This window comes from Nomascus leucogenys, chromosome 15, assembly GCF_006542625.1.
Source record: "Nomascus leucogenys isolate Asia chromosome 15, Asia_NLE_v1, whole genome shotgun sequence".
NCBI lineage: Eukaryota > Metazoa > Chordata > Mammalia > Primates > Hylobatidae > Nomascus > Nomascus leucogenys.
The window spans coordinates 73,059,158-73,309,226 of record NC_044395.1 but is presented as its reverse complement, the minus strand read 5'-3'; the positions used below and the strand labels follow the sequence as shown (position 1 = coordinate 73,309,226).

Sequence of the window (250,069 nt, the reverse complement as noted above, 5' to 3'; positions counted from 1 at the left end):
AATGAAATGGAACCAAATCACCAAGGCCAGATGTTGTCTGCTGGAAACACTAAAGGGTATACTTGAAGGAGTATTGGCCAAAGAGCTGTGCAAGAGGCTGGACATCCGGTCAGCAGAGGGCAGTCCAAAGAGATGGTCCCCAAAGAGATTCCACGAGCACTGTAGTGAGTCAGACGAAATCAGAGAGGTGACAGAGTTCTGAGGAGTGAGTTTCCTGGCCTAGTTCACCTGGTAGGTGAGAAGAGCTGAGTTCACAGTAGCTGTTACCATTATCAGGGTCAGAGGGGCTGGGGGAAGGGTGCTGTGATGTTTGGTTTTGCTTTCTTTTATTTCTAAGTGAACTGGGAAAGGGAGTGAGCATGAAATTACCAAGTGTGCTCTGAAGGCTCAGAGACAGTGAGTTGCAGCAATGGCTGAGAGTCTGCAGCTCTGTGAGCACGAGGATGTCAGCTGAGCCCCAAGGAAAAACTTGCAAAGTGCCATCAGAAGTGGCTGTTGCTTGGAGCTCTTCACTCCCCACATTAGTGCTGGTAAAACAGGAGCTCTCATCTGCAGTTATGTATATTTGTTGTTGATGCTCAATGGAAAAATAAATCCTTTCAAATATTTGATCAGCAGACAAAAGCTTTCAAACAAAGGGGGCACCTTCATGTGGAATGGTGGGAGCTCCTGGGACTCATGGGTTGATTACTGTGATGTGGCAATTCTGGTGTATCCTGCACTCATAGTTTAAGAATATGCATGTGCTGGGGTTAAGAAAAGAGGTAATAAGAACAAACTAAAAGAGTGTGACTTGAAGGAAGAGGCTAGTTCTGCTCAGAACGAAACGTTCCTGTTGAGTGAATTAAATACAAAACCAGGTGAGAGAAAGGGGGAAGCTGGGGCTACCATAAGCCTCATCCCTCCCCTTCCCCAGCCTTGAAAACAGCTTTCTTTGTTGAAGGAATACACCTGAGGTGAGCCTTCTTCGCTCCTTCTCCCATTCAAATCCAATTTGCTGGTCAGGTAAGTCCTTCCAGATGCCCCATGGTAATAAAATCTTCCAGGTTAATTAACAGACTCCCACATAAAATCAAAGCCTTGCCCAGGCTCTTTCACTGAGAAGAAATAAATGAAATGGATGCTGCCCTCAGAGATGCCAGACCAAGCCCACATGAAAATGTTTTGATTCCTGAGACACAAAACCATTTATTTTTGGTTCATTTCAGTATCTATAGCAGTGCACAAATAACACATTTCCATCCACATGAATAGTTCCCAATTGTTGGAGCAAATTAATCTTTTACAAGCTACTCAGCAGTGAGGTTAGAAGATAAACAGTAGATGAAATCGTACACTTTCCCCTGTATGTGAACTTTCGTATTACAATAAACTCCTACATTTGAGCTCACCACATCCAATGACTGCTGCTCTCTGTTCATGTGGCGGCCCTGGCTGCCCCCTGCCACCTCTGCCCTGCTGAGGTAGTTCTCTGATCAACCACCTGGGTGGGGCATGCTGCCATTTTCAGTTTGGAAGGAAAAGCCTGTAAATCTGCTTCCTGGGAAGAGTGACACTACTGAATTGTCATTTGTCTCCAGAATGCAGAAAACATCAATTTCATTGCAGCTCATCAGGGTTGGAAACACCTGCCACTTCCTTTCTCAGTTGCAATTAACGTGGCGCATCTTGGCATTGATTGATTCCAAGCAGCCTAACACTGCCAAAGTCAAGGTTTAAATGAAACAGTACAACCTGATACTATTTTTCACAGTTTTAGAAACACAAACTTATTTTTATTGCCCAAGAAGCCCTGTGATAGTGGGGGATATTCTGTATGCTTGAGATAAACGTTGAGTAGAATAGGTTGATGCTTAGAATAAAAATAGCTTTTCATCTTTGTATTTGGGGATGGTATCTATTTCTTGATCTTTGTATTTATTTGGAGGTGGAGTTAAGGACTAATATTCTTTCTGTATCTCAGCATCTGGCACAGGGCTGCAGAACCCCATGGGCATTCAGAGGATGTTAAATAAATAGACCAATAAATCAATGGTTTGGGACAGCAAGCTTAAGAAAAGTCCTCTTGGCCCAACTTAGGTACAATTCTGACCTTGTAACTGTCATAAACACTTTGATTTAACTTAGAAGCTGTGTGAGACTGACTGTGAAATATGACCTGAGGCTGGGCTTTCTGTCCCATTCGGAGTCCTATATAGTTTGGCTTTGATCACATTCACTAGTGCCCTTTTATGGGGCACTGCAGACTCTGTGTGTTTTCATCATAATCGTACTCATATTGCATACAAAGAAATTGTCTTCAAAATGTACAGTATTTTACATTTTGAGAGTCTTAGAATGCTCTCTCTTGTAAATAAGGAATGGAATGATTTTAGATAGTTCAACAGACACAATATTTGTGTCCACTGGAAATTTTGAAATGGTTTTTATGTACTAGTAAAATAGAAAGACCAGTGTATATAGAAAACTGTTAGGGATGAAGTTTATGTTTTAACTTGGCCAGATAAAACTGAGCCATAAACCTGTGAAAGAAAGTGAACAAATTGCTTCTCTTATCTATTAATAGAATACTAGGGGCCAAACCACCTTCTCTCTTGGCCCTCTTGGGAGACTCATTCTTCAGGATGGAAATATAACAAATGAAAATAAGTGGCAATTAATTCTTTTGCACAGTAACAACTCAAACATGACACACTTGAACATCATCTGTTAAATGTATGCAGGCATCAAAGGATGCACCTTTATGCAACTGACAGAAAAGACTGGGGCCTGAATATTGCTGCATATTCTAGAATGAAAACTGAAGTTATAAATCTTTTTCTTATAATGAGTTGATATTCCTGTGCATCCATAATCTTACCTCTAAATGCCTCATAGGTGAAATCTTTAATACTATACAACTCACTGCCCCAAACATCTGGATTATTTGTATATTAAATAGCTTATGTACCAATTTCTTAGTGCTAATAGGTCTTCTCCAAATTATAATACCTGAAAACCTGAATTATGAGGAAATGATATTATCAATTCTCACCAATACACAAATAAATAAAAATAGATAAATATCCAGAAGTGGTTCAGTTTTAATAGGTAGGTAGCTAGGTAGGTAGGTGTCTCCTCATATTGCCTAATAATAGAATTCAGGCACTGGAAGACCTGATTCTTATTTAAAAAAAAAAAAAAGGAAGGAAGGAAAGAAAAGGAAAAAGAACTGCAACCTTTGGAACTTGGTATAACATAGAAAGGTTGTGCTTAAATGTAACCCAAAGCACTGGCTGACTCAGAGGAAATCCAGTTATACATCTAATTTCTGGCTTGTCAGCTGGCCAGATTGGTGTGTGCAGAGAGCGTCTCTGACAGAAGTGGTTCATGGATCGATTTGAGAGAAATTTGGTATCCAGTCAGTGCCAACTGTTGCAGAGCACCTTTTGTCTAAGGACACATTTAAACACTTGCCGAAATGAGAGCGGCCAAATACACAGCCAAGAGTTCTTTAGTGTTTCTCTTATCGATAATAGACTAAATCTTCAAAGAATCCCATTGAGCAAAAACAATCAAATGTTTTATGACAACACATCACCATATTAAATCTTCTCTTCTTTGGCCCCCATGGGAACCCTCATAATGCCCCAGGAATTCCAACATGTCAGCACACAAACTCCATCTCCCAGTTTTCTTTTCAAACTGAAATGTCATTAAAAAAATCCATGACCTGTTTGGGATTTGGTAAATAGGGTCACTGCATTCAGCCCTCCCTCTAAGTCAGAAGTGGTTTTGTCCTTGCTCTGTAGAGTTCCTGGGGAGAGGGAGAGATACTTCTCTCTTTGAGTCTAAGAAGACCACCAGCAAGAATAATTCCTTCTCTTGTACGCTAATGTGTTCAGTTTCAGTAGCAGCACCAACCTCACCAATATTTTCTCAACAAAAAAAAAAGTTCCCCCCCCCACTTTTTTTTTTTTGCCATCAACACTTATTTAAAAAGTACTTTAAAATCATTCATTTTCTGAAAATGCTTTTCATTATTTTCCAGGGTCCATAAAAAGCATAGCATGGGGACAAAAAGCTTTTCTAAGCCAGCAGCATTTGGTGAACACTAACAATCCCACTGGCATAAAGTTAAAGTTTTATTTCCTTTTTTCTTTTATTCTTAAAATAAAATTAAGGCTCTAATGTTCTATTAAGCTCTCATTGCTTATGTATATTATATTAAGGCTTATAAATGCACCTGGTAAATTAAATTCACCCTGGATTGAATTAACACCTGCCGTATGAGTTATTTGCTTTATGTAATCAGTAATCTCAAGGTTTCTCCTCTTTCTCTGGAAACACAATTTAAATATTAACCTAATCTTTAAACTGCGGCTGCTTCTTTCTGACATTTGGAAACCGGTCATCCACACAAAAAAGGCAAATATGGATATATTAATGAAAAGGCAGCTTCTCAAAAATTTTAAAGTATGTAACTCAATGAATTGGGAAGGAAAATGATAAAAGCAGCAGGAAAGTAAAATCTTTGTGTCACTTTCTAGGGAAAACAATGCTGGTCATCTGCCAACAACACCTCCAGTCTGAGAGCCTGGCTGAAGTTGACTGCCAATTGCCAGAGTCTTTGGGTTTTCTTATTATAATCTCTGGAAGGACCTTGGGAAGCTGCCATGCGTGCAAGAGAATTTTAATTTTAAAAAATGCAGTAAAGGTATAACTTAAGTTCCGGGGATGAAAAATCCTGCAGAAAGACCTGTGAGGGTGTGCGGTGCACTTGGCCTGATCCGGTCCCAACGTGCAGCCGGGGAGAGGGGCTACGGGCTTCCTCAAGTCCTGCTTAGCTGACAGCCTCTAGGGAATACGAAGCTTTCAAAGTGCTGGTCCTCGGCTTTTTCTCTGATGCGTTGTTCCTCTAAGGAATCGACGAGTTTGTCCCTTTGCTCAATCACTTGCATCAGCTCAGTGAATATTTCTTGCTCTTCGTTTAGATCCTTCTCATCTTTCTGGCTCTCTAAACAAAAAAAAGAAAACCATTGGACTCAGGGAAGATTGGGCCCCAGGAGAGTTCTTGGCATGGACATTCTCGATTGTTATGGACTTGTTCTGCCTTTAATTTTAATGGAGAAAACAAGGAAATGAATTTAACACCAAGGAACCGCCCTTAGAGCGAGAGATGAGAAAGGTGGGTGCGGTGAAGCAGTTCACTCAGTTTTCATCTTGAAGATATGTACAAAGCGACAGGGAAAACCCCTTTGTAAGAAAAGGAATTTAATACCAGCCAAACCCTATCAAGTCCCCCAACCTTCCCTCTGCCCCAAAGAGAAGCTAACAAAACAACAAAAAAGGCGGTTTCCATAAACATATCTGAGCCACAGCAAAGAAATCTGTGAGAAGTTTCTAAGCAAACCACCTGCACCAGTGGCTACTGTTTCAATGACCACAATCTTTTTTTTCTTTTTCCTTTGTTTTGAGATGGAGTCTCACTCTGTTGCCCAGGCTGGAGTGCAGTGGCATGATCTCGGCTCACTGCAATCTCCACCTCCCAGGTTCACGTGAATCTCCTGCCTTAGCCTCCTGAGTAGCTGGGATTACAGGTGCCTCCCACCACACCTGGCCAATTTTTTGTGTTTTTAGTAGAGACGGGGTTTCACCATGTTGGCCACGGTGGTCTCAAATTCCTGACCTTGTGATCAGCCCACCTAAGCCTCCCAAAGTGCTGGGATTACAGGCGTGAACCACAGCGCCCAGCCGGAATCTTTTTCATGTGTAGTTAATGACAAACTAGCCTTTTGTGTAGGGACCACAGGGGAGCAAAGTGAGGCTACAACTGTCTGATAGGAAGGTGTTTCCACACCGACTTTGCTTTTCCCTTTGTCTTCTCGAGTACCTGACCTTCTTGATAATTGGCCTGAGGCATTCAGTTGCCTGGGGGAGATAGGATTGTTAGAAAATGGAAGGAGAGAGTAGGAAACAAGTAGTAATGAGCTTTGGACACAGAAAACAGGATTCTGAAGCCAGATTTAAGTCTTGTCAAGCAGACAATTGCCTTGGGAGAAGACTTTCTAAATTCCTAGAGCCCCTGTGTCTAACACACGGAGGACTGGGTGGGGAGCCTCATCCCAGAGTAGAGAGGGTGCCACTGTCCTTCATCAGGCTTAGCTCTGAGGTCTGGGCCAGGAAGCAGGTAGGTCTGATGAAAGGGAGACAAAGAAACACCACCCCATTGCACCTCAAGTTTTAAGAAGAAAGAAGAGAGGCAGGAGGGGCAGAGGGTTAGAGCCCCATGCTCGAGCTCTCCATTCTGGGCCTTGGAAGCCCCAAAGCGGACAGGAAATGTCATATCTCATTGGTGGATGGGCAAAGGACTCTTGTCCTGCCCTTGTTCAGAATTCTGGAAAGAAGCCAGCTTAAAGTGCACCCCTATGTATAAACATAGGATAGTACTTCATGGTTGGGCAGAGAAGAAGGGTCTGAGTGTGGCCCCCCAGATCTTGGTGTGCTGTATGTGGCATGGGTGGAGCCTAGAAGGGTCTACTTGCCCCATTGTTACCATAGACAGCTGGCTAGCGGACCTGCCACAGGGTTCCCCCATGGGGCAAAGTGACCCCACAGGAGAGACTGTCTAGCCGTGCTGAATGGAGGATGTGCTGAGGTGAGGCTGGGTGAGCCAGGAATGCCCGCAGGCTCTCGGGCACCCTAAGAGAGTAGGCAGGCTACGGATGAGACCAGCACACACCTCAGCTGCAGATGCCACCAGAGAGAGTTGCAACCCAGTGATGGGGGATGCCATGAGGGGACTCAATAAGCGGAGCACCCCACACAGAGTCCTAATGCCACCACAAGGTCACACAGACTTGCCTCTTCCCGTTACCTGCCAGTCACCCCGGGGAGAGACGCAGAAGGGAGGGGTGGCATCTTCAAGACTGCACATTTTCATCCCAAAGAGACCGAGCATCTCCTACAAGGACTGTTTAAGTTATTGCATCAGATTAAGTTTACCATGGAGGGAAAAAGAGTTCCTATTTTTTTTCCTTGCTAATCAGTGGGAGGCTGCATAGGCAGAAGATGAGCTCAGGTACAGACAGAATAAAGAAACTACATTTTTTGGATACATCTGAGAGGGTTGAGAAAAACCTATGACCTTCATTCCTTTTTTTTTAAAGAATTTTTTTAAAAAGAATCAAAGGTGGCAAATAGTCTTTGGTGATATTTATTTAGTATCCTGAAACAGAACAAATTAAACTTTTCAAATCTGATATATAAATCAGATATCAGTTAGAACCTATGGTTTATTAAGTTAGGTATATTCCAGGATTACTATTCATTTAATAAACAGCACAGAAAAATAAAAAAAAAAATCCTCTCTCAGTTTAGGCTTGTCGTGGATGGACCCATCTGAGCCCCTCTGACATGTAAAAAATGATTTATACCACTTTAGTCTGTACAGTGCTGCTACATAAGGATTTTGTTAGAATTCTGTTGCTGTAAAGAAACAGTCTGCAAATTACTGCCATATGGGAAAGAACAGGAGACCTTGATCTGTGATCTGTTCCTAAATCTTAGCCCTATCATTCACCTTGAGCATGTTATTTAAATTCTCTGAGACTCAGTTTTCTAATTTGTAAATAGGGCGCAAAAATACCTAAATATGAATCAGTGATAATGATGCCTAATATTTGCTCAGTACTTGTCTTATACTGGGCAACCTCATAAGGTAGGTGCAATATTAGATCCATGAGGTATAGACATTCTTTAAGTTGTTCTTTTAGATCTAGGTCTGAATATAGGAAGGTCATGCATGGATCTGGCACTGCAAACACACAGGCGCAAAACAGAGTGAATATGCCTTTCTGGCGGGAACTAATAAATGCATACAGCAGTATATTGTGTCAGTTGAGTTTATCTCCACTCTCCTTCCTTCCTGGTGGAATCGTTTTCTCATGTGTGATGCCCTGGCCCTGCCCACGCTGGGAGGGAATGTTTCCTTTAGTGCTCTAGTGCCTGGCAGCACTAGGCCCACCTTTCTCTGGGATCCCAAAGCCCTTCTGATGTGGCCTTCATCTCACTGAACTAGCATTACGGGACTGGGGGTGTTAGTCTCCCCAGTGAGATCACAAACTCCTAGAGGCAGGGCTTGCTCTTCATCATAAACCAGGCCCACAGTTCCCAGTAAATGTGTGTTAAATGAATGGGTGGATACGTGAATGAGTAAGTGAACACAGGACTTTGTTCCTACTGCCACATGGGATGGGGGAAAGCACTGCCCTCACAGCCCAAGTGAATGAGGCTAAATGGGGTTTGTGGTGCTGCCGGTGGGAGGCAGGCTGGCTTTGCACTTTCCTCTGACTTGCAGGCTGGCAGGCAGGAAGAGTGCCCCACTTTGGGATTTGTGGCACACTCTGCTCCAGAGCCTTTCTGGGGGACAGTTCTGAACAAGGGCCCAAGACATCAGCACACTCACCCTCCTTGAGCATTTTCTCTCTCAGTTTCTGCTCCAGTCTGCTTTGATGATCTTCTAATTCTAGTTCCTGGGCCCTGGGTGAGAAAATGTTCAAACTTTATAAATACTATAGATTTGGGAGGGAACATTGATGAATAAGCCCATTGAGAGTAGCTACGGCATTCTTTTTTCCTTACTAAAACTGGAGTTTTAGCCCATCTTTATTTTTTATTGTAATTATTTTTTTGAGACCAAGTCTTACTCTGTCGTCTGGGCTGGAGTGCAGTGGCACCAGCTCACTGCAACCTTTGTCTCCCGGGTTCAAGTGATTCTTCTGCCTCAGCCTCCCAAGAAGCTAGGATTACAGGCGTATACCACCATGCCTAGCTAATTTTTTTTTGAGACAGAGTTTGCTCTTGTCACCCAGGCTGGAGTGCAATGGCACGGTATTGGCTTACTGCAACCTCCACCTCCCAGGTTCAAGCAATTCTCCTGCCTCAGCCTCCCGAGTAGCTGGGATTAAAGGCATCTGCCACCGGGCTAATTTTTGTCTTTTTAGTAGAGACAGGGTTTTACCCTGTTGGCCAGGCTGGTCTCGAACTCCTGACCTCAGGTGACCTGCCCTCCTCGGCCTCCCAAACTGCTGGGATTACAGCATGAGCCACTGCGCCCGGCCTTAGCCTGTCTTTAAACTGAAGGTTCTGCTGCTGCTGGGATCTGTGAAGGTACCTGGAAAGATTGCTGAGATACACTGAACTCAAGAGACCAGGGAGCAGCTGAAGGCTGCAATGTGCTCTCAGTAGGCTTCGGAAGGCCATCCAGATCACCCTTTAGGGATGGGATGGGGGTGAGGAGAATAGTGAAGAAATGACTAGCATAGGCCCGGGAGAAGCAACGACAATCAAAAGCTTTTCTCTCTTTTAGGAGTAACTTGATTTAGAACATTATCTCCCATGATGCCCAAGTCCCTGATTGTGGTACATGAGAAAACAAAATAGAGGAAACAAAAGTGAGACATTTTGTGTGGGTGGGGTGGGGGCCTTAAAACTCAGGCAACTCTCCAGCTGGCTGTAGGAGAGGTGAGAAGAGTCAGTGATGCTTTGGGGTGGTCAAGCTTGAGTGCTGGGGGCTCAGCATTTGCACTGAGAGGAGCAGCAAAGTCAAGAAATGAGTCCTCAGTGAAGGTTAGATGGAACTTAAGTTTTCCATGCCAGGGGATGCCCCACTGATATCACTGTGGGTGTGTGAGCTCCCCACAGGCTAGCCCATGTGGTAATGTGGAGGGTCCCAAATGCCACTCTGGAGTTCTCAGGAGAAAGGAGGACCACACACAGATGTGGCAGTGGTCAGAGGTGAGAGTTGAAGTTTTGTGATCCCTAAAAGGAAGGCTATAGAGAAAGAAACAGTTTGAAGACAGAAGCCTGGAAATACCTAAACTTGGAAGCCAAACAAAAAACGTAGCCAGGGAAGAAGCCATCCAAAGGTTGGAAGAACAAAACAAGAAATGCACCATCACAGAGACAAGCAAGGGATGTTTTGAGAGAAAAGAGAAAGGTCAAAGGTGTTCACTGCAACAGAGACTTGAAGAGGGTGAGGGCCGAGACTAGGTTCCTGGGTTTGACCTGGTGGGGCCTCCTCTTCCAGCCTCCACCTGCCATCTGCATGTGTATCATGCATCGCCCCTATGGGTGCTGGGGTCACTCTGTTATACCCGGTTACTGGCGTTATTTTTACTACATCTGCTACTACATGGGACAAGGTCCCTGCTTCTTGTTATCAACCCTGAACTTCTTGTGGTCCACTGTGGTAGCCAATGGAGATGGACCGGTCAGACCTTCCTTTAAGAGAACTTTCTGGGAGAAGCATAATGAGCTCACTGCTGCTGCAAAATCCACTTCCATGTCATGCAGACTGGGCACAGAGGAGGTGCTGCAGTTGCCCCGTTCCTGCCTGCATGGAATTCCTAGATGGGCAGTCTTTGCACTGATGTTCCCATTGGCCTGGCCAAGACTTTCTCAGAGCTGCGCTGCATCTGGGGCTCCTCCTGCCCAATTCTTCTCCCTCCCCACTCTCCTTTTACAGGCATCAGAACTGCAGTGGAGTCTGAAGACTTCTCACTTCCTCCTGCTCCCTCTCCCTTCATAGGCATTTTCCCCAATAGACCTCTTGTTCTTCGAAGTGTCTTCGCATAGGGTTCCCAAAAGGCTTGAATCAAGATACCAATAAGACATTTCTCCATGCTCATTCAGGGCTCTCTCCAAACTAAAACCCATCCTTTAGCAGAGCTCCTACTAGCCTTTGTCTAGTTCACATGCCAAAGTTTTCCTATTAACCCTCCTTTGGAGAGGAAAGTCCTTCCGACAGCACGTTGACCAGGGAAGCTGCAGTTATGGGACACAGGCAGCAGCCATGCCTCCCTGACTCTGAGGCACACCCTTCTATCGCCATGGAGCTCTTCTGAGTTTTCTTATCACTACTGTGCTATGCACGTGCCTATGTGTTTCCCTTAAAACTACAAGATCCTAGAAGATAGAGTCTATGACCTTATCCATCTTTATTTCCACAGAACCCAGCATAGTTCCTGGTGCATAGAATATGCTTGATAAATTTTTTACACTTTTAAAATAATTTTTACATTTTTATAATTTATCATTCATACCTGGCCTTAATGCAGACACAGTAGCTATATAAAAACGGCTTTGTAGTCAGGTAGAGTGGACAAATTACTTAGTTGCCCTGAATCTCAGTATATGCATCAACTTAAAAAGTTGTAATAAGGCTGGGCATGGTGGCTCAGGCCTGTAATTCCAGCACTTTGGGAGGCCGAGGTGGGTGGATCACTTGACGTCAGGAGTTCGAGACCAGCTTGGTCAACATGGTGAAACCCTGTCTCTACTAAAAATACAAAAATTAGCTGGGTGTGGTGTGCACCTGTAGTCCCAGCTACTTGGGATGCTGAGGCAGAAGAATCACTTGAACCCAGGAGGTGGAGGCTGCAGTGAGCCAAGATCACGCCACTGCACTCCAGCCAGGGCGACAGAGCGAGACTCTGTCTCAAAAAAAAAAAAAAAAGTTATAATAAAACAAATCATCACTTGAGATGACCCCCCTTCTTCCCAATTCCTGGCATTACCTTCCATGTCAATGGAACTCAGTGAATGTAACTCCGGGCCACCTCTCCCAACCCTACCCTTCCTCACTCTCACCCCGGGGAGGTAAATTTGGGAAAAATAGACTACGTGAGCTCAACTCACTCCTCTCTTTCTCTCCCAGGCTCAGCCAGTCTTCAGCAAACATGTGTTCTCAATAAGCCTTGCCACAGTTCTAGGGCAAGGTTTCTCAACCTTGACACTTTTGACATTTTAGGCCAAATAATTATTTTTTGGTGGGAGGAAGGGACTGTCTTGTACTTTGTAGGATATTTAGTAGCATCCTTGGCCTCTGCTCACTGGATATCAGTAGCACCCCTGCCCCTAGATGTGACAACAAAAATGTCTTCAGACATTGCCAAATATCCTTTGAGGTTATTGCCCATGGCTGAACCCCACTGGTCTAGGATAATAGCCTTGCCCCTAAGGAGCAGGTGAGTCTACTACCTTTTGTAATTAGGTAGGTATATGTCTAATTCTGGGGTTGGTTAGTGTAGTGGGTTGAATGGTGACCCCCTAAAAGATATGTCCACGTCCTAACCCATGGAAACTGAATGTGACCTTATTTGTCAAGAGTCTTTGCAGGTGCAATTAAGGACTTTAAGATAAGAACATTCTGGATTATCTCAGTGGGTCCAAAACCCAATGACCCAAGTGTCTTTATAAGAGCAGAAGACACAGACACACAGGGAAGGCTGTGTGAAGACAGAGGCAGAGACTAGAGTGATACAGCCACAAACTCAGGAAAGCGTGGAGCCAGGAAAAGTGGAAAGGGCAAGGACAGGTCCTTCCCTAGGTCCTTCCTTGTGTTTCTGCAGGAAACACGGCTCCCGCAACACCTTGATTTTGAACTTCTGGCTTCCAGACAGTGAGAGAATAAATTTCTGTTGTAAGCCATCCAGTCTGTGGCAATTTGTTATTGCAGCCTAGGAAACGAATGAAGGTAGCAAGCCATCTGGGCTGTCATACTTAGCCATGTACAAGCCATTATCATATAAGCCATTATTGGTAATAAAGATAATATTTTGATGTTCCCTCTGTTGAGTTGGTTGTCTTATTTCTCACCTGGCTCAGAACCCAGGCAGGGAAGAGTGGTAGTATTTATTACACCCCTTCAAAAGCCCTTAAAATTATCTCCTGGGGGCCGGGCGCGGTGGCTCACGCTTGTAATCCCAGCACTTTGGGAGGCCGAGGCGGGTGGATCACGAGGTCAGGAGATCGAGACCACGGTGAAACCCCGTCTCTACTAAAAATACAAAAAAAAATTAGCCGGGCGTGGTGGCGGGCGCCTGTAGTCCCAGCTACTCGGAAAGGCTGAGGCAGGAGAATGGCGTGAACCCGGGAGGTGGAGCTTGCAGTGAGCCGAGATCGCGCCACTGCACTCCAGCCTGGGTGAAAGAGCAAGACTCCGTCTCAAAAAAAAAAAAAAAAAATTACCTCCTGGGGTTGGGGCAAAAATGAAATGAGACAGCATAAATGGAAGCACCCAGCACGACTTATGGCACTTCAATTGATACTAAATGTTACTTTTTTCCCTCTAGAATGATGACAGGTATAGTGACCTTCAGCTTTTTCAGAGTGTGGTGACATCCATCTCCACTTTTTGATCTCCAGACGAGGCTGCAACTGCATTCAGAGAGGACAGCCAGACAGATCTCAGTCCTTCATTCTCTTAAGGCCCCAGGAAGTGGTCAGGCATATGTCACTGAGTCCTTCCCAAGATTTACACTCAGAGGCCAGACACAGCCTTCCCATTGCAGGTGTGTGATCCCTCTTTTAAGATGGACCCGGGGAACAGGCATGGATTGGAAATGCCTTATCCAAATGACCTTCAGCTCCAGACCCATTACCTGAAACCTATTTTAGCCACAGGACTCTGCAGAGAGAACAGACAGCTAAAGATTCTTTGCACTAATGCCAGCATGATATGCAAGACGTCAAATATCAATTTGCCTCAATCACTATTCTGTATGCACAAGGAGAAAAAGTCCCGAGACTTCAGCCTCGGAGGGTAAGCCACCCCCCTTTGCCCCTTTGCTTTTAGGACTCGCTGGTATCTGCGCTGCCTTACTTACATGATTAGGAGCTCCGACTCATATCGCATTAATTTATTCTTCTCCAGAACCAGCTTAAACCATTCCTGCAAAAGCTGTGCTTCATCCTGTGTGCCTGAATCTGCTTAAGAAATCAACAGCAAATGGGTTAGATTGGTGTTTCTCTCCCCATGATCAAACTGCTTTGAGCCACTTTAGCAGGTTATGTTTGTAGTGACAAGGGCTTTGCAGGCAGCAGCTCCCTGACACCCTGTAGGTGCCTCCAGGTTATGGGTATGACAAATAAAACCCACCTGTGCATGCTCTGGGTACATGTGTTGGAGGGTCTTCTTGGACACTTAGGGCATGACTACTCCAGTTCCAATGGTCACATAACCACGATAACATCCCACCACAAACGACCCTCCCGATGCCTACTCATATATTCTTTGTAAAACTTACATATGTGTATGCATCACATCCTTCACCAAGGACAACCCTAGCTGCTGGTCATCATATCCTTCTTTTTCTCCCTCAGATCAAATGCCTACTGAGTGCCCAGGTGGCGTGTGGCTCCTTCCATGGGGCAGGGAAGCTCACGCCACATTTGTTCACAGAGGAGTGCTGACTAGCATTTTGATTTTTCGAACAAAGAAGAGCCAAATAATAATAAAAAAAAGTTATTAGCTTTGTGTCTTATGGGGGTAAAGTTATATCCATATATTCTTATTACTTAGATTATAACCTTTATTAAACAGAAGAAGAAACACGAGAAAGCTGGCACTGCTTCTTAGATAATGTTAGATACTAAATATCTAGGTACTCAAATGTTAAAAGGTGGCTTTCGAATATTTCACCCTGAAAGGAGAACACAAGCTGTATGACAAAGCTCATGGCCATCCTAGAAGGATTTATCCTGGAGGGTCCCATATGCAGAGGAGGAAAACAAGGCAGACAGAAGATTTGTGTGACCTTGTGCAAGTTGCTTAACTTCTTAGAACCTCTGCTTCTTCACTGGTTAAACTGAAATAATAAGACACACAGGCAATACAATAATAATGAGCTGCTGTTTATTTTGTAGTGATTACATGCCAGTTGACGGGCTATGTGCCTTATATGCAGCATCTAATTTAATCCTCATAACAAACTTATCTGTAGATACACTTATCATCACCACTTGGTAACTGAAGAAATAGAGGTTTAAAAGATTAAACTTGCCCAAGTTCACAGTAAGCAGCAGAGCTAGAGCCTGAAATTAACTGTGTCTGATCCTAAACCCACGGTCTTCACTGCTATGTATATTTCTCCTTCCCTCCTGCTAAAGTAGTCTTTTAAGGTAAATAATATGCCTAGTTCATTGCCTTGCACATAGCAAGAAATCCATAAAAGTTAGTTCCCTTTTCTCCCTGTCTCCTGGACCACCTTTTTATTGATAATGAAACTGGAGTCCAGAAAGATTTACAGTCATCTCTCTGTATTTATGGAGGACTAGTTCTAGGACTCCCTCTTGGATATCAAAATCCATGAGTGCTCAAGTTCCTTATATATAATGACATAGTATGGTTAGCTCTTGAAATCTGTGGGTTCCTCATCTGTGGATTCAACCAATTCTGGATCAAACATATTCAGAAAAAAATATTTCACAAAGTTCCAAAATTTGGAACTTTGTGAAATGTTTGCTGCACTTCAAGTACTATGCTGAATCCATACAAGTGAAGTAATTTGTAGGCATTGTGTTTGGTATTATGAGTAATCCAGAGATGATTTTAAAATATGGGAAGATGTGCATAGGTTATATGCAAATACTATGCCTTTTTTTTTTTTTGAGACAGAGTCTTGCTCTGTTGCCCAGTCGGGAGTGCAGTGGCATGATCTTGGCTCACTGCAATCTCTGCCTCCTGGGTTCAAGTGATTCTCCTGCCTCAGCCTCCTAAGTAGCTGGGACTATAGGCGTGCACCACCACACCTAGCTAAGTTTTGTATTTTTAGTAGAGATGGGGTTTCACCATGTTGCCCAGGATGGTCTCGAACTCCTGGCCTCAGGTGATCCTCTTGCCTTGGCCTCCCAAAGCGTTGGGATTACAGGTGTGAGCCACCATGCCTGGCCTATGTCATTTTATATCAGGGTCTTGTGCATTCATACAGTTTAGTATCTGCACAGGAGTTCTGGACCCAGTCCCACATAGATACAAAGAGGTGACTGTATTTGCATATAACCTCTATACATCCTGTAGTATATTTTATATAATTTCTAGATTATTTATAATACTGAATATGATATAAATGCTATGTCAGTATTTGCCATACTGTATTGGTTTTTCTATTTGTATTATTTTTTATTGTATTTTAATTTTTCTCTAAATATTTTCAATTTGCAGATGCAGAAGGGTGGACTGTATATGCAATATCCCAAATTATTTACTTTATGGGCAAACTGGTGCTAGAATGCAGAGCTTGGCTTCTGTTTCATTCATTCACTTAATAACACCTATCTATCAGACACCTCCTATGTGTTGGTATTGCCTTAGGTCCTGGAGATACAGTGATATATAATGTTACATTGCATGAGAGATTTGCAGATAGTAAGGCATTGTACCTACCAAAAAGGATATCATTAGATACTCTTTGGATCACATGGACTCAAAGAGCTAGAATAAAATAGAATATTAGAAAAAAATCACAATAAAGCAACAAAAAGCACTCTGGGCACACAGGGGAGGGAGGATTTTCCTGATCAGGGTGTGAGGCTGGGCTTCCTGAGGGACTGGGGTGGAAGAACAGGTAACACTTCTGAGAGGAAATAATGAGGGTGGAAGAGGGCATTTTTCAAGATGAGGAAACAACTTGAGGAAAGACGAGGGAATGGGAAAGAATATGGTGGAGACAGAGATTGGGAGGGGCTGAGGGGCACGGAGGGGTGGGCAAGGAGGCCTGGCATTTTATGATGATCTCATCACAGAGAGTAGTGCTAAGGCATTTGCACTTCATGCTGTAGAACACAAAGGGACATTAAAGGAGGTGGAGTAGAAGAATGATGTGTGAAGTGTCGTGTGTAAAGGACTAAAGTGAGAGAGGGAGGAGGGAGGGAAATAAGGTGTTAATCTTTCTTAGGTTTCTTGAGTGAATGAAAGTATGAGCAACCAAATTTATAAACGTCGAGGGCCAACATCTTCTAAGCATTGTTTGTGGTGCCAGACAGGGGAGAGTAAACACTGGTTCCAGCTCTTTAGGTAACTGGGAGCTCATGGTCCACTGGGGAAAACCAACATAGCCAAATAGAATACAACATGCCTCTTGTGAGAACACAGGAGGCAGGCAATTAATTGTGTGTGGAGAAAGCGAGGGAAAGCCTCAGAGAGGAGACAGCAGGTGCGCTCAGTCTAAATGGATGACAGAATTTGCCAGAGAGAGGAGGGGAAGAACAAGGCATTCACAGACATTTGTTATTGGATGAAAGAATGAAGTATGTATGCCAGAGATCATATAGAACATAGAAATTAAGAATGTACACTTTAAACTGAAATTTGGGATCAAAATGCCACTCCTCTACTTCCCATTGTGTGGGCTTGAGCAATTATCATAGACTTCTTAAGCCTCAGTCTCTTTATCTGCCATGCAGCTGCAGTGGGATTATGCACAGAAAGCCCTTATCCCAGTCCTGGCACATAGTATAAGCTCAATTAATGGGAACTGTCACTGTTGAAATCATACAATACACATGGTAGAAGAACCCTCCGGGATCATCTGGTCCAGCCATGAGCCAGTGCAGGAATTCCCTCCACTCCTCCCTGACAGGTGGCTGCTCTATAATTATCCATGGGATGAGGGAGCTCCCTCCTGTCCAGGAAGCCCATTGCAGGGCTGTGTACTTTAAGTCCTGAAAACTTCTTTCTATTGGCCTTCAATGGGTTGGCCGCTAGCCACTGATTCCAGTTTTTCTCCCTGTAGGAAGATGGAAAACAGTAACTGTATATTTTACATGACAGACCTTTAGATATTTGAGGACACATCTCACAATTCACTAAGTTTGCTCTTTTCAGAGCACCTCCAGATCATCTGTCATTTTGTCCTAGGAAGGATGCCCATTCTGCTTACCCTCTAATTTTCCAAGATATATCTTAAAGAGAGTCTATAATTAAACACTATATAAACAACCCAAAATGGAGAGACCCTCTCACACCTTCATCGTATGCCCAGAGATTGCAGAAGTCTTTTTAGCAGCACCCTCACTGGGACTCTTATTTACTGGTAAATGAACTCTGGCCTTTCCACAATGGTGGTAGTTAAGTCTGATACCTTCATCTTCTACTTGTGCAACTGATCTTTTTCATAACCCAGTTCAAGAGTTTATATGCATCTTGTTAAATATCACCTTATTTGGCCCATTATGGAGACATCTTTTGAATATTTTATCCAGCTGATACATTTCTCCTAACTCTGAGATTTTTGCAGAATTGATAAATGGGCATCTTGTACATTTATGTGATATTAGAAAGCAAAATATCAGATGGAACTGGACATAGAAGACAGCCATCTGGCCCATCATAAGGGAACTTTCTCAGCCTTCAGATGAAGCCGACTCTATATGCACCAGACTGGTATCATCCAGCCAACATTGCTATATTTTGTCTATGAGGCTGTTAGAGAAATGACCAAGGTCAAAATAATTTCCTGAACTGAAGCTCCACAACGTCTGTCATGTTCATTGGCACTACAAACCTTGCAACTCCACCCAGAAAAAGAAACGTCATTTGCTTTTCCACAGCTTCTCACTAAACACAAGTGGTTCCTAGTAATCTCAAAATTCTTTCTAAATACTCACAATTTCTTTCTTTTTTTTTTTTTTTTTTGAGCGAGAGTCTCACTCTGTTGCCCAGGCTGGAGTGCAGTGGCGGAATCTCGGCTCACTGCAAGCTGCACCTCCCAGGTTCACACCATTCTCCTGCCTCAGCCTCCCAAGTAGCTGGGACTACAGGTGCCCGCCACCTACAGGCTAGTTTTTTGTACTTTTTTTTAGTAGGGACGGGGTTTCACCGTGTTAGCCAGGATGGTCTCCATCTCCTGCCTTCTGATCCGCCCGCCTCGGCCTCCCAAAGTGCTGGGATTACAGGCGTGAGCCACCGCACCTGGTCCACAATTTCTTTAATAATCATTTCTAGGCTGGGCGCAGTGGCTCACGCCTGTAATCCCAGCACTTTGGGAGGCCGAGGTGAGTGGATCATCTGGGGTCAGGAGTTCAAGACCAGCTTGGCCAACATAGTGAAACCCTGCCTCTACTGAAAATACCAAAAGTTAGCTTGGCGTAGTGGTAGGCGCCTGTAATCCCAGCTACTCAGAGGCTGAGATAGGAGAATCGCTTGAACCTGGGAGGCGGAGGTTGCAGTGAACCCAGATTGCACCATCGCACTCCAGCCTGGGCAACAGGAGCAAAACTCCATCTCAAAATAATGATAATAATAATAATAATTGTTTCTAGAATTTTGACAAGGATCATAATTCATGTTTCTTTTCCATATGAAAAACGTAAAATGTGCTCCAAAACCTCTAGCCTTTTGGTTCCAAAATTCTCCATGAGTTTTCAAAGACTGAGGTCATATGTATAAGCTATTTCTTTTGTTTTGTTTTGTTTTGTTTTTTTGAGACTGAATCTCACTCTGTCCCCCAGGCTGGAGTGCAGTGGCGTGATCTCAGCTCACTGCAACCTCTGCCTCCCAGGTTCAAGAGATTCTCCTGCTTCAGCCTCCTGAGTAGCTGGAATTACAGGTATATGCCACCATGCCCAACTAATTTTTGTGTTTTTAGTAGAGATGGGGTTTTGCTATGTTGCCCAGGCTGGTCTTGAACTCCTGGGCTCAAGTGATCCACCCGCCTCAGCCTCCCAAAGTGCTGGGATTACAGGTGTGAGCAATCGTGCCCGGTCAATGTGCAAGATATTTCAAAAGCAGGGGCTTAATTCAGCAAGTTCTGATTGAGTAACGCTACCTCCAAGACACTGTTCTATGTTCCGTCTTTCACCTGGCCTTACAGCTGTCTCATTTTTTCCACCTATCTAGATTCAATCCCTTCTAGATATTTGTTTAATGTTTCTAGATTGAGGCTCGTTTTTCCTTGATAGAGAAAACAGAAAAGCTGAGAGCTGAGAATTCTGCCTTTCCTCGTCATCTAACATTGTACCATCTGCCACACACACTGGGCCTATCCTTCCTTGTTCCCAATCCAAAAGAAGCAGCTTTTAAGACACTATATTACTGTCTTTAGAGCATTTTCTGTTGTTGTTTTTCAGATTCAGCCTCTTTGCTGCATTATACCCCCAGGTTCTAGCTAGACTTTTATCCGGGATTACATGTCCTTTTTTCAATCTTATGTGTCCTAAAATCTGGCCTGTTAGAGAGTTGCCTGTGTTGCCACACTGATTCCCCTTGACACTGTACTTGACAAACACAGGTTGAACAGAATCACTCAACTTAATTATTTTTTCAGTGGAATAACTTCTAATTTTATTGGCTACAGTTTTTTTTTTTTTTTTTTTTTTTTTTTTAATGGGATGAAGCTCTTGTCGCCCAGGCTGGAGTGCAATGGCATGATCTCGGCTCACTGCAACCTCTGCCTCCTGGGTTCAAGCAATTCTCCTGCCTCAGCCTCCTGAGTAGCTGAGATTAGAAGCACCTGCCACCATGCCCAGCTAATTTTTGTATTTTTAGTAGAGATAGGGTTTCACCATGTTGGCTAGGCTGGTCTCGAACTCCTGACCTCAGGTGATCTGCCCTCCTCAGCCTCCCAAAGTGCTGGGATTACAGGTGTGAGCCATGGCGCCCAGCCTATTTTTCAGTCTCCCTTTCTTCAGTAGTCAAAAGCACTTTGGGGGATCTTTGGGTGTGAAATCAAGTAGAGGTTTCCAGAGAATCTGCCTTCCCAAAGTGCTGGGTTCAGGGCAACTGTGCCCAGTTCAGCCTTGCCTTGCTCTCCACTCCAACCACGCCCCAAGAGCCTCCTCTACGATTTCCATCAGCTCCCTGCCCCCTCCCGGTCAGATTCCTTCCTGTGGGTCCTGATGAAGGCAGCATTGCCCCTCACTATAAATGTAATAGAGCAAAGTGAAAGAAGCATGGGCTTTGAAGTCAATCAGACCTTGCTCTGCCACTTACAAACATGTGACTTTGGGCACGTAACCTCACATCTCTCTGCCCGAGTCTCCTCCTGTGGAAAATGGGGATGGTGATGATAATACCTACCTTATAAACTGGATTAAATGTGCTGATGCATGTCAAATGCTTAGCATTGTGCTTGGCACATAGTAAACACTCAGTAAACTATACCATTTTATTCCTAACTTGCCATTTCTTCCAACGTCTAGTTCTATATTTCAATACGGATTATTTTCTGTTCACCTTTAGAATTCAGCTAGAGTATAACCCCTGCCTTGATTATACATGGCTAAACTTTATTTTGTAACTCAACGTGAAGTTAACAAAAACTCATAAATAATAATTTCTTTTGGCCTCATGTAAATGTAAAGGTCATGTGGCTGTGTGGATCATCCGCACTTCTTGGGAAGACACAAGCACCTGGTACCTATGCGATGGTCTGCTTATCCACATCTCCATCTGGTCCCATAGCTGCTGGTGCATGGAAAGCCCTTTCAGGGCACGGCTGGGACTCTTACGACCAGCTAGGAACCAGGATGCAGCTGCAATGGTGCGGCCAAAAGGCAAGCACCCTCTGGCTGTGAATAGAATGGCCCAGTTCTCCAGCCCTTTCTTCCTCTCACCCTCTGCCTGGGGTCCACTGTCAACTGCTCTTCAATTGCTCCTGTGTCCTCATCTCATGACTTTTCCTGTGCAAAATGTAAGTATCCCACTTGCTGAGGTGAAATGATCAAAACCCAACACAAAATGACTTTTTATTAATAGAGTCATTTATATTGACTCACTTTTGCCCAAGAGTACTCTCAAAATCGCAAAGCACACTATGTTACTTCCAACCACCAAGGCTGGTAAATCTTAGTCCCTACTTACCCTATGGTGACTGGCATGTGAAGGTCAATAACTTTTTTCTTTTCTTTTCTTTTTTTGAGACCAGAGTCCTGCTCTGATGCCCAGGCTAGAGTGCAGTGGGGCAATTTTGGCTCACCACAAACTTCACCTCCCGGGTTCAAGCAATTCTTTTGCCTCAGCCTCCCAAGTAGCTGGGACTACAGGCATGTGCCACCATGCTTGGATAATTTTTATATTTTTAGTAGAGATGGGGTTTTGCCATGTTAGCCAGGCTGGTCTTGAACTCCTGACCTCAGGTGATCCGCCTGTCTTGGCCTCCCAAAGTGCTGGGATTAGAGACATGAGCCACTGCGCCGGGCCAATGACATTTTTTGGAATGGATAGTAGTAGAGAAAAAAAAATGATCTATTTATTCTTTAAACTCATGTCTTTTTTTTTGTTTTTTGTTTGTTTTTAACCATTTTTTTTTTTTGTAGGTAATGCTGAAGGCTTCTCTGATTATGTATTGGTGTGTGTTGTTTTTCCAAGTTAGGTCTTGTTTTGCCGTTCGTAACTATCTATCTCTTTTGATGTGATTTTGTACCTCCTTAGAATCTGTGAGAAGTCCTAATTCAGTGTTCGCTCCAATTTTGTTGATGTAGTCTTCATCCTCACTGATGATCTAGGGGCCTTCAAGGGGCCTTAGAGAAAGTGGAGCAGGAACTCTCAAGAGCACTGTGCAGGGCCTCTCCCCTGGACTGGCTGGGTTTCGGTCCCTGCCTTTTGTTCTCTGGTCTCTGGTCAGCACTCCACTCTGGAGCTCATGCACAGACCTGTTTCATTCAAGCCTCTACCAACCTTCATACGTGGAGCTCTGGGTACGTCTGCCTCCCACAGGCTTTTTACATAGAATGATGATAATCCAGAAGGCTGTGCTGTGGATGTAGCCTGATTCAGTCTTGACAAGCCCAGGATGCTAGTAGCTAGCTCACAATTCTGTTCTGGGAGTCAGAGCATGCAGCTGAAAAACAAAAATTCTAATCTTTCCCTTTTAAATTACTTTTTGTTTTGTTTTAAACTGTATATTTTTTAGAAACAAAAAAATTAGTTTTTCTTGACTTTGGGCTTTATTGAAATTGTATTGTACTGTATGTATTCTTCCACAACTTGCTTGTTTTAAATTCAAAATTATGTTGTAAAAATGCATCCATGTGACTGATTCATTTTCATTGCTGTATATATAATATATATATATATATAATATTCAGTTGTATGACTATACCACAAATTATCCATTTTCCTGTTAATGGATATCTGAGTTGTTCTTAGAGTTCTGCTATTATGAGTGATGCTGTTATGAGCATTCTTGTATGTGTCTTTTTGGCCATGTGGGTAAGAGTTTCTCTGAAGTATATATTAGGAATGAAATTCTTAAACTGTAGGGTATGCACATATTCAACTTTACAGCCTAAAGCCAAATTGTTTCCGAAGTGTTGTGACAATTTATGTTCCCACTAACATTGAATAAGAGTGCCCCTTGTCCCTCACCCTTGCCAAATACTTAGTATTATCAGATTTTTAAAGTTCTAATAATGTAATAGTTTTCAATAGTTTCTTACCGTAGTCTGAATTATTTGTATTTTCCTGTTTTTTTCATAGGTTTATTGGACATTTAGTATTCTTCTGTGAAGAACATGTTTATGTCATTTGCCTATATTTATATTGGGTTGTTTGCCTATTTCTTACTGATTTGTAAGAGTGGGAATATTCTAGAATGCTGATTCTTTTTTGCTTTTTTTTTTTTTTTGCAAACATGGTTGACCATCTGTATCTGAGGGCTCTGCATCCTCAGATTCAACCAATTGTGGATTGAAAATATTCTGGAAAAAAAAAAGGATGGTTGTGTCTGTACTGAACATACACAGACTTTTTTTTTCTTGTCATTATTCCCTAAACAATATGGTATAACAATTATTTACACAACATTTACATTGTATTCAGTATTATAAGTAATCTAGAGATGATTTCAAGTATGCGAGAGGACGTGCATAGGTTATATGCAGTGACTACACCATTTTATATCAGGGACTTGAGCATCCTCAAATTTTGGTACCTTCAGGGGTTCTGGAACAAATCCTCTGTGGATAACAGAGTGTGACTGTATATTTTCCAAATGAGTGGCTTTTCATTTCCTTTATCGCATCTATTGACTAACAACTTGAGATCAAAAAAAGATTCTTCTTAACATCTCAAGTTTCAATTTTCACATTAAAGTCCTTAATCTTTATGGAATTGATTTGTTTGTATGGTATGAAACAAGACTCAATTTCGTTTTTTCCTCTATGGAAACCAATTGTCTCAGAATCACTTACTTCCTGCGATCTCTAATGCTACTGCTGGCTTATATCAACTTTTCATATATATAAGATTATGTTTGGGTCCTTTGATGACTTTCAGCAAAGTATTAAAATTGGCTCCATAAGATAGTACATGTTTTTTGCTAGATTTACACCTAGGTACCTTATATTTTTGATGTTAATATGAGTGATATCTTTGTTACTTCATTTTCTAGGTGTTCAATGCTGAGGTATTGAAATGCAATTAATTTTTCTAGTTTGAGCTTATATCCAGTCACTGTTATTTAGGTCCTTATTATGTTTAATAGTTTACTTGTACGTTTTGGGGTTTTTTTCATATAGACAACCCTAGCATCTGGAAACAACAAATTTCTTTTTTCTTTCTTTCCAAACCTCTTGCCTTTCTCTGCCTTGTCTTACCACACTGGTTGGGATCTCCTGCACAAAGTTAAATATAAGACTTAAGAGTAGGCAACATTATTTTATTACTGATTTTTAAAGAAATGCTTCTATTTCACAGTGATGTTTGCAGCATGGTTTTGGAAAATATGTTTCAATTAAGAAAGTTCTATTCTGTTCTATTGCTTTTTTTTTTTGCTAAAAGTTTTTAGCAAATGGATGTTAAATTGTGTCAAATGATTTTCCTTCTTCTATTGAAAAGACCATAAGATTTTCCTCTTTAATTTTTCAATATGATAGTTGTAAAATCACCCTTAGACTGCCAGATTTAAAAATTAATGGGATTAAGTGTTCGTTATATTCTTTTATCTTTTTGAATCTTTGCTGTATCTGTGGTTGCATCTGCCCTTTCCATTTCTTCTTTATTTTTGTCTTGTCTTATTTTTAAAAAACAACTTGCGAGGGTCAGCTTTAGTCTCTTTTTAATAAGTTTGTTCAATATTTGGCTTGCAATGAGGCCATGGACTTCCTACAGAGTGGCCAGTGAAGCTGGAAACAGAGGTTAATATATAGCAAGTGGACTGTCGGTATTTGTTGAGTGAGCCAGTCTTCCACAGACTAGGAGTGTCCCTGTACATCTTTGCTGAGTGAGCCAAACTGCAAGGCCCTACCATCCTCTGAAGCTGAGCCATTCCTCTAACTAGTCAGGTAGAGAATTCTGAGAAGTGGGTCAGGATACTACTGTGTGACTGCTGCACAACTACTTGCTTCCTGGGAAAGGGGAAATGGCTAATTGACTGCTTGCTATAAAAGCTGCTGAGTCCTTTTCCTGGGGCTCCCTAGCTATGGGACAACTCACTGCATGCACAGGTGCCATCTGGGCTCATCATGTCACACCATGGGACTTGGGGACAGGGCAACTTGGGCTACGGTGCTGATGTTCCTGCTGTTTGCTATGCTATGAATAAGAAACTCTCTTGCTCTGATGTACTGAATTTTGTTGTTTACTTTTTGCACCTATATAGTTGTGGCAAACAACCCAAGTTCCTTGCATGCTTAATCATCCACTTTGAAGTCTTATTACTCCTGGCCATTATCTATAAGGTTGGTGTCCTTTTCTGACAATATCCCATTATATTATGTGACAAAATAATATTATCTGTGTTTCTGTGTTCATGGCTACCTGTATTTAGAGAGACTCCTTTAGAATCACAGAAGATCTCAACCCTTCCCCTGCTCTGCTGACTTATGAATGCACAGCAACCAGCCATGTCTAATGATGGATGAAAGAGTACAACCTTTAACCCACTGCCTTCCTGTACCTTTTGAGAACAAATAGTTATGGAAGGAAACCTAAAGAATGAAAATGGCCATACTGCCCAAGGTAATTTATAGATTCAATGCCATCCCCATCAAGCTACCAATGACTTTCTTCACAGAATTGGAAAAAACTACTTTAAAGTTCATATGGAACCAAAAAAGAGCCCGCATCGCCAAGTCAATCCTAAGCCAAAAGAACAAAGCTGGAGGCATCACGCTACCTGACTTCAAACTATACTACAAGGCTACAGTAACCAAAACAGCATGGTACTGGTACCACAACAGAGACATAGATCAATGGAACAGAACAGAGCCCTCAGAAATAATGCCGCATATCTACAACTATCTGATCTTTGACAAACCTGACAAATACAAGCAATGGAAAAAGGATTCCCTAATAAATGGTGCTGGGAAAACTGGCTAGCCATATGTAGAAAGCTGAAACTGGATCCCTTCCTTACCCCTTATACAAAAATTAATTCAAGATGGATTAAAGACTTACATGTTAGACCTAAAACCATAAAAACCCTAGAAGAAAACCTAGGCAATACCATTCAGGACATAGGCATGGGCAAGGACTTCATGTCTAAAACACCAAAAACAATGGCAACAAAAGCCAAAATTGACAAATGGGATCTAATTAAACTAAAGAGCTTCTGCACAGCAAAAAAAACTACCATCAGAGTGAACAGGCAACCTACAAAATGGGAGAAAATTTTCGCAACCTACTCAGCTGACGAAGGGTTAATATCCAGAATCTACAATGAACTCAAACAAATTTACAAGAAAAAAACAAACAACCCCATCAAAAAGTAGTCAAAGGACATGAACAGACACTTCTCAAAAGAAGACATTTATGCAGCCAAAAAACACATGAGAAAATGCTCATCATCACTGGCCATCAGAGAAATGCAAATCAAAACCACAATGAGATACCATCTCACACCAGTTAGAATGGCCATCATTAAAAAGTCAGGAAACAACAGGTGCTGGAGAGGATGTGGAGAAATAGGAACACTTTTACACTGTTGGTGGGACTGTAAACTAGTTCAACCATTGTGGAAGTCAGTGTGGCGATTCCTCAGGGATCTAGAACTAGAAATACCATTTGACCCAGCCATCCCATTACTGGGTATATACCCAAAGGACTATAAATCATGCTGCTATGAAGACACCTGCACACGTATGTTTATTGCGGCACTATTCACGATAGCAAAGACTTGGAACCAACCCAAATGTCCAACAACGATAGACTGGATTAAGAAAATGTGGCACGTATACACCATGGAATACTATGCAGCCATAAAAAATGATGAGTTCATGTCCTTTGTAGGGACATGGATGAAACTGGAAACTATCATTCTCAGTAAACTATCACAAGGACAAAAAACCAAACACTGCATGTTCTCACCCATAGGTGGGAATTGAACAATGAGAATACATGGGCACAGGAAGGGGAACATCACACTTCGGGGACTGTTGTGGGGTGGGGGGAGGAGGGAGGGACAGCATTAGGAGATATACCTAATTCTAAAGGACAAGTTAATGGGTGCAGCACACCAACATGGCACATGGATACATATGTAACAAACCTGCACATGTACCCTAAAACTTAAAGTATAATAATAAAAAAAGAAAAAAATAAAAAATAAAAATAAAAAAATAAAAACTGCCATAAAAAAAAAGACTATCTACTTCCTAAAACCCATTCCCAAATTGTGGCAGTGTCAGAGAGGCATGCCTCAAAACCCATAGTCTGCTATCTTTGTTGAACAGCTTTTATTGCATTACTGTTTTTTGGGGGCGGTGGTGGCGGGGGTGTGGGAGCGATAACAATGAGTCCTCATTGAGATCCTTGTTTGGACCAGGCATGCAAAATTCATGTATTACCAATATTTATAGAAACCAACTTAAATCTCTTGTAGGGAGTATAGTTACAAATGAATGTGAATGGATGAACAAACAAATAAATACAATTTGAGAAGTCATTGACCAACCATGGCTGGTTGCTGTGCATTCATAAGTCAGCAGAGCAGGGCAAGGGTTGAGATCTTCTGTGATTCTAAAGGAGTCTCTCTAAATGCAGGTAGCCATGAACACAGAAACACAGATATTATTTTGTCACATAATATAATGAGATATTGCTAGAAAAGAACACCAACCTTATAGATAATGGCCAGGAGTAATAAGACTTCAAAGCTGGATGTGTTTTATAATAATAGGGATATAAAAGAAAAGAGAAGGAATATTTTTGAATACCTATTTCATTTCAGGCCCTTTTTTGGGTGTTTTGCTAACATTATTTCACTTAATCTTTTCTTCATACCACCCCCGTGAGGTTGGTATTATTCATTCAATTTTACAGACGAGAAAATTTGGCAGAAAAGTAAATAATTGTATAAGGACTACATTGGGATTCAAACTCAGGAGTGTCTGACTCTAATGCCTGTGCTCTGTCCAGGACACCTCACTGTACATTATCCAGGAATTTTTATTCCTCAGGTCCTCAGCAGCAGTGAAAACCACAGAGTGTAAGCCCAGCTACTTCCCTGGTCCTGGGGAGGCTTTCGCTAGCATTTCTCACATAATGTGTGCTCCTGCTGCCACCTGCTGGCACCTGGTGCATCCTAATTTTTCTTGGTAAACCCCTCAGTCTCCGGGAAGAAGAAACCATCTGGCTCCAAAAAAGGCAAGCAGCTCCATGCAGACGACTAGCTGGTAAATCTTCCCCAAAGCTGGTAAAGCTATAAGGGAATAATTATTCTCACTGACCTCCCCTGGGGAGAAATCCTTTCTCCTTCGAAGTTACTCAGTTTTCATCAGATTCCAGGTATTGAAAGAAAGCCCAGATTGTGTTATCCAGACCATTTAAATTTTTTTTTTTTTTTTTTTTTTTTTTTTTTTTTTTTTTTTTTTTTGAGACGGAGTCTCGCGCTGTCTCCCAGGCTGGAGTGCAGTGGCGCAATCTCGGCTCACTGCAAGCTCCGCCTCCTGGGTTCACGCCATTCTCCTGCCTCAGCCTCTCCGAGTAGCTGGAACTACAGGCGCCCGCCACCACGCCCGGCTGATTTTTTTGTATTTTTAGTAGAGACGGGGTTTCACCGTGGTCTCGATCTCCTGACCTCGTGATCCGCCCGCCTCGGCCTCCCAAAGTGCTGGGATCACAAGCGTGAGCCACCGCACCCGGCCTCAGACCATTTAAATTTGAATGGTGGTCTCTTGCTAGATTGGGGTATTCCATGCCCCTAGTATGTAACACTGATCATCATATTGACAAGCAACAAGCCAGTAGGTAACAAACAGTGCCTCAACCAAGAAGAGTCTAAGTGGCTGCAGAGCTGGGCTTGGCCTCTTTCCAGAAGGTGGTAGGGCCCCCAGGAATCAGGTTACTGCATATCCTGGTCCTTCACCTGGGCAGCTAGGACCAAGAGGGGACTCTCTTCCCTCTGTCAAAGACATCACTCACACACACACACACACACACACACTCTCTCTCTCTCTCTCTCTCTCTCTGTCTCTCTCTCTCTCCACGTCCTGCAAAACATAATGATTTGTCATCTGGGGTGGATTATTAGATTTTTGTTTTCCTTTGTTTCCCTTTCCTTGACAAAATGGGGAAAAACCCTTCCCGGGGGCGGGAGAGCTTATTTCTGACTGCTGGAAAAAAAGAAAGCAGGAATTGTTGTCACGACAATGAGGAGCTCATCAAAGCCTCATTTTGCTCATCAGCCATCATTGCCCTCCATCCCGCACCCCCGCATGTTCCTCTAATTCAATGCCCGCCTAATGAATAACTCCCAGAACAAAAGCCCCTTTCAGGCTGCCTACATAATTATCAGAGGAGCCTTGCATAACTGTCGCAGACTACTCATGTTTTCAGGTCTGTCTCTAAATTTGGTTATTCACAACCTTTATAGCTCAATATTATTGCCTAACTGTGATCATTTTCTAATTATCCTAATAATACCTATTAAATAATTCCCATTAAATCACTTGAACTGGAGCAGCACAGGCCAGCTCAAATACAACTTAACCTAATAAGCATTGGTCATTCATTAAGCAACAGGGCAATCTCTTAAAGGAACTGAATAGAGAATATTAAACCACCAAGGAATATTATTATTGCACAAATGTTATTACAAGTTAGAGTATATTAATTTTGGTGGCTGGTCTGCAAAACTTCTATCTGGTTGCTTTTGAGGCCACTCTCCTGACTTGACTCTTTTAGTCTCCAGCCCCTTGTTGATCTGCATCTGTCACCCACACAAGGACAATCAAGGGAAAAAGGCCCATAAACTTAACAGGGGAATTAAATTACCAAGGATATAAAGGGAATGAATGGAATCCATCTTCTGGCTGGCTTGGCACACCTCTGAAACATCACAAGCTGGCCAGATTTCTTTTGCTATAACTCAGAATAGCTCTCTCTTTTCTTTTCTTTCTTTTTTTTTTTTCATATTTGGGGATGAGGAAGATTTTCAGAAGATGCTTTACAATTTTTCTTTCTATCATTTAAATTTCAAGCAGTAAAAATTAGACAAATTCTTTAAAAGAAGATGTGTGTGGATATTTAGTAATATTTTGTAAAATGATATGAGTAGTGTTTACTAAACGCCTACAACGTAGGCAATACTCCGGTAGAGACTTTGCCTATCAACACTCCTAATTCTCAAAATGACCTGATAATATGGGGATTATTATCTTCATTTTTCAGATAAAAAATCTAGGGCCAGAGAGGTTAAGTGATTTTCCCAGGACTATTCAGCCTAAGTGGAGTGGAACAGAATTTGAACACAGGGCTTGTTGGCGCCCACAGCTCCCCACTTCCCACCATGCCACCTCTTGGCCTGTGTTGCTGGCGGCAAGCTGAAGCATACCCTGGCTTTTCTGGTTTTTCCTTTTCCTTTCTAACGCTCTCACTGAGATCAGCAGATTGTGAAAGACAAGGACCAGAGCCTTCTGGACTGGGAATATGACCAAGCACCAAACAAGGGCAGTTCATTCTACCAAAAGTCCCACAGCAGCTGTAGAGACGGACAGTGACTCTCAGTCCAGGCAGCAAGAAACGCTTTGTATTTGTAATAAGTCTATTTCTAATGAGGAAATTTGGGTCATCTTTGCAAGGAAATCCTGTGCATTTTAGTAAAAAAAACCAACAGGTATTGATTAATCATCTGCTCCATGCCAGGCACCGGCTATGGATATTACATAAATTGTTTTAGCTAATCCTCAGCGCAAATACAAGTAACAAGTATTATTAGCACTCCCAATTTACCAACAAGAAAACTGAAGCACAGAAGAGGTAAAGTCCAACTCTAGCATTTCCCTGAAATCTAGTGCTAAATTAACCATGCAGTGAATGAAACTGAAACCTCAGGACCCCTTACTTGGATGGGTCCTTGCAAGGTTCTGGAAGCAGCCCTCACAATTTTACATGCATGACTTCGCATGAACTCCAGGCCTCAGGAAATCTGGGTCTGCACCTGCTAGTGTCATCGCTGTCATGTAACTGGACTTTTAAAGAATTGAAATCCTAATGTTTCACTTGTTAAGTAACAAGTAACCTGTTGTTTATATTATTGCACATTATTTCAGTGCTCAGTTTTTCACCTTTTATATCCCAAATGCTGAAGGCTGAAGACATCACATTATAAAACTAAAGAGACAATACCCCCAACAAATTCTTAGGGCCTCCCAATTCATGAGCCACACCCCTACTGGAAGATTTCCGAAAACATAGGTTTCTTTAAGCCATTCCTTACCTGAAAACCCTTCACTAGCTCATTTGTGAAGATATTTCATATCTTTCCACATTTGACCTTTACAGCTGCTGTTCCTTCTGCCAGAACAATCTCCTCTTCACTGGTTAACTCTTGTTCCTCCTCTGGTTCTCATCTTATAGATCACCCCTTCCCAGAAGCCTTGCTTGATGGCTCCCCTCACTCCAAGATCAGTTAGGAACCTCTTGGTTCTGTTCACGTTGTACCCTAATGTTTGTTTCTATCACAGCATTTGTCATACTGTATTGTGGCTTACCTCTTTACCTATGTGTGTCTCTCAATGGACCATAAACTTCTCAAGGTAGAAACTGCATCATACTCATTGTTACGGACCCAGTATTTTAATGTCTAATGCATAGTAGGTCTTCACCAGATGAGTTCTGTTTGAATCTAAGAATCTGAAGCTATTACCACTTATTGCTTTACCTTGGGCCAGGCAATGTGTTAACTTAAGCATCAAATATAATTTCTTCTTTAATCCTTATATCAGTTCTATAAAGGAGAAAACCACTATTGTCCCCATTTTAGATGAGAAAATGAAAAAGTATAAAGGTTTATAACGTGACTGGCCCAAGGTCATACAGGTAGTAAAGGAAAAACCAGGACATTGACTCTCACTCTGGGTTTTGAATTACTACCAACACTGCTCCAATACCCACATATTTCTCCTGAATTTATCTTAATCCCTGAATTGCAAAGAACATTCGTGTTAGCCAGTGGAGAGGTGGGGCTGAACAGAAGCCCAGTTACAAGGCCCATGGGCTGACCAATGCTCCTGGGAATTTCAAAGTGAGCCACTAGTTTGATTTTTACATTTGATCTTGCCCAAAAGGCCTAGAAGCAATAGTTTGATGTTTAAAGTGTGCGGCAGTTGTGGATTTAGCACCATATGTCCATGCTGACAAATCCCCAGCAGGTGACAAGGTCTGTTTTCCTCAGATGGTTAGACTAGCACTATTCTCAGACCATGCCCACTGCTCCGGATCTGCTGGGATGCCGTACCTGCTTCTCCTCGCAACGCCTTCTCCAACCTCACACCCTGGATCTCAGAAGCCCTCTGCCGCTCCTCCATCTCCTCCAGCTGCCTCTGGATGGCCTGCAACACCAGGATCAGATGTCACACAAGGACTTTCCACATAGAGTCCCAAGAGGGGCCGATTCTGTCACTTACTTTCCAGGAGAAAGAGGCCCTTTCACTTGTGATGATCTTGCCTTGAATAACTAGGCAAGGACCTCTGAATTCCCAGACAACTATACCCTGATGTTTCCCTTCCTTAGCATGCAACATAAAGCAAGGAATCTGTGTGTATGTTCAATTGGCCCCTAAGTAGACATTAAAACAGTCCCCTTAGACAAGGCCAATCACAGATGTCCTCCAAGATAGAGGCTGTTGGGTGAGTGAGCAGTCACCATGGCTCCTGGACTCCTTGGAGCCCACAGCCTCTGACTATGGCTGTGGCATAATGATTGGAGCTGCAGCCACTGTTCAGAGTAGGGTAGGGGGTCCAGGGGTAAACGCAGTACTTGCATAATCTATTTTCCCCAAGAAGAACCAGCCTATACCTCCCAAGGAGTCAATCTGGAGCAAGAGAACTAGGCCAGCTCCCGGGTTTCATGCTCCTGTTTTAGATTGTCCTGCTCTTGTCCTTAGCTACAAATTGTACCTGTTCTTTCATTGCACCATGGACAGATGCCCAGCGTTCCTTCATTGTGGAAGTGTACTGTGGCTTTGTTACTAGCAGGTTATTAAGGCGAGACACAAGATGTTTAACTCATTAGGGGATGACATCATACTCTCCTTAGGTTCATTATAGACACATATTAAGGTCTGGGGTCATGACTGTGTTTGCATTTATGTATTTACTTTCCTTACTAACTATTAATCTCTTGTGTATATTAGAAAGGAAAGTTAGAGAAAAGCCATTCCTATATAAATTTTGTTCATCCCCATCCATTTTCTCTGCTTTCAAATACCATGCTGTCAAAAGGCACATCCCTTGGCAGAACAGACTTTGCACCTGGCAGAACAGGTATATTCAAGGAACTTTCAGTTGTTTGGGCAGGCAGAATGCCTGTGTTCCTCCTCTGTTTTACTTTACTCTGTCTCACTCCCCTTCTTCCTTAACCCCACGTCTTTCTAAATCTCCCCTGGAATCACAAGTACAGCAGCCGAGGCCCCTCCAACCCTGGAAAAGGACCCAAGCAGGGAGGGGTGGGGCCTGCACAGCCACTGGGCTCTTCTTGTCCCAGCCATGAGTGCTTAAGTCCCAACATAAAATCTGAAATAGATGGAAAGTCTACTTAAAACTATTTGTAATTTCATGCCCTCTTCCCGTCTCTCCCTTAAAGACAATGATATCTTTATAAATCCATCTCTTGCTGGCATGCTGTAGAATTGCTAAAGAAAGGAAGCACCTAAATGGCTTTATTACTGATCACTGTACATTTACAGCTATCTGGTTCTTAGAGACTAAATTGTGTCCCACCCCAAATGCATATGTTGAAGCCCTAACCCCCAATATGACTATATTTGGAGATAGGACCTTTAAGGAGGTAATCAAGGTGAAATGAAGTCAGAGGGCTGGGGCCCTAATCCAATGCGGCTGATGTCCTTGTAAGAGGAAAAGACACCAAAAATATTTTTCTCTGCTCACGTGAACTCACAGAAAGACCATGTGAGGACACATGAAGAAGGCAGCTGTCTACAAGCCAAGAAGAGAGGCCTTACCAGGTGCCAAACCTGCCAGCACCTTGATCTTGGACTTCTCGGCTTCACAACGTGAGGAAAATAAGTTTCTGTTGTTTAAGCCATCCGGTCCATGGTACTTTGTTATGGCAGCCCAAGCAGACGAATACAGTGGTCATTCTTTAGAAACTAAGAATGAGGCTAGGCATGGTGGCTCACACCAGTAATCTCAGCATTTTGGGAAGCTCAGGTGGGAGGATCACTTGAGCTCAGGAGTTTGAGACTAGCCTGGCCAACATGGTGAAAACCCGTCTCTACTAAAAACACAAAAATTAGCTGGGCATGGTGGTGGGCATCTGTAATCCCAGCTACTCGGGAGGCTGAGGCAAGAGAATTGCTTGAACCTAGGAGGTGGAGGTTGCAGTGAACTGAGATCATACCACTGCACTTCAGCCTGGGTGACACAGCAAGACTCTGTCTCAAAAAAACCAAAAAAAAACAAAAAACAACTAAGGATGAAGGTCTCAGAGATTAAAAAGGGCTGCTATGGGTGCCAGCAGGACTCAAAAGGCCATTGTAATTCCTCTCTCATCACAACCATCTGGGATGAAAATACAAGGAAGAGGCATTGCCTAGTTTGTCAATCGATATCACAAGACTTGTCTTGTTCTTGGAAGGAAAAGTGGCAGTGTTTCAAGGAAAACTGTTTTAGAGGTTGCAAGTAGATAGAAGTGACTTTTCCCCATTCACTAGGTGAAAGAGGTGGCTCCCAAGTCAGCCACGGGGAAGGGTAAAAGAGAGTGGATTGAGTGACATCACTCTGGTCAGAAATAGTGTGTAGGATTATTAGCCAGATAAAGGGAATAAATGGAGAAAGGGATGTGAGGGTATACTGGATTAACATGAGTGGTCATTCTAAGTCCGTGTATCCTAAAACCCCACTCTCGTTCAAGACTAGGCTTGGGTTCCTCAGAGAGATGGAGGATGCCTTGAATTTCTGCTTCATTTTCCTGTCTGTGATGGAGTTGCGGCTGAGCAACTTGGGCGGAAGTGTTCGAAGTAAGCAATCAGGCCAGGAAATCTGTACTGGAATGCTAGATACTTATGATTTCAACTAATCTTGAAATAGAGACAGCCCTTAATAGCTGTCAGTTTAGTAAAGACACTGTCAGGGAGCTGGTGGAAGGTTTGTGTCCTCACAGAACACAAAACTAAGGTCACTGCTATGTGGCAGTCAGGGATGACTCCCAAGGCCATGCGTTGGCTCTTGTTCCAGACTCACATGTCTGCAGATGGAGGGGTGGCTGAGAATAGGCCGGATTAACACGGGGGCTCTCCAGGACCCAGAGTCCTACTGAGACTAAGCCAGAGCCTCTTTAAAATGGCCACAAATCCGGTCCCTCAGAGAAAAAGACTGACCTTTCTCCAGCTTGCTTTCCCTAATACAATGCAGACTCTCAAACCTCTTTCCCATCCAGAGTCCCAGGATCCTGGACCCAGGCCCACTCACTCATCTCCAGTTTATTTACTGACCTGAGCCTTATAGAGTCTTTTCAATTCTTCTTGCTTAACCAACTGCTTCATTGCTTTTTCTAGCTTCTTTCTTCTTCTAAGTGTCTTCTTCTCCTATGAAAACCAATAGAGAAAAAAATTATGTCGGAGAAAAATGGGGTTGAAATTTACAAAATATCATTACAGGCCTCTGCCGTCTCCAACTAATGATTCCTAGCCACTGTTTACCTTCTAAAATAATGAGATCCGGTAGAACTCTCTGCAATGATAGAAATAACCTATGGCTGTGCTGTCTAAAATATGGAAGCCACTAGCCCCATGTGGCTAGTGGACACTTGAAGTGAGTGTGGATTAGAAATTGAATTTTAAATTTTCTTCAATTTTAATGAATTTAAATGTAAATTTAAGTAGCCACATTTCGCTAGTAGGTTCTGGATTGGGAAGCTGCTATGTGTGTATTGGGAGGGAGTGTATGTGTAGGTCTGTAGCTGGGAATTGCTATAATAGAATACTGCCTGGGTTCAGCTGAGAGAAGGAATGGTACAAGAATTATACTTTACAGAGGTGCTATGATATGGCCCAGGGATGAGGGGCTTGGGAGAGAGAGACAGGCAGGCAAGTAGACAGACATACACACACATGCTCTCTCTCACTACATGAAAACCAGTTAACAACTTTAAATAGTGCTTAGGTTGAGTCTACAGTGGCTAATTAAACCTGGAAATGGAGAAATGTATCATTCCAATGAAAGTGTTTTTTGGCTTGAGGGAAGCATGAGATTGCTTCTCTTCCCAACCTCACTTTGTTTATACAATTATAGCATTACTGTCACTGGGTTGTGTGTGTACCTGTGCTTGTTAAAAAAAAATTTAAATTGATGCATATAAAGTAGAAGTCTAGATCTTGATAGTATCACTTCCAGGTTTTAGACACAAGAGAAAAAAGAAGTGATGGTGTGGTTAATTCCACATACTGGAAAGTTCAGGAGACACTTAAAAATGGGAGAAATAGCAGAGACTAATGGTTGAGCACTGGGCCCACAAGACAGGCAAAGCTGGCATCCAATCCCAGCTGAGCTGTGTGAGCTTCAGAATGTCACACAACATTCTGAACTTCAGTGCTCTCTTTAGAGTAATGAGAAGAATTTAGTGCCTACTTTGTAGGGATACACTAAGGACTAAATGAAATAATAAGGCTAAGCCTTTTGTAGAATACCTGAAAGAGACATGGGATGAACACTCAGTAAATACTAATAGCATGATTTTTATAGCATTCCTATATTATTATATTTTGAATTAGCATGATCATCATTTTTTACTAAAATCTATTATGATTTTTGTGTGTAGGAGTATATATTATACATACACACACATACACACAGACATTCTGTATCTACAAAATAAATGTTCAAATTGGGCTGTTTTTACTCTGTTTGCCTTCTCTGAGCATACACGTCAACTTTCTGTATACTAGGATGAGGATTAGAGCATGTTAGACATTTCTTTTTAATGCTGGAATAAATAAATATGAAATTTAAGAATTGTTGTAGCTAGCTTGGTGCCTACAGGCTATTCTTCTGGAATTTTCCTTAGGACCTGAAATCCTAAAGATCTTCTTCATCCTTGGAAGAAAATTTTACTCTCAGAACTCAACTTATTCCATATCATATCATCTGTGTTTCCATGAGATGACTACCAGATTGACTGTCAATCACTCTGAATGGGGATTCCAGACCTTTTGCATAGGGGATTCTTCATGGGACAGCTAGGATCTTTCTGGAAAGGCTCTAGGGAAGAGGTAGTGGGGATCAATGGTAACTGTCATCCAGAGATTGTCTAACTTAGTCTATATGGAGTCAGTTCATTTATTAACAAGTGCCCCTTGAGCTTCCATTACACTAACCTATGTAATAAATCCTCTCATTTACCAAATGCTATATGCCAGATACTATACTAATTATTTCACATGTATCATCCCATTTATTCCTCAAATTGCACTTACTTTATGGGTAAGGAAGTAAAAACTCAGAGAGGAAATTAACTTATACAAGATGATGCAATTATTACTAGGCAGAGCCAGGAGTTAGGCACAGGTAGCCTGAATGTAGTATCCACATTTCATTTGGTCTATACTGCCTTTCCTTGTGCCAAATACCATTTAGACACAAAAGGACCTACTCTAAAGTGGGACTATGAAAAAGAAATGCCAATGTTCCCCCTAAATGAAGACCACTGAATGCAATTCCCAGGCAAAAGGTGGGGGGAATTGCCTCAACAGCATCATGTGGTCTTAGCGCTTCCCAGCAGCAAAGCTATCAAACTCTGACTGCTTTATCAAGTCAGCAAAACAGAACCTAGAGGAGGAAAGAAAGTCATTTATTGCCTTTTATTAAAAAGTTGCTGATACAGAAAAGAAGGATGCTTCATTAATAAACACTCACACAGCCTTACATATACAAGGCACAGTTCTTATATCCTCACTGATGGTGATGATGCAGAGAGGGAAAGACGCTAAGGGCTGTGGAAGAAAAGATGCAGAAACTTGGCAGAATCAAAGACAAGCTGCTGTGTCTCTTCCTGCCTTAGACCCTTAGATCTGGATGGTGGTGTGGGAGGAGAGGCAGTGGGGAACAAGGGTGAAGCAAAGGGAAGAGGCCAAGAGGACACATCCTGCCTCCAGTTTCCTGTGCAAAGGTTCATTTGAGCTGCCATGGGCTCCGTGCCACCTGGCTGAGGACACACCTGCATGGGACAGAAGAGACAAAGAAACCAGAGGATGAAAACCTCCTCTCATTCCTTCAGTGTGAGCCCTCGAGAGCTTGGAAAAAAGAAATTTTCTTGCCAGCTTCCCTTCGTGTAAGAGTGGGCCAGGTCAGAAGCCAGGTGAAGCAGGCATGCTTTACCACCTTGCAAGCTGATGTGATGGCAGGCTGTGTTCTGGGCCAGCAGGAGAACACGGAGCTATTTGTGAGACTGGTCCTAGATACCACCGTCTTGCTATTTCAATATGTTTGGGCCTTTCTATTCTTTTATTCTCCATGAGTGTCAAGATGGCTGATGCTGGGATCTCTACCTAATTTGAATATAGAATTAACTCAGGGTCATTCAAGGGGATGAGAGGGGCAGTAAGAAAACCGCAGAAATCAACACAACACACACAGAATTCATTTGTGTTGAATACTGAATTAATCAGGGACACCATTGTTAGAAATGAGAAATTCATACATCTTTCTCCCTCAACTCTCTGTCTCTCTCTTTTCTCCCTCCCTCTCCCTTCTTCTCTCCTCCCCTTCCCATACCACACCTCCCAGACCCCTCCTGCCTTGCTCCAAGTTGGGCCATGGGGAGTTGGAACCCCAGAGTGACTTGAGATGATGTCAAATCTCCTAATGCCAGATATGGAAAAGTTGAGTGTAAGTAAATAAATTTGGTTCTCCTCCTCCCTCCCCAGATCCTCACTACTCCAAAAAATAAACACTACCAGAGCAGTGAACTGATTCTCTTTCTACCCGGGAAGCATTTTAGGCCCAACCATTCAATAACCCCTGCCAACCCCCACCCCACCAAGTACTCTACCATCTCAGTGAAAATGCTCCAGCTTCAGGGGATAAAGAAAACAATGGTGGGCTTTGGTTATGGGACGTCTGTCTCTGTGTATGTGACATACGGACACATTTATAAACATATACAATGTTTGTGTTTTTTAATCTATGGATATGAGAGTTGTTTAAAGAGTTCTCCAAAAACATTAATGTTCATTGAGAAAAGAAGTCTACCATCTCCCCAGCTGGCACGGGGCTTGTCCCTTCCACAGCAGAGATCTTTGGAGTATCCATGTCTAGATGCAACTGCATGGTTCATTTCATATTTCTGATTAGGATAAACATAACATTTTCCATGCAATCTGCCTCTAGTGCTTCTTAAATGAAGCTGTGCTTCCCCCAGGGAAATATGCATCTGCTTGTTGTAATGTTTTCGATGGTTTGCTTGTTGGACCACATATTAAACCCACTTTAAGAGCTGCTGTCACCAAATGGTTTCAAGTAAATATGTCTTTTTTTTTCTCCCCAATTTGCATCTGAGAAAGAAAAAAAAGTTTTTCTTTAAGAAGATAATTCTTTGGGTGTTCAAGATAAAGAGAGCACCCTGTCAGATGCAATGAAACATTATCCTCCTAAGGAAACCACTGCAGCTGGAGCCCACATTGGTTCTGAAATCTGGATGGTAAGCAGCCCCACCAAGGCCCACTTTGGCTGGTCAAGTGTTGTTACCTTTAACTGCAAGGAAAGCTGGGGATCAAATTCTTCATCTGCAGAGGAGGAGGAGGTTGAAGAGGCAGAAGAGGAAGCCTCTGTTACCTGTGCTCTGAGGGGAAAGTTCTTGGAGTCTGAAATGGGAACAGAAAAACTCAATGAACTGCTAGCTTCATTTCCTGCTTTATGAACCAAAGCTGCTGCTTCCTCCTCCCCCCTTACTCTCATTCCCTTCCTCCCTGCCCTCCCCTCACTGCACCTGCCGTGAGCATGAGGCAACAGTACCTAAGGGCAACTGAAAATTTGGCCCTCTACGTTAATTACATTTTTGGGTCCCTGCCAAGAGCTTTGCAGCTCTCTTTTCACATTAAAAAAAAAAAAAAGAAAAAACCAAGGTATTATGCAGAAATCAATTAATTCCTTAAACACCATTTATATGGTGTGTTGCTCAGAATGCATTCAGAGATAAAATCTATTATTAAAATGCATGTCTAAAGTTAGTTGAGTTACCTAAATGCTTGTGTAAGGTTTGTTCTGCAGAGTAATTGAATGCAAAAAAGTTGGAGCCAGCTCTTAAACAAATCGCCCTTCTGCGGCTCACAGCATCTGGCACCCATTTTTACTACATGACATCTGCTCAGTGTAAAAGAGCTGGCGTCAGAATGTCTGGTCATAGAAAAAAAAATCCCAAATGTAATCAGAAGCAAAAGGACTCTAAGCCTAAGGTTTTATCACATAGTCTCATGCAACATAAATATTTCATTAATTATGGCTAAACAAATGCCATTTTTATTTTCCCAACTTGCAGATATTATCACATCATCGAAGTGGTGATTCAAATGCCAGGAAAGGCAGTTTAAGATAGGGATGGCTCAACAATACAGGGCCCAAGGGAGAGCCGAAGTGGAGGAGATATGCCAATCTCTGAACAAGAGGTAGATGGTTAGAGGCAGCAAAGTGCCCACGTTAACTAGAATCGCTCTGTGATCTGGCCGGGGACCATGTGCGATAAGGTCTTCCAGGTGCCACAGGAGGCTTTTATTCTTCTCAGCAAGAACATCTGCCCCTACACATGAACATGATGCAGAGTTAATGAGTAATAGCTGGATTAACCCACTCTGATTACTGAATATCAGGACCAGCTAGGACTCCACGATAGGAAATTTACTAATCTTTATTTTGCTGTGGCTGCTTACGTCTGAATAGAAATAGGTGTTGGGTTGGGGGAAAGGAGAAGCACCTCCAAGTCAACTAACTTTCTCTCCAGCCTGCCTTTTCCTCCTTAAAATTTTCAACTATTCACCCTAGTGAGAGAGGCCAAGTTTGACAAAATAAGGGTATTTTAGCCTCCAGGAGCACATTTACATACGTTGTTATTCAAAGCAAAATAATGCAAAACATCTATATAATAATACAGTCTCTCTGGGGAGGAGGTTTGCTGTTTTCTGGTTTAATTTGCCATATGGAAAGCTCAGGTAAAGATAGAATCAGAGAGCAGTATAATAATGGGAGGAAGCATGGTTATTGATGAGCTGAGATTGTTTCCCACTTCTAGCCACTAAATGACCACTGAGTAATTTAATGACTGAGTGTTCACTTCTTAGCATATGACCTTGAGGAAATCATTTTACCTCCTTGAGTTTCTCAGGATCATGATTTCTAACTTGCAGAATTGTTGTGGAAGGGTGAAGATAATCAGTGTAAAGTGCCTAGCACAATGCCTGGTATATTAGCAGTGCCTAAGTAAATGTTCTTATTGTTGGTAGCAGCAAGAGCAGCAGGAACCACGTGGTCATCATCACTGATCTAAAATAACAATACCGCAACATTAGAAAACTGCCTAGTTAGGCTTTGTTTATGGAAGAAATATAAAACTAAAGTTGAAACTTCTTCTAACTTTCAAAAAATAAATATTTCCGTTGAAATTTCTTTTGAAATTGAGGAGAAAATGCTTCCAAAGGCAAGACATTTCTTACACTTCTGGCAAGAAAGAAGTTATATAGTTGCCACTGACTCTTTTTCTTGTTACCCTCTCCATCACAGAACCAACTATTCTAGTACTTTTTTTTTTTTTTTTTTGAGATGGAGTCTCGCTCTGTCACTCAGACTGGAGTGTAGTGGCATGATCTGGGCAAACTGCAACCTCCGCCTCCCAGGTTCAAGTGATTCTCATGCCTCAGCCTCCTGAGTAGCTGGGATTACAGGCGCCCACCAACATGCCTGGCTAATTTTTGTATTTTTAATAGAGATGGGGTTTTGCCTTGTTGGCCAGGCCGGTTTCGACTCCTGATCTCAGGTAATCCACTTGCCTCGGCCTCCCAAAGTGCTGGGATTACAGGTGTGAGCCACTGTACCCGGCCTAGTACAGTTTTCATTTGTAAAATCTTAAAGACTTTGCAGCATTGTTCCACTCTGGCTGTGTTAGAATGACTGATTCTGGAATTCATCTCCCAACACAAAGCACTGAAAATTAAGACAAGCCGGGCGCAGTGGCTCATGCCTGTAATCCCAGCACTTTGGGAGGCTGAGGTGGCGGATCACAAGGTCAGGAGATCGAGACCATCCTGGCTAATCTGGTGAAACCCCGTCTCTACTAAAAATACAAAAAATTAGCCGGGCGTGGTGGCAGGCGCCTGTAGTCCCAGCTACTCGGGAGGCTGAGGCAGGAGAATGGCGTGAACTTGGGAGGTGAAGCTTGCAGTGAGCTGAGATGGCACCACTGCACTCCAGCCCAGGCGAGAGTGCCAGACTCCGTCTCAAAAAAAAAAAAAAAAAAAAGAAAATTAAGACAAAATACATGAAGCATCTATTTTCAGGCATTGGACAACAGGCAGTGCAGAACTGTGATAAAGGCAAGAACAGAAGCAAATGAGGAAAGTCCTATAATCACAGTAGCTTTCTGCCTACAGGGTCTTTCCAGATCACAGTACAGGTAAGAAGAAACTAAATAAAGCATAACAGATTCATTGATTTGAAAAGACAGATGAGAGTTTGGGCAGGCTGAGACAGCTGGAATATGTGGGGCAGAGTATTGGACAAGAGGGAGCTATGCAAAGAAGAAATTCACACCAAAGCATAGAAATCCCCTTGAGTCTATTGCTTACAGTAAACTGTAGATGCATAGAGAGAAACTCTATGAGGTTGGGCAAATAGCTGCTGGGAAGTTGTAGGCTAAACAATCTTGAAAGCTTCTACAGGACTGGGAGATGTTTAAGTTCTACCTAGCCAGGGTAGAACAAAAATTTATGGCATTGATAGAGACCACAGAAAAATCACAGGGAATGAATTAGCCCTAGAGTAAAGGTTATTATAGATTCACCGGAACAAAGCTTAAAAGCAAGCCTTGAAAGGAAAATAAGTGATCTGCAAGTTACCCTACTGCCTGCCAAATATTCTTTATTGCCTGCCAAATATTCTTTACTTCCTATTTAATTCCTTAATTAAAGAAACAAAATATAGACATGCTACAATGTAACATTCAAAGTCTGGCAGCCGAAGCAGGACAAGTCTGATAATCAAGAGAAAAATTCATCAATAAAAGCAGACCCAGAAATGACAGATATGATGGAATTAGCAGATGAGAATTTTGAAACAGCTATTATAAATATGCTCAAGAACTCCACCAAAAAAACTATTATAATAAATCAGTAAAGTTGCAGTATACAAAATTAACATAGGAAAATTAGGAGCATTTCTATACACAAACAACAAACTATCTGAAAAAGAATGAAAAAAATCTCATTTATAATAACTTCAAAAAAAACCCACCTAGGAATAAATTTAACCAAGGAGGTGAAAGACCTATACATTGAAAATCATAAAACATCAATAAAAGAAATTGAAGAAGACACAAAGAAATCAAAAGACATCTCAAGTTCATGGATTGAAACAATTACTGTCAACATTTCCACTAAATATACACAGTTGAAGCATTGCAATTAAAAAGAAGATATTGTCAGACTGGATTTCAAAAAAGCAAGAACTTGCTATATATTGTCTATAATAAATTCATTTTAAAGATAAAGAGAAATTAACAGTAAAAGTTTAGAAAAACTAGAGTGTGATAACTCAAATCAATAAGAAAGATCATGTGGCTGTATCAAAGTAATTTGTGGACCAGGAATATTAACAAAGATAAAGAGGGACATTCCATAATAAAAGGTAAACCTATCAAGAAAATGAAACAGTTTCAAATATGTGTGCACTTGATTACATTAAAGAAACAAAATATAGACATGCTTAATTAAATATTAATTAATTACAGAGCTCCAAAATACATGAAGCAAAAATTGACCACACTTTAAAGAAAAATAGACAATTCAAAAATTATAGCTAACGGGTATTAACTCTTTTCTCTTGGAAATTGATAGAATAAGTACACAAAAGTAAGAGTATGTGACTTGTACACACTATTAAACAACTTGACCTATTTCACATCATAGAACACTTCACCAAATAGCAACAGATTATTTGAAAGTGCACAGGAAACATTTCCTGAGTTAGACGATATCCTTGGCTTTAAAACAATCTTGATAAAGTTCTAAGGAGATTGAAATAATAAAAATCATGTTCTCTGACCACAGAGAATTAAAGTAGAAATTAGAAATTAATAACTGAAAGATACTCTGGAATATCCACAAAATATTTGAGAATTAAATAACACACTTCTAAATAACCCATAGATCAAAAAAAGAAATCACAAAGAAAATTAAAACAATGTATTTTTGAGACAGTCTCACTCTGTCACCCAGACTACAAAGAAAATTAAAAACAATTTGAATGGAATGAAAACACAACATATTAGAATTTGTAGGATTCAGCTAAAGCAGTGCCCAGAGGGAAATGTATGGCTTTACCTTGCTTATATTAGAACAGAAGAAAGGTTTAAAATCAATGATTTAAGCATACTGTAAGAAGCTAACAAATATAAAGATAGAAAGAAAAATTTGGCCAGGCATGGTGCCTCATGCCTGTAATCCCAGCACCTTGGGAGGCCGAGGCAGGTGGATCAGGCCAAGGCAGGTCAGAAGTTTGAGACCAGCCTGGCTAACACGGTGAAATGCTGTCTCTAAGAAAAATACAAAAATTGGCCAGTGTAGTGGCATGCGCCAGCTACTCTAGAGGCTAAGGCAGGAGAATCTCCTGAACCCCAGAGGTGGAGGTTGCAGTGAGTCAAGATTGTGCCACTGCACTCCAGCCTGGGCAACAGAGCAAGACTCTGTCTCAAAATAAAATAATAATAATAAAAAAAACCCAACAACACCAACCAAAAAAAAAAGAAAGAAAAATTTTAGGCCAACATCATTTGTAAACACAGGTGTGAAACTCTGAAAAATAATTAGTAAATTCAATACAGTGATACATAAAAAGGTAGTACATTATGACCAAGCTGGGTTTATTTCAGGAACACAATAATGATTTAACATTCAAATATCTAAATAGTCCTAGCCAGAGCAGTTAGGCAAGAGAAAGAAATAAGTGGCATCCAAACTGGAAAAGAAGGGGTCAAATAATCCTTATTTGCAGATGACATGATTTTGTGTTTAGAAAAACTGAGAGACTCTGCACAAAAACCCTTTCAGAACTGATAAACTTAGTAAATTTGTGGGATACAAAATCAAGAAAGCAATCCCATTACAATAGCTACAAACAAATAAAAAAATACCTAGGAATAAATTTAACCAAAGAAGTGAAAGATCTCTACAAGAAAAACTATAAAACACTGATGAAAGAAATTGAAGAGGACACCCAAAACATGGAAAGAAGTCTCATCCTCATGAATTGGAACAATATTGTTAAAATGTCTATACTGTAGAAAGCCATCTACAGATTCAATGCAACCCCTATCAAAATACCAATGACATTCTTCACAGAAATATAAAAAAAATCCTAAAATTTGTACAGAACCACAAAAGACCCCAAATAGCTAAAGTATTCCCAAGCAAAAAGAACAAACCTGGAGGCATCATATTACTTGATTTCAAGTTATATTACAAAGCTATAGTAACCAAAAGCATGATACTGGCATAAAAACAGATACATAGACCAATGGAACAGAATAGAGAACCCAGAAATAAGTCCACACACTTACAAGTCAACTCATTTTAACAAAGATGCCAAGAACATACATTGGGGAATGGATAGTTTCTTAAATAAATAGTGCTGGGAAAACTCAATATTCATGTGCAGAAGAATGAAACTAGATTCCATCGTTCACCATATACAAAAATAAACTCAAAGTGAATTAAAGACTTGAATTTAAGGCCTGAAACTATGAAGCTACTAGACAAAAACATTGGAGAAGTGCTATAGGACATTGGTCTGGGCAAAGATTTTTCTGGGAAAGACCTCAAAAGCACAGGTAACAAAAGCAAAAATAGGCAATTGAGATTATATCAAGCAAAAGAGCCTATGTACAGCAAAAGAAACAACAAAATGAAGACACAACCTAAAGAATGAGAGAGAATGTTTGCAAACTATCCATCTAAAAAGGGATTAATAACCAGAATGTATAAGAAACTCAAACAACTCAGTACAAAAAACCAAATAATTAAAATAAAAAATGGGCAAAAGGCCTGAACAGATATTTATTAAAAGAAGACATACAAGTGGGCAACAAGTGTATGAAAAAATACTCAACATCACTAATCATCAGGGAAATGCAAATCCAAACCACAATGAGATACCATCTCACCCCAGTTAGAATGGCTATTATCAAAAAGAACAAAAAATCAAAAATGCTGGCAAGGATGTGGAGAAAGGGGAACATTTACTTATACACTGTTGGTGGGAATATAAAGTAGTAAAACCATTATGAAAAACAGTGTGGCAGTTTCTCAAAAAACTAAAAACAAAACTACCATATGATCTAGCAGGCCTACTGCTGAGTATATAACGCAAAGAAAGGAAATCAGTATATTGAAGAGACATCTACATTCCCACGTTTATTGCAGCAGAATAGCCAAGATACAGCATCAACCTAAGTGTCCATAAATGGATGAATGAATAAAGATAATGTGGTACATATATATATATATATATACAATGGAATATTATTCAGCCATAAAAAATAAAATCTTGTCATTTGCATCAACATGGATGAAACTGAAGGTCATTATGTTAAGTGAAATAAACCAGGCACAGAAAGACAAATATCACATGTTATCACTTATACAGGAGCTAAAAATGAAAAAGTGGATCTCATGGAGATAGAGAGTAGAATGGTGGTTACCAGGGAAGCAGAAGTGGGGAGGGAAGGCTAAAGTGAAGTTGGGTAATGGGTACAAAATACGATTAGTAGAGGAAATAAGTTATAATATTTGATAGTACAACAGGAAAATTATAGTTAACAATGATTTATACTAAATTTTAAAATAGCTAGAAGAGAAGAATTGAAAGTTTCCTAAGACAAAGAAGAGATGAATGTTTGAAGTAATTGATATTTCAACTACTCTGATTGATCATGACACATTACATATATGCATCAAAATATCACATGTATCCCAAACACATATAAAACTATGATTTATCAAGTAAAAAATACAAAAAAGTTACATATAAAATTATGTCATTTAGCACACACTGACTAAAGTAACAAAAGCATATGATTATCCAACAGATGCAGAAAAAGCATTTGCTTACATTTATCATTACTCATGATTAAAACTCATAGCAAGCTAGGAATAGAAGGAAATTTTATTGATCTAATAAAGGACTGACAAAAGAAATCTGCAGCAAACATTATACTCAATGGTGAAATACAATCTCTCTCATATTGGGAAAAAGACAATGGTGTACACTATCACCACTTCTATTCAGCACTGTATAGGTGGTCCTAGGCAGTGCAATAAGGAAGAGAATGGAAAAAAAGGTATACAAACTGGAAAGGAAGATGTCAGGCTGTCTTTATTGGCAGACGACATGATTATGTTGCTAAAATTCTATTTAAAAGCTATTACAATAATAAGCAAGTTTAGTAAGGTCAATATAAAGTTAATTTGCTTCTACATATTAATAAGGAACAATTTAAAAGCAAAATCAAGGAAGCAATTATATTTACAATGGCAACAAAAACATGAAATACTTAAAAGATAAATTTAATATGTGTGAAAAATCCACACACTGAAAACTAAAAAAAAATTCTAAATTAAAGTGAAAGAAACTTAAATAAATTGAGAGATATACCATTTTCATGGATTGAAAGACCAAACAGGTGTCAGTTTATCCCAAATTGATCTATAGATAACAAGCAAAATTCCAGTAGGCTTCTTTTGTAGAAACTGATAAGCTAATTCTAAAATTTATATGAAAACACAAAAGACCTAGAACAGCCATATTAATTTTTAAGAAAAACAAAGTTGTAAGACTTCCCCTACCTGTTTTCAAGACTTATTCTAGCTGGGCATGGTGGCTCACACCTATAATCCCAGCACTTTGGGAAGCCAAGGCAGGAGGATCACTTGAGCTCAAGAGTTCAAGACTAGCCTGGACAACATAGTGAGACCTTGTCTCTATTAAAAAAAAAATGTTTTTTAATTAGCCAGGCATGCTGCTGTGTGCCTGCAGTCCCAGCTACTCAGGAGGCTGAGGCAGAAGGATCACTTGAGCCCAGGAGTTGGAGGCTGTAGTGAGCTATGATTAAGCCACTGCACTCCAGCTTGGGCAACAGTGAGGCTCTGTTTCAAAGACAAGACAAGAAAAAGAAAGGCTTACTCTAAAGCTGCAATAATCAAGAAAGTGTGCTTTTAGTGTAAAGATAATTGTATAGATCAATGGAACAGATTAGAGAGTACAGAGATAGACCTACACATGTATGGTCAATTGATTACACATAAAGGTGTCAAAGTAACTAAACAGGGAAAGAATAGTCTTTCAAACAAGTGGTACTGAAGCAATTAGATACCTCTGGGCAAACAACAACAACAACAACAACAACAACAACAACAAAACCCATGACTTATATCCACTATAAAAAATTAACTAGAATCTTGCATTCATTGCAATGTAAAAAAATTATCTAGAATCAGATTAAAGGCTGAAGCCAAAAATCTAGAAACTATAAAACTTTTGGGAGAAAACATATGAGGAATTCTTAGTGACTTCGAGTTTAGCAAAGATATCTTAACTATAACTCAAATTATAGAAGAAAAAAATCAATAAATTTGACTTCATCATATTAAAAAGTTCTGCTCTTTGAAAAATACTGTAATGAAAATGAAACAACAATCTACTGACTAGGAGAGAATGTTGCAAACATATATCTGATAAAGGATTTATTTATATGTAGAACTCTTAAAACTCAATACTAAGAAACAACACAATTTAAAAATGGGCAAAAGATTTGAAAGCTACTTTACCAAAAAATATACAAATAAAAAATTCATACATTAAAAGAAGCTCAAAAAAAAAAAAAAAAAAAAGAAGCTCAACATCATTAGTCACTAGGGAAATGCAAATTAAAATTGCAATGAGATACTACTATAGGCATTAGGATGGCTAGAATTTGAGTCTGACAATGTCAAGTGTTAGCATGGATGTACAGTAACTGACACTCTTGTGCATAGTTGTATGGCATGTCACTGTGGAAAAGAATTTGACAAGTTTAAAAATAAAATTCAACATGCACTTACCAAATGACCAAACAACCCCATAGCTAGGAACTTGGCTAAGGCAAATGAAAACATGTCTCTACACAGAGACCTGTACATTAATGTTCATAGAAGCTTTATTTGCGTTCAAAAACTAAACCCCATCTCATGTCTATCAACTGGTAAACGGATAAACAAATGTTGGTGCATCCATACAATGAAATCCTACTAGCAATAAAAAGGAATGGATTACTGAAATGTGCAACAACATGCATAACTCTCAAAAGCATTATGCTAAGTGAAAGAAGCCAGACACAAAAGACAACATACTGTATGATTCCATTTATATGACATTCTAGGAAAGGCAACACTATTGAGACAGAAAACAAATCAGTGTTTTCCTGGGACTGGGAATATGGAAAAGGGATTGATTCTAAAGAGGCATGAGAAGACCACTTAGGATGGTGAAAATATGTCTATTTTGATTTTGGAAGCAGTTCCATTGCTATACACAATTGTAAAAACACATGGAACTGCACATTTTAAAAGGGTAAATTTTATTGCATGTAAATTATACCTCAATAAAAAATTAGAGTTTGGTAGAGTAGATGAATTCAATTGTTTTCCTACCTAAATGACCATATAGTCAATCACAGAACTGACAGATAAATCACTGTATATTCCCACAATGAAATATAGTTTACCAGGAGAATAATATGACCACAAGAAACAATGAGGATAAATCTCAAAAAAAAATGTTGAAAGAAAAGGTTACATTTACCTAATGAATACTGTTAGAAATCAGTGGTTATCTTTGTGGTAGACGGTAGCCATGTGGGATCAATGACTGAAAGAAACAGAGGACTTTTGGGGTTCTGGTAATGTTATGTCTTCATCTAGCTCCTGTTACATGTATGTGTTCAATTTGTGAAAAGCTCTATACTTACAAATATTTTTCTTTTGTGTATTATAAGCAAGAAAAATGACTGTCTAGAAATAAACCTTCAGAAACGCAAAATACCTTTATCAACAATACTATAAAACGTAAATAATTTTTAAAAATCTGACTAAATAGAGGGCTATAGGGTGTTCTTAGATGGGAAGAGTCAGTATTCTAAAGCTATCAAATGTCTTTAATCAATTAAAAACCATATCATCTAAATCTGCATTTAAAAAACCCCACATGCCTGGGAAAATATCTAATGAAAATTGTACACGGTCACTACAACTATAAAACATTAAGAAAAATTGAAGACCTCAGTAAGCTAAGGGATGTGTCATGTCCATGGATTTGAAGACTTGCTACAGTAGTACCCCATGTTCACAGTTTCACTTTCCTCAGTTTCAGTTATCCACAGTTGACTGTGGTAAAAAAATAGGTGAGTACACTACAGTAACATACTTTGTGAGAGCTAGGTCACAGGCATACAACTTTTATTACAGTATATTGTTATAATGATTCTATCATTAGTTGTTAATTCCTTACTGTGGTAATTTATAAGTTAAATTTTATCATAGGTATGTATGTACAATAAAAAAATGTAGTAGTAAATACAATGATATGGTTTGGCTCTGTGTTCCCTCCCAAATCTCATTTCCAATTCTAATCTCCAAGTGTCAAAGGAAGGACCTGTAATCCCATATTGAGAGAGGGAAGTGATTGGATTATGGGGGTGGTCTCTCCCATGCTGTTCTCATGATAATGAATTCTCACGAGATCTGATGGTTATATAAGGGGCTCTTCCCGCTTTGCTTCTCACACATGCTTTCTCTTGCCTGCCACCATGTAAGATGTGCCTGCCTCCCCTTCTGCCACAATTATAAGTTTCCTAAGGCCTCCCCCAGCCATGTGGAACTGTGAGTCAATTAAACCTTTTTCCTTTATAAGTTACCCAGTCTTGGGTAGTATATTTATAGCAGTGTGAGAATGCACTAATACAGTATTATCCATGGTTTCAGGTATCCACTGGGGGTCTTGGAACATACCCCCTGCAGAAAAGGGGGAAACTACTGTATTGCAAAGATGTTAATTCTCTCCAAATTTATCTATAGATTCAATACAATTCCATTCAAATTCCCAGCAAATGTTGTAGAAATTGATGAATTCATTCCGTAAGTCACATGGCAATGCAAAGGCCAAGAATACTAAGACAATGTTGAAGAAGAACAAAGTGAAGGATTTACTCTAGACTATGACAATTATAAAACCACATAATGAAAACAATGTGATTCAGGAACAAGGTCAGACAAACCAGCCAGTGAAACAGAAGAGAAGGCCCCAAAACAGACTGCCTAATTTATAACAAAACTGTCACTGTAATACAGTGGGAGGAGAAGAATGTTTTGTGTGTGTGTGTGTGTGTGTGTGTGTGTGTGTGTTTGAGACAGAGTTTCGCTCTTGTTGCCCATGCTGGAGTGCAATGGCACGATCTCAGCTCACTGCAACCTCAGTCTCCCGAGTTCAAGCGATTCTCTTCCCTCAGCCTCCCAAATAGCTGGGATTACAGGCATGTGCCACCACACCTGGCTAATTTTTTTTTTTGTATTTTTATTAGAGACGGGATGTCTCCATGTTGGTCAGGCTGGTCTCAAACTGCTGACCTCAGGTGATCTGCCTGCCTCAGCCTCCCAAAGTGCTGGGATTACAGGTGTGAGCCACTGTGCCTGGCTGAAGAATGGCCTTTTTAATAAATGCTGCTTAATTGATTGGATAACAACATGGAAGAAAGTAAACCTTCACCTTACCTCACAGAATACCCAAAAATCTATCCTAGTTTCATCATAGATATGACTGTGAAAGGAAAAATAATAAGGCATCTGTAACAGTGTTGTCCAATAGAAATATAATACAAGCCATGCATGTAATTAAAAATTTTCTAATAGCTACGTCAAAAATGTTTACAAAATAAAATTAATTTTAATATATTTACCCCCAATTTCAAAAATCTTATCATTTCAACTTGTTTTATTTATTTGTTTATTTGTTTGTGACCAGTATTGGTCTCTTGCCCAGGCTGGAGTGCAGTGGTGCAATCGTGGCTCACTGAACCTCGACCTCCTGGTTTTAAGTGATCCTCACACCTGCTGAGTAGATGGGACTATGAGCATGTGTCAACATGTCTGGCTAATTTTTTTAGTTTCTATAGAGACAGGGTCTCCTTATGTTGCCCAGGCTGGTCTTGAACTCCTGGACTCAAGCAATCCTCTTCCTCAGCCTCTCAAAGTGCATATATCTGACGAAGGACTTATATCCAGAATCTATACAGATTACAGATCAATGACAAAAGGGCTAATAACACAATAAAAGCATGGGCAAAAGACTTCGACAGAGACTTCTTACAGAAGAATATCTAAATAAGCATGTGAAAAGTTATGCAACATCATTTGGCATGAGCCACTGCACTGAGCCAAGAATTATTAATGAGATGTTTTATATTATTTCATTCATACTAAGTCTTCAGAATCTGATGCATGTTTTACACATATAGTATGTCTCTGTTCAGATAATACATTTTTAATGGTTAAAGTGAAATGTAACCCTATCAAATAAAGTTGTGTTTAATAGAAAACCATTTTACACTGCTTCAGTTTTTAAATTTAATTAAAATTTTAAAAATTAAAAATTCAGTTCCTCATTCACACTAGCTACATCTCAAATATGAAACAGTGGCTACTGTATTTGGACAGCACAGTTCTAGAAGGTAAGAGAGAACATCTACATGACCTTGGAGTAGGAAAAGATTTCATAAACAGGATACAAACATCAACAGCAATAAAAGAAAGTGAAATTGTTTGGCTCCATGTCCCCACCCAAATCTCACCCTGAACTGTAATCTCCATAGTCCCCATGTATCATGGGTGGGACCTGGTGGAGGTAATTGAATCATGGAGACAGTTTCCCTCATGCTGTTTTTGTGATAATGAGTGAGTCTCACAGACCTGATGGTTTTATAAGCGTCTGGCATTTCCCCTACTTGCACTTACTCTGTCCTGCTGCCCTGTGAAGAGGTGCTTTCCACCATGATTGTAAATTTCCTGGGGCCTCCCTGGCAATGTGGAACTGTGATTCGATTAAATCGCTTTCCTTTATAAATTATCCAGTCTCAGGTATTTCTTCATAGCAGTGTGAGAACTAATACAGAAAGTATTGGCAAATTTAGCTTTATTAAAATAAATACTTCTGGCCGGGTGCAGTGGCATCTTCCTGTAATCCCTGCTAACTTTGGATGCTGAAGTGGGAAGATTGCTTGAAGCCAAAAGTTTGAGGCTTCTGTACATTATGATTCTGCCACTGCATTCCCAGGCTTTTATTAGAGACACTGTCTCTTAAAATAAAAGGTACTTCTGTTTATCCAAAGACATCATTAGAGAGTGAAAAAGGGAGCCAAAGAGTAGGAGAAGACAACACAATAAAAGTATGGGCAAAAGACTTCAACAGAGACTTCATACAGAAGAATATCTAAATAAGCAAGTGAAAAGTTATGCAAAATCATTATCAGGTAAATGCAAATTAAAACCATAATGAGAGACCACTGTACACCTGTAAAAATAGCAACATCAACAAAACAAAACAAAGCTGAGACTATCAAGTGCTGACAAGGATGTGGAGCAAGGGGAGCTCTCATTCCCTGCTGAGAGTATATACATTGGTACAACCACTTTGCAAAACTGTTTGATAGTATCTACTAAAACTATCATACATACCTACCCTATGACCTAGAAATTCCACCCCAGGTATATGCTAATGTTTTCTTAACCAAACCCGAGCCAGGCTCCTCTGAATCCTCTTCTTAACTAGGTCTCACCTTGGCCTATGAAAAGAACAGACTCTTGACATAAGTGATTTTGTCCATCCCTTTTCTCTCCACATTAAAACGCTTGAACAAATACTAACATAGTTTCTGAAAGCTCAAGACCCAATCACTAAGATGGCCATAGCCTCCCTTAAAGTTCCTGCCTAAGAAAACTCCAGGTTGCCAGAATAATGGACTGCTTGTTTTAGTTGACACGTGATGAAAGGCACCACTGTCACTTGTTCTCAGAACATTTATTAAAAAGAGCTTACAATATGAATCCTTTCTCTGTCCCTTTGAGACATATGTGTATCTCCTACAACTCAGGAGTGTCTTTCTCAAGAACCTGATAAGCCATTCCTTTGAAATGTAATCATCAGGAAGGATAGGGCCACTGTCTCCCAGTCTCTGTGGAAAGACAGAATTCTGACTTTGTTAACTGCCAGCTAACAGATGCAGCTTGCCTAACCTGCATGGACACTGACCAGCCCTTTGTGATTTTTCACTTCCTGACTCTACTGAGTCCCGGGCTGACCACCTCCCTATGCCCTCCTTCTCCCTGTAAAACACTCAGTCGCTTCTGTAGAAATTGAAGTTGAGCTCCGTTTACACTGGAACCTCTATCTTATTGCAATAGCATGTTACTGATTAAAATCTGCCCTTACTGTTTTAACTAGTGTCCAGCTTTATTTATCTTTGGCAATACTCAACAGACACAAGCACATATATACACCAAAAATACGTAAGTATAAGAGTGCTCATAACAGCATTATTCAGAATCAAAACAACTGAAAACAAGCTCAATGCCCAAAAACAGAAGGCACAAATGAATTGTGATATAGTCATACAATGGAATAAAATGGAGCAATGGAAAAGAACAAACCACTTCTGCACATAACAACATGGATAAATCCCCTCCAAAGAATGTGATATGGTTTGGCCGTGTACCCACCCAAATCTCAACTTGAATTGTATCTCCCAGAATTCCCATGTGTTGTGGGAAGGACCCAGGGATAGGTAATTGAATCATGGGGGCCGGTCTTTCCTGTGCTATTCTCGTGATAGTGAAAAAGTCTCATGAGATCTTATGGTTTTATTAGGGGTTTATGCTTTCACATCTTCCTCATTTTCTCTTGCTGCTGCCATGTAAGAAGTGCCTTTTGCCTCCCACCATGATTCTGAGGCCTCCCCAGCCATGTGGAACTGTTAAGTCCAGTTAAACCTCATTTTCTTCCCAGTCTCGGGTATGTCTTTATCAGCAGTGTGAAAACGGACTAATACAGAATGTTTAATGAAAGAAGCCAGGCACAAAAGAGTACATACTTGTATGGGTTTTTCTATTGTTGTGGAACCAATTCCCACAAGTTTGGAGGTTTACAACAACACCTTTTTATTATCTTACAGTTCTGTAAGTTGGAAGTCCAGGCATGGCTCAATGGGGCCCTTTGCTCAGGGTCTTATAAGGCTGCAATTAAAGTGTCAGCTGGGCTGCAGGTCTCATCTATAGCTCAGGGTTCTCTTCCAAGCACATTCAGTTTGTTGGCAGAATTCAGTTCCTAGTGGTTGGAGGGCATAGGGTCTGTTTTCTTGCTGCTTGTCAGCTGGAGGTCAATCTCAGCTCCTAGAGGCCTCTTGTTCATAGGCCCTCCCACACCATGGCAAATTTACTACTTCTTCAAGCCCAGGAGGACCATGTCTCTCTCAAGCTCTGAATCCAGTCTCTGACTTCAGGAAGTCCTTGTTAAGGGCTCATCTGATTGAGTTAGGCCTACCCAGGACAATCTGTCTTTTGATTAACTCAAAGTGAATTGTTTTGGGGCTTAATTATATTTGCACAATCCCCTAACTTAATCATGGGATGAAATGAAATCCATCATATTTATGTTCCCACCATATTCCAGAGGACTAGATTCTTTTTTTTTTTGAGACGGGGTTTTGCTCTTGTCACCCAGGCTGGAGTGCAATGGTGTGATCTCAGCTCACTGCAAACTCTGCCTCCTGGGTTCAATCAATTCTCCTGCCTCAACCTCCTGAGTAGCTGGGATTACAGCGCCTGCCACCATGCCCAGATAATTTTTGCATTTTTAGTAGAGACGTGGTTTTGCCATTTTGGCCAGGCTGGTCTTGAACTCCTGACCTCAGGTGATCCACCCGCCTCTGCCTCCCAAAGTGCTGGGATTGCATTTGAGAGCCACTGCGCCCAGTCAAGAGGACTAGATTCTACACAGCAAGCACACTAGGGAGCACGAAGCATGGAGTCCTTTTAGAATTCTGCCTACCACAATACTGAATTATTCAATTTTTATAAAGTAAAACCAAATAAAATAAAAACTGCAAGAGTACTGTTAAGATGATAAGAGGCAGATGATAAGTACCTTTGTTGGGCAGGGCATATAATGGGGAGAAAGCATGAGGGAGTCTTCTGGGTGCTGATAACATTCTATAGCTTGATCTCAGGGGCGATTACACAAATGTGCATTTTGCAAAAATTCATCAGCTGTAGGCTTAACATTTGTGGATGTTACTGTATGTATGTAATACTGCAATAAAAATGTTTATGCAAAAAATTAAAGGTTCTCATGGCATGTTCTTTAATTGTACACAGAATGATAACTAGCATTAAAATTGTTTCTATAAGATGACCACTGACAAGTATCTGAAATTAGTTTATGCCTCCAAGTCATTCAAATATGCTGATAAGTTTATGTACACCATTAATTTAATTGGAAAGTTGTCTTGTAAAAATACAAACAAATTAAATAATTTCAGCCTGACTCTTATTCAAATGATCATAAATATTAGGTACTTCAATTTGAATGAGCATGATACTGTTTTCTCTCTCCATTGCATGGAAGTGTGCATCCCCAAGTTAAATGTGGAGGCAACAGTGTCAGTGCCACTCAAACAGTGAGTGTGTGTTTGGTGGACTGAGCAAGGAAATTAAAAAAAAAGACTGAGGGGTCTAATCTGATAGGCTAGGTAAAATCTTTACATTCTTAGGATACTGACCTAAGAACACTTGAGAGAAACACAAAACTCTTCTAAGAGATAGGTGCAGGCACTACTTCCAGAGCTAACTCTAACCTAATTCCATTCTGTACATTCCCATTCTGTTCCAAGGCAAGGAAGTCATACTATTTTCTGATGAATATAAATGAATGTAGCTCTCCATGCTAAGCAAGCCAGGAAAATACATTTACCCTAACTTATTGTAATTAGCACATAGAGAAATCATATAAAAGTGATATCAATGAACTGTAGGCCAATATTACCTATGAATTTAATGCAAAAATGTTAAATAAAATATTACCAAACACAATAAAAAAGTAATAAGACATCATGTAAAGTAATAAGACAAAGTAATAACACATCATGACCAAGTAGTAGTTATCTCAGCAATGCAAGGATGGTTCAATATCCATAAATCTACTATATAATTCATAATATTAATCAAATTAAGGAGAAAAAAATCAGACATCTCAAAAGATGCTGAAAAGACATTTGACGAAATTCAACATCCATCTGTGATTAAAAATACTCTCACCAAAATAGAACTAGATGGCTATTTCTTCCAAATGATAAAATATATCTCAGTCAACCCAGAAGCCAGTTACCATGCTTAAATGGGAAAAACACCAGCAGCATTCTCATTATGAGTAGGAATATATTAAGGAAATAATTATCACTACTTTTATATAACATTGTTCTGGAGAGTCTAGAAACAAAAGAAACCAGGGAGACAAGATAAATCAGAGGTATACAATTTAAAAGCAAAAAGTAAAGTTATAATTTGCAGGTGTTATGACTGTATATATGGGGGGAACTCAGGGGAATCCATTGAAAAACTTTTATAACAAAGAGGAATTAATAAAATGGATGGTACAAAATTACTATACAAAAGTCAATAACTTTCATATATACAAACAACAGTAGAATGATAAACTGGAAAAGATCTTGTTGGCAATAGCAACAAAAACTAATATCTCTATTAATAAAATTAATAATTATGCTAGATCTATATGCTGTAAAGTGTAAAATATTCCTGAGGTTCACAAAAAAGACATGAACAAATGGAAAGATAACTCATATCATAATTTTATAAGTTCTTGCCAAGTTACTTATAAATTTAACTCAATCCCATGAGAGTATTCATAGGACTTTTTTTTTGGTAGATAGACAAGCTTATACTAAGTTCATATAGAACATCAAACGAGCAAGAAGAGTCAGGAAATTTTAGAAAAAGAAAATCAATAATGGAATACGCTTCCTATCAGAAAGTAAAAATACCTAAAATAAAAAAAAATATAAATACATAAAATTAGATATTTAAAACAATGTGGTATTGATATATAACAGACAACTAAATGGAATATAATAGATGGTGTGGAAATAAGTCCAAGTTCAGGAATTTTATATATGATAAATATGTCATCTCACATAAGAGAGGGAGAGATTATTCACTGATTTTTTTAGGATAGCCAGGGAAACATCTAAAAAGTAAGGCAGAATCTATAGTTCACATTTTATACTAGGATAATTTCTTCATGTAAATACTTAAATGTAAAAATATTGAAAACAATCAAGAAGACTAGAAGAAACTGTGAGAAAATTCTTCTACAAACTTGGAAGAAGCTCTAACTACTATATAAAACCCAGAAGCCATGCAATAAAAATGTTTCAAACTACTACATAAAGCTAGAAATTTTACATAAGAAAAGCCACTGTAAATAAAGTCAAGCACAAACAAGAAACTAGTAAAAATTACTTGTAATTTGTATCATTACAAAAAAGGGCTAAATTTCCCTTTTTATAAAGAATCCATACATATTATTAAGAAAAACCCAATAAACCAATAGAAAACTGGACAAAGGACAGAATCAACTGGTCACAGAAAAGGAGATGCAAATGGCTCCTCAACATATAAAAAGATGTTCAATCACGTTATTAAACAAAAAATGAAATTCAAACCACTCTGAGATCTGTATTTCACCGTCAGATCAGTAACACACCAGTTAGTGCAAATGTAGAAATTGAGTTCTCATACTTTGCTGCTGGCAATGTGAACAAGCACACTGTGATGAAGGACAAGTTGACAATATCTATCAAAATTCCCAATTTACGTATCCTTTGCTCCGGCATTTCTACTTCTAAGAATTTATCCTAAAGATAAATTCACGCATATGCTTAATGGCCTAAGTTCTCAGTTAATTATTGTAGCACTGTTTGCAATAGCCAAAGATTTGAAATAACTTAAACTTTGCATCATAGGGGGCTGGCTACATAAATTATGTTACATCTACACACTGGGATACTGTACAGCTATAAAACAAAGAAGAAAGTGCTTTACGTACTAATATGGAATGAGCTCCAAAATAAAATGAAAAGTTCAAAAAGAGTGCACACAGCATGCTGCCATGCTATCATTTGTGTTAAAAAAAGAAAAAATATAATATATAAATTTGCTCTTATATGTATAAATTCTGTCTTCATGAATGCCTAAGAAACTGATGACAATATCTATCACCAGGATAGGACCTGGATTGCTCAGGGACAAGGAAGGGAAAGAGGACTTTTTATTTTGCACCTTTTGTACCCTTTGATTTTGAACCATGCAAATGTGTTATCTAAAAATGCATAACACATTAAATTTTGTGATGTGTGACATAATATACCATTATGTCACACATCACAAAATTTAATGTGTTATGCATTTTTAATAGTTTATTAAATAATCTATTTAATTTATTAAAGTTTAATAGTTTATTAATTTGTTACGCATGTTTAAGAGTTATACTGCAGCCTTTCCATGCTTATCCTGAAACTGACTGAAAATAAAGTCTCTTGTTAATCTATATAGCTGTTTGATTAAGGTATTACTGAAGAGAAATAATATATTACTTGAAAACTAATGTTTCAAAATAAAAGTTAAATAAGAAAATAAAAAGGCTTTTTAGGAAAAAAAGAAAACAAAGTTGATCAACAATAGGAATGGTAGGATCACAGTTTGTTCAAAGCAGTCAAACAAGTATGAACAACAAAAAAGAACTCATGTGAATGTTTAGCTAAACTGTCTCTAAGGGAATAGACTAAAACCTTGGCAAAGAGGAGAGGGGATGAGATAATACATTTTAGTTTTTATTAGATATTTCCATATTGTTGGATTACTCTGATTATTTGATATATTAATTTTAGAATTTAAAAATTTTAATCAGGTTTAAATTATTTAAAAAGCCTACATTTTCATTGGTGGTAAGCAAATATGCATAAGTGTTTAGGCCAGGAGTTTAAAGGGAAAAACATTATACGCATAAAGATGTTCATTCAACACCATATGTAAAATATAAATATATGCATATATAACATATATACAAATATAAGTTAACAATAAGACAATAGTTCATTAAATAACATACCCACCAGACAGGATATTCAATTAAATCACATTTATGTATACTACATGGTAATTGGCATAATATCTATGATATAATGTTGACTTTTAAATGATACAAAATTTTTGGCTAGGCATGGTGGCTCACACCTATAATCCCAACACTTTGGGAGGTCAAGGTGAGAGGATTGCTTGAGGTCAGGAGTTTGAGACCAGCCTGGGCAACATATTGAGACTCCATCTCCACAAAAAATAAAAAATTAGCTGGGTGCTTCAGTCCAGGAGTTTGAGGCTACAATGAGCCATGATCAGGCCACTGTCTTCCAGCTTGGGGGACAGAGAAAGACCTGTCTCTCTTAAAAAAAAAAAAAAAAAAAAAAAAAGGCTTGGCATGGTGGCTCATGCCTGTAATTCCAACACTTTGGGAGGTTGAGATGGGTGGATCACCTGAGGCCAGGAGTTTAAGACCAGCCTGGCCAACATGGTAAAACCCCATCTCTACTAAAAATACAAAAATTAGCTGGGCATGGTGACACACACCTGTAATCCCAGCTACTTGGGAGGCTGAGGCATGAGTATCACTTGAACCTGGGAGACAGAAGTTGCAGTGAGCTGGGATCATGCTACTGCACTCCAGCCTGGGTGATAGAGTGAGACTCTGTCTCAAAAAAAAAAAAAAAAAGATATAAAATTTTATGTACAACTTAGTAAAAAATATTCCAATGGAAAGAAAGAAAATAAGTGAGAAAGTGGTGGTAGGGTTACGGTTGGTTGGTCTCTTTTCAACACTTTCTATAATTCCAAAACTAATTTTTTCAGATTTTTTTCAAATTTTTTTGCCTTTAAAGTTTTCCTACTTTTGTTAGTATTTGAGAAGCAAAACGAAGTGAAAGATGCCTGCTTGTCGATGCAATGAAGATAACTAACTGCCCAGCATGAAGGGCAGACATTTATCAGGACAGAGCCACTTACCTGCACCTCCCGCTGTAGGAGGAGGAGGAGGAGGTGGAGGAGGAGGCGCTGCCTGGCTCAGGGAAGTGCTTTTGAAAGGCTGCAGCAACTTCTCCAGGGCCTGCGCACTATCTTCAGGCAGCACCTTCCTCTTGGGGCTGCCAAAGAGGTCCCTGATGTCCTTTCTTTGTCTGGATTCTTGGAGGAAACTCTCAAAAGATTTCTCTTTGAGTCTGAGGGAGGAAAAAAGTGAGATTCTTTTCTTTGGAGACTTAGAAGTGTCTGGGAAGGTCTCTTGCAAACTCACTTTCTCGAGGAGCGTGGGGACATCTTCAATCTTGCTGCAGGGTGGGGACCTAAATGCAGGAAAGATCTTGGATGGCCGACTGGGCAAACTATGGGTGCGGAGGGCAGGGTCAGGAGGGCTAAAGGCTGAGGACCAGTTTCTCCCAGGGGAATGCTGGTCCCTGTCTTTATTGGAATTGGTTTTCCGAAGGCTGAATGAGCGAGTGCAGGCCTGTGTGGGCAAAGTTTTGGATTCTTGCTTGGCCCAGGCTTTCTTCCCACCTTCGGATTTGGAAAGGAGGGGCTCTAGAGACCTTCGGATGGCATTGGCTATGAGCCGCAGTGGGGACTTGGGTGGAGGCACGCTCTGCTCCCCTTGAGCTTGTTCCGCAGGGGTCCCCATCTTCTCCTGAGCCCCTCTCTGGGTTGGCAGGGGCTCTCTTGCTGCTCTAGGGAGCAGCAAGGGGCGGACTGGTTTTAGCACACGGCCTCCTCTACCATTCTCAGCACTTTTCTGGGAAAGTCGCTCCCCAGCCTTGAGGTGCACACTCTCAGGGATGGAGTCATTCCAATCCAACAACATGGTCTTCTGCTCCTGAGTGAGGACTAACTTCTTTAGGCCCAACTTCTCCTTTGCCAGCACTGGCCCTCCCTCTTCTTCCTTCCTGGCTCCAGTACTCCCTTTTTCCTGGTCTTCTCCAGCCAAGGGAGATAGCTCTTGGCCTGTCCATCTCCTGTCCTTCCCCCAGATGGGGTGTGGGTCTCTGTGGTTGCTTCCGATGTCTCCAAGAGGGGCCTCTGCTGGCTGGCACTCATCAGAAGTCATCTCTGCAGGGCTTGAGAGGCCGTCTTCACCAGGGCTCACCAGGCAGTACTCTGCCCACTCTGGCTTTGGGTGGTGAGGCAGATACAGGGGAATTTCCCTGGGTGCTCCTTGGGCTATGGCTCGCCTCCGAAAGCTTGGGGTGGGAGGACTTGGATGACCTCTCGAGACCTGTGAGAGGGGCTCAGAAGCTGTCATCTAGATGGGATGGGCAAAAAGAGCAGTTATTTAAAATTTTTCATCATTTATTTATATGATGAAAGCAAATCTCAATCTACAAGCCCCTCCCTTTTTTTTCTTCCCATCTCAGATGCCCAGATTCAAAAATAATTTTGCCTAAGATGACTTTAAAGGGATACTCTTTGTTCTAAGTAGCTGCCTTGGGTCCTGCCAGGATCTGCCTGGAACCCCCGAATCAGTACTGATGAAAGGCTTTTCTGAATCCCAGATTAGCTGGGTTGGAAGCCAGGGGGAAGGCAAAGATAGGACCCTGCTGTCGATAAGCTCCTGGGCCCATGAGGGTAGGACTGGCTGGGCCTCTGTGGGTGGCCAGGCACATAGGGGAAGATAAGCTCCTCATTTGCTTGCTCAGCCATTGTCTCTACTAAAAGGCATGATCCACCCATAGGCATGTTCCTCCAACAACCAAGAAACCAAGGCTCCTTCCTTGGAGGCCATCAAAGTAAGAAGCGACAGTCACTCTCTGGGCTGAAGCTGTGGTGGCACAAGGATGGCCCTTAAGACCTTCCAATGACCCTTTTTAACCTCCCACCTTGCACCATTGAGAAAGTAGCTATTTCTAGCATGCAGGAACTTGGCCCTTGACAAAGAGGGAACATGAGTGGACTCTAGGGGTGGCTGTGCCCTCCCAAGAGCTCTGGTGCCTGAAGGGCAGGTCATAGCACAGGGGCTTCACCGGAGCACCCATCTTTTCTGTCTTGTGCATTCTACTTTCCAGAATCTAGAACAGGCCTGGCAGGTAACAGAGGCTTGATAAATACATACAGAAGGAAACAGTCCAGCCTGCATACCAATGATGACATTTTATATTCAAGGGAAATGTTGCTTCCAAGGTTCTTGGATGCTACCAAAGGGACCCTCACTTCTGTGCCTGCCATCCTACAGCTGCAAATTCCTCAATGCCCTTTGCAAGTTCTCAAGGGAAAGGTGTCCTAGCAGCTCTGTATCTCATGGAGACCTGGCATGGAGTCTAAACCCTGTAAAGTTTGCTGAGGGAATGACTGTGTCCTCAGGGATGGCTGTGAAGGAGCAGCAGGAGCTTTTGTGAAAGGTATACATGAAGGCAGCTGGGGTAGACCCTTGACAGAGTATCTTCTGGCACTGGCTTTGCACTTAGGTTGACCTATAAGCACTTGGAATCCAGAGATAAGTGTGGAAGGTGGGAAGAGTACAGGTAGCTCAGCTTCCTGATACCTGGGCAGGACCCTCAGGGACACTCACCTGAGGTGGGGAGGAACCATCTGGAGCATTCCCAGAAACACTGGTTGAAGAGGAAGATGGTGGGGAAGATGAACGAGAAGACAATGAAGGAAGAGGAAGAGAAGGAGAAGGGTCCTTAGGAGGTGACATAGTTCTTTTGTTCACTGGCGTCAAACCTACCAAGGAAAGAACACACTCTTCATTACAAAGGTGTTATTATTTTATCAAGAAAAGAGGAGGCTTTAAGTGAAGCTCTAATTCTATAAACAGTCAGAAAGAGGAAGATGTCAGGGCCTGACTCAGAGGTTCCTGGTGCCCAAGGCGTGGGACTCAGAGGAATGGGTAGAGCAGTGGCAGGGTCCCATGGGGCAAAGGAAGTCCCAGGGTGAGAAGTCTAATAACCATTGCGTTTCAAGAGGATGCTCTTGAGAGATGTATCAGGGCATTTCCAGAACATTTCTTAGAAATGCTCATCTGCCTCCAAAGAGCATCCTAAAACCATTGTGGCTGGGAGCTGGGCTATGTTAAATCACTCAGTCAATAAACCACCCGAGTTTTCTTCCCACGAGATGCTGGACCCTTAGCCATGGGCACAGACAGGATAGACATCCATGACTAATGAGATGGGCTTTCTTCTCACATGTGTGCCAAGAGGCTCTCAGACAGGAAGAGTCTTTTGAGATTTTAGGAGAACACAAGAGAGGGAGGTTACTGTGAGTATCAAATCATTTGAAGGATATGGAGTGGGCCCATGCCAAGCTCCTGTTGGTCAGGGAACAAACAGGATACAGTGTGGCTACTCAGAGATGGAGGTGAAAGGAGTGGGGCAGGGCCCTGAAGGACAGGCCTGGTTCAGTGCTGTGGGGGGCTGAAATCATCTAGTCTGCTTAGAGCAGAATTCTGACAGTCATAACCTACTGTAAGATCAACCAAGCTCACATGTACGCACTCTCTTCCTCTCCCTCTGCCCTTCTTCTCCCGCTCTCCCCTTCCTCCCCTCAAGCATGGTAACCTTAAATCTAAAATCTCAAACATTTTGTCTCCATATTGGGTCATTTGAGATCACTTGTCCTCAAACTGATTCAGTAAAATGCCATGCACCTTTTCAGATCTGCCCTCTCAGTACCTACCCTCCGCCCAACCAGCTCTCCCATGAACCATGGTGGCACATAGGGATGTCCCCCAGAAACTTTCCAGGACCGCCACGTGGAACGATTCCACTCTCTTGTTCAACTGCCTGCTTCTGGCTGCTCGGCTGACCCACTCAGATTTTCCTCCAGGGTGTCTAGCCTTCAGATTTTCATCCGCTTCTTTCAGCGTTTCATCCAGCGCAACACAATCCCCTGGTCTTAGTTTCCCCAAAGCTCTGAGTGATAAGCTCTTCCTCAGGGACCCACGCAGGCCAGGCCAAACCCAAGTCCCATCCCAAGAAGAGTCCCGTTGAGTCCCCTCCACCCCCGCGGGGCCACACCATTCTCAATATTCTGTCCTGGCTTCCCCCATACATCAATGCGAACATGTGCGACCATGTGTCCCAGCCGTGGGCTCTGAACAGACAGTACCACACGCACACAGTCAGCAAGCCCCCAGAGGGAGGCCTCGCAGAAAGCTTCGGAGGGAAAAGGTAATTCTGGGAACAGATCTGATCTGAGGGCGGCAGGAAGGAGCTGCCAGGGAAGCGGCTGGCCTGCCTCCCACTACCACACCCCCATCGCAGCCCACGATTAGAAGGTTCAAGCCTAAAAAGGCAAAAGTTGTGAGTCAGTCCTTGCCTTGCTTCCCGTCCTTGTCCTCAGCTTGCCAAATTCCTGCCAAATTCCTTCTTCCCTTCCTCCTTGCACCCTCATTCTCCCTCTCTGCCATCTTCTGAATCAAACTCCTTCACTTGCCTCAAGTCCCCTCAGCTCAACAGACTGCCTTTTTGTTCCCCCTGAGGATCCCTCAGGGACTTCCTGACAGGAAGCCAGGGCCACCTCATGAAGCAAGCCTGACAGAAACGCCTCAGGGCTCAGGAGGTCATGACCCAGAAGTTGCTCCCACCCCTGCTAGGGGGTCTCTTTCTCTCCACACGTGGTCCTCACGCACTGCCTTCAAGATGGAACTCCAGCAGGGCTTGAGGAGACGGGGGAAGCAAAGCCCCAGCTCAGGCCGAGCCCCTTGTCCCTGGGGTGCCATTCAAGCTACTGCTTGGGAGGTGGGCACAGCCTGGGGAGAGAGGTGATGGGAAACCTCCCCTTCCTGATGCCCACTGTGTCTTGGGGTTCTCTCAGAAGATGGTGGAGGGGAACCTGGAAGTCCACCCCTTCACACGCATACAGCTGCCTGGCTCTGAGCAAGTTACTTAACCCCTGTCTTCTCATCCAAAAAGTGGGCTGTCTGGTGCAGCTTCATTGGGTGGTTGAGCAGATAACATGGGCTAAAAAGAGATTGCCACTTGCCCAGGCGTGGTGCCTCACACCTGTAATCACAGCACTTTTGGAGGCCGAGGTGGATGGATCACTTGAACTCAGGAGTTCAAGACCAGTCTGGCCAACACGGCAAAACCCTGTCTTTACCAAAAATACAAAAATTAGCCAGGCATGGTGGTGCGCGCCTGTGGTCCCAGCTACTCGAGAGGCTGAGGTGGGAGGATCACTTGAACCTGGGAGGCGGAGATTGCAGCGAGCCGAGATCACGCCACTGCACTCCAGTCTGGGTGACAGAGTGAGACCCCATCTCAAGGAAAAAAAAAAAAAAGAGGTGCCCAGTGGCACAGGACACAAAGTAAAAGCTAGTTGTCGGCAAAATATGAACTCCATTAGTTTCCCACCCTCTCACGCACTCAAGCCGCGTCCAGTAAAGACATTGCTGAAGCCCTGGCCCATTCCAGAGGGGGCTGCACACTCTACCCAGCCAGGAGTTCTCCAGCTCTTGGGCCAAGAGCTCCTCACTGGCCAACTCACATCCCCCGCTGCTGGCCGTTTCCTTGAAACCTTGGTATGGCCCACCCGGGGCTGCCCTGCCTTCTGCAGGGGTCTCAGTCACACGTGCAGCTGGCCCTTAGGGTTGCTTTGTGCGAAGGAGGCTGATGCGCACACCAGGGCCTGAGTTTCAGCATCCAGGCTGCGTCTGGGTCAGGCGCTTGTGCTACCTCCTGTCTGGGCCCTCTGGCAGCAGCAACCTTTCTCGTAGATCCTAGAGGTCATCTGGCAGCATGATCAGCTGGGGAGGGTGCCCAGGGAAGCCACGTAGCCCCTCCGGCCCTCCCATCCGGGGCTTGGGGCCAGAACCAGCTGTGATGGGGCAGTAATGCCTCTGGACAGGAGGGATGGTACCACGCACTCTGCTTCCAATGGCAAGGCCAGCCCTGCCCCCCGAGGTTTTCTTTTGGGCAAAGCAAAGACAATAAAAAAGACGGCTCTCGTGGCTTTCAGCTCTGGGGATTTTCGGGAGTCTGGGACTCCACGGTGCCGCTTCCCAGAACTTGGAGGTTTTGCAAGGCTCAAATCCCTCTCAAAGTCTTGGAGCGCCCTCTAGGGGCGGTAGCCTGAGAGGCCTGAATCCATGAGCTCCCTTTGCACTCAGTCCAGCCAGCTTGCTCCTTGGTTCCTTACGTCATTCATTGATTCAGCAAACAAGGATTGGGTTCCTCCTCTGGGCCAGACCATGCTAGACACTAGGCTGATTGAAATAATCAAAACTCAAGCCCTGCCCTCAAAGCAGCTTTCGTATACTCTCGAGAAACACTGTGCAATACTCCTTGATAACTAAAGGCTGAGTTTTCCAGGCCCACCCCAGACACCATGGGGCTGTTCAGCAGTCCTCTTGTTCCTGCAGCTCCCCCAGTGACCCAGCCCTACTGGGAGGGTCTCCCACCAGCCTCCCTGCTCTCACTCCAGGCTGGGAGCTTCCTGAGGAGGGACTGGGCCCCCACACTAGTGGCACACAGTAGAGTGGGCTGGAAGCCTTGGGATGGACCCTACACCCATGCAGTCCGGGCCTGGGCAGCAGGCTTCCAGGGACTGGGGGAGGGCCAGAGCAGGGCAGTAAAGGCGATGACCCATGTGTGGCAATGCTAGCTCCTCCGCCCTCTGCTGTCACCGCTGGGGGCTGTCAGAGGATTCAGGAGTCACTCTAGGCTGTCCCCAGATGAAGTGGCCTGCCCAAGAGTGCAGCCCTGGGTCCTGCTCCCAAGGTGCCCCTGTCCCAGCCTGACCTGGTGTGAGGGTGGTGGGTCTGGGGATGGCGGGGGAATGACTCACTGGCTGGGAGCCTTGACTCAGAATGAAGGAAGACCAGGGCTCAGTTCCAACTGCAACAACATTTCTTGGTAGAAACCCCTGTCTAAGCCAAGGCCTTTCTGAGTCCTCCTCTCCTAGGGTGAGGCCGGAGAGGGAGTGGGTGTGGGGGGAGGTGGAAGGCAGCGATGAGCCTGGAACTGGATGAAGAGTCTCTGCCCCCCACTCAGGGCCTGAGGAGGTAACTCTGCTCAGTAAGTGCTGCAGTCCCTGGATCCCCGGCCTGCCTAGACGCTGTTGAGACTGGGTGTGCTCACTGCGCCCCCTGGCGGGGCCTGCTGCCTCAGCACCTGCCGCAGCCCTGCTCTTCCCCAGGACGCTGGGACCAAGGGTGACTCAGAAAAAGGAGCAGGGGTGTGTGTGTGTGTGTGTGTGTGTGTGTGTGTGTGTAGGGATGTGTGTGTGGATGTGTGGGTGTCTGTGTGTAGCATCCTGCTTTGTGTGAGGCCATTAATCTGATGCCCCAGTCTCACTCCAGTGTACAGAATCAAATCATAGAGTTCCTGAACCTCAGTTTACTCATCTGTATTTCAAAAAGCTTAGAGGCAATGATGGCTAAGGCCCTGTCTGGGTGAAACTGTAGAATCCTAAGGCTCCATAATTCCTGAGCCAGGGGTGAAGGGGGATGGGAAGATCTTGAGTCCCTTGGAAAAGGCTCCCTCCAGTCAGCAGTGGAAATAAAGTCAACCTTTTATTTCTTGCCTCTGACAACCAGGACGCCATGCCAGAGAGATACCATGTAAGGAATGAGAACAGCTGCCCCTGAGAATTAACCAGAGATCTTCTGCCAGCCCCAGCCTCCCACCCCCAGAGAGCTAGTGACTCACTCCACCGGAATTCTCTCCTCCAGTTCTGGTATTTGCTTGGGGTTGGAGACTGGAAGCTATTGGCCCGTTGCAGAGCTGCTGTGGAAAAAGAAAGGGACAGGGAAGATGGGGTGGGAGGAAGTGTCCATTAAATGTGTAGAGTAAGTAGGAGTTTATCTCCTATAGCTCAATTACTGCAAGTCAATAGACTAATGATTATAATAGACTGAACCCTCTCCTTCCCTCACACCATACTCCTGTCCCCACAACACACACTACCAAACTTTTCATTTGTTCACACATCAAATATTTTTGTGTTTTTGTTTGTCACCCAGGCTGGAGTGCAGTGGTGGGGTCATGGCTCACTGCAGCCTCGAGCTCTTGGGCTCAAATGATCCTCCCACCTCAGGCTCCCGAGTAGCTGGGACTATAGGCATGCACCACCACATGCAGATAATTTTTTTTAATTTTTATTTTTTATAGAGACAGGGTCCCGCTGTGTTGCCCAGGTTGGTCTCAAACTCCTGGGCTCAAGTGATCCTCCCACCTCGGCCCCCCAAAGTGCTGGGGTTACAGGCATAAGCCACCATACCTGGCATCAAATATTTATTGAGACCCTGCTATGGGACAGGTACCACCCTCAGAGAATGCCTAAAATTATGAACTATCATTACTAAGATCATCAGTAAGCATCTACATGCATCTATGTGCATATGTATATGTGTAGACATAGCTATACATGCGTATGTATATACATACGTGCACATATTCATTCATGTCAGAACAGTTATTTAAAGCTGAGGTCATCATGGGCCATCAATGTTCCATATATGTAATACATTAAAAACTGGAGCTGCTCTGATTGAAGCCAGGAAGCTGCAAGAAGTTCTACTCTCTGCCTCCCCTTTCCCCACAGAGCCCCCCAAACCCTTTGGAAACCAGGTTTAATTGAGGCTGTGGACCATCATTGCTGTGGCCCTCCCTTGGCCTGGTTCCAAGGGAAACATATTTGTGGGACACTGTACTTCCTGTGGAAGACCCCTCTGCCAGCTGGGCCTTGAGGATTAGCTGAGCAAAATGAACATCACATGCAGAAGAAAAACAGGTCTTGGTCACTTAGGGTGTGAGAGTGGGCAGTGGGGTCCACGTGTTCCCTGTTCCCATGCAAGGCCTGCAGATGCATTCTCAGGCTTCAGGCCCCTGCGCCTCCATCACTGCCGGAGAGAAAGGATGGGGATGGTGAACATCTGAATGTGCACAGAGGCAGGGCCAGGAAGCATGAACGGAAAGGAAGCCCAAGGTCATGATGTGCGTGTGGGAGATGGACGCAGGGAGGGTCTGAATCCAGGACTCTAAATCCAAGGCCCAGCTAGCCCAGCCCTCTTTCTGTCTAGAAAAAAAGTCTGTCAGTCTTTCTTTCTGTCTAGAAACAGTCCTAGATATTCCACTCCCTGCCAGGTCTCACAGTGGAACTCCTTAGCAGCCAGGCTGTGGAGCACAGGTGTCAATCACTACCTGGGGGCTTTCCTTCCTCAAGACCAGCTCCTTCAGCTCCTCTCTCTCCCTTACTCCATTTGCGAAAATGCCTTTGCAAAAATTATAACTGAGAAAATTATGACAGTGACAGAGATCTGACTTAACCAATCCATCTTGCTTCTAACCTCTACCCTGTCTTTCTTCATTCCTGGGCGTAGGCTGAACTAACTTTGGGAGGAACTTAGTTTATAGTTTAGTTTGGAAACAAAGACGATAACAGCCCTTTCCTCAGACAAACCCCCTTCCTGCCTGGGGACAAGACTGCCTTTGCAGGACTAACAAATTAGCCACAAGATTAGAAATTGTGGTTTAACAGTCATGCAGCTGGAGGCTGCAAGATTCTGAACCTTCCCAAATTGCATCTTGAGGCTAACATCACTATTGTAAAGCCTAAGATCAGTGCTTGGGATATTTTGCAGACCCTGCACCCAGAGGATCAACTGGCACCACCTAGATTGATAAACAGGCTCATCTGGTCTTTTAGCCCCCACTCAGGAACTGACTCAGTGCAAGAGGACAGCTTTGACTCCCTATGAGTTCATCTCTGACCTGACCAATCAGCACTTCCCATTTTCCGAACCCCTTCTCAACAAATTATCTTTAAAAACCCTGATCCCTGAGTTTTCAGGGAGACTGATTTAAGTAATAATAAAACTCTGGTCTCCTGTACAGCCAGCTCTGTGTAAATTAAACTCCTTTTCTATTGCAATTCCCCTGTCTTGATAAATCAGCTCAGTTTAGGCAGCAGGCAAGGAGAACCCATCGGGTGGTTACATTTGGAAGCGCTTCATGTCTGCTCTGTCTGGCAGGTTCCCAATCCCACAGGCCTGCTCTCAGAATCAAGCCCATGGGTTTGAGGAGGAGCCTGTGTGGATGGGCACACAGTCTTCCCAGCTCCCCATGAGGAGATGAATAGCCCACCCTCCCAATTGCTGGCTGGCTGGGCTTTCCAGGCTGGATGTTTTCCATAAGGAGCAAGCAGGTCTTTAGCACAGCTACATCCTGCTGGCCAAAGCTAGCCTCTTAATCACTTAATGAAGACATTTCTCAAAAAAAAAAAAAGTTGCATAAAGCTCTAATTGCTTCTTCTTAGCTCATAACTTTGTGGAATGGAACCTATTGGAAACGGCTAAAATTCAAGAGAGATTTTCCATCACTGGTGTTAATAGAGCACACATGCACACATTTTCACCACAATGGGAACAGCAGGGTGGGTAGTAATCATTTCACCTAGTAATGCTGAGCAGCATAAAGTGGGCTGATCCCTTCTTTTTAGCTTATATTCTATGTGTGTTTATTTATTTTAAAGGAGCACTTTCAGAGATCTTAGTGCATGGCCCACTGTAAAAGGAGTGAGAGGGTATTTTTCCATGTGGTGCTGATGATATCATTTCATTGTTACAAACTGCTAAGTGTCCTCCATATTCCATTGGACCATCCTGTTATCAAATTATTGCCAGAAAAAAGATGGATAAATACCAATTCCTCTAAGCCAGAATAATTCGGGGCAGGTTGTTCTCCTAAATCTAATTAGTTTATAGCCAAGAGTCCGATGCGCTAGATCGATTCATTTAGTTGCTTGGGTGTGGATTTTACAATGAATTCATCTAGGCAGGCCTTCCACAAAGCTGCATTTCTGAAATTCCCAAAGTGTAGAACATGGCCCACTGTGTCAAAGCCCCTGGGGATGCTTACACAGAATGCACATACTTGGCACCACTCCAGACCCACTCAATCTGAATTTCTGATGGTGAGAACCTGGGAATCTGCCTTTTAAACAAGATTGTCAAGAATCACTGCCCCTGATGTTTTAGGGGGCTTTCTGCAGCCTCCATGACATAGGGTGTGAGCTGTATTTCAGGCCATCCCCTTGGGCATGCTCTGTGAACTTTGGGGATGTAATAAGTTCCTTCATGTGCCAAGGTAGTCCCCGAAATCTTTTTAAAAATTGTGGAAAATAATATACAAAATATAAAAATTGTCACTTATACATTTTTAAGTCTAGATTTCAGTGACATTAAGTACACTTACCCTGCTGTGCAGCCATCACCACCTCACCACCACCCATCTCCAGAACTCTGCCCTCATCCCAAACTGATGTTTGTCCTTTTATGACTGGCTTATTTCCCTTAGCAGCACGCTTTGCAGGTTCATCTAAGTTGCAGCACATGTCAGAGTCCCTTCCTTTTAAAGTCTGAATAACATTTTGCTGTATGGATATACTGCATTTTGTTTATCCATTTGTCTGTTGAACATTTGATTTGCTTCCCCCTTTTGGCTAATGTGAATAATGCTTCTATGAGCATGGCTGGACCAACCTGGAGTCTCTTTTTTTTTTTTTTTTTTTTTTTTTTTAACTCCACACTGCAACCAGGAGTTTTTTCAAAGCAATATCCTGGTCTTGTCTGGCATTCCCTTGGTCTACCTTGGAGGCATTTATCCAGGTGAGAATTGTGGTTAATGAAGCTCCATAAAACCCACACAAGGGGTCAACCCTGCATTATTTGGTAAAGTGATGGGGTTACCATAACCAGCAGCACAAAGCACAGCACTTAGACCTGTGCCAGAGAGCTTAACTGTACAACGTGGTCTGCCTAGCAATGATAAAACAATGACTGATGAAGACTAACTCGACAAAGAATTGTTTGAGAGTCACGCATTCTACCCACTTACCTACTCTGTATTTTATTCTGGAGTTAAACTGGACTGTCAGAAACAAAATGCTTTGGCTTCACTACCCAACCCAACTAGTCTCTCAACACAACCCCATCCCGCTAAGAAAACTGCTATCGCTGAGTCATGTTTTTTGTCATGCCCTCACCTTCCAGCAAGGGTTGCTGTAAGAAACAGCCTCGAGAATACTAAGGCTGCATTTTCTGAGGAACTGTTAAGACGTGATCTAACACATTTCTCAATATCATCTATTTGGTATGAGCCGGAAACTCTCTATAGAGTTAAGCATTAGGAGAAGTTGTGCCTACTCTGAGACCTGCTGCAAACCAATATATGTTTTTCTCATAAACAATGAGAATAATGATGTTCTGTGTTTCCTTTTGAATGCTGGAAGCCAGAAAACTCAAAATCAAACTTATGATTCAACTAGAGCAACTGTTTAGGATTATGGTCTGCCTCTCTGGGGTCTATCCCTCCTAAACTGGTTTTGTTAGACCTGATTTTGAGGCTTGATCTTTCATATTTATAGATGTACAATTTTGTTTTATGTTTTTCTTGTAAGTTGCCTAAAACCCTCTGGCAATTGGAGGGGAAATGGAGGGAAGGGAAGAAAGGCAGGCCAACTTCATATCTGGAAATGGTGAGCTGGAGCCCAGGGGGATGGAAGGGTACACCAAGGCCACGCAGTAACCAGACGTGGGGCTGGACCCAGCTGGGCACAGGAGAGTACTCAGTTCAGTGCTAGTGCTGAGCCTTTCTGCACAGCCCCACAAATGGTACTTAACAAATGTGTTTGGATGATAATCTGTCCTTTTTTAAAAGTGTCACTTTTTTAAAAAATGAGGGTAAAATTCAACATTTCTAGAGTAAATTCAACAATTCCAGGATTTAAAAATATCGATATGAGTTCTTTCTGCCCCAGCCCTCATCTTCCTGGGAAACCATCACTCCTGAGAACATTTCACGGACCAGGTGGCAATTCTGCTCATGACCACCAGGTGGCGATGCAGGACAAGTTGAGCTCCAGCTCTCCCAGGGCAACTAAGGCTGTGGGGCCATTGGGCAGCAAGTTTCCATCAGGTTAGCCTGTTTCTTCCCAGGCTCGTCCAGAAGTTACCCATAAATCAGACGATTTGGTCCCAAGTTGTTGACTGAATCAAAACACTCAATTCCAGGTCAACTTTGTATTAAACACAAACTGGGCTGCTAAAGACAGCTACTTCTAAGTAAGCCAGGGCTTGGGCGGTGGTGGCTGGAGGGTGTCACCAGCACTGGCTGAGACTTCGGGAGACCACTCAGCCTGTTTGCTCACCTGTGAAACAGGCTTCGCACTAGTTACCCCACAGGGTCATCCTGGGATGACCACACGTATGGGAAAATTCCTGGCCCATTACAGGTATGCAGTAAAAGTGCATTAATTATTATGTAGAAGTTTGGGTGCATCCCACAAGCCCCAAACACCCGTAATGGCCCCGGTGCTGTGCAGGTGGTCCCGGGGAGATGATGCCGTCCAGGGCTGCATGTTGTCCAACAGCAGCCAGACCCAGCTCCCTTGCCTCAGGGGCTATGGGATGCTGGAGGGGCCCCTAAGGAGGTGCCCACACAGGAGGCAGGAGAGAGATCACTCCAGGCAAGAGGGACCTGCGGGCCCCTGATCCCTGCTGGCCTGTGACCAACCACAGCCGGCCAGGCCCCACGACGTCTTCCCCTCTGGGATTCCAAAGCTTCTCATGGAGAGGGAAGCCAGGCCTGCTTCAAGTCCCCTCACTACCACTTGCGTCCCACTCCTCAAAGGTCCTAGCCCCACTGCCTTGGAGGCTGAGGGCGAGGCTTCCTGTCACCTGGTCCTCCAAGTGGGAAATTCAGCTGTGGGGGTCTCTGTTCCCTCCCCGCCTCCCAGAATCAAGCCCAGTGGGCTCTCTGCTTACCGTGCACAGCTCTGGGCTCCTCAGGGCACTGTGGAGAGACCGCCCTGCTCAGGGCCTCCCTCAGGGAGGTGTGCGGTAGACGCGGGAATCCTGGCCGCCGGGGTTTCTCTTCACAGAGCTCTGTGTGGGAGGCCTCGCTGCCGCCATAGTCAGACTCTGTGTCAGAGCTGGAAGGAAGAAGGAGTGGGTGGGTGAGTCAGGGGGCCTGGAACCCACGCCCCAACACACCCACACTGCGTCCTGCCCAGCACTCCTCCAGCGCACCTGGGGGGCCTGGGCTTAGTCCTGTGTGCCCGGAGCCCAGCTTCGGGCTTTGTTATGGGTTGAATTGCATTCCTGAAAACTCATATGCTGAAGTCCTAACCCAAAGTACCTTCAGATGTGACTGCATCTAGAGATAAGGCCTTTAAGGAGGTCATTAAGGTAAAATGAGGTTATTAGGCTGGGCCCTTGTCCCATACACCTGATATCTTTCTAAGAAGAGGAAATGTGGGCACACACAGGCACAGAAGGAAAACTCTGCAAACAGGAAGACGCCATTTACAAGCTAAAGAGGGAGGCCTGGAACAGATCCTTCCCTCCAATCCCCCAGTAGGAACCAACCCTGCCCACACCTTGATCTCAGACTTCCAGCCTCCAAATCAGTGAGAAAATACATTTCTGTTGTTTAAGCCACCCAATCTGTGGCGCTTTGTTATGGCAGCCAGAGCAAAACAATACAGGCTTGGCTCGGAGCAGAAGGGGTCCAGCAATGCATGGGGAGCTGTTTGAATAAAGCCTGCTCTGCTCGCCTGCACCTGTCCCGGAGCATGACTCCTAAGGTCTCTCTGGTCACATAAGCTCATCATTAGGGACTTGGTCCCGAAACTTCAGGCATTTAAATACTGCTGTCTTCCCCATGGAATGGATGAGGGAATGGAAAATTCTACCTGGGTGGGGGTGAGGGGTGGGTAGTATTTAACATGGGCCTTAAATAACTGGAATTCAAGTGGCAAAGAAGTGGAGGCAGGGTGTCCTAGACAGAGGGGCAGCCCAAGCACACGCAGTTTGAGGATGGGAAAGTACAAAACTGGTCGAGCAGTGATGTGTTAGTGAAACTATATATATCCACACACTCTCTGTACATGGAAATCCAGCAGGGTTCCTTCCACAAGGTCACTGCCACTCGTCCACCTGTGTCTATGGCAGGCCCCCTATCTGTCAGAGTGCCCAAGCCTGGCCGGTCATGGTGCCCCGGTCCTGTTCACCAATTGTTCCCAGAGGGAAGTATGTGATGTGGGAGTAGCAGTTGGAGGCCTGCCTTGGCATCCTGACCTGAGGACATGAATTTATGGATATGGTCTGAGACCCTCAGTAGCTGAGTTCCATGTGTGGAGACAGCTTCTCTGCCAATGGCTGTAAAAGCAGCAGAGAGAGAGGCAGGAAGGGAGAGTGGCTATTTGAGACTCTGGCTCCAGCCTTGCCTGAATGAGGACCACCCTTGGACTTCCCAGTCAGACGAGCCAATGCATTTGCCTTTGTTACTGAAGCTAGTTTGAGTTGGGTTTCTGCCTGTTTTTATGGAAACAGGCCTGCCTACGTTGAGGCTTAGAAGACTCTGAAGGCTGTGTGATCCAGGGAAGGTCATTTCCCTTCTCTGGGCATCAGAATGAATCACCTGTGGGATGCTCAAGCCTGTGTTCCCAAGCCCCATTCCAGAGTCTGCATGATCAAGACTTGATTGCAGTTGTCTACAACTGCAGTCCCTGCTTTCCTCTCATGTTCTTCCCACACCTACTCCTTCACTCCACTGAGGCCACTTTGTCCAAGTTAACAATGAGCCTCCTGTTGGAAAGTCCAAAGGTCATTTCTCTATACATATCCGACTGGGCTCTCCAGCGGCCTCTGACGCAGAGAACCAAACCCTCCCTCTTGAGACACTTTCTTCTCTTGGCTTCCACCACGTGCCATCTCCTGGTTCCTTTGCTCCCCGGTGGGTTTTGCTAGCTCCTTCTCCACTTGCCTACTGTTCAAATGCCCCAGAGCTCCCTTCTGAGCCCAGCTCTTCTTTGTCTACAGGAAGATATTCTTACTCTGGAAACAACCCATCAGAGCCCTGGGCTTTAATAGCCTCTAAAATCACCATCTCCAGCCCTGCCTCCCAGAACACTTACATATTCGACCGCTTACCTGACATCCACACAGACACCGGCATCTCAAACCCAACGTGTCCAAAACAGAACTCTTGACTTTCTCCACTAACGTGCACCTTCTCTGAAATCTTCCCCACCTCAAGATAACTTTAGAAATGACCATACCAGCCATTCAGTCACTCTAGAAAAATTCTGAGAGTCACTCTGAAATTCTCTTTTCCTCTCATTCAGTCCATTAGCAAATCCATCTCCACTGCTCCCATCCTGACCCCGAGCTGCAGGCTCCCACCTGCTCTTCCTGCCTTTATCCTCACATACCCCTGCCTCATCCATTCCCCCAAGTGAGGCCTGCTGATCTGTGAAAACTGTAAATGAGACGTCACTCTTCTACTGAAAAATTCTTTGAATTACAGTCATGTCTTTCATAACGATGTTTTAGTCAGCAATATAACCCATATTTGATGGTGGTCCCATAAAATTATAATGGAGCGGAAAAATTCCTATCACCTATTTACGCCGCAGCCCTTGTTAACATCATAGGGAAAGGTGTCACTCATGTGTTTGTGGCGATGCTGGTTTAAAACCTACAGTGCTGCCAGTCAGTTAAGAAGTAAAGAATAAAAAAGCTTATAGAATAAGGGGATAAAGAAAGAAAATATTTTTCTAGCTATTCAATGTGTGTGTGTTTTAAGCTGTGTTACTACAATAGAGTTAAGAAGTTTAGAAAGTAACAAAGTTACAGTAAAGCCAATTTATTATTGAAGAAAGAAAAATATTTTTCAAATAAATGTAGAGTAGCCTGAGGGCACAGTGTGATAAAGTCTACAGTAGTGTACAGTGATGTCCTAGGCCTTCACACTCACACACCACTCACCCAGAGCAACTTCCAGTCCTGTGAGCTCCATTCATAGTAAGTGCCCTATATAGGTGAGCCATTTTTTATATTTTATACTGTATTTTTACTGTACCTTTTCTATGTTTGTATATATTTAGATTCACAAATACTTACCATTGTGTTACAATTGCTGATAGTATTCAGTACAGTAACACAGTGTGCAGGTTTGTAGTCTGGGAGCAATAGGTTACACCATATAGCCCAAGAGTGGAGTGAGCTTGCCTATCTAGGTTTGCATAAATGCCCTCTATCATGTTCACACAATGACAGAATCACCTGTTAACACATTTCTTAGAACATATCTCGGCTATTAAGTGATGCATGACTGGATACCTAGAACACAATTTAAACTCCTTACCTTGTCTTATAAGCCTTGTTCCTGCCTTCCTTCCTGGTGTAATCTCTTATTCTTTTCCCCACTCAGGGTGTACCTGCCGCACTGACCTTCTCTTACCTCTGAGACACGCTCATTCTCACCCAGGGGCCTGTCACTAGCTGTTGTCACTTCCTGCATTCCCCTTCTCCCTTGGCTGTCCTTTCTTGCCAACCAATTCTCAGCTTAAATGTCACCTCCTCCGGGAGGCTGTGGGAATTTGTCTGCAAAGATGGTTGCAATCATTCCCCTTAGATCCATGCCCCTTTGGAATGGGGGCTTTGCAGCTCTTCCCCTGAAGACAGCAGCCTATTCCCCACTTGTTGAATCTGTTCAGGCCTTGTGACATGCTGCAGCCAATCAGAGGGAACTGGAATAGCACTGTGCATTGTCAAGTCTGGGGCTCAGGAGATCTTGGGTGCCTCCCCTCTTTCTCTTAAGGCCATGGGAACAAGCCTGGGCTGCCGGTTGGAGGATGAAAGACCCACGGCCCAATAGCCCTCTCTCACCGCAGCTGACACTCAGGCTCCAGAGCAGAACCCTACTGGCCCAAAGACACAGGTGAGCCCACCAAGACCAGAACTGCCCAGCTGCACCTGGCTGACTTGGTCAGGGTTGGCTTACTCTGGTCTACTTTTTTACACAATCATGGTGTAATGAATGGTGGTTGGTTTAAGTCACTCGCTTTGGGGCTGCTTTGTCACTCAGCGTTATTGTGGGCATCAATAATTGCTACAGAGGCCTTTTACTGGCCACCCAATCTAAGGCAGGTGACCAGCCACTCCCTAGCATATGTGTCTATTTTATTTCTCGACCTGGCGCATATGTGATGCTTTTCTTGTTTAGCTACTTAACTTGCTTCCTAGATGGCTCCCGATGTGATGAAAGCCATGGGAAAGCAAGGACCTTGTCTTGTGTTGGCCACTGCTATTTCCTCAGAGTCTAGTAAATAATAAGCAATCAATACCTGCTGTTGACTTACCTCTTGAGTGAATTCAGTGCATCTGGGGGAGTCCTGGAGTCTGCATGTCTAATAACCACTCCAGGTGCTTCTGATGCAGGTGATGAGGACAGCGCTCTGAGAAACAGTCACCTAAGGCACCAGGGCTTCGCTCCTCATGCTCCCCACTCTGCATCCTAGCCTGCCCAGCCCCATGTATATCACCATCTTGCAGTGGGCAGGCCCTAGGGACAGGTGACACCCATTCTGCACACCTCACTACAGTCAGCATGACACTGCCTCCTGAGAAGAGCACGGGGCCAGGCCCTTTCCCTTCCCGAGAAAATAACAATTGCTAACACTTACATGCTTATGATGTGTGGGCACTGTTCTATACACTTAATACATATGAATTCTGTATATCTTACCACTCCCTCTGAGATGGGTGCTATGATTGTTGCCATTTTACAGATGAGGAAATGAAGGTACAGGGAGGCCACACTGCAAGCCAGTAGAGAGGAGACCCAATCCCAAATGCGATTCCCTTCCTCCAACCCCGCTTCTGTCCCCATCTGGCAGCAGCCCGAGAATACCTGCTGTCCTCGCTGGTGACCAGGACACACACAGCCAGCACATCCTGTCCAGCTGCATCCTCCCCAGGGCTGATCCTCACTGAGGTCCACTCGGAGGGCAGGGGAGAGGCGGCATCCCCTTCCACATCACTGTGCTGTGGCTCAGAGATGCTCTTCGGCCTCTTGGGGGAGGTGGGCTCATCTGCTGAGAGGAGAGCAGGGTCTAGAGAGATGGTGCGAATGAATGGCCTAGCAGTACCCCTCCAGGGTCTCAGGGCCCCTCTAGGCCTGGGGTCTACTCAGATACTCCAAAGCTGATCTTCTTGTCCTTTGTGCCACTGCTGGAACCCTCACCCCCGAGCCCGCCAGATGCCCAGGCATTTAGGGCACATCTCCCACATGTAGGGCGCGAATGCACAGATCATCCCATTTAGCCAACAGGGAGGGTTCTGAAACGTTCAGAGGGGCCATTCCCAGCTACCCAGCCTCTGAACTGCTGCTGTCAAGATGGCAACGTCCAACATGTTGCTAAATCCAGTGGTAACATCTCAGTTCTCATCTTACTTGACTATTTGACACACCAGCAGCCTTTGACCCAGCTGGTCACTCCGTCCTAGAAACAGCTCTCTCAGCTTCTAGGATGGCGAGGCCTGCCCAATCCCCAGCCCCTACTTCACTGGCTATCTCCTTCATTTCCTCTGCTGGCTCCACCTTCTCCCCTTGACCTTGTAACACTGAAAGATCCCGGGACTCAGTCTCTGAACCTCTTTTCTTCTCTGTGTACACTCGTGCTCTTGATACCCTCGTCTGGTGTCATGGCTTTAAATAACCCTAGGCAAAAATGACCCCCAGATTCCTATCTCCAGCCTGGACATTCCTGATTCTAGATTTATATAGACCACTGCTCACTTGCATCTCCATCTGAGTGTCTAACAGACACATCAGACTTAACAAGTCTGAACGGAGTTCTTCATCTTCTTGCCGCACCCAACATGTCTCGCCCACAGCCTTCCCCCTCTCAGTAAATGGCAACTTCAGCTTCCTGTTGCTCCAGCCAACACCTCGCCAGCATCTTTGATTGCTCTTGTCCTTTCATTCTTCATTCAAGCCATCGGCAAATCCTGATGGGTCTACCTTCAAAACACATCAGGAATCCAGACCCCTCTCACCGCCTCTCTGCTTCCCACTCCCGGTCCGGACACCATTGTCTTTTGCTTGGATCATAGAAACCGCCTCTGCCTGGCCTCCGTCTCTGTCCCCTTGCTGTGCCCCATCCCCAGTCTATTCTCAACACAGCAGCCAGGGTGACTCCATTAAAACCTGAGTGAGATCATTCCACTCCTCTGCTTAAAATCCCCCAATGGCCCCTTATTAACTCAGAGTGAAAGCTGAAGGCCTTACTAAGGCCTGCAAAGTCCAACATAACGTAGTCCCCAGTGTGTCCTGTGACCTTGTCTCCTAGCACTGGCCCCAGGCTTGCCCTGCCCTCACCATGGCACTTCCATGATGCTCCTCCAGCACTCTGGGCACATGCCCTTCTCAGACCCCTTGCGCTGCTCTTGCTTCTGCCTGGAAGGTGTTATCCCCAGACGTTTCCATGCAGGCCTCACTCACTCACTGGCTGTCTTCAAGTCCTTGGTGGAACGTCACCTGCCCTGACCGTCCTATTTAATATTGCAGCCCATGCCTCAGTGCTCTCCACCCCCTTGATTTTTATTCATAGGATGTCTCACCCTCCAATGAACTATACAATTTCCTTTTTCATTTTGTTTATTGTCTCTTTCTTCTATGACTAGAATGTAAGCAGTGATTTTTGTCTGTTTCATTTGTTGCTAGGGTGGTACCTGGTGAATGGTACCAGTGAGTGTCTGCTGAATGAGTTCATGAGTGAATGCACCCAGCTCTCTCTTGGCCACTAACTAGCTGGATGACCTCATCTCCAGAGACAGTGTCCAGAGAACAGGTGTCATTTTTCCTCTCCAAGGTGGAACATTCACCTGAACTTGGCTCTCTCTCACTTCCCTCCTCCCCCTCCACAGTGTCATTCTTGTGTTCTCATTTGTCTACTGAATCTTTCCTGTCTGTATTTAAATATGCTGAAAGTCTCCTGTCTTAAGAAAACTTGTTTTAATCCCAGTCCTCACCCCCAGCCCCCAGCCTACTCTTTCTTCTTCCTTCTCAGCCAAGCTTCCTGGAAGGGTTGGCTACACTCTTCTCTCTCTCCTCTTTTTTATGAACCCCCTATTCCTATAATCCTGCCTGTGCCTCCACCACTCCCAAACTACTCCCAGCACAGTCCACAGTGACCTCCTTGTTGCTAAGTCCAATTCACAGGACTTTGGGAGTCATCCTGCGGTCCTTGAGCCTGCCCTGTCCCTGCTCCTGGGGACACCTACTCTCCCTGCCCCGGTGGCTGGCCGTCTTAGCCATCCAGTATTCCAGCCAACCCTTAAACACCTGGGTTCTCCTTGCATCCACCTGAGCCCTCTCATCTTTTACCCATGTGTTCTCTCTGGGAGATACAATCTCTTCCCTAACTGTATTTACCACCTGTGAAGATGACTCAAGAAATTTTGATTTTTATGTGAAATACCTCATCTTAAAATATCAGACACATCAAAAAAAAAAAAAAAAAAAAAAAAACATGCCTGCGGCAGACTGAGCAAGTGGGTTGCTAGTTTGTAGCCCCTGGTGCATGTAGATGCTTGCTGTGTGCACGTGTCTACACTTCTAAGTTAGTGTAACTGGAGATGGAAGGCATTTGAGGAATATAGTCGGATGCTTCACTACATCATAATAATGACATGGCGATGGTGGTGGTGGTGGCAGCATTAGTCATAATAAAAGCAGTAGCAGCTTACTTTAATTGGGTGCCAATATATACCAAGAATTGTTTGAGCATTTGACATGTATTAAATGTGTTGGGGCTGTGGGTCTGGTACCTCTGCAGCCTGGTGTAGCTGAGCTTGCCTGGGCCACCAGTAGCCACCTCATCCCACTAGGTCACCCTGGACTCCACCACTCTCTCCCCTCATCCCCAAGCCCAGTCATAGCAGTGCCTTTAACCCAAAGCTGCTGTTGCATGGATTAAATCTCACCCAATCCTCTCAGAAAAGCATTGTTATTACCCTCATTTTCCTGCTGAGAAAACTTAAGCACAGAGAGGTTAAGACACCAGCACATGGTCATATGTTCTGGCAGAGGACAGGGATCAGTCTGCATGTCTGTGAGCACAACAGAACCACGAATGGACACTGTTGTGCATGACCTTTGTGCTGGGAGTTTTGGCTGGAAAGCGCCCCCAGTTCTTTACTCCCTCCCTATAATAGAGTTGCGCTCTATGCTGTGACTTTGCAGTCCTTCCCGCTGGAGTTGGTGGGGTGTATAGCCCTGCCCCATGGACTTGAAGCTTGGCGGCAAGGCTTGCTTTGACCTATGGCAGCTTGTGGATGGGATGTGAGCAGAGGCTTTAAGTGGGCCTGCCGGTTGGCTGTCACTCATGTTCCTGCCAGGTTACCGTGAAAAGAACTTGTCGCAGGTGGCCACTACCCCTTCAGTCAGGGTCCCTGATTGAGGGCACATGGAACAGACCTGGAGCCAAGCTATAGCCTGGAGCCAACCCAATCAATCCCTTGGGGCCTCCCTCGCCCTTAGACCTACAGCCTGAAGCAGAGCTACCCAGTCAACCCACAGACTCCTGAGCAAGAAAATAGGTGCCATATGCCACCGAGACTGGGGAGGCTTGTTACATAGAATGACTGTGGCAAAGACCCAGCTCCATGCCTCACTTCTTGTGTGCCTGTGAGCTGTGTGCCCAAATGCTTGTATATCCAATAGATGCTGTGTCCTCCTCAGATCCAGGCCTGTGCTGGGGGTTTGGGGATGAACCTGCCACCACAATCCCTGCCTTCAAGGATCTCTTTCTGTCTTACAAGGGAGATAAGGCATGTTCACAAATACCTACCTGATAAGATAAAGCATGTAAGAGTGAGGCATGGAAGAGGCAGTAGGGGAGGGAGATCTGACTTCCATGCAACAGCAGCTTTGGGTTAAAGGCACTGCTATGACTGGGCTTGGGGATGAGGGGAGAGAGTGGTGGAGTCCAGGGTGACCTAGTGGGATGAGGTGGCTACTGGTGGCCGAGGCAAGCTCAGCTACACCAGGTTGCAGAGGTACCAGACCCACAGCCCCAACATGTGAGCCCAGACCAAACCTGTGAGGAACACCCAGTGTTCTGCTTTTCTCTTTCCTCCTTCCATGGAGGGATGGAACAGGCCAGGGCTCAGCCTGGCTCCCTGGGCTCCAGGAGGGTGGAGAGCACGGCTGACGGATGGCCTCTCAGAGCACAGGGCCAGGGCCAGCGTCTCTCACAGTGAACCCAGACATCAGGGCAGGGGCAACAGTGTTGAGGTAGACTCTGTAAAAAAGAAGCTGGTACTTCCTCTGGGCCCCCTTTTGCCAATGTGCCCAGGCAAAAAGCCCCAAAGGAGGCCAGGCTCCTCCGCGACTTCTGCCGTCTAAGACTCAGGCCATGGCTGCCGCTGGGTTTTATGGGGTTCAGTGCCACCTCCACGAGGAAATTCCTCCAGTCATGTGGCTATTTCCAGATATCTCTTTTCATTCCCAGACAGCTCCGTCTGTGTGCGTATAACAGTAGTAATACTAGTGGCACTAGTACAAATGCTGGAAATAATACTAATGACAGTAACAAAAGCAACACTGACTCACCGAGGGTCCATATGCCTTCATCCACCCTAGCATACCAACAGCCCTAAGAGAATGATATTAGCATCCTCACTGGATGAGTGGAGAAGAGTGGAGTCCAGAGAGAATGCCCACCAGGCCAGCCAGTGAGTGCACAGTGCTGGGTGTCACCACAGCTGGGCCTCTGGCTGCTGGGCACAGAGCAGCTGCACCTGTGGCCAGCCCCAGGTGAAGAGCCAGGTGTGCTCACCTGTGCTTCATGCCCACACCACCAGCCCTCTTGCTGCCTCCCCAAGGCTGGCTGCTCTTTAAGACTTTGCCTGAAGTCATCTTTGCTCATTTGGAGAATCAAGGACTCTAATGGGGGCTGGAGGATGACAGGAGAGGAGGTACATAGGAGTCATGGGTGAGAAGGATCCAGCACCCCGCAGAGCAGCTGCTGCCAGCCTGTGGCACGAAGCAGCTTTGCCCAGAACTGAGCACCTCAGCCTCATCTCAGCTCTGGCCAGATACCTGCTCCCTGACAAAAGATAAGACTCCAAAAATCCTAAGTGCTGGGTCCAAGGCCTACCTATGAGCCTGGGAAAGGCAGAGCCAGGCAGGGTCTGGGGAAATGTCTGTCCTCACACACGGCTCCCAGCAGCCAGGTCCCGAGGCCCTTTACTGGCCAGGCCCCTGCCACAGGGTTATGGAGAGGCGTGGCACTCCCTGGTTCTGCTGGCGAAATTGCTGCTGCTTTCTACTCAAGTCTGAGACTCTTCCACTCACCCCCAGAACCCAGGGAGATGACAACACAACAGGCCTCCTGTGTGCTGCTATTAACCCCACTTTGCAGGAAAGGAAACCAAAGCTTGGAGGAGTTATCACACTTGTCCAACGTCACACAGCTCCTAATGGCCAGAGCCACCTCTGGCCGCTGTCCACTGTTCTCTCTGCAGAAAAAAGTTGAGAAAGAAGGCAGCAAAACTAAGAGGATCAGGATCCAGTCAGGAAGACAGGGCCAAGCCAGGGAGTTCAACAGAAGCATCCAGACAGGAAATGAACTGCAATGGTGCTGGAAGAGCTGAAAGCCAAACAGGGATGATGAGGCAACCCAGAGAGGAGCAGCAGCAGGCCACTGTCCCTCAACAGCAGAGGGACAAGGAGAAGAGCTGGTGCCACCAGAGCCCAGGGGCCACAACACTGCTGCAAGGCAGGGAGCTGGGAGGGACACCCTGGCTTCCCCTTGGATCCTGCCCTCCAGCCCCACGCCAGCACGTCCAGCAGTCAAAACTAACAGTAAGCCAGTTTCAAGGGAGCTGGAAAATGTAGCTTGCAAGGGATACGCCTTTTCTTTTTTTTTTCTTTCTTTTTCTTTTTTTTTTATTTACAGAGCCCAGCCAGAGAAGGGCGGGGAAGGCATCTGAGCACACACAGGCAGATATCTGGGATTCTAAGCAGAGCAGTCTCCCTGCCCTCTTATAAGAGGGGACACTACAAGCCTCCAGCAGGATGAGGGAGGGCCCTAGGAAGATGTTTGTGGCAGGCAGTCCTTCTACCTACTGCCAGGGTATGTCACAATTGCTCTGAGAAGGAGACTAGTTGATGCCAGAGCCAAAGTCCTTTTCAGTGTGTGGCCCTTTAGGGAAAAGGCACAGGTGCCAAGATGGGCTGGCTGCCCTCATGGGGGCTTCTGAGAGTGACTCCTCAGGGTGCAGTCATGGGAACGGGAGTCCACGGATCTTCAGGGGGTGAACAAATTGATGGGCAATCTTGGGCCTCTGGCCCCTCTGCCCTGGGGCATGGCCGCCCTGCCTTGCTGTACTCCTTCCAGGAGTGGGCCTGGCCCGTGTGTGTAGGTGTGCAGATACATACGGACACATCCTCCACTGCCCACAAGCCAGGGTGGATGGTGTCATTCAAGGGGCCCTGGCTGGCCCTAGCAGCAGCCTTCGTGCAGGGACCAATAAATTAAAATGTAAACCTGAAGGAAGATGCAAACTTTGACAGGTAGTGCCAAGCCTCAGCCCCTTCTCCACAGAGAAGAACACTCAGCAGAGCTGAGCTGCTCCTCCCGCGAAGCCCTCATCCTGGACGCTGGGCCAGACACAGGGAAATGCCGCCACAGACGGCTGGCGATCTGGCACCAGCCCTCAGCACATGGCTCCCTCTGGACACCAGGACTCCTCCACTGAGGTGAGGGGTGGGGGCACACGCTGTATCTTCCCAACAGCTCTGCAGGCTCCAGAGTATCAGGGAAGCTGAATTTCTTTGCCAGCAGCAGCAGGTCTGGAGCCTTCTTCTTGGAACCCGCCTCTTTTCTTCCCTCTTCTTCCGCCACTACAGGCACTGTGTCTGGCCAGCTGTGAGCCTTCAGCTTTGGGCACAGCCAGGACCTATACCCGCGTTCCTCTGAATGAGGTGGGCAGGAAGAGCTCTAAATTTCTGGGAAGGCAGCCCAGCAGCAACCCCGTAAAGCAGGAAGGGAAGTAGCCTGGGGCTCACCGTCCTTCTCTCCTGGTCAGAACCCAGCCACAGCAGCGGCAAGGCCCCAGGACGGAGCAAACAATCCTCATCCAGCTGCCATATGTCCCCAAGAGAGTCACAGCCAGGGCCTGCTGTGGGTTGGGGGTGGGAAAAGAGAAAATCTGATCTTCTGGCACTTCTAGGCTCCTACAAATGGAAGAGTTGGCCTCTTTTTTTTTTTTTGAGATGGAGTCTCGCTTGTTGCCCAGGCTGGAGTGCAGTGGCACAATCTTGGCTCACTGCAAGCTCCGCCTCCTGGGTTCATGCCATTCTCCTGACTCAGCCTTCCAAGTAGCTGGGACTACAGGCACCCGCCACCATGCCATGCTAATTTTTTTTTTTTTTTTTTTTTTTTTTGTATTTTTAGTAGAGACGGTGTTTCACCATGTTAGCCAGGATGGTCTCGATCTCCTGACCTCGTGATCCGCCCGCCTTGGCCTCCCAAAGTGCTGGGATTACAGGCGTGAGCCACCGCGCCCGGCCGAGTTGGCCCCTTTATCTGAGGGTGGGTCCCCTGCTTCCCTAGCCCCTCTGCTGCCGGGCAGGCAGCATCTCTTAGTCTCAGTTATAGGCACTTGCAGGATAACTGGACTCAGGGGATCAAAGCCATGCTGAGCCACCCACATGCCTTGGCATGGGGGCTGCACCCTCCAGCCCAGGTTATGGTGGGTGGAGTGTTCCCTACCCTGTCCCTTGTCTCACATCTGCCACCTGGGTTCCTGTGTCCGGACCCCAGAGCAAGGCACAGTGAAGAGGGGACAGAGGATGTGTGTGAGGCCAGTGGCCTGGGCCTTGATGCCCCAAAAGGGATGCTGCTGTAACTGCTCTCTGCTGCCAACCTCAGCTTGTCCCTGAGAGGAGGCATCCAAGGCCCACCTGCTGCTGTGCAGACCCAGCTCTCTCAAGAGTTGTACATGACAATGATGCCCCTCAGAAGGCAAAATAGGAGCAAAATCAAAACTCCCTTCTCATATTCGGGGTCTGCAGTGGCAGCCAGGACACACAATGTCAGACTTCTCTTCCTCCAGGTCTCCCTCTGAACCACGCTGGATGCCAGCCAGACCTTCCCCAGCCCGAGATGGCTGCATGTTCTGCAGTCTGAGGTCCAGGCCAGAGGGCATATATCCTAAAAATATTTTTTGAGGGCCTACTATGTGCTAAGTGCTATTTTGTCGGGGTTATACAAGCATTCAAAGGCAACCAAGATCCCTGCCCTCACAGAGTTTGCATTCCAGCAAGGTTGGAAAACATAAATAAGCAAGACATATAATAAAGGAGTGAATTACACAATATGTTGAAGGCAATAAATGTGTGCAGTGGAAAAACTGTCTAGTAGGGTAAGGGGGAGCAAGATTGCTGGGGAGTGCAGGTCTCGGGACTAAAAGTAGACCTCACTGTGGGGATTGGGGGACACGTGGACAAATTTGAATAAAGGACAGGCTCAGCCATATGAATGCCAGGGAAGGGTGTTCTTGGCAGAGGAAACAGACAGCACAAAGGCTCTAAGAGAGAATGTGGCTGGGTCAGAGTGTGTAAGGGAAAGTAGAAGAGGAGGTCAGAGTAGGGGCCAGACCCCATAGAGCCCTTTGAATCCATCATGCTTTTGGTGTTTGCATGCAATGAGCTAGAGAGCTGCTGGAGTTTTGAGCAGTGGTGAGACATAAATTTTAAAAGGATCATCCAGGCCAGGCACAGTGGCTCACACCTGTAGTCCCAGCACAGGTGTGGGCTGTGGCGGGAGGATCACTTGAGGTCAGGAGTTCGAAAACAGCCTGACCAACATGGCAAAACCCCATCTCTACTAAAAATACAAAAGTTAGCTGGGTGTGGTGGCAGGTGCCTATAGTCTCAGCTACTCGGGTGGCTGAGGCATAAGAATCACTTGAATCTGGGAGGTGAAGTTTGCAGTGAGCGAGATCACTCTAGCCTAGGTGACAGAGTAAGACACTGTCTCAAAACAAACAAATAAATAAAAGGATAATCCAGCTGTTTTGTTGAGGAGGTTGAGGGGTGAAGGGAGAAGCAGGGGGCCTCAGAGTGGTGGCTGCAATAACTTGGATGATAGTGGTGGAGGTTGGTTAGTGTGGAGGTGGTGAGGAATGGACAGGTTCTGGATGTTCCTCAAATTTGCTAATGGATTTCATGTGAGGTCAAGAGAAAGAAGAGTCAAGAATGACTCTAGGGCCTTTGGGCCTAGCCAACAAGAAAAGGGGAATTGCAGTCTCCAGAAATGGGGAAGGCTAAGGGCGGAGCCTGTTTTGGGGGAAAATCAGCAGTTGGAGTGGACACTTGAGCTGGACATGCGCAATAGACATCAGGTGTGGAGCAAGCGGGCAGCTGGGCACAAAGTGAGAGCCTATGCCCCCTCCTTGCTGAGACTCGGGCACTCACTAAGGCAAAACCAAAGTCTGCTGGCAGGTGGTGGGAGGGAAGGGGAGCTCCAGAGCTGAGGCCTGGGTGTCTGAAGGGAGGTGGCTGTTGACTTTAAGAAGGCTGGGGAATCAGAAACCTGGAGAAAAACAGATGGTGCCACCAGTGTGAATCGGGACCGCTGTCTAGTTCCCAACCCGAAGGTGTCCTGTCAGGTGTTCTGAGCCCCAGTTAATCGAGAATGCCTGAAAAGTTTTCCTCTGGGCGCTCTATGCTGTGCAAAATCAGGAAAGTGCTATCTAGAACATGGCAAAGAGATCTTGCTGTCCTGAGAGCCAAACACCTTGGAAAACCCTACGCTAGAGGCATCCTTAGCCCCAGTTCACAGAAGGGACCTGTCAAATGCCACTGAGTCAGTACCAAGTGCTGGGAGCAAAGCCTGGTCTTTGGTGGAGCCCAGGCCCTCAGCATGCACCGAGGTTCCTCTTAGAGCAGGCACCTGACTCCTAGCCTGGGCTGTGGGACTCAGTCCCTTCACAGTGGAAAACGTGGCTCTAGACTTGCTTCTGCCTCCCTAGTATCAGGAGCTTCTTTAACATCAGTACTGACCGCAAAGTTGCCACAAGGAGGTGAAGAGCTAATGAAGTTCTGCACATAAAATTCTTGGCCCAGTACCTGGCACAGAGAAAATGTTCCCTATATAACAGCTGGCTGAGGAGCAGTAAAAGATGTAGTAACTTCTTTTACTTACTTAAGCCTTTTTTTTTTCTTAAGTTGTAAAAATGAATGCATTTACAGAAATAAAGGGGAACAGCCCACCCACTCTGCTTCACCAACTTACACATTCAAGTTGCACAGAGATTTATTTCTTCTGCTCGATTATTTCCTCAGGATAAATTCCCTGCAGTAGAATTATTAGGCTAACAGGTCAGAGCCCTTTTCTGGATCTTAATCAGGGTTGCCATAATGCTTCCCAGGAAAAGATTCTCCCAGTTTACTTTTTACTCAATACTTGGGATGAAGTTCATATTTTTTTTCTTACAGTTTTACTTTTTTCTTTACTAATTCAGTAGATGCACCATAATTTTTATTATTTTCTTTTTGAGACAGAGTCTCACTCTGTAATCCAAGCTGGAGTGCACTGGCATGATCTCAGCTCACTGCAACCTCTGCCTCTTGGGTTCAAGTGATTCTCATGCCTCAGCCTCCCAAGTAGTTGGAATTAAAGGCGTGTGCCATCATGCCCAGTTAATTTTTTTTTTAGTAGAGACAGGGTTTTGTCATGTTGGTCAGGCTGGTCTTGAACTCCTGACCTCAAGTGATCTGCCCGCCTCAGCTTCCTAAAGTGCTGGGATTACAGGTGTGAGCTACCGCACCTGGCCCATGTGCAACATAATTAATTTACTTCCTTTAAAAACCAAGTAGGAATACTTTTGTAAATGCTTGCTTTTTCTTTTTAGTGTTAACTTTTAAAATTTGCTTAAGTGTAAATTGCCTATTTATGGCCTTTGCCTGTTAATCATTGACTCTTTAATCAACAAATATTAACTGATCATCTACACTGTGAGAGGTGCCCAGGAACATCTGTTTTAAATGAACTTTGAAAATACCATGCAATGAACTTCTTTGTTATTACATTTAGTTCATATTTTTCTCTAGTCTAATGGTCTAATATTTTATTATTCTACATTAAGTTTTAAAAATGTATATAATCAGATTTGTGTCATGTTTTCCCTGTGTGTTCTTCTTCCTATTAGAGGATTTATGCTCAGAAGGTTATCACCCCATATCTAATCAATACTTAATTCCATTTAATATTTAATTATATGGTTTTCCTTTTAAAATTCTAAGTCTTTAATCCAATATCTCTGAATTAAAGACTAGTCTACCAAAACTATGTATGTAGAATGCAATATTCAAAAAAAGCAAACCAAAACAACATGTTCACATAAGTATGGGACAACTGACTTTCACAAAGTTGATTAAGCTTCTCTATGAGGATGCCTCAGAGACTTAACACGCTAATGAATCTTGTGAGTCTCCAGGTCGGGGTAGGACTGGCAAGATCAGTACAAAATATTCCTCAAATGTTGTGACCATGGACTCCTTTGTTGGTGAAGCACCTCTTGGGGTGTCACACTTTGACAATAAAGTGAGGATTTTTGTCTGCTTTACTCCCTGCTCTATTCCTAGTCCATAGTAGATGCTCAGGAAATATCACATAGTTGAGCAAACAAATGAGCACATGCACAGTTAAATATAACAGATCTCATCTAGTACAGCAATACTGAGCCACATCTCTAAGGTGCAGGGAGGTGTGGGGACTTCACATGGTTCCCTGCTGTACCTAGGGCTTAGAATAAGGCCTAGGACAAACATTTGCTGAATAAATGAATGCATAAAGGAATGAGTCACTTGCACAGCCCAGCACCTGACTTACAGTCCCTAACATCCCTCCTTGAATAGAAGTGGGGAATGTATCTCATGCTTGTAATCCTAGCACTTTGGGAGGCCGAGGCAGGCGGATCACGAGGTCAGGAGATCGAGACCATGGTGAAACCCTGTCTCTACTAAAAATACAAAAAAATTAGCCAGGCATGGTGGCGGGTGCCTGCAGTCCCAGCTACTCGGAGAGGCTGAGGCAGGAGAATGGCGTGAACCCGGGAGGTGGAGCTTGCAGTGAGCTGAGATTGCGCCACTGCACTCCAGCCTGGGCGACAGAGCGAGACTCCGTCTCAAAAAAAAAAAAAAAAAAAAAAAAAAAAAAAAAAAAAAGAAGTGGGAATATATCACCCGGGTAAGAGTACAGAACCCTTGGTCATGACCTGAGGCAGCTCTGAAGGTAGATCCAGGCATCCGAGACCAGAGCCTCAGAAACATCCATTTGGAGGTGCCAGGGACTTCATGAGGTTCACAGGTGACTTTTCATACCAGTGTCAGAAGCCCAGCTACACCCAGCCAGGAAATGGCAGGAATCCCACCCAGGGGAGGCTGAGGACCAGATGACTTTGGCACTGCCCAGGATAGCCGAGTGAGGCTTCAAATCTTTCCCTTAAACACAGCCTGGAGTTGCCTGGGGCCTGCCATGAATACCATACTTAGGGTGGCGCTAGGGCAGGGCCTCACACCATAGACACTGAATGCCCTGAGCCTTTGGGACAGGAGAGGTCTCTTAGGACGGCAGTGGCTCTCCATGTGATGAGCACACTGCCGACTTCATTGCCATCCTGATATTCATACCCAGTCCTTCCTCCTTACCTTCCACTTGCCACTCAGCTGTGGACCAGCACGAAGTGTTCCAGACCAACCTTTGCTAAATAGGAACCTAAATTAATGTAAGGTTCATAGAGAAAGCTCTCCTGTAGAGCCACGCTTGGGTGTGTGGGGGAAACGAGTACAGGTAGCCGTCAATACAGTCTGTTTCTAATCATTGAGGGGACACTGACCCTCACCCACTATGCCCAGCATCTAGAACAGCAAAGTACAATGAGTGTTCAAGAAAGAGATCCCAAAGCCTGGCCCAGGAGCATTGGTGACAGTTTCCAAATATTACCCCTGGGTAATATTTCCTTTCAGAGCACCCAGCGCAGCCCCAGAGAGTCCTGTGTCACCTCAAGTGCAAGTCCCGCCAGCAGTGTAGGGAAAAGGAACCCCCTACACCAATCCCTGTGTGTGAGGTTTTAGAAGCTTCCACGGCAAAGAAGAGAGGAAACAATGAGCTTTACAAAGAACAATATTTATTTCCATTTACAGCATCAAATACCATAAATAAAGCTAAACATTGTTTGTTTTGCTGTGTGCAAAATACAGGGTTCCGTGTGGCACTGTAAATGATTACCAAAGGTCACAGACATGCGTTGTGATGAGATGGGGAGGCTAGCTAAAGAGGAGGCTGAGAGGGGAGGAGGGCACTCTTTGGTTGACATTCTATAAAGGGAGGGAGACTCTGTAAGAGAAGATAAGACAAGAGCAACGACTTCGTACTGGCCAGGACCTGCACAAACGCAGTGAGCGTGCAGCATGCAGGGCCAGGCAGGCCGGCCCGGGGTCAGGGTGGTCTGGGCCGCATGCAGGACAGATGCCCACCGCAGCCTGAGACCGCGAGGGTTGCCTAGGACAGCTCCACTGTGCTTGGTGTGTTGTGTCTCGTTAAGAGCATGTTGGTGATTATCCTGCTGCCCCAGGTACAAGAGTCAGCAGAAATGTGTGCTTTAAGCAGATCCTCAGGGGCCTGGGGCTGAACTGAGTCATTTCTCAAAGATATCCCTGCCTGGGATGATGATGGCTCTAATTGAAGCTCTGGCGTCATCTGGGGCTTTATGAGCCAAGGGAGATAAGAAGAGCCACAGCAAAACCCTTGGATCTACAGTGCAGGCTGCAAGCAAGGCAGGATTTGCTAGAATATTTGTGATTATGTGTTCAACCTAGAGAGCATGTTTCAAGCTTGGGATGAGGCCTGAGAGTAATTACGTTTTTTAATTCCCTCCAAATAATCACCTATGGTTTTGATAAATGACATTAACAATCTTTACATTAGAGCCAATTTAAGAAAGGGCTGGTATGTATGAGCTTTTTGAGGCTGCTCGAAAAGTGTTCTTTTCAAAGGTGACAGAGGCCCCCTCATGGTACTGTCTCATGATCAAGGTCGAACCTCCCAAGAAAGTAGGTGGCTTTGCAGGCGCAACTGGAGAAGCACGCACGCAGGCAGACCCAAGGGAGAGAGGAGAGGCGGGGCATGCACTTGGGGTAGACCAGGCTGCCAGCTCCACGGGAAATGAACACAGACATGGGTCTCAAGCTGAACACTCCCCCATGCTGTTAGCCAACCATGCCACCAAATGAGTCCATCAGTATGCAAGACACTCACAGTTAGCGCAACCAGTACCGCTGGTGGAGAGGATGGGGTGCGGAAAGCGGGTTGGGGGTTAGTACCACTCTTTGAAAATTGGCAAGAAAACCAGTCACCTTAGAGCAGAAGTGTGTCAGCCAAGAAGTGGGTGTAGCACTGGAAGGCTGAAATGAACTGATGGCCATGGTGTAAGATTGGAAAGAGAGAGAAAGATAGAAAAGAGAACTTAGTGTGGGGAAAAAAGGAAATGATTAACATCACGAGAGGGCACCGGAGTTGAAAATAAGGCAACTATTGAGAGAGGGAAACTTCCTCTGAAAGAGTCACTGTTTGCTTAGGAGAGATGAACCTTTCTGGTTGTGACCATCTACTTATTTACAAGGGTGGATGCACACAGTTTGCATCTTGCTCCCTGATATCCTCTCTGCCCCCATTTTACTCTAGTGTCTCCTATTCATTCTTGAATATGTTGCGGAGGCCTAGAGGCATCCATCCTCTGGGGTCCACCCCTGGATGTTGGTGCTGCCCACCAGAAAGGTTCAACATCTCAGAGCATACAAACATCTCAGATTTCTGACAGGCACACCCTGTCTCACCACAGTAATTCAAACCAGTCTCGTTATGGCTGTACATGACAGTCAGAGATTCTGACTCTGGCTTCATGGAACTCTCCACAAAGCATCTCAGCCTATCATGGGCTGAAAATAATCACAATACCATGGCCGTTCACATCATGACCTTGAGAATTTACTTTCTGTACTCAAACAAAAGGAATCAAGGGTTCCTCCCACCATGCTGAACATTAAAATCCCAACAAAAATTGGAGAAAACACAATGCAAGTCATCGGACTGAGAAAAGTGCCAACAAGGACAGAGGCGCCGGTTCCCACAGAGTTGGCCATGGCCAGGCCTCTGTTTTTCCCAAGGATTTCAGGGAAGTGTTTGTAGAAATGCACCTCCTCCTTTCTTCCCGCCCCATAGAAACTTTCATCTCAAAGCTCTCAAAGGTTCTGGCTCCTCACCCACACCCAGGCACACCTCTTAGTTAATCCAGAGGCATCTCTAGTGATAACTGCACAGAGCTATCTTGGGCCCAGCAACTCCAGATACACTGAGCTCTGTAGATGTCCTTTCTCTGGCAGCCCCTTGATTGTTCAGCCAGACCCTGCAGGTGTGTATGTCTAGGCAGCGTGGAGTAGGGAGAGCTGAGGACTCTTCTAGATACCCAGAGTGAAGAATGTAGGTGGACCTGCATGCTCATTTTTACCCTTACTAATGCATATTTCCTTTGGATCAGTCCCTAAATAGCTTCCACTCCCAGCCTTCCTTGCCAGTCAAGATACGGTAGAGCTTCCCCTGGAGGTCAGACCCATTCCTTTCCCAGGGCAGTGTGAAAATGGTTTCTGTTTTGACCACATATGCATGGCAGCGGAGCAGCTAAGCAGTCAGGATGTCCACAGGCAATGCTCACTGGGCAGGCCACGCTTCCCAGCAATAGCCTGATGTGCTAACAAACCCCCTCAGTCTCACAGGACACCACATAAGTGGACAGAGTCTTCCACTCCACTCGGCCTGACCAGTATGGACCCTGCACAGCCTTGGCTTAGCCTGTAGCCTGGGCTGGGGTATCTGCTGGGAGCCACAGGGTCTAAAATGCCATCAGCTGAAAGAGCTCATCTTCAGCACTGCATCAGCTCCATGGTCAAATGCCAGTGGGCTTTCACTGCAGTGCCCATTAGTGGGAAGGGAAAATGCATGTTTGTAGAATCTGTTGAAACCCCATGGTTCTTTGTCATTTGGCTGTGAGTTGGCATGGGGGGGAAAGCCTTTAAGCTACTATTTAACATCAAAACAAGGGAGCAAAACAGTCCTCCCCCCAGGGGGACAGATAACAGCCAACCACACACTACTCCGTGCTTTTGTAAGTTGAATTCTATTCTGCCCTTCTACTCTCTTCTTCTACAATAATTACGCTTTCGTGTTGTAAAAAGTATCCTGCTGCTGACAAGTGGCATCTGGGTACCTAAGTCAAAAGGCACTGGTCAGGAGATGGCACACTCACTTTCATGTGTGTAAAATCTTAAATCATCCACTTTGCATGCAGTGGCTCTGATAACTCACTGCAATGTTCAAGGGATTTATAAAACTGGTTATAAGCTTCAAACTCATGTTTAGAAAAATTGACACTCATAGAAAAAAATGCTTTCTCTAGGCTTATTAAAATTTAAAAAATTGAAATGTAAACCCAGAAGTATGGCTCACTTTGGTATATATATATGTACAAAGCTATAGAAAAGATCCTTCATATCGTCCCTGGCCCTAGCACCGTGAGTAGATGTTCACCCTGATAAGGCCAGGTGGAGGTGGCCCATGTGAAACTCTTTGGCTTTGAGCTAATTGCTTAGAGAATGCTAGGCTTCCTGGCCAGAGCCTGAGCAAACTGCAAACGCACTGCCATCTGAAGCCTCCCTGGAAATGTGAAGGCATTTCGGGGCGGCCAGGCATGTCAGCGGAGCTTGACTGGGAAGCACCTGAGCACCCAGTTGCAGATGCTCTCGAGGGAGCCCTCAGATTCCCTGTACATGGCTGCCAGGACCTCAGAGAACGCCCAGAGGAGTGGCAGCCCCAGGCTCAGGAGCTCGTACATGTAGCAGTAGTTGTAAGCATTGTCCCTGATATGGCGGCCAGCGGCTTGCAGGACTCCCTGCATCCAGTTACACAGGTCCCTCGGCAGCCTGAGGGGCCAGCCCAGCACCTTCCTAAAGAAGGAGGTGGAGATACCTGGGGGGCTGCCTTCCGGGGTGCCAATGGCGGCCACAGCGCAAGAACTTTCGGTGGGAGTGTCTCGCCGAGGGGCTTCCTGCTCTTGCCATGTCGCCTCCTCCTGAGAAAGAGATCGAAGTGAGGGCATTAGTCTGTACGTCTTCCAGAGGATTACTTCAACAAAGCAGACAGAGAGCCAATACAAACCGAACTCGCCAGACCCTGCGACCAGCCCCCACAATAATCTCAGCCCCGCAACTCATGCTGAAGCCGGTGCTGAACACGGGCACTTTTCTAGGGGCCCACTGACCATAGGAGTCACGAGCCTTCAAAAATATGCACGCCTTTTGATCGGCAATCTCATTCCTAGTGATATACATCAAGTAACTAATTTGAAATACGGATAACGATATGCACACCAGGATGTACACTGTAAAAACATTTGTAAGATAAAAAATTCAAACGATGTAAAGATCCAGTAATACAGAGGTAGTGAAGTAAATTATTGACCATTTATTGACTAGAATCTTCCAAAGGCATTAAAAATTATGCTCCAACAGGATTTTTAATGTCATGGGAAACTATTCTTGATATACAGTTAGTGAAGAAAAGGAAGAATATAAAACTGTAGGCATAGGATTCCACTTTGGTTAAAATATATTCACATAGAAAAAAGCCTGGAAAGGGATGTTACAAAATGTCAACTGCGGTTTTCTCAGGGTAGAGTGGTTACAGGAGGTTTAACTTTGTTTCTTTGTATTCTTTCATTCCCGTGTTTTTACACTGAACCTATCTATTTGGGTAATTAGAAAAAAGTTTTAAGTTATGGGTTGTTGCTAGTGGTAGATGATTAATCAAGCCCAAGAGAAGAAATTTGCTAAGAGGTGCCAGAAGAGATGCTTCCACAAACCATCTATGAATTCAGTGGGCTGGTCACTTTGTTGACTCCGAGAGCCTGGGAGAGGACTTGGAAAATGTAGAAGGGTCGGTCCTATACCAGGCATTCTTGCAAACAGTACCTTGTGGCCAGGTGGGTTCCAGGTACAGAGGGCCACGTGGCTTTTGTGTGGCTAAGCGTATCACCCCATCCCTTCCACATGGGCAAGCTCTTCCGGGCTTCTTATGAGAAGCCAGCATGGCTACTGTCCTGGGAGCTCATCTGGAATGGGACACACCCCAGAGGCTGTGGAACAGACTGAAGCAGAAGAACCCTCCACACCAGGAAGCAGAGGCTTTCTTCTTTATCTGTGAGTCATCTCAATCCCGCTAGGGCCAGAAAAGCTGGCCTAACTTTGAGGATCACTGGAAACCCTTATCAAGGGGCCTTCCCCGTTTCACCAGCATGTTTGAGACAAACATACCTCTCTTTGTTGCTTCAACTCTGCCCGTCTCTTCCGTTGTTTGCTATTGGTTTTACAGTGAATGAAGTGAGGCTTGCAGTAAAATTTGCCTGTAAAAAGAGGCACACACATACAGAAAAATTTTTCTCCTGTAAACTAGAGCTAAGTAGACAAAAGCCAAGTGCCTGCCACTGTCCAAGTCCGAAAATAGTAATGATGGAAATAGCCCAGGGTGGCTCAAACTTGGGAAATGGCTTTTGTCACCTTCCTTAAAGAAGTGGCCCTGAGATGAGGTAGGAGGGCCCTTTGCTGCCTCAGAGACAAGCTCCAGCAATGGGGGGCTCCCAGGGATGTGGCTAAGACCTTCAAACCATTCCGGCTCCCGTAGGGTGGCATGCCCGCACCCGGAGAGGGCATGGGAGCTCTGAGCCCCTTCTCCCATACCACACCCCATGCCTCTTTTCCATCTGGCTGCTCCTTTGCATCCTTTATAATAAATAGGACAACATTTAAAAAAAATCCCCAAATCAAACTGAGCCAAGTTTCTTCATAAGACCAGTTGCCAGGCAGCAAAATAGACAGCTTCGAGTATGAACACCCTCAATTTTTCTTTGTGGAATACCTGGTGGGTGGGAAAGGCTGAGAGCAAACGGCAGCAGTGATGGGGAGGAAAAGACCCAGATGGGGCACACACTGGGAAACTGTCACTGCCCAGGACCACTGTGCGCCTTCCAGAAAAGCCTTCCTTGCTCACTGCTACACTGGTAACAATAGCAATAGTAAAAATTGTAACAGTAGGGGACACTTACATAGGAATGACTGTATGCCAGGCACGATGCTACAAGCTTCACATGAATTAACTCGTCAGTCATCACAACCACCCTGAGAGCTAAGGACTACCGTTAACCTCATTTTACAGATGAGGAAACTGGGAGACCAAGAGTTTAAGTAACAGTCCCAAGGTTCCATGGCTAGGAGGTGGTAGAGTCTGGAGCCAAACCCAGGCAGTTTAGTTTGAGGGTGTGTATTGAGCGCCATGCTATACTGCCTCTCGTTAGAGATGACAGAGCAAATGTCAAGTGCTGAAAATTAGAAAATAATCATTTGTTCCAATGAGCATGATTCCTCCATTGATGTCTTTGTTAGGCCACTTATCAGAGGGAATGTCATTATGATGGTTATTTTAAAAACACATACTATGTAAGTAATATTAACATTGCATCACTTGGTGAACCTTACTGCATGCCAGGTGTGGTGCTGAGCATGCAACGGAGAGTATCAGGTTGGATTTTCTTGGCCATACAGGGACAATGGAGGGTGGTGAGGCTACATAAGAAGAGGTACATAGAGCCCTGGGCACACAGTAGGTGCCCACCAGGACCTGGTATGCCACACCACAGTGCTGATGCTACCCCTTCCCTGAGACCACAGGCAGCCTCCCCTTCTAGCAGGAGCTCCCAGTCTCCCTAAGCAGCTTTCCTGATGACATCATATTTCCTTTTGGGCATGTGCTGGGTGTTCTAGAGCCACCAGAGGGACAGGAACCCAAGCCAAGGACACACCTGAGGCCAAGGCCAGAGCCCAGTGCTGCCCTGGCCCCTGGGGTTACCTTCATCGCAGTCAAAGGTGTAGGCAGCCAGGCGCAAGGTGGTGGCACAGACGCTGCAGCGGAAACACTCCCGGTGGAAGAAGTGGCCCTCGGCGCTCAGCCGTTCCATCACATACACACGCTTCTTACAGAAGTAACACGTGTCGCTGCCTCCCAGGTTAAGGGGAAATGACTTTCGCATAGATTCCTGGGGATCGGGAGAGAAGAGTGGGTGTATTAGGGCTTATCCTGAGCCTTCAAATGCCAGGCCGAGGCTTTTAGAAATTCCACACTGAATGCTGGGGACCTCGTGGGCTTCTGCTTCCTGCTCCTGCCACTGCAGCAAAGAGGGAGGGGTAGGAAGACACGCCCCCAACCCAGACCCCAACCCTGCAGGGGCTGCTGTTAACTGTACTCCCAAGCAGGCCAGAGACAACAAGGTGGGCCCGGGAGGTGCTCTCCCCGAGCTTGGCTGCTCTGGTTTTGGGGTGGGAGTGATCCTGGTCTGACAGAGTGGGCTTTACTCACAAACCTGTCCACCCCATGATATTCTTTCCAGGATCTGTCCTTGGGATTAAGTGTCACCTGGTTCTGGACAAAGGTCCTGAAACTGGCCCGCTGAGGATGTTTTAGGTGTCCTGTTCCCCTGCAGTGGCACAGGTTGGGTGGGGAAAGCTTGTGGCATCCAATCTGGTCAGTTATAGTCCTAATTGTGAAGTGGGAGGGCATGGGCCAGGGCAGCAGTACCTCTGGGCGATTCCAGGGCAATGTGCCAAAAGGAAACAGAAAGAATGGTCAACTAAAATTCCTGGTGATGGCAGCGAGCAGCCTAGTTTAGAGAAAGGGAGAATTCAAATCAAAGGGATATTTTCCCCATGACTTTTTTCTCAATCCAATGCACAGAGTCTGTTCAGGTTGGACACTAAACACTGAAAGTGAGGGCCATTCGATTATGCTCACGGCCTCACCTGGGCCTTTCTACCAGGCCATTCTCCAAAGCCACAGACAGCAGGAATATCTCTATTTTCAAAAAGACTGCAGGGGACCTGAGCGAGATCTGTCTTTAAGGAAATGCAGCCTCCCTCTAACTTCTGCCCTGATTCAGCTCATTCTCAGCCCCCACTTGTTCCAAGAGAAGAGGAGCCTCGGGAGGGCCAGGGAATCCTCTCCACATCCCATGTGCCCGCCCTGAGATGCCAGAGCCAGTGTCTGTGGGTGAAGGCTGGGGGTGCATGTCCTTACCAGGTCTGGAGAGATGGCCTGGGCCTTAGGTCTGTGATCATTCATGTACAGATTGACCAGGACTTCAGCTGCAGCCCCTATTCCGCTGGACACTTTCCCTACCGTCAGCTAACCAAGAGCAGAGGCAGAGGAGACAGAGACAAAGGTAGAAGCCAGTTAGCACCCAGGAGGAAAACACAAGCAGGATGGATGGGGAGAGGGCTCCTCACCCACATGCAAATAGCACCCCATGACCCAGGAGAAGCAAAACCAGCCAGGAGCAGACTGCGGGGATTCTGGATGTGGAGAAAAGAAAAGAAATAAAACCCTGTGGCTGCAAAAACACAAGTACTCTAGGATTCCACTTATATGTGGTACCTAAAGTAGTCAAAATTGTAGAGACAGGCAGTGGAACAGTGCTTCCTGTTGTTTAATGGGTACAGAGTTCCAGTTTTACGACAACTAAGAGTTCTGGAGTGGGAGGATGGTGAGGGTTGCACACGAAGGATGTATTTAATACCACTAAACTGTACCCTTAAAAAATGGTTAAGGCTGGCCGGGCGTGGTGGCTCATACCTGTAATCCCAGCACTTCGGGAGGCCGAGATGGGCGGATCACCTGAGGTCGGGAGTTCAAGACCAGCCTGACCAACATGCAGAAACCACATCTCTACTAAAAATACAAAATTAGCCAGGCATGGTGGCGCATGCCTATAATCCCAGCTACTTGGGAGGCTGAGGCAGGAGAATCACTTGAACCTGGGAGGCAGAGGTTGCGGTGAGCCAAGATCACACCATTGCATTCCAGCCTGAGCAACAAGAATAAAACAGTGTCTCAAAAAAAAAAAAAAAAAAAGGTTAAGGTGGTAAATTTTATGTCATGTATATTTTAACTCAATAAAAAAATTCGAGGAAAGAAAAGATTAAAAACCAAAAGCCTTTTAGTCCTGGGTGGGCCACGGGACTGTTACATCCACTGTGGGGTGCAAGGCCTTCTGAAGTTCCTGAGCCTCTCATTGCACAGATGTGTACATGAATGCCAGAGAAGGGAACGGTCTATCTGAGGCTGCTTAGCAAATAAATTCAAGATTCCAGACTGTACTCTGGTCTCCTGCCCCCCAGCCCTGGGCCATTCAGAGCTTCACTCAGCAGGGGCATGGGGTAAACGTGGTACTCAGACCCAGTCATTACCCAAAAGCCCCAAAAACCTGCGAGTTAGACAAGCCAAGCAAAGAAGAGAAGAAAATCAGGAACCAAGACCCCTCAGACAGAAAGGTAGACTGCCAGACTGCAGCCACCCTCTTCCAGAGACCCCTTGTCCCCGGAGGGCTGCAGACAGCTGCTCAGGGACCAGCAAGACCAGGGGAAGGGTATGGGCTCAGCTCCACCACAGGCCAGTGCTGAGACTTGGCATAAAGCACAGAACTTCTGACCTCAGTTCCTCATTTAGTAAACTGGGGAGAGTTATACCTGTCTCCCGAGTTTGTGGAAAGGACTGAGCGAGAGAATGTGTGTCCTATTACCTGGCACTTAGCAGGCTCTGGGCCAGGACTACCTTGCGTGATATTGTGATATCGTCGGAAATACATATTTGGACTCTGCCCCCTGGTTCCTGAGGCAGAGCTCCTAAGACCTTTGTACTTTTCTGAGTGACAGCAGCATCTGATGCAGAGATCCTAAATCCCCTGGGATTTCGTGGGTGATAGGAGCATCCTTTGCTGGAACGAGGTGACTCTTGAGCTCCTGGATAGCTTCAGGATGGGGCTGGTTGCCAGGGGAACCAACCCTGTGATTAAAGGGTTGGAACTTTCAGCCCCATACACTGACCTACAAGGGCAGAGAGGCTGAAGGTTGAGTTAATCACCAACAGCCAATGAGGTAATCGATCATGCCCTTCATAATGAAGCCTCCATAGAAACTGAAAAGGTTAGGGTTTGGAGCTTCTGGAGGGCGGACCATGCAGAGGCCCCTGAAGGGCAGTGCCCCAGAGAGGGCGTGGAGTTTCCCGCCCTTTCCCACATGCCCTGCCCTGTGCCTCTCCTCACCTGGCTGTTCCTCTGTATCCTTGATAAGATCCTGTGTAATAAACCAGTAACTGTGTTTCCCTCCTCAGGTTTAACTAATTTGCAAGGATGGCTCGCAGAACTCAGGGAAAAGCTTTCCATTTATAGATTTTGTTGGTGGGGAGAAACATCCCCACTCTATTTGGTGACCAGAGATGAGTGGTGTGAGAGTGGAGAGAAGCAGCTTTGTTTTTTTCTTATACCTTGATTCCTCCCTCCCTTCCCTCCTCTGGATTCAACCTGCCTTAGCCTGCCTTGAAGCTCTCAGGTCCCTCCCAGCAGGACCACAAGAGCAGTATGTGGAATGGGCACACACTGGGCAGGTAGGACAGGATGGCGACTGCAGCAGGCTCCAGAGCCAGCGCCCGGCAAGGTCAGCTTGGAGACAGCGAGGCGGCAGCTCTGCCTGGGCCCTGGGGTGCAAGGCCCAGTGACAGGTTGTGGGTGCCTGTGCTCCTGAGGGCACCTACAAATGCCTGGACCCCCACCAAGGTGTCAAAGAGCTGGGGAAAGGGTGGAAGCTGACAGCCCAAAGAGCATGGCACAATTACACATACCCCCTTCTGCAAACCCCAGCTTGCTCTCCCCTTCACCCCTCACCCCCAGCTCTGGAAGCCCGCTCTGGAAGCCCACCCTGGTATCGCTGCAGTCTCTTCTTGGGGGAGGTAAATACACATAGCATGAGATTCTAGAAACACTGCTCCTGATCCCAAGATCGTAAAGGGAGGGAAGCTCTAGGTCCTCCCCAGCTTCTGAACCCAGCCTCTGGGAGATGTGGCCAGAGAGAGCAGCAATGGAGGCTGCAAGGCCTCTGGACAGGGGTTGATATCCATCACCACACCAAATAACAGTAACTTGTGTGTGAGTGAATTGATGACCTCCATCAAAACCCAAGACTGCCCTTGGGAGGCCACATCTAAACTGATAAGAGAAAGCCTCAAATTTAAAGCAGGGAGTCCAGGGAACTGCAAAGCAGATGACAGGCTCACCACAGCTCCCCTATTCCTGGTAGCAGTGCCCATCCTCAGGGCCTAAGGCTAACTCACTGGCTTCCAGCAAAAGCACAGGCACTAAATAGGGCTGAGCGGGGAAAGGAGTGCCTGGCAGGCTGGTGCAAACAAAGCCCAGGAGCTCCTTGCTCCCTTTCTCATTAGGAAGCCCAACATTACAGCAACTTTGGAATGGTCACTCCAGACCACGTGTGCGGCTTTGGGGCCTGCAGAGGACATGGATGCAGGCTTGCTGGGGGTGTCTGATCCCTTGAACTTAGACAGATGGGACCTCATCAGAGTTTACCAAGCCTGCCACTTCTTGGGAGCAGCTGTCAGGCCTGGCTCCCCCTTCCACCCCGCCTCTACTCTGGCCCAACCTGAGAGGGATTAGGATTCTGCTTCCAAGCGTACTGTCTGCCATTTCCAGGAGGCCACAAATGCCAAGAAATTTAGCCCCTGCTTCCAAGAAAGGTTCAGGTGTATCAGCTCAGGACAATAAGCCATTGTTTGCCTGATGTTCCATCCCCTGCTGGGGCCCCCAGCTTGGCCCCTCAGATAGGGGCTATAGGATACAAAGGACTTCCTGGGCTTTGTGGGAGGAAAGGCAGGGAGGTCATTTATACTCTCAGCACTGCCTGCCCAGCCCCTTGTGTGACTGCCTCCACTGGCCCAGTGTGTGAACTGGCTCCACAGTATTCTCCCAGAAAGGCACCACAGTGATGCCAAGATACCCATGCACAATTACTGCCTCCCCTGAGTAAGCAGAGACTATACTTTTTGGAGCTTTTAATACAAATCCCTAATGAGACCTTATTAACTACTTAGCTAATAAGCACTTTGTGCACTGAGCTTCTGAGCAACCCTGACTTGGGGAGGCATTACTGAAGCATGCAGAGGGCTGCGAGGTTGCTGGGAGCTGCTGCCAAAACTGAGCAGCTGCAGAGCTGCTCCATTGTCCTACAGCACAGGGCACAGTCTGGGTCATCTGCGCAGGGGATCCAGGATGAAGACCACACCTGGTCCCACCTTTCATTAGGTCCAAAAGCTCCCTTTCTCCACGTGACACCCACACATCCACCCCGAGAAGGTGACTTTTTTTTTTTTTTTAAAGTAAAATGGAAGCACCTTTAAGGAACTCAGTACTGGGTCTCCTACCTGCCCTTCCCAACCTGATGAAATGCATTCCAGAATCACCAAGAGGTAGACCAGCACTTCTTTGAGAGGCCACAGGGAAATAAGGTGATGGAGAACTTGTCTCCTGGGATGAGGGGAGAGCTTTTGAAGCCCACCCCAAAGGCCAACGTGAAGGTGAATGTTGCCTTGGGCATCAAGGGTTATCTTCTATTTCCTGACAGCAGGACGGCCTTACCGGCTCTCAGAGTGAGGATATAACTAACTAGCTGGCTCCTGCTAGCTCATTGCTCCTCAAACTATCTGTGGCTAATGACAGGTTTTTTTTCTTTTTAAATATTTAATCCATTATGGTCTGTTATTTCCAGATACAATGAAAATAGACTAGAAATATGATCACACACTTGAATGTGTGGCAATATCAAATGGTTCTACAAGTTTCCAACACTTACTCTCTCTCACTTGCTATAATCATGGGATTACAGCCAAGTCCCTGCCTGTGGCCCACACTTTGAGTAGCACTGCTTTAGTCAACTGGGGGAATCACCAGGTTCTCACGATCCTGCGAAATAAATGCTCAACTCATGGAGAAATCCCAGATAAGTCACCCTGGTGTGGACCTCAGGGTTAGAGCCAGTCCAGTGGTTCCTACCAAAGAGAAGCATGCATTGATGGCAAGACACCACACTCCTGGGGAGGCTGGTCAAGAGAAGAGCTTATAATTAGGCTGGGAACAATTCATCTAAATGCAAAGTTGGGCAATCTGATGATCTGGTCAGAAATGATCATGTTCCAGCCACTAGTTTTTTAAGAATTAGTAATTTCGAAGTCCCATGGGACTGCTTTTGCAACCCTTTAAATATTTCTCAATATTCTTATAATTTTCAAGAATTTAGGTGTTTTTCATTACCTTTTCCTCCCTTTTGAATTCTAATTATTTTTTTGCAAATTAATTAGAACATTTCAGGAGGGCAATCATCTCGCATTACACGAGGTTAACCTCACATACGCCATTTCCCTTCTGTGAGCCTCAACTTCCTCATCTGTAAAATGGAGAGACCCCCACCAACCTTGCAGGGCAGCGGAAAAGACTCCTGAAAGAACCTGGGCCATGCAGGAGGCACTCGGCAGATAGTGAGTCCAAAGCACGGCCACTGGGATAAATGCTTGAGGGAGTGGATACCCCATTCTCTGTGATGTGCTTATTTCACATTGCATGCCTGTATTCAAACATCTCATGTACCCCATGCATATATACACCTACTACGTACCCACAAAAATTAAAACCAAGCACGGCCATTTGTGCAGCTTTGCATTTCCACGTTCTGGGACTTCTCTCTTGTCTTAAATCACTTTCCTCTGCACAAGAGTGGCATGGCCCACACAGGACGAGCTCCCTGCCTCCTCTCCCCAGAGCCAATCTAGATAGAAACACAGCGATGCAGCTGTTGTCACACGCACCCATGCCAGAGGCTGCAGACGATGGCTAGACCTCTACAAAGAGGCATTTTCCAAGTGATCCTGTGACCCCACGCAGAATATGATGGTCCCCACCTGGATATCAGAGCGTTCCTCACACTGCACCAAGCTGGCCCATCTCTCCCTCAGTTTGCACTCCCTGAGTGACCTGTCTTATTCACCTCGACATTCCTGACACAAGGCAGATACTGTGAATGCAGGAAAAAGCAGGCTCCCGGCCCTGTTTGTGTGAGAACAATGGAAACATTCCTCCCTGTGCCTGGAACTGAGCCAAGATTATCAGGTGTCCTGGCTACACTTCTCTGCTGAGTTTGGCCACCTGTGGCCACACAGCCTGCCAGGAGCATCGAGCAAGCCCACATGGGTAAGGCAGCGGTGAGCAGAATGTGCAGGGCCTCACAACAGAGGGCTCACAGGAAGGGGAGCTTTTGACAGGTAGGGCCAGAGGTGGTCTGCTGGATCCACTTGGGCAAGGACATCCTCACTGAGGAGTCCCTGTATGAGAAGACATCAGAGGACAGCCTGTTGGACCTGATTCCTCGGCCATATGCCCAAGGCTGGGGGTAGGAGGGCAGGCAAAGAACTGAAATCACTGTGTTCAAGGGTGTCTGGAAATTACAAGTTTAGAGCTGAGATGCAGGCAGGCCTTAGGGGCTGTGAGCTCCCAGTACAAGCACATGTCTGCCCACCTTCGTCCCCTGGTGCCAGGCACTGTACTGCTGCTGATCATATGCGCTTAACTCCAAGAGCCCTGCAGGTGGGTCTGATAATCCCCCTTTGCAGGTGAGGCAGCTGAAGTTCAGGGACGCTCTAACTCACCTGAGGATGCACTGTTCTCAAATGGCTGGGATGAAAATGGAACCCTGAAGGTGACTTCTTTTCCTTTAGAAAGAGAGGGATCAACATGCATTTTAGGTAAATAAGCTTTCTTTCCGAATTCTCTTCCACTGGGGAAAGAGAAGCTTTACAGGATACTTCAGGCATTTTGCATGGGTTACGACATTGCAGTATTCCAGTTACCCTCAAGAGTAGCTGCTGTCCTCTCCATTTTATAGGTTAAGAAACTAATGCTCAGAGAGGTTCACAAACTTGTCCAAGGCCACACAGTGAGTAATTGGTGCTCTGAACTCAAGTCTGATTTGAAACTCATATCCTTCTTCCACACCAGCACTCTGCAAATTAAAATCCCCCAAGCTGGGATGCACACAGGAGGCCTCCAAAAGGTTGCCTAGCTCTATTCCCAGGATAGAAGGAGGAACAGTGAGGTTGGAGGCAGCCTTGAGACCTGTCCCTGAGATTTATCCTCCTACCAGGTCAAACAAAGGCAGGTTGCCCCAGACAACACTTCCCAGCATTTCCCTGTTTCTCTCTACTATGCAAATCTCTAGAGTAAACCCTGCAAATCCAGTTTTAAAACAAACACCCCAAGGGTAGAGAAAGCTCCTTTTGCAATGCTCAGTGCTCTTCTGACCCTGGAGGACTGAGGGGCAATTCCCAGCCCAGTGAAAGCCCCCACCCCGCCCACTTGCCCAGCTGTGCAAACGCTCAGTGCCTTCTTGTTCCTGCAAGAGCTCAACAGCATGGCAAACAGCCAGCAGCCAATAGCCATTCCATGGGCCAGAGCAGCACAGTGGCCTCCCTTCTGGAAGAGCGAAAGTAACTAATGGCTGATAGGGAGCCGAGATCACAGAAGAGGGCTGGTTTGGTGGGATAGATGAGGAAATGGTGCTGGGGACGTAAAACTGGGCATAGGTCTCACAGTCCACAGCCTGGAAAGACAGACTCTGCCAAGGATCTGAGCCCCCCGTGAGAGCCCTCAAGACTCCCTGTGACCATTCAGGCCAAGAAACCCACAGCACCACTCTGAATTTTAAAGTGGAATATCAATCTTTGGTATTCCACTTTATTTGCCCGCTGAGAGGGCGGGCAAGTGGAGTCTGAAGGCAGAGCCCTGGCTCCCTGTCTTGGAGTCAGCAACTCAAGTTTGCATCCCTGTGAGTAACAATTGCTCGTCATAGTAAGTTTGGCTAAGTCTGTCCCCATGAGGAGATTATTATTCATGGATCCTCGGATTGGTGTGGAAGACCACAGGGCAGGAAGAGAGACATGCTGCCTGCCAGGAAGTTGCCAAGGACTAAGCATCAGTTTCAAAGTGCATTTTTCTTCCTCTTGCTCCCCTGTATTCAGGCAAACTTGGGTCAATCGAGCAAAAAGAGCAGCCCAAAATCTGTTTGGAAGAAGCATTAAGGCCCCAGGCTCTAGGAGAGAAACTCCCTGAGCTCCACCAGGATAGAATAAATCTGTTTATCACCAAGTCATCACCTACTTTAAGGAACAGCCAGTTCTCTCCCTAGAGAAGGTTGTGATTCTGCCAAATTCTGCATGTGCAAAGCCCAGTGCTGAATCAATGGTGGGGCAGAGTTTGGGGACTGAGGGAAGTCAAGGCAATGGGTGAGGCTGGCAATATCCTTTCTAAGACTGCTTGAAACTAGAAACTCACCACTCCATCCATAACTGCCTAGAATGGCCTCACAGTGTGACCTGCATGAACCTGCGAGTGTGGGTACTCAGAGAAACTGAGGCACAGAAAGGCTAAGTGACTTGCCCAAGAGTCCATCCTAAGAGGCCCTCCATCATTCCCAGCCATACTGTGAAAGAAACATCAGCCAATAATTAAGATGTTGGAAGCTGTCAAAATAGCCCAATTATGTCAACTAATGGCCAACACTGGCTTGGGAGATAGAATTTTTTAAAAGAACAAAACTGGGGCAATTGTTCTACCACAACTGGGGAGAAGCAAGGAACAAAGCTGTAGAGGTGGGGACAGCAGATCTGGGGTTGGCCACCCCAAAGCCCTCCCTGTCCCTGAGTGTGAGGGTTTACATGGACACAGCCTCTGGGCCTCTGACAAGGCCTCCATGCCCGTGTGGCTTCTGCAGGATGTAAGAGAGCACTGGCCTGGGAGTCGGAACGCTGGGCTCCAGTCTCCTCCCTGAGCCTTTGCCTTCTTACCTGTGACTCTGCTCCTGCTCAGTTCTCACCATCACAGGAAGAGCTCTCCAGCCCCCACCCAACCACTCCATTTAAAATTGCCACCCTTCCCTCCCCAGCATTCCCGGTCCCCACCACCAGCTCTAATTTTTTCATAGGAAATATTGTCTTGCCCTCTAACACATTATATAATTTACTGATATATTGATGGTTGTAGGCTACTAGGGTGTAAGCCTCATTAGGACAGGGATTTAACTCTTATTCATCGATGCATATCCTGACAGCCTGAAATGCCTAACAATGGATTTTCATTCAATAAATATTTGTTTACTGAGGGTGGTGATTCATGTCTATAGTCCCAGCTACTCAGGGGTGGAAGGCTGAGGCAGGAGGATCACTTGAGTCCTAAAGTTTGAGGATGCAGTGAGCTATGATCACACCACTGCACTCTGGCCTGGGTGACAGAGAGAGACCCTGTCTCCAAAAAAACAAAAAAATTAAATTTGTTGAATGAATGAATGTTCACACATTGGCTTTCAGAGTGACATTGGTGGAGAAAGCTCCTTTTGCAATGCTCAGTGCTCTTCTGACCCAGGAGGACTGAAGGGTAGCTCCCAGCCCAGTGAAGGGCCCCCCTGCCCAGCTGTGCAAAGGCTCAGTGCCTTCTTCTTCTTGCAAGAGCTCACCAGCATGGCAAATGGCCAGCAGCCATGCCACAGACCAGATCAGCAGTGGCCTCCCTTCTGGAGGAGCAAAATTAACTAATGGCTTATAGGGAGCCGAGTCCTCAGGGGAGGGCTGCCTGAAGAGCCAGAGACAGCGGCAGGCAGGGCCTCAGCGGGTGTGATGATGATGTGATGGGGACACGCTTAGTGGCTGACAGCATCTCTGTCTTACCCAGCAGCTCTGCATGTTCCCAGCAGGCTGCCCCCTGCCCTCTCTTAGAAGGATCTAATGCCTGGTGGAAACCAAGTCAGAGTATTTGGGAGGTGTAGGAGCTTTTCTTGCAGCAGTTTTGGCCCCAACAGTGACCACACCAGACTTTCCTGCGGATGAGAGAAAGGCAGGAACAAGAGAAGGCCTTGCCTGGCTCTACCCTGAAGGGCCCAGTCAGCTGGAGGGGGCTGGGCCAGAGAGAAGCAAGGTGTGGGACTGGCTGACCAACTAGGGGCACAAGCCACTGCCTGGTCTGTGCCCAGGTGCCTTCTCCCCTCCCACCATCCTGCCAAGGGTGCCATGACCTTTTCCCATAGTAGGGAATATACCCTGGGGAAGGCCCCTTTCCCTAACTGGGCAAAAAGCCTACCCTGCAACTTTGCTGATGGTGATGACAAAAATGCCTGTCTCCACCCACGTTGCTCACTGTAACATGAGCCCAGAACCAATCTTACTGAGGAAGAGGAGGCCCAGATAGGTCAGGAGACTTAAGGTCAAACAGCTGGCCTGTGGCTGACCTGGAGCATGTGGCTGGGGATCTTGATATGCTGACCATGGCTATTTCCAGTGGCATTGAAGATCATGTTAGCGTTTCTCTGTGCTACCTGCTGCTGCCCTTTCTGGGTGCTTTCCATTCACACTGGGGTCCTCAGATGGGATGGGGCTGGTAAGATCCCTTGCTCCTTTCTTAGGGACTCTACCTACACCGTTCTCCTCAAAGAGGTGGAGGCCAACAGGGGTGGGACCCCCAATTACACACCAAGAGGCAGCTTCTAATTTTTGACTAATGCAATAGCATGGAGCTGGTTTGTGCATCAGTCTAACAGCACAGAAACAGACCAGCACTCCTTCTGGCAGTGGCACATGCAGCATGACACACAGAGCCTTGGTGGGAGCCAGACACACTGGCTGTGAACAGAGAAGCACAGTTGGCGGGTGGAGTGGGGGAGACTCCAAACCTACTCCATGAGCAACAGCTCACGAGGTAGGCTTCACGCCCATTTCTAGATTCATTCATTCCAGAGGCCCGCCTTCCCAGAAGACAGACCCTCTCCCACCCCAGCCTGGTATTGTTCTCAGCACAGGAGGTAACAGGACAAGTGAAAAACACGAAAAGCACCCCAAAACCCAGTCTTAATCATTGTTTGTGAGTGCATTTCATTAACTACTTAATCAAAGTTAGCTCCCCACTCTTCTCATCCTCCATGCTGATCTCTGCACTACTATCTGAGCTGTACTTCTAGAACACAGAGTAGATCCTGCAGTGGCTTCCTATAACCCAGAGGATAAAATGAAATTCCTTTACAGAGTGGGCTCACTTCCACTCTCCATGTCCCCATAAAGACTTTTATCCCCAAGTTCAAGTCACACCAGACATTCCATCTTTCCATGTCACGTAAGCCATGCCTGCCTGCCTTTGCACAGGCTAGCCCCTCTCCAAAACACCCTTGCCCTCAACTTCTCTCTAGCAAAATCCCCCCACGGAACCTTCAACACTCACTCAGTTCCCATATTACCTTCTCTGCATTACCTCCCAGTCTTCTCCCCTCTCCATTCCTACAATCTTGCCCTTTAAACCTCTTATAGAATGAATGGTGTTACGTTAAGTTTATCATGTGAAATTGCCATCTTATTAGTACAAAACAGGCAAATAGCAGTATGTGATGTGATATTTCATATTACAAAAATGTCACTTATTTCTATGCTAATGTGCTATTTCCCATATCAACTGTAGTAAGGGAACTGCACCGCCCTCTCTGTTTTCTCAGCATCTGGCATGAAGGGTGGCATATGGTGGGCCCTGATTAATGCTTGCTGAATGAATGAGCCCTGTCTGGCAAGCTTTTGTACACTGCCTGTTCTGCCGTGTTGTGTGCTCTAACACAGAAACAAAATCGAATCCAGCACTGGTGTAAAATATCTTACAAATTTTTATTCCAGCCAAGCCAGGCTCAAGATGTTTGTCTGTGCAGGTCAAGTGGAGCATGAGAACATCTGGGAACATGCAGGGAATGGGGAAAGCGAATTTTTCAGGACAACTACCTTTCTGGCAGGAGAAGGAGAGTCAACAGTTGATGGAGAGGAAGAAGCAGCTGGATCAGGAGACGGAAGGCAAGAGGGAGGAGACGGAGGATGAGTATGAGACAGGCCTTTAGAGAGTAGTTTATTCTGCACAGAACAGAAATAGAAGAAACAAGGATTATCCCAGGAGTCACACATGGTGATACCTGCCTCGATCATGCAGTCCCATGCCTGTGCACTCAAGAGGGCAAAGAAAGGAGACCCATGTCTCAGGACAACACAGAAACCCCTGTCTTTGGAGCCAGAAAGGATTATCTGGCTCCTGGTTACACTGCATTCTGCTGCAACTATTCCAGTTCCCTTGTCACACCAAAATAGCTCATGCAGATTCAATCCGTTCCTGCCTACATCCGCCTCAGACACCAATGCCAATTACCAAAGCCCTCACCCTGGAGCCTGGTATGAAGTAGCAGCTGCGAGCTTAGGAGAGAAGAACCCTGGGCTGCTTTAGGGCAGGTGGCCACAGCAGGGGCCTCTATAGCTGCAGCAGGCAACTGTGCTAGCCTCCTGGCAGTCATGTGGAATCCTAAAAATGAACGAAGTGTAAAGCATCCTTCCCATGCCAATGACTCCACCAAGTAGCAGAAGAGGAGACTAAGTGAAAACAGTGGAGAGGCAAGTTCTAGGGACAGGCATGCTGTGAGGGAGGGAGGACTTTACACATACACCCACCTGTAGGATCTCATTATCAACCCTTTCATTTCCTCTTGAGCACATGCTCTTCTTTTCAGCAAATTTCCAAATAAGTACCTGGCTTGGAAGAGGCTGTACTTCCTAATTCTAAGGCAAAGCCATTCTTGTTGGCTTGACTTTATTCCATGGGGAAGCAGAGCGCCAGTTACAGCATGTAGTTGGCCCCATCATTCAGTATCTTCCTGATCAGGGCCACAGGGAGATTTCTCTCTCACTCAAAAACATCACAAGCAACTGGGTAAAGGCACTGTGATTCTGCAACTGATGACTGTTTCCGCTTTGTGTTGACCCTTAGGAAGCTCAGAGCCTGCTTGGAAAATATCTAGGGTCTACCGGCTTGTGCTTCTTACAGTAATGCCTTTCTTGATCTGTGTTTACTTTCCTGTCTTAGTTTTTCCTTTCTCGTGATGTATTTACTTATTTTGAATCTTTGCATGTGGGTCTTTTTTAGATGCCAGCTTGTATTATTTAGTGGCTTGAAAAATAAAGAGCTCCTCATGCTATAAAAGGAGGAAGGAGGAGAAAATTGAGCTCAGAGCCTGATTCAGGGTCACCTGGCTGGATGTCCAACATCAGGTTCCTGGGGGCTCTGAAAGCCCCATGTTTACCTGCGGGAAATCCTTGTGTCCAAACATGGAGGCAAGGTGAGCCGCCTTCTCCTTAATGTTCTTTGTGTGAAATTCCCTGTTGGCCAAGTTCTGAGCCCTCTTCTGCAGTGAAGGTGAGAAAGGAGAAAGAAAAGAGAGATAGTGACAGAGACTGAGACAGTTGCTTCCAAGAAATGGGTGAGGGAGGCAGCTGGGGACCTTGCCTGCTCACCACACACAGCAGGATGAGAGATGGGGTGGGCAGAGGGAGGAGGAACCCACCTGGGTAGGAGGAGGGAGGGGAAGAAAGGAAGTTACCCAGACACGGACAGAGACAGGGCAAAAAGTGAGTCTTTCACCTGGAGAATCTTTTCCTCCACTTGCTGCAGCCGCCACAGCACCCCGGAAAGAGCCTGTGCCCTCGGGCGGGTAGAAGGCAGGGTAGCGAAATTTTCTGTCCCACCCAGCTGTAGGTCAGACTTGGCTCTGGCTCTCCAGGGCCTGCTCAGGCACTCGCTGCCAGCAGACACTTGCTTGAGCTCTCTGAGCACGTGCCCCGTCACGACCACAGAGGGGAACTGGGAAAGAGGGAAAATTAAGCTTCCTTCCCTACTGAGGCCCTTTCATACACCCTCACCATGAGGGATTCCCCATGAAGACCAGAGACAAAGGGCGCACCAGGTGCAAGTCTAAGTAAGAGTCCAAACTAGCCCCAGGTGTTGACTCTCCACCACCTGCATCAAAATTGCCTGGCCTCCTCATTCACAATACACGGTCTGGGGCCTCACCCCCAAGCCCCTGAATCAAAACCTCTACAATGCTGGTTCTCAATCCTAGCTGCACACTGACATTTAGGGTACTTAAAAAAAAACACCCAAGTCTGGGGCCAACCCCCAGAGATTTCGATTGGATTGTTCTGGACTGGGCATGAGACATTGGTAGTTTTTTAAAAGCTCCCCAGGTGAGGCAGACAGACATGAAATTGCTGCATTGTATTCACACCGACCTTACTCAACCTCCACCACCTGGGAGCAACACATAAATCCTAATGCTGACCAGACAACTTTGTGGCTTATGGTCAATAATAGTGATTTGGTTCAGATTCCAAATCCAGGAGCACTACCTGCCATAAGCCACACTCTGTGACTGCCAGCTGCCTTCCCGCCCACTATGCAGGTCCTCAGCTACTCTGGCACTGGGAAGGCCTTCACCACATCCCAGCCTTACCCCTTCAATGGGTCCAGCCAAGTGGCCACCTGGGCCCATTCCAACATCACTTTTTCATTGATATGGAAATCAGCCTATTTGAATGATCTGCAGATAATGCTTAGTGTCATAGGGCATCATACAAAATACCCAGTATTCTTCCCTAGCAGCATCATCGAGAGCATGGATTTGGTCAATTGATACCTCTGAATGGCTAAGGGATCAATAAAATGTATTTTGTGATGTTGCATACTTGGTTATTCTTACCTATAAGTGTAGTGACATCAAGGTGAGTCCAGAAAATCTACAATCATCCCTACTTGGGGTGTGGGAAGAGCCACTGACCCCACCCCTCTGGATCAAAGTCCCCTCTGGCTTCAGCAAAACAGCATCCACTGGAAGGAGCCCTACCTGCCTTTTCAGAGGAGGTGATGGGCTGGGTGTGGCCTCCTCCAGCTTGGGGCAGCAAGAGTGAACAGGAGGGCCAGAGGAAGAGCACAGGACGGGCTTACCTATCCCTGAGACACGGCGTTCCTGGGAGCAGAAAGGTGAGTCCAAAAAAGCAGCCACAGGAGACATGAAGGAAAAGGTGAGTCAGATTGAGAGGCTCAGAGAGGGGAGAAAAGAAGAGTGAGACGAAGTTTGCAAGCACAGAGGTGCAGAGGAAGCACTGGGCTGAGCTCCTGCAAGCTGGGCCCAGCTGGGAAACTTGAGCCCTGGCTTCCTGTCCATGTGAACAGCAAGTCCTGGAGTCCCCTTTCTCATGGACAATGTGTGAATCCCAGGGTGGCTTTGCTTTTGGCTCAGACACAGGGCCTTAAGCAGGCACTGCCAGAGCCCATGCCAGGCCAGGGTGGCTGGCCCAGGAGTCCACCTGGAAACAGAAAATCTTCCTGCCCACTCAAGGACAGGGATGCTCCAGTGCTTCTGATGGAGTTGAGCCCTCATCAGCACTTGGGGACTGTGAGGGGCCAAGCCTCCAGAATGGGCAATCAAGAAAATTTGTGGAGAGTTACAAGTCTCAAGGAAATGGCCCCCTTATAACAAAATCCCTTCACTTCCTGGAGAAGGTCAGTTCTCCCAGGAGGGACACAGTCCACATCAAGACTAAGGAGACATCTATGGTTGCCTCTAAAGCTAATTAACTATGAGTCTGTCCTCCCAAAAGGAGTCTCATTCTGTCATGTGACAGGTGTTCACCATAGAAAAACCAAACGTCTTTTCCCAAGCTTCTGTAATGTGACAACAGCACCCTAAAGGAAGTTCAGGGGAGCAAATGGAACCACAAGACACAGACCTCGGAGCCGGAGTCAGGCGGAAGCCTAGAGCCTGATGCAGCATTCTGCCTCCTCCAGCCTCACACTAACCCCCATCAGACGAAACAGCCCCACCAGGCTGACCCTGGTGCAGGGAGAGAGGGGAGTGCCAGGAAACACCTGGGAGGTTGGCCTTCAATACTGTGAGCTCGGACTCAGTTCCTCTGGTTTGGATGGATCTTCTCACTGTGGACTTTGTACTTTCCCAGCCAGCCAGCCTCTCAAAGCTCCTTCAAACTATCATCTCAAAATTGGCTGCAAACCAAGTCATGGTTGGAAAGCAAAACCAAATTAGGGAATGGATTTGTTTAATGCAGAACCACCACCAGCAAACTAGGCCCATGGGCCATATCTGGCCTGCTCCTGTTTTTTGTAAATAAAGTTTTATTGGAACCCAGCCAGGCTCGTTTGTTTAGGTATTGTCTACTGCTGCTTTCATACTACAATGGCAGAGTTGTAACAGGGACAGTATGGCTTCCAAAGCACTAAAAAACTGCTATCTGGCCTCTTACAGAAAAGTCTGTTGACTCTTGATCTAGAAGGAGCTCAAGTCTCCATGGAGATAGACCTGGCTGGCCTATCTGAAGTCTATCAGCAGCCAGAACATTCCTGCTGAAAAGTCACCAGGAAGTTAGGTCCAGTGAGTATTTGACATGACTCACCTGCTTCATGAGTGAGGGGTTCCGAGTGCTCTCCTCAAACTTGGCCAGCAGCTGATTCGCCATGGACTTGACTTTGTTCTGATTTCCACCTTCCTTACTGCTCCCACACTCTTGATTGGAGCCCAAGCTACGGCTGGAAAAGTTTGAAGGCTGCAAAAGTTGAAACGGGACACTGATGGTTGGATCCTGGAATCCGGATATCAGAAAGCAGACTTGGGGACTCAGGACGTGGGACTAGTTTCCTGTAGAAGGGCTCCCTCCATGGTCTGAGGAAGGGAGGCAGAGGCAGCAGGGCCACCCCACAGAGGCACTGCTCACAGGAGGGATGCGTCTTTCCAAAGGATGGGCACAGCTAGGCTTGGGAGCTAGGCGGTTGGGGTTTGAATCCTGACTCTCATTTCTTAGCCCTGTGATGTTGGCGATTTATTTTACTTCTCTGACATTTTTTCATGTATAAAATGAGAACAGTAATCTACTTCACATGATTACTGCAAAAACCAAATATAATCATGAAGTGTTGCACAAAATGGTTTTCAAAAATACATCATCTGGCTGAGAAGAGAAGAGCAGGGGTGGGGGGCCAATGAAGGAAGCATGGGTGGGGGTCACTCAGGCAAGGCCTGGGCTCTGGAGAACTTTCTCCTCTCTCCTCTGTACCCACCCCCAGCTTTAACCAGCCCTGCTCTATTTTTGCTATCTTTTTAAAGAAAACTTTTAATTTAGAAACAATTTTAGATTCACACAAAAGTTGCAAAGATAGCACAGACTGTCCCTGCATACCCTTCACCCAGCTGCCCGCAGTGTTAAATCTGGAATAATTGCTCCTGTCATCAAGATTGAGAAATTAACACTGGCACAATACTATTAACTAAATTATACACTTTATTCGGATTGCATCAGTTTTTCCACTAATATCTTTTTTCGGTCCCAGGATTCAATCCAGGATCCCACACTGCATTTCATCACCCTGTCTCCTTGGTTTCCTACAAACTGTAACAGTTTCTGTTACAGAATGACACTTTTTGAAGGGTACTGAGCAGCTGTTTTATAGAGAGCCCCTCAGTCTGGGTTGGTCTGATGTTCTCTCGTGATTAGACTTTGGGGAAGGACACCACCAAGGTGAAATGCTCTTCTCATTCCAGTACAGCGGGCTGCATGATATCAACGTGACTTATAAGTGGTGATGTAGACCTCGATCATTCGGTTATGCTATTTTATAAAACGGAGTTCCATACAAGATTTCCCTAGCTCATCTGCTAACAGTAAAAAATTGAAAATGACCAGTGTTTACTAAGAACGTCTGTTCCCCCTTACTGCGGGATCTCCTCCCACAGGCCTCGGGAGTATAAATGGTGCTGCCACAGCAAGTGGGCAGTAAGTTTTCCCAAGGACACCGGGAATGTCCCTCACAGGAAGAGACATTCTCATGACAACAAAGATGTGTTCATTTAGAAGAAATTCACTAGAAAAGGCAAGTTATAATTTTTTTTAAAAAGATCCCTAGGTGTGGCAGCCCCATGGGGAACCTTGCATGTAGAGCCACTCTGAGTGTTGGACAGACACAAACCGAAGAGGCACACCCTCCTTCAAAGTGAAATGTAACTGTGCACAACAGCACAGGCTTGAGTGAGAAGAGGCTTTGCTTACTTGGGTGATCACTATTTGTACAAGACCAAAGTTACCAGGACAGTGGGCCATATAGGCCAGCACTTTCAGACAATAACGGGCCCACGAATCACCAGGAATTCAATCCTCAGAAGCACATTTGCTTTCCGTAAGTCTGGGGTGGGCCCTGAAAGCCTGTACTTCTAACAAGCACCCAGCTGCTGCTGCTGCTGCTGCTGGATCGTGGATTACATTTTGAGTAGCAAGAATTTAGAAAGAATATCGCTTTGTTAAAACCAACTTTAAGCAAAACCATTGCCCCAGGAGACTGTCCAGGGCATCTCAGAAAGGGTACACACAAACCAGATTCCTTCCCACTCCAACTCCTGGGTTGTCAATAACAGAAACAACACTCACATACCCTTAAATAAGCCATGGGTGAAAGGTAGGAAAAGACTTCTGCCTGAGACAAAGTGTACCCAAGGGAAGCTTCTTGGGAATAGGCAGGAGCAAATCCCAGGCCCTGAAGCTAGAGAGCTGACACCTGTAATCTGGGAAATGGAACGTGTCTGTAGCCTTGTGCAGCCTCTGCTTCCTCTCTGTGCTCTCTATTTGCTGGCTTCTTGCTTACACCACAGCCAAGAGGTGGAGAAGAAACAGTGCTTCTTGAAGTGCACCTTCAAGAAGCTCTAGGAAAATGTTCAACCCAGGGTGTTTTGAACTCATTGGGTAGAATGGGTTTGTTCATATTTTAAGATGTGAACTGAACTTGTTTTTCTTTGTCAGTGCTTCCTTTGACCATCACAGATAATGGGTTGAATGGCTGGCTGCTGCTTTCCCCAGGGTGAACCTCATGACTCTTATTTATTATAAAGCTCACTGTTGTGAGATGCAGCAAGTCAGACACGAACAACCATGTCATGCAACTATACAGCAATAAAAACTCTTCGACCATAAACAGTAGAAAAAGTCCCTTCTACCTCCTATCAATCAGATATCAATGTATCATACAGACCGTCCCTCATGCCTCTAAGTCATCATTTTGAGGTCAGCCAGTAGGCTGGCGAAAGCTGGTATCCCACACTTCGCTGACAATATGCATGCTTGTGGAGTTGGAATGGCTTTTTTTGAATGACATGTATATCTCAGGTCTCTTTTAAAAGCTGCCCAGGGAAGCAGGAACTGACACTCTTTCCCCTTGATCAATTTTTCAGAAGCAGGCGAGAGATTCAGGCTCTCCTTTGACAAAGTAACCTGTAATTTTCTTCTTTCACCAGAAGGTGGCACTTGTGGGCCCCAGGACATATGCCTTAAAGGCTAAAAGCAAAGGAAACACAAAGAGATACAAACCATGATTGGGAGAAAAGTGGGATTGCTGATACCTCTTTACTATTTACTATTAACAGTAGTTGTATATTGATTAACATGTGTCAGATACCATGTTGATCTTATTCATCTTTAAAAGTCCTGCGAAGTTTCATGTATTTCAAGTGTATCATTGCATGTTACAGACATGAACCACATCCTGGGAGGTTGTGTTTCTCAAGGTTACACAGCTAGTAAGTAGTGAAGCGAGATCCAAAACCCCAACTGTTTTTCCATCACACCAAGCTTGGAACCCAGTGGTTCATGAGAGAGGGAAGGAACAGGGCCAGACTGCTATCACAGTGAGGCTGCCTGTGGCCACTGGTTGTCAGGAAACAAGCCTCTGTTTAAACCCACACTGTGTACACAAACCTCATCCAGGTTATTGAAGCCCTTCCGCCTCCGTTTGTTCATGTCATTCTCTCCGGTTTGACCATCCACCTGCAATGGCCAAGAAAGCAGGGTGAGCTCTGGGGGCCACCAAGGGCTTCAGTCCCACTAAGATCCCTGAGGGCATAGGGCTGGCTTTGTGTCCCTGCCCACAAACAGCTGTCAGCCTACAGGCAGGCGTGGTAGTAAATAACTGTGCACCGTGACAAACGCTGTTACAGAGTTTTGTTCAGGCACAGTGGAGAGAACCTCACTCCACCTAGGGAGCCAAGGCTTCATCAGAAGGGGCTGGAATTACATCCCAAAAGATCTTCATGAAACATCAAAGCAAAAAGAATCCCGGTGACACAGGCAGGGCAGGGATGATCTCCATTGCAGTGTGGCCTTGGGCTCAGAGCAGTTTAATGGTTTGCCCAAGGCCCAGCCAGGTCTGCTGACGCTTTCAGTGTGCTGCCTTATGGAGACCACCTGGGGTCTCTCTGCACCCAGGGAGCCTCTCTCCTACAAGAAGGTGACCGGGTTCACCTCACATGGACTCTCAGGGCTCAAATGAGCCGCCTAGGGATTTGATGGCAAATCAAGTCTGCAATTCACTCACCATCACAGATCCTAGTAAACAATATTTTATTAACTTCAAATAAGCATTAACTATAGCCTGATGACTAGCGTGACCGTACAGCCTAGTTTGTTGGAGGTGGGGGGTAGTTCTGATTTACTGCTTTTTACCCCCAGCCTGATTGTTAACAGTGCCCCCTTCACTCTCAGAAGTCTCCTGGTTTAGATGATACATGACATGGTTGCCCTACTGAGAACCCCTCACAGCCCACTCTCTGCTGCCTGAATCTGGACATTGAAATCCAGAAAGCCCTGCTCTACCCAAGCCCATAGCATCACCCTGCAAGGGCTCCCAAAGGGCACTCGGCTGTCAGGCTTGACTCCTCAGGGAATGAGCAGAACTCTGGAGGCCGAGCTGATGCTATGGCTGGAGTGGGAAAGACTGAATTTAGTATCTCCTCTGTACCCCATGGGTAAGCCTACCCTTGTCGCTGGGCTAGGGTCCACCTAGGCTCCCCCATCCTTTTCTGGGGTAAGACCTCTCTGCTACCAGTCTTCAGCCACTGGAGCCTTCTCCAAATGGCTAGTTCTGTCAGAACCAGGGAGCCATGTCCCATTGACCATGGATCCCTTCTGCAGAGAGCCTCCTACTCTCTCAGAGGGGCCCTCCATCGCAGGCCCATATTAAATCCTAGCCTTTCTACCATTTTGGATGCAGGGGGAAGTGCTGCAGGCCACCTGCTCACCTCAAACCCAGCCATACAGCCCAATCAGCCCCATAAATCCTAATCTACCCAATCACAGGAGGATTCTTTCACCTCCTGGTTGTTCTGAAACAACAACCCTAGCTATGGGTGCCCCAACACATAACCCAGTATGCACCCCCTCCCTCCAACGGAAAGCACCTGCTTCCTCATCTCTTGTTCTCTTCATCATCCCCTGCCCTTTCCCCATATTTACCAGCACCAGATTTTTTTGTTTGTTTTTGAAGACAAGATCAACCACAGTTTAGTCCATTGATATTTGTTCAAAAATTTGCCCCAGGCAGCACAAAACTACACATCAAAGGGCCCTGCCTTCTCTTGAACATTTTCCTCAGCTTCTAATAAATCATTATTCTGTGAATGGAAAAGATTTTAAGCCAAAAGCTTGGGCAAACACCAAGAGAAACAGATGACCTTATTTGCAACAATGCTGGGTCTTAGAGGAACAGGCTGTCTAGACCCCCAGCTCCACAGCCTGGGAATGCTGCTCTGGCCAGCCCAAACCTGGGGCCTGTGAAAGTACAGAATGTCCTACCCAACAAGAATGCTTCATGCATAATCCTAGGGTTTTCTTTTATTTTTTTTTTGATTGCTACCTTAAATGAGGATTTGGCTTTTCCTCCAAAGGGCAAAACATTTTACTCTCTTTTGTACTCAACAAGCCCAGGGTGGGACTGTTCCACTGGAGCCTATATAGATTGAAGACAGCCATATTAGCCATGGGCTTATGAAGGACATTCCTGGAGAGGCCGTGCCCAGCCAGCAGCTCCTAAGAAGACTCCAAATCCTTCAGGGGGAATAAAGGACATGGATGGGGACAACCTCAGCCCCTCTGACCCATGGGACAACCAAATGCAGTCTATGGAAAGGTTAGCAACACACATACCCAAATAGTTTCTACTCTTCCTTATGAATTTAACATTGAAGCACTGATTCTCAACTAAGAGCTAGGCTAAAATAAAAAGGTTAAGAACATTCAAACCTAGAGATTTATCTACTTTTTTCTTATCTGTATATCTATATTTGTGAACCAAAATTGCTTCAGTACTCCCTTTTCCTTGGACCCTGTTTCACTCTACAAAGAATTCAAAGCACAAGAAGAAAGAAAATACTTATTGTGCCCAAAGAGAACATGAGAATAAATAACTTATGTTCTTTTCCCATTAATGTTTCCAGCTCTTCCGCCCTAAGAATACTTTCTTATCATGATTTCCCAATGATTTGAAAGAATCTATATACCAAAAGGCATTTATTAAACTAATTGGTTTTCCTATTAAAAAAAATCAAAGACGTAGATCTGCCAGCCTGAACATTTATTTGATCAGCACAAGATAACCATGTTCCCATACTGCCCGAGTTAATGTGATTTTAGCTCAAAGCAAACAAACTTTATATTTAGTTAGCTGGTATAGCCTGGCCCAGGAATAATTTAGATATGGGTCATAGGAAGAGAGGTTGACCATTGCAGGCTATGGTTTTGTTGATTTGGGCAGCAGCTATGATAGTTAGGAAGTTGGCCAGTGATAGCAAGAGAGCTCTTTCTTCAAGGAATCATGGATTTGAGCATTGGTACTAATTATTTCCCAGCTGTGTGATCTCAGGAAAACCATCCAACTACTTTGACTTCAGTTTCCTTAACTATAAGAAGGGATCTTATATTGTTTAGTTCATAAGCTGTTGTGAGAGTAATGAAATCACAGATGTAAAACACTTCTTAAACTATAACGTGCTAGACAGTAGTCTCCCCTCATCCATGGCAGATACATTCCAAGGCCCCCAGTGGAATCCAGAAACCATGGATACTGCCAAACCCTAGATATGCTGTTTTTTTGATCTGGTAACTGAGACAGCTAAGGTGACTAATGGGTGGGTAGCAAATACACCATGGATATGCTGGACAAAGGGATGATTCACATTCCAGGCCGGATGGAGTGGGATGCTGTGAGATTTCATCATGCTACTCAGAATGGTGTGCAATCTAAAACTGTGAATTGTTTCTGGAATTTTCCTTTTAATATTTTTGGACCATGGGTGAACACAGGTCACTGAAACCTTAGAAAGCAAAACTGCAGATAAGGAGGGCACTACTGTACAAGTATTAGACACTATTAGTGAGGCTAGTGTTAGTAACAGAATTTTATTTTATTTTATTTATTCTCTTTCTGGGGACAGGGTCTTGCTGTGTTGCCCAGGCTGGAGTGCAGTGGTGTGATCTTGGCTCACTGCAACCTCTGCCTCCCAGGTTAAAGTGATCCTTGTGCCTCAGCCTCCCAAGAAGCTGGGACTACTGGTGTGCACCACCACGCAGGCTAATTTTTGTATTTTTAGTAAAGACAGGGTTTCACTTTGTTGGCCAGGCTGGTCTTGAACTCCTGGGCTCAAGCAATCTGCCCACCTCAGCCTCCCAAAGTGCTGGGATTACAGGCATGAGACACCATGCTTGGCAGAGTAACAGAATTTTAAACATCTGAATTCTACTTCTGGCTTTGACATTTACCACCTACATGACTTAGCAAAATGTAATCTCCCCAAGTCCAAGTTTCCCCATCTAAAAATTGGCATGGAAATATGTTCCCAGCCTTCCTCCAAAGGTGACATGAGGAGCAAATGAGATGTATATGAAAGTGTTTTGTATGCTGTAAAGGGCTGTATTCATTGTGGTTGCAGTGCAGAACCAAGTGTTCAAGCCAGATCGTTTCACTCATCTTTTGAGAAAACAAGCATCTTCATTTAATCATCATTTCTAAAGGAAAAGAACTATCATTTACCAAGCGCCTTCCACCTGCCAGACATGGTGCTCAGACCTGCCGCATGCATTTGCTCACCTCATCTTTGCAGCAATACAATGATGTGCATGTTGTTACCCTCATTTTTCAGACAAGCAAAGGAGCTTTCTGAGAGGCTAGAACATTTGCTAGACCCCCAGCAGACGTAAATCTGTGTTTGTCTGCTTGACTTCTAACTGCATTCCCAATCTGTAAATCAGCTCTGAATCCTGGACTGAGATTGCACTAAGGAAAGGAGAGAGAGTAGCTTCAGCCATGACCTGCGCGCACCTGGAGGGGATACTCCAGGGCCCTGTGCTGGCCCAGCCTTGGAAAGTGGCACTCTTGACTCCCCTAAGCCTTCTTCAAACCTCTGCCATGAGAAGTCCTGGAAACCTAGTGGGGAGCTTTGGCTGCTGGGTGTGTGGTTCTGTTAGAGAAGTTAGGGAAGTGAGGTGAGAGGAAGTTTGTAAGTCCCACTAGAAGGTAAGCTGCCTAGGCAGGGTCCTTGCTTGTTCCATTCACTGCTCCATCCCCGGTACTGAGGAGAACTCCGCATAAAATAGGCACTCAAGAAACAGTTGTTGAATGAGTAGATGGAAGGAAGAGGCACCTTCGCATGTAATGCCACCCGGCTCTTCAGAAAGTGTGCAGGTGGCTCAGGGAGAGGAGGGTTGGGGAGGGGGACCTGGACCACTCAGACCAGACATTGACAAAAATGTCAGTCACATTTTGTGAATGCCACTCTGTCAGGGACCAGTGCTGGAGGAGGAGGAGGACCTGGTTGAGCAGGATCAAACCTGGGGCCACCCATCTGGCTTCTGGGATGGGCTCTCCAGGGACAAGTGACAACTTCTGTTTTATGCCCCAAGGAGTGGGCTCAGAATGGGACAAAAATTAGTGTTCTGCATATGTCTACAGTAATGACCGTAGTAGCCATAAGTACAGGTGTCACCATATGTGGTAGGTCTAGGAGAATACTGGTAGGTATTGTGGGTCTGAGGGTGTATGTCTGTGTGTGCCCATGCGCACAGGCATGATAGATGCCCTGGTTATATGTTCAGGTGTCACCTACATGCATGATGACAAGAGCCCTGGAGCCCCCAGGAACTGTCCCATGCCATGAGGCTTTTAGATGCTCACCAGGACCACAGACAGATGTGCAGAAGCAGACCAAGGGCCTATTAAGAGGAAAATATAGTCCCCAAGCTCTCCTTTTTCCAGGCGTGGGCCGCCCAGTTTTCAGAACTAATCAACCCAGTGGGTTACCACTCACGGTGGGAATGGAAAAGTTACTCTCTCTAAAAGTAAACGAGATCCTTGATGGAGAAAAGCCTTTCATTTTGCTTGAAGTTGATACATCTTGCTTGGATTGCATGTTATCAGGAAGATAAGATTGGGGGGGAAAGAAGAATTTAACATCGTCAGTGAAAATCAGGAGGGAGATTCTTAAGCCTGACTCAGCAGAGAACCAGCGGATCCTCTTCAGATGAAGATGCCACATTGTAAATAAATGTGCACTCACAGCTCAATTCCCATATGAATATATTCCTCTGGAAGATGGAGAGGAAGTTAGGGAGGGGCAGGGAGGAAGGTCAAATACAGATGCACCTATATATACAGATATTGTCTGTGTTTGTGGGGAGGTTTATTGTATAGACTCGTGCAAGCATGCCTGCCCTGTATCTCCACTCCAGAAGGGCTGATGAACAAGGTCATTGAGGGTTGCGTGTCTTGTTGTACTGATATCTTGGTGTAAATGTGAGGGAGCCTCTATGTACAGATGTGTAATTATATATGGATTTCAGAGTCTTATGTGCAGACATCCCCTGTGGCTGTGCAGGACCAGACCGGGGTGGACTCAGTGTTCTTTGCTAGTGGGAAATGTTGAGGCCAAAGAGCATTGCCATTAGGTTCCCCAAATCAAAAAAGCGTTCAGATACAACAAGGTATCTGGTAGGATGAGAAGAAGGTACTTTCTATGTGGCCCTGATCACTGTGCTGACATTGAGTGGTAGAGAGAATGCAGAGGTATTTCAGTGATGGCCAAGGCACAGTGTGGTGACCCAGTAGCCTTATGAAACCACCTAACCCACCCAGAGGAAGTGCCCTATCACTCTGAGAGAACAAATAATGTCCATGGCAGGCACTTAACTCAATGGCCAAATCTCTCTACCTATCCAAAGATGGGGCAGAGTGCAAAGATTAAATGAGGTTGTGGGAGAGAACAGATCTGTGGGCCTTGACTCCTCCAAAATGGGCAGCCAAGGGACACACCCTGAAGAAGACTGAACAGGCTTCAAAAGGGGCCAGAATTGGGCTGGGCAGAGCCCTCCACCGCAAGCATTTTCTAGCAGAGCCAGAGGGAAGTGGAATGAGGCCCTCAGCCCTTGGGAGGCCTGGCTAGCCTTGCTGATTCCTGACTTTTAACCATCCCCAGCTCCCAAGCCAGTGCTGGCCGGGCTGTTTCAATTCTGTCATTCTGTAAATAGAGGTGTGGTGAGTGAAAGGTTGAAACATTCCTCTCCAGTTCCCCCTGTGGGCCAAGTGGGAGAAACGCGGTGAATGGAGAAAGGCAGTAAATGTCTGTCTCAGAGAGCTTCCAGAAACACTGACTGGCTTGCCTGGGGCCAAACAGCCCAAGACAGGGGTCCTTGGGCTGGAGGTAGAACAAGCTGACCACTGGTATCCAGAAGACAGCCCCATTTACTCAGTGGGAACATGGTGGACAATGCAGCCCTCACACGGAGCCTCTAGGTTGCGCCGGCTCAGAGTGGGAGAGAGGCTGGGTGCAGCTCATCATTTTAACTGCTCTGTTGCCATCTTCCTTGCTTCCTTGCCCAGCTAAGGCCTTGCTAGCCCATTCCTTCCTAGAGCTAGGGAGCCACAGAAGCATGAAGTATCCTGCTCCTGGAATTGGCAAAACAGCTGCTGCAGCGTCCCAGGGAGCAGGGAGTTCAGGCCTCAGTGGAAAAAGTGACCACTGCTCACACAGCCCAGGGAAAGGAGGCTGGGTGGCCCCATCCCACCCTGGGTGGAGGGGCTGGCTAGATATGGCTGCCTTGGCCAAGCTTAAAGAGACTCTTGGCCACCTAGACTCAGAAACTTGCAGAGGCCTCCAGCACACTGTCCTGTTGGTGGAGGGCACCCTGCCATCCTGGGGAAGGCAGGCAAGCTCTGGGCAGGTACTTACAACTGCCCCCACCCCAAGCCACCCCTGCTCCCACCAGTGGCTTCACTCTGGTCCTATTCTCCTCCACCCATCTTCTCTCCTCTGCTCCCACTAACCACCCCAGGAACTCCCCACTCCAGTCCTAGAACTCTGACATTTGCCATCTGCCCCAACGCATCCACATCCCATAGCCTGTCCTCAGCCCCGACCCTGGCTGGCTTCCCTGTTGCCTGGCATGGTCTCCAGGGCCCATCCCATAGAAGCGCTCTCCTCCCTGGGCTTCCTGACTCCCTCTCTGACTTTCCAACTGTCCGTTCTCCTTCCTATCTTCTTTCCTGGCTGCTCTGCCTCTGCCAGCCCCTCAAACTCCCTTGTTCCCCAAGGTTCGGACCCTTGGTTCTCAGTTTTCTCCCTATCTTCCCAGCATCTATCTTCCTAACTGGACTCCAAGGTCAAGCCTCACACCACTTCTGTATGTCCTATAACTGGATACACAACAAATGCCTTTCAATGAGTGGATTAATTAGTGTGAAGGAAGCATGGGGTAGGGGCAAAGTAATGAAGTACAACAGAGTAGCAGGTGACCTGGCCAAGGCACCTAGCCTTTCTAGGCCTCCAATTTTTTTTTTTTTTTTTTTTTTTAGGTGGAATTTCACTCTTCTTATCCAAGCCAGGCTGGAGTGCAATGGCGCAATCTTGGCTCACTGCAACCTCCGCCTCCTGGGTTCAAGCAATTCTCCTGCCTCAGCCTCCTGAGTAGCTTGGGATTATAGGCACCTGTCACCACACCTGGCTAATTTTTTGTATTTTTTAGTAGATACGGGGCTTCATCATATTGGCCAGGCTGGTCTCAAACTCCTGACCTCAGGTGATCTGCCTGCCTTGGCCTCCCAAAGTGCTGGGATTACAGGCGTGAGCCACCACAACCATAGGCCTCCATTTTTATCTGTAAAATGTGCACATGAAGCAAGAGAACTTGCATTATGCCTCCCACAGAGATGTTAGCATTCACACGAAACTGTCACTGCTCCTTAGGCATGTGATGCCCAAACTGTGTCCCGTGGCAACATGTGAACTCACAGAGGTGCCACAGAATATTTTTAACTTTCTAGGAAAACACTATCATGTCTGTCAGACAACTTGAAAAATGCTTCTATTAAGTTATTTGGTCTTAACTACTTAATAAGTGAAACTGTTAGGTATTTATTTTGGTATAGGCACACCATGAAAAAAATTACAGAGATACTAAGGGTGCTATAAGTTGAGAAAATTTGGGAACCTCTTTATTAGGCTCCGAGCTCCTCAAAGGCAAGGTCCATATATTATTCACTTCCGTATATTTGCTCCCCTCATCAGAAACAAAAAATATAGCACTAAAGTTGACCTATAGGAGAGCCCAATATATATTTGTTGAATGAGTGAATAAATACAAATTAATGGAACAGGTGTGTAAACGGAGCATCATCACCATGCACTTCGGCCACTAAACTGATGGCCGTCATGTTCCAGATCTAAACTGCTCAGCACAGTGAGAAATCATTTCATCCTCATCCCTCAGGAAGCAGAGCTGATCTGATTTACTTCTAAAAGCATTCACCAATATGTTCTATCAGCTCGCTACCATGTCTTTCCTATAACCACTTTGAAGTCATTGAAACTAGCTACACAGCGCCAGGAAGAACTTCCAAAAACATTCAGTCACTAATCCGAGTTTTATTAGCTTCTTCCGGGAGCGCCTGATCCATGTAACTTACTAGCCTCAACAGACTGAGAATGTGACAATCTCCATTCCTCATACCCCATCCACATGCCATGGGAAATAAAACCAAAGCCAGGCCAAAACTTACTCGTGGAGTCCTCTTCCTTGGAAATGTGAGGTTGAGATAGTTATTAGAAATGGATGATTTGGCCAAGCTGAGGTCAGCATTTTCTCCATAGTTTTTGCGCCAAGAATCTGTTGGGAAATAAAAGTGCAACTGTCATTTGGAACCTGGCTCCAGGAAGTATGCCTATAACAAGGAGGTGTTGGCTGGGCGCGGTGGCTCATGCCTGTAATCCCAGCACTTGGGAGGCCAAGACAGGCGGATCACGAGGTCAGGAGATCGAGGCCATCCTGGCTGACACGGTGAAACCGTGTCTCTACTAAAAATACAAAAAAAATTAGCCGGGTGTGGTGGCGGGTGCCTGTAGTCCCAGCTACTCGGGAGGCTGAGGCAGGAGAATGGCGTGAACCCGGGAGGTGGAGCTTGCAGTGAGCCAAGATCGCGCCACTGCACTCCAGCCTGGGCGACAAAGCGAGACTCCGTCTCAAAAAAAAAAAAAAAAAAAAAAAAAAAAAAAAAAAAAAAATCAAAAACAAGGAGGTGTCATTGTAACCAGGTCCCTCTAAAATAATTCTCTCACCCCAAACTCAAGATGTAAATGGCATACAGATCCACTTACATGCACAGGGGCTGGGTGAGTGGAGTCACCCCTGTTTGGCCTCAAAGTCAAGGAGAACACACTGGGCAGCCCCAGAACGGACCATACCAGTGTTAGGAGCAGCCAGACTCAGAGACAAGGACAGAGTTGGCTCAAGGGGCCAAGCAAAATCTCTGTGCAGGTGCTTACCCACGGGCCTCAGTGGGGTGCCCCGGAAGAGCTCGTAGAACTTGGAGAGGTACATGACCATGCTGAGCTTGTCAGGCTCCTGGGCAGATGCCATCTCTTTGCCTGTGGTCACTGGAGGGATCCCAAACTCTCGCTCAGCCACATCGAATGCGAGCTGGTTGTTCTCCACAGCGTCATCTTCATTCAAAGAGTCAAAGTTGCTAGAGAATCAAAACAAAGTAGAGAAATTCAGGGAGAGGAGGCAGAGGTGTGGCGAGCTGAGCACCTTCAGGTGGTAAGGAGCACTGAGGGTGACACTCTGCCAGGTGTCGGCAGGGTACAGGGTAGGAATAGTGACCCCAGCCCCTACCCCCAGTTCTCACCCACCACTCCACTGGTCAGGAAGGGACAAAATCAGACTCGGGCCATGATGACGTTATTGCTGCCTGGGCTAAAGCCATCAGAAAATGATTTAAACCTCTTGAGAACATTTATGAGCTATTTTACTTTTAAATATATCCCTTACTTTTTTTCTTTTTAATTACAAAAGTAAAATGGGCATCTTGTAAAAAACATCAAGTTACATAGCATATAAAGTAAAAAGGGAGACCAGGCACAGTGGCTCATGCCCATAATCCCAGCAGTTTGGGAGGCAGAGGTGGGCAGATCACTTGAGCTCAGTTCGAGACCAGGCTGGCCAACATGGCAAAACTCTATCTCTGCTAAAAATACAAAAATTAGCCAGGTGTGGTGGTGGGCACCTGTAATCCCAGCTACTCAGGAGACTGAGGCAGGAGAATTGCTTGAACCTGGGAGGCGGAGGTTGCCGTGAGCTGAGATTGCGTCACTGTACTCCAGCCCAGGCAACAGAGCAAGAGACTCCAGCTCAAAAAAAAAAAAAAAAAAAAAAAGGCGAGTCCATCCTCTTAAGGCCATCTCGCTTCCTAAAAGTACCAATTACTAGCCCTTGGGTAGGTTTGCTGTCAGCCTTTTTTGTGATTTGCACCTGGCTGTGAAGTTCTGCTGCTGCCGATTTAAATACAGATGCATCATGCTTTAGCATCACAGTGTTTCCTCAAACATAACCTGATCTCCCCAATGGCCCTGCTGCTATTTCTAATTTGTAGATGAAGAATCTAAAGCTCAGAGAAGGTAAGTGGCTTGCCCAAGGACACACAGCTTATGGATCTGGGTCTCAAACCTAATTCTATAAAACCCTCAAACTAGTCCCTGGAATTAGGTCTGACCCATACTCCTCTCTTGAGGGTGGAGATCCAAAGTGTGAATGCTCAAATTTCCAAAGAGTATGGTGATGGGGGTCGGGGGGGAATGGTAGCGGGGAGTGAGGTGTCAAGAGTGCCATCACTAAGCCTGAGCCAATTTTTATCCTCACATATTAGGAATACAGATCAAACACATTGCTGACAGAGTAATCAGTGCAACGGGAAAAGAACAAATGTTAAGAAAAATCTCAAATCAAAACACAGAAAGAAATATTGAACCAAGTAATGAAGATTCTGCATGCAGCACAATGGCCTTGGCATCCCTTGTCTCCAGCGGCCAGCCTGGGCCCCAGACTCACATGAGCTCAGGCCGGAAGCGGTGGATGATGGCACACAGGGCCAACCCGCTGCGCCAGGATGTGGTCAGGTCGGTGACGTTGACATGCTGGTAGCCCTCTGTCTGCTGCCGGCACCAGGTTAGGAGCTTGCTGGGCCGGATATCTGACTCTGCACGAAGGAGAGCGCAGGCAGTGAGGCTCTGCAGGAATCTCACACAGTCTGCCCTGGCGATCCCTTCTCATTGCCACCACGGCTGGGGACCAGGAGGAGCGGCCCCAAGGCAAGGGGCCACGGCAGGGGGCCATTGGCATGGGTGCAGCTCCCTGAGGACTGCTGCTTGGGGGCCTGGTCAAGAGTATGGCGGGAGGGGAGAGGAAGCATGTTATCTTCCAGCAGAGTCCCTAAGACCTACTGTGTTTAGGCCCTGCCAACAACATGCTCATCTAGTGGGAAGACAGTCACAGAGGGGGTGACAATGACACAGTGCTGTGATGGAGGGAGAAACAGGGGGCTGTGGGAACACATTAGCAGGTTTGCCCAAGTCTGCTCTGGGAGGGGAATTCTCCAAAGAAAAGTGTCATAGGGAGGTACGTTTGAGCTTATTCTTTAAGAGCATCTAGGAACTTATCAGATGGAAGAAGTCATTCCAGGAAGACAGAAAGGACTGCGGTGGCAAAGAATCTAGAAAAACCTGCTTTGTTTGTGTAACAGTAAAATGGTTGATTATAGTAAGTGGTTTATCACAGCAGTGGGGCATGTCGTGGTGCATGGGGGGGAGGGAGGAGTACAGCTGAGTTTGCCTAAGGAAGGAGAGGAGGCAAAGTCTGGACAGGCACAGGTAGCCAAAGAGGTCTCCAAGCAGGAGAGCATCCTGAGCCGAGCTGGGTGCTGGGGGTTCCTCATTTAACCATCCCATCTCCCTGTGTTGGGCACTGGCCCTGTGTCCAGTGCACTGCCAGGCCCAGGATGATCAGGAAAAGGGCGAAGTGCATCAAGCTCATTATCTACTTAAAGGGACAAGGCCCCCATGCAAGAAAACAACAGGAAAATAAGAACAAGTCCCAGTGAAATAATCCCCCGGTTCACGTTTACTGTGTGAAGCTCTTGACACACACTAGCTCCTATCATCCTCATACTGATTCTCTGGGCAGGGGTTCTCTTGGACTTACAGAGGAGGAACTGGAGTACAAAGAGGAGAGATGCCTGCCCATGGCCACATAGGTAAAGGTTGGTTGCAGAGCCTGTGTCACCACGGCCACTGAGCAGGACTCCTCCCCTCAAAGCCCTTCCCAGCCACCCACCAGGGTCCCAGGAGGGCAGCTTACCCCTCCTGGAGAGGTTGACAGATCTCCTCAGTGAGCCCAGTCTCTCGAGAGGGTAGTGCTCCAGTTCCTTAGTGATGTACAAATGCTTCACCTATGAGCAAGAGAGACAACATGCTTGCCCACCAGTTTTCCCCCAAATCCTAGTCTCAGGGCCCCTAAACTCGACCCCCCCCCAATTCAGTGCCTGCCACCATTTTCCTCTATTGCTGGGAGGCATGACCTTCGGCAAGGGAACGCAGGCAACTTGAGTCATAGAGCAATGGGCCTCAATCCCCCACCCAGATGCAGGCAAACTAAGTGGGAGTGTGTGTAGCTAATTTGTGTGTATATAATTAGCTAATTTAAAAAATTCACACAATTTTCTGTTCTATTGACCAAAGAGGTAGAGAGTTTGGTGGCTTTAAATCAGTGGAAGAAGAAATGGACCCCAGGACAAGGGTGGTATGCAGAGAGCATATTTGGCCAAGTAGATTATTTGAGACAGGTAAGATCAGCAATGCATATGCATAGTGACAATATATGTAAATATATGCACATATACATATATATCTCTTCCCCCATATGTGTTCTAGTTCTGTCCTGTGGGCTAGAAAGAATGCTGACTCCAGTGGGGAGAAGAACTTGTCCCACCATTAGGCCAGCAGGCCTTGGTGGCCTCAGTCCCAGGAATGGACCAAAATTTAATGTGACCTCCTCCCCACCGCCACTTCCCACTGTTCAGTGCAGAGTGATTCAGACAGGGCCCCAGCAATGGACTTGCCTGATGGGGTCTGACACAGTGTGAGTTGAGGTTTGGGTACCGCGTCCCTGGGTCCAACGTGTACTGCTCAAAGTTCTTGTTGATGTTCTCTGGGGTTGTCTGAGGTAACAGCCGGTAGAGACTTTCCCTGGAGGGAGGTGGAGCCTGGAGGTCAGGGATCACTTTTGCCACCTCAGGCCTTCTCCCCACCCTTCCCTACTTTCCCCTTCCTCTGGCTCAAGGGCTTCCTGGACATGTTTGTCTAACCCTTCCCTGAAATACCTGACACTCCTGGTTCTTGAGATCTGCAAAGTGGGGAGAAGGTCAAAGGGGCCAAGAGGAAAGGGGCGCCTGGGTGATGGGGATGCTGGGCTCCTCCACCCAGGCAGAGGGGAGGGACGCAGGGCTGGCAGCACGGTGGCCTGTGGCTTTGCCATAACCATGCTCAGCCACGCTGCCTCCTGCGGCCTGCTCCCCACGACCACAGGCTTCCACACCCAAGATTGTCAGAGGCCTGCCTCTGCCCACCAGCCCTGACCTCCCCCTGTCCACCAGCTGTCACAGCCACGTGGCCAACAGCAGGGGTCTGGGAAGAAGCCCAGGATCTCAGCAGTGGGAGAGGCCTGGAAAGCCAGAGAATCCAACCCCCATCAAGGACAGGAGACTCAGCACTGCCTTGGAAGATTCCCTTAAATAAACCTCTCTGGCTCTTGGGTGAATGAGCGATGCTGGGGAGCCCCAGCTGCAGGGCCAACCTAGATGAAGATTTCTCTTTGTCATCCAGGGACCAAGGTCCTGGTCCCCAGAGAAAGTCACTGTAAGAGTCAGACAATGATGGAGAAAACATCCTTGGGGATGCTGATGATCAAATCAGGCCACACATGGGAAGGCAGAATGGAGGAGGCAGAGACTCCAGGTATATCCAGCAGCCACCTGAGGGTTAATCTTGCCCCCTTTCCTGCCTGAGTGGCCCTGCCCCCTAGTTAGGAGCCCTGCTGTCAAAGCTTACCTTTCAGCCAGCAGCTCCAGGGGAGGGGTGCCCTGGTTCCAGCTCTTCACCATCCATGCCGTGTCAAAGGCTGCCAGGAAGCCACGGGCACAGCCTGTACCCATGGGCCAAAATGGCTGCAAAAGAAAACGTGCAAAATTCCAGTTGATTCTGATGACTCCCAGTCTATGATCTCATTGTACCCAGCACACACTGATTGCCAGGACTGTGCAGGGTACTGGAGGGACAGAGAGGTGACAGGGCAGGGACCCTGCTACCTATGTGGATTCACCACAAGGTCAAATAACCGTAGCAGAAAGTTAAATGTAAAGGGTGCTATGACGCAGGCATAGCAAAACTGCTTTAGGGCTCAGAAAAGGCGAGACAAATTCCCATCCTAGGAGAGGGGGATGGAAATCAGAATAAGCTTCTTAAGAGTTGCATTAAGCTGATTTTAATGAATGGATGAGATTCTGATCCTGAGCTACTTGGGAATGGTGTGGGCAAAGGCATGGTGGTTGGAAAATGCTGGCACCTGATGGAAGAACAGCTGTCTGTTCTGGGTATAACATGGAGCATGGGAGGAGGGTAGGGAGAAACCAAGCTGGGAAAGGAGTCTGGGCCAGAAGCAGGATGGGCACTGAGGGCTCAACCAAAGGTCTTAGGTTCAAGTCCATGCACAATGGTGCCCAAGGACTAAGTCAACCAAGCTAAGTGCTGACTAATCTGCTCCATGAGCCCCCAAAGCATGGTTTGGAATTTGACTCTTAACTTGGAATAAATACATAATCAGTGCTTACACTAAAGAGAAAACTTTCTCCTTTCAGAAAACATTCATTTAATCTAAGGATCCTTGCACCCTTGCAGATTTTCTGGGAAGAATTTTCAGCAGGGAAGCTATGAATGGAAAGGAGACTTTGGGGCCCATAGGCCTCTCCTGCACCCTGTGTGATCTCAAAGGCCACAAAGGGTCACCCACATGAGGAAGAAGTCTTGGCCCAGCTGAGGGTCCACACACTCTGAGAAGGATGGCTCATGTGGCCTAGACCGGGCCTGCCTGATTTTGTACTTCATCAAAGAAGTCAGTGCAAAAGAGCCAGGAGATAGAAGAGAAGGCTCTCCTAACCACACAGAGGCAGAAAAGGCTCCTCTGAATGCAGCCACAGGACAGGCTCTGAGGCCGGGACAAGCTTGGCAGAGTCCTGCCAACTGGCTGAGAGCCTGTCCTCTCCCCGCTGCACAATGGCAGATACTGCCTGCCAGAATACAAATGTGGGATCTGTCTCATAGAGAAACATGGGGGCTCCGAGCGCAGGCAGTACCTCAAGCAAGCTGTCACCCACGAGGGCCACGAGCAGCTGGTGCGCCTGCCGCTCCCGCACCAGGGCCGCGTTCTCTGAGGCATACATGCAGGTAAAGTCAAACATGGCCACATCAGGCTGCCCATAGTGGTTCATGGCAAAGTCTAAGGATGGCAGCTGGTAGTTGGTGGCAAAGTCTGCAGCTTCCCGGGCATAGGATAGCAGGTTGTCTTGGTTCACGTTCTCCGCACACAGCAGCATCTCTGTGTCGATGTAGTCCTGGGGAAGATGAAAACACGGTGCAGCAACCTCCCCCTCTAAAGGGCTAGCCTTCATACCCACCTCTTGGCGAGAGGACTTGGAATGGGTCTATACAGTGAGGCTAGTCAGAAAAGACATACAAAAACCAGGGCCAAGGGAATAAAGAGGAAATAAATCAGCCAGCTGTGAGGGTTAACACGGTTGTGATTAAGCATCAAATTTGGCTTTGAGCTTCCTGGCATCCAAGGCAAAAGGGAAATGTGATATGCCCCAGAGCTCTCCTTATCAGAAAGAAGGAAGCATAGAAATTCCTCAGGGGAGATAATTTTTCCCTGGCATTAAATTCTAAAAGATCTGTTTCACGTAAGAATTTCAACAGGGCGCGTTGAGAGTTGTAATGAACAGTGCACTTGATAATGGTCTTGGAGCAAACAACGAGCACATTTCATAGGGCTGGTTCTCATGAGAACTTTCAGTACAATTAAGAGACAAAGGAGCCATCAGAAAGTGTGATTTTATAATAAACTCAGCTAAACGAGTGTGGTCCAAATATGCCATGTTTAGTGGTCAAACAAGACCAGAAAAAGAAAATGGGTAACCTCTCACACTTTCCAAAATCAGTGACTCCTTTACTTGATGGGCCGAAGGCTCTCAGAGCTTAGCTTTTTTTTTTTTTTTTTTTTTTTTGAGATGGAGTTTCACTCTTGTCTCCCAGGCTAGAGTGCAATGGTGTGATTTTTGGCTCACAGCAACCTCCGCCTCCCAGGTTCAAGCAATTCTCCTGCCTCGGCCTCCCCAGTAGCTTGCTTTTGGTGCTAATTGTTATGCTTCTCTCATGGGGAGTGCAGGGCCCTGAGCTGTGAGGACTGGAATATCCATCCTGGAGGGACACTAGCAATGAAACACAGGATGTCGGGATTGAAGACAGCTGGCAAGTTTAGTGTATCCCTAGAGTCCAAGCTGCTCATTGTGTGGCTAAAGAGACTAAAAGACCACCTTTCTCAAAGGTGACACAAAAAGTACAGACACCTGGAGTGGGAGGGGACCAGTGTGTAACATGAACACGGGCTCTGGGGCCAGTGAGAGCAATGGGCCAAAGTCCACCTCTGATATTTCCTAACTAAATCTGGGCCAGTTATTTAACTTTTCAGAGTCTCCAGTCTCTCATCTGTAAAAAGGGAATATCAAAACCAACTTCACAGAGCCACGTGAGAATATGGAATGAGTGTACACACGAAATCCCTAGCCCCATGTGGGAAGTGACTGACAAATGGGAATTCCTGTCCCCTGTAATTCATGCTGGCTCCAGATATGGCTTATGATGAAGTATATCCTGGACCCAGCTAAGGCACCCTCAATTACAAAGGTCTTGACAATCACAGAGTGCTGCATCTACAGCCAGAGTGACCACTGCCTCAATTTTCTGAGTAGCCATGATTTCAAATACCCTGTTCTGGAAACTCATATTTCCCCATCCAAACCAAACCGCCCAAATTGCATCCAGCACTGGTCCAAGAGCTCTTTGTCAGGCCCCGGTGTCCAGGATGGAATTCCTGCTATTTGATTTCCTTTCTGATCCCTGTTTCTGCGGTCACATGATCACTTCTCTCTCCGAAGGTGTGGAGGTGAGATGGGGGAAGAGAGAAGGGAGAGGTCTCAAACACCCCCCCCTCAAAACATGCCCCAAGCATCCCTAAGATGAAGTGGGTGACATTACACAATGAAGACAGTGCCTGGCGTGGACGCCTCATGCAGGAGCGTGGGGACCCAGCAAAGGGAAGACACGAGGCTACAGCTGGCTGGAAGCCTAATGGCCTAGGGGCTGCTGTGGGGTCTCTTAGCGGCTGGAGGGTCCCAGATGAGTGGGGGGATGGAAGAAAGAGCAAAACTATAGGGAGCAGATGAGGACAAGGACAGGAGGACAGAATCCCAGCCCACACATGTGTGGGCCAGCAGAGGCAGGGGTCCAGGGAGGCTCTGGGATGGGACATCCTCCTAGTGGGGAAGAGAAAGCTGGATACAGCTGAGAGCCCAGAGGCACGGCTGCTTGAAGAGAAACTTTACTCTTCCTTCAGTAGCCATGGAAAAAAGCCCAGAGATCAGCTAGAATCAATGGGGAAGCAGGAAAACCTCTTGTCCAGAGGTCAGTCATTCATTCAACAAACATTTACTCGGCACCTTCTGTGTGGCTATAGGAAGATGCGGATCCATGTAGGGAGAGGAAAACAGAAAACTTGCCATTCCTCCAGGGAGCAAGAGAAGAATGTAAATTTAAGCGGCTCAGGGAAGATGGGTCAGGAACTTGGCTGGACACCTGGAGGCTCAGGCTATAGCTCTTGTTCCAATCAGGTGTCCAGCCTGTGGCCTCCAATTTCTTTCCCATCTTGTACCTTGAGGCTCCTCAGCACCAGCTCAGGAGCTGCTCCCAGGGGCTTCTGAAGGAGAAAGAAAGGCCTTGGTGAAGACAAGCGTGGGCCTGGAGGGGCTTTGACAACAGCCAGGGAAGCGAGTTGCCATGAGCAGACACCTGGGATGACCTGAGGGTGCCCTTAGCATCCCGGGAGGCCAGGGTGCTCCGCAAACCACAAAACCCATCAAGCTTTGCCTGCCTGCCTAACCTCTCCTCTGCAAAGGTGCCTGCTACCCCTACACCTCTGCACCCCCCAGTTTCAGACTAAGGCGGCAACTTCAGGAGGCAACTTCTGTGAGGCAGAGGGAAGAAGGGGATGCCACCACTCCCAGACTGACAGTCAGCAGTGGGACACTGCTGAAGCCCATCGCCCACCCATCTGCTGGCGTGCTCAGCCCACTTCACCAAGCCCGCATTCACAGCCTCCGTCCACAACTCAGGCTCTCAGCAAAGACCTGAGCTGAAGTGGAGAAGGCCCATGGGGCGGCTGGGTTACTAATGCCACCCAGCCAGCTGCCAGCACACGCAGGAAAGAAGATAGTTGCATTCTTCTCTGACAAGCAGCAATGAATGGCCACCATGCTGCCTGGGCTCCAGGCCGACACCCAGACAGCAGGCTGAACTTGGGCAGTGTGATCCTTATCTTGAGGTTGCAGCAGCAGCAGTGACAGCGGCAGCAACAACAGGGGATCTGGAAGGATTGTACACCTGACCGAAGAAGCTTCCAGTCAGGGCCCACTACTCCATGTTTCTTCCTTCCAACCCTGCTCTGTGCTTAAGCATGAGGTCGCAAAGCCACGAAGCAGAGGCCAGGAAGCCAGCAGGACAAAACAGCCAGTGTGCAAACAAGGCTGAGAAGTTGTTTGGAGGGAATCAACAAACCCACCCTCTGCTGGGCACTGTGCCAGGTGCTCTATATATATCTTCTATTTGCTCCTTCCAAGAACCCCTTCAGGCAGAAACTATCATTCCTATTTTGTAGATAAGAAGACTGAGGTTCAGGAAGGATAAACAGTTTGCCCACAGTCTGGAGGAGGTATGTGGCAGAGTCAAGATGCAGATCGAGTCTTCTTGACTGCATGAATAATGAAATTCCCCCACACTGTGACAAGGGTCCACAGCGTGAAATTCACAAGTCAAAGGATGCATATGTCTCATTAGGAAAAGGAGCCCCCATCTGCCTCCAAATGACATGTGACCTCCCAGAGAAGAGGCAAGGCTGGATGAGACTTGGGAAGGAAAAGACTCAGTCGATCCACATTAACACCTGGTAAAGGTCTCACAGCAGCACACGTCCCTCTGCAGAAAATTCTCTGTGCATATTGGCATGGGCTTCTTTATCCAATACTCATGTAACACCAAGAAAAACAAGGGTGTGAGCGGGTGGCACCTTCCCCCCTCCTCCCCTCGCTCAGTTTCTGGCAGGATGACATCTGCCTTCACACCTGCCGATGTCACCAGCCCAGGTCGCGAAGTCGGGAAATCGCAGCCAAGAGGTACGTACGTTAATGATGACACCTTTGTCGAGCAGGCTCTGCTTCTTGGCTGTCATGACAAAATAGTGGGTGCAGTCCTTGTAGTAAACAATGTTCTCAAGATCTATGCCTGAAAAGAGAAGCATTCACAAGCTTGGCGTTACTTCCTCGGCACCAACTGTGCGCCAGGACCTGTACTTTGCTTCATTATTGGTCTTGTTATTTATCTGCAGAATATTCATGTTAGACCAGTTTTTAAGGCACACAAGGCTGGCGAAGACAAGACAGAGTGTTAGAATCTACCCAAGTCAAAGCAGCTAGCTTCTATAGTTCTATAGAGGCATTATTCCTGTTAAAACTCACAATGTCTGTAGGGGTTGTGGGCCAGTATTTATAAGTTAGAGCCGAGTAATTGTAAAGAAAAGCCAAGTGCCGGCCATGGCCACAGAAGCTCAGCAACGACACGGCTGGGATTTGAACCCCAGAGCATCTAGCTCCAAGTCCTGTCCAGTGTGCCCTCCATGCACCCATAGCAGCATAGAACTGTGGGAATTCTCCAATGACTATGCCAAGGAATATTTCTACCATTTCCTGGCTTGTATGTGAAAACCCAAGGGCAGTGGTAGGAACAACTCAGGTTAGAAGGCTGGGCTGTATCTTTTTGTGCTTTCTACCAATCACAAGACGTTTTACACACTAAGTTCCTGCATTTAAAACCATGCTGTGCAGTGAGAGCTTAGCTCCCTGGTTCTCAAAGGGAGGTCCCTGGCCAACAGCATCAGCATCACCTGAGGACATACTAGCAATGCAAATTATCAGGGCCCTTTTTCAGACTCACTGAATCAGAAACCCTGGGGATAGGGCCAGCATGCTGTGCTTTAACAAGCTCTAGGTGATGCCAATTCATACTCAAGTGTGAGGCTGACTGGCTTATTTGAAGGGAGAGAAAGGAACAGGCACATGGCGACATATCAGCATTTACACAAGGCGTGCTGGGTAACCATAGGAACACCTGTATTAAGGTTAAATAGGAAACAGGCATCAATGCAGAGGGCCCCCAGGAGAATAAGGAAGGTCATGACTCTCACTGTCTGAGGGCACTGTTGTGAAACAATGGCCGAAGGTGACAATCACAGCAAAGTTTAAAGGAAGTTCACTGAAACGTGGAAAAACACACTCAATGTCCTGCTCTCATTTATATTGAGTGACTTAAGTATTTATTTTCTTGGTTTTTTAGGGGAAGGGAGGGTTGGAGGATTCTCAAAGCATTCAAAAGGACACCATATACTGGCAGGAAATATTCAAGCTTTTAATGAAATAATGCAATGGAGGTGAAACTGAGAGGGTTGTGCAGTGGAGCACATACCCTCCTGGCCAGTGAGAGGTACAATCTTGCTCAATGACTAATGCCATTCCTAGGAAATGATCTTAAAGAAATAATTTAACAGAAGCAGTGTTATCTGTAACAGTAAATAACTGGAAGGCCTAAATCAGAGGTCAGCAAGTTTGTGTGTGTGTGTGTGTGTGTGTGTGTGTATGTGATGGACCAGCTAGGAAATATTTCTGGCCTATGGGCCCTGTGGTCTCTTTCATGACCTCTCATGGTAGAAGCAGCCATCAACAGTCATGTAAAGAAATGGACATGGCTGGGCGACAATCAGCTTTTATTTATGGATGCTGAAATTTGAATTTTAAATAAACTTCATGTGTCATAAAATATTATTTTGATTGTTTTCTTCAGCCTATATATAAAACTATTCTTAGCTCAAAGGCAGTATAGAACCATGTGGCCAGCCATAGTTTGCTAATCCCTGGTTTCAATGCTTAGGCAGTGACAATACATCAATTTGATGAGATATTCCACAGCCCCTAAAAGTGACCACCAGGAGGATGATGTTTGGAATGTGACACTGAATGAGAAAAGCTGACTAAAGAGTGTGGACACTGCGATTTAAGATACAGTCACGTAACAAGCAAGCACGCTGGTGGAAAATTACAGAAAAGGAGTAGGTGAGTCTGAAGACTATTCCCGTGTGAGGCGGTCAGATTGCGGATGATTTATTTTCCATATACAGATCTTATTTAACATTGTTGTTACATTGCTTTTCAAGGAGAAATATGTGTTTTTAATCAGGTTAAAAAGAAAGGAAAAGTATCTGGAATTTACTTAATTGGAGACAGGCGACTCGTTCCCCTTTCCCCTCACCCTGTTTTTCTCTACCGTCCCTATTACCACCTGATGAGTCACTGGTTTATTTGTGTATTGACCATCTATTCTAGTAGAATATAAGCCCAGGAGGGACGGATTTTGTTTTGCTCACTGCTCATTCTCAAGCCCTAGAACAGCATCTGGCACATAGTAGGCATTTAATAAATATTGAGTGAATGAATCAATACCTCCTATCCTCTAGGCCCATGGCTGGGTGACAACTGGTGCCAGTACAGGTTATGTTCCTGGGCATATCCAGATGTCCCTCTTGGGGGAGGGCAGTGCTGCATTGCACAGAATCACCTGGGAACCTTTAGGAACCATCCACAGGTGACTGGCTCCATCCTCAGCATTCCCTAAATATCATGCTGACCTCGGGTGCGGTGCTGGCCACCTGCCTTAGGATGGTTTATACAGATATCCCTTCCTGGACAGGGAGCCACTGTGGGAAGGATCGTGTCAACCTCCACTTTTCACCCCACAACACTGAGAAATTGGCATGTAATGAGCACTCAGCAAATGTCCACTATCTCCTTTCATGTACAACATCCAGAACATTCCCTCAAGAATCTCTCTTGTCCCAGAAGGAATCCTGTCTGTATTCACTATCCTAGGGAAAATCGTTGCTTCCACTCTATCAGAGTGAGTCCCTCGAGGCCCAAGAGCCCAGAAAGCCAGCACACACCTCTGCACACTTTAGAAACTGCAAACTTTAGACCTTGGCCTGGTTGGGAAAAAGGTGAAGGTCCCACCTGTTTCTTCTTTAAGGTCCTGAAAAAATTTCTGATTGAAGATGAAAGCCACGCCGCTAATCTCTTCCACCTTGGCTTCTGCTGTGCTGTTTCTGTTTATGAAGTTGGCGGTGATGGCAATCGCCAGCTTCCCACGGAATTCTTTTCTTCTAAACCCTGCATGAGGAGAAACGAAAAAGTGGGTCTATCTTCTGGATTTGGTGTGAAAACAGAAAACGATTATTTGGAGGGCTGTTCCCAGATGCCTCCCAGGCCAGTGAAACCAGGATTCTGGATCTCTAGTGGACAGGAGCGTGCAGAAATACTGAGGTTTTCTCCCAAGGCTTTTAAAAGTCAGTGAGACTTTGTCCGTTTCTAAAATCTATAGGACCTGGTTAGGCTTCAATAAACGAAAGGAAAAGCGATCCTTCCCAATAGGCAGTCACAGGATGCACTCTTTTAAGGATGTGTCAGGCATTGTTGCTAGATACACTCATGAGAGACCCACATGCACTTTGAATTTATAGGATTAAAACTACTCTTAGCATTTCTCATGGTGCCACTGCTCCCGACCCCCTTGAAAAGTAGATTACATTGAATTCCTGCAGGACAGGGATTTTAACAAATTTTCTTCGTATCTCCAATTTTTGGGGTTGTATTATGTCCCTCTCCAACACACACACACAAATTCATGTGTTGAAGTCCTAACCCCAGTACCTCAGTATGTGACTCTATTGGAAATAGCGTCATTGCATGTGTAATTAGCTAAGATGAGGTCATACTGGAGTAGGGTGGGACCCAGCTTACTCCAATATGACTGGTGTCCTTTGAAAAGAGGAAAATAGTGTACCAGTTCCCAGTAATTGGCACTTAGTACATCTGCAATGCATATACAAATGAATAAATGGAATTCTAGCTCTCATTCGTTTTTTGTTTTGTTTTGTTTCTCAGACAGGGTCTCGCTCTGTTGCCCATGCTGGAAAGCAGTGGTGCCATCATGGCTCACTGCAGCCTCGACCTCCCAGGGTCAAGCGATCCTCCCACCTCAGCCGGCAAGTAGCTGGGACAATAGGCATGTGTCACCATGACTGCCTTATTGTTTTTTTTAACTGTTTGTGGAGACATGGTTTCATCATGTTGCCCAGGCTTAGTGCTCTAATTCTTGTTTTCAATGATTTACATTAAAATTGCTCTTGAATGGCAGTGCTACGGAGGATCACAGCAGCTGGTGCAGGGTAAACGCACCTAACAGCAATAACTGAAGCACACTTTTAGAATGACCCTGTATGGCTGATACACCTGAATGTGTGTTCTGAGCTGGGGAATCCAGGAGTGGCCAACCCCGAGACTTCTTCCTTGTCTATGAGGGACATTTGAGCTCCTGGCCCATCCTGTGGAACATGGACCATGCAGGGGGATCCAGGCCCTGAGTTCTGGGTTGGAGGAAGGTTGCCAGGTGGAGGTTAAGAGGAGGGTGTTAAGTGAAAATGCTGAATAAACTGCATGCTGTTTGCAAGCAGTTGTGGTTTTCCTGCCCAGGTTGCCACCACTGGGCTGTTGTGCTGTCCAGCCCGCCGCCATTAGACCGTTTCTTTAGGGAAGCCGGGTCTCCTGTCCAACCCACCGCCACTGGACTCCCTCCCCTGTGAATCCCTAATAAAACCCCATGTCTATTTTGCTAGCTCTTGGTCTCTTCTTTGGCCTCTTGAATTGGTACTTTCCCTATTGAGATGGAGGTTAATAGGGGTTCCACACAACAGACAGTCACTTTTCAACAGTGTGTCTCCCTCTTAGTCCCCCATCTTGCTGTCATCTGACCTTTCCTGAGTGCCCCTGCTCCAGGCATGCTGTGTACTTTGTGTAACGCCAGGTGCCTGTCACACAGGTGCAGACCTCCAGACGTAACCTTTCCTTAGCCACCTTTGGGAATGCCCCACACATCTGCTCACCATGTACTCCAGCCTCACGCTGATTCTCAATCATCTGTCAAAAATCCGTTTTAGTGACAACCTTGGGGTTTTTGTTGTTTTGTTTTTTTTCTGAGATGGAGTCTTGCTCTGTCGCCCAGGCTGGAGTGCAGTGGTGCGATCTTGGCTCACTGCAACCTCTACCTCCTGGGTTCAAGGGATTCTCCTGCCTCAGCCTCCCGAGTAGCTGGGACTACAGGCACGTGCCACCACGCCCAGCTAATTTTTTGTGTTTTTAGTAGAGATGGGGTTTCACTGTGTTAGCCAGGATGGTCTTGATCTCCTGACCTCAGGTGATCCACCCACCTCAGCCTCCCAAAGTGCTGGGATTACAGGCGTGAGCCACCGCGCCTGGGCAACAACCTTGGGTTTCTATTCAATAGTCCTCTTTTAAGTTGTCCTTCATTAGACCTTTGTCAAGAGGGTCAGAAATGGCCATTATTCTCATCTAGCATTTCTTAGCTGGAGGTGATTTTGTTCCCAGGGGCCACTTGTCGATGTGTGGAGACATATTTGGTTGTCGCACCTGGGGGTGCTGCCAGTGTCTGGGGGGCCAGACGCCAGGGATGCTGCTAAACACCCTACAATGCACAGGGCACTCTGCATGTCAAAGAATGGTGTGGCCCCAAATGTCTGCAGTGCTGATACTAAGAAGCCCTGCTCTAGTTTACCCATTTGGCCTTGAGTGGCTCAAATGGCTCCATCACTTTCTACCCTTCTTTCCATGTTCATGAAATGCCCAACTATACTCAAGCTGACAATGGGTCCTGGATTCTCAAATACTCTAACTTACACTTTTACCAAGTGTAAAATTCCAACAGTACTACGTCCAAGTTGTCAGCTTAAACATTCCCTGTCAGATACTGATGACCTATGGTTGGGGAGGTGGGTATGGAAAGGGAAAGGGGAGTGGCAAACAGCCCCAGTTATGTGGCAGATGGGAAGGTCCTGAGCCAGGCAGCCCACGGATCCTGAGTTTTCTAAGATTAGCCCTGTTCCAGGGAGCATGTCCCATCCTCAGAGTGACGTATCCTCTCAGTCAGGCGTCTGCAGCCTGTGGCTCTTGACAGGGCAAGGCTCAAAAAGCAGAACTGCCCTATTTGGGGCCACATTGTTTATAACCCGTGGTCTCAATTTAGCATGGTTAATATCAATGAGTACAGCCTGTGGATGGATCAGTCTTGGTGTCGGGGTGGAGGGGACAGAAGCATTTTCTGGCAATGGGGTTTCTCTCACAAACTGACTGGATCTTACCACCCCATGAAAGATGCTATGCTTCAGCTTTAGAACTCAGAGAAGTGTGGCCTTTGTACCTTGAGAGTTTGGCAAGACATACCTGCCTGCCCAGCGGTGGGTGTGCTTAAAAGTTACAAAAAGAGGTGAGTTCCTCCTTCAAGTATAAATAATATTACACTTGAAAGTAAGCGAATACCATTAATAGTATTATAAAAATGTTTATCTTAGCTGAAGTAAGTATGAAAGTGCTCGGCACCATGGCTCACACACCAGGAGGTGCTCAATAATGGATGTTCATTTTTCCCCCATGACGCTTTATCTTTATAAAGCATTTTCACATACCAGTCCTTTCCCAGCCCGCATAACAACACTTTGAAAGGGTTCTGTGATCCACATCTTACAGTTGAGAAAACCGAGGTTCAGATGGAATGAGATGGCTGTCCCCTGAACTGCCCACCCCACAGGTGGATGGGCTGTTCTACCTCACGAGGGACAGGATGGTCTGCCCTCCTATCAAGACCTCCATCCAGCTCTGGCATCTGCATCTTGCCCACTTTCTCCAACTCTTCCCCAATGTACCCTCTCCCATTCCCATCCCCCCATTCCCACACCAAGAAGAAGAGTCTTCACCTTCCAGGGTGTTCCTGCGGCCATCGGCACCAATGATGACGTCAAACTCAAACTCCGACAAAGAATGGTCTGTAGGGAGAAATTCTGCCCGCCAGCCAATTTCTACCAGGACAGAGAAATGAGATGAGTTGGCAGAGAGAGGTGGGAAGAGAATGATTATACCCCCCGTGTGGTGGCTGTGAGAAATGGACAGTGCAGCCAGGTCTATGCATCACAGAGAGAGTCTCCAGGGGAAAGGCTAGAGCAGTCCAGATTCACTCTCTAATCTGGTGTCCTCTGACCTGAGTGTCAGTTCAATCCAGGATGAAGTAAACCAGCAACACCAACTCCATGCCTGGTTTTGTTGGCCTCCGCTAGGAGTCTATCCTCAATGCTCCATAAACTACTCTCATTTGCACCTTATTTTTCTCAACAGAGTCCACCATCTTCTCTTCACATTCTCCCACATTCTTCAGTGCCTCTCATTGCTAAACAGACCCAAAAGGATATGTAGGGTGTAAGGAAACCAGTTTTAATTTCTATTGTATGCTCAAAATGTTCTGGTGTACACTACACTGTCTTTTATTTAAAAAAAAAATTCAGGTGAAGCCTGGATAATTAAGATTTAATGTCCACTGGAGGTCTGGAAAAGGTTAAGAATACACAGTCTCTGAATGTCAAATAGTGAATGCTGTTCTGCTCCAAAAGCTAACTAAAGCCTCCCTTAAATTCTCAAATAATCTGAGCAGAGGACAGGAGAAATCAGAAATGTACCCTAAGCAGGAAACTACAAAGTCTCTGACACTAAGCTGGTCCCAAACTCAAAGCCCTTCCCAGGCAGTAGATAATTTTAATAATAAGTAAGATGCAGAGGCATCCTGAATAAACTCTGAACATGGTGTGTGTAAGGGATAAGAATTTAAACAAACATGCTAAAAGGAAAAAAGAGAAACATTATGATATGCCTATACGAGCAAATATCATAGTTTATAAATGATACCTCAATATGGTTAAGAGTATTATATACCAAATAACATCTTGAACCTTATTTCACAGTTGCTCTAGAAGCTTCACTTTACTGGATTTTAAAATGTGCCATGGGTACAAGTACAACCACATATATATGTGTTAAACACACACACAGCTTGAAGAACACATGAATGAACCTTACCAAACAACCAAATCTATGTGTTCTGTCCTACTTATTGATTAGATTTCCTTTGCCAAAGTAGCATCCCCTTGGGACAGGGTAACCAAATTATAGGTTTAATGGCTTAATCATAAATCCCCTTGGAGCCAAAGAGCAAACCTAAAGTCATAGCAATGGTCAAAAAAAACAGTAAAATACCCTTCAGTGGCGTTATGCCAACCAGCTCCCAATAAGAACAACTCTTACAGAAACACCCTCTGGAAGCAGCAAGTGGGATTTCTATTTTGTAGTATCTGCTTTCTACGCAGAAAAGGAAAATTATACTGTACTTTGATTTTCTTGATCTTCAGGAGGCTCTAGAACCTTCACAAACTCCACATTCACATGGATTTCAACTCCCAGCATCAGGGCCACCTTGAATAGAATGAGCTGTAGTTGGCGAATACCTGTCAGGCAGGAAGGAGAGAGGAACTGTCACAGCAATGCCTGAATACCACCTATATGCAGAATGCTACATAATCACTGCTGCTCAGTGACCTTTGAGCACAGCAGTATACCAACAACGATCATTACTGAGTGGGATTATGCACCAAGAGCTCTATGTTTTCTCATCTAACTCTTACAGTGGCCCTTCGGAATCGTTATTATTCTCATTCTGTAGATGAGAAAGTGAGGCTTCACAAAGTTAAGTGATTTGCTCAAGGCGACACGGAGCAAAGCTAGAATGTGGACCCACATCTGTCTGATTTCTAGACCCTGTTCTAGCTGCTAGATGATGCTGTAACAAGGGAAGCTCTGTCTTTCCAGCCTCCTTCCCCAGCTGGGCTCTGGGTTTGATGAAATGAAGAGTAAAGGGCCTCAGTGAAGACCGTGATCAGTGACTCATTATATGGGGCCTATGCCTCAGCTCTTAGACATCCAGTGGTGAGGAGTGGGTACGAAATTTTCCCCACAAAGCTGGGTCATGCTTCCCCATCGCTTACCCACACTTCAAAACTCCCCCAGTGAGTGGAATCTTATTTCTCTGTTTTGTCTCCTGCCATTCAGCACAAATGGGTATGCCTCCAAATACTTTTCTGCAGAGTGAGAAGTTTTAAACTTTCGGTGGGCCCTTCTGTATTTGGTGGGCTTGACTTACTTAGTATTTATTGAGCATCTATACTATGTCAGGTGCCATGCTAGGCACAGGAGATACAGAACACACCTTCTAATGGAGGGAACAGAGGTAAACAGAATGGGGGAAGACATGGTGGTTGGGGGAGGGTGGTGGTGGTAGAACAGGGCCTTAGTGGGGGTCCTGGAAGCCAAGAGAGGAAGGACCAAGAATATCAAATCCCACAGAGATGAAGGACTGTGAAGGTGACAAGAGGCCAATGAACTTGGGGGTTTGGGAGCTTTCGGAGACCCTGGTGAAAATCTCTTTAGCACACAGGTGGGGAAGACAGCAGACTGCGACATTAGAAGGTTTGAATGGAAAGTATGGACCAAGTCTATACCCTTCTTTCTAGAATAAATACCTTATGGCAAGGAAAGGTGGCAGGGCAACAACAGGGCCGGAGGGCTGGCATGAGGGGAGGAGCAGGAAGACTCATTGACGGGGAAGGTAGAAAGGAAGGAAGGAAGCCAGAGGGACTGGAATTGGAAAGGAGGCACCAGCTGTGACCTGGCATGAGACATGAGGAAGGAATGGGTGCTGGGGCAGCAGGGGAGAAAAGGGGGCCTAGACCAGGAGCACAGGAGGGAGGCCATCTGCTAGGAATGAGGTCACCGTGCTGGAGGTTTGGAATGGCCACAGTGGGAACTGGAGGAGGATGTTAACACAGACATGGAGAACTGCTGAGCAGTGCTGAGTGTGATGATGCAGCTGGGGCTAGAGATGTGGCTGGGGTGATCCAAAGCCAATCAGCTTAAAGAGCCCAATCCATCTCCTGCCAGGAACCACCCTGCCAGGGGAGGCCTGGCCTCTCCTTATAGTCCTGAGGTTCCTACTCAGTCTGGTTCCAGCACACAGTAGGCGCTCAATAAATTCTCCTTGCCTCCTTTCTCACAAGTACTGGAGCTACCCTTGACAATGATCATTCTGACTGTCTCAATGTTATTTCTAGAGTCCCACCGGCACTATGGCACGCTGCAGGATTTCCAAGGACTAGGGGTTAAATGAAAGCCCCATCAATGAGGGCAGAGAAGGGCTCTTGGCCAGGAAGCCAGCCCAACCAGCCCAGCGCCCCACAAGGCATGCTGGTACCTGGCTCTGCCCCCCAAGAGAACTTGATGAGAAAGTGGTGCTCAATACAGTGGTTCTAAATTGGTAACTGACGTACATTCTTCCATGGGTGGGAGAGCACATCTTGAAAGCTGACACTGCAGCTTTCTGAGTAAAATCCAAATTTCCACTGGACTCCTGGAATTTTCTCATCTCAAAGTGGGAATAAACTCTGGGGGCACAGCTGGTAAATTCTCCTGTGTCTGAATAAATTATACCCTATGTGACTGATAATTCTCTCCAGTTGTTCCCACCCAAGCCTCATTCCTTTTTCCCATCAATTCTTGTCCTCATAAGAACATGGCTCTCAGGGCCCTCCTCCCACCCACCTCTACAGAGAAAGCAGCTCTGGATTCTGAAGTCTGGGGATGATGGCTGCTTCTTGCTCACTGTACTGCATGGGATGCAAAGTGTTTTCCTGAGCACTTACTATGTGCTAGGCATAGTGCTAAGCACATTACAAACTTGACCCCATTTAATCTTCTCAGCAATTATAGGAGACAGAAATTAATCACACTTTACAGGAGATAAAACTGAGGCTTGAAGAGGGTAAGGGATTTGCCCCAAGCCAGACAGAAATGGAAGAGACATATTTTGGACCCAAATCTGTTCAAACTCTTGAGCTTTCCCCATAGTGTTAACCTCCCTTTCGTGGGTCACTATTGCTATACAATCATCCCTGAGTATATGCCAGAGATTGGTTCCAGAACCCCTGAGTATACCCAAATCCATGCATACTTAAGTCCTACAGTTGGCCCTGTGGAATTCAAGTATACAAAAAGTCGGCTTTCTATATAGGTGGGTTTTACATCCTGCAGGAGTTTAGTTGAAAAAACCCATGTATAAGTGGACCCTTGCAGTTCAAACCTGTGTTGTTCAAGTGTCAACTGCATATAAAACAGCTAAAGACCTCCCCACTGCAAAGCTGCAGGAAGGAAGGCTGCCTTTCCCAAAACCTGTCTGCACAGACCTAGCCCAGAGAGCTCCAGGCTTGAGGAACATCAGAGCAGAAGGGCCTCAGCACTCATCTCTCCTTATATAAGCATTCAGGGATGCCCAGTACCTGAAGTCCACATTCTCTGTTTTCCTTTCTATTCTGGCTGAAGTCCCATCATGATGTTCTCTCTCTTTTTAAAGCTCAGATTTTTAAAACTTTGATATGAGATCCATCAGGAAACAAGGATCCAATTGTTTCTTTCCTCTGCTCTAAAACCTGCCATGGCTCCCCAGCAACACCAGCACAATGTCCAAACTTCTTTGTATGGAAGGTCTTGACTATCTGGCCCATTAATGGTTTTGTGTGGCCCCTTCCTCCAACTTCCTTTAGCAAGTGTGACTAACCCTATTAAAGCACATTACCACCAACAAAATCTCAATGCGCTTCGTCAGGGTGCAGACTATGCTATTTACCTCTGCCTCTGTTTCTCTGTCTCACTCATTCATCCAACAGATGTTTATCAAGCATCTGCTATGAGTCAAGCACTCTTTCATGTCCTGGAGATAGTCTGGCGATTAAGGCATGCTGCAGTCCCTGACCTCACGGTGCTTACAGTCCACTGCGGGATAACCCAGGGCCCAGAACAAGGCACAAATCAGGCCTTTTACTAGAGGTCTGTTAGTCTGATATATGGTGCCCCCAGGGACTAAGATGGAATAAGCTGGGGACTCCTAGACCTGGAGAGATATGTCCCACCCAGGGTCAGTCCCCTCCCTTCATGGGGTATCACCATAGACTCCACTCACTGATATGGTCGATGGAGCCAGCACAGAACTTCCCATAGAACTTCTTGGCTCCCAGGCCCCGAAGGTCATGGATGGTGAAAGGCCAGAGGTGTAGCACATTGTTCCGGGAGAAGGTGTCCCTCTTCTCCACCACGACCACTTTGGCTCCCAGGTAGGCAAGTTCAATGGCAGTGCGCAAGCCACAGGGTCCTCCCCCAACTATGAGACACTGCAGAGGTGAGACAGGAGAGAGACTGTTGGTAACCTCTAGCATCACAGACACGAACCCCCAGTCAGCAGGAAAACTGAGGCACAAATCCCACTCTTCCTGAACCAACCAGCAAGTGCAAGCTGTGTACCTGTTAGGGCCTGTCATTCATCCACCCAATGTACCTTACCTGTGGGCCTACCATGCACCAGCCACTGCGCCAAGCCCTGTGAGGAGTGCAGAGGTAAAGGGACTTGGTGAGGAGGCACAGTAAGATGCACATGAACTTCAGAGTCAAAGTGAACTGGGGTTAAGTCCCAGCTCCAGTAGTTTCCTTATCTGTGTGGGTCTACTACTCTCCTCATAAGGTTATTGTAAATAAGATCACTTTTAAAAAGCATATAGTACATCTTTGTGGTCTTGAATTAGGTAATAGTGTCTTAGATATAACAGGAAAAGCACAAACAACTAAAGAAAAAATTAATAAATGAGACTTCAAAATTAAAACTTGGTGCTTCCAAGATGACCATCAAGAAAGTGAAAAGACAACCACACAGAAGGGAGAAAATAGTTGCAAATCATATATCTGTTATGGGACCTGTATCCAAAACATATAAAGGATGTTTACAACTCAATAATAAAAATACAAATAGCCCCACTAAAGGCTGGGCAAAGGGATTTTAGTAGACCTTTCTTCAGAGAAGTTATACAAATGGTCACTAAGTACATGAAAAGATGCTCAACCCCATTTGCCTTCAGGGAAATGCAAATTAAAGCCACAGGGAGAAATCACTTCACACCCACTAGGACGGCTGTGATAAAAAAGAGAACAGCAAGTGTGGTGAGGATACGGAAAAAAATGAAACCCTCATACATTGCTGGTGGGAAAATAAATTGGTGCAGATACATGAAAACAGTGTGGCCATTCCTCCAAAAGTTAAACATAGAGGTTTAAAGCATAGGAGCCAGCAATTCCACTCCTAGATATATATACCCAAGAGAAATGAAAATGTGTTCACACAAAAACCTGTATGTGAATGTTCATGGCAGCATCATTCACAATAGCCCCAAAGTAAAAGCAACCTAAATGGCCACCACTGATGAAGAAACCAAATGTGGTACATCCATACAATGGAATATTATTCGGCCATGAAAAGGAAAGAAATTCTAATACATGAATGAACCTTAAAAACACTGTGCTAAGTGAAAGAAACTAGATACAAAAGGACACATATTATATTTTATTTATATGAAATGTCCAGAATAGGCAAATCCATGAGACAAAAGTGGATCAGTGATTGCCAGGAAATGGGGTAGGGAGAATTGGGGAATGACCGCTAATGGATACAGGGTATATTTTTGGGAGGTTCTGGAATTAGATAATGGTGATGTTGCATAACTTTGTAAATATACTAAAACCACTGAATTGTGTACTATAAGAGGGTAAATGTGAATTATGTCGTAGTTTTAAAAAGCGCATGAGAAAAAAACATGGTACAGAGCTTGGCACGTACTGGTGTAAATGTTGTCATTCTTATTGCCGAGACCTAGGCCCTGTCTTCTAGGAATTCTCAGGCTAGGGGTAAAATACCTAACTTATAAAATAAATAACTAGAATCTCTTGCGGCTGGTTTTTTTCTGGAGCCCAGACGGAAAAGCTAATCCTGCCTGGTAGGTTGGAAAAGATTTTCACAGAGGAGAGTCTTTAAAATTATTACTTTAGCCTACATTTGTTGAACACTTACTGTGGGTTGAGCGGTTTCAAGTGCTTTCTGTGTTTTAGCTCTTAATCCTCACAACAAATCTAAGGAACGATTATGGTGCCCCTTTCACAGATGGGGAAATTGAGGCACAAAGCAGCTGCTTAATTGGCTCATGCTTTTACAGATTGAAAGGGGGAGAGCTGGGATTCAAACCCAGGTAGTCTTATTCCAGAGCCCACCATGCTGGACTGCTTCTGGTTTGCCAGGAATAAAAAAGAAAAAAGAACATTTCAGCAGAGGTAACTGCCCTTTCAGAGAGAAAGAGAAAGAAGCTTAAGGTGGATGGAGAGAAGGATACTTTGGGAGAAGAGATGGGAAGGAGAGAAAAGAGATGAGAGTTAGTCTGCAGCCAAATGGTAAAAGTCTTCTTTTTTTTTTTTCTTTTTTGAGATTCAGTTTCACTCTTTTTGCCCAGGCTGGAGTGCAATGGCGTGATTTTGGCTCACCGCAACCTCTGCCTCCTGGGTTCAAGTGCTTCTCCTGCCTCAGTCTCCTGAGTAGCTGGGATTACAGGCATGTGCCACCAGGCCTGGCTAATTTTTTTGTATTTTTAGTAGAGATGGGGTTTTTCTATGTTGGTCAGGCTGGTCTTGAACTCCCAACCTCAGGTGATCCGCCCGCCTTGGCCTCCCAAAGTGCTGGGATTACAGGCGTGAGCCACCGCGCCCGGCCGGTGAGAGTCTTAAGTGCCAAAGGCGTATTTTATGGCCTTGGTCCTGTTGGCATTTGGGACGTGTAGGCAGAAGTGACAAAACAGGATTCTGTACGAGTCCCAGGCTCGGTCCTCAATGGACACTGCATGCTGAAAAAGACAAGGATCCTTCCCCACAATGACCTAGGATAGTATATTGGGCAAAAGCCTTTTCATTCACAGAAAATCTTATGAGGAGCATCAATACTGTCTAAAACCAGAGGAAAATGGCAATACTCTGGCTGAAAGAATCAGAAGAAACTCTTTCCTAAGGTAGGAGTTTGCCTGGGGGATCTGACTACCCCCAGCAAGGTGACAGGCAAGGGAATCTGCACCCACTCCTCACTGCTTGACATTGCAGAGGCATCTGGTAACTGCCCTTCTGCTTGGGATCAAACCTTATCTTAAAAAAACACATTCCCCTTCCTCTAGCAAATGTTCCATCATCCAGTTATCACTCAGCTGGGCCTGCAGGGTCCCAAAGGGAGAGTGCAAACAAGCATATCAGGAGCTCCCACACCACAATCAGTGTGGCTTACTGGTTGGAACCTTCCAGAGAGTTTGTAGACACCTAATTAGGGGAAATGAAGTCACCACTGAGATCCAGCTCGAGACTTCAGGGAGTGAGTGGGTGTGCAAGCCCACGTGCTTCCTCTCTGGATAGAGCCACCAGGAAAGAACCAAGCCCCACTTCCCAAGCCCAGCACTACTCTTTATCTCACTCCACAAACAGCTCCTTGGCTTGGACATAGCCAGACAATGACAGTCATTTCAAAGCAGGACTCCAAGCCCCGACACTGGTGAGGTTTGCTTTGGGGTTAAGTCTGGATTCACTGCATTTCTTTGCAGTTAGTACATCTTTTCCTGTTTTGGAGCAGGGGTAGAAGGATGTGGGGTGAAGAGGGGCAGGAAAAAAGAAGGGGAGCCCCCTGTATCCTTCTGTCCACCAGGCCCGACCCAGCACTGCTCCCTGGACAAGGCAGGAGACCCCTTTCCCACCAGTCAGGGAGCTGCCATGCATTTTGCGGGCAAACAGTAGCTGGTGTACAGTTTCTGATTCTCTTGGCTAAACCTAAAATCCCATTGGCAAAAGCCCGGTTTTCCCACCATCCTGGGCCCCAGTACATATTTCGGGCCTGAAATTTCAGAGATGCCAGTCATACTGTAATCTAAAGTCAAAGCAAATACCAACGGGCCTAATTATATAAAGGGAGAAAATTCGGTACAGATGTTATCAAGGCCAGAGAGACGGCTTGTTGGCAGGGGCCAGGTCAGGTCTTCTCTGAACGCACTTGTTGTGATTAATATGGGAACTCAATGTTCTGACAACAGGCCAAATACCATGGCAGCCACATGCCCAGGCAGAGGAGTGGGAGAGACGAGGACTTCCCCAGCATGCCCACTGTAGATGCTGTGGATGCTGGATGTGGTCCAAACAGACCACAGATGCAAAGGGTTGTGATAACTCAACCCGAAGGAGCTCTTTCCTCAGACCCAGCTAGGCCTTATGTCCAAGGAAGGAAAGCTTTTCATTAAAACTCAATGAGATTGTATACTCCTGCCTGTGCTCCCATGAGCTGTGTCCTTTCTGCTTCCCCAGAACCACCTCTGCGGGTCATATTGTCTGTGTCTAACCCACAGCCAGTCCGAGGGTTCCTCTAAGGCTGCCCCTGTCCTCCGTATTTCTGTGTGCTCAGAGCCCAGTACCAGGCCTGCTACCTAGGAGGCCTCAATTGACAGCTGATGAACTCTCCACACCCTCTCCACCCACCCAGTTCTGGAACTCCATTCACAACTGGGATGTTTCAGTTCACACCAGTTGGGGGTTCACATTTGCAGATTCCCACCCAGACTCGGGGAGCCGGGGTCTGCCAGGGCCACCAGCATCATGGATGTCAGCATATCTGGGTGCTCAGGTGACATAAATTATTACCCAGTGGGGAGAAGGGCAGAGCCAACACCTGCAGGAAATCCATTGTATAGATAAGCTCGGTGGTGTTCAGGCCTCCATGTTAGCACAGAGGAGAGACAAACACCACATGGAAAAATCAGCTCTTTATCAAGGGTCAGGATGGAGGTATGGTGACCACCTAGCCCACAGTCAGGACACAAGGACTGGGCGGCCCCAGCTCATGTGTGACTTCTGCTCCTCCCCAGGGGAACCTGCAAACACAACCCACTTCTCGACATGGTGCATCTTCCAGCCGCCCCTCTCGCCAGCCCACAAGTGGGCAAGTGTGCTGGGGCTGTGCCAGGAATGCATAAGAGATTCAGTCCCCAGAGGGAGATGCCGAGGGGACCAAGGGCTAAGCCAGGGGTTAGCAGTCTGCAGGCTTCATTTCCGCTTCTGAATCCCGCCCTTGTGTTCCTTGAGAGCTGTGTGTGCAGACACTGCAGCGAGGTGGAGTGCAGAAGCTGGCACTTGACCGGGGTGTGGCATTCTTTAGCCCGCTTACCCACTCTGCACCTCACCTAGAAAGGACGGTTGTGAGACCTGACTGCACGGTGCCTGGCACATTCTATTTGCCAGGCACTGTCCTATTTGCTTTGTGTATTTCATCCTTGCAACTACCCTGTGAAGGTGTTATTATCATCCCCACTTTATAAGTGAGGTAACTAAGGCACTGAAAAGTTAAGCAACTTGCTCCAGGCACCCTTATTAACTCTCTTTTTGAGTAAAGAGGGTAAGAAATGTCTTTAAAGTCACATAACAAATAAGTGGTCAGATCTGGATTGTAACCCAGGTAGTACTGGTCTAAAGTCTCTGCTCTTACCGGCTTGACTGACAATGAAGGCCGACCTCAGTGGTGAGGTCAGGATGAAGTGAGAGGACTTGGCTCCTTCCCTGCATTGAGCACACTGTGGCCTCCTGAAAGGAGCTGGGGTTCAGGCTGGGTTCACAGGGGCTCTGCATGGAACGAGCAAGCCATGCCCGGCCTGAGCTTCATGTGCTTCCACAGGGTGGGAAATCATAGGCTGGACAGAGCTTGAGCCTGTGCAAGTCACACTGGCAGGTGCCACCACAGTGGGAGTTTGGGCTTGGATAGTGCAAGCCTCCTTTGGTGAGGGTGGCCCTGGCAGCAAGCTGGGCATGGGGGAAGTCATGCATGGTGCTGTCTCGCTGGTAGCCGCAGTCCTCCCAGCACACTGACCTGCAGGCCAGCTCCCCGGGGCAGTGCACTGGTGCCAGGGACGTGCCACCATACTTCCTGGTATGGCTGTGCAGCCTCCCTGGCTCTCAGGACCAGCCACTTATCTGAATCCAGGCAGGAAGCCCCTGGCTGTTACTGGTTTACCGTGAATAAGAACAGCTTGATTCAGAATCGCAGGATGGAGAGTTTTCAAATTCAAGGTGCCACCCACCTGCCAGAATGTGTGTGTTGGGGGAGGGCTTGCAGTAGGGGCCTGGCTGCACAGCCTCACCCCTGCAGGGCAGTGAGGGGGCTTACTCATGAGAGATGGGGCTAACACTTACTGCCTGCTTATAATGTACAAGAACTGTGCTAAGCATGTTTTAAGAAATGCATCTCACTTGATTCTTACAATAACCTTGAATTAGGAATATTCATCATCATTTGGCACATAGGAAACTGGAGCTCAGGAAGGTTAAATGACATAGCCATGGTAACAGAACCAGGGTGAAAACCTAACCTCTGATTCCAGGGTACATGCTCAAAATCACCTGAGGTTCTAGCTGTGGAGGAATCTCTGAGAGGGGGTTGGCTAGTAGGGGCTCCCCAGGGGAACTTCAAGTGCTGCCCTGGGCAAGGAGTTACAGCTCATCTGACTTGACATGGCCCTGACATCTCCAGACTCTCTTCTGTATCCAGTTATTCCTAAGTAACAATTACACACCACTTATCAATCTTAGAAATTCACAGAAATAAAATGGAAAAAGGTATCCTATGCTTTGTACGTTCCCTAAAAAAAACTAACTAATTCCTCTGAGAAACATTCCGTTTCTCTCTGTTCTTCCCTTCCATCCTGAGCCAGTGCTCTCCTCCTCCATGACCAACTGTAACCAGTAGCTGCAGGGTCTGGATTTTCAGGGACAGTTTTATTTGCAGACATTCTGCCTCTTGGCCTCAGATGTTCGTTCACACTGCTGCCTAGTTTAGAAGTTATAAGTACAATCCTCAAGGCTTGTATCTCTCTGGGTACTGGTTGGGTCTCATGGCATCTCCCCATTTAACACACAGGTTCGCTGAAGTCAGGGTGTGAGGGCCACCCCTGTACCCCTGCCAGCAGCAGAGTCGAACACCTCACTTGAGATCTGAAAGTATGGAGTGAATAGGCCAACGCAGTCCCATCTTTGTTGATGCCTGTGCATCTTTATTGGGAAGACCAAGAATAATAATAGTATTAATAATAGCAATAATGAAAACAAAGCTACCGCTTATTGCCTGCTTATAATGTACATGAAGTGTGCTAAGCACATTATAAGAAATGCATCCTGCATCATTCTTACAATCGCCCTGAATTAGGCATGTTTATAGCCATTTGCAGATAGGAAAACTGGAGCTCAGGAAGGTTAAATGACTTGGTCATGGTAATAGAAGCAGGGGAAGAACCTAGCCTCTGATCCCATAGTCAAAATCCCAATCCTATATTAATCCTTCCAGGTTTCCATGAGTGTTATGTGGCAGAGCATCTAAGATATGTAAAGCACTGGTGAGATGGCTCTGGGGATTACAGGCTCATGTTCCCAAACCTCAGGAAATTGTCTGGCTGGGAACTGGAGAAGAAGAAAAACAGATACAATGAATGCTAGATTGTTTGGTATTACCTCTGACTACTTTAGGAATTTAGAGAAGAAACAGATTAGTGACTTCAGTCAAGAAAGGATCCCTCCAGGAGATAGACCATGAATGGAGAATCGAGGCTGAAGATTTGGAGAAAGAAAACAAATGGCATGCTGAGAGAGAGGGAGGTGGTTTGCAGTGCAGTGGCCAGTGAAGTGAGGGTCAGGGGTTGGTGGGGAAGGTTAAACCAGGAAAGTAGAGAAAGAAAGAGAGAAAGAGAAAGAAAGAGCCAGATCGTGGAGGGTCTTGGATGGCAGACTGAAGAGTTTGGACTTTATTCCCCCCCTTTGGATTTTATGAGCTTGGAATAGGATGGAGGTGCTACTTTAGGACAATTGGTTCCAGAGCAATAACACAGATGGCAAGAAGACAGAAAAGAAAATAGAGGTAGAGAGGCAGTCAGGGCAGCCTTTGAAACAGTTGACCTACTTTCTTGACTCTCTCCTGCCCTGCAGTTGCTCAGACACCCTTGCAGCTCCTCCTCATCTTCCTGTCCTCTATACCTGGGAGTGCCTGGGGCTCAGCCTTTATACCCTTCCCTTATAGACCTTGACACCGTCTACTTCCATGACTTTAATTACCATCTACATGCTGATGGTGCTCAACCCTGAATTTCCCCCGGAATCCAGATTCCCCTAGCCAACTGTGCACTGACATTTCTACCTGCTCCAATAAGCATTACTCACCTAACAGATCTACAACTGAACTCTTATTCCCTCCCTGTAAAACTTACTTCTCCCCCATCAACACGGTCTTGGTAAGTGCTACCTACTTTTCTACCTGCTTAGACCAAAAATCTGGAATCAGTCTTGGTTCTTCTCCTCTTAACTCACAACCAATCCACCAATAAATCTTGTTGACTATCTTCAGAACAGATATAAAATCCAATCAATTTTCACCGGCTCACACACTGCCTCCTTATCCAAGTCATGGCCATCTCTCCTTTGACCTGATATCAGGGCTCCTATCTGGTCTCCCAGCTTCCACCCTTGTCACTTTGCAGTCTGTCCCCACACAGCAACCAGAGCAGTCCTCCTCAAGTCAGATCATGTCTCTCACTCGTAGCTCACATCCTTTCATGTCTGCCTGTGGCACTCAGAAGTCAGAATCAGAGGATGTGGCTATGGCCTTAGGGCCCTATATGATCTCAACCTCCAGTTTCCTTTCTGTCCTCAGCTCCCACCACCCCCTCCTCTCACACTCCAGCTGTACTGGCTTCACTGAACCCACACATGGGCTTTTCATTTGCTTTGTTTTCTGTCTAGAAACTCTTCCTCCAATATATATATATATATATATATATATATTGCTATTTTCTAATACAAAAAAAAAGAAATCTATTGCAGAAAATACATGGGCCTAGTTTTATTTCTCTTCATATTCAATTCTAGTTTTCCAAATAGCATTTTAAATATTTGTAAATATTTCAAGCATCTACTTTTATATTTTTCCATTGTAATTTTTTTTTGTTTTTAATCTAGTAGCTTTACAACATTTTTTGGCAACATTTCATTATAACGTTTTTCAGATATATAGAGAAGCTGCAAGACATCCAAATACTCACCACCTAGATTCTATGATTAGATTCTGTTCTCCTTGCTTTAGCACATACCCGTTCACACCCATCTATCCTTCTGCTCACTCGTCAATTTATCTTGTTTTGTGGTGCATTTCAATTAAATAGCAGAATCAATACATTTCCTCCCAAATATTTCAGCATGTATCTCATGGACTAGAGTTCAATATTTGCTCAAGGTTTTGTTTTGCTTTTGTTTGGTTTTTAGAGACAGGGTCTTGCTCTGTAGCCCAGGCTGGAGTACAGTGCCACAATCATGGCTCACTGGAGCCTTGAACTCCTGGGCCCTAGTGACCCTCCCTTCAACCTCCCTAGTAGCTGGGACTATAGATACACACCACCACACCTGGCAATTAAAAACAAATTCTGTAGAGACAGGGTCTCCCTATGTTGCCCAGTCTGGTGGGCCCTCAAGCGATCATCCTGCTTCAGCCTCCCAAAGTGCTGCTGGGATTACAGATATGAGCCACTGTGTCTGGCCCAGGTTTAAGGTAAAATGTATATAAAATGAAATCCACACACTTTCTTTCCCTACTGCCTGTATAACGCAGAAAGGTGCACATATCTTAAACATACCATTTGATGTGAAAAATTACAATATATTTTCTTCTTACAGCCTCGGTTTTCTCCCTGTGAATGGTCATTCTTCCAATTGACCCTGTAAATTCTTGTCCCTTGGGCTCTGGTACTGGTACCCTGGTGTTTTCTTTTAATAGCACAGAGCTCCTAGTCAAGGGGTAAGTCCTGGGTCTGGCCAGCTATCTTCTTCAGGAGAACAGGAGACACAGGGTCTTCTAAGACCCAAAAAGGGGTGTCAGATAAATCTCACATTTCTTTAGGAGAAAGAGGGGAGGCTTCTGAGATGGGCTGAGTCAAGATATATTCAAAGCTAAAAAATGTAGGGCCAGTTATAACCTACATGTGGGGAAAAAGGCAGAGCTAAAATACATAAACAATATAACATCCAGAAGTAGAGCAGTTCATTTCTGCCATTTTCTCTTTTTTAGTTGCTTAGTAACTGTTAAAGCCTATCAGTTCAGTCATGTAGGGGTCCCCACACTGCAATAATAATACCTAACACTCTTTACTACATGCCGGGCCCATTATAAGGCTGTATTCACAACAACGCACATCCATCATCCACGTCTTACAGCTGTAGCTATTTAGTGGTGAAGCTAGGATTCAATTCCCGGTATCTAGTTCAGAGACCATGCTTTTAACCATTGTGCCATAGAGATGACAGCAGATAGTCAGGGAAAGGGCAATGGCATCCACCACCTAGACTTTCCTAGCCCAGAGAACTCCAGGCAGGACTGCAAGCAATGCTGTCAATCTACCCAATGACAAACATTTCCACTCAGCAGGTGCCATGGCCGGGGGCCACTTGAGGTCAACAAAGGTGTCTATTAAGTGTCTTCCAAATTATTGCCAGACCTGCTTGAAGTATATTCACTCATTTAGCCCTTGCAGGAACTCCTAAGAAAATGGCATTGCTGCTCACATTTTGCAGTTGAGGAATTGAGGTCCAGAGGCAAAATGATGTAACATAGCCAGCATATGCTGAACTCTGACTCCATGTCCAGCACCAGTTCTAAGTGTGTCACATGTATCAGTTCATTCAAATCTCACAACAAGCCCAGATTATGAAACCAAGGCATGAAATGCTCAAGTAGCATGCTCAAGGTCACCTCACGCAGTATGTGGAAGAACTTGTATCTGAATCCAGGTGGTCAAGCTCCAAAGCAGAAACTCACATCCATCATGTTACACCTGCCTGGCTTCACACAGCTGATAAAGGGCGGAGCTGGGAGTCACTGCCAGGAGTGACTCCTACATTGCCCTCTCTGCCACCTTTGAAGTGTTAGGGCCCACTGTCTTTCTAGCCCCTTCTCTCTCCCTCACAGGTACTTGAATCCTCTATTGGCACCACCTCATCCCATGACCACTCATGACCACAGACAAGGCTGGCCCTATCCATGGACAACAGCTTTGTCTCAGGCTGGCCTCTACAGAAAGGCCATGATGAGGCCTGGAAGTGGATCTGTATGAGGAAAGGTCAGGTATTCCTTCAATTTCACCAATTCCTATTGCTCTAAGGTCAACAAGGGAGAGACTACTTATCTGAGCTTAGCAGCTGTTCCTGCAGCCCAGAGCTGGAGCCAAGGAGTGCAAGGCTACCACGCTGTTCTACAGCCATATCTGGACTGGTTGCTGTGTCCACAGCTAACCACCTTGCCAAGAGCCTTAGAGTGTCCCCCTTCTCTTTCTATGAAGTCTCTCGCCCTATAGACAGGTGCTGAATGAACACAGCTTAGGGGTCTAAACATGACTTAATTCAGGCCTGCAAAGAGGAAAAGACTCACCAGTCCTTGACTAAACATCACTGGGAAAATAGCGGATATGGTGGCGTAGTGAGGGACCTGAGACTAGAAGCAGGCAGCCTGTTTGCTCGCTATGTAGCTTTGAACACAGCAGCTTACTACATCTGATGTCAGTTCCCTCAACCATAAAAGAGGAATAAAGCAGTTCCTACCAGGCAGGGTTGTGATGGGGATGGAGTCAATACGCTGCAGAATTGTTCATAAAACAGCCTCGTATGGCATATGGCAAGCACTCAGTAAATGGTAGCAATGACCCACGGCTCCTCTCCTCCCTCCTTTCTCAGGAGGAATCCTTTATTTTACTTTTTAAGACTGAGTCTCTCTGTCACCCAGGCTGGGGTGCAGTGATGTGATCTCAGCTCACTGGAACCTCTGCCTCCCGGGTTCAAGTGATTCTCCTGCCTCAACCTCCCAAGTAGCTGGAATTACAGGTGTCCACCACTGCACCTGGGTAATTTTAGTATTTTTAATAGAGACGGGGTTTCGCCATGTTGGCCAGGCTGGTCTCGAACTCCTGACCTCAAGTGATTCACCCGCCTGCCTCAGCCTCCCAAAGTGTTGGGATTACAGGCGTGAGCCACTGTGCCTCGCTTCTGAGGAGAAATCCTTTAAGTGAAATCAGATTTTGACCTCTAAGAGCTCAGAGTCCAGTCCATCCCATGTGGGGACATAGACACTGTGATCCCAGCAGTTCAAGGCTGATGGCAGTTTGCATTGCTTGACAGACACACTGCCTTTGTTGGGGTATCTCCAAGCTGATGAGCGAGCCCCACCTGGAGCCTGGGTGCCCAGGAGGCTGCTGAGCTGACTTTGCCTGCACTGGCGAGCTATCCTGCCCACCTGCACTTGCACATATGTGCGCTGTCCAAGTTGAAAGGGACCTTAGATCCCTCAGATTAGCATATTTTTTCTATAAAGTGCCAGATAGTAAATATTTCAGTCTTTTCACCAAACCCAGGCTTAGATCATGCTGTCCAATGCATCCCTCCCCATGACCCCTTGCCCTTGGTGGGTTTTGGGTGGCGGGCGGGGGTGGGGGTGGGGGTTCCAAGAAGTTATTTCAGGGAGCCCAGAGGCCATTTCTTGTACCTCTGAAAGTCTAAGGGAGCTCCTTGCTGGTCCTCCTGCCCTGGACACCCTTCCCTCAGATCTTTGAACACAGCTCCTTCTCACCATTCAGGTCTGAGCTCAAACATCCCACTCCCTGGAGATGATGCCTTCTCAGCCCCATCCATTATTCTCTCACATTTCCATTGATTTTCTGCATCATGCTTATCACAACCCAACATCTCTCTCTTTTTTCTTTTTCTTTTTGGAGACAGGGTCTCACTCTGTTGCCCAAGCTGGAGTGCAGTGGTGCAATCACGGCTCACTGTAGCCTTGACCTCCCAGGCTCAAGCAATCCTCCCATCTCAGCTTCCCGAGTAGCTGGGACTACAGGTGTGCACCACCATACCCAGCTAATTTTTTTGTATTTCTTTGTAGAGATGGGGTTTCACCATGTTACCCAGGCTGGTATCAAACTCCTGAACTCAAGCAATCCACCTGCCTTGGCCTCTCAAAGTGCTGGGATTGCAGGTGCATCTGGCCTACATCTTTTTTTTTTTGAGACATAGTCTCGCTCTGCTGCCTGGGCTGGAGTGCAATGGCATGATCTCGGCTCACTGCAACCTCCACCTTCCAGGTTCAAGCAACTCTCCTGCCTCAGCCTCCTGAGTAGCTGGGATTACAGACACATGCCACCACACCTGGCTAATTTTTCTATTTTTTTTAAATAGAGATGGGGTTTCACCATGTTGGCCAGGCTGGTTTTGAACTCCTGACCTCAAATTATCTGCCCGCCTCAGCCTCCCAAAGTGCTGGGATTACAGGCGTGGGCCACCGCACCTGGCCATCTTTTTTTATTTGTTAAATAGTTCACTTTGTTTGTCTCTCTCTAGAACATAAGCTCCACTAAAGCAGGGGCCTTGTCTCTCATTCATGGCTGTATCCCCAGAGGCTAGAGCAGTCCCTCATCCTCAGCAGGTACTGGTAAATTTTTGCCACATCAATCAGTCAATCAAATCAAATCAAATCATACCTTTACCCCAAATCAGGATGCATAGTGAGGCTAACTGAAATATAACAGTCTATATTTATGAAGATACTGTCTTGGGGCTTTACATATATTATCTTATTAAATAAGGGATAAACTAACTTATAAGGTAGGAACTATTTTATCTCTTTATTTCAGGTGAGGACATTGAAGTCCTGCTATTTAAAGATGCTTATCTGGTAAAAGGCAGAGTTAAGTTTCAAACCCAAATCTGTTCAACTCTGGGCTCATGCTATTAATCACCACTCTTGCTTAATTTTGCATGGGATTGTGACAATTTAGTGTGAACACAAATTATTTGTGGCTGATTAGAAATGCTGACAGGCAGTGATGTGACTTTACACTTTACAAAAATGGAGAGAAGATATTGTCACCTAACATATGCAACCTTATCTGTGAAACAACTTATTCTGAAGCACGAGTTTTGGGGTCAGGGGAGAAAAGGAATCAAAGCTGAAAATAGGTGGGAGTTTTACTACCTTTACCAGTGAAATAACTAGCTTCAGATACGGAAACAACTTCAGATGTCACAAAGCCAGTTAGAGGTGACAGAAAATCCTCAAGTTTCCCAAGAGAAAAGCCATTTGGTCAACTGCACCTTGATCCATCTTCTGGGGGTTGGACACACATCTGATATCCAACCCACAGAAGATGGTTATGTAGGAGAGTCCAGAACCCTGATTCTTCAAAAGACAAATCCCAGTGTGTTTGCAGAAGAAAGCCTTTCCCACCAGAGGAACTTAGAGGCCTTCCAGATAGTAAGAGAACAGCGAGCCCCTTAGGCCATCTCACACGTCTTCCAGGCCAGACAACCCATACTCACCAGTGGAATGTAGTTTTGAGTCAACTTGCAGCTGCCACAAAATAAGTTAGCAAACTTACTCAGAAGTTCTTGATAACTCCAAGTGGGTCACCTTACACCATAGAGTGGTTTGTAATTAAAATGTTTTTGAAACTGTGAACAGACCAAAGTGTCTAGACATTGGGAGGCTCCAATCCTACACCATCCCGACTGCCCATGATTACTGTATGATAGATATCCACAACCTGCCAAAGAACATGTTATGTTTTCTCTATCAGAGCATCTTTAAGGGCAAATTTCTGGAAAGCCTCTCCTCACAGCCTGCTGGGAGCTGCCTGGGAAATCTTTGGCCACCGAGAGGAAGGCATGCCTGGGCATCTAGGGCACTTTCCCTCAGGAGGCAGGCCTGGGCTTGCAGAACGTGAGCCATAGCTGGCTCAGGCTGCCTGCGGAAGCCCACATAGGGAAGGCAGGATTTCCGGGACCCAGGTTTCATGCATCATCACTGTAACCCTTCAGAGAAAACAAACTGATTCTCCAGCTCAAAATCAGGAAGGTGGTGGAGGTAGTGGGGGTGGTGTGATAAGGTAGGTTAGGGAATGCATTATTTAAACCCTGCAAAACTATTAAAGGGAAATAGGGCATTTGGAAACTGCTACCCTAGCTCCCTGTAATACCTGATCCTACCCATGTACCAAGGGGAAAAGGATAGCTATCATTTATTTATCTATGCATTCATTCAAAAAACACTGAATGAACAGCTATTTTCTAGGCATCATATCTGGTGCTAGGGAAATACAGATGGTTACGTCACATTTTCTGACCATAGGTACTCACACTTTAGCAAAACAAAAAACAAAAAACAAAAAAAAAACCACCAAAGGTTCCTGAGCAAGAGAACTTTACACATAGCGGGGACTGAGAAAGAGTAGAGGCAAGGACCTGGAAGGAAGACACTTACAGCAGATGCAGAGGTCCCACTAGGCAGGAATGTAAAGGAGGGGTTGGATGAGACACATTTAACATATAAAGGTTAACAGATTACAAATTCAGGCTGGAGGGTAGAAGGAAGAAGTGAAACTGACTCAGGTTCTCAGAGTGGGAGAATGGCGATACTGTGCGCTAAGACTGAAAGTCAGAAAGAAGAATAGATTTAGGGAGTGGGAGGGGAGAGGAAGTGTAAAATTATGAATTTAGTTTTCTATTTGTTGAGTGTCAGGTACTCACTGAAAATCTAAAAGATGTGTAGAAATCCTGATAGTTGATCCAGAAAGTCCACATAGTGACACAAATTTTAACAATAATGCTAATTTCTATTTAGTGGAGGTCTACCATGTGTCAGGTATGCTATGTTCAATTTCATTGAGTCCTAATAAGAATCTTATAAAGTAGGTACGATTGTGTCCATTTCACAGATGAGGAAGTGGAGCCTCTGAAATGTTAAATAACCGGCCCAGGGTCACAGGTATCTGACTCTGGCCATTATGCTCTTTCTACTATGCCCTAGGACCTCCAATTTTAGTGTCATTGTCAATGAAAGAAAATTGGTTCATCAAAAGTGAGAGTAAAACAGTGCTATTCAATAGAACTGGGTTTCTCAACCCCAGCACTACTACATCTGGGGCCAGATAATTTTTGTTGTAGGGGCTATCCTGTGCATTGTAGGATGTTTAGCAGCATCCCCGGCCTCTTTCAACTAGGTGCTAGTGCCAACCACGCCACTCTCCCAACAGCGTGATAATAAAAAATGTCTTCAAATATTATCAAATGTCACTGGAAGGCAAAACAGCCACCAGTTAAGAATCATTGCAATAGAAATATAATGTGAGCCACATGTTCAATTTTAAGTTTTCTGATGGCCACATTTTTTCTAAAAAAGTAAAAAGAAATAGGAAGTTAATTTCAATATTCTAATCCATTATATCCAAAATATTATCATTTCAACGTGTAATCAATATAAAAAGTATTGATAAAATATTTGATAATCATTATTTATACTAAGCCTTTAAAATGAGGTGAGTATTTTACACTTACAGCACAGCTCAATGTGGACTTAGCACATTTCAAGTGCCCTAGCCACGTGGCTTGTGATTCCCATAATGAACAGCAAAGAGCTGGAGAAAAAAAGGAGGGAATTGCCCACATATATGGATGGGAGGAGGAGGAGGAGCAAAAGCAACACTGAACAGTGGACAGAGAGGGTCACAGACAACCTCTGGGGTCCTAGCAGTTCAAGCTTTTCCTTCCCCACCCCACCCCAGGAACTGCCCCTCCCTATCAACAACCCGCCTACCCCAGGGAACAAGGGCAAAAGACGGGACTGAAAAAAGGTGGAGGGAAAGCCCAGGGAGGGTGCCCTGGGAAGCCCACCCACACAGACAGTGGGGAGTCACCCTGGGCTTTCAGGGAGGCAGCTGCCAGCTTCCAGCAAGCTAGCCGAGAAGTAAGACAGATACGGACAACTCATCCACTCTCGGGAACACCCAGTCACCTCCACCAGCAGCTGCTGACACAGGGCTGATTCCAGCCCAAGGAACCGCTAAAACAAAGCCTTCAAAACCACAGCGTCTGAGTCCATCTCAAGTGAGTTCCAGAAAAGCCGAGGCCGCTGCCTGGGGCCACTCAGTAACAACTGACATATCCTTGTGGTAACTCAAGTAGAAGGGCCGGGGCCTGCCACTGTCTGGATGCATTCAGTCCCTCATTTGGCCACTGCTGCCCCAGAGGGGGAAGTGTTGCTGTCCACATTGCAAGGATGGAGACGCGGGACCACACCCCAGAAACAACCTTGGCCAGGATGCTTCACTAATTATTTAGAAAAAAATATTAACTGAAGCACACATAATTCACAAATAAAGCAATCTTAGAGATGTTCTCCCTTGACTATGAAACCATTTAATGAATTAATGTTGGACGTAAGGAACAAGAAACATAAAACACAGTTAAAAAACAGTCAGCTCCATGGGATTACAGAGGAGGGAAGAAGAGAAAGAAAAGATGAATGAGGGCAGGAAGAGGACAGAGGAGGACACACAGAAAGAGGAAGAGGCAGAGACCCACACGGGGAAAGAGCAGAGGGGACATGGGATCAGAGTCCTCGCTGGAGCCTCAGGCAGAAAGCACACCGCTGCTCTAATTCATGGAGAGAAATCCTATTCACCACTCAGGGACGACACTCAAGAATTAGCACAGTCGGGGACAGGGACACAGGCAGATCACCTTGAGAACCAGGTGTAGGAGGGCAGATGGGTACACAGCCCAGCTGCTCATGGGCCTGTGGGCCTCAGCCTCCCCATCTGGCTTCAGGAAGAGACAGCTCTGCATCCTCTGAGCTGGCAGCATCAGAAGGGGACCTCCCTGCCACTGATGTCTGGGGTTCCCACCACCTGTGCTGGGCACCCTTGAATGGCCCAATATGTTCAGAGTCAACTCAGCTCCCACTCTCCGCACTCCCAGTAGGCTCTTGAGCCTGTAAGAGGCAAACCTTCCCTGGATCCATCTCTCCTATTGTCCTCACTTTGCAGCTGGGTAAACTGAGGCCCAGAGACTGGAAGCCTGCCTGTGTTCTGTCCACTATACTACAGGCAAAATGAAGAGACTGTGCATCTTTAAAAAAAAAATATCTTTTTTAAAAAATTGGCTAGGCGCCCTCAAATCATGGGATAAATAATTTTAAAGGGGAAGGTCACATATAGTATTTATATACACATACAGTGCGTGTGGAAAGGGTTTTGTAAATTATGATGCCTTTTACAAATAATAGTTGTCATTAAATTTACTCTAAACAGAGAACTCACTGTCCTCTACACAAGTTTATGGACCTACTTTTAAAGGGTCTAAGGCCCACTTTGAACTTTGAGAGTTCCTTCTAGCCTGTTATTCAACTAAGCCAAAAAAAAGAAAAAAGGAAAAAAACTCCCCCAAGCCATGTCTAACCTTTGCTTCATTCCTATTCCTGCGTAGGCAAGATCTTGTTTGTTTTCCAAAACCCACTTCTTAAGCACTGGAGAGCTCTCAGCCACTTCCCGCAAGTTTCCAGCAAAAGTGCAGGCGCCAGTTAATCCTATAACGGAAGACCTCCCCCTGCAGCTGGCAAGAGGGCTGTCATCTCCCTGCCTAAGTGGAGAGGAAATGCTCGCCAGAGCCCAGAGCTGGGGCTCCATCAGAGCTACTGGGCCAACCCTCTAGTTCCAGGACTCCTTTGCTGAGCACCTGCTACGTGCCTGGGAAGCATGTCATATGCAGCAAAGAGAATTTCAAAGCCTCCGCAGTATTTTGAAAACATGATCGCAGGCTGGCATTGGGGTTCAATTTGAAGCAGTTTATAGGAAACATGACAGAGTACAAAAGGGTCACTTTGGCTTCCTCCAGGCCTCCAGAGATCCTAGATCTTCTTTTTTACACACTGTATATGGGTTTGGATGTCTTTACTGCCTCTGCTGGGAGAGCTGAGCAGTGCAGAGCACAGTACAAAGAACACTAAGAACTAGGGCTGAACAGAGAAGTAAGAATTAAACACTGAAGTTCTCCTCCCCTTCAGGTACCTGGTCTCCTCCAGCCACAGTCTGCTCATCCATGAAATGGTAACAAGAACACCTAACACACATCAGAGACTTGCTGGGAGGCTCAGTTTCCAGCCCCAGGCAATACAGCAAGTGACGGCTTTGAGATGGGTAGATTCTGTCATGGGGATGGGAAGGAAGCATGAGTGGCTTGGATCAAGATGAAAAGATATAAGAAAAGAAGCTTATCTTCTTTGTGGGAAGGCATGACGGAATGGCCAATGTGTATACGTCTTCACAATTCCCTCTAGCACTGAACAACAGTAATGGTTTTTATCCCAGCAGTGCTTATTGAGTGCTTACGGCTTTACCTCCAGCATCTAGAAGAGTATAATCATGACCCCACCCATTCATCCACCAATCTACTCACCCACCCATCCAACCATCCATCCACCCACCCACCCATCCATCCACCCATTCATCCATCCCCCACCCATCCATCCCCCCACCCACCCATCCCCCCACCCATCCATCCATCCATCCACCCACCTACCCATCCATCCATCCACCTGCCCACCGACCCACCCACCCATCCATCCACCCACCCTCCCACCCACCCACCCATCCCCCCACCCATCCATCCATCCATCCACCCACCTACCCATCCATCCATCCACCTGCCCACCGACCCACCCACCCATCCATCCACCCACCCTCCCACCCACCCATCCATCCCCCACCCACCCATCCCCCCACCCATCCATCCATCCATCCACCCACCTACCCATCCATCCATCCACCTGCCCACCGACCCACCCACCCATCCATCCACCCACCCTCCCACCCACCCATCCATCCCCCCACCCACCATCCCCCCACCCATCCATCCCCCCACCCATCCAGCCAGCCTTGCTGAATGAAAGCCAACTGTTATTCTAGGTCTTCTATAAACACCTCATTTGAACAGGAAGAATCTTGGAGAGGGCAGATGGGGACACCCTCCTTGGGCCATCGGCCTTTTCCTAACTCACTAGGCTACCTGAAGCCTTGCTTCTTCCCCTCCTGCTATGCAAACTCACAAGGCAGATAGATCCAGGAGGCCTGGCTAACTAGAGAGATTCTGAGCACAAGGCAGCTGAGCTGACAGTTCCTTCGAGCAATCTGTGTGGTGGGATAACCTCACCAACACCTGAGGCTAGAAGGGGGCATTCGAAACTGCAGGGCTCCATATGGGCCAGTTACTGCTGTTGTTACTAGCCACCAAATTAAACTCACCCAAACTCCCTCCCCACAACTGACTGAAACAATGATTCCCCCAAGCTCATTCTTGTGACAGTAAAAGTACAGAAAGTCCCAGCAGTAGGCTTGGTTTAATACCGTATCGGGAATTTATTTATGAAATCTCTCAGAAGAGCTTAATTCCATCACAAACCATAATGTTAGACATTCGCTGGGACAGATGACAGTTCAGGACACTCAGGAGAATGGCATTTCCTTAGTTTACCTCTCCTGGGCTGGAATTTCAGAGAAGCAGCTGACTACCACATTTTCAGCCTCCGTGGGCAGGTATGCTGGTGGTCAGGGTCTGCCGTGGAGCCCTCTCTTGGGACACAGATGCCTGTACTTAACCAGGAGCAGAATGGTGAACAGGGAGCGGCTTGCAGGACAGGGAGGCAGCCGGATAGAGAGCCTTCTGCTCAGTCCTTTCAAACAGCCCTGACAAACAGTAATCATGACGAAGGTAATCATCTTCCTCTATGCTGGCCGCTGTTCGAAGTGCTTTCCACATATTAATTTATCCAGGCCTCACAATCACCCTCAAAGTTGGAGACTATTATCATTTTTCGGTTAAGGAAACTGAGGCACAGAGAGGTTAAGTAACATGCTTAAGGTCACACAGCCAAGACCCGACGTGGTGGCTCACACCTGTAAACCCAGCACTTTGGGAAACCAAGGCGAGTGGATCACTTGAGCTCAGGAGTTCAAGACCAGCCTGGGCAACATGGCAAAACCCATCTCTGCAAAAGCACACAAAAATTAGGCAAACATAGAGGTGCACACCTGTGGTCCCAGCTACTCGGGGGACTGAGGTGGAAGGATCGCTTGAGCCCAGGAGGTGGAGGTTGCAGTGAGCTGATTTGTGCCACTGCACAACAGCCTGGGCAACAGAGTGAGACCCGGTCTCAAAAAAAATAAAAAAAAAGTCACACAGCCATAAGTGGGATGCAAACCCAGGTTGGTCTGACCTCAAAGACCATGCTCTCAGGCCCTGTGCCATGCCACCGCCTCACTCTGTGGCTTGAAGAAATGAGAGCTTCGAGGGTAGTCTAGGTCAACAGTGTCCGCAGCACACCTACTTCTCCTATGTCCTGAAGCAAAAGTGTCCCTCTCACCTCCAGTCCCTAGCCAGCATCCTACCAGTGATATTTAAGACCCTAAATGCACCATCCACCTCTCTTGGCTCAGTTCAGTCTCAGAAACATCTGTGCCTGAGAAGGGCACAGGCGGTTAGATTCTGGGCTCTGAGCTGGAGCAGAGGCTTTGTGTCTGGGCCAGGACAAGGGGGAGGACATGCTGAGTGTGGACAGATGTCCACCAGGCCAAGACTCTGGCAATCATTTTAACGAGCAATGCAGCGGTCAGCTGGGCACACCATACATGTTCACCCACTCTGAAAACTGAGTTGAAATAGAGCATGATTCCAAGGCCCAGGTCAGTTAAATGACCAAGCAACAAAACCACAACAATGCATTACATCCGAACCCAGTGAACCACAAAACTTCTCTGATTCAGGATTAAAAAAAAAAAAAAAAAAAAGGAGTCAGGATATGGTTTTATGAAGGCATTAAGCCATTTCCCCCACCCCACATACTCCTAACTTCCTGAACAAAGAAAGCATCCCATCATTTTAGCGCCTTTCCACCAAGACAACAATAGGCTGCATTTTCCATCTAAGAACAGTTGGCTTGGAACAGCAGATAGAGAAGCAGTGAGAGTAAACGCGGGTCTGCGGGGCCGCTGAGGACAATGATTAATGGGTTTCCCAGGCCTGCTATCAGCTGGGGCAGGCAGTATAGGAATAGGTCTCAGAACATGTTACCCCAAGGCCCTCTTGCAAGCACTCCAGTGAGCAGAGGATCAGCCTACACATTCCCAACCCATGAGCTCAGGCCGGAGGTGAGCCAGGGAGAGCCAAGGTGGACAGTGGGAGGAGGGTCAGGAAGGGTCTGAACGTCTCGCTGCTGCTCCAGGAAGGGAAGACTAGCCATCCATTGAGGCATTACGACACCACCTCTGACTTGAACAATGGACTGTGTGGTGTGACCTTAATTAAAAGAAAAACGTAGAATCACAATGCATTTAAAAGACCTTAGAGAGGCCATCTACTAAAACCTCTCATATCACACAAGAGGAAACAGAACAGAGTTGGGAGGAAGGGAAAGAGGAATTTACGTTTCTGACAATTTCCTATTGCTAGGAATGGTGTCATGTGTGTGCTAAAGCCGCTAAGGTGTGTTAGAATATTGCTGTTTTACAGATGTGGAAATTTGGTTTCAAGCCAGTAATTGGCCCCCAGTCACAAAACTAAAAAGCAGAGGAGCAGAGATTTGACTCAGATCCCTTCCAACCTCTTTTCAGCAACTCCCCCACCCCCGACCCACTACACTGGAGGCCCCACATGGCTCTTGAGCCCTCTATTCCCAGCTCTGTGGCATCAGAACAGGGGTCCTTAACCATTTTTACGCGACAAACCATCTCAGTAACTTGATAAAACCTATAGACACCTTCTCAGAATATTTTCTTTAAATGCGTAAAACAAAACACTAACAGATCTAGCATAGCTAATAGTAAGTAACAAGATCTAGTTGTAGGTCTAACACCTTACAATAATTTCAACAATTATTCACTTACAATAATATCTAATTGTAAGTGTAAATCCTAGCTTGAGATATCTGCAACCACTGCAAGAAGGAATGAAAATATTTGTGATTTCTATTAGTGATGAAGTCACAGGCACTCCTAAGATGGATTTGTTGCCTACAGTGTCCCTGTAATTGGGGAATATATTACATTTCAGTTAGAGGTTAGTAAAAATAAAGGGATTTTTTCTTCATTCAAGTTCACAGACCCCTGAAAATTAAAAATCCGTGTACCAGGCTAGCACTACCATGAATCCCCAGCATGGGGGACAGTTGTCAACTTTTCCATAAACCTGTAGGACAAAATAATAGCAGTTGCGATTTATTGAATGTTTTAATGTTGCAGGTCCCTGTTAAGCTAACTCATGTCCTACTGATAACGATTCTTTGAAGTGGGTGATGCTGCCTTGATCTTACAAAGCAGAAAAGTTTGGTTTCAAGGTTGAATCTTAAAGCAAGTTAAACACATCTACCTACTGCATGTTCAAGTTTACAGATTATTGTAATTGAAGAGACTGCAAAGTAAGCTGTTAAAAAAACCATTTTACTTGAAATTCTCTTCTTGGCTAGATGGATTTTGGGTTCACGTAAACAAAACGAAATAAATTAGACATTGAAGCTGATATAAGGCTACAAATGCCATCCTTAACCCCAAATTGAAAACTACTAAATCCATCAAATTCATAGTACCAGGACTTTAATCGAGAATTTCTAATAAACAAAGGCGAAATTCTAAAACCAGACATTCATAAATATAAAATAATGCTGTTGCCCTCCTTAAATATTTCTGACAGAATTTCTTTTGAAAATAAAGGTAAGAATAGGCCGGGCACAGTGGCTCATGCCTGTAATCCTAGCACTTTGGGAGGCCAAGGTGGGTGGACAACCTGAGGTCAGGAGTTTGAGACCATTCTGGCCAACATAGCAAAACCCTGTCTCTACTAAAAATAGATTATCCAGGCATGGTGGCAGGTGCCTATAATCCGAGCTATTTGGGAGGCCGAGGCAGGAGAATCGCTTGAACCCGGCGGTGGCAGGGGCGGGGGGGCAGTGGTGGTGGGGCGGAGATTCCAGTGAGCTGAGATCACGCCATTTCACTCCAGCCTGAGCAAAAGAGCAAAAATCCATCTCAAAAAAAAAAAAAAAAAGGAAAATAAAGGCAAGAATAATTTCCGAGCCCTCTCTGTATCCTTATCACCCAAGATTAACTGTTGAAGAAATAGTGTACTTGAAAATACAATATATCTCATATCGTTCCAAGAGTCATTTTCTCCATTGAAGTCCTCAAAGGTTGAGCAACTAGATACTAAAGTCTAGGACTGTTGGTTTTGAACACTATCACATTCTTCCGTTTATCCCCAGGAAATTCTAGGCAAGTCCCTTAACCCAATGAAGCCTCAGTTTCCTCATCTGTAAAGTGGGGATAATAATCTCAGCCCTTATTACCCCACAGAGTTACTGTGCGAATCAAATGAGATACTGAATGCAAAATTCCTCTGTAAACAGAAAAGCTTTATACTATTGTGATGTTATTAAACCCTAACAAGGGATAAGTCATTCAGTATGATCAGGAGCTTCAGAATCAATGTGGGAGGCAAAAAATGCAGGAGTTTCCTTCAGCACAAGAGATCATAAATCAGTGTCACCCACACCTGTGGCCATGTGCAGCAGCACCAGAAGAAAGGCCAGTGGTATGCCCTTCATGGGAAAACTTCCTGCCAAAAAAAAAAAAATATGAAAACACTGCAAGAATCTAGACCTCTTAAAACTCAGATTTACAGTTCCTCACAAAGGAGCATAACCCTCATTCTCTCTTCCCTCAAGGTGTCTCTTCAAGAAGAGACCTTCAAGGAGATGGCAACCCACCACGTCCGATGTCTGAAAAAGGCCAAGTAGACAGTACAAGGTAGTCATGGTCTTTGCTAACCCCAAGGCCTCTAATGGCCCTGAAAAAAGCATTTCTACTAGCACAGGAGAATGAACCCTGATTTCAGTGTGTTAGGGGATAAGGGGAAGGTGAAGATATGGGAGCAAGGAGTACAGAGTTACTTTCCCCAGAAATCTGGTGGAGAACAGAAGACAAAACAGAGCTGATAACATTGATTTTCATGAGAAGTCAGATGGCTGCTTAAAGGGAAGGGGCTGAAGAAACAGCGAAGGAGGTAAAGGATGGGAACAGCTGCTGTGGGAATTGATACAGACAGGAAACTGGCTAGATTTTCTGAAAAGGCTGTCCCAGCAGCACTGAGAGGCTCAGCATTAAGTTATCATAACTTGGTAACAACACCAACCAGCTGGGCTCTGCGGCTCTCTCTAACAGTGCCAGGCAGCCCTTGAGAGCAGGACGTGGAATTAGAGACACCAGAGTCTCTTTTGGTGGGGCCAGCCTGAAGTCAGGAGCACTGAGCAGCTGCTGAACATGATTGCAAAGGCACAATGTGGGCTCCAAGATGGGCAAAAGAAGGAAGCCCTTGGGAGGCAGGTGGATCAGGAGGACAGGGAGGCATTGGCTAAGGATGGGAATGTGGATTTGCAGCAGGTCTCATGAGAATGACATGGTAAGAGAAGCAGCAGCTCCAAGTCATGGTTAGAGAGGAGCATTTCCAGTGGGAGTTTAGGTGGGACAGTTTTGGGCAGTGGAAAACTCCTAGGTGCGGCTCTGGGTTGGGCTGCTGGGGAGAAGGTGAGAGGTGGGAGGAGGTGGAGGCTGCTGGAGCTGCAAAGGTAGAGGATCTCCAAGGACAGGATTTCAGCAGACTGAACACAGAAAGTGCCTACAGTGCTGGGCAGAGGCAGGTGGAGGAGAGGCTGAGAACTAGGGGAGGAGCCTGCCCAGAAGGCAGCCTGTGAGAAGGGAGTTGTGGGAAACAGGTTGGTGAGGCAGGAGCTGGGCCGATCAGACAGGGCACTGGGCCAGGCTGGAGCTGGAACTTTAATCCACAGGCACTGGGAGTTTTGAATTTGGGCAGTCACAATCTGAGCTGTGCTTGGGAAGAGTGACTCTGCAGGGGCCAGTACTGGACTGGAGGGGAGGAAAGGCCAAGAGAGCTCAGAGGCTGGCAGGTGTGATCACTTGGGTAAGAAATCAGCCAGTCCCTGAACCAAAGTGGGACAGTGGAGGTGAAGAGCAGGGGACAAGCATGAAGAGAACTGCAAAGGAAGGTGTGATTGCATGTGGGAGGAAGAAAGGAGATGGGCCTGGAGTCCCAGCTACTCGGGAGGCTGAGGCAGTAGAATTGCTTGAGCCCTGGAGGCAGAGGTTGCAGTGAGCTGTGATCATGCCACTGCACTCCAGCCTGGGCAACAGAGCCAGAAATTGTCTCAAAAAATAATAGTAATAATAATAATACAGTCTGATAAGAGACATTTACCATCTAGTTTCTCTTAAGGAGACCATCTAGTCTCCTATTACTTGGAGGCTTCATTTAGGTAACACGAACCTTAGCTTCCACAACCCCTTTTCTCTTAACTCAAACATTTATTTATGCCAACTTCAACTCTTCAGACAAAGCTTAACTCTTTCAACCAATTGCCAGTCAGAAAATCTTTGAATCCACCTATGACCTGGAAGCCCCCATGCCTGCCCCCCCCCATACCTTACATGTATTGATTCATGTCTTTGCCTATAATTTCTGTCTCTCCAAAATGTATAAAACCAAGCTATAACTCAACTACTTTGGGCACATGTTCTCAGGACCTCCTGAGGCTGTGTCACGGGCCATAGTCACTCTTATTTAGCTCAGAATAAACCTCTTTAAACATTTTACAAAAGTTGGGTTTTTTTTTGTTTTTTGTTTTTTGTCAGCAGCTTCCATGCCTTCTCTGAGCACACCCCCCTCCAGTCACTGCAGCATGTTCAGCTAGTGTAAGATCCCTGAACCCAGTCCTTTTGGGTTTTTATGGCAGCTTCATCATGTAGGAACAGTTAATGAAATAATTGGCCATTGATGAGCGAGTTAACCTTCAGCCCTTCTCTCCTCCTGGAAACTGGCTTGACCTTTCAGGCAGCAGCCTTCATCCTGAAGCTGCCTATGGGCTGCTAGCCAGCAAGCATCTTATTAGCATGCAAAGGACACTCTTATCACCCTGGATATTCCAAGGGGAGAAGACCAAATATATATATTCCACAATATTAGATTACTTCAATGGGGTCATGGGGTTCAAGACAGAGGTACAGGCCAGAAATAGAAATGTGGAGAGTCATCTTTATGAGGGTTCATGAGGGTGACAGGCAAGTATAGCTGAGATTTCCTGAGAAAGCAGGCCTCACAGAAACAAAAGGAGTTGGAGACAAACCTCAGACACCAAATATGTACTACAGAAAAGAAAAATAAAGCATAAGACTCTTAAAAATTAATCAGAAAAGTTGTGCCATACCCGTACCTCACCCCATATGCAAAAATTAATCAAAATGGATGAAAGACCTAATTGTAAGAGCCGAAACTAAAAACTCCTAGAAGAAAATGTAGGGCAAAAGCTTCATGACAGTAATTTGGTCAGGATTTCTTGGATATGACACCAAAGCCACAGGCAACAAATGGAAAAAGACAAATTTGACTTCATCAAAATTTAAAACTTTTGTGCAACAGAGAACACTATTAACACCATAGAAAGATAACCCATAGAATGAGAGAAAATATTTCCAAATCCCATATCTGACAAAAGTTACTATCCAGAATATACAGAGAACTCTTAAAAGTCAACAAAAACAAAACAAAAAACCTGATTCGAAAATGGGCAAAGGATTGGAATAAACATTTCTCTAAAGAAGACTTATGAGTGGACAATAAGCACATGAAAAGATGCTCAACATCACTAATCATTAGGGAAATCCCAATCAAAACCACAACGAGATGCCACCTCTCACCCATTAGGACGCCTACCATAAAAAACAAAAAATAAGTATGGTGAGGATGTGGAGAAAATTCAACCCTTGGACATCGCTAGTAGGAATATAAAATGGCACAACTACTTGAAAACAATAGGACAGTTCCTCAAAAAAGTAAAAATAGAATTACCATTTGACCCAGCCATTTCACTTCTGGGTATACCACATACCCAAAAGAATTAAAGCATGATCATGAAGAAATAGATACGTATATCCACAGTGGCATTATTCACAATAGCCAAAAGTTAGTAGTAACCTGTGTCCATTGATGAGTGACCAGATACATAAATGTGGTCTATATACAATGGAATATTATTCAGCCATAAAAAAGAAGGAAATTCAGACATACATTACAACATGGAAGAACCTTGAAGACATTATGCTAAGGGAAATAAGACAGTCACAAAGGGACAAATACTGTATGATTCCACTCATATGAGATACTTAGGTAATCAAATTCATAGAGATAGAAAGCAGAATGGTGGTTGCCAAGGGCTGAGGGGAGGGGAGAATTGTCAGCTATTGTTGAATGGGTAGAGTTTCAGTTTTACAAGATGAAAAAAGTTCTGGGGATGAATGTTGGTGATGGCTGCACAAAAATGTATTGCCACTGAACTATGCACTTAAAGATGGTTAAAATGGTCAATTTTATGTTAAAAAAGTTGTGTCACAAAAGGCAAGGGGATAGTTTCAAGAAGTAGAAGGAGGTGATTAACGGTTGCTGGGCACTTTATATGTTTTACACGTGTTTTCTCATATAGCATTTACCCCAGACCTATGAGATAACAACTATGATTATTATTACTCTCATTTCATAGGTGAAGAATCAGAAGCTCCAAGATACAAGATCACACAATAAGTCATGGGTAGTGTTAAGTGCCATGGGTACTCAGGAAGGTTTTTTCTTCCAAAAAGACTTTAAATGGGAACGGCCAGGTCTGCGCTAACCTTGGCGATGAGGCTGGTTTCAGCCTGTCCCTGATCTGCTGGTTTGTGGTGGAAGAGTGAGCAGCTCCTCTAAGACATGATGAGCACAGGATGCAATAAATTCCTTAGGCCTGAGATGGTTGTGACTCACAGATGGGAGAGACCCTAGTCTTCCTTTACGTTTTTCATCCCCGAGATTTCACAGTTCCTTACCTGAGGAAGTCACGTCACTTTCCACTCAAAAGCCTCCTATGGCTTTGCATCTCATGCAGAGTAAAAGCCCAAGTCCTTCCAAGAGTTCCAAGGCCCAACCCTACTCTCTCTCTCTGGCCTATCTCTTACCACCCCCAGCCTGGCTCCTTCCAGCTACGTAGGTCTCCTTGCTGTTTCCACAACATCCTGAGCACACTTGCTTGTCAGCACCTCTGTACCTGCTGCTCCTTTGCCTAGCATTCACTGCCCTCTAAGAACTGCACACTCATCACCTTGCTCCTTCAGGTCTCTGCTCAAATGTCACCATCTTCTAGAAGCCTTCCCAGGACATCCTATATCAAACAGCAACCCACCCTCCTCTCTCTGCCCTGCTATATCTTCTACCTAGGATATACATACACCTGACATACATACACACACACACACACACACACACACACACACTCCCCACACATTTGTTGTCTCTCTCTCTCTCTCTCTCTCTCACTGATAAGAACATAAACTCCAAGAGGACAAGGATTTTGTCTGTTTTCTTTTTTTTGTTTTTGACCCAGAGTCTCACTCTGTAGCCTGGGCTGGAGTGGAGTGGTGTGATCTTGGCTCACTGCAACCTCTACCTCCTAGGTTCAAGCAGTTTTCCTGCCTTAGCCTCCTGAGTAGCTGGGATTACAGGCACCCACCACCATGCTTGGCTAATTTTTGTATTTTTAGTAGAGACAGGGTTTCACCATGTTGGCCAGGCTGGTCTCGAGCTTCTGACCTCAGGTGATTTGCATGCCTCAGCTTCCCAAAGTGCTGGGATTAGAGGCGTGAGCCATCGTGCTCAGTTTGTCTGTTTTCTTTACTGCTATGTCCCTAGCGCCTGGCATGTAGCAGGCACTTAAAATGATTTTTGTTTTTTTAAGCAGAGTCTTACTCTGTTGCCCAGGCTGGAATGCAGATGTGTGATCTCATCTTGCTACAGCCTCGACCTCCCAGGCTCAAAGATCCTCCTATCTCAGCCTCCCAAGTAGCTGGGACTACAGGTGCATTCCACCACACCAGACTACTTTTTTGTATATTTTGTAGAAATGGCATTTTGCCATGTTGTCCAGGCTGGTCTCAATCTCCTGAGCTAAAGCAATCTACTCACCGTGGCCTCCCAAAGTGCTGGGACTACAGGAGTGAGCCACCATGCCTGGCTGAAAATGATTTTTTGAATGAATTAATAATTGTGAAAAGTTTAACTCAGGGATGGCAATTTAAAATACAAGGGTAATTGGAAACAGTTTGGTGGTTCCTCAAAAAGTTGAATTACCATATGACTCAGCAATTCCACTCCTAGTACATACCTAAAATAACTGAAAACAAAGACTCAAACTGATACTTGCACGTCAGTGTTCATCACAACATTATTCATCTTAGCCAAAAAGCAGAAAAAAAAAAACAAGGGTTCCTCACTGGATGAATGGGTAAACATATGTGGTACATACGTAGGATAGAATATTATTCAGTCCTAAAAAGAAGGAAATTCTGGCATATGTCATAGATGAACTTTGAGGACATCAAGCCAAGTGAATAAGCCAGTCACAAATACTGTATAATTCCACTTAAACGAGGTAGCTAATAGTTAAACTCTAGAGACAGAAAGTAGAATGGTGGTAGGCAGGGGCTGGGGGTGGGGAGGAGAGGGGAGTGACTGATTATGGGTACAGAGTTTCATTTTTGCAAGATGGAAAACCTTCTGGAGATGAATGATAGTAATGGGTGTACCACAAAGTAAATGTACTTCATGATACCAAATTATACATTTTAAAATGGTTAAAATTTTATGTTACATATATTTTACCACATTTTGCTTGAAAAAAACCTCAAACTCAATTCAGTTACTGGAAAAGTTTTAATTATGACTGGAATAACTTGGATATGTAAATCTACTTTTTTCAACTGTAAGTTTTATAAAATTTAAATACAGATTAAGTATTTCTGATTAAAATTTAGCATCTGAATTGAGATGCTCTATAAAACACACACCAGATTTCAAAAACTTAGTACAAAAAAATGTAAAATAGCTTCAAATAATTTCACAGTGATTACATGCTGAAATGATAATAATTTGGATATATTTGGTTAAATATATTATTAAGATTGAAAAAGAAAAGAATGAAATTCCGACACATGCTACCATATGGACAAACCTCAAAAATATTATGCTAAGTGAAATAAACCAAACACAAAAAGACAAAGACAATATGATTCCACTTACATGAAATATTACAAACAAATTTACACAGACAAAAAGATGAGAGGGTGCCAGGGGCTGAGGGAAGAAGGGAAGAGGGAGTTTTTGCATAATGGTCACAAAGTTTCTATTTGGAGTGAGGAAAAATTTTGAAAACAGGAAGCGGTGATGGTTGTACGTCATCCAAAATGTAATTAATGCCGCTGAATTAATTGTACACTTAGAAATGGTTGAGATGACAAATTTGTTAAACATATTTTACCACAATTTAAAAAGACACATTGGGAATGCCAGGGGCAAAAAGTAAATGCAAGAGCTCATTCTCTTAAAGCTAGAGAGGAGCAACAGGCAGCTGCAAGTAAACATGAGCATATTCTCCTTGGCTGGAAGGGGACATGAAACTTCCCCTGGACTTAAGTCTTATAGATTTGAACTTAAAAAAAAAAATCTCCCCCTATATGTTCCTCAGATTTTGACAGCTGTCCCCTGTAGAAAGGGTCCTGAGAATAAAATCTTTCCACTGCAGATATCCCATAGGCCAGCCTTTGGTATATCTTACTACCCTGTATTTACATCTCTTAAGACTGTAAGACCGATAGCAGGAGGTGTAAAATACGCCAGGTTGCAGTGAAATCTGTCACATACAGCCAAAGGCTCTGAGCAGCCTCTGAAATGATAATAGACTCGGTTTATCTTTCCAAGAAGCTGCATAGAAGTTTGAAATGAGTAACTTTTTAATGTAATACAATTATATATATAATACATAAAAAATATATGTAACTACTATATTTACAACTTCTCTTAAGTATATATTTCTGTAACTATGTATGTTATATATTTCAATATTTGTATCGGGATATATGTTAGTACATGTTACATGGAGAGCTGGTAGCTTATGGCTGACCATCCTAAGGAGACAGCCAAGTATAAAGAGGTCTCCAGAGAACCTCTGACCTGCCTGTGCACTGGGAGGATGGGGTGGGGCCTCGGGAAGTTTGCACCATTAGCAGGGGGAGGAGACTGACCTCTCCTGTTCTGGGTGGTACCTGGGATTCAATGTGTGAGATGGGGGCCTGTTAATAGGAGCCTCTCTCACTTTTTTTTTCCCCCTTTTCGCCCAATACATTCCATTTTTCTCACCCTTCAAAGTGTCTTTCAGCCTAATCTTTCATGGCCATGTGACAAGAACCCGGCTTTTACCTGAACTAAGGTGAACGTCCTACAACACTAATATCAACTGAGAACCATGATGTCTCCCACCTTGTTTCTTGCAAAACTCATTTACTGAAAGGCCAAGTAGGAAGAGACCTAATTGCTTGAACCTGCAGACATTTGATTCTCTTGTACACAATTTGACTTCTTCCTCAGCTCAATCATTGTCTTCCCCATTCCTTTCACAGGTGTTGACTGCTAATGAACACCCTGCACTGCAAACACCTACTAAGCATCTGCATTTGAAGAACTCAACCTGAGACAAATACCTGTTATGTGTCAGGCATTTTCCTAGGTGCTGGGGAATCAGCCGAGAACATATAGGCAAAAATTCCTGTGCCCATGGAGCTTACATTTTAGCAGAGTTTCTGGGAACACTTTTGCCTACATGATAAAGAGATGTATGTAGCTAGAGCAATCCCTTCTACCTTCTTCCTGCTTTGAAAGCAAATGTGATGGCTGGAGCTGCAGCAGCCACCTTGTGACTACAAGGTGACAAGCATGAGGAAAAGCTGCACTGTTCAATTTGACAGCCACTAGCCACATGTGGCTAGTAAGCACTTGATGTGTGGCTAGACTTAACTGAGATGAGCTGTAAAACACACAGTATTTCAAAAATGTAATATACAGAAAGCAAAATATCTCAGTAATCATTTTTTATATTTACCACATGTTGAAATAGTGTGGCTATATTAGGTTAAATAAAATATATTATTACAATTTTGAGACTTCTTTATATTTCTAAAATGTGGCTAATAGAAAGTTTAACATTATATATGGGCTTACATTATATTTCTTTTGGGCGGCACTGGCCTAGAGAATCAGAGAATATAGCTACTGAACCTCCAGCCACCGCCTCTCTCCTGACTTCTCCTTAAAAACGTAAGCCTCTATTTGTTTTCGCCTCTGGTCAGCATCTCAGTTACCTGCAGCTGAATGCAATCTTACAAATTCAGCGCAGGAGAACAACTTGAGAATCAGGCTCAGTGAACTGCCCAGGACCTGGCAGGAGGCTGAATTGAACCTGGTACTCCACCCTGTTGAGTAGGAGATAGACAGATATATTCACATCAAGTGGGACAATTATCTGGTCAAGGAATACACTGATTGCCAAGATATTTTTAATTGTGGGAAAAAACCGAAGCAGAACAAGAGTCGCCAGTGAGCAAGGAAGAGGGAAGCCAGGGTTTACCTTTTAGTCTGGGAAGGAGAGTGTTAAACTGCTTCATGGTTTCCTTTTTCCCTGCCCAGAGATACACATTTATTTGGATAATCCTGGCCAGAGACTCCCTAGGGCCTTGTACAACCCTGGGTGGGCCAGGAGCTGCAAGAGGGTTTTCTTTTTTCTCCAAGAAAAGGGAGGCTCAGTCTTTCAGCTTCACAAGCCTATTGGCTAACTTCCCGTCTCTTTTGAAAGCTCCACGGGCAGCCAGATGCTAGTCAAGGGCCAGACAGGGCTGTGGCCACCATCCCCGCCCTGCAGGGAAGGAATGCTCAGATGCAAACTTGGACAGATGCTTAAATAAGGAAATGAAAGGATTGCCTGGTTTTGTCTTCCTCAAACCCACCATCAAAGCTTGGAAATACCGGGGCTCACACAGTAAAGCTCCAGAAAGAAGCCAATTGTGCCACAGAGTTCGCTCCTCTATCCCTGTGCATCTTCCCTGTGCCAAGCCCTGTGCTGGGGACTTGAGACCCAGGGATGAACCAGGCATGCTCCCTGTCCTTAGGGAGCTCACCGTCGAAAGAGACAAAGCCATCAATGTGGGGCACTGATCAGCAAGATAGCAATAGGACCAGAGAATCTAGGAGCCCACTGGGGCACCAAACTTAGATTGGGGATAGAATAAGAGGCGGCAGTTGGGGGGAGATGGTCAGGGAAGGCTCCCAGGAGGAGGTGATGTCTGCTTGAACTGAATCATAAAGAGAACAAGTTAGCCAGGCCAGGCCCCTGTTCAGCACTAATAGGACAGATCCTCCGTGGGCCAGGGCCCTAAAGTCTCCCATTATTTGATGAAATTTTCAAGAGAAATATAAGTGCATTTGATTTGATACACTTATACGTGTTCTTCTCTTAAAGAACATTCACTTTTACTGATACAGCAAACTTTTTTATTTATTTTTTTGAGATGGGGTCTTGCTCTTTGCCCAGGCTGGAGTGCAGTGGCAGAATCACAGCTCATTGCTGCCTCAACCTCCCAGGCTCAAGTCAGCCTCCCCACTCAGACTCCCCAGTAGTCGAGACTATAGGCATGCACCATCACACCCAGCTAATTTTTGTATTTTTTGTATAGACGGGGTATTGCCATATTGCCCAGGCTGGTCTTGAATTCCTGGGCTCAAGGGACCCGCCAACCTAGGCCTCCCAAAGTGCTGGGGTTATAGGAGTGAGAAATGGGGACTGACAAAGCAAACCTCTTAATGAAATGATGTATACGGAACTGTGTTGTGAGCTGTAAAGCACCACGCAAATGTTTGGTGGTGGTAATAAAACTGTTGCTGTTACAAGGATGGCAGTAAGCCCTGCCACATCTCTGCTGGACTGCTCTTCACCCAGTGGCCCTGTTCAAGGTCACCTAGTCCAGGCTGCAGGACTCAGAGGGTGTCTATCAACGCCCACTCAGCAAAGCCCAGGAAATCTAAGTAGGCAACGACTTACTGCACTCTCTTTTTAAAGAAGGACTCTTCCTGGTGCTCCCCTGCACTATTGGCGGGAGTATCCACTCCAGGGAGGAGAATCTGACAATGCCTATAATTTTTAAATGTAGCACACAGACCCTTTGTCTCACAATTTCACATGTATATAAACAAGTATGGTTAAGGAAATGCACTGCAGCACTGTCCAAAATGGCAATAGACTGGAAATAAGCTAAGCTAAAGAAATTGTGCTATAGACTGGGTGCAGTGGCTCATGCCTGTAATTCCAGCACTTTGGGAGGCCGAGGAAGGCAGATCACGAGGTCAGGAGTTTGAGACCAGCCTGGCCAACATGGTGAAACTCCATTTCTACTAAAAATACAAAAGTTAGCCGGGCATGGTGGCGCACGCCTGTAGTCCCAGCTACTTGGGAGGCTGAGGCACGAGAATCACTTGAACCCGAGAGGCAAAGGTTGCAGTGAGCTGAGATCGTGCCACTGCACTCCAGCCTGGGTGACAGAGCAAGATTCCATCTCAAAAAAAAAAAAATAAAATAAATGGTGCTATTGTGCTATAGCCATAAAATGAGAAACCATAAAAGACATGAATAAAAGAGTTAGATCCACACCTACTGAGATAAAGCAATCTCAAAGATATATTTTTCAGTGAAAAATGTTCAGAACCAGTGTAGAAAAAATGTGTGTAGATTTTTTTTTCCATTAAGAAAATAAAGGGGGCAGTGCATGCATCCATAACACACATCCACAAACATGCAGAGATTTTCAGGAAGGTCACACAAGAAATGGGAGAGTACTTTCCTCTAGGAGGGAAAACGGGGAACGGAGAAAAGAAACTTCTTCCACACTAAATTTTCTTTCCTTTTTTTTTTTTTTTTTTTTTAATTAGCTTGGCTTAGGCTCAAATCCATACTGTCTTGTCTTTTTTTCTCTCTCTCTCTTTTCTTTTCTTTTTTTTTTTTTTTTTTGAGACAGGATCTTACTCTGTTGCCCAGGCTAGAGTGCTGTGGTGCAATCATAGCTCATTGCCACTTTGACCTCCTGGGCTCAAGCGATCCTCCCACCTCAGCCTCCCACATAGCTGGGACCACAGGCATGGTGGGGTGCACCAGCCTCAGCTAATGAAAACACATTGTTTTCTCACTGTGTTGGTCCCACTCGCCCAGTCTCACCCTATATTTTCTTCCCCTACTTGAGTTATTTTTTATCATGAGCAGGCATTTTTTTCAAAGAAACCTTTTCTTTTCCTTATAAAGAAAAAATATATATATAAAGAAATATATATGGAAATATACAGATAAGTATAGGGGCAGAAATATATATTTATATATACACGTTTAAAGAAATATATGTGTCTATACAAAGAAATTGATATGTGTGTAGTGTGTGTGTGGTGTTATGTGTGTGTGTGGTATGTATGCATGTATATGTGTGTATATGTGTGTATGTATGTGTGTGTGGTATGTGTATGTGTGTATATGGTGTGTGTGGGGTGTGTGTGAATGTGTGTATGGTTTGTGGTGTGTGTAGTATGTGTGTGTATGTGTGTATTTGTGTATATATGTATTTGTATATATATGTGTGATGTGTGTATGTATGTGTGTATGGTGTGTGGCGTGTGTGTATGTATGTGTGTGGTGTATATGTATTTGTGTATATATGTGTGTGGTGTGTGTATGTGTGTATATGTGTGACTAAGTGCATGCGTATGTGTGGTGTATGTGTGCATAAGTGTGTGGTGTGTGTGTGTGTATTTTCTGTAGAGACCAGGGCTCACTGTGTCGCCCAATTTGGTTTTGAACTGGCCCTGAGCATTCCTCCCAGCTTAGCCTCCCAAAGTGCTGGGGTTACAGGCATGAGCCATCCCACCTGGCCTAGTTTTTTCATAAAAAGACAAAAAAGTCTTTATTTAGAAATATATTTCTAAAGTGAACTCAGTAAACCTGGATTAACAACTTCCTATGAAGACAGCTAAAAAGGAAAGTTTTTTTCTTCTCCATACGACATTGCTGTGAATTGGATTTACTCAAGCTCACATATAATGCCCAACGCACACACTCATGCAAACTCCACACATTCCATGTGCAGCTATGGTAACAAATGCAACCATTGGTACAACCCGACTGGCAATCCAGGCTCAGAAACATGTTCAATGTTGTAGGGCCAGCAGTCTATCATCAGGTAAGCAGACAAATCCAGAGTTCTTCTAAGCTTTTTCTTCAACTCGCACAGAGTTTCACACCCCAGAGACCATCTTCTGTTTTATCGGTTATGACTGGAACTGCCCGTATCAGGCAAAGTGGCCCTTGAAGTGTCTGAGGCAGCGCAGCCATGATGGATGACTTCAGAGGTCGGGAATGTCAGACAGGCTTATCCAGGCCAAGGGGTAGCAGCCTTTGCTCCCGGTGTCACCCCTAACACCTTTGCACCCTGACTCGCTGCCTCCCTGTGTGATCTACGGAGGAAGCTGGGGACCATAGGACCGCCTGGCCCTCGAGCGCAAACCGGGGCCTGGGCTACACACAGGGGAGGGGCCCAGGAGCAAAAGGTGTGTGTTGACCCTGCTGCATACTCATAAAATACAGTCACATCCTTCTAAAAAGATAACGCAAGAGTTTTCATTACATAGGCTGGCCTGATTCCTGCTGGTGACAAGAGTCCATGGGTCATTTCCTGCGAGTTTTTATGGCAACAATGTACAAATACCCCCTGGTCTGTAATGGTACCTGTGATTACTGAGCAATCCTGTGGGGAGTGGTGGAAAGAACCCTGGACAGGATTGAGAATCAGGAGCTCATTGTTAATGGTTTCCCAGGTCCTCTGTTTGAGTACGAGATCCTCTGTTCACAGCCTGGACCAGGAGGTGTTTTCCTCCAGCCTTTCCTACCATCCATCCACTCTGTTCTCTCCGGCTTTCACCCTTTCCCCAAACCCCACACAGTCCTCCTTTCCCATTACAGAGCAACGCACTCTCCCTAGAATATATGCACTCCCTTTAGCTGTTTCCTCAGCTCTACATGGCAAACTCCTACTCATCTGCCAAGCCCCACATCAAACCTCCTCTTCCAGGAAGCATTCCCAGACTACCCCGTCACAGTTAGTCATTTGCTTTTCTATCCTCCTGCAGACCAGTGTACACACCTCTCTCATAGCTGTTAAGATATTAACGATAATAAGGGCTAAATATTTACTGATCACTTATCAGAATGCTAGACAGCCTTCTACACTTTACAAAGGTTACCTCATTTAACTCTCATGGTAACTCCATGAAGTAGCTACTCTTATTATCCTCATTTTACAGAGAATGCTACTGAGGACCAGAGATATTAAGTAACTTGCCCAAGGCCACAGAGCTATTACATACCTAGACAAATGCCTGGCACACAGTAGCTGCTCAATAACTATTCACCTGATGAGTGATTAATAAGTGAATACAGAAATAATTACATATCTGTCTTTACAGAAAGCTCAAGTAAGAACCAAATCTAATTCATCTTCCAAACTATCCTCTCTGTCAAATGCCTGGTAAGGTGTAGGGCACTGGAAACACCTGCTAATGAGCAAATAAACAAAAGAATATAAGAGCAAACCAGTAAATAAAGTCCAAATCCCAGTAATGCCACTCTCTTCAGCTTTCTGGACCTCAGTTTGTGGCCTGTTAAATGCAGAGATTGCATATAACATCTGCTTAAGTTCCTTCTAGCATTAAAGATTTATATATAAAAATAACCAGAGTCCAAAATTTTGTGATTATAGCATTTCCCACACCAAATTACATATTGCAGGTTCTTCTGGGTTGTTTTCCTTGGTAACACTACTCAGTTGGGTGTGACATTCGAGTCAGGTGTTACCCTAATACAGAGCCAGTATCAATCCTGAAAGAGTTCATTTGGCATGATCCTCAGTTCACCCTCATTCTTATCCAAACAGAGTCACGCCCAGGGAAAGAATTATTAATATTCAGTGCCAATAAAACCCTCATAAATAATCAATAATAAACAATAATCCCAAGTGAGATTTTATAACTGGCACCTGAGCCACTGCTCTAGAGAACTTTCAGGCCACTCTCCTTGTCCCCTGACACCTCCATTAGAGCCCTTCCCTCTTCTCCAAATAGATCTTGGTCCCCAATCTCTCACCACTGTCAAACGCACGTGTGTATACACACACACTGTGGCACGGAGGCAGGAGCATGGTGCTCAGCATATGGCAGGGGCTGATGAATGCTTGTGAAATGCTTAAGCCCAGACCCACTCCAGGTGGTGCTGAGATGCATCCACTTCAGCACAAAGGTCGGGGTTCTGGCTGAATTACGTTTATTCTTGCTCTGCCTATGGCTAACCGGGAGCTTGGCTATATGCCTGGTACCTGACAAACCTGTGTCATCTGGCTTAGCATTAATGATCAGCCACATGTATGCAAATGCCCAGCATTTCTTCCCTGACTAATGCTCAGCATAAACCATGACACCAAAGGATGCCTGAACATGGTATGTGAGCAAGACAGTGTCTGTTCATGTTGGAAGAGGTGAAGACCCCTGTTCTGTGTTTTGACTCAGAACAAGGAGTACAAGCACCGGCCTCATGGAGCTGGCCATTAACCACCCACACATGAATGTGATATGCAAGGGGCCTATATCATGGCCAGAATACAAATCAACACTCACTGTAGATGACATCCATTTTTTGTGTGATTCTTTCTTTCTCTTTCTTTCTTTCTTTTTCTTTCTTTCCTTCTTTCTTTTTCTTTCTTTTTCTTTCTTTCTTTCCTTTCTTTTCTTTCTTTCTTTTTCTTTCTTTCTTTCTTTCTTTCTTTCTTTCCTTTCTTTCTTTTTTTTTTTTTTGAGATGGAGTCTCACTCTGTCACCCAGGCTGGAGTGCAGTGGTGTGATCTCAGCTCACTGCAACCTATGCCTCCTGGGTTCAAGTGATTCTCCTGCCTCAGCCTCCTGAGTAGCTGGGACTACAGGCACTCACCACCACACCCGGCTAATTTTTTTGTATTTTTTAGTAGAGATGGGGTTTCACCATGTTGGCCAGGCTGATCTCGAACTCCTGACCTCAAGCAATCCACCTGCCTTGGCCTCCCAAAGTGCTGGGATTACAGGCGTGAGCCACGACGCCCAGCCAAGGACACCTGCTGATTATCTGTCTCACACTCCCACATCCTTAGGGATTTGCTTCTCCCTCACATCAATCATGTGATGCTTGAAAGGGCTGCCAATCACAGTAACCAGTTCCTCTGGCTTTGACCATAATAAATCCAGAAGTGGGCCAATGAGAATCCTTCTCTGAGGTTTTTTTCAATATTGACCTGAAAGAGACAGATTCCAGCCTTTTGGAATGGAGCTATAAAGATGTGAATGAGAGGTTTCAAACATGGAGAAAAATGTGTTTGCAGGAGGCAAGCATGGAGCCAATAGAGAGCAAGGCATCAAAGCATCCAAGTTAAGGTCGGGACTTAAAGTGTCTGGACCTTCTTGTTAATATGAGTCAATGATTTTCCTGTTCTTTGTGGTTATTTTGAGCTGGGTTTCTGAAAAGCATAGCTCAAGTAGCCTAACACAGTCACAGTTCATACTTACAATGCATTCTCAAATGTATTTTCCACTCCTCAGCATTCAGGCGGTTTTTATGAGATGGGTTATCTCACATGTGAAATGTCTTTGTTCCTCCTCACAAGAAAGGCATAAAAATTCCTGGGCAAGAGGCACCTTACCCAGCATCCCTAACAAAAGGTGCTTTCTTTCCCTTTGTATCTCAGAAGCCAGTGGTGACCTGCCAACCACAAGATGTGATGACTGTTCTATTTCAAGCTACCAAAGCTTGTAAAATAGAGGCTGGCCACACCAGCTAGGCAACTGACTAGTACGTTTTGGAAGAAGGGTCTCTTCTTGGTGGTCAGCCCTCCATTCCATCCCTCTACTGGCTGACTCCCTGTGACAATCTGTCTTCAGATCACCAAGAGGGTCCTTCAGCAGCCACAACATGTTGGGTGTATGGGGCAATAGCATTCCCTAATAAAAACCAGAGCTCTGAAAACCCTCTGTGAGAGAACATAGTGCAACTGGGCCACCTGACTTTTATGGGAGCTTTAAAAAAAAGAAGCTACCATATACAATTACTAAGACAGATGACACTTTGGAAGCTAAAAGCTTCCCCTCCTTTAACTCTGAAGAGCCACCCAGTGAACTCTGAACCATGAAGTCACAACAACGAGGAAGGAAGGCACTGGGCAGGAGTGGCATCCAGGACATTGGTCTCACCTTCTCCTCCCCCTTCCTTTTCCCTACCTCCCTCATCTCCTCTGCCTAGCTGGAGCGTGGCAGGTTATGAACAGGCACTGCCTGGATAGCTAGTCTGCTCTGGGCTGAGGCGACTGGTCTGTTTCAACCTGATGGAATGCTCTTCCTGTGTCAGTGTCAGTGTGCCCCAGGCTCACAGGAGCTTGGCAGCTGTCTCCCCTGGGGCAGTGGAAAGCAGCATATCCCATGGTGGACTCGACAGCTTCTCATGACCAAAACAAAAACACAACAGTCCCGATTGCCATGGAGAGTTCAATCCTCTTGTGCTGGGATTGGCACCGACTGGAATTCCTGGGGTTCTAGCTGAGCTACCTCCTGTGAGGTCTAAATACAGCACATTCGATTTTAACCTAAACACACAGCCTGCACCAGTGCTCAGGGCTGATAGTCCCCAGTGGCCACCAGGGAAGTCAGCTGAGAAGCCTGGACTCCCACCTGCCCATCTGGTGGTGGGCATTTCAGAAATGTCAGAGAAAGGTTGCGATAGTGAGCCTATGTTCGCCGACGCTGTCTATGGCCAAATGATGGGGGATGCAATCAGTTCATGTAGGCTTAACTACGAGTGTGGTCCTAGGTAGAGAAATGCATCCTGAGGAAGGCAGTGGGCAGGTGGAGAATGCAGGGATATCAGGAGGAAGAGAAAGAGACAGGAAGGAAGAGGCAGTAAGGACCTAGACCTATTTCTTAGCCAATTAATTCAAAACCAGGGATCTTTCTAAAATGTCCACACCCAGGGGAACACGACTCTGTAACTATGCCTCTCCCTGAGACTTAGGACTTAGGCCCTAGAATCAGACGGACTAAGGTTGCCCTCTAGTTGTGTGACCTTGGGCACAACTGACTTCTCAATTTCGCCGTCTCTAAAATGGCCTGAAGGACTACTGTAGCTGTTCATCGAAATCATGGACATAAAGTACCTTGTACCTAGAAGCTGCTCAATAAATAGCAGCTACTAGAAGTAGTAGTAGTGGCAGCAGGCATAATAGAAGTGGGGGTAATATCAAGCATGGGCTTCTCTCCCTCAACTTTTCCTCTGGCTTCCCTCCCTCGGAGGGGGCACGAGTGGACGGAACCTCCCCGCCAGGAAAAGCTGATGCCTAGAGACAAAGGAAACCTTTACCGGAGGAAAACAATGCAACATTCATACCCACACCTAAGAATCTTAGAGTGCCAAAATGGCAACAGCTTCCTAACCTCCCAAATGTCAACCCACATGCCCTGCAAAGGTAAGACTAGGAGGGTTTCCCCTTACCTTGGTGTTCGTGCATGACTTCCCTCGCTTATACTCCTTGTGGGAACCACGCTTATCCAATTTGTACCACAGGGCCTTGGCTTTCCAGGTGGTCACCTTGGACTTGAGCTTGGAATAAAAGTTTCTGTGGTCCAGAGGGTCTAGGTCCAGGTGTCGTGTGAGGATGTTGAAGGCCTGGAGGGTACCCTTGCATGTGGATGCCTGGACAAAGTTCTCAAAAACCTGCCCCGCCTGGGCCTGCTTCTCATCCTCATTTTCCCCCATGGTTCAGCAGTTGTGTGCGGCAGTGGTGTGGTGAGGACACAGGTGAACAGCATGAAGTATCTGGAGAAACGTCACACCTGCGAAAGTAGGGGGAGGCAGAGGTCAGCTTTGGATGATGAGGGTAGGGTGGGGGATGGGTGCTGAGAAGTAAAAATACCATTTATTTAAGACATTCAAACATTAATCATACTATTTAGTGTTCAATACTAAACATAAACATAAACATTTATAAAAGATACAGAATTGTGCCTTTTGGCCTGTCAGTGTGGCATTGCAGGGAATCTCTTCCCCTATGCTCTGCTCCTCTCACTGGCTGAAAAGTACCACAGATTGCACGAGGGTATGCCCTGGCTAATGCCAACAGTACCTGGTCAATCTTGCTCTAAGCCAAGTGGTTCTGCAAATAGTGACTAGGAAAAGGGAAAAAAAAACCCAGAAAAGTACACTAGATATAGCACCATTGAAAGTCTATCATTCTCGGTGCTGGAAATTGGTTGGCTGATGTGAATATAACCCAGCCACATTACACTAATGCACAGACAGAAAAAACCCCAGAGAACATCTCTCTAGATTTCATGACTGCCCACCTCTCCTTAGACACCCAGCTTTAAAGCCTTTCTTCATTCGTTACCAGAGAGCAGGGCTTTCCACTTTACACATGACAAACAGTCTCTTCTCAAAACTTCTGCTCCTGGTATCAGCTGGAAGCACACCATCTACCTCAGTCAGACTCACAGACAGAGACACGTGGATCTTCTCCACCTGTGCAAAGGGGGCCTGTGCTTTGTAAGTCCCCGCTGTGAGCTATTTGGAACAAGTGCTTCAGCTGATGGAAGGGGAAAATGCGATGGGTGCTCATTCACATCCCAAAAATAGCTTGCTTGGGCTTTGGCCATGGTCCTTTCTGCACCATTCTAACCTCAGACATTTCTTAGGAAAGTCATTTAAGTTTCAAAGGAACAAAAATAAAGTAGAGCTGATTTTCCAAAGCACTAGCTGTTTTTCCAGCATCCAAAGCTGGCGCAAGAAGACAAATATGGAGGAGCTGGGGCTGACCCAGCTGTCAGGAGGGCTGGAGGGGTCTCTGAGCAAGAGGGCACAGCAGACCGAGCTCCACCGATGAGGCCTGGTTAGGGGAGGTCAGCAACACACAGAGCGCAGGCCTCACGGCAGCTCTGCACCCCCCAGAGGGGCAGTGTTCATCGTGGACAAGTTTGAATTGTGGGACGGTTTTATAATACCAAAAGCAGAGAATGGTGTTTATCTGTTTATCTTCTTCCTTAATCTCTTACTTAGTCACTCAGCAACAATTATTGGTGCATTAGCAAGAGTCAGGCACCACTCAAGGGGCCAGGAATACGTAGGCTCAGGCCCTGCCCACAGGGGAAGATGGATTGCAAGACCACAGATAAGTGCTTGTGGAACATGAACCACGGGCATGGAAGCCCAGAGCAGGTGGTGTCCAACTGAGCCTCGAGGAGTCCAGAGGGGCCACAAGAGAGAAGTGTCAAGAAAGCTACAATTTTAGGAATGAGATTTATTTTACTAGAAGACTGGGCAGTGGACATTCCAGGCCATGGAAATACCCACGCAGGGATGTGAGTGCAGAAAGAGCGGGACAGTGGTGGAATGACAGCAAGTTCAAGGTTCAGGATTCGTGAGGAGGTGTGGGAGGTGTGGTGGGGATGTCCAGCGCATGTGGTGGCAGGTGTCCCCTCCAGGCCAAGGAGGAGGACTGGCCTCCCCAGTGGGTGGTGAGGAGGAGGAGACAGAGGAGCAGGAAGAGACAAGTCTTTGGGAAGATGATAGGGCAGCAGCGGACTGGAGGAGGAGGCTGGAGGTGAGGAGGCAGCTAAGGGGCTGTCCAGGCAGCAATGAGAGGAGCTGGAAGAGAAGGGGGAAGAACAGCACATGCAAAGGAGCATAGGAGCCCACTGTGCGCCACCTGCTAGGAGGAGCCTGCTGGGGCTGGCGAGGTCTCAGACACTGGATGCCCAGACTTGGAGGTGACGGGATCCCAGCAACTTTGTAGGGCCCTACCCAAACTTCCCTCTTTCCCGGAGAGCTTCCGAGGTGCCTGGCACTATGCTTGGCTGAAGGGAGACTAGCACTCATTCCCTGCTCAGGCCTGGCCAGCTTCCCTACCCAGGGACCCTACCCAGGCTGGGTCATCCATGAGGCCTCACCCAGTGACCCTGGTCTACGACACTCAACAACTTCAGTAGACTGGGGAAGCGGGCTCTGTGCCCTGCCTGGTGCGACGAGCATGGATTCCTTCACAGATGCTCTCTGGGCTCTGTGAGCGTCCACTCTGCTTACTTGGGCATGACTCACATAAACACTACCTCCTACTATGTCTCCACTTTCCCCATGTGCAATGCTTGCCACCCAGAGAGCATAAACAGAAGGCAGGACTCATTTGCTTTGCAGAGCGTATTAACATTCTCAGTCTTTATCTATCTTTGGAACCACTTCTGTGCCCAGCATTGAACAAAGGCTGCAGTGGCTGGCCGACAAAGACAAGGCTATTTGAACTTGCCTGCTACACTACAGTCTTTTCTGAGGACAGGCAAGCAGGACAGAGAAAACTGTAAGGCTTCAGAGCTATTGCCTCACACAAGCCACTTCTGATTCTCAGTTTCCCTACTGTAACAGACAAATTATAATCTCATCCTTGCAGGGTAGCTGTGAAGGGCAAGAAATGTGGATGACCAGAGAGCCGGGTCCTGGCAGGCACTCAGTAGATGTAACGCACGCTGCATCCACCACAGGAGGCAGATTTGTACCTGGGGAAATGTACCAGTTTAGAAAATAGTTTTGTAAACCAGTTCTTCAAGTTGCCAGCTCCTCCTTGTCTAAAATTATGAACAGTTTAGAGCCATCAAGCCAGACAATAATTTACAAACTGGAAGAAGCTGTCTCCTCCGCACCTCAATGGCCACCCCTCCTTCCCCAGAAGAAGAATGAACAACTTCGTCTTCGGGCTCCAGTGGAAAAAGAGCTAAAGGTGGGGCTGAGGGCTGGATAGGCGTGGGAGCTCCAGGAACCAGCCCTTATCTAGAGTGAGATAAGGGGAGGTGGAGGGAGATGGTTTGACAGGAGAAGATAAGCGCAGCTTGGATATGTAGCCCAGCAGCCCGTACCAGGCTCAGACTTGCCACCCTGGACCTAAACACCCGTCTCACCCTTTACAACTGGCTTTCCAAGTTAGGTCATAGACCTTAAAAATAACTCTAACACCCATGGTGGGTAGCTTTCCTCATGGGATTAACATCATAATATTTAGAGTCAGGGCAACCTGAGTGTGAATCTGCTCTCAAGCACTTGCTAGTTGTGTGACCCTAGTCAAGTTACCTCATCCATTTTGGCCTCAGTTTTCTCATGTGTCAAATAGGGATAATACAGGCTTCCCTCAGTAACCATGGGAGATTGGTTTCAGGATCCCATGCAGATACCAAAATCCGTAGATGCTCAAGTCCCTTATATAAAATGATGTCATGTTTGCATATAACTTACACACATTCTCTCGTATACTTTAAATCATCTCTAGATTACTTATAATACCTAATACAAGTGCTATGTAAATCGTTACATTGCATTGTTTAGGAAATAATGACAAGAAAAAAGTCTGTACATATTCAGTACAGATGAAATGATCTGGTTTTTTTTTTCCTGAATATTTTCAATCCGCAGTTGGTTGTATCTGTGATGTGGGACCAATGGATACAGATGGCCGCCTGTTCTCCTCACTTCATAGGGCTCTAAGGTATCAGTGAGATCATGTATGTGATAACCAATACTCATTACGATTCTTCAGACAGCCCAAACATCATCATATCAAAAGGAAGGGCAAAAGAAACATCATTCAAGACTACTGAGACTAGCTTTCTGGGTCCAGGAGTTATATACAGGTTGAGTATCCCTTATCCAAAATGCTTGGGACCAGAAGTGTTTTGGATTTCTATTTTCTTTCTTTCTTTCTTTTTTTTTTTTTAGAATATATCCATCATACTTACTTGGCTGAGCATCCCCAATCCCAAAAATCCAAAATCCAGAAGACTCCAGTGAACACTTCCTTACAGTGTCATGTCAGCACTCAAAAAGCTTCAAATTGTGGAGCATTCCAGATTTCGGTTTAGGTATAGTCAACCTGTATACTTTAAAACTAGAGGACAAGGGCCTTCCATTTAGAAGGTCTGAGGTCAAACTCACTTCCTCTCTGTGTAGACTCGGACAACTCATTTATCTTCTGGGTTTTAGTTTCCCATGTATAACTAGGGAACCTCATAGAAAGTAGTTTTGGTAATGAGCTGAAAACATACAGAATTCAGGATAGTGTTGGGAATGAACTGGGAAGGGCTGACCTAGCACTTAGAAGGACTCAGTGAGTCTGAGCTTCAAACCTTTCTTCCAGAGAACTGGAGTGCAAAACCTTTGGTGGCTATCCTTCTCCTCACCCCAAAAGAAGGTAGTCAGGATTTTTTTTTAATAAGAGGATCCTGGTAACTAGCTCTTATTAAAGTTTTCCTTGTTAACCACCACCCAGCTATTGCCTTTTTGAGGCTTGATATGCAATAGAAATAAAACCAACTAGCCAGAAATATGAGGGCTTCTGCATTTTCTGGGAAGAAACAAGATGTGATGCTTTAAGTTTCCAAGAATAGCCTTGAAGCAATTTGGTTTTTGCCAAGTGGAGTCTCTTATTTGTGGTTCTTCTGCTCCCCTGCCTATGTGACTTCATGAGTCACAAAGCAATTTCCTTTCCCTGCCTCTAGCTGCTAAAAATTAAAATTTAGGGCCCCGGATTGCAGGCAACAGCATTGGTAATGGGCTAAGCCCACAAAATCTGAGAGTCAAGCTCAAGGTTTATGCAGAGTCCCTGAGCACCTCTCCAAATGAGAGGAGGAGCCTCCCCATCCCGATCTGCAGGTGCCCTCAAATTTAGGACTCCGATGCCTCCTGCCTTCCCTGAGCCTCTTCTCCCAAATGGCATATCAGACAGTGCAACCAGGCTTTTGATAAATGATGGAGTTTACACAAACTTAAGGAGAGATGGGGGTGGACACTAGGCAGAACCTTCCCACAAAGCAGCAGTTTGGCCCAGCAGAAAAGCTCATTTTTCAACCCACCCTTGAGGCTCACAGACAAAATCTGTTTCAAGGTCAATGCAATCCAAAAACAAAACCCTGTTGCCATGTATACTGCCAAGCAGCCCTGTTCAAACTTACCCTCTCCCAGCTCTACGTCACTAAGGAGCCCTGGAGCAAGGCCCAGGTTCCTTGGCAATGAAGTGGGGTATTCACCACACACTCGCTCAGGAAACTAAAAGCTCCAGCTCTAACTCTCGCACACAGAAGACGCTCAGTTATGGCCATCTGAATCCAACACCTGAGATGAGGCAGGAGCCAGCTAGGGGCTCAGCAGTGGGAGATGCCTTCCACACCTGGTGCATCCCCACAGAGCCCACCATTGGCAGGAACACCTGGCTTCCAGGTGGGGCCTACAGACTCCATCTTCCCACCTGGCGCAGGTAGGGCCGGCTTTCCACCTACCAGGGCACTAGGCACACAATTTCACCACAAGGGGCACTTCCAGGGTTGGGAAGGGACTGACAGGGCCACCTTGTCTTCTTGGTAATCTCCTTCCATCCAGGTGTCCCCAGCCTTGCCTCGGTCACTTCCACAAATAAAGGAGCGTGTACTGCCTCCTGGGGCTGCCTGCTCCATCCTTGCCTCCTCTGGAAGAGAGCTTCAGTAAGATAATTCTTCTTAGTCATTCCCCAGAGAGATAAGTTCCGCTTCTCCAAAACTTTCTCTACTGCTCCTGGGTGTTGCCTTGAGATCACCTCCAGGAAGCCAAAGCCACTTTCCATGCACACTGAAGGCACACATGGAGAGTCCTCTTATACACTGTGTCTGAAACCCCTACTAGGAAAGGCCAATGAAAGAGCACCTAAGAGACTCACCATGAAGCTCAACCAAGTTTCCAGGAGGTAGCAAGGGCCCAGACCTTCCCTCTTTTGCCACACAGCCCCAGGGCGGGAGTGGCGGGGAGAGACCTCAGGTCCACTGCAGGCCCTGGCCTTCTATGCCCGCTCCTTCGCTGAGAACCCAAGTTCTTTGGCTCTTACCCTTCTGGCTCCAGCCCTCTTCCCCACTCTTTTTCAATGGTTAGTGGACTCCACCGGTCCAGCTTGAAGAGGCCTCATACATTCCCCCTTCCTCACCTCATCCATTGCTTCTTATAGCCACTCAACAGTACCAAGCCCCGGGAGGTCCCAATGAGGCAGCACCCACCCTCCAGGCCTCCCCTCCTGGCATCAAGAAACACCTGTATGCTGACCAATCACAGTGCTTGGAATGGCAGAAGGAAGCCAACGTCATCAGGGCCCAGTACCAGCCAGGCAGTCTCACCAGTGTTAACCTAAGGAATCCCCGCAACACGTCTATATGGACGTGGGGGAGGTATGACTTTTTTCTTTCTTTTTTCATTTTTATTCTGTAAAAAGCAAAGGCCTTAAAAAGAGAGTGAGAAGTAATTGCAGAACTTGGCTATCTCCCTTTTCTGTAACGCAACTATGTTTGCCATGTGTGATTATTTCATGTATGTATATATGTGTGCATGTGTATGTATGTATATATGTGTGCATGTGCATATATGTATGTGTGTATATGTGTATGTGTACGTGTGTATGTTTGCAGGGGTGTACATGTGTACATGTATGTGTATATGTGTGCATGTGTGTGTATATATGTGTGTTTGTGTATATATGGGTATATGTGAACACATAAGTATGTGTATTCATGTGTGTGCAAATACATGTGTATATGTAGCATGTGTATGTACATGTATGTGTATATGTACATGTGTGTATGTATATGTACATGTATGTGTGGTGTGTGTGCAAATATATCATATACATATATATATATTTAAAATTTTCCACAAGGATTTCTAGCCAGCACTCCATATCTTCATCTGTACCACTAGGTATCTCTTCAAGGACCTTCTAGAACAAGGGAAGCCTTTGAGGTGGAAATAACTCTGGCCTAGGCATGAGGAGACCTGGGTTCAAGCCCAGCCCACCCCATGCACCGCCCACGTGAGGACACTGACAGCTGGCACTCACAGTGTACCAGGCCTTTATTATCCTGTCTCATTTTACCACCCTTGTTTGATAGAAGACAGCTTTACAGAGGTGAGTAAATGCCTCCGTATCATGCAGGTAGCTAGTAGGGGTGCTATGAAATGAGCCCAGGCCATTTCACTTTGAAATCCATGCTCTTAGCCCCAGTCCATATGAGCCATATATACACAAATACTATGGTCTTCCTTTTCTGAAGCTGCTATGTAAATTAAATCAGTTAACTTCTATTGTCTCTCAAGTTATTCTGGGCTTGGAGAGTCTACAAGTATCAAATAAGGCATGGTCTTATAAGTCATGGTACAACCAAACAAGTATCAGGCAGTCCTTTAAAAATAATATTTATAAAGACATTTAATCCATGGGAAAATGCTTATGCCATAATGCAGAGTGAAAAGAGCAGGATATGGATCCAGGAAGTCAATACAATTTTAACTCCACAAAATAATGTCTAGTGTCTATAGGAGAAGAGAAATAAGCCAGATGTGAACAGTGGTGATGTGTGTGTAGGATCGCATTTCAGATAGCTGTTAGTATACTTTTACTCTATACTTTTCTGTATTTCCCAAAGTTTCTACCAGGAATGTGCATGACTTTTACAACCCCTCTTACATACACATTCCGAGGCCAGGAGTCTTCTTTCCCTGACTGTCCATCTCAACAACGGGAGGTGGGCTTCCTGTATCTTATCTTCTCCAGGCCTAACAAGTGCTCAGGGCTTGGTGGAACTCAGCACCTGGGCCCTGTGTGGCTACACAGCACTAGCAATGTGATCTTTCTCCAAAACAGAAAGGGTCATCCTGCATGAAACCCTGACATTGTACTAATTTAAGGAATTAGCTTAAATGTTAACAGGTCAGGGCCAAGTCCCCCAAGGCTGTGTTCCTTCCAGCAGCTCCACTCCCGAGGGACTACATGGCCCTTGCGTCCAGTGCAGCAGGTGTCTTCCAAAGCCCATGGTCTCCCACCCACATTCCAGAGCAGAATGGGGAAGGCATTGCCTCCAATCCAAATCTCAGCTGTGCCTGCAGGATCCCCTGCTGGTGAAGTCCCCAAGAAGAAAACCTGTGTACCTTGTTGACAAAGTAACGTACATCTTACCCCACACGTAGAGCTCATCTTAACACCAAAAACTTTGCAGACACTTCTGCATGTGACCTGAATCATCTTGATCCCACATTGGGCGCCCAGGAAAACTGTGAACTCTGAATCCCAATTTCTAGGAGGCCAGCCTATCTCAAAACTAACAGTGAGAGGTGCCCACAATAAGCAAATTCATAGAGACATAAAGTAGAATGGTGGTTACCAGGGCCTGGAGGAAGTGGGGAATGGAGAGTTATTATTAAATAGGGGCAGACTCGAGGTCAGGAGTTTGAGACCAGCCTGACCAACAAGGTGAAACCCCATCTTTACCAAAAATACAAAAACTAGCTGGGTGTGGTGGCATGTGTCTGTAATTCCAGCTACTGAGGAGGCTGAGGCAAGAGAATCGCTTGAAACTGGGAGGTGGAGGTTGCAGTCAGCCAAGATTGTGCCACCGCACTCCAGCCTGGGTGACAGAGCGAGACTCTGTCTCAAAAAAAATAGGTGCCAACTTTCAGTTTATTCTGCGAAGGATGGTAGTGATGGTTGCATAACAACATGAATGTACTTAATACCATTAAATCTTACAATTAAAAATAGTTAAAATGGGCCAGGCGCAGTGGTTCATGCCTGTAATTCCTGCTTTTTGGGAGGCCAAGGTGGGAGGATTGCTTGAGTCCAAGAGTTCAAGACCAGCCTGGGCAACACAGTGAGACTCTGTCTGTACAAAAAACAAAGAAAAATTAGCTGGGTATAATGGGTTGCATCTGTGGTCCCACTTGTGGTACTTGGGGAGCTGAGGTGGGAGGATTGCTTGGGCCCAGGAGGTCCAGGCTGCTGTAAGCCATGATCACGCCACTGCACTCCAGCCTGGGTGACTAGAACAAGAGCCTGCCTCAAAACAAACAAACAAAAAAAAGGTTAAAATGATAAATTTTATGTTATGTAAATTTTACCACAAAAACAATAATAAAATGCAAACAAACAAACAAAAAAGACCCTACCACCACTGCCACCATCACCACCTCCTATAAGTGGGAGCTGCCCAAGGCCAGGGAATAGAATCTGTGGTCTAATTAATAATCTTGCTAACTTTCTGAAATACTTTTGAGTTAAAATACAATAAACAAAATAAATCATTAGGTCAATGAAAGACATTTGCTGTTTTTTATTGGTTCAATGAAATATTTTTTACCTTTTTTTTAAAAGTCATCTAGGCTTCTCTCATTCTTTCCAAATCTCATTTGACTGCAGGAAGCCCACCAAACCTCAGCCTTGCCAAGTTCCCCATTTTTATCTCCTATTCTGTCTTGCCCAGACTCTCACCACAGGTACACTCCTCCCCCACCAGTCTGCACCTGTGAAATATTCTTCAACACCCCAGAGAAGGTTGGGCACCAGCTCCCTGGTCTTAGCTCTCAGGGCCTACCATACATCGCCCTACCCAGGAAGAACAGTCAGACCCTGTGTTCCAACAATTCCTATACAGAGTGGGTGGTGCCCTAAATAAGCATACCCATATTGCTCCTACACAAAGTAGATGGGGCCACAGGCACACAAGCACTACTGGCTTGCATACCACATCAGGGATGTAGTCTCTGGTCTAGACCTTTGATTCTTTTCTTTTTTTTTTTCTTTTTTGAGACGGAGTCTTGCTCTGTTGCCAAAGCTAGAATGCAGTGGTGCAATCTTGGCTTACTACAACCTCCACCTCCTGGGTTCAAGCGATTCTCCTGCCTCAGCCTCCCAAGTAGCTGGGATTACAGGTGCCTCCCACCAGGCCTGGCTAATTTTGTTTTTTTTTGTATTTTTAGTAGAGATGGGGTTTCACCATGTTGGCCAGGCTGGTCTCAAACTCCTGACCTCAAGTGATCCACCCTCCTTGGCCTCCTAAAGTGCTGGAATTACAGGCATGAGCCACCAAGCCCAGCTAAGACCTTTGATTCTTGATACTCTCCTGCACTTCTTTCATCAAACTCCAAAATGCTAGGATCTATAGATCAAACGAGAACAGCATCCAATCCACCAGTGAAAGCTAAGCTGAGAGGTGTCTTTGGAGCCTTGGTGGGTGTTGTGGAGATGAGCTAGCTCACCACCAGCTGGACTACTCCTTCCTCCTGGACCCTTGCTTGCAGCTGTGAGTCCAGGTGACCAGGTTCTAAGTCATGGAATCTGAGCAGGAGTGGCGCATGCCATTTCTAAGATCGACCCATAAGAATCCCCCATAGTGGTTTTTCATGCCTTTTCTACTTCTGCCAGGGCACAAAGACCTTGGAAACTGTGTGTTGAAGATGGTGAGCCACAAGAAGGAAGGGACCCAGTCCCCTGGATGCCTGCATGGGGGAAAGCCCTCTTTGACCAGAACACATGTTTTGGACTTTACATATGTGAGCTATAAATGTGCAGTATGTGAAGTCACTGAGAACTGGGAACTTATCTCTTAGGCAGGAGGCATTACCCTAGCTAATACAGTAGGTCTTAGTAGTGGGTATGTCAAATTTGGCCTGGATCAGAAGGCATTCCTTCCCAATGTGAAGGTCAACCACATGGGAATTAAGATGTCTCTTACCTGACTGTTGCAGGCCAACTTCCAATAACAACACGGTCTGTCATTTTACCTTACCTTCTATTAGTACCTCAGTGTCCCGCAAAAGCTGCCTGACCCCCAGAAATAAGCCTGCCCACCCCTCTACACAGGCACTCACACATGTACACCCTATCTTGAAAAAGACATCCTTTCCTTATTTGCAAATAGCATAAGACAGGAGACTAGAACAGATAAGCTAGTTCATTTCCTTGGTTTCAGAAACACCCCCAGGCACTCAGCTCTTGAGTCCCTGGAAGCCAATGTGATGTGGTAGAAAGAACATGGGCTTCTGAGTCACTAAGTGCTCCTTTGAGCAAGTCATAAACAACATAGAGTTCCTGTGAAAATTAAATGGAGGGGCCTCTCACAGCGCTGGGCCCACAGATGAGCTCAATAAGCGTCAGTTCCCGGGAAGCTGCATGGGGATAACTCCTACCACCTCAAGCTCTAGGTAGCTCAAGCCAAATCAAGGCAGAAATTGATACATTTTCACGTAAAAGTTGAGGGTAGCTCATCCTCACCTTAACCAACTCTCTGCTATGGTAAGATGGCTAAAAACAGATTTTCCACCAAGTCTCTGCCTGGCACCCTCTTAAAGGCACTCTCCAGGGGAACCTTTGTTTCTGAATGGCACTGTGTCTCCTGACTTGCTGAAATTAGGCCTTTGGGAGTTGATGCCAGTACAGTAATTAGTCTGGAGGATATAAAGGGATGCTGGGGAAGAGGCATCAAAGTCACAGCCAAGTGAACTTGAAAAGGATTTCTCTATGCCTGTTCACTGTGTGCATGGTACCACACCTGGAGCCCAGGATGACTGCAGAGCCGCCCCACCCAGAACAGCTCACAACCCAGCTATATCTGGTAGAGTCTGTCCCCCAAAGATCCCCTATGTTTTATGTGCATTTTGTTTGTTCGTTTGTTTTTTCAGACAGGATCTCACTCTGTTGCCCAGGTTGGAGAGCAGCGGTACGGTCACGGCTCACTGCAGCCTTGACCTCCTGGGCCAATCCCCCTGTTCTGAAGAACTGTACCATTTGACCTCATTTTTCTCAAACACCCTTAGAAAAAGTTCACTGCTCAACAAAAGTTTATTTTTGTTTCTCTGATTTGTGAATTTATCAATACAAAGTCATTCCCCAAAATGCGCACAAATCCAACCACAGTTAGATCTATATTTGCTTTTATGGGAGAAAACAAATAGCACTCTTCTTTCTTCCCCTCACAGCCTAGGTTTCCAAATGAATAGTCCAGCCTTGCAATGTGCACTTCCTCACCTCCCACTCATCCATCGAACCACCACAATCTGGTTTCTCCTCACAGGCCACCCGGTGCATCAGGCCAATGTCACCACCAATTGCTGCTAAATGCAACCGCCACTTATGGGGCCTTATCTTGAGGCCCCATAGAGAGGGCAGACCCCTCTCTACTTGCCCCTGAAAATGAAGGTTCTGGTCTTCACTGTCATGGACCGCAACACTCCTACAGTTCAACCAGTATCTGTGTCCTCATGACTCCCCAGGCTGTACTTGCACCACGCAGCTCCCTGCTGCATTTCAGGCCCTTGCACCACCAACAATTGGACATTCTCCTCTCACTATCTTATAGAGACCTCACTTGTGGCCAATTTCCCTTCCAACCCCAGCTGTTCCTTCTCCTGCAGCCCCAACCTCAGTGAGCAGCACCATCCTGACTCTGCAGCCAAATCCTTCGAGTCAAATTTCTCTGCCCCTTTTCCCTCATTTTGCAGAGCCAGCCAGTCACCAAGTCCTGCCTCTTCAACAGCCCCATTTGCTGCCTCCCATCCTTCCTAGGAGGGTCAGGTCTCCACCTGCTGTCACCTGGAACTCTCAAAATCTCCTCGTCAATACATTTCCTGCCTCCAGATTCACCTCCCTCCAATCCACCAGCCTAGTCCTCAAACTGTTGCCAGAGAGATCTTTATTTCAAAAATGTGCACTTAGTCAGGTTCCATTCCTGTTCAAAATCCTTCAACAGCTCCCTGACAATCTGCACGGTGAAGTCCAAACATCTTAATGGAGCAAAACAAAAACTACCTTCATGATCCAGCCCTAACCCACCCCTCCAGCGTCTCCTCTCATCACTTCCCTGCCCCCTCATACTCTAGACTCAGGAACCGTTTGCAATTTCCTGATAAACTCCACTCTGACACACTTCCACCCACATGCCTTTGCTGATGCTGATCCCTCTGTCTGGAATGCCTATCTGGACTCTGTTCACCTCGTGAAAGCCCAGTGGTCTTTAGGGCTGAAACATAAAAGGCAGCAGAGTGTCACAGGTCCCAGTTTGGACTCTGGAGTCAGGCAGACTGGTCACCAAACCCAACCCACCATTTACTAGGTGTGTGAGCCTGGAGGAGTTGCCTAACCTCTTTGAACCTCAGTTTCTTCATCCATAAAATGGGTATAATAACAGTCCTGACCCATTGGGTGACTTCAGGATGAAACACAGTGACGCCTGTCTGGGCTGCATCCTTAGCTGCACTGTTCTTCTTTGAAGCATTATTTTGCCCTCCCTGGGCCCCCTTTTCCACACTGTACTCTGGGGAAGTTTGTATGATGGTTTTGCACATACCTCTACTTGTGGCCCCTCCTACCTCACCTGACTGTGCGCTCTGAAGCTGAAGGCTGCAAGCCCCAGGGCCTGGTGCCCGTGCCCCTGGCAATGGTGGGTGCTCAATAACCACCACTGGTAGATACAATCAAATCAAGAGTATCACACACAATTCAGGGTGTGTAGTGGCTAGAGTGTGGCTGCCCTTTGTCGACAACCCTGCCATTTCATCCAGGACTTGGCCAGCTCTGACCTGAGCCACCATGGGCCTCCTCACTGATCTCCCCCTTCCCAACTCAGCAGCTTCACCTTTATCCTGTTCATAAAGCTCTCAGGGCTCCCTACAGCCCTTGTACAAATCCAAACCCTCCTGCCAGGCTCAGTGGGTTCCCACCCACCATCATGCAGCCCCCTCTTCCTTGTTAGGCTCAATTCCCAAAGGCATTTAGGCTTATCCTGTGGCTGCCCTCATATCAGGTCTCTGCCTTACTTCTCAAACCTCGCCCATCCTCTGAAGCCCAGTCAGCTCCATGGTGCTGATTGAAAACCTACTATGAGCTGTGCCCCCTAGGAGCTTCACAGTCTATTCAGGGAATCCAAACAAACTAACAGTTATTGGTAAGACCTGCCAGGGAGGTGAGTGCCAAGACATGTGGATGCAGAGTTGGAAGATGGAGTGACTTAGCACCTGAGAGAAGCTCCCTGAGAAGGTGGCACCAGGTCAGGATCTTAAGGGATGGGCTGGAGCATTCAGGTTCAGAAGCCCTCCACCACCCCATCCCTTACCCACCTGTGTTATTCTAACTCAGAGTCTATGCCTAACCTCACCAAACCTGGCTGTCGGGCAGATTCGCCCAGGAAGTCTGTGAAAACTCAGTTTCCTGGGCCTGTTCCTGAACAGAATCCCTGCAGCCTGAGGTCCAAGAGGAAAAGATGTTTTTAACTCCCCAGGGAATTCTGTTGATCAGCCAACTTTGGGAACCACTAGCCACATTCAATTCCATTCATTCAATTTACTGAGAATGTACATTGTGACCAGGGCCTTGCTAGGTGCTGTGGATGCCAAGGGAACAAAACACTTCTTTCCATCTTCTGAGAAATGGGGGAGACAAAGAGTTCCCACACAGAGGTCACAGACCACACCATTTGGCTCTTCCTTTAGCCTTGAACCTATCATGTGTTCTGTGCATTAATCTTGTCTGGACAATTTAATGTGTAACCTTAAGGAAAGGCAGGTTTTTAAATTTATTTTCTATTTCCCAGAGTATTCACCCCAGCTCTGGGTTCTCAGTTGGTAATCAATATTTAAGGTTCAAATAATTCAGCTTTCTGTATTATGGTATTTTGTAGCTAATTCACTCATTGATGAGCTGTTGACTGATCTTCATCTTTGTAATTCCAGTGCCAACATGGTGCCTGCTCCCAGTAGGTAGTACATGTTTGTTGAATGAATGAATGCTTACCATAGAAATCTGGCTCAGGAGGGATGGAACTGCTTCCATGGTAGCACCTTTAGAGTTCACTTAAAAGATTTCTAAATTTTTTTTTTTTTTGCTCTCTTTTTTCTTTATTATTATACTTTAAGAGCTAGGGTACATGTGCACAATGTGCAGGTTTGTTACATATGTATACATGAGCCATGTTGGTGTGCTGCACCCATTAACTCGTCATTTGCGTTAGGTATATCTCCTAATGCTATCCCTCCCCCCTCCCCCCACCCCACAACAGGCCCCAGTGTGTGATGTTCCCCTTCCTGTGTCCATGTGTTCTTATTGTTCAATTCCCACCTATGAGTGAGAACATGCGGTGTTTGGTTTTCTGTCCTTGCGATAGTTTGCTGAGAATGATGGTTTCCAGCTTCATCCATGTCCCTACAAAGGACATGAACTCATCATTTTTTATGACTGCATAGTATTCCATGGTGTATATGTGCCACATTTTCTTAATCCAGTCTATCATTGATGGACATTTGGCTTGGTTCCAAGTCTTTGCTATTGTGAATAGTGCCGCAATAAACATATGTGTGCACGTGTCTTTATAGCAGCATGACTTATAATCCTTTGGGTATATACCCAGTAATGGGATGGCTGGGTCAAATGGTATTTCTAGTTCTAGATCCTTGAGGAATCGCCACACTGTCTTCCACAATGGTTGAACTAGTTTACAGTCCTACCAACAGTGTAAAAATGTGCCTATTTCTCCACATCCTCTCCAGCACCTGTTGTTTCCTGACTTTTTAATGATCGCCATTCTAACAGGTGTGAGATGGTATCTCGTTGTGGTTTTGATTTGCATTTCTCTGATGGCCAGTGATGATGAGCAGTTTTCATGTGTCTGTTGTCTGCATAAATGTCTTCTTTTGAGAAGTGTCTGTTCATATCCTTTGCCCACTTTTTGATGGGGTTGTTTTTTTCTTGTAAATTTGTTTGAGTTCATTGTAGATTCTGGATATTAGCCCTTTGTCAGATGAGCAGGTTGCGAAAATTTTCTCCCATTCTGTAGGTTGCCTGCTCACTCTGATGGTGGTTTCTTTTGCTGTGCAGAAGCTCTTTAGTTTAATTAGATCCCGTTTGTCAATTTTGGCTTTTGTTGCCATTGCTTTTGGTGTTTTAGACATGAAGTCCTTGCCCATGCCTATGTCCTGAATGGTATTGCCTAGGTTTTCTTCTAGGGTTTTTATGGTTTTAGGTCTAACATGTAAGTCTTTAATCCATCTTGAATTAATTTTTGTATAAGGTGTAAGGAAGGGATCCAGTTTCAGCTTTCTACATATCACCATTTCTAAATTTTTCATTTGAATTACAGACCACCAATTTCAGGATTAATTTCCTGATATACAATTACAGAAGCTTTGTTGTTTACATTGTCATTAATGTTATTAACAACACAAATAACACCTTCTGGCTCTCAGTAGTCTGCTGGCCTCTGAGATGCTTGTGCACGCCTTTCATTTGGCCGTCCACCCAACTGGCAGTCCAGCTGGCCATGTCCCTCACCCCAGAGTCTGCACAAGGGCCTATACACTGCATTCAGCCTTTATAAGCAGCTATATACACCTGCACGGACAGGTGACCCCTGCCTGAGTCAGAAATAACTAATGAGCTATTCAAAGCCTACCAAAATGTCAACACACTTGGGAAGTCAGGATCTAAGATTTAGATGTAAAATTGCCTGTGCTGCAGAGAGGCAGCATGACAAAGGAAGAGCCCCATCATGAGGTTCCTGGGAGACCTGTCCAAGCATAGGACATTTGGCCAGCTGGGGTTGGCTAGGTATGCAGGGGTTGCCAGCAGAATGACTCCCTCTGCTTTCTCCAGGGCCCGCATTCCCAGTAGTTCATTGTTGCTATTGATGTTTGTTTGTTTTAAGCCCTGAAAACAGGACTCATCATCTTGAGGTGATGTGGATTAACCATCATCTGTCTTTCCAGGCCCCGGTCTAGAAGATGCCTTTATCAGGTAACTTCCTTTGTGCCAAACACCAAAGGGGTCTTTTCTGAAGTGCATGCTGGGTCCTGATAGCATGCAGGCCACATAGTCTGAGGCCTGTTCACTTCCACTTTGTTCTGCTGGAAAACAGAAGGATTTCCTTGCTGGTCATTCATTCAACACTGATTACCATGTGCCAGGCAATGGGCTACATGAACCCACCTCGACAGTTCTTAGGTACAACCTCAGGCGAGTGAACAGACCAGAAACTGGCAACATGAGACAGTTCTGAGAAAGGATTCCTTCCTTCATCAGGATGCAGCCTGAGAGGAGCTCTCTGCCCATAGAAAATATGCTGCTATCAGGAGGCATTTCAGACATCTGAACAGAAGTGAAAGATCAGGACAGTTTTGACCCAGTCCTTTACCATACAGAGGAACTGAAGTCTCTCGGGAACTTCTCCCCAGATGTCTATAAAGCCAAGTAAGGTTACAGATGGCAAATACAGAAATGCCTGTCTGAGAAGACAGGGTAGAACCAGTCCCTAATGTACACTCAGTTGCTGAACTAACTGGAGGAGGTAATTGGTCTGACAGGTTGTAGCTGAACTGACTGGAGGAGGTTATTGGTCTGACAGGTTGTATTTCGCCTCCCTGAACTAGGTGCACGAGCATTGAGGTTTGAAAGTCCTATAACACTTGCCTACTTGGTAACGGCTCGGAGGCTGCAGAACCATTGCAATGTATGGTTGTGAGCAATTTGCTACATTGAGAGCAACACAGACCTGTATGGGACAGTCTCGGGGAAGAATGCTGCCTCTCCAGGCCACACTCAGAGGCCACGTTCCTGAGAGCTCAGAGAGTCTGGATCATAGGTTCCAGGGCCCAGAAAGGGCCTTGACCACTCAGGGGGTCAAAATGTCCCTCACCAGCCCCAAACTCCAACATCCAGAAGCCCCAGAGGAGGGGTGCCCCAAGGGTATGGCCCCGCGAGTGACTTTTCCCTGGTGGGAGGGAGATAGCCTCCCATCATCCTGATGAATACATTTCTGTTGGCTGAATAAAGACATTGGACTCTTTCCTTGGTATTTGGGCTCACGCTCTGAAAAACATGTTTACTAAAATAAGTCCCAACTGTTCCAAAAAAGATTTTTTTTTCTTTTCTCATAAAGATACAAAACCCACAGGCAGCAGATAGGGACCGTTGATACAAGACCAAGAAGTCTTAGACTCCAAATCGCTCTCTGGTTTATTGGTCTGCTCCTCTCCACAGAAGACAATTCAGGCTCAAAGTTCAATTTTTGAAACTCATTTCCTGGGGCAGACCTCAGCAAGGTATTCATTAAAGTGGGGGTGTGCAGGAACAACCACACCCAGAAGACAAGAGTTCCTGGAGCTCTCTCTCTCTCTCTCCGCCATTATTCTTTCCACTCTAATGATCTGATATTTTTTAAAATTCTGGCTCACCCTCATGACAAATAATCTACTTCCTGGATACTTTTGCCTTGCAAATGTCACCCTTAAAAACAACTATATTTTTTGTTGGTCTTTATTTTTAAGTAGCTTTCTCACCCCAGAGCCCCAGCTCCTGCAGAAATATTGTGTGACCCTGTCTGGAATGCAGAACGATCCCTGGAGAGTCAGTCTGCGCAGGAACTCACAAGGGTGTTTGCTATCAGCTTATCTGGCAAGAAGAATCTGAGACATTTTAAATATGAACTGTTGGTGTGGCCCGTCCTACCCCATTCACTTTGCCCCATCAATAATCACTTCTATTGGTGTGTGAGACACAAAAAACAGAAAACGGACACAAACTCTCTGAAAATGAGCCCCTAGCAGAAGTTCCTTTCTCTATATGGAAACATCCATCAGACAGCTGGAGAATTCATATTTAGAGAAGCTTTCCTGATCTCTGCTAATTTTTCTTTCAATGAATCTCACCTAGCAGCAAGTGTTTTGCAAAGTCCTTGACAGTCTACTTCTGAACTCCCCTCCTCTCCCACTTCAGAGCTTATCTCTCAACTGAATGTCTCATTCCTTGCACCCTCAGCTAAGAAAAAAGCATGCACACTACTCCTCCTTACTTCCAAACACCAAATCAGGTCCTTTCACACCACCACCCAGTTTCCTTGGAGAACTCTCTGCCTCCTTTTCTGCCTGGCAACCTCCTGATCATCCTTCAGTACCCAAGTCTCACAGCCCCTCCTTGGTGCAGTCTTCCCTGTGTGCTGCTCTCGTCTCAGTGCTTCCAGAACGATAAGGGAGCTATGACTGTCATCATATACATCTGTCCCACCACCAGGCTAGGCCACAAGTCCTAGGAGTAAAGGGACTAGGTCTTACTCACTTTTGCATCCCAAGAACCAAGCCCAAGACCTGGCATTTGGAAGTCCCATAATAAATGTTTGACGCTTCAGTCAATGCCTTGCCTATTTTTCCCCAGCCCTCCCTTCTGTGTGCAGACAGCCAAGTGAAATGTGGAACCAGGAAGGGCTTTAGGGTCAGATACCTTGTGTTTGAGTCCTGGCCCTTGTGGGCATGGACAAGTTATTTAACCTGTAACTGTCTCAGTTTTCTCCTTAATACAACAGGTAGCCATGCCTATCTCTCAGAGAGCTGCTATGAGGAAAAACAAGGGCATATATGTAAACCTAGTGCTTGCCCAATGCAAAGTGCTCAAGATGCATTTCCTTGAGCTCAGCAGGAAGTGTTGGGCCAAATGGAGTTCTACAGAAAAAGTGAGTGGTTTCCATTCTGGTTTATGTGCCATCAGCATAGTGATGGGATGGCCAGCCTCTGACCGAAAGAGCCCCTCTCAGAGCAAGCAACAGTGTAATCCATGCCCTTTGCTGGAGGTTCTCACAACAAGGCCGGCTTAGCAACAACGCTCATGTGATTTTGATTTGAATGGCAAACTCACAAGAGGCTACTCCTGCTAAGGCTGGGCCATCTTACAGCCTTCATTTCCTGTCTTGAATTAATCTTTCACCCCAAGACACATCATAAAACAGAATAATGGCAACTCAACAGTGTTAAGTCACTAAGTACAAATCAAAACAGCCTGCACATGAGAAGCCTCAACCTCTCCATGCTGTTGCACCCAGGTTTTATTAGGCCTTGATAAACAATGAGGTAGGAGCAGTGGGGACCCTGCTAACACCTTAGACATTCAAGTGCAGGGTCGAGGGGAAAAGAGGAAGGCACAGTGGCTGAACCCACATAAGGAGGCAACATGGAACTGCAGAGAGAGCCACTTGCTGGGAATCAGGAGACTTAGATTCTGTCTCACTTCTACCACCAGCTTGCTCTATGGGTGTGCTTGAGTCATGTTTCTGGGCCTCAGTTTCTTTACTAATAAATGGGAGAAGCGGATTAAAGGATCTGTAGTTCTTTTCAGCTTTAATACTTTACAGTTGTAAATGTTAGAGACAAATCCACCCTCCCTAGCCTTTCCTCTTTTCATATTGGTTGTCCATCTGAGGTATCTCTCATCTCTCACTGAGCACCTTTCTACCAATGCTATTCCCTTTATTTCTCCAAAGTGTCTGGTCACCCCTGATCACAAGGGTTGGCCAACTTGGGGCCATATTCTTAAGAACATATTGACTACCCTCTGATCAAACAATTCAGTACAATCCAGATACCCTGGGGCATCAAGGACTTGAAAATCCCAACAACTTTTAATCCCATTTTCCTCTGATACCAACAAACTTTCACTCCTTAGATCTCTAAGAATCTTACAAGGTTACAGTTTTCTCCCATACTGCTTGGCAGAAGAGTGGGGCAACAACAGGGAGTTCTTTTCTGCACTCTGGCATAACTCAGGGTGGCGCAGGGGAGAGATGGCAAAGCTACAAAGCTCAGGATGAAAGTGCTTACAGAAGCAAGCTCTGACCGCATGAGGAGGAGGTGACCTGGAGGAGAAGACAGTGCTAATCACAAGGACAAACTGAGAGAGGCACTGAGGACCAGGACCACAGAAGTCAAGGAGATTTCTTTGAGATACCACCAAACCTCCACCCTCCCTGAATTCCCGAATAAGAAATCTGAAGGCAGCTGAGGTTCTGTGACTTGCCCAAGGCCACATAGCTAAGCTGTGGACAGCCAACACTAGAACATGGGTCTCTTGGTCTCAGCCCACTCTTATTTCTACTCTATTCTGTTGACCTCAAGAGTCTAACGAGGCCAGCTGGATCCCTTGCAGACTCTAAGAAAGATGACCCAAGTGTCACTTAGGGAAAGAGCAGACCCAGCAGATATTTTGATAACTGCCTCCCGGAGCCCATGAATTTTTTCCCATCTTGACATGGTTTTCTTGTTGTTTCTCCAGCCCTTGCCACAAAATATGGAAAACTTCAGAGGTCAGTGAGAAGGAAGAGGTAGGCTCCCCTGACCCTACAGAACCCTGCATACCTAAGATAATACATACCTGTCCCTCTTCCTCAGTCTAGAGAAGGTTGGTGGGGGAAGGGTAGAAGGAGAAGATGAGTGAACTGCCTGGAAGGCTGACCTGTTTAGGCCACAGGTATTATTCATGGGCAATTAGATGGGTCACTGAAGGTCTGTGACAACAAACAGTAGGATCTGCTTCTGCCAAGGACCTCTCATAGATCAATGTCTAACATAGCATCTCAACATCAGGAGGAGGAAGCTCCGAGTAAAAGTCAAGGAATTAATTATTCAGTGTGCATGACCTAGTTCCCAGAGGTAAGGCTGGGTGAGAAGAGAGCTCACCAGTTCCTTATCATGGCAAGAAACTCAAATATTCCACAGGGTAGTGTTCTCTTTGCTGCCAAAGAGGGTCCACTTATGGTTAAGAGTGGCCAAAAAAAAAAAAAGAGCCAAAGTTCACTCATTCCACAAGCGTTTATTGAGCTCCTCTTATGTCTCAGGCCCTCCAGGGATTTACTATGGTTGGAGTTTAGCAGAGGAGAGACATCATGGAATTTATAAACAGTAGGACTGGGCCGTGTCCCAGCTCAGCCCTTAGACAGCTGCATTGCCTTGGGCAGGTTACAGCCTGCCTAAGGCAAATTTCTCATCTGTAAAATGGGAGAAGTCCACCTGCTTGATCATGAAGATGAAATGACCTTTATAAAACATAAAGTGCAAAGAAATATGAAGTGTAAACAATAATGATACAACATGACACACTTCCCCTGCCCTAGAGAAGTGTATAATTTGGGAATGCTTTGGAAAATAATCCAAGGTACCTATTTGGCAAGCATCCCATTCTCTGTAATTTGGGGAAATTTTATGTTTCACCCTGCCAATGGAGATGAAGCTGGCAGTCAGTCCCAGTCCTCAAGTCCAGGAAGTTGCAAGAAAAGGTGGAATGAACGCAGAAGAGTAGCCAGGACCCACCTGGCCCTGGGTCAAGCCTGGATTGAATGGATGAGCCAGGAGGGACCCAAGATTCCAAGGGGAAGAGAGAACAACAGCACATGTGTTCAATCAGAAACAGAACAAAACAAAAATTCATTTGAGGGCAATAGGATTGAGCCAGCCAGAATTGCTCACACTCCCCTCCCCACACATTTCAGACAACATTGGAATTCGCTGTTCATTGCCCGACCCTCCCCTGTAGACAAACTCTGTATTCTGTTTCTCCAGAGAGGGGACAGTTTCTCAGGCTGTGGCAGACTGGCCAATCAGCTCTTTGCCTGGGTCTTTCCCCAGATACTAAGAATGAGAACTCCTGGAGCAGCTTTCCCTGAGGTCCAGTCAACCCCTTGTCATCCTGCCATTCAGGACTCCCGTGGACTCCTCACCCCATGTGATCCCTCAGCACCCACCAGGCCAGCTGCCAAATGCCCTGACACGCACGCCAGCTGCCCCTCTGCCGGGGCCTCCACCCATGCCCCAGCTTCTTGGATTGGGCCCTGATGCTCTCCCCTCACCCTCACCTTCATCCTCCCTCCTCCCACAACTAAACTGAGCCTCTTCAAGGCCCTGCCAAGGCTCACATGTCCAGGGAAGCTCCCGGAGAGAAGGGAGAGTTTTATTCATCCCTATGTTCCCTCTAACTCATGGCTTTCTGTAAGTTCTTCACCCTCCTGTAAACACAGATTTATGGTCCCAAATTGTTCTCTGATTGCTGAATACAGGAGCAGGAGGAGGGGTGCCAAAACGCCAGACAGGAAGTCCAGGGCCTGCGTTTCTATTCTCCATTGGACACCAGTGAGTCCTGTCACCTTGAGAAAGTATCTTCAGGCCAGGCCTCAGTCTCCCTGTTTGGCAATGAGGGGTTTACTCTAAACAACCTTTCTAATTATAAGGTTACAGAAACCAGGCTAGCCTGGGACACAGAAATTGTGAGTCCTGGGCACTTATTAGCCTACCACCTGTGGCAGGCTATCTGACTCCTCAGACCCCAGCCTCCATGTCTATAAAATAAACAAGGATAATATGACCACCCCACCCAGGGCACAAAGGTTCCCATAGGACACTGTCTATGATGAAGCTTTGTGGACCATAAAGCCCTGATCAAACCTCAGGGTTAAGACTTCTTGAGTCCACAAACAGCTGTTGGTCACCTGTGATGTGCCTGGTACTGTGCCTGCCGGGAATTGCTGCCTGGCTCAGACAGGAAGGCTGGAGTCTGGTTCCTTGCCCTCGAGGCTCCCACAGCCAGTAGGTGGGACAAGCAGGTGAACAAACCTTAACTCAGTGGTGTATCTGAGGCATGAACACAGCGCTAGGGGAGTGCAGAGGAGGTGGTGCTGACTCAGAGGGAACAGCGCACCCTGGGCACGGCAAGCTGCCCCAGGATGGTGGGAACATCCCACGCTTTCCTAAGCCTAGGACCAGCCCCCAGGAGCTACTCCATGGTAAACAAGATCCAGCACTGTGACTTACTCACTGGATTCTCAGGCATCACAGTGGTTAAAGTCTTCTCTTTCTGGGATGAGACACACACGGGTTGCCATGTTCCTTTAAAAACAAGAGCCCAACAATTAATGTCAGTGACATCATCTTAGCTTACGCCTCCTTTCTAGTCTCCTCCAAGAGGTCACACATGCTTGTGCACTTTGCCTTGTGGGACACTTCACCCAGCAGGAGGAAATGGACAGAGAATCTCTCCCTGGCCTCCAACAAGTTTTGCACGTGAAGAAAGGAATAGCAAGATGGCTAAACAAATTCTATTGTTGGCTGCAGTCAGGGCACCCTGAGGGCTTATGAGATCTCTACACAAAGACTTTGCTGAAGAGTAGGAAGGATCCGGAAAACAATGCTTTATTCGCTGCTCTAGTAAAAACAGAAAGTGTCAGAATTTCTAAGTGTGAGACACAATCAAAGTAAATCAAGCAGGTTTAAAACTTGATAACAAGTCTGCAGTGTGAAACGGGTCAAATTTTCTAACACTGAGTAAACTAGGGAGTTAAGAAAGTGCACCAGCTGGTCATGGCTGAGTTTCCTAAACCAATTTTTCTCTTGGCTTCCAGTGACGACTCACATTATTTCATGACATCCTATTGCTTCTGTAGAAAATGCCTCTATACCTGTTTGGAAAACGACGCCCAGAGTTACAAAATATTTCTAATGACGCCCAGAGTTACAAAATATTTCTAATGATTTACTTCCACATTAAACAATAAATCAAAATATTTAAGAGGTAACCTCAAAGGGACAAAAACTAACACAGGTGTGAAATTTGACATCTATAAGAGGCAATATTCATACTCCAGGGAGGTATACGCACACTTTGCTCAACAGAGTGGTGCCCCTCCACTCTCTTTCTCTCTCTCTCTCTCTAGCACACGAAGAGCACACATCGTTAGAGTGCTGGGAGATGGGACTCACTGTTCAGAATTCTCAGCCTGTTAATGGGAGAGAGCCTATGAAGTGCTGTGTACTGGTCACACATGGAACCATCAAGGGTGGAAACTAGACCTGCTTTATCTCAGTGGCTCCTCACAGACAGCAAACAGAGGCTTACAGAACAGACGGCACTTGCCAAGGCCCCACAGCAAGGCAGGACTGGAGCCCAGGACTGCCTGCCCCCCATGCTCCTGGTCTTTCCCACCAAGCTGAGGGGAAGGTGTACTGGACATCAACTCTGATTGTAGCCCTGGTGGGCCCACACACCAGGCGAACCTGGCAAGCTCTAAGGGCGGCCACCTGGGCAAAAGCAGCAGCCCTACCCGCCTGTCATCATCGTTACCAAGTCCACACCCCTCAGGGCCTGTGCCAGCTGACAAACAGGCCGGCCTGCCTGGGCCACATTCTATCAGCCTGTGCTGCAGGCTCTGTGCTGCTGCTTCCAGCCAGAAGTCAGAGTGGCTAGAGGCCTTGACTTGTCTGCCCCCTGCTTCTCAAGGGGAGCTTCTGGGAGCCATGGGTGGGGAGCTGGACATCCTGGTACAGAATTCCATCATTGGTCCAACCAGAGTTTCAGAAGCCAGGGACCCCACCATGCTCTCTAGATCTCAGGAACAGAAGTCCCTACCCACCCTAGGGCATTACAGAGACCAGCAGCAGGGACACAGGGCTCTTTAACGTTCTGCTTAGGCTGTCTTCATGGTGGGTTGGAGGCAGGTATGACTGGACCAGGCTACAAGGGCTGACCACTGGTGAGATGCTCACAGAGGCCTGGGCACACTGTGTCCAGCCACTCAAAGGACCAAATCGTACCCTTTGTCTGACCAACAGCCAAATACACTTTGAGTTCCCTGTAACACCAACAAATTAGAAGGTCCTAGAGCCCAATACTTTCTGGCCTTTGAGGGTCAGGGCCTCTGTTCCCTCATCTGTAAAATGAGGAGCTTGATACAATTGGTGATTTCCTCACCTAGGACCCCATTCAGCTGCCCCCCTCCAGGTACCCTGACTTTTAGAGATACCGACAAAACTACTTAGTTGTTATAAGAGGGAGGGATTAACCTGTGTATAGGTATTGCCCTGGGTAGTTAACACTGCTACCTCAGCTAATCCTCCCAGCAACCCTGTAAGACAGGTAGTACAGTATCATTACAGAGGGGGAAACTGAGGCATGGCACAGCAAAGTGCCACACCCAAAGTCTCGATTAGCAGAGACCACAGCAGCCCTAGGACTCCCGATGGAGCTGGCCTGAGTCCACACCCATGCTCATTCCCTGACACTATATTTTCCTTTGTAATCAACCAGAATGAAGAAATGCTGTCTCTCCTTGGACTTGCCATCAGGCCAGTGGCAAGCAAAGAAGCACGAGGTCTCTGGTCCCTCGTGGGCCTGATTTGGGTGATACAGGGAAGGTTTCCTGTGAGGTTGAGTGGGACATGACAGGCCCAAGTGACAGGAACTCCGGGAACCTTCCTCTTGGATGTTTTCTGAGTCTAAGCTCTTCCCTGAGGGACCCCAGCACTTGGACAGGGCCTGGAGCCTCTAGGCACTCAGTAAATATTTGTTGAATGAAGAAATGAATAAACTCAGAGTTTAAATGCACTAAAGACTTGTTCAAGAACCATCTGGTTTAGGTCAGTGTGAGATATATCAAAACCAGCTCAAACCTCACAGCCGACCCCTCAGCAGCATGCAGCAGGTAGGGGTCTCCACATCCCAGCCCCTCTCCAGACTGTGGACAAAGACTCAGGTGCTGAGCCAAACCAGGGGAGCTTCAGACAGAGGAAGAGAAGTGTCTAAATGCGCAGGCTACCCAGTGAGGCAGTTAAGAACTTGGGCCCTACGATCAGGCAAACCAAGGGTCCTATCCCAGCTCTGTCACTTTAAATTAGTTGGGTGGCCCTAGGCAAATCACATCATCTCTGTGAGCCTCAATTTCTTATTTTAAAATGTGGATGATGTTAGTACCCACTTCATAGGGCTTCTCTGCAGATTAAATGAGATAATGCTATAAAGGACTTAGCCCATTGCTTGCTCAGAGCAGGTGCTTGGAGGTGATGTCTGTTTTTGTCTGCATCAGAGTGGGTGGGTAACATCACTTCTGGAGCCCTCTGCTTGGGTTCAATTCCAGCTCTCCTCCTAACTAGCTATGTGACTTTGGGCAAATTGCTTAACCTCTTTCTACCTCAGTTTCCTGGTATGTAAAATGGGTTGACTGTGAAGATTAAATGAGTTATGCAGGTAAAGAGCTTAGAATGTGTCTTGCATAAAGTAGCTCAAGAAAAGTATTATACTTAATTATTAATGTTACTAGTGTTCTTCTCTCTCTCTCTTTCTCCTGATAACAGACTCCACCCCATCTCCCACTCTCCAGCCAAAAAGGAGGGTATAGGACTCAAGCTGGGCTCATGGGAATATCTTTTCTCCTTAGCAATGGTACAAGGGGTGTGCACATGCTCCAGGCCAGGCCAAATTCCAACCTGAAAACCCCTGCAGAAGGCCTGGTCCTCTTAGGTTGGCAGCAGGCCTGTGTGGGGTCAGCTGGGAGCTACCTGCAATCATAGTGCACTGAACAGGGGACTCTGGTCTGGTGATGCTGGAGGTCACATGCTGTCTTCCTGGGGCTTGATTCTTCCGTACCTCTTTTGAATCTTTGAGCCTCCTTGAAACCTTCCAATGTATCCTTTTTAATTTAATTTCTTTTGTAGAGACAAGCCCTTGCTGTGTTGACTATGCTGATCTTGAACTGCTGGCCTTGAGCGCTCCTCCAGCCTCAGCCTCCCAAAGTGCTGGTAGGAGAGGCATGAGCTATGCATCCCATCTTTACTTAAACTCATTCAAGTTTGGTTCCCGTGCCTTGAAACCAAAAAACTCCCAAGTAATAACAGCCTTCAACAAGTGCCTGCTTTATCATCACCAAATCCCACCCAGTGAGACCCAGCTGCACACCCAGTGAGACGCAGGCAGCCAAGGGAGAGCAAATATGTACAGCAAGGTATCTACAGACTGAAGTGAGGGGAGGCCACTGCAAGCCCCTGGACCAGGGCCCTTCCTGGGAGAAGAAGGTACCAAAACCAACAGTGAGCAGCCCAGCCCTGTGCTTCCTGGTTGAGAACGGAGACTCAGATCCAACCCTGGGGCCATGCCCGTTATGAGAGGGGAAGAAGAGAAAGAAGGAAGCTAAAGCCGATTTTCATTGACTTTGAAGTGGTGCAGAAAAAAAAATCCAGATAGCTATTTTAAACAACTCCTTTTAAAAGAGGAAGTAAGGGAGAAAGCGGGGAGCATGGATAAGAGAAGAAAACTTGCCTTGTTTGAGTACTTAAATGTGCCATGCACTGTTGGTCACACTCGTTGAGTTGTATGATCTTGTCTAACCTTCAGTGAAACACTGGGAACTGGATGATCATCCAACCCATTTTCCAGGTGAAGAAACTGAGGCTCATAAAGGTCAATAACTAACTCGCCAAGGTCATGCCACTAGTGCCTCATGCCTGTTTCACCCAATGCACGCCACCTCCTGAGTACACTCTGATTTCAATGGAGCCTGAGGTCTTTTCCTCACACAGCCCATTTCTGCTGTCACTCACATCTGTGCTCAGATCCCTCAGAGGTGATGGCAATGTCCTGCTGCTCCTGTATTCATAACTACTCAGAGGAAAGGGCCGCCCTGAGACACACACAGGAGAGGCAGTATCTTGACAGCTCAGGTGCATCCTTGGGCAAGTTTCCTTTTCGAGACCTTAGTTATTTCAATCTCAAAGAGCTCTAGTGTGATTTTACTGGATGGCATGTATCAGTGGGTTTCCTGCTCTTGAGGGCAAGATTTGCCTATGCCTGATAACCAGCCAACAGGCTGTAAAACATCATCTCCTTTGCATGTTTTTTGTTTTACTTTTGTTTTTTTTCTCAGTCACCTGTCCCAAGAGATTCTGACTTAATAGGGACAACTATAGTGCCTGACACATAGCGTTGTGCTAAACAATATTATCTTTGCTTGTCTCACTTACTCACTACTTTCTGGACCAGCACCCAAAGATGATCTATTCCCATATCCTATGCCTACTAATAGCATGGTTTTAATTCCCTTCAGGAAAGGAAGCTGCACCTTCAGGTGTGTTTTTAAAGGGTTTTAAATGGAAAAAATGGCCAGGCACAGTGGCTCACACCTGTAATCCCAGCACTTTTGGAGCCCAAGGCAGGCAGATCGCTTGAGGTCAGGAGTTCAAGACCAGCTGGCCAACGTGGTGAAACCTCATCTCTACTAAAAATACAAAAATTAGCCAGGTGTGGTGGCACATGCCTGTAATCACAGCTACTCGGGAAGCTGAGGCACAAGAACCGCTTGAACCCAGGAGACAGAAGCTGCAGTGAGCCAAGATGGTGCCACTGCACTCCAGCCTGGGTGACAGAGCAAGACTCTTTCTCAAAAATAAAATAAATAATACAAAATATAAAGAAACAGAAAAAAAATCCATGGCCTGGTATCAAAAACTAAGAAGCAAAATATGCTGACAACGGCCCACGTTTCCTGAAGCATGGGCCATGAGATGAACACACAAATGAGCACAGGCAAGCGCCTTCTTCCACAAGCCCCAGGGAACCCAGCACGAAGGTCTGCATGGGCATAAACTAAATAACCAGTGGAGTAAGGAGTAAAGACACAAGCATCAGTTGGTACAAAAGAAGACACAGCCAAGATGGGAGTGGTAGCTTCTAGCATCTGCTAGAGAATTAAACTGGGAACTATGATCTGGAATGACAAGAAAATCTTCCTGACCACAATCATGTCAAGAAGAAAAGCCCTTGGCAGGGTCTTGGCTCTATCTGTGGGTATAGGGAAGATCAATAAGCCATCCCAAGCAGGAAGCCTCGCCTGCTGACCCTCACAGGACACAGGCTTCATAATGCCACACCGCCCAGTGCCCAGCTGGCAGCTAATGGCTATTCTCTTTGTTTTCCAGCTGCCAGCTTCAGAAAGTGGTTGCCCTAGTCATGGGGGATTATCCAGGCAGGTATTTCCCTTACTTTTCTTTTTCTTTTCATAACTTTATTCTCTGCTGTTTAAAAAATAAAAAGGAACCGGCTCATTTTCCCTGAGGGCATGATTTGGTTTCACTCCTGGGTGAGATATGGTGCCACACAGCATAGCACTGCCTGGTGTTGGAGTGGCATGCAGTACATTAGCAGGGATCCATGGGCAACTTGGACCAGATAGAAATCTGAAAGAGAGTGGAATGTTCAAGGGGTCGCATTTCCTGCGCTCCCGCTGCAAACCTGGTTTCCCTTAAACCAGCCAGGAAAGATTATTCAACCAGCATTTGCTGAGTGCCCTGGCTGGGACTGCGAGGAACACTAAAAAGCATGGGAAACGGGCTGGGACTCAGGAAGCAGAGGTGGTAGAAGGATGGGTGTTGCCTCAGAGCAGCCCACCCCTACGCTTGGATCCCTGCCTTGCTGCCTGTCTGTTGTGCGACCTCAAGCAAGTCATTTCAGCCCTAAGGCTCATTTGCTCCCCTTTGTGGAAGGATGTCTACCTTATAAAGCTAGGGTGAGGATTCAATGAGATAATACCTATCAGAGAATAACAAAAGCTGCCATATGTTAGCCATTTACTATGAGCCTGGACCTGTGTGCAAAGTGCTTTGCATGGATTATTCCATCCAGTTCTTACAACTTCCCTCTGAGTAGGCATCACATCCTCAATCTCACATGAGAAAATGAGACTCAGAGAAATGAAAACACTTACCCAAAGTCACACAGCTCATAAAAAATGAGCTAGGACATACCCAGCCTCCATGCAACTGCCTGGAACATGCTGGGTGCACAAAACATGTTCCCTGCCTCCCCTTCAGGAAGCAGAGAGGGTGAGAAAGAACTCCCAGGAAACAGGTAAATGCTGAACTGGGGGCTGTTGATTCTCTGCCCAGCAAGCATATGGAGAAAGGAGGGGGAACTGGGTCTGAGAGGGTTTAGGAAGCCTTTCTGAAGACAGCAGGGCTGAATCCAGACTTGGGAGATGAGGGTGTTGAAAAGGCAGAGAAGAAGGAAAGTGCCGAAGAACCAAAGCAAAGAATTGGGGCCAGGGATGGCCCAGGTGCAGAGGAGAGGAGACCAGCCAGCTTGGAGGATGAGAAGGGGTAGCTGGTCTGACTGAAGGATGGGCAGCCTGAGCCACTACCTTGGGGCAATTCTACTGGGATCTTTCTCACCTGCAACCCAGAGGCCCTCCTACCTCTGCTCCTCCAGTCACACGACCATCACAGAGGGAACTGAGAAGCAGTTCCAGATGCCAAAGCCCAGAAACCTCTCTCTTCCTGCAGCAGGATCAGGGTCCGCCTCCATAAGCAGGTGTGTTTGCCAATTCCCAGTCTGTGCTTCTCTGCAGACCTGCCAGGCCTTAATTCTAGCCCAAGTGCTGGAGTGCCAGGAAGCTAAAATGCTGCCATGTGCACTTAAGAAGCACCACCCTCAGAGCCTCTGCCCAAGCATTCAAAGTTGGCAGGAGGGAGGAGCAGGCACAGGTAAAGCCGAGGTTGTAAGACCTGAGCCCCTTGTGGCAGGGTCCCTGTCTTGCTGGACTTTGTATTCCTCATGCCTGCTGGGACACTGTAGGTACTTCCTCAATAAACTTTTGTTGGACTGAGCTAAACAGGAGATTCTTCTGCTTAAGGAACAACTCCAGGGAGTTTAACAAGTCTGAATAAAGGGCTGACTTTGAGCCCTGGATTTAGTCCCACCTTGGCTAGAAGGATCATTTGCCTGTTTGTCTCTCAGGGAGTGAGTACTCCCCATCCCATCCCTCTGCCCTGTGGCCTCTGATTCAGCCCCCTGCAGGCCCCTGGCCAGGCTCCAGGCAGTGATTCTGGGCTCCACATCTCAGCACCTACTCCTCCTCTTGCCTCCTCCACCTTCAGTTGCAGGGTCCCTCACGGCACATTTATGCTCAGGACAATTTCATACTCAGGCACTGCAAATGCTTAAAGCTACAATGCTCTCCCCCATTGTCTCCCACTCCCCCACCAAGTTCCAAATGCTGAGTCCCAGCCCAGAGCTCAGATCCACAGAGAAGGGAAAATGGAGCAGGGATGATTTGAGCAACTCCAATAATCAGCTCTGCTCAAAGCCGTCACCATGCGCTTAGTTCGGGAGTAACAAGACCTGGGAACAAAGGGTGAAAGTAGAATTGTATAGCCTGGGCACAGTGGCTCATGCCTGTAATCCCAGCACTTTGGGAGGTCAAGATGGAAGGATAACTTAGAGTCCGGGAGTTTGAGACCAGCCTGGGCAACATAGGGAGACCCTGTCTCAACTAAAAACAAAAGAAAAAATTAGCCAGGCATGGTGGCGTGCACCTGAAGTCCCAGCTACTCCAGAGGCAGAGCTGGGAGGATCATATGGGCCCAGGAGGTCGAGGCTGCAGTGAGCTGTGATCCCACCACTGCACTCCAGCCTGGGTGACAGAGTGAGACCCTGTCTCATATAAATAAATGTATCATAAAATTAAGAGAAAAACAAATGAAAACCTGTCCATGTAATTGAGGACCACCAAAAAAAAAAAAAAAAAAAAAAAAAGAAGAAGAAGAAGAAGAAAGAGAGTAGAATTGTATAAAGGTCGGCTGGTCACCACATGACCTCCTCCCCATCCTCTTTAGGAAAAGGGCTAAGGGGGAAATGATGAATGCCTTTAGGGGAAGAATCAATCTGAAACTCCAGAACAAAGCTTTCTGGGATAGGAAGGAGGGTGCGTGTTTTATTACCTTCCATCTGCGAGTCTTAGAGCAAATTATTCAACCCTGCAGAGCCTCAGTCTCCCGACCTGTTCAATGGGGACAGTACCCAGTAACCAGAGGGTAACCCTGAAGACCAAATGAAATATGAATGGGATTGTGTTTGACAAACTGTAAAGCACTCTTGGAAATATCAGACATTTTCCACATCCTGGGAGGTGGGGTCTTCAGGTCAGAATATGTGGCTTGAAGGGTAAAAGAAAACCAAGAATCACTTCTTTTGGCGCAAATCTCTATTGACAGCTTCTAGGACAAGGCACAAGTCTTCAGGGATTTTAGAAAGATGCTGATTGAATTCTATTCATAGTCTTGTAAAGGGGAGACCTACACCCACATCTATATAATAAGGCAAAACAGAATGTGTTACAGAATGATCCTGCAGAGAGGATGGGACATTCTACTCTGACTTCACAGATTAAGAAGGCGCTTACAATAATATTATAATATAAAAATAATATAAGAATTGTTAACATAATAATAACTCTTTCAGAGTGCTTGCTATGGGCCAGGCACTGTTCTAAGTGTTGACATAGCTTCTCTGATATTCTCATAACAACCCTATGAAGCAAGTTTGCAGATGACAAAACTGAGACACAAGGAAATTGACTTCTATCTTGGACTTACATGGCTGGTAAGTGCTGGAGCCAGGATTTGAACCTGTCAGGCTCTGCTCCTTTTGGGAAACCAAAATGAGTTTCAGATAAACTCTGAGAGGCTGGCTGAAAGGCTCTGATAAGGCCTGCAGGGCTGAGTCATTGAAGAAAGGTACTGTTTCACCCACAGTGTCTGCTACCCATGCTTTCCCCACTACATTCACACTGCCCCGATCTGTCCTGGAAATTGGCTACGCCTCTGCTCTCCCTGCACCTCTTTGTGCGTACCTAATACCAAGGGAGACTGATATGAGAACCTATATGTCAATGTTTACATTTACACAATGGACTACTCACGGATTAATCCCAGCTCTGCCATTTACCAGCTGTGTGACCTTGTCAAGTCTTAGTTCAGGGCCTCTGCTTCCTCATCTGTTAGATGTGGTCAACACTTATTATCTTGGGCAGTTATTGCAAAGATGAAATGGGATATGTCTAGTGCAGCACCTGGCATGTTGCAGTCTTGATAAATAACTGTTAAATAGGAAGACTTTACAAAGGATTTCCATTGCAAAATCATTTTCTTCAAGGTAAGATCTGGTAGTAACAGTAGTACTTTTAACTAGTATTCACCTAGTTTTCATCTGCCACTAACCTAGACCCACAACATGGATGATCTCATTTAATCCTGAAAAGTACCATTATTTTCTTCATTTGACTTGGCTTTAGGACAAGAAAGGATGTCCCCAACACATCAATTTTACACACACATACGTATATACAGACAGAGGGACAGACAGTAGAGCAAGACAACATTTTTAGGCACTTATTATATGTCAGGTGCTAGTCTGAGTATTCTACATTCAGTAACCCACTTCATCCTCTTGAAAACGTGCCTAAAATGGTAAGTACCATTTTATCTCCATTTTACAGATGTGGAGCTTGCAGCACAGTGAGGAAAGTGTCAAATGAGGAGACTTTTTAGTCTACAGTGGTCATCTCCTCCTGAATCTCTGCTCCCCTGTCCCAGCCACCAATATCCTATCCCCTACAAAGCCACTAGGGAGATCTCCCCACACATGTCACTCCTCTGCTCAAGAGCACTCAAAGACTCCCTACTGCCTAGTCAAAGACCCCCAACAGGTCAAAGAGGATCAACTGTGGGCTCAAGATCGCAGTAGGATCTGGCCTTGCCTCCTTCCCTGTGGTCCCAAAGTCCCAGTGACAGGGTGAGTCAGTGAAACCTTCCCTAACCACTCTGTTTAAAATTATAGCCCTCCCTCAGCTGCTCCCCTCTCCATGCAGCACACACCATCTCCTTCCCTGCTTTGATTTTCTCCACCCTACCTCTCATCACCTGGCCTCCCACGCATTTAGCTCACTTGTTTATTGTCCCTCTCCCCTTCAGGGAATGTGGCAATGGATGTTATCTTGTTTTGTTATTTTCCCTGCTGCAACCCAGCACCTAGAACAGTGCCTGTCACAGAGTAAGAGCTCATAAATACCTGCCGATGAATGAATGAGCAGACATGTAAAATGCCTAGGAAGAAAATGTCCCCATAGAGCAATGGTGAAAGAATGGCTAGCATGCCTCCAGCCTCCTGGAGGCTACAGATGCCTAGACTGAAATGTCTGGGAGCTAGACCCTTTCTTGCCTATTTTCCTGAGATTTACAAGAGTTCCCTGTGAGACCCTGGGCCTTCATGCTCCCATCCCTGTTCTGAAGGTAAACACACTCCAACTCAATCTCTCTCTCATTAAAGCCTCTTTGCATCTGTCCTAAACTCACCTGCCTAGCCTCATTTCCCTCTGCCCACCTTCAAAGCAGGCAATTCCCCATTTCTCCTGGCCTCAACACCCACTAGAGATGCTCTCTACTTACTCACAGCTTATCCATCTGCACTGCAACTACCCATCAGGATCCAGATCAAATGCTGCTGCTTCCGCCACCTCCGCTCCCTCCTCCAGGAAGCTTTCCAGGCCCTCCCCAGCCCACAGAAAACACTCCCCACACCCACTGCTGCCTCCTCCAGGCAGATGGACATTAGTCATGAACTACCTTGTGGTTTTTCTTCTATGATTGAGCTGAACTGTTGCAAAAATCTCCTGTTACTTAATTTTTTTTTTTTTTTTTACACACATAAGCCTTGCTTTCCCAAGCCCACTGTAAATACTTTAGGAGGAGAAGTTGAGCCTTATCCATCTTGTCATCCCCACAGCACAGAGCCTAGGGCACATAGTAGGTGTTCAATAAATGCTTCTCAATTGCCCAGGGTAAATAAGTCACCTCCCCTATCAGGTCACTTCCTCAATTATAGGTACCTGGACTGGCCACTCCCAAGAGGCTGCATTTTTTTCTTTAGAGCCAGCTGTGATCTCGGTTACCTGCAAACCTCAGCATGGGCCTATGTTTTCAAAGGATGTTAGACCTATTCTAATCTCACTCCACTGCACTGGGCAGACGAGATGATTTGTAAAGCATCTCAGGTCTGGCAAAGGAAAGTACATACTTCTTCCAGGCAAACCCAGACATTCAGAGCTTCCAATCTCCTTAAATACTGGAGTTCACAAGAGGAAAAAACCATGGTGTAAGTTTTAAGTGATTGACAGCAGAAAACCAACATGAGGCTCAGGTGCACCCTTTTAGCCCCAGCTATCACTAAACCGAGATTACAGTTTACTGTAATGGTCCTAAAATCCCACATGACTTCTGAGGGAGAGGCCCTGTTTACTGCAGACCCTCCATGTGCTGGCCTGTGCCCGGCTCCGGAGGAGGGCCCTCCTGTGTCCCCTCTGCAAGGTAAGTGGGCTGGGACCAGCCAGCTTTACACCTGAGGAGCTGAGGCCCAGGTGGGTAGGAGGCTGCAGAGCCCTGACTCAAGCAGGTGAGTCACTCACTCCACATGGCCTCACCAGTTCACATTAGCCAATCAGGCATCCCAGATTATCTGTTATTTAAAGAAAAAAAACTGAATAGGAAATACTTGCACTGGATTCCAAAGTCAAAAGAATACAAAAGTATTCAGAAAAAGTTTCCCTCCTACTCCTGTCCCCATCTACCTACCACGTCCCCACTCTAAAACAGGTCACTACTATTATTAGTTGCTTGTGTCTGTTTCCTGACCACGATTATGCATGTACACACAAATATAAATATGTGTCCTTTTCTTTACATTAACCGATAGCAGACTAGACACACTTCTCTGCACCCAGGTTTTATCTTTTAAAGGACTAGACTTGGGACAGGGCAGAGAGATAGAGTATCTCTACCTAACAAAAAAAAGATGCTGGGCGCAGTGGCTCATGCCTGTAATCCCAGCAATTTGGGAGGCCAAGGCGGGCAGATCACGAGGTCAGGAGATCGAGACTATCCTGGCTAACATGGTGAAACCCCGTCTCTACTAAAAATACAAAAAAATTAGCAGGGCATGGTGGTGCATGCCTGTATTCCCAGCTACTCGGGAGGTCAAGGCAGGAGAATCACTTGAACCCGGGAGGCGGAGGTTGCAGTGAGCCGAGATCACGCCACTGCACTCCAGCCTGGGTGACAGAGCGAGACTCCATCTCAAAAAAAAGATGTACAGCTGTGTGAAAAGCCCATGAAATAAAGAGAAATATTCTGGAGAACACATGGGTGAGGAGGGAAGAACTAAGGCATAGAGATACCATGGAAATGGACCCCGCTGGGCTGCTGCTGATAAAGATCCCAGGCTAGCCAGAGATGAGCTCTGGCGGGTGGGGCTGAGATCAGACACCCTGAGAGCGCAGGAAGCCCCAGTGGCTAAAGGCTAAGCCTGGCCTTGCAGAGAGTTTCATTGTCTAGAAAAGAGAGGATGTGTCCATAGAAACAGGGACTAACCTAGTTCCCTAATTCCCACGACAGTGATGGAATGGGTTAGTGACCAGGAGGACTCAGGAATTGTGGAGGAAAAACAATCATTTCCTGTGAAATTAGCAAAAGACCAAGAAGGGGAAGTTGGTGCTGGAGACTCAGAAGAACACAGACTTCAAGTGGCTGGGAGATCAGAAGAGCTGCTAGATGCGAGACGGAGGAAGTTAATGACTTGGACTCCGAATGCAACTCCAGCCAAACAATTGAGACCAGGACAGGGGAGCAAAGAACCAACACTGGAATAAACAGCAGAGAGGAGATAGGGGTTTAGTTTTTTTGTTTTGTTTTTTAAAAAGGATATTTAGACATTTGCAATGACTTCAAGTCCCGTAGCCCGGGAAAGTGACCTCCCAGAGCACTGAAAACGTTCACAGATGAGATGCTAAGCTGCCTGGTGCAATCTCTGGGGAGCAGCCCAGGAACAGCTGAAAGCAACCTGGGAGCCCTCAATTTGCTGAGAACACATAACGTTAAGGCTATTCATGTCCTTTTTGATGAAGCACTTGATAGTAGATGCAGAACTGCAATGGACATGGCCTATCTAGCTTCAGAAAGGCGTCTTAGGTCAGAGAAGCAAAAGGGCAGAGACTAGGCTAGGGGCGGCTTCAATCACTCTTCCCAAAGTAAGCCGGTCAAAGATCGGAAGTCCACTGAGGGGAGGTCTCCAGGAGTGTGACAGAGGGGTCCCTTCGATAAGCATTTATCATGACTTGGGTGATGCTGTGGGAGGCATACTTAAATAGGATTCTGATCAATGGAACAGGGCTGCACTGAATTTAACAAGTTGAAACTTAACAGGAATGATCATTCTGAATCAGGCAGAAGCAAAATAGGAGGCTCTGCCTTTAAATTCTAAAGCCACACAAGTTTAGGACAGGGGAGAAGCAGCTTAGCAACAGCACATGTTAAAAAGACCTGGTCAGCAGTAATGTTCATGATGTGATGCTGCTGCCAGCAAAGCTCATAGAGTCTTGGGCTGCATTAAGAGAAGCAGAATGTCCTGAACTAGGAGGTGATAGTTCCCTTCTTCTGCTGTCTTCATACCATAAATACAATATATGGTCTGGACACTGCCTTCGCTGTATAAAAAGATCTGAACAAACTAGGGCATGTTCAGAGGAAAATCACAAAGAAGGTAAAAATCCTGAACCCACACTGTGGGTTGTTAATCTGGAAGAAGACGCAGGAGAGAAACAGAGGGCTGTCTTTAAATAACATATTTCACTGATTAGAAATGTATTTTTCCCATTATAAAATGTCTGAAAGCAGAATGTGTCTTAAAACCCCCCGACACCTAACAATCTCTCCCGGGATGCAGCTGTGGCATAGCTGTCACTGCCTCACATATGGAAATTTGACTCATTCCTGGTGGCATATCTGAACAACCATGATCTAAAACATTTCAGGAGCCAACACTTTTAAGGACCATTTAAGGAAGGAATGAAGTCCTGGTTGTTAACAAAAAAACTTTCATTGATGCCTTCTGGTAAAATCAAGAAAACACCAGAACTGACATAATGGGTGTCAGCAGCTGGAAAAAATTCCAGGGACAAGAGAGATGAAGAAATACATCCCCACTTGACTAGAAGAGAACAATGAGTCAGAAAAACATGGACATTGATGAATCTAAGTCAAAAAGTGATTCAGAAGAGTTAGATTCTGAAAGCAAAGTTTTAGAAATGCCTTAACCAATTTACTTTTGTATATATGCAAGACTGATATAAAATAAATAAAAGTATGTCTAAAATCTTAAAAAATTCAGAAGATATAGAATAAAAATTTTAAGCAATGGCAAAGCATTGTGCCACAGTTTAATTGGCAGCTCTTTTTCTTTCTTGGGGGTACATGAAATAATGGTATATCTTTCAGTTGATGGTGTTAGAGATTTGATTTAAAAAAAAAATTTCTGAAGAGCTATTGGGCGGTAGACAGATTAGACCTACTCTCCATGGCACCCAAGAGGAAGAACTGGGACCAAATGCCAGAAGCTATAGGAAGCCATCAGGAGGAGGAGTTCAAAGACAGGATGGATCACCTCCAACCTATAAACTCAGGCTAAACCACCACTGTGGAGTGATCAAGCATCCAGTGGGGTTGATGATAAGGCTCTCCCAGACCTGCAGTTCCAAGGTTTATGAGATCTTCTCACTAGAAAGTGAAAGGCGTCCCATCTTTCTTCACTGCACACACAGGTGCTTTGACTGAGCCATTCCCTTTAAAAAGTCATGAAAGGTAGGCCAGGTGTGGTGGCTCACTCCTGTAATCCCAGCACTTTGGGAAGCTGAGGCAGGCAGATCACTTGAGGTCAGGAGGTTGAGATCAGCCCAGCCAACATGGAGAAACTTTGTCTCTACTAAAAATACAAAAATTAGCCAGGCGTGGTGACACATGCCTGTAATCCCAGCTACTCGGGAGGCTGAGGCAGGAGAATTGCTTGAACCTGGGAGGCAGAAGTTGCAGTGAGCCAGGATCGCACTACACTGCAGCCTGGGTGACAAAGCGAGACTCTGTCTTTAAAAAAAAATTACAAGTTATTAAAGGTAAAAGGCACTTAGGGGCCAGTACCGAATGAGAGGCCTGCAGCAACAAGGAACCCTGCCCGCATCTGTACTCCAAGACTCCTGTGGGCCAATTCAGGAATGAGCCAGAGGGGAAGAGGCCACCTGCATGCCACTATGTGCCAGGCACCATGAGAGGTGTGCTATGCCCACTACCCCATTTAATCCCCACAACCTCCCCGTGAGGTAAGTAGCATCACTCCCATTTTACAGAGGACAAACCCAAGGTTCAGCGATAGTATGTGTGTGGCTTGTCCAATGTTTACAGTGACTGAAAACCCATGGTCCGTCTGTGACAGCATGCTTCAAATTGAGAGTACTCCAAAAATCTTGGTTGAGAGAATGAATGCACTGAGCGATCAATTTATCAATCAGTGAACAAATCAGCTTGTTCTCATATGGGTAGCACTGATCCTAGGACAAAAAAGAAAGCAAGCCAATTTCAGTGCCCCACCCCAAATCCCATCAATACCTCCCATCAATAGCACTAAACTCATTACATTTGCTGCTTGCAGGAACAATTTATTCCACCACATAAAGCAAAAGTGTCCCTGAGACATACATGGTAAAGAACAGGTGCCAGCCCCGCTCAAATGTCAAAGCTGAAAATGCACCAGGTTGTGGTGCCTCCCATCTGCCAGGTTAACATGGGAGCAGGCGGAAGCAGAGCTCAGCCTTTATCCACCTCCCTGTGGCCACGATGGCCAGAGGGCTGGGAGGCAACCAACCCCCTACCTGCTCCACCTGCCCAGGCCATTCAGTCCAGCTCCAGGTTTGCCAGATCTGCAAACCCTCTCCTCAACTAGAGAAGGAAACTCAATGTGCACACAGGAAACCCAGGGCAGGATGCACTTGAAGGGGATATTCAGGTGATTGTGAGGCTGTGCAGAGGAGAGAATCAGCATCATTCCAGATGATGGTACAAATGCTCTGAGAGCCGCTGACTCCTACAGAGCCAATTCTTCCAAAGGCGCTTTCTTTGAAGGAGGTGGTCAGCTGGGTTCCTGCACCACCCCAGCTTTGCTGCCTCCCTCACACACAGACAGGGAACTCCTGCTCCTGCTCCAGGAGTAGCCCCCAGAGGAGCTCAGCACCTCGACTACCCTATTTATTCCCCTCAAATTGACCTTGAGTCAGGAGAAGGATCTGTGTGAAGGGCTTAGCCTGCAGCGAGGTGGTGAAAGTGAAGCAGATGCTGTTTGCTACACAGAGTCAAGAGCCACCAAAGCTCAGACAGCCACACTTGGGGGTACAAGCTGCAGAAAGTGACAGATGTCCCATATCCTAAGACCCTAACCAGGAGTTCCAAAAAGGGCTGCCCTCCTGATAAACCAAAGACAACACTTTGCATGCAGACTCCCTTCACAAAGAAGGTTGTGGGTCAAAAGCCAGGATACAGACAAAGTCTTTTTGGGGGCCCAGCCTTACTGCCCCCGACCCTGTGTTCCCCACAGCCCTCCTCAGTCCAGGGGAATGGCAGCTGTCTGGCAGTGTGCCCCTCCCATGAACGGAGGGCAGTGCCCTGAAGGATGACTCTGACTATCCCTCTCTGACAGCTTCCTACAGTCTGCTGAGTTCAGTCCACACCCACATTGCCCCCAGAACTCAGGGCTCTCCATGCCTCAGAGCAGCCTGATTCCAGCCTCAGCTTCTCTAGGCAGCCCTCATGTTTCTACCACATGGTACTCTGACTGTGCCCTCACTTTTCTACATCTCTTTGTGCCATTACCTCTGCCCATCTCTGCCTATGGAAATCATACCTATCTTCCAATACCCTTCTCAATCTACAAACTCCACCTCCTCCAGGAAGCCTCCCCTGGTTCCCCTACTGTGGGACTCTGTGGACATTCCATACTGTGTCTTGGTGTTCAGCCACAGGTGAGCTTGTCTAATGCACCTCCCTCCATGAGTTAGAAGAGCAGGCAGCTTCCACCAGTCATCACAGGGACTCTAGCCCAGCAGCTGCACACTGTGAGCTGTGAGCCTGGGCCTATGGCTGTTGATGCCCCCAGCACCCTATTTGCCGTCTCTCAGGATTTCCTCCTCCTCCTGTTCCCAGCTGACTCGTCCTATGCCCCATCCTCTTAAGGTTCAGCCCTTGGCTGACAGCTAATCAAAGATAAACTCATCTCTGTCAACATATGGTCCTTCCCAGTTAAATTCTGTATTTTTAACAAAGTGCCTCTGCAGACAAGGGCTAGGAACAAAGGTGGGAATTCTAAGCCCCAAGTCTCTGGGGGAGGTGTTTATGATAAGAAAAGATCTTGGGACTGAGACCAGCCAGTGCTACAAGCATACACAGCATAAATTCAAAGAATGTGGGAGATTTTAGAAAGGGAGGATGAGGCTCTGTCCTTCAGTAAACGCAGCCAACTGTAAGCACAGCTGCCTTAGACTGATCAAGGACCACAGCCTGGTGGGAAATGGTAGATGGAAAAGAGACCTGACTCTGACCCGGCTGGGTGACCTTGAGCAAGAAACACACCTCCCTGTCCACTCAGCATCAGGAAGCATCCGAGTGTCAGTTTCTCCATAGGTAAAACAAGGTGGCCAGGATGAGAACTAGATGATCCCATGAGGCCCATCCAACCTGACATCCCAAGGCTCTGTGACTCATGGCCTCTGTGGCCTCCTCCCTCCTGGGAGGTCAGTGCCATTTGAAACTACCCCACTCTCTCGTCGTCTCAAGCCCCACCTGAGTCCAAAGGGAAAGGGAGAGCTAGAGATCTCCCAGCCAATCCGCAGGCAGCCTATGAGGGCGGGCCTCAACAACTGCAGGTGGAAAGAATGGGCAGAAGTGGGGGAAGGGTGTTGCATTCTATGCTCTCATTCATGCCATCTGTCTCGGCCTGGACAAAAGACAGCCAGTTGCCTTCACCTCCTTGGCCTACCTTTTTTAGAGATTACAACTGTCTGCTAAATTTAAGTGCTGCTCTAAAATCAGGACATATAAGGTCTCTCAGGCTGGATTTGAAGGGTTTCATAATGGATAGAGCATAAGAGCGATGAAGAATTAAACTTGGAGGCAATCTAAGCTGTATTGTGCAGCCATGCCAATTAAAGATCTTTAAAAATAGCCTCTCTCCTCTCATGCTGTAGATGAAGTTTCAGCAATAAACAGACATCTGCTAGGAGCTTCTGAAGAGATACAACATAAACACCCCAGAGAGCAGCCATAAACAGCCCACAGCACTCTCCAGGCAGCAGGCAGCATCCTGTTCACGAGGGGAGGAGGGGGGAACCCAGAACCCAGGGAAACGGAGAGGAGGGTTCAGGGGTCAAGGGCAGAGGAGGAGGTGGTATCCAGTGGCTGAGAAGGATGGAGGTTGGCTCCCCACAGGAGGAGGAGGTATCCAGTGGCTGGGAAGGATGGAGGTTGGCTCCCCACAGGAGGAGGAGGTATCCAGTGGCTGGGAAGGATGGAGGTTGGCTCCCCACAGGAGGAGAAAGTAGTGGGGCCAACTCAACTTGGTAGAAAATGGAGAACTGGCTGCCTTCTGCAGGGAAAGAAAAGCTCAGGAACCCACCTAGAGGATTTTCAGAAAGCCATCCAGAGGATTCTATACCGGTGTCATTCATTCTGGCAATGGGTCACTCGTTAAATGTGAAAAAACAAAACAACAACAACAACAAAAACCCTGACATTTTGGAGTGCATATCCAGGCAAGGTACTTCACAAATATTTTAATTTCATCTCCAGATCAAGCTCTTGTAACAGGTATAATTACCTCCTTTATGCAGACTAAAATACTAGGATTCATTAACTTGCCCAAGGCCACATGGCTCGGATTTGAGCCCAGGTCTGTCTTAGTGCTTTTTGTTTTTGCCTATATCACCTGCATCCACAGCATGCCACTGAGGTTCATTCTCAGATTCCAGGCTCTTTGAACCCCCAAATCGAACACAGGAGGATTCCTAAAGGAGAGAGCTGGCAAAGTAGGGTGGAAGGGGCAATTGTTAGGCCTTGGCCAAATGAGACAATGGCCAAGTCTCTGCAGCCCTGTGGGCCCTGTCTCTTTATATCCTGGTCACTTCTTCAGCAGGCCACAGGAAAAGCAGAAGGGGAACAGGCACCAGGACATGCCTAGACTATGTCTGGAAGGATCCACAGGGGGCTGGGACAACAGCTGCCAAAGAGGTAAGAACTGAGGGCTGGAGGACAGGGAAAGAAGGGAGATGTACTTTTCATTCAATTTCCTTTGTACTGAGTGAATATCTTACCATGCATCTATGTGTGTGTGTGAAGGTTAAGTCCTATGCATCTATGTATGTGTGGGATGAGTACCACACATATATGTATGTATGTGTGGGTAAGTCACTTTTAAGAAAGCCCAAGATACAAGATAACCAACACACCCAAGCAAGACCTTCTAGGTCCTCTGGTTGGGGCAAAACTGGAATCCAGAAGAAGCCTGAAATTTCACACAGTGCTTCCTCCTCCTCCTCCTTCACAACAGTAATGTGTGGCAACTCCAGGCATGTGGCCGGGAAGCTCTCCCGACATGGACCCCATGGTCCCCAAGGCTCCAACTGCACGAGTCTCACGGGACATTCCTTGATGAAAAAGACTGAGTGAATCCTCTCCCTGAGGGTCTGGAAAGAGGTCGGAAATCCCCCTGTGTGTTTCTCTATTCTGTTTTCCTTTCATTTAGCCATCAGACACCTCCTTCCTACAAGCAAGGAGATCTTGATCTTATTACCTTTGCATCAGATTGTACAAAGCCTGGCTGCCCTGATACATGGAGCTGACTTGACAGCAGCCACAGACTCTACACACAGCACCCAACCCCCATTCTGCTCCTTTTGGATGAACAGTTGTCCAATGAGGGCTCAACAACCAAGCCCCTGGCAGACCCTGGGCCCACTCTGTTTCAGAGGGCAGCTCTTGTTAGTGAGAGTTGCTTCTTCATTCTCCCCTACCCTTCATTATCCTAGCTCCAACACACTATATACTCAGATCCTGCAAAGCTTCACCAGATAAGTCAGTATTCAGATAAGTGGCCAGGGCCAGCCATTCAGAGTCATGGGAGCAAAGAAGTAGTTTCTGCACCTTGACATGTTGGTACTGCTGCAGCAAGGCCAGAACAGGGTGTTCTTAGACTCCTACTCGTGTCTCCGGCATGTGCTGGGCTTCCAGGCTGTATGCGTCAAGACCTTGGGTCTGGAGATGTCCCAGAAACCTGCTTTTGCGGTGGCTCAGGGGCCAGGGACCACCGTCCAACCCCTTGCTGCCCTCCTCTTGCTGCCAACAGAAAGAACATCTGCACTAGACATCCTCTCCCACCCAACAAAGGAGAAAAACCTGAGCCCCAAACCAGCAGGAAGCACAGCTCCGGTTCTTCTGCCTGCCCTTACCTCTGTAACTCATCAAAAGAAATCTAACCAAGCCTTGGAAGGAATGCAGGTGCCACAAGGTATCAGGACAGCCACTGGCAGGTGGGGATTTGAGAGAAAGAGGAAGGCAGGGAAATTACCCTGACCCTCAGGGGAGAGAAACATTAGCTCAAATAAAGAACTAAAAATTTCAACCCTAAAAACACCAGCACTATCCACATACACACAGCTCACTGCCAGACACCACTGAGATGGGCAGTTTGTCCTGTGATGATGGTAGTGATGTTTAGATGCAAAGACAGGTACAGTGCAGTGGTACTTCAGACACTATTCCACACATGGTCATCACAAAAGGCTCTTCATTTGAGACATGACCAGCTGACAGAGAAGGGAAGCATCTCCAAATCAGACCCCGTGGTTGGCCCAATCCTGCAATGAAAGTTTGTTCATGAACAGAGGGCCAGAGTCACCTATCACTCCCATCGGCTCTGAATTTCTGAGGCCACGTGATCGATGTTTTAGGAAGAGGAAGCCTTATCAGCCCAGGCCAGCCATGCTGTCTACCTTTGGGGAGGGTGTAGGGAGGGAGGAGTCCAGGCACCCCAAAGTGAGGGAGCAGGGTGTTTGGCCATCGGGCACTTTCCTGAGAGGACAATACAGGCCACTGGAGCGTGGAACTTTGCCCTGCCTTGTCTTAGCACTCTGTGTCATGTTGTCTTCTCCTGAGGACTCAAACTTCCTGAATAAAAAAAAAAAAAATCAAAATCAAGAGCCTAACATTAGAAATATTTCATCTGGGGGATAGCAAAGGAGGAAGTAGAAAGGGAAAGAGGGGCTGGGCGCGGTGGCTCACGCTTGTAATCCCAGCACTTTGGGAGGCTGAGGCAGGTGGATCACAAGGTCAGGAGATGGAGATCATCCTGGCTAACATGGTGAACCCCGTCTCTACTAAAAATACAAAAAAAATTAGCTGGGCATGGTGGCGGGCGCCTGTAGTCCCAGCTACTCGGGAGGCTGAGGCAGGAGAATGGCATGAACCTGGGAGGCAGAGCTTGCAGTGAGCCGAGATGGCCCCACTGCACTCCAGCCTGGGCGACAGAGTGAGACTCCATCTCAAAAAAAAAAAAAAAAAAAAAAAGGAAAGGGAAAGAGGGTAGTATTTTCTAACTTTTAGGAAGTCAGGATATGTTCATCGTGAAAATGACCCAAGCAAATTTCGAAATCCCAAGAGTGCTGGGGCTTTATCTGCATGTATAACCGTTCCAAATACATGTATAATTTTGTCTACCTACTTCAAATTGGTTGAAAGAAGTCTTCTTTTTTAAGAAAATAAATATTTGGATTTTCCATTCTAAAAATAAAATACTTGTCCTACAAAAATTTTGGAAAAAAGTACTAAAAAGCAAAAGATAAAGGAAAAAATCAACTCTAGCACTGCCATCCAGAGTCAGAAGACTTAAAATTTTGTTAGATTTTCTCCTAGTGCAAAAGGCTGGGCCAGGCATAGTGGTTCATACCTGTGATCCCAGTACTTTGGAAGGCCAAGGCAGGCGAGTTACTTGAGCTCAGGAGTTTGAGACCAGCCTGGGCAACATAGCAAGACTTTGTCTCTACTAAAAATAAAAAATAAAAATTAAAAGCCCATCTGTGTTAAAAAGGAAAAAAAGCCCCAAATAAACTATGTCTTCATGATGAGGGCTGTTTGCAGGGAAGGGCCATTACCCATCTGGGTAAAAGATGCCTATCAAGGTGTCCAGCACCCCTAAGGACATCTGGTGAAAGAACCAGGTGTTAAGTCCATTACCAAGAGACGCAGGTACATCTTCTCCTGCCCTCCTGAGCCTCCGGTCTCCTTCATTAGGTCACCCACAAAGGTGCCAGTGGTAGTACTAACTCTATAGAACAAATTCAGACAAGACACTTGAAGGTTATAAACACTTATTTTCCATCACGACCTGCCCCAGTTGTGGATGAATAGTGATTTGAAGAAGGTGCCACAACTTGCCCAAGAGTAAGGCAGGTTAGAGAAGGCTCTGGAAGGCACAGGAGAAGCAGCACTGTCCAGAGAGAGAAGGAAGAAGAAAAGGTGAGTGGTCTCCACCAAGCCCAGGGCCGAGTTTCTGGGTCGTAACATGGTCATTCCTGTGGCAGAATTCAAAGCTTGGACAGAAGTGACCTCAGTCTCCATCAGCCCCACATGTGACCTGTGGAGGCCGGTTGCTGATCAAGGCACAAATGCAGCTGCCTCGGCTCCCCACCACAAACCAGCACAGTGAGGGGGAGCAGCAGATAGTTCTTCTATTATTTTAGGATGTTTACAGACTGACGCGTGCTGAGGAAACGTCCATACGTAAGCAAGTCATTTTTTTAAAACCTCTTATCTAAGCACATGCACTGGTAGCCACACAAATCCATGACTGGGTTCATTAATTCAAAGCACATTTCCTGAGTGGCTATGACACAACTGGACAAATGCTTATGGAGCCTCTGCGTGTCCCAGACACGGCGCTCAGTGCTGAGGATCCAGCACAGCCAAGAAGTGGGCTCGTCTTAAGGGGCTCCCTGTGTAGTGGGGGAGATGGGCAGTTAATACAGAGGGTAATGGCTAAAGAGGGGGTTCTTCTCTAAACTAAAACCAGGCATAAAAGGACCAATAGCCTAATGTGGCATACAGACTGGATCCTCATTCGAACAAACCAACTCTAAAGGTCATTTCTGACACAATCAAGGATATCTGCATGTGGACAGGTGATGTCGAAGAAGCACAGTTAATTCTGTTACGTGCCGTAGTGAAGTGTGGTTATGTAAGACAACGTCCTTTTTAAAAGAGTTGTATACTGGATTATATAGAGGCAAAATGACATGACATTAGACATTTGCTTTAAAATATCTCAGGAATAAATATTCCTTTCAGACGGAAAGGGAGAAAAAGAGAGAGAGGAAGCCACCCAGGCATAATCTCAATAACTGTGGAAGCTGGGTAATAAGTATGTGGGGCTGATTATGCTATTATGATTTTGTATATGTGAAAATGTTTGTAATATTTTTGAGAGAGGACTGCAATACATCCTGGTAGATACCCTCATGGACATAGCTCGCATAAAGGCTAAGGAGATACAGAGCAAAGAGCACAGAGGATTTGCGAAACCAGAAAATAAATCTGCCAAGTTTATGAGTGTTTTAAATGCCATTTCATAGTGAGGTAAGAAGGCATGTTCATAAATAATTACAATATAGGGCGAGAAAGGGTAAGTACTGTAGCCCCCCTCATCTCAGGGAGATACATCCCAAGACCCCCAGTAGATACCTGAAACCTTGCATAGTACCAAACCCTATATATGCTGTTTTTTCCTATACATTCAGGAGCGATTAAGTTTTCTTTACAAATGAGGTACATTAAGAGATTACAACATTAATGATAAAATCGAACAATTATAACAATACACTATAATACAAGCTATGTGAATGTGGTCTCCGTCTCTCTCAAAATACTATAATATTTTCAGACCATGGCTGACTGTAACCGAAACCTCGAAAGGTGAAACCACGGATAAGGGAGATGACTGCGCAGCAGAGGAGCTGTGCCTGCCAAGCCTCCAGGGTGCAGAGACAGCCACAGGCTTTTCCTGCTTCCCATGGCATTTAATTCTCCACACTGAAACCTCACTCATACATGCTGTGTGATGCAGGCAACTTGTAACCTTTTTTGTTGCTGTTGTTACTAAAGACAGCAGGCTTGCTATGTTGCCCAAGGTGGCCTTGAACTCCTGGCCTCACACGATCCTCCTACCTCAGCCTCCAAAGTGCTGGTTTTACAGGCATGAGCCACCACACCCGGCCAAGTTGTAACCTTTCTGGGTCTCAGCTTCCTCATCTGTAAAACGCAGTTAACCCCACTTACTTCTTTAGAGGCGGAATGAAACAATAGAATGATGTAAAGAATGAAACATCTCAGCATGATGAACAGTATTCTCTTCTCTGACTCTTTAAAGAATAGAGACTATTAGCCCTCAGAGGACATCTAGGATCAGCCATGTTTAACTAAGTTATTCTTTTACCCATACCACGTCCCGTCCTGCCAGATCCAAGGCTTCCACCAAGAAGACAAGACCTCTACACTTTAGCAGTGGGAAGCAAAGGGGGCAGGCCCATGGCTGGGAGGCAAACCCAGGTGTGGGTGGAGAGAATAGAAACATATCCCAATTATAGGCAGAGGAGGAATCTGGGATCATATGGCTGCTCCTTGCAGCCTGGGAATGGGCCTCCAATGGCCACAGCCACAACCAGGCATAGTTCTTAAAAGCTGATTTATACTAAAGTATAATTGATTGGTATCAGTTTTCAGGACATCATGAAAATAAGTCATGAAAATCATGACTTATCATAATTTTCTTTTGAAAGAGGGGATGAGCAGAAAGCCAGAGCCCTAGGCCTAAAGGAAGAAGGGGGTGGAGATAAAAGTGATGTCATGTTTTTATAGAGGTATGTTCCAACTGGATTTCGATTACCCCACAACCATAACACTACACCCCAACACCTGCCCCCCCACCCACCAAAAGCCCCACGAAACTAGAGTCAGTCCTAAGGTAGAGGTTATTTCAGCTAACACAGTCCTCCTAGACTATACCAGAAGCCAGCTTCTCAGAGGTAAGGCCAGGTCAATGGTAGAAGCAGGCTTCCTTCCAAAATAGCACCCATTTTCTCCCCATAGCAATCTGGCCAACACTATCCACTACTCTTGACTAGCGGGAGGATAAGGGGTTTGCAGGTTGAACAACTTGGCTAACCTGGGTCACTTCAACTGTTTTGCCAAAGAAGCATCCCCTGAAATCCTGGTGCAGAGCATCTTTTCAGAGGCTGGAAGGCTCTAGTCAGCACGCTGTGGGGCCATGGTCCCGCACACAGCACACCACTTCCCACAGCCATGAAACAGGAGCACTGGACTTACACTGACAGGGCCAGGACCCGGCTCAGACACTTGTTGTGTGACCTTGGGCACCTACCATACCTGAGCCTCTTTCCCCATCTCTAAAATGGGGAGGGCAAAACTCTCAGCGTTTTTGGAGAATAACCATGAAATTGGCTGCAAAAGTGCCACAAGACAGGACCTGTTGCCCAGTAGGCACTTAATAAATCCGTCTTCTCTCTGCATGAAGAAAGTGAGTTCTTACTGTATTAGAGTCTCCAGGGCATTGCACAGGACTGCCCTGGAGACCAGAGGCCCACCTGTTGGGTCGACTGCCACTGGGGAGGTGGAGCAGCACAGAGTAAGTGCAGGTGTCAGGGAACCTGGCACAAACGTTGGAGGGCCAATTCGCCTCTGGCTTTTCTCCCGTGGGACCAGCCCACAAGGGGCCTGGCTAGTGACTTCATCCTTCACCAAAATCATTGTAGACTGTAGTTAACAGGCTACAATTACAGCAAGAGAGCCAGCACAGTGCCGTAGGCCTGGTGGAGCCCTACAGGTTCCCAAATAAAAGGTCTTTCCTCTTTAAGAACCCAGGCCTCAGAATAAACAATGTGAAAGGAGACACACTACTCTGGTTTCCACATCCCCTCATCCCCATCCAGTAAAGGCCGTTCCCAGCTCTGCCAGTGAGGCTGGCGGTGAGTAAAATTAACCCCACCTGCCCCGTTCTGCCAGTGAGGCTGGCGGTGAGTAAAATTAACCCCACCTGCCCCGTCTGGCCCGGCAGCGGCTTAGACGCTGTGGGCAAGATCCCACCTCTCCCCGGGGCCAGCCAGGCCCCTACAAGGCGGGCGCCGCGGACACCCCGCGGGGGTGCTCCTGGGCCTGGAGCGAGTGCGGGCTACTGGGGATGCGGGCGACGCGATGCAGAGCGGACAGTGCCGCGGCCCCTCGGACCACTGCCACGACCCCATCCCGACTCCGCTCTAGCCCGCGGCCGGCCAGGCCACTGACATTTGGCCCAACTTAACTTCCTGTTACTAAAGAGGGAGGGGACAAGGGAGGGGGAAAAGAGCGCCCAGTGAAGAGCTGGAACGGGGCGTGCAAGGCTCGGAGCCCCAGTCCTGGGAAGTTTGGGGATGGTCTTCTGCCCGGTGACAGGCGGCACTGCAGGCGCGTCACCCTCACCCCGTTTTGGCGCTTGCGATTTTCTAGGCTTGGAACTGCAGGGTTTGGGTGTTGCGGGGCGGAGTAAGAGGTAGTTCGGCGTGCCGGTGGGAGGCTTTTATTGCGTTCTAATTGGTTCAGAGGCCGGCCAGGGCTGCCCCGGGCTTCCCCGCAGCGCCACCTGCTCACTGTGCGCCCCGCCGGGTGGGTTTGAGGCGGGGGATGCTGCGGCCGCACCTGACCCTCCCGGGCGTTGGACACGGCGCAGAGTACAGCCGGGGCTGGCACGGTCCCCACACGCGCCCGCCCGCCCTCCCTCCCCACCCGGAGGCCAGCGCCGCCCCCGCCTTACCGAAAGTCGTGCGGGCTGCCCGGCCCCGGGTCAGCGCCTGCCTCGGCCCTGGCCGCGGGCTCAGCGATCGGGCCCCGCGGGCCACTGACGGAGCTGGGAGCGAGCGAGGCGGCCCCGCGCAGGCTTAGCCAGCCGAGCGCCTGCGGTTCTGCGCCGCGCGGTGGACCGGGCTGGGGAACGCCCCCGACAGCGGCACGGCCAATAACAGGACAGCACGGAGCCCGCCCCGCCCCCGTGAGGCCGGCTGTCACCGCCGCTGCCGCCGGCGCACGTGGGCTGTAGCCCGGCCCAGAACGCAGGGAGTGGCCGGGCGCTCCCACTCTGACCCGCGCAGGTCGGAGACCAGGGGAGGGCTGCTGGGAGTGGGGTGTGGTGGCGCTGCGAGATGAAACCCCCGGTGTTGGTATGCGGGTATCAAGGGAGCGGCGAGGGGCTGGGCCTCACGCTTCTTGGTCTAGGCAGCTGGAAGGCAAGCCACCGCATCCCCTTTTGGACATGGGGGAGCAGCATGGCACTTCTAGTACCGACTGTGTACGTCCTGTGGACCTCCCTCTTTGCTTGGCTCCTTGACCACCCTGAGCTTCCGCAAACCTCCTTGCTAGCTAATAGGATCTTCCCTTCACCTGGCCTTGCTTAGGCTAAAGCTAGTGGGAAGGGGGCGGTGGTGCAGACTGCCTGTGTTACCTTGGTCAGATCACCTGAACACCCTCTATCTTTGGCTGTCAGATCCCTATCTTAATCTCTTCTCTGCCCACCTTCCCGGGTTACCCTTACCCCCCACAGCTCCAGAGAGCAACATTCACAGACAACATAGTGTGAATGGAGTGTGGCCTAGTGAGCAATCGGAAGCACTCTGTAGACTATAACTACTGTAAAACACCTTGTGTTTAAACGGCTCTTGTAGCAGTTATCATGAAATGGGGATCTCCATGGGCAGGAACCACGTCTGACTCACCTCTGGAACCCAGGGCCCATCACAGGGCTTGGCCTAGTGTAAGCATCAATAAGTGTTCTTGGAACTGAGCTACCTAGGCAGAGGAAAACAGGCAGGCTTGAGCAGTGAGAAACAGTATTGCGGCTCCAGGCTGCTGGAATTTCCCCAGCACAAGACCACCTCCAGGAGACAGCATGTTCCCTTGCCAGACAAGTGCAAACAGAACAGTTTGCCTCCCCAAACCTGCAGCTTATTATTTTTTTTTTCTCTGCTCTACTTCTTGCCATGTGATCCTACTCTCAGCCCTTTGGTGTTTACCAGGGATTGGCCTACCTGGCAGCTCTCTTAGCTCTCTCTTCAGAATTCAATCAACTTCCTATAGATGAACTTTCCAGCAAAAGCTGTTCTTGCCCAGTTTGCAAGGCCCAGTCAGCTTGTACTCTCAGAGGGCCAGCACTCCACTCTGATGGAAATCTGCCTGTAATGCCACCCTGGGGAGTGCCCTTCACATGTGATCTCATTTAAGCCTGGCTTGACAGGTATGTATTGTATCATCATCCCATTTCACAGATGTGGAAACTGAGACCAGTGAGGCAAAGCAACTGGTCAACATCACATGGTTAGTAAGTATCAGAGTCTGGATTTGAGCCAGATCTGGTTCCAGAATCTACATGCCTAACCACTATGTGCTGGGGCCTCTACAGCACTGCCCATGCCTCTAGCATACTTGACAGGTCAAGTCTAACTCTGAAAGAGCTGCTCTAGGCCTGACCCAGTCCCATGCTATCCAAACAGTCTGTCAAGCTCAGGCCAGGGCACTGTAAGGGAGAGGAGACTCCACTGGCCTGGCCCTACCTTATTTAGAAGAGTGATATAGAAAACCCAAGGCAGTGAGGAGCTTCAGGAAGCAGTGTTACATCTGTCCCCACCTTGACTGCACTGGACATAAAGCCTCTTGCTATTGGCCTGGACCTGAGACACCTATGTTGTGGATAGAGATGGAGACAGAGTCATTCATTCATTTAGCAAACCCTACTGCAAACCAAATGTGGTTCCTGCACTCATGTAACTTATAATGCAACAGATAAATAATAAGAAGTACACAATGCTGGCCAGACATGGTGGCTCAGGCCTGTAATCCCAGCACTTTGGGAGGCAGAGATGGGTGGATCACCTGAGGTCAGGAGTTCAAGACCAGCCTGGCCAACATGGTGAAACCCTGTCTCTACTAAAAACACAAAAAATGATCTGGGCATCATGGCACATGCCTATAATCCCAGCTACTCAGGGGGCAGAGGCAGGAGAATTGCTCGTACAGTGAGACTCCATCTCAAAAAAAAAAAAGAGGAAGAAGAAGAAGAGGAAGAAGAAGAAGAGGAGGAGAAGGAGAAGGAGAAAGAAGAAGAAGAAGAGAAGAAGAAGAAGAAAGAAGAAGAAGAAGAAGAAGAAGAAGAAGAAGAAGAAGAAGAAGAAGAAGAAGAAGAAGAAGAAGAAAAGAAAACCACAATGCTGTGGGAGCTGTATTCTTTATTACTCTTTTTTTAATAGTTTTATCACCTTACCAATAGCACAACATTCTCCCTTCAGATTAAAACAAGCTTAATGCTATTTCAGGAACACTGTGGGCCAACCAAGTTTAACAAAGATAGCATTGCTCAGCACAGAAGTTCAAGCAACTTAAAAATTAGAACTTACCAATGCATTCCGAGAACCTCTGTCTCCTCTCCCCTACCCTACTCCCAATCTTTTTAACTCAGAGGGCTCAGATAAGAAATACTCTTGCTAGGTGAGTGCATCTGAGGGCTGAGAGGTGAGCTTTTCCTTGGATGCAGGGCAATCTGGGAAATGAGAAGGGCTAACTGCATGGAGGGAGATAAACCTGGGGACTTCTTGAGCCAGTGGCCAGAGCCACTCACCACCTCACACAAGCCACCCTTGCTGACCATCTTCCTGGAGGGTGAAGAGGAATGGGTTAAGGATGTTACAACTCACCTTCCTCTAGACTAAGCAGTCACCATGGGATGTCCTGCTGGGCTGTGACTATGTCTAGGAGTTATACAACGCAGCTCTTCAAATGAAAGATCTAAAGTTAGGGCAAACTTTAGAGGAATATTTATCTAATCCCTTACCTAGCAGATGAAAGAAAAGAAGAGGCCAGGTGTGGTGGCTCATGCCTGTAATCCCAGCACTTTGGAAAGCTGAAGTGGGTGGGTCACTTGAGGTCAGGAGTTCAAGACCAGCATGGCCAACATGGTGAAACTCTGTCTCTACCAAAAATACAAAAATTAGCTGGGGGTGGTGGCACACACCTGTAAT

At 46.0% G+C, this 250,069-nt stretch overlaps 2 protein-coding genes across 14 annotated transcripts; both read right to left on the bottom strand.

Annotated features, from left to right (window-relative positions):
- Positions 1-1,162: 1,162 nt before the first annotated feature.
- Positions 1,163-86,510, bottom strand: MICALCL (MICAL C-terminal like). Its single transcript, XM_030794546.1, has 12 exons — positions 85,758-86,510; positions 80,307-80,487; positions 75,374-75,540; positions 69,258-69,335; positions 64,175-64,329; positions 61,627-62,911; positions 39,905-40,020; positions 35,656-35,748; positions 32,439-32,532; positions 13,650-13,749; positions 8,447-8,520; positions 1,163-4,996 (listed from the first exon to the last, which is right to left on the bottom strand). Exons 1-12 carry the CDS (start codon positions 86,014-86,016, stop codon positions 4,812-4,814), a joined length of 2,787 nt encoding a protein of 928 aa, XP_030650406.1. The 5' UTR covers positions 86,017-86,510; the 3' UTR covers positions 1,163-4,811.
- A 7,071-nt stretch (positions 86,511-93,581) lies between these two features.
- Positions 93,582-246,984, bottom strand: MICAL2 (microtubule associated monooxygenase, calponin and LIM domain containing 2). Of its 13 annotated transcripts, none has more exons than XM_030794539.1 (28): positions 246,820-246,984; positions 219,261-219,335; positions 195,327-195,667; positions 152,937-153,144; positions 149,260-149,376; positions 147,802-147,903; positions 143,990-144,145; positions 141,058-141,158; positions 136,904-137,161; positions 135,603-135,718; positions 134,615-134,741; positions 133,855-133,945; positions 132,550-132,697; positions 130,989-131,188; positions 130,226-130,332; positions 121,105-121,173; positions 117,763-117,912; positions 116,196-116,318; positions 114,938-115,156; positions 114,600-114,701; positions 113,260-113,385; positions 108,109-108,171; positions 101,647-101,754; positions 100,426-100,612; positions 98,838-98,926; positions 97,495-97,597; positions 94,830-94,887; positions 93,585-93,810 (listed from the first exon to the last, which is right to left on the bottom strand). In XM_030794539.1, the coding sequence occupies exons 3-27, from the start codon at positions 195,588-195,590 to the stop codon at positions 94,847-94,849; spliced, it is 3,375 nt and encodes a 1,124-aa protein (XP_030650399.1). In that variant the 5' UTR covers positions 195,591-195,667; positions 219,261-219,335; positions 246,820-246,984; the 3' UTR covers positions 93,585-93,810; positions 94,830-94,846. The 13 variants fall into 13 exon arrangements, 12 of the variants coding, with proteins under 12 accessions (XP_030650401.1, XP_030650395.1, XP_030650394.1 ...); XM_030794538.1 differs by having other exon boundaries at positions 219,265-219,335; XM_030794541.1 differs by lacking the exon at positions 108,109-108,171 and having other exon boundaries at positions 93,582-93,810.
- Between the last annotated feature and the right edge of the window lie 3,085 nt (positions 246,985-250,069).

What these genes read in the sequence shown, in the direction of transcription:
- MICAL2 (XM_030794535.1), bottom strand. Translation starts at nt 195,590, where the DNA reads ATGGGGGAAAATGAGGATGAGAAGCAGGCCCAGGCGGGGCAGGTTTTT. An exon ending in TGAAGATCAAGAAAATCAAA is followed by an intron (nt 147,904 to 149,259) that starts GTACAGTATAAT and finishes CTGTCCTGGTAG; the next exon opens with AAATTGGCTGGCGGGCAGAA. An exon ending in CACCTCCTCTGAAAAGGCAG is followed by an intron (nt 115,157 to 116,195) that starts GTAGGGCTCCTT and finishes CCTCTTTCCCAG; the next exon opens with TTCCCCTCTGTGGTCGTGAC.
- MICALCL (XM_030794546.1), bottom strand. Translation starts at nt 86,016, where the DNA reads ATGCTTCTGTTGAACTCCCTGGCTTGGCCCTGTCTTCCTGACTGGATC. An exon ending in GAGGAGAGAATTCCGGTGGA is followed by an intron (nt 64,330 to 69,257) that starts GTGAGTCACTAG and finishes TTTCCTTGGTAG; the next exon opens with GTTTGACGCCAGTGAACAAA. An exon ending in ATGGTTCCTCCCCACCTCAG is followed by an intron (nt 62,912 to 64,174) that starts GTGAGTGTCCCT and finishes CATCCCATCTAG; the next exon opens with ATGACAGCTTCTGAGCCCCT.